This window comes from Cygnus atratus, chromosome 1, assembly GCF_013377495.2.
Source record: "Cygnus atratus isolate AKBS03 ecotype Queensland, Australia chromosome 1, CAtr_DNAZoo_HiC_assembly, whole genome shotgun sequence".
NCBI lineage: Eukaryota > Metazoa > Chordata > Aves > Anseriformes > Anatidae > Cygnus > Cygnus atratus.
This window is the reverse complement of record NC_066362.1, coordinates 113,877,600-114,162,758: the sequence shown is the minus strand read 5'-3', so window position 1 is coordinate 114,162,758 and position 285,159 is coordinate 113,877,600. Positions and strand designations below refer to the sequence as shown.

The window sequence follows — 285,159 nt, the reverse complement described above, 5'->3', positions numbered from 1 at the left end:
GTAATACACATTTCAGATGCTCTGACTCATGTATCTGTGAAGAAATATAGATTCAATTTGCTCTGGGAATGCACTCAACTCCCTCAAATTTCTCTCGAATCGATGAAAAAAAAAGTTAAAGCAGCATTTTGGAGAGCCCAGGATTGCCAACCTTTGCACGCCCAGGGTTTTTTACACAACCCATGTCCAGGGCCAGCCTTGGTGAAGGCAGCAGAAGAAATGTGGTGAGGCCTTTCTGGAGGCCGCCTTTGCCTCTCACCACGCTACCTGCAGAGGCTCGGGGGTGCAGTTTAGCCTTCACGTGGAGGACAGAGAGCACGGAAGCCTTTCTACATCCATTTGCTTGAACTGATAAATGTCATCTTGTACCAACCCAGAAACTTGCTGCCCTGACTTCTGGGCAGGAATTAAATGCTAAATGGTGATTTATCCATGCTCTGGGTAAACTTACTATTTCCCAGCAAGGTAAAAGCCACCGTAGCTCTTCTCAGTCACAGAGTCGATTCCTAATCTCAGGCAGCCATCAGGGCTGTCACTGTCTTGGTTTTCAGTGAGGTTACCTGGGATCCCAGTCTTGCAGGGAAGCAGAACTACGTCAATCTCTGCAGCATTGATCCAGCGCCAGGTCGAGAGCTTTCTTTTGCCCTGTTAAACACAGTGGCGCATTTGCAGTTTGTGTAGTTTCTCATTCGATCTTCTTTAACTTGAGCCCGTGATGTGTTTGCAGCTATTCATATTCTTTAAAAGAAACGGTTCACAGCATGAAGTGTTTGGAGAAGAATCACCTCACCAAATGCATGGATAAATCCTGCCATTTACAACTGGGGATCACAATGCTGCAGGGTCCCTTTTTTTTTTTTTTTTTTTTTTTGGGGCTTTCCCAGGTTACTGGCTGTAGCAAAAGGGAGGGAAGACCCTATTTAAAATACCATCTTCAGTCTTCTTTTGTTATATTAATTTCACCAGGACTTCCACTGGCATCTGGCATTTTACAAAACTGACATTAATTGTCCCAGGTCTCCATATATTTGCTCATCCGATCCCACAAAATCACACCAAGGAGTGGCAGGATGATGAGGTGGGTCATAAACACAGGCTACCACATGTCCTCCCCGGGTACAGCCACTGGCCGCAGTGGTTGCCAGTTAGCCAGCTGGGTTGCAAGTAGTCTGTGTTCATTTTGTAACTGCACGTGTAATGTGTGCTGGTGAAATATGACATAAAAATTTAATTTCTGTCCGAGAGCTGGTCTTTCCATCATCGAAACAAATGTGTCAGATTCAAGCAGAAAAGCCCGGAGTTACAATTCAGGCTGTACTCCACTGTGCACTTAGAAGTGTGCTAACAGGGAAGGCACTTCCCACCAGATTCAGCGTGGGAACATACAGTGTTTTTATTTTCTGACCCGCGCTGAGAAGTTTCCAGGCTTCAAGAGGGGCACTCTGCAGAGCACACTGAGCTGCACCCAGGAAAGCCCAGAGGTCCCAGTTCAGGGCATGAGTCGATGTGAGCTGGCATTTTGAGGAATGAGCTGCCTAGATTATCTAGTGGGAGACGTGGAGGAGGGTGGCAGTCCCTCGCTTCTCAGGGCACTGTGTTAAACTGCAGTTCATAGCCAGGTGCCGAGCTTGCTCTTTGCAAATACAGCACTCTTCTTCCACAGCAGTGATGCTGAGGGGGATGGCAATGTCCTCCATGTGATAGCTCCCTGCTTTGGGGACAGCTTGCATGTACTGCAGCGTGCAGTCCCAGTATATGATGCACCAGCTGTGTTCCTGTTCTCTCTCTCTCTGAATAAGTCTTGTCCCTGCCTCCTGGATTTACTTTTCATACCCTGGAGAAAACTTCCACAGCCAACCAAAGCAATCTAGATATAAACTGGGGGTTGAAACACAATATGCCTCGCCTTGTTCTTAGCGTGGCACTACTGAACTTCACAGCTCTTGGACATGCACACACACAGACACACAGATCGACCCTAATCCCAGGTGCGACCTGAGTTCTGACTTGTTCGTTTATGAGCCAGTTTAGTGTGACATTCCTCTTGCTCTGGAAAGCATAGAATTATGGAATCATGTAGGCTGGAAAAGACTTCTACGATCATCTAGTCCAACCTTTAAATGCAGCAGCAAGTTGAATTTTCTTAGAATAAAGATACCTCTAATATTCTTTTTCATTTGTGTTCTGTCATTTATGCTATCTGATGGCACCAGGTTTTAGTTTTGAGTTTTTTAAGTTTTCAGGCTTCGCTGACAGCCTTTCTAGCCTCCGGCAATACTTTACCTTAAAGGTGCCCCAAAGCTCAGCTTTTACTAAAGTGCACTGCCAAGTAGTGACACTTCTAAATAGAGAAAATGTTCTAAGCTATTCTATTTTCCAGAGCCGTTATATTCTGAAAATTGACTATTAAAATACCACCTTCTTGTTCATCATGTCTGCACCTGCTATGCATTCAATCTTGTCTGCTGGCATATGACTACAATTTTACTGCCTCTTACTCCCACTTACCTGAACGAATTAACACAGAGAAGAGCATCTGAGCTGGTTTCTGAAGCAGAAATGCTCACAGACTTCCCAGGAGTTTCACCTGTGCAAGAAGACTGAAGACGGCTCTTCTCTGCAAGTGTGAATGAGGCCTGCTTGGAGAACCATATATTCCATATATGTAACAAAACAAGTAATTGTACGCTCAGTCTTTGTCTGTGGCAATGACATGTAGCTGCACAGTCTTGCTTCACTTCAAACCCCACCACTGGAGGTGCCTAGGAAGTGGGATGGCTTTATTAGAAGTATGGCTAGCTGCAGGATCACTCCAGAAGAAACAGTAATAGAAAACACAGGGGAAGATAACTTCTTAGGCTGCTCTTCTTAGGCTGCTCTATTTTTCAGTCAAAATTTGATTCAAATCAAATCATCCCCCACCCCCCCAAAAAAAAAAAATATATGACTGTGCCTTGAAAGGTGTTCCATATTCCTCTGGTGCTAAAATAGATTTGAATTTTGATTGTGACTGCAGAAACTGAAGTTTCCAAATGCTCGAGATTGGTACACTGAAGTGAAACCAGTGCCTCTTTCTCTTTTTCGTTTTATGAATTTTTCAAGAGATGGGTAGAACAACTTTACACAAACTTTCAGAAAAGGAAATCTGTGTTGCAGCTGAAATCGAGGATGCTGATTTCAAATGGGAAGGTCTTGTTTCAGAAAGATGTGCATTTGAATACTGGAAAACAGAAGGGGATCTGGAACATGACCTTATTACAGAGAACATGCTGTAATTATTGGCTTTGGTCTGCTCCTTGATAGCAATAGATTTAACAAGCATAGACCTAGACCATGTGACTGGTCGTTCATACATATCAGCTAATTTGCCCAACTAAAAAATTGCAAATATAGAATAAAAGCACTTTCCACAGGCTTAGCTCCCATGAGTATGCCTTTTTACCTTTTAATTAAGAAGCTAATGGCTGTGGGTAGTTGAGGAACAAAATACCTTTGAAGATCTGGGCCTTAAGGCCTTTGTTACAATCTAGCCTTTGTTCCCATGCAAGAGCAATGAGTCAATGGTTCCAACAAAATCTTACCGCTGTCGGTGTCACAAGTATAATTTCAAACATAATCTTGAAAAATTGAGTCTTTTCTCCAGAGATTTGCATGACATGACTTACTGTACAGTATGAGTCATCTTCTATCCTAAAAAAAAAAAAAAATACCCAAATATAAGTGTCAATTCTCCAGTCTGGACAAAGAATTTTGAGGGATGTAATTCCTAGAAGTGTCCTGAACTTTGTTGTAAAGAAAGCCACTCTCTCAGTTTAAGTCAAATTCCTGAAACCTTTCAAAGCCTGAAGTGTGCTGTGCGTTTTGACTCTTTTATTGGCTTTTGATTTGCAGAGGAGAAAGGATACGAAAATGTATAGTATTCAGGTGTTACTTGGCACTTACCCATGGCAGTTAACTTTTTAATTAAATGGTAAAAAGACATATTAATTATCAGTTAACAATTTTCAATCTCTATACAGACAAAGAAATTAATGTGATTAAAAAGATCCACAACAATTACAGTTTGCAGTGTGGAGAGAGAAGGAAGTTTAAAGCATACCTCCTTCCCTTACTTCAGTGACTTTGGAGAAATTAAGGTTAAGGGCAAACTCTTGGTGTTTTCTGTGCCCTTTAGATTAAACAAGCAAAGAAAAAAATTGAATTGGTCCCCCTAAAATTCTCAGTAGTGTCTTACAAAAATGAAGGATTTTGTTGCAATACAAGCTGAGAGCATTAGGCGTTCCATATATATGTACACATATGAATTTACACAGCAAATGTCAAGGTGAGATAAGACATCTAGGAGGGTCTCATTGGTCCTGGGCTGTTGCACAGGAGCCAGGGTTCAGGGAGCCTTTTCCCCTCTGTGTACTCACTAAATCCCTGTTCTGCTCAGAGGATGGATCTAGAAGGCTCCCAGCTTCAGAAGAGCTGAGGTACATTGCAAAGGTAACCAGTGCTCAGGGATCAGAGTCTTCTCTCCCACCCCCACTACAGAAAGCTGGTTTGACCAAAAAATGAAAGGTGGTGCTAGTGCTGTACGACCCTCTCCATTGTGCACCACACAGCACTGCTACAGTGATTGCTGGATCCACTGGATTCCTTGTTCTTGTTCTCTATCGCAGCGTAGTGCTGAAGTTCAGAAAGGTTTCTGTGCTGTTTGCTTTTCATCTTTAGACAGAGCAAAAGCTTCAAAACAACCTCTGATCTTTGTGTCACAGCACTCCCAAGTTTTGTGAGACATTTTACAGGATAAAATAAAATAAAATAAAATTAAATTAAATTAAAATAAAATAAAATAAAATAATTCAAGACATCCAAAGCCTTTCTTTCCACTTGCCCTAGAAACATTTTAGTGCTGTATTGATAGTAATTATACATAACATATTCCAGTAAAAGGAATTTAAAGTCACCAGGTCAAGTGATCCATAATTGGTGGCTGCCAAAATGAAGATCCCAGTGCAAATGTATTCCAGCTCTGCTCTTACCTCATACAAACACAAATTGGGGTTCTTCATGGTCTCAGAGGGCAGGAGCCTGCCTCTGCTGTGCAGGATGCTCCATCTTAGGGCATGAATCAAGAGCAAATAGTTAGATGGATAGGGAAAAGCTTATTGTGTTAGGGCTCACACACAAAAAAAAAAAAAAAGGTCAATAAAAAGAAGAAAGACTTGTCTCCATTGCATAGTATCTTTTCTGGTATATTTATAGATATCTGAAGTTTTAGAGTTCTCAACTTCAGCTTCTGGTGCCTTTTTACCCTTATGCACCTGGTTTAGAAATGGAGCTAGTTAAAATTACCATTGTATAAGAGGTTGGCTGGAGGTAGGAAGCTAGATAATTTCATAACATGGTTTGGGTTGGAAGGGACTTTAAGGACCAGTGGTTCCAGCCCCTGCCATGGGCAGGGACACCTCCCACCAGACCAGGTTGCCCAAAGCCCCGTCCAGCCTGGCCTTCAGCACCTCCAGGGATTCACAACTAATACGGACTTGATTATCCAAGAGGTCTCTCTTAGGCCTATTTCCTACCTTCAGCTTATTCACGAAATAGGATCCGTTCCACTTATCAAAGTAAGAATATTTAGTTACCATTCAGAAAGGGAGCTGGTCAAAGAAAAAATAGGATCAGCACTTTTTGATTTCTGAGCCGTGAAGTGCGACAACAGACCAAGATAAATTGCACTGGCTTCTAGAAATATCCATTTGGCAACGGGCATACTCAGAGATACAAAAACAAGCACTTTAACATAGCCCGTTCCGTGTCACTGAGTTAAATCTCTCCTTATGGCAATGGTTAGTTTGCTGAGAGGAGTATGAGGGAGGGAAGGGAAAGAAGACAAAATCTGAGAGAAGAAAACAGCTATGCGTGTTCAGCATCTAAAGACCTAACCAGATGAGTAGCTCTGATGAGCTACCAGTATGAGTAACCAGAGGAGCAGATGTGGCTCATTTGACACTCTTTTTAAATGAAATTATTTGGGTTTGGTTTAGTTTTCCTTAGAAATGTTAAAATAGAGATGGAAATAAAAGGAACTAACAGCAAACTAATGGGAATGAATGACTTCTCAGCAAAAGCATCTCGCTTTTAAAAGAGAATAAATGCTTAGATCTGTTTCCTTCATCTTTCTTGTATAATGTCCCTGTTATCAATAATAATGCCTCGTTCAGCCATTTCCTATGGGCTAGTGGTGACATTTCAATTGAATGGCTGATGACTTTTTGGAGGGCCTTGTCTACCTTCCACATCTGCTAGAAAGCGCTCTCTCTCTGACCCAGTATCTCTAATTGAGGTGTTATTAAGTAGAGGTTCTTGTAAAGGTCAACATAACTCTAAAATAGATCCGTGAACACAAAAGAGACGTGGTTCTCTGTCCTGACTCACCACAGTGCCGTTTTATTCAGAACAGAGTTTTCCTCGGCGGCATTTCCAAAGCACAGAAGAAAGAACAATGGCAAGCTTGGAGGGCTGAGCCCTTGGGTATCTCTCCGCAGACCATGAGAGGACAAGTTTCCCTCCAGGAATTTCAGGACACCAGTGACCGCCTTGATTTGTGTCCCAGCAGAGCATCTCTCTTTTGCTCTCTCTCCCCCTCCTTTAACTTTCTAGTTGGCTGAGGGAAAAGAAAGCACTCAAGCTTTTTTCTCAGCTATTGTGTCTGTTCCCTTAGGAACCAGACCGAAACCCTTCCCCTAAAAGATGAAAAACTTCTACAGATGGCAATGGGAGAGGGTGAGAAGAAGGCCAAGTCATGGGATCCACCAATTCCAGCCTCATGGTCTGGGTAACTGGCACTGTGCAGTTTCTACAAACTTTGTTTCTTATCCTCCCTCATAAAAATGCAAGCTAGGTCACATGTAGCTTGTTCAACACTTGCTGCTGCACAGAAATTAAAAATAGCTGCCTCGTGTTACTTAGCACTAGGAAAAAAAGCACCCTTATATTTAATGTGTTCTCCTGTAATTCGTCCCTGGGCGGCTGTGGTGCAATGAAGTATAGAAGGGTCTGGCATTAACCCTGGGACACTATGATTTGACGAAAACAAAAGCCCAGTGCCCCCTACATCCTATATTACCAGGAAATAATAATAATAATAAGTTGTTTTAAGACAATTAGAAGCAGGTTAGGTTCTTCAGTGGACTTGGCAGAGTGGCAGGGTACTAACATGCAGACTAACTCTTTTCCCAGCTGTAAAATTCAGTAATAGTCCTGTATTTACATTCTTTTCAGGCATTTTGTTTTTATGAATAATTAGTAGATCAGTTTATAGAAATTACTAGGAGTTTCTGAAGGTCAGTGGAATCTAAACCCAGGTTCTCTTAAATATTTAGTTTATCATCTCTTTGTATTTGAAGCTTCAGAAGCTGAAACTTTAATGACATTATGCAACTGTAGAGCTCACCTGATATTGAGGAAAGGTATTAAATAACATATCTCTTATCCAGGGAAGGCCAAAAACTTGCTAACTGCTTTTACAGAGGGCGTTGCCATTTTGGTGAGCAGAAACCTACCTTGCTTCTTGTTTCAAAGGGTTTCATAGAAGTGCCCCTCAGTGTGTCCCTGGAAGCCACAGCACTTCTAGGGCTGTGACCCATGCCCAAGCTGTATGGGAGGCAGGAAACCTCCCAACCCAGGCCCTGAGGGCAAAGGCTGCCAAATATTGGTCCTGGGTGCGGTGAGAAAACTCTGCTGCTCCTGCCTAGCCTGTGGTTTGACTCAGTGTCTTTAATGAATCCTGAAGCCTCACTTCCCAATGGGGTTTGTTGTTGTTGTTCATTCTTGAGAGCTCAGTGTGGCGAGGCACTGATCAGGACAAGGAGTAAGAGGCAGGTGAAAGCATACTTTATACATATCCTCGAGCTCTTGGGTGATACCCACTAGTACCTCGTTAAGCAGGATGGTTAATTGAGCTCTCTGTTTTACATCCATAAACAGTTAGCTACTTATCTGCTTAGACCACATTTAAATTCTGTATTAGAAAGCAGTGAGAAAATGCTATCGCTGCCCTATGGACAGCATATCAGGAATATATGGGGTTCAATGGGAAAAAGCAATTATGATTAGTATAAAGCTAGAAAGCAAGTCCTGCATGACTGACTCTTGGGAGAGTTGTTAGCAGCATACACCGGTATCTTGCCCCAGTCACTCCAGAGGATCTTCGGTGTAGTGTCTGAACAAAATGGTTTCAAATGAACGAGGTTTGATTTGCAACAGCAAAGACATGACAGTCAGCTTCTTTCTGCTTTCTGCTGCTGAAATGTGCTTTTCCCTCCCCTTCCTTGCTCACTTTCCTCCCTCCGTGCTGCAAAGGAGGGGGAACTATTTTGGACTGTCACTAAAAGCTCGGGCACAATGTTTCTTATTTGTTTCAGTTAATATAATGTAAGAAGATGGGCAAGTACGTAAACATCCCAAGTCGAGCCCATTTCCATATTAGATGTTTATTCCCCTTGTTCCAGTTTATGCATTTCTAATTCACAGAAGTGCATGACTGATGCCTAGAGAACAAAGTAACCATTATGTCCTTTTGAGTTTTCATATTATAAATTATCTTGGCCATAAAGTACATTCAAAAATGTACCTGACTGATGAGATTCGCTGTGCTCTGTGCACTGAAATGCCAGTTCTAACCCAGAGGGAGGAATCATTAATTGGGGTAATGAAATTGAAAGCATGATAATAGATGTAACCTTAAATTGTTGATTATGCCAATTGACCTTTTTGTAAGATCACTACGCCTTCATAAAGTCCTCTTCCTCCTTCACAGGAAAAAAGCCGGCAACCCTGTGCTAGCAATTTTATTCATTTGACAACATTTTGTGAGGCAGAAAACACGGCAACAGGAGCAAAGCGAGTTCAATGAACTCTTACCTATGCGGTCTCCAGCATAACATCAGCTTAGGCAGTGCGAGCTGAATACTCTGCACTGTGCAGCTACAGTAGGAAAAAAATAGCGTAGCTACAGTCTAGCACTTGCATGCAAATAGTTGCAATTATAGGCTATTGAGTTGGTGTTTCGAGTTAAGATGGTCAATGACCCGTGAGCATGTCTGGGAGCAGTGCTCCCCTGGAAGACTAAACATACAGAAAATACGAGGCAGCGTGCGCTGTCACTCCCTTGCCCACTGTCAGCTTTGGCCATTAAGCAGCTACAAAGGGCACAAAGGACATAGGTGTCTGCTAAGCAGATCTTAGCCAACAGCAAAATTAACAACTGGGAGCAGAGTGACTTTAGTCATGCGCTGTCAGTAACCGTAGCTTGTGGCTCTTCTTACAGCTTCCATTTCAGGGCAACATCACCGGCTTCATAATCGTCTGGCTTTAATTGTGTCTACCTCTGCTCTGTTAAAAGGAATTAGCTGTTGAAAGTAAGGAAGCTAAGGCTTTGTAACTTATTAGCTGTGAAGCTGCTGAGCGTAGCAAGAGATGAAAGGAAACCTCCCCGAGTTTGTTGGATGATCTTCCCAACATGCATTAGAAAGTCTTCATTAATTATTGGTGACGGGGTTCATTGCAATAATTGAGGAGCATCTGCAATGCAGGGCAAAACTTGTCAGCAGTCTGGCCACTGAGGGTAAAGAAATATAGATGTCCTTCCTTGGTATTTCCACCATGCCATGTGGCTCCTGCAGCGCTTCGCAACCAGCTGAGCAGACCCAGGGCTCCTGGTTAAACACATGGCGCCAGGAGAGGTGGCAGCAAACTGAGGGCAGAGGGGGAAAGAAGAAACATCTGCAAACAAGAGGAAAGAGAAAACCTTTCTTGAGGGAAATGAAACATTTGCAGTGGCACAGTTCACATGTGGGTCTCTCAGAGGTGACAGCCATAGCTGCTCAGCAGGGGAGCATTGCACAGGAGAGATTTCTGGACATGAGCAATTTTCATCAGACATCTGTTTAAGGGCAGCACCACGGCGTGACAAGAGTGAGGGGCTGCACTGATACACACAGGTTGCTCAGAGAGCACAGATTAATAAAGACATATGGCTTGTCTCATCCTTCCCTCCATGAGCACGTGGCAGACTATTTGTGCTCCCGTGCTGTGTGATGAAGCAGGCGGCTGCCCAGCTTGGAGAATCCATCAGGCTAATTTTCCAGCAGGAGCTGCTGCCCCGCCACTCTTGCTGTCTACTAGCCATCTTCATGGTGGTTACTGGCTTCAGCATCAACACTACAACATGCAAGAGAAGTGCTGAAACCCATGGGGCATGGGGCTCTTTTATCAAATTGTATAGCTTTGTGGTAAAACCAAGTAGATGTGTTGCCTCATCAAGGGAAATCCATTGCCTGTTGTTTGGAAGGACAGTCGGGAAACATCTAAATGATGCCCCGTGTCTCTGAAGAGCGATATGAAGCAGTCCCAACACCTGGCAGCTCAACGCCCCTTGGGAATCCCTGCTGACCTGGGAAAGAAAAATGCAGCCTGACACTATCTCTGAGAGCCTGCCAGCCGCGGGGCAGGAGGTGTGACTCCCAAGTCTCCCTTTGCCCTTGCACACTAGGCCTAAAATGAGTGGTAGCAACACTGGTGTGTGCAGCAGAGGGACCCAGGGAGTGGGAGCACGTGGCCCAAGCCAGTGGAGCTGAGACTGCAGCAGCCGTATCCAGCTGGGACATCACTGGGATGAAGGGGATCGATAGCACAGCTGAGCCGATCCAAGGTCAGAGCAGCCCCTGGGCTTTTTGTGCCGAGAAGCTAATGAGATGGGGGCAGAGCAAAGATGGCTCTGGCTGGCTTCTCGAGTCAAAATATCTCAATATCGTTTTCCCTGGATTTTGGCATTCTTTCCCCAAAACAAAAACAAACAGAGTGTTTTGCTGGAACGTTATTTGAGAAAAAGCACTTAGTGTAAGCCCTCATTTAAGGGAGTGATCATACCACGGTAGCAAATAAGCAGCATAAATAGCATCTGTGTGACATGAGTTCTGATATGAGAGAGAACACTGAAATTCACTCTGAACTGAGAAGGAATAACCTATTGTATAGCCTCTGAGCCAGCAAATATCCATGCTTGTTTAAATAAATAGCTGTGCTAGTCTAGTATAAACCATCAGCGATTTCTAGGATCATGTAAAGGAGTTGTTAGCAACCTGCACCTCCTTGTCATCACTCCACCAATAACATGTTGTTTTATTTCCTCTTTATTGACAAGCTTTCGCTTCCATGTTGGGTTAATTTTACCATCTTCTTTCTCTAATTGGTTACATCTGGTTAATCTAATTGGTTACATTGGTTAATCTAAATATCTTGGGATTGGAGGGGCTGAGTATGTGGGAAACCAGCTCAAGTTTTTTTTATGCTCTCTGCCTTTTCCATCACCTTGGTGAATTTAAGAAATCATTGACCGGCTGCCTTTTACTGTCACAGTGGAAATCCCCTCAGTTACCTCTCCACTTTTTCCCAACAGCAATTTAGGAAGGTCAGTTTAAATTTGCATAGTGTCCTCCTGACATCGTAGTGGGTGCAATGATTGAAATACACGGGCATCAGCATCCGTGCATAGGCAGGACAGAGCGTGCAGGTAGAGGTTGTGTGTTTTATTGGATCAGCTGGCATCGCTGGAAATACTAGACAAGCTTTCTGACATGCAAGCCCTTCCTTATGTCTGAAATAGAAGCAGCAATTTGCAAAGCTAAATACAAGCTGAGAACAAATGCTCAGATGTTAATTAGATATGTATCAATTAGCCCTTTGTTTAAAGAAAAGGTATTCGGTAGCTGTGGAGGAAAAAAAAAAGGGGGGATGGTAAAGAGGGAGGAAAGTGAGAGACAGAAAGTTTAGAAAGTTAAAGAAAGCTACTTATCACCTAGGGGGGGAAGAGACAGCTAGTTCACAGCCTGGGGAACAAGAGCGGATCGTGGTGAGTAGGAGGAGAGTATAATCATGACAGTCACATCTACTGAGAGCGTGCGCCTTCGTGTCAAGGGGCTCTATGAATTTCTCTGCTCAGCCTCTTCTGTAGCACAGACTTTTGGAGACTGATCTGAAAAAGAGCACTAAAATACCAAAGATGTTTTGTGGGAAGTGTTCCCCTATTGGCAGCTAGGGTAATCTTTCAGTTACAGGTTGGCCATGAGAGACCATTCTGGAGCATACAGATTGCTTAGTTTTACTTACACAGGCACCATGAGGCCACTGGATTAATTTTATTGTATTTCTGGGAATGCAGGTGTGGGATTTAGAGAAATTCGGGGAGGGAGAGTTATGAGGTGGGCACCACTTGGGATGGGCAGGGGAATAAGATGAGTTATCTGCAACACTTTGAGGGGACCATACTCTGGTTTCAGGAGAGCTTGTAAGAAGCTGTGTCCTTCCTGATGATGTCCATCCTTGTGAGGAAGGAGATAGCCAGGCTGGTTGGCTGGTAAGCAAGGAGTACCCACCTGGGATGCCCAGGTACTTGACTGAGAGTGGTCTATTGTAGGTTTGCAACAGCACATATTATATATACTGCCAAACAAATATCAAAAATAGTAGCTCTATTCAATCAGACCAGTAAGAAACCAAGTGTTTGGTCAATATTGTGCATACCCTTTCCTAAGAGTGCATCTGTTGATTGTGCTCACCCCACATGAGGTGCTTTTTTATTGTAAAAAGAAACCTTTTACATGGAGCCAGTGTTATTTTTAAGTGGCTTTCTCTTCAGGTAGCCTGAATTCTCTGTGAAATATAAAACCGGAGGGACAACTTTAGGAAACCTTGCTGCAGAACGAAATGCTGGATGTCTCTGATGCGTTTTTTCATCGTACACACAAGTGGAATTCAAATCAGAACATTTTGTGAGGGAACGTGGAAGGGTTGTATACGATCAAACTGTGCACACAGTCTGTGAGCAGTAAAAAACTAGGTACTTCTAGATTACTAAAATGTCCCCCAAGTCATAATTATAAATCAAGATGCATGTGTTCAAAAGATTGGTGTCTCCATAAAGTGCCTGAAATTCAATATTTTTAGCCTACTCTGTCTTCTGAAAGTGCCTGCATATTTCATATTCCCCCAGTGCTAAAAATTGTCTCTGTATTTTATGTATTGTTGTTTGTAGAGCTCTATTTGCAAACATAACTAACAGCTAGTACTGGAGATGATATACAGGCTGTATAGCATGCCTGAGGAAAACAAATCTGGAAGCATACAAATGCTGGAACCTTCCAACTATAAATTTCACGGACACTATAAGAATTTTTAACCTTATGCTAATTCTGTTAAGAGTATACCATAGCTGTGTGGGATGCTTTCTTGTAGCTCGCAGGAAGGAAAACTGCTCCAGACTCTGTTTATCAGGCATGTTTCCATGGTTGTTGTACCTATAGGTGAAAAAAAAAAAAAAAAAAACCCACCCACTTGCCATAGTCATCGAGATGTGCAGTCAGTGAGGTGTAGTTCCTGTAGATGCCATGTGTTATCCACTGGCAATCATCTGCTGGCAAGTGGTCCCTGGGGCAAACGTGGCACTCTGGAGCAAGGTGCACAGCTGGAGGGCCCTGGACATCTGACTGCGACAGCTCGGAGCTGTTGGTGGGGAAGGGTCTCCCACACAATTCCCAGATGAGGGACCTGACATTGTCTCGTTCATTCAACAGCAGTGCTGGGAGGTGCTTTGGCCCAACCACAGCCAAAAAAAATGATTCAGGAAGCACTGCTGGTGTCCTCCAAGGAGCCTCAAGTACCAGCGTGGAAGTCTCCATGAGGACTCGCCAGCATGGACAGCACCATGGTATTGACACAGGAGTCCCTCTTTTGGCTCACAGCTTGTGTCCTCTTGCTGCTGTCCTCAACGCAACCATTTTTTGACTAATGTGGAAGGATACAGATTAAATGGAGAAAAAATTGTCTTCAGTTCAAGGTTGGCTACGTTAATGTGGCACCAAACAATATCAAAGCTAAGCTTGAAAACAAGGACTCTGAGATAAGCAACACAGTCTATTTTGATTCCTTTTCAAAATGCATTCTAATGAATGAACACTTTCTGGAGGAAAACAACTGCTTCCATCCAGTTTTCATTTCTGTACTGCACAGTTACTCTTCTGATGAGAGGAGGCTTGCTAAACATGCATGTGCACAGAAAGCCAAAGGTCTATGGCTTTTACCCCCAGGTCACACGCTGGTGTTACCCTTGACCCATCTGTCTTGTGCAATGGGTATTTCTGTAATAAAGTGGATTTTTGTTGTTTTTTTTAGGCTACATTGAGCTGCAAGAGCAACTAGGAGTTGTCAGCAATACCAATACTCATACCAGAATATGACAGACCTTTCTCTCAATGCATGGTTATTTCAGAAAAGAAAAAAAAAAAAAAAGACATATTTCACAGTGTAAATTACTTATATTTTCTCTGTAAAACACTATAGTTATTTACATAACATGTTTTTGGTACAATTATATTCAAAGGGAATACATTTCAAAGCTCCTCCTTAACCAAACAAGACAGAAACAGTGGAGATGGACAGAATCTGAAAGAGCTTTTGATACAATTGCACATGGCAGATGATGAATTAGTCCCAGTGCTTGTTCTGACAGACTGAATGAGAATGTGACTAGCAGTGCAAAATCCGTCACAATTTAATGAGATCCTAAATGCTAAACATGCAAAATAACATTTTTTTTTCCTGAGATTAGGTTGCAAATATCTTATTTTCATTACACAGATTATCACTGAGATGCAGCAACTTCTTTCAGCATTCAAAGAGCACCTGCATTGGTTCATACAAAAGATTAGCATGCAAAACGCTGAATAATTCAAAATGCCTTGAGTGGGTAGAAGGATGAGCACACTGGAAAAGAACTTGTTTTTCTGAAAGAAGTTCGTGTTTGCGTAAAAAAAAAAAAAAAAAAAAAAGATACGTTTAAGCATTTTTTTAATGAAACCATAGTTTTTAGATTGGGAACAGCCACCCTTTGTTGTGGCCCACATCATTTGGCTGCCAAACTCAGCCCACAAGTAGAACAGAGACATAAAGCATTAAGCAGCAACTCTTAAAAATCAGGATTTTCAAATCCATATTTTTCAGCTCAAGATTTTTGCCTTTCAGTCAAAACAGGATTTTTGGCATATGGGTAATTGCTTTTTATTTAACACTGGAACAACATTTTTAAGACAAATACCTTTAACAAAAGAATGTATTCATTTATAAAAAAAAATCACTTCTGATCCACAGATATTTTTGTTAGAAATTTTGAAACAGCCCTGATGAAAACTTCCCTTGGTTTTATTACAGAACAGGAACTGAAAAATGCGGTTGATCTATGAGCTTGAGATGATCAGCTGTATGTAAATTTTAAAAAAAGCAATAGATAGTTTATTAACCAGTATTCTTCTGAGCTAATCAATCACTAACAGTTCCAGTCCTTGAACTTGCTGTGGATAACCTGATATTTCTGTCTGATAGGAGTTTTGGTGATTCCTTCGAATTCCAAACCAGATTCTTGTTGTTGTAGAGTCCCATCAAACTCATTGTCTCTGAATTTAAGGCTGCCATTTGTGTCCATTATTTTGCTGAGCTATCATATGCTACATTGCAGAGGTTGCAATTTTATTTCATTACATGATAAATAAACACAAAAATAATCTATAATTTGAGAGAACTGGTGGTGACCTTTCTTGGTCACAGGAAGCCGTCCAAATGTATAAAATGCAGCTGACAGAGGAATTTCCAGAAGTCCATTCTAAACATGTGTCACGTTTCTAATTTTCTTTGGGCTGACCGGATGGTCATTATGTCTTTGAGGTTGCCCCTAGGACAGAATAAAAGCAGTTATAGAACTAAAATAAATCCTAGAAAAGCAGTCCCACAAGGGTCCTCAGGAGGTTACCTGCCACCCCTCACCCCAAAGCGTTATGACAAAATTAAATCTATCATCAGCAACCCACTCAAAATCTAAATACAAAGAAAAGGAGGAACGGCAGAACAAAACCAAAAAAAAACTTATATAACTCTCACGTGCAACGAACCGATGGCAGTTTTGGGAATTCATTAATTGGTCTTATGCTATCTAAGAACTTGTGTGCTCTGCAGTCTTTATTATTCCAAGCAGAAGATGGTGTTGGGCATTTCCCCTCCAGTTTTCTTAAAGAAACTAACCCATAAGCTGTAATAAAAGCTCAACATCTAACGTAACATCTAACAAAAGCTCAACATGCTTTCCTAATACACTGGAAATTGCAACAATAAGCATGCCAATATTTCATGCACCTGAAAGAACATTCTCAACATCTCCATGTTTATCCAAGGCTGGCTTTTTTTAAAGTTCCCATGACTAGCATCATTCTGCTTCCACCGACAGCAGTGTTTTCAAGCTGACCCCAGTGAGATCAGCTCGGCAGTTTTGAAAACGCTGTCCTCATTTGAAATCAATGCTGTGGTTTTCCAGTCCCGATTACTTACATGCTTCTGCTGCTGGCTACTGTTCCTTACATTTTCCCACCTGGTCTCAGTCCCTTGGACATTAATGGAAATTTCGCTTTTCTTCCCAGCTGAAATTTTTATCAAGCCTACGCTGGTTCCCAACTATTGACCAAACTTCATATAGTTTGTTTCTCAATCATTAATCATGTACAGCCTGTATTGCCTTGGTATTCTTCCAGTATGAAACATCATGAATAATGTATCTGGTACCTCTACATTATTGAATAAGCCGTAGAGGAAAATGTTAGATAACAAATGTGGACAACATTTCTCTGGTATTTAATGAGTCCCAGCACCTCAAGGAAAACCATGGGATAAATATAACTATCCTAGAAACATTTCATAAGACAGATGCCTTCTGTTCTAAACACAACCCTGTTCGCTCCCCTCCCCCCTCTTTTTTTGTTGCAAGAACATGCTGCTGTTTTCCAAATTTACCCTCCTTTACTGTTTATTTCAGCAGAGAGGAGCGGTGCTCTGGGAAGTAACAGGATTTCCTGTCTCTGCTCAAAAGACCTTTTCCAAGATCTCTCTGCTGCTCTTAATTTCTTATAGTTCAGCGATAGCCCAAAGACCTTAGTGGTGCTCAACAGAGACATCACTCATTCATTTCCAGAGCACGTGAGAAGTTTCCTCTGGTCTGTGTTACCCGGGAGATTAATATATGATGTGATTTGCTCCGTTTATTGCAGAACAGTTATTTGGAATTTCCTGGTCCTTCAGTTCCAGGTCTGTTAAGGCTGGCATTCTCACTAGGGCAGAGGTTTCGAGATGCTCTCTGCCACCGCTGCTTCAGAAAAATTAACAAGTAGAGTAGAACAACAAAAAAAGAACAGCTGGAAAAAGCTGAAGGCAAGTGCTATATTTGTGGAAAGCAAGCATTCCCAGATACTCTACATTGTCCTTTGAGTATAAAGTATACTGAACTAGTTCGCATACAGAATAACTGGAAAATTGCAGAGGGAGTCCAAGAACGTCTCACTGAACGCTGTCTCTGAAAATTCCTGGCATAGGTAATTATTTGAATCCTATATTTCACAAAATATGGGGGTGGGAACACTTCCAAGAACTTGTTGCACAAAAATATTCTTGCACCCAGATTTACAGAAGGAAGAAAAAGACACTAACCAGGAAGGCAATCAGATAATGCTGATGAAAGGCAGTGTTTATGGCCACTAGGAGGCCATACTACAGAAGATCCTGTTTTGTGTGTGCTTATGAATAGGAGGCAGCCTGAGGACTTGCACCAGCTGGGTCTAAACTGCACTATTCTTCCCTATCTGTGGCACTTGGGAAAATGTAACCCCTGTATTCCTCTTTTGCCTTAAAAATCTCATCTGCAAAGCTGAGCCTTCCAGTCCCTACCTTGTCGTGCCATTTCTCCTCTCCACCAAAGAAGGAACTGAGCAGCAAATTTGCTGCTGGGGTGGGGACTGTGCCCACAATGGACCAAGTTCCTCTCTGCCCTGCTCCGTCTTCCATTGTTACCTGCTTTAGAGCAAATGCTCTGTGTTACTTACATTTTATTCTCACTGTGCTGTGATATCAATTAATGAAGAATTTCATGAATTTCAATCAATTCACGATGGCTACTGTCCCATTTTCTGTGGAGCTTTCTCTGAAGTAGCATAGCCTCACTGAGGTTACAGTTAGCTATGTATAACTCTGCTGAAATTGGGGCTGCTGGTTCACTGACCTAAACTTCATTTTCTGATTCATTTCAAAACCTGCCTGTTGACTGTCATTCTGCCCTGGATGCCTTTTTATAGGGATTAGTATAAAGGAACTATTACACTGGGAAAAGTGTTGCATAGTTTGGTGGTTTGGTTGGGGAAATAGATGCCCAGATCTTTCCATCTCTTTCAGCTCTTCCAGCAATACATGGGTGAATCAGAGTGCAAAATGAGTGTGTGTATCAGCTGATTGCAGGGTTGAATCCTTTGGTGATGTCTTGGATACAGTTCCTCAGTCAATGAAGAAAGGACTTCTGCTACTGCAAGCATGTTGTAGTCATTTGTGCAACCCATATGACATCAGTGATATGAATGATGAACACACATCTGGCATTATGAAACAGGGCTCTGATCTCTAAATTGATTTGACAGATGGCAGCTCCTCAGACACTGCCGCTGTGGAAATATGTGACAAGCTGAAGGCTTTGCCTGCTATTAGCCAGCCAAAAAAATCCAAGTCTAACTGCATTAGAACAAATTGCTGAAATTAATGTGGTAGGAGTACTTCCAAATGTGTCTGCATGCATCACACATTCTGCTAACTGCTAGAACAAAAAATCATGGAGGCACAGCTTTCTGAAGGTTATTTTTCCCCCTTCCCTCAGTTTTTAATTCTCTTTCTAAATTCACTTCATTTACAGGAAAACACCCACCCAAAAACTCTGGATATCCTCAAAATATTTTAGACACACCATTGCTTCAAATAGCAAACCAGTTCCATCCTGTCAGCTCTTAGTACACTCAGCACATTTCCCTGTCCATCAACAGACACACAAACTGGCAATTCCTTCTTTCTTCTTTGTCGTTTGTTCCCACCCATGGAGCTTCACCCCTCCCCTTCTGCCACAGACACTTGAGAAAAATTATACTTCAGTCTTCAAGCTGCACCTGCCTTTCCACATCTGCATCATCAATATTTATTACTCTCTTAATCAAGGTATGCTGACCAATGAATGTCATAACATGACATACTCTATAGTACATTTCACCAGTAAGGGTAAAATTATTTGCTGTCAGTGGTTTATATTTCTGTTTTATTGGTCTTTTAATTTGATTTTGATGGCTTAATTTTTCTTCTCAAACAATCCACGGAGTCAGAGCAGTTATATACAATGCAATAAATGTAGCTACAATCCATCACTCATTACCTCCTCGGTATAAAACCACAACCACAACCACATAATATTTGCAGTTTATAGAGTGTCATTTGGAGTAGTTAAGGGGAAAAATAGATCCGTCCCCATTAACAGTGACTCAGTCTGGACTGAAGAGTGTGGCTGTGGTGGTCAATCCAAGCCTTGGGTAGCTCTGCTGAAGTCAGCTGAATTACAGCAGGGGTGAGTCTGTCCCACTGTAAACGAGCACTCCCTTTAACAAAATGGTCTGATTTATCATAGACATTTATGGCATATTAAATGGACTAATTATGATTCTTGTGTAGGAGACTGTCCAGTCCTGCAAGATCCTGAGTCCCTAGAGCTCCTTTTCTAGCAGTGGGACTTGCAACATCGCCACTCCTCTGAGGTGGCCCTATGGCCCTTGCTCAGGCTAAGCTGGTCATGGGGCTACCCCAAAATCTGACGGAACCGGGCTGAAGGATCCCCCACACTGCACTTGGGTTTTGGACGGAGCTCTCTGTAGTGGGTCAGGGAGTATGAAACAGCCCCCTGGGCACTTGGCCTGCAGCTCAGCCCTGGTACTGGGAGCAAGGATTGCTCTCCTGCCATTGCTGACAGTAACAAAATATGCAATTAAGCAGCAGCCGGTAACTCTACTCTCCATTTGACCTTTTCTTGGCTAATGTAATCAAAAAGAGGACCTTCCAGCACCCCTGACTGATGCTCCTGGCCTCCTTTTCTAGTGGCTGGTAATTTTTTCCTCAGCTCAATAATTTAGTTTGATATTCCTCATTTTTTTAATGTCTAGCACATTTTTTTTTTCTTTTCTTTTCTTTTTTTTTCCCCCTTCTCCTTCACTTACGCATTACTTTTCCCTGAGATGACTTGCCAGATCTTTTGTTCATGTTGTGAATTTATCAGTGCAATTACTGGACAACATTTATCTTCTGTGAACATTTTGCTTTAGTTTCTGACTCAATGAGTTTGATTGGCCTACACCTACATGAATTTCTGTTGTCACCTTTTACTGTGAGACCCAGCAGGTGTTTCAGGCTTTGTACCAGGTTGGGTCAATGGGCAAGGACTTCTGAGGGAGCAAAATCTTTGATACTGAGTCCCCATTAATCTCTCAAATCATTTAAAACTGGATCCTTTTACATATGGAACAGAAGGTATCAAATTTAAAGCTGATACCCTCAGAGACCCAGGGAGATTTCTAATGCCTCCAGTCTGTGCTGGTGGAGCTTATACAAGCTGAAACTTTCCATCTAGTTTTCTCCTGGTGGTGGGGGAAACGTACTGTGTAGCAGGTATGTTTGCCCTTGCCCATTCGAAATACTAAGTTGAAAAATCTTCATTCACCATGATTGCCCTGCTTTCCATCTTGTCCCCGCATCCATGAGTTTCTTCTAATTTTAATTCTGAATTCCATTCATATTTTGCCCATTTGGCCCTATTTTCTGGCCTTGTTGCTGTGGTGAATCCTGATCCCCTAAGGTTTCAAGGAAGCCAGATACAGAAATCTTAACTTCACCTTCCGGAGAGGGAGAGACAAAGATTTAGGTCTTCGGTCTCCATGACTCTTTCCATCAGTAGTTGGGCTCCTTGTTCCCTCCCCACACTGCTCCTGAGGGAGAACCTGGGTTCTTCACTTCTTATTGACCCCCATGGAAGCACCACACAGATGTTTGCTCATTTTTTCTGATTACCCAGGAGAGAGAATGGTAACTTGCTGGAGTCCACCCCTATAAAACCTCCTTGACTGCAGAAAATTGTCTGAGCAATCCCTCTTTGTCTTGGTTCTCCCTGGTTCTCCCTCCATTTCTCATTAAAAAATCCAAAAAAATAATTCCCCCCAAATCCTTTGGGAATATTTCCAGTATCCATATAGGGAAAGGGAACCAAGAAACACAACTTATCAGCAAACAGTTAAATGGCTTGCCACCTGATTTCTGCTGCTAGACAGGAAATGTGTTATAATGAAGGAGCACCACAACGTTTATTATGCAATATATTGGCTACAGTGGTGATTGAACTTTATTAAAATGCATCCAGTAACTCACCTCTTTGTCAGAAAAGAGAGCTTTTGCATTTATCAGGGAAGGTTATGAATGTAAAAGACAAAAACACTGTATTTTGCCTGGGAAATGTTTCACTATGTTTCTATATAATCCCGTAAACCTAAATCATGGACTGTAAATCCACAATTTTAGGTAAACATTCATCAGACAGTATTTGCATTTCCTTTATCAGCTCCTGTATGTACAAGATGGTGCCATCACAAAATGCTGAGAAGCCCTTTCACACTGAGAAATAGTTTGTGTTCACAAGCCATTTTTAGATTGCTAAATATTCCTTCAACATATTAGAAAATATATAAATAATTTTCACCTGCAAATTCTCTCTCGATATCTTTCAAAAACCTGCATGCAGTTACCAAAGCAACTAGAAGCCACCTTAGCAGACTAGTACCAAACATTGCCCAGGGACAAGCGGTTTAACAGAAATGGTTCAACTCTATGCTGTGTCCCTCTGATGGGTTTCAAAGTTTCCCCAGACACTGGGCCGCAAAGGACCTCCTAGGCCATCCCACCTAGCATCTGACATAGAGGGCTGCACCTTTGTGTTTCAGTTTCATGTTTCAACCCTCAGCTGTGTGGTGCATGCTTTTCAGCTTCACATTAATAATATTTTGTTTAACAAGTAATTAATGTCAAACATAATAACTACCAGCTACAGATACATCATTATCATTCCTATTATTTTTACTGTTATTATTGTGATCATTGCTTTAATCATGGATTGAGTACTTCCTAAATTTCATTGTGTGCTGCAAGAACTAGACATACTCTGCTATGATTTATATGCAATGTCATCTCAAGACAGATTTCTGCATTGCACATGTTGAAACATATCTTCAAAAATAAACGAGGTATCGTTGTGTTGAATGGTGAACTTCATACCACATCACTGCTACTTTCCCAAGAGAATATTGGCAAAAAAAAAAAAAAAGCATCATGAAGATATTAAATCTATTTTACAAATGTATGGCATAAATTAAGATCCATGTTGCTGTTGTGCAAGAAGCTGAGAGCCTAGCACCACACTTCAGAATAGGGGCAGATGAGGATGAAAGAAGTAGAGGAATAAAAACTGAACCCTGCTTCTTTATGCTTTTAGCCTTGTGGAAAGGGGAAAACACATGAGAGTGGACTGGGTGTTAGCTCCTTGCTTCCCCTTCCACCATTTTCTGCTGAGATACCAAAGGTCTCTTAGATGGGTGCAAAGTTCCTGACTGAAGAAACTTCTGCAGTGTGGAAGTGCAATTGGAAAATGTGATCTTTAAATTATCCAGAGAAAAAGCACATTTATCGACTGCATCTGCACTGGATTTTGTTTATAAAGGAACATCAAGCTCCACACTCAACTGTGCTTCCATCTCATGTCCACACCTTGTCCAGCCTGGTGACTGGGGAAAAAAAAACATTGCAGACATCTACTTTTGCAGCAGTACATGTGTAACAGCTGTCCAGCATTATTACACACCTGGAGCAAAGCAAACCTCCACATTAATGTATGCAGAGGTGAAATCTCAAAAGCTGAGCAAGAGTTATTCTGTCTGGTGAGGCTGGAAGATTTAATTAGTGGTATCAAGTGGACTGGTGAGAGAGAAGGTGATTTTTCAATCCTTGAAATGATGAGAATACAACTGCCTTTTCCTATGGCAAGTCTGTCCTAGTCAGGGCTACCCACTGTGCTGGGAGAAAGGCCTCCCTGACATCTGGAGAAGAACAATATGAGCAGCAGTGGAAATGAAAAAGCAGACAGACTGAGGAGGAGCAGTCTGTGACTCTGTAGCTTTAGCCTAGGAGGTGGGGAGAAAGATGTAACAGGGATATGGGGAGAACAGATGGTGGCTAAAGCATTATTAGACATTTCTTCCAAATATCTGGGGTGTCTGTTTCTCCCCCTCCTCCCACCCACTAATAAATCAATCTAAATGCAAGACTAAAACACAAGGCATGCATCATTATAAACAGAAGATTCAGGAATGCTTTAAGGGATCATTCCACTTATCCAATTACAGCTGTAATTGAGTTTAAACATCTACATCCACCCAAAATCTATGTTTGGTTAAAGTACAATACGCACTGTGTGGAAAAAAAAATCAAGATATCAGCATTACAATTACCTTTAGTACAGAACTGGTTTGTAAATCTGCATCACGGACAGTGAACTTTGTAGACATTGGAGGAGGAAGGACAATTCCTGTAATAAGAATATACAAAATTACTGTTATTCAGTATCCACTGTAGTATGAACCACAAGCCATTCAGGAATACAGCTAAATATGCTTTAATATTCTCAGCCAAACACTAGTTAATGAATATGAAAGAAGCCTATCTAGAAGCCAGCAGAATCAATTTGTCTGGGTTTATCTTAGTTTTCCTTTTATTTTTTGAACCTGCTACATTTTACAATACCACATGCTCTTGAAATCTTTCCACTGTACTTATTTCTTCACAATTTATTTGTTAGAGAGACAAGGGTATATGCCTGGATTATAGACTCTGCACAATAATTTTATGCCATTAAGTGTTTGATTAAACGTTTTGATAATAATGCAGTTCTAAATGCAAGTGGTGGGTAAAGATTTGGTGGAGATTTACATTTGCTTTTGAAGAGGCTTTGTGCTTAAGGACTAGAATTTATAATGCCTTAGTCATTTATCAGGAAAATCATAATTCACTAGCACATTTTTATTAATGAAGTCAGCAATGTGAGGAAAAGGACCGTAAAGAATGGTTGCTCAACTGTTTTCATGTGGAAAACATAAGCCATTTGAAAACAAGACTTCTTCCAACCCCTGCCCCTCTATCTGTCTGTATGTTCTACCCTGTCATGGCTCTGCAGTCACTGTGCAGCAACTATTCTATAGAGACCACAGATGAATAAAATTCGTAAGAACCATTGCCGTAAAATGTAATTGCAAGCCTGGTTTCTTAAGGAAATTAACAATATCTGCTTATGCTCACTGTGGATGTAAATCTCCACCCACTTCAGTAGCTCAATAGCATTTGAACTTATTGGACAGTCTCAGAAATTTTGACATATTCAAAGTCTTTCATGTCAACAGGTGAAACTGGAAACCGGGCTTCATTGCTTCTCTTTTTCATGGAATTACTTGGGCTAGAGACAGGGAAAGGAGTGGAAGGAAAGACATGTATAAAGACCTCCTTCCTCTGTTATGTGTCTTGTTATGGTATAACTGCTGGAGACAATGCATTATGCTACTCAGCACAACAAATGGATGCATTCTCTTACCCATGGCTATATCATTCCCCAAGGATATGGAAACACTCTCTGAAAGTAAGGTGAGGATAGTGATACGCTATCCTGAAATATCATTACCAAAGGGAATACTTTGGACAATAATGTTGCACAGACGGACCTTGCAATAACTGATTGAATTAACTAACAAAAATATTATTATTTTTCAGTTGCATGGGCAGGAAAAAGCTATTAACAAAAAAATCAAAAAAACTAATAATGAATGAGCATTAAAACCTTCAGAGATTCAGCTGTAGTCAGGGATGTAGCACAAGTCCCAGGAGCTAACTGAATGAAAAGAACTTCTTCAAAATGTCAATTGTCATGTCTCCTGTGTTTCCCATGGATTATTTTTTTTTCATTTTCTTTCTTCTTTTTTTTTTTTTAATTCCTTTTATGTTTGGTTGGTTTGTGTTTTGTTGCTTTTTTTGTTTTTTTTGTTTTTCAGTCCAATGTGCAAAATGTTGCCTAAATCAACAATCATAGTAGTCCAGTAGTTGCCCTCAAAAGTATTTGGAAGAACAAAGTCATTAAAAACAAAACAAAACATAATTACAACTAAATTCTGCTCCAAAGAACTTGAATGTTTTCTCAATACTTTTGAAGGACTGTACTCCAGTGATCCAAAATTTTATGAGAACACGTCCTTCACAAGACGTTGTGGAATCTTGTTATTTAATTACATGATGCGTTATCCAAACATGTGTGTGCCCGTGTTGAGAAACAGCTTGACAATATGTAATTCACTCACTAGGGATTTGTTCTGTGTGCTGTGGTTCCTCTGGAATGTATCCCTCATTTTCGCTACCATTCCTTTGCCTTTTTTCTGCATGGCCATCTGTTTTCTTTGTAGTTGAAATTTTCCTAGAAAAAAAAAACACGGTCATTAGAACTTCATTATCATATGAGAACTCCTGGGTAGTAGGCAACAGATAAAATATTACATGTCCTACTTCTAAAAAAATAGCTGCAAAATACATCTGGGCCTTACAAATATTCAGCTACTGCAAATCTTGTCCTATATAAATACTACTTATGAAGTTCTAGATAGAAAGTTTCCATCAGCTGCTTTACCAGCAAGAAGGAAAATAGAGTGGGCAATGTTGTCAGAGTGAAGACTCTGTTCCAGATCACAGGCTTTGTAGGAAATTAATTTTTATCTCTGAGTGACCGGATAGTCAGTGGCCCAATAAGGGAACACCAATCAAGTCACCTACAGCAAGTCATAATTTTTGACTGAACCCACCCAATTGCAATAAGAAAGCATGCCAGCTCACATCAACACAGTTTGGCTCCCAGGTGATTCACCTGTACACCCCAGAGTTAATTTACTGTGCACATGAACGTAGTCACAGGGAAGTTGATAGAACTTCTTTGGTTAAAGTTACACATCTCTGAACTTGCAGAGGTGACCTGCAGAGCTACACACTGAGAAAAGACGGCATTTTTACTCAAAATTTATGCTAGGAAAAACGCTACTATTCTTTTGTTCTAACCACAGATTCCTCTCTGGGATAATCCCAGGTCCATCTTTGCCTAGCTTTATAGCGTGGCCAGCATAAATTGATGGCAGGACTATGATGATCCAGCCACTTGTAGGGAAAGAGGGAAATATTCTTGGTTAGCTGTACTTGTGGAAACTGTTGCATCAACTTATTTATGTTCAGTAAGAATCACTTTACAGGTCTGTAGAGCCTCAGATGAGTATTTCTGATGCACACAGAAGTCTGACTAGCCAGTTGTGACTACATGGTTGCTTTTTTTTAGGAGATAGACGTGTTAAATACCACTAAGAAACCTGTCATGGTTGATAGGAGATAGCAATTGTTTAGGAGTACTATCTCCACAAGACAGTTTTCAGTCTATTTTATCTGATCCTTAGGTCTCAACAAATCCAGCATTGTAGCTAAGCCAAAATCAGTTACTAAAAACTGTGGGAGGTACAGAAAAATAACCAGCCAAGTTAAAAATAAACGTTGTAGGAATTAAAACAATATATCTTTGGTCTCACTATTTCTTCACTACTACCTCAACATAGCTTCCACAGTCTGGACAGTCATAATTCTTTTTACTGCTGGTAGGTTCCCGCCCCCCAAAAAAAAAAACAAAAAAAAAACACTAAGCCTTTGTGCAACTGTCAACACTGACTTGTCCCAGCTAATCCATAAAACCTGGACTCATCCCAGTGCTTAAGCATGTGCTTTAGCTTTTGCTTAACTCTCAGGCTGTAAGCAACTTTTACGAAGCTGGAATGATAACTCATGATTCGAGTTAATGGGAAAATAGGAGCTTTACTGTACTAAGATTTTTTCATGAGGATATAATGATATTTGCTCTAGACCACATTCAAAGACATGGGGAAAAAGTAATGCTAAGCCCTCCTCTGGGCCTGTTCATGTTGCCTGTAAGAAGGCAGTGTGCAGACCCTCCGGGAGCAGCACTGGCGAGGCAGGGACCCAGGGAGGGCACGGACGTGGCCATAGCAGTCCCTGCGGCTGGCTAAATGCCTCCCTGAACGTACAATTGATTTTGTCGTAGCAGGGTTGACCCTTGCAAAGGGCTTTTGGCACAACCAGGTCAGAATTGAAGCAAAAAGGCTTTGTAGTGTTGTATTCGTACCAAAACCGATATGCAAGTTGCACTTGCTTTTGACCTCCCGTTCCCTGCTGATGTAGTCCTGCCCTATTTATATAGCTGCACTTGGTAAAATGATCGATTAAGCATCATAAACTAAGAAGTCACATGGAAGCTTACTGGCATGGCATGGTATGATTAGCATTGTTTCCTCAGGAGAAAACGGTATTGTTTTTATTTTATTTCATGTCCAAAAATAGTGTATAAATGGAAATCTGCCAACAGACCTTCACAAAATTTCCCCACAAGAGGCCGTTAATGAAGCTAGGTATTACCAAATTGAGAGGCAAGGTGTCGTAACATTTTGTAAACTCATTAAGAGACAGGGAGATAAATGCCCTGCAAGCTCAAGCTGTGCATGAATTTACACCGCTCCCTAACAGCTTAGAAAAATAACTCCGGTAACCCCACTGACATTGCTGTTAGAGCTGCACTACCGCTGAAGGATAGGACCTTAATACTCAAACTCATCAGCTCACGATTTTTAACATTTTCCAACTCTGTGCAATCATGTACCAACAGCTTGGTATTCAAGTGTGCCTGGTAATCACTTGATTAAGCGTCAACACTCACCAACAGGGCAGCTTATTATATTTTTAATTTTGTTTTGTTTATTTTTATTTTATTTTGTTTAGTTTTATTTTACTGTATCTTATTTATTTTGTTTTGTTAGGTTTTGTTTTATCTTATTATTTTATTTGCCTGCCAATGTGCCGCGAAGCCCCGGGCCCCGCTGCTGGGCTCACAGTGACCTCCTGTGGACGTGCCGGCAAACGCCCGGGACCCGGAGGCAGGCAGCCTGCTGTTCCCACCTTATTCAGCTTACCTTGCTTCGCTTTCGTACGAGGATCCTGGGGGGGGGAAAGAAAAATGTATTTAAAATGCTAGAAAATAAAACGCGACCTACTGGAGAGCTCCTCTCCGAGAGTGCACTGTGCTCCAGCTACCACGGGAGCATCTCTCCTCCTTATTTCCAGGACTGTGCAATAGTCCAGCAGAACAGCTTACAAATTAATTGGAAATCAGGATCACAGCCCTGAAGATGAGTTTAAACAGAGAACCTCAGCACAGGAACTATATGTCATTGGAAGTTAACGTGCTCCTGAAACGCCCTTCTTGTTAACGTGGGTAGCAAAACTGTACCACAGACTACTTTGGGACCGAGTTATAGGAGAAAGAGCAAGGTGAGAGTAAGGAGCATCTTAAGGAGGTCTTGGTTAAAAGCATGATTAGTCTGCTTGCATTTCTGCTTACAGGTCTTTGCACTACACAAGGACTGTCATAAGTAGTAGATTTATACCTAAGTTAAGATACTTTTTAATGCATATGCCAATTGTGAAGGTCCACTCACCTTTCTTCAGGCAGCAGCAGCGTACGACAACCACAATAATAATGACCAGGAGAATAAAACCAACAATTGAAAACACGACTGCAAGTACAATAACCCATGTGCTTATGCTGTCTTCACTGTAACCATTTTCTGTTAAATTAAATGGATAAATATTGTTTCATCAGAATGGAAAAAATATTGTTTTATCAGAGTCTCAAAACATTGTTTTCAAAATATTTTTTAACTTTTCTGTGAGAACCTATTAACTGCTTCTTGACTATTTAGCAAGGAGGCTGTGTTTTCCAGATGCTGGTCTCTATTTACGGGTGGTGGTCAAGCACTCAAAATGTTTCCAAAAGAAATTTCTTTATTGCAATGGTAACTTCTCCGACAGCTATTTTTTTCAGAAGAATATACAGCTGTAATATCCAACCAAAATTTTATTTTGCAGATATGCAGAGTCTCCCATCATCCTTTGGAGACCTTTTGGGCTGGGGATAGGGGTTAAGATTCAATTTAGGTATCTATACTGAAGATATTAAGCATCTTGCCTAATTACATTTGTCACTGGAGAGAAAATAGGTATTTTGGGTTACAATTCACCTGGCCAAATGTGTATTTGTCCCTCTGGATAAGATGATCAGCTCTGAAGAAGTGTCCATTTTTCCCCACTGACCACAGTGACAGTCTCAGGTGCCTAGTACAGGTGGAGATCTCTAGCCTGTAAATATGACTTTCTGATGAATCCCACCATGGAATTTCTCCCACTAATTTAAGCAGGTGTTTGATTTTGGGACATACTTTGTAGTTCATCTATTTGGTCTTCACTTAAAGAGCAGTGAAGACCAAAAACTAAAGAGTAGCACAGTTTGGGATACTGCAGCTACTAGCCCATCTTCACTACTGGCATTTTAACAACATTAAATTATTCTTTTGTCTTTGCTGTAAACTACAGTGCTAGATGAGGTGATTTCAAGCTAATTCAACATCCTGGTGAACCTGGTTGCTATGAGCAGGTTTCCTAAGAGAGCTCCCACATCACAGAACTTTAAAAATACCCCACGTTTCTTACACAGATGGATGCATAAGGAAGGTATCAGTTCTCACTGCCACATCATCCTGCCCTTTGGTTTTGACCAGGTATTTCAGAACTACATCTAATTTGTCTACCCTTTGAAAAGCAGCCCCCAAATCATTTTGACAGTTGTTTAGAGAAACATTTCAATCCAAATTACAGGTGTGAAACACATCCAAACTCAACAATACCCATTCTGTCACACTGGGCTCATGATTGTCATGTCCTCATTAGAGGTCACAGTTAACAACTGCATGGTTATATTTAGCTGGCAGCCTCTGGGAAAGGTACCGCAGCCATGTAGATGGCTGGTAGCTGCACAGTGTCAGAGCTGTTCCCCTGATGCGTGACCCAGGGTACCCACTGCTTTACTTATGGTAAGGAATAAAGAAGCAAATCCATTCTATCTACGAATTTGCCTGGTTTGCTTGAGGTTTGGAGGCTTCAGACGGCAAAGATACAGGAGCAGAGCCTCCTACAAAGCTTGGACCTTTGTTAGGAGTCTGAGTTATCCAAAGCTCAGGTCATTATGATTAAGCAATTTGTTCCAGTCTTCTTTAATCCTAATGCACAATCAGCATGTTTTGAATTTCTTCTGACAATTAGAGAAAACAAGCACTCACTAACCTGCAGACTAGTAGTTAAATCCGTAGGCTGTAAACAGTTGTGATTACAATTGATGAGAAACTTGTTCATTATATTTTTATCCAGAAGTACCACAACAAATACATATATATATTATCCTAATTCATTCCATAAAACATGCCACAGGGTTTCAAGATGGCTAAGATATGAAACACATAGCTGTTTAAATATAGAGGTAAATTTAACATCTGCATGAAGGGTGGAGCTAAACACACCTACACAGGCCCGTATGTCCGAGCTGGCTGTCAGACCAAGGTATTTTCCACTCTGCCAGGTTCAGGTTACATGTCCAAAGAGGCTCTACAGAGCTGAAAAAAATGCAACACAACACTTCTGGCTCTTCAGCATTGCAGCTTCTTCCCAGTTTTGGAGGATCCAGAAAGAAACTGGGGCTGGGACCAGCAGGTATGAATACAGGAGCTGCCGGCTCAACGTGAAAGTAGGAGTAAATCCACACCACATTACGTTAGGTGTTTGGTGTGTACAAAGCCACCTCCTCATTCCATGGGGCCCATTCTCAACTGCTGTTCTGACACCTGGTTCCTCCTAAAGCAACCTAAGAATTTACTTGGGCAAAGTATCTGCAGAAAAGGGAATTTTCCCAGGCACGTGCTGGTGACCAAGGAGAAAGGAGAGACTGGACAAAACTGGATATCACTTCTTGGACACTTTGGAGTTTTCTGGCTAAGATAAAAAGCAGAAGAAGATCAGGCTCCTGGTGGATTCCCTACATTCACCTTCTGCAGTACAAAGAACGCATGCAGTCAACACTGAAGCCACAAAGAGCTTGGGACCAGCTAAGGGACTCTACTGAGGACCTCATTTTCCAGTAATGGCTCTATGAATACATCTGCTGGGATAACTCCATAGAAGTTCGCAAATCTGGGGCCCAGCAAAACTCTGCTGTGAGTGAGGTACCTCTGGAGTAGGAGCAACTGAAACTGATAATACAACAGTTTTGGGGAAGGATTTCTTAAATTTTTAAAGCTAATCTTCGTTCCTGACACCATCTAGCTGAGGTTGAGTCTGCATATGAAAAGTCAGACAAGCCCTGAGATTTCACGACATACATTAGAAATTTTCTTCTGCCATAAATGTCATGTCTTTATTTCATTCTAATAATCTGAAGACTTCATATTCTCAACTGCTGACAAATTTTGAGTGTCTGATGCTGCAAAATGATTTTTCCAAAGAGCAATGAATGATGGTCCTATACAATCACTAATTATACACTAATTGTGCTTCATGACATCTGTTTTTCTCCTCTTCTGATTTACAATGAGTAGCTATGGAAACTGAGGGTGGATACCTCAGTACTTCACAAACAAGTAGGCAGGGGAATTTATTAATTTCCTCAGGATAGTTCTATTTTGCTTAGTCAGTAATTAGGAGCAATCTGACTACAAAATAGTCATATTAAGAATGGTGAAATGACCTTTTTCAACCGCTTTACAAAGCAAGTACTTCTGGAAAGACTCTAATATTGACTCATCCATAAAATAAAAGGCACAGTTACTCAGCCTCCTCAGTTGTTTGTATGTAAAAACTTCTATAGCATACCCCTCATCAATCCACTATGAGAATGTCTTTGTATGTGTCACATTCACCCATTGCAGAAAATGAATCAGTTCATCAAGAGAAGCTGTCAATGTGATTATAGAAGTTCATGATGCTTACCACATCATAAAAAGAAATTTAGATTCTAGGCCGTACTCCACACAGTAGGCAGCTGGGGTTGTATAGACTCACTGCAAACCCCATACATCCCGTGCATTTCCCATACCACAGGCTAAGGCTAATTTAAAGGCTAATTTAAAGGATGTCACCATAGGGTGGACTATGTCACCATCGGTGGCAGCGTACTTATGCCCAGTAACCTCCGCTCCCTGCCACGTGATTAGTCCTTCAAGTTCAGTTTGTCTTGAGAGTCTTCTCCCTTACAGTTGAGACACTTGGCCAGTCCCAACAGAGAAATGCTCTTAAGGGTGATCTGGTATTGTCTCCCTCATCTGCATTAAACAGTCTCTCCCTGTGGGTTGACAATTTCTCTTACTTGCTCTTACTTTGTTATGGTTTGGAAAAGAAGAACATTTTTCAGAGGATTCAGTTAGATCATGAAGCAGATCTTTAACCATAGTCATTGTTTTGCTCTACATTAGCAGAGCAAATCAGATAAAAGCACCCTTTTACTGATGAACTTCCTAATGAACCTACTGACTAACGTGTGAATGTATTAAATTATTGAATATATTTTCATAGGTTGTCAGAAAGGCTAAAGATTTGTGGTATTATGAAAATATATATATATATATGTTGACAACACTAGTAACAATGCTTAGGGTTATCAAAGTCTTGCTAGCGGTTCTTGAAAGAACTTCTCAACATTCATGCTTGGCTTAGACACTGAATTTCCTTAAATAAAAGGCAATAAGAAGCAACCAATGTGTTGCCCAAAGAATTCCATGTATATTGCTGTAGTACAATTTTTACTTTCCTCTAGGATGTAAAAAAGAACATGACAGATAAAGAAATGCAGGCACGATGGCTCTTTGGTCTAAGTGGACTTTGTGGCTCATTAGACTTGTACCAGAGGTTTCACAGAGGTGAAATTAACTGTACCTATGTATCAGGCTGTGACTATCAAGTCCTAATTCTATCACTTTTGCATATCTCACAGTATTTAATTTGCAAATAAAATACTTCTCAAAACAATACAAAGCATAATGCACAGTTCTGAGAAAATAGTATAGGCAAAGTACAACAAACATTCACTTACCTAGAGTAGAGTTGACAAAGAAAACAGTTATAGTTGCATTCTGAGGTCTAGGGAGTGCTTCTATATCAGCTAAACAAGTCAAAATCTCAGTGTCTGTTGGAGTCAAAGTCAGGACGCTCAAGGCATTGTGGAGGTCATTAGATCCTTGACTTTGCTGGGTAACATACCTCGACTTATCAATCAGAGAGTCATTTGTCATCCAAGTAATGTCTGGAGCTGGAGCCCATCCTAAGGCTTCACAAACAATTTCAAGTGTTTCATTCTCTTTAACTGTTAAGGTGCTATTTTTGATGAATAAAGATCCATTAACTGTGGGAGGGAAAAGATGTTTTGTTCCTTCAGAATAGTTATCTGCATTGCTTTCCTGCTGATAGTCTTAAATCTTACCTTGCTACCCAAAATTAGCTATATCTTGAGATATGAATTTTAAAACAGTCATTATTAACACAGATATACCATACGCATGATATAAACATGCAGATATTGCAACTTCATAGATATGTTGTCCAGTGTGTCTACAGCACGAGTCTCAGCTTTCAATATCTTTTCAATAAAAAGCAGAAAATTACACTTTTTAGGCATCCTTATATATTTATAGCTGAAGGACAACATAATGAAATAACAATGTTTCTCTGTAAGTTTTAAGTAAGCTCTTGGGTTTTCTTGGGAAAAGTTTACAGACAGATGATGAGATGTTCTCACTGCACTAAGCACCTCTTTGACAAATGGATGGTGTCTGATGGTTAGATTCTGCTTTACAGCCTGCACTCTGTCACTACTAGAGCTTCAGAGAGGAGGAAGAGGTCTCATACACAGGGACTTGATATGCAGGATCTTTTTGTTCCTTGGAAATCGTAGCTCGCAGCAGCAATCACATGAAGAGCATTGCTTTATGTCTCAAAGGATTTATTTCTACACACCATTATATCAAACTCAAATAAGTGGCGTACAGACTGATCCCTAAGTTAGAAAGCAGGAGGGAGATCTGTCCAAAAGACAGTGAAGGTTCATGCACAAAGACGTGCGTGTGTGGAGGGAAGTAATCCATACTGTTTCTAGCCGAAAGATTGTTTTTGACTGACTGCTGGTGGGCCTGCTACAGCCTCCAGGCACTTTAATGAAATCCAATAAAGAATAAGAGATATAACAGGAAAAAAGACAGGACAGTTCAAACCTTTGTTTATGGCACTTTGAATGTGACTCTGAAACCTGCTTTGACAGTAAAATTAAGATAAAGAAGAAAGAAGACAAATGATGGTGAATGAGGGCATGTACTCCTTCACAGAGATAATCTGGGCAATCTGTCAGAGGATATCTTTAAGTGTGGTACAATAAAATAGCTTTCTATTGGCAGTTATACGCACCTTGAACAGAAAGAAAGGCAAAGCTGCTCTCACCAGTTTGCTGGGTGCTGCATTCAATTTTTCCAGAGTCATTTAGCTGGGTGTTGTGGATGATCAGCTCTGAGGTAAATTCATCATTATTGGTATAATTTTGAGAGGTGAAGCGGTCTGATGTTTCAATAGGTCCTTGAGGATTAATGACAGTGAGGACAGGATTTGCCTTAAACAACCAAATGAGAATGACCCATCCTTTCATAACAGTGCAATTAAACCGGGCTTCTGAACCAGCAAGGACTGTTGCATTAGTAGGGCCATTTACAATAGAATAACAAAAGCCAAGACCTGGAAGGAAGAAAAAAAAAAAAATCACACAACCTGTAAATACATAAATACCAACAAAGACATCTGACTTAATTTTTACTTCCAGCAATTTAAGGCTCAAAAGCCAGGAGCCCTGGTTGAAATAGTATTTTTAATTGGAGGCACTGGGGTATTGAGCACTTTGTTACATATTGGAAAAGGCTCTTGACTCAACTGAGCCAGCACTTCCCCTCTGACAGCCAGCAGTACATGATGCTTTCAGAAGAAGATTCTTATCTCATTTTCTATAATGCCCAGCAGTAAATAGTTGAAGTCATTAATGGTGAATTGAAATTGTGACTTAGGAATGTTAACCACACAGCCATAAGCAATGGTCAAATGCTACGTTGTTTTAATGGATCCCTAAAACAGTCATTATAAAACCTAGAAGTATAGGTTTACAAGGATTTTTTTTAAATTTAACCTGAAACCTTTTCAACAGAAATGGAGATCTCTTTCAGCTGTGTCTTAGATTAAATGCTTTTCTTTAAAGATGCATGTGACTTTTTGTCTCTCCTCCTATTCTGAAATCACCTACTTTTCTCTCTTCAGCAGTTCACTAAAGAGCAGAATTACCATTTTGCTGAAGGAAAAAAAAATCCACTTTTAGATAAGAAAATACATGAGTTCTTTAGATGCTAAATGAATAAAAGAATATGTAGCCAGTCCCTTCTCCAAACCTCTTATTGCCACTAATTGTTGCCTCCTTCCATACTCTTTCCCCTATTTGCCTGCCTCTTCGCTTATTTCTCTTGCATGCACCCAATACATTGTTTCCCACCATCCCAGGCTTTCTGCTAACCAGAGCTGCTTGAACTCATGAGTTTTTCTCCTTAAAAGGTACCGTGAATTTTAGATACTATCTTTCAGAAATGAAAGCTTATTTCTAATCAAGGCATTTTGTTTTCTCCTCCTTGTCAGCAGACCCAGGGCCTCTCATTGCCCTCAGAGGAACGAAGGTGCAGCTGTTGCCCAGGCAGGTGGTGGATCCCGTGTGCGTGGGAAGGCAGAAGCATGCACTTCTACTAAGCAGAAAGTAAAGGATTAAGCCTCTTTCCGAAATGGCAGCTGCGACTTCAGTCCCTGAAATACCCAGGGGAAGTGGGAAGATCTTTAAATATTTGTCAAGGAGATAACATTATATACTCTGAGGCACAAACCTTCAAAGATTAAGAGTGAGCAGCACTGGATGAACTTAAGAGCCTGCTTCTCTGGGTCTTTGTACTTTGTGACTCCCTTTGGGTTTTGGCTAGGTTCTCTAGAACATGCTATGTCCAGGTGCAGTAGAGCAAAAGCAGAGGTAATATCAATGGCTTTCAAGGAGTCAAAAATGCTGAATGTCTCCTAGGACAGAGATTTCAAGAGCTCCCTGCAGACCTGCCAGTGAGACCTAACTCACCAGTAAGTTTTACATCACTTACTGGCAAATGTTCACCCCACAGAAGCGCCAGGACTGCCAGCATTACTACTAATGATTCAAGCTGTAGTTCTGCACAGTTACAGCAATTAGACACTACAGTCCATAGCAGTGTAATTAAAACCCCTGTCTGCAAATTCAGCCTGAGCCCAAGTGTTCAGCTATTTTCCAGGAGAAAGAGAGAGTGAAATGGCTGTTACTCCCTTGCTAAGTCAGGGCAATGAAGTGGTTTTAAAGATTTAATTCAACCTGGGTTTAGTTCATTTTAGGTAGTTTAATTATTAACGGATTAATTCACAAATTACTGAAAAAGTAATTTTTCATTTGGTCATTAGCTCACACGATATGGGGAGAATATGCTGTATTGTTTCACACAAAAGAGATGTTTAATGCTTGCATAAATGCTACCAGAGTCCAGTCTCAGTTACGATGTTGCAAACAGAACCTTGGAGCATGCACCCAAGGCTTATGGCCCATAATCTCATTGCTCCAATGTCAAGATCATTTTCTAATTCCCAGCTCTCACTTAGTCCTAGGGAGTTTATATCTACCCAGCTTCGTGCCAAGAATCGTTCTTTAATACAAATAGCTCCTCTCTTTCCTCCCACCCACTGCATGTGTTTACAGACAAGAGTCTTTTCATTCTTTCTTTTGCAGGTTTACACAAACCTAGCTCTCCCTGGACCATTGTATGGTTGACTCCGAGTTCTCTCCTGTTTACAAAAACCTTCACAAAAATTTTGCACATTCCTGGGTTATGTTACCTCTGTCAAGCGCCTCATTCTCCAAAGTATATCTGTATGTGAGCAATAAAACATTAAATAAAAAGCAAACTTCACTTCTACTGATAGTTAATAAAGCCAGATAAGATACGTTAAATGTTTGACTTAGATGGTTCTTTTTTTCCCAGTAACATTTACTCAAAGCTCTCTTCAGTCATGTAAAGGTGAACCGAAATGCTTTAAATCATGATACAGCTTGAACACCAACTCAGCAATCAAGTCTATACACATACATTAATACATTGCTTTATAAACAGTTAACCCAACAAAATGCTTAAAAGCCATTTTGTCTCTCTTCTCTTTGTCACTCTGAACGTTAGTGATTGCCCACGTCTGTGGATGGCATCATTTACAGAGCTACCAGTTCTCTTTCGAAAGCGCACTGAGAAAGTGCACTCCAATGAGACCATACATCACATAATACGCCCCCTTTCCTTGTTATTTTTTGCCACCATTTCTGTTCATAACTGATATTACTGGGCTTGAGACACAGTTCTAAGCTCAAATTCATCTTTGAATTATATATATATTTTCGGACTGATACCGTAACCAGCCTTTACAATACTGCTCCCTGTACATCTATGGTGCCTACGACAAGTTGATGTACTGAGCTTTTTGACTCTCACACTTTGTTTGAATTCTTCCTGTTTGGTTGAAGTGGACATAAACAGCTACCATGATGATAGACTCAGCTGTCCACAAACACCCTTAGAATTAACACTAAAATGAATTTAGTTGCTCATGAAGCAGGAGCTGCAGTACTTATTCACACTGCCCCCCTTAATGCAAGTTGATATGTGTGCATTTGTATTTTATTTCTTAGCCTGTGTAAACACTTTTCTTTCTTAAGGAGTATAATGGTTTGCCATGGCTCTGAATAAATGACTTTCAGTACTCTGTTAGCTGTTAATTAATCATTTGCTATGAGATCATGTCTGTGAGTTCTACTGTAGTCTTGAAATTTATCCCTAAACATGAACAGTGAGGGATCATCTGCTCTAAAAATGCATGGCTGATACTGCTTTTGTCTTGTTCAGACAGTCAGGACAGTATAGCAGGTAGGTATGAGTTACTCCTTCACTTATCTAATATAATCATTTTTTATCAGTCCATAGGTATGGTGGGATCTACATTTTTTTTCCACCAGCCAGACCTGCTGGAGCAACATATGGCTTTCCAATGACTTTCCTGAGCTAGAGAACAGATCCAGAAGCCCTGGATGGGGATCCTATGGGTGGCAAGAGAATCAAGAAATGGAAAGTAGCTCAACTTTGCCTTCATTTGGATCTCAGTAAAGCCCCAGCACAACCAAAATGGAGCTTTATGAGCCTTCTCCACCTGTTGCCAAAACATTTTTTGTGATTATAACCTTGCCTCTTTATCTTTTTGCTTTAAATTTTTATCCTGCAATAGCATGCAAAGTCCCAAACCAATAGCGGGTTCCACTGTCCAACCCATATACAAACACTGATAAAGTAACTTCTGTAAGGTCAAAGAGGACATTCACGACAGAAATGTGATCTGAACACAGTTACCAGTGCTTTAAACCAGTGCTCTAAGTCCTTTTGCTGGGCTTTGCTTCCTGCACTAGGGAGAAAATTTCAGCACTGGTTTCATTTGTATACTGCTTAAAAAATATCTCGCAGATGGTTGCTTTCAGACAAATTAAGGCCTCAGGCTAGATTGCCTTCGCACTTTACAGGAATTATGTGTTCAGCTCTTAACAGCTGGTTTAACATCTGCTTTCCCACACGCAACCAGTAAAATATCCCACCCAGACAAATAACCACACTGATGTCTTTGCAGTAGGGAAATTTCAAACAGTCTTTGTGATACTGCATTACCCCTTGAATTTTGAAGCACAGAGCTCTGTTGGGACACCTTCTTTGAGGCACATCACTATACACTTAGAATGGGGCCACCAATGGTAAAAGTTTAAGTGCCAAGTGTTTGTTGCTCAGTCCTTCCCAACAGCAGGTTCAATGTACATCAATGCCTGTATGAACTGCTTATTCCTTCCTGTTGCATGAATTCAGTCACATCGTCGCGGGTTTTGAAGAAACAGAAGCGCATTGTTCAGCTTTCAGGGCCGTGGCGGGTGATGCCTGCACTGAGGGAATGTCATTTCCTGAAGAACCACCCTTGCCCTTTGTCACCAACATTTTTCCTTCCCTACCTGAACTAACTCTGAAGAACCACTTTTTCATGATGAAGGTTTCAGTAACAAGGGCACTGAGACATGGCTCCTTTCTCTTCCTTCCCTCTTCTCTGCTGAGTCACTTTTTCCTCCTTTTATAAGTGGTCTATTCGGATGCAACACAGCAAAGGACAGGATGGGTTTATCCTTTTGCCATAATGACTCCCTTTTTTTAGCCTCATTATCATATTCCAAAATTTTCTCCCCCTCTGTACCCTTATCAACCTCCCATAAACCCTGCCTTTTATCCTTCAGTTTTTGCATCTAGTCTCTGTCCCTTCTCTCTCTGCTATTTATTTGTTTTTCTACATTTTTTACTTCCAGTCTGTTTTAAATTCCTTTTTATTTTCACTCTTTCTTTAGTCTCTTGATCATCACACCTTGTTTTCTGCCTCCCCTACCTCCCAGCTTGCCGACTGCTCCAGCAACAGCTCTGCAATAAATTGTTTTGGATTTGGTAAGACTTTTCTTCAGCACATCTCAAGTTTACTTCACAAACCAACAGCCCCAAAGCCGAGCTTTTTGAAAACCAAAATAGGTTAGAGCTTGTCAAAGCCTGCAGAGAAGTACTAGCTTGGTTTTTTTTGATGTTAACAAGGCTTAAAATGCTTATATAGGATGTTTCTGTCAAGTAACACTGGTCTATTGGTACTCAGTGACACATTTTGCCACCCACACAAACCACTCCACAGCCCCCAAGAGTGTCTTCCCAATCTCTTCTCTCAGTCGCTACTTGATAGATGCCTAATGCAACCTCTCCCAGCCCTGCTGCTGGATTCCTCCTCCTCCTGCACAGTCTCTCATCTCCAGTCGTGAAGGTCCCTGTGCTGGGAGCACCTCCAGTGTCCTGACAGCAAGCTGGGACCCTGCACTGCACATCAACCCTGCGATCTGCAGTGCTACTGATGCTGAAAAGCCTGTGGTGCCAGCCAGGGTGATGCTCAAACCAGCTGTGCCATGCAGCTATCTCTGCAGCCTAGCCACATCACGTGGCTTTGCACCTCCTCAAATCACGAGAGCAGCAACATTTCTTCCAAGAATAGCATTTTCTCTCCCCACAATACACTTTTTCTCCCAGCTTTGGGGTGTGATCCCATGGCTGCACGGCGCAGTGTGGGCAACGCCTGCTACCCCACTGTGGCAAAACAGAACAAAATTGAGGCTTCCTTGCAATAATTACTCAACATCCAAAATTACAAGATTTAGGGACTGCCCGAGACAACGACTGCATTGGCACATATGGATCTACCCTCCATGATAATTATTTCATTTTGTTCAGCCTATTTGTAATTTGGTATCACTCATATCCAGTGACCGTGAGCTTCACTACTTGATGACATTCTGTGAGGAAAAGTACATTCTTTGGTTTGCCTTAATCTACTTTCTAGTCATTTTACTGCCTTCCATTAGTTCTTTTTGTTATGAGAAATCGTGAGTAGCCACTCCACTATTCACCTCCATATAATTATTTTAAAATATCTTTACTATTTCTTTCTTCACAAGCAGAAAAATAATCCAGTTTAATGAATCCTCTTCTTATACTTTTGATCACCTCTGTCACACTTTATTCCTTTCTCAGACCTGGTATGTCCACTTTGAAATGGAAGGGCTAACACAACATCCAGTATTTGAGATAAAAGCTTTCTGTGGATTTTTCTAATGTCATTGTATTTCCCCTGTTGAAAACACTAAGTGGTGAAATTTTCTCTTTTTCAGCAATTTGCTCTCTCTTTCCAAAGATATCTATTCTTTTCCCCCACTATACATCTTCAGTTAAGTGATGCTTTGCACTGAATATTTTCTGCTCCTTTATTACTTACTTACTTGGCATTGTGACATTTTCTGACAAATCCCCATAGTCTCTTTTTGCACTTGGCTGTCCCAAGTAATTCTGCACCACCTGCAAAGTCTGCCACCTCACAGTTCATAGCCCTCTTCATGGGGTTGTTTAAGAGTTTGTTGAATATCACACATCCCAGTGCAACTCCACTGGGAACACCACTCTGCTCAGAGAACTCACCGTATATTGCTGCATTGTGTTTCCTTTCACCAGTTATACCTTCCCTCTCATCCCACTGCAGCTCTCTCCTTTCAGAGCCTCTTAAAACCCCAGCCGGACTACAGGAAACAAATCAGCCTTGTCTCCATTACCCAACTAGTCACTTTATATTCACATTTTCTTTAAAGCTCTGCCACCAGGATATCTTTTATCTGAATTCAGTAAGAGACTCAGGCAAATGAAATGTAAATTGGAGGCCAAATAGGAAAATGATAATTTACATGTATTTCTAGAAGCAAAATCAGCTGCTGATATTGAGTTCTCTGCAGACACCCCCTCAAAAGCAGTCCTGAATGGACAGGAGAAGGATGAGCTAAGGAGAGGGAGAAATGAGTGGGGACATCCCAGCTCACTGGAAGTGAGAAGGCAGCCTCCCCACCCCACCCACTGCTCAGTCCTGTATACTGAAGCCCAATTCATACATACTATAATCTAAGCCATTAAAACATTCAGAGTTCAAATGCAAACTTATCCACTTTAAACACTTTGAATAATCCCCCTCTGGGACTTACTGTTTAATCTGATATTGCCAGTAACTGCCATTTACACAGCTTTAAAATTAGTTCACACATTTAGTCCACGGTGGCTCACCTCAAGGGTTATGAACGTGTCCTACCTGTTAGCGAGGCAGATACGATGAAAAGAAGTAAAGTGAATTTCTGGAACCTCTCCATTGGAGCATTCTCTCCTGGTCCCTAAGGCAGAAAGCCACCGGTGGTCATTGCATGCTTGAGAAGAAGCTGAAGGTCAGAACTTGTCAAGAAATTTGGAAATCAGCTGCTGTTTTGTGTCCTCTGACAAAATGCGACTTTATGTGACCTGTATTACAAACAAGGGGAGAAAAACAGTAGTAGAACAGTTGGTCTGAGAAAAACAGTATCTTTTCTCAGAACAACTGTTTGAAAAGAAGTAGATGAGCTTTCAACACACAGACCTTTCTTCAGCATAGAAAGACCTCGCATCCCTCAGGCCCAGTCCATCCTGGCTATTACAATGCTACTGCTTCAGGATTGACTGTGTCAGGGTAGCCCCATCTGCATCATTAAAGTTAATCAGGAGCAGCCGGGGAAAATAATTATCTTAGTTGCCTGCAATTGCATATGTGTGGTGGGTGCCCTGCCTGTGCTGGTGGTGGTGTCCTGGTGGGCTAATGAACCCTGTGCTCCATCACTTACTGTCACACAGAGCAACTGCACAGGGCCACAGCCTCCCCTGGGGCTGCAGAGGAGCAGACCTGTGTATGGAGGGGCTGTTTCCCACCTGGGAAGCAGGCACGAAGGAATGCCTTCTGTGCCAGGCAGCCTTTGGGGTGGGAAGTAGAAATACATCCCGATGCATCCCTACACCTCCAAAAATATTGTATTGCTTTTCTGTATGTTTTACTCCAAAACTAGGATTCAAAAAACTATCCTCTTACTCCCCAAAACAAAACACCATCAGCTTTCCACAGTGGACAGAGATAAGATACAGAGCTTGGGTGGGAGCCATCACCTTAATTCTGCATTTTCTGTTTTTCCAGCTTTTCTGATTCACTTCTGTGATACTACTCTCCTCCCCCTCAAAATATGTGGGAGGCAGTTTGACTGCGCTGCTTGGTTTACAAACTTCTCAGCTGGGAAATTCAAGCTTTCCTTCGTGAAAGGGATGCAGCCCGGAGGCTGCGTTTTTGTGGTCAGCTCAAACTTCTTGTCAGGAAAGTGGTTTTGATTTCAGAAGTGTTCTTTGTGGCAGTGCATAAATATTAGTATCACCACAGAGACTGTGAGTTTGCTGTCAAAAGTGTACGTTTAATCGCCTTCTTGCTTAAACCAAAACTGTGCCAAGGGACAAACCACAACAGCTCAGTTCACTAATCTGTGCTTTGGACACGGGGGTCTGGCTGAGCTGAGTGCGGCAGCTGTGACGTGACCAGCTGGCAGTTTGCTTTGTTTTTCCCCGTTTTGCAAGCTTTCAGTTTGCCCCACAAATTTAAAAGGGCAGCCCTATGAATTAATCAACGTTCTAAACCAAGCCTGTGTGCTGACTTCTTCATCTGTAGGTTGGGAAGGGGGTTAGTTTGCAGGTTGCTTTGGGTTTTCCTGAGGTATTTTGAAAGCCTGTGTGTTTCCTTGGCTACACGCTCACCTGCAGGGTTGTGTGCCGAGGAGCCTGGCACAGGCAGCTGAGGGGAGGGTCACAGTGTGTGACCTGCAGGGGCTTCTCCCTTCTCTCTCACTGCCCTAGCCTTCCGCACGTACACACGCTAGCTGGTGGCATTTCAGTGTTATTATTATCTGTGGTATTAACTGAAACAGCCCGAACAAAACACCAGGAAGCAAGTCCAAAAGACAGTGTCGTGTCCTTTTCTAGGAAGTCACCAACCCATGGAGGATCTGCATGTCCAGAGAGCACCCTGGGAGCCAGCATATCCCTAAAGCCAGCAGCCGTGGCTCGTAATCCCACTTATAAACTCAGTTGCACCCATATAAACTCAGCAGAGCAAATTGTTATGGAGGAAAACAAATGTGCTAGGACCTTCCGTACAATTCAGGCCAAGATCAGTAAATAACCTGGGGTAACATAAAATGACAAGGGAAAAGAAGGGAACCCTAGCTTTCAGTTTTACCTTGTACATTTTGAAATGGACTTTCAAAGAAAAATGATCTCACCCCCACAGAGGGAAAATACTCTGAAGCAGAGTATTTTGCCTCATGGTAAATTAAACGCCTGGGGCTAGCCCCAGCCACCTTTTTTTTTATCTCCGGTCGTGATCTTTTCCTGGTCCACAGGTGCACTGGTGATCGGTATCGCTGGCCTTGCCCTGACCTGAGCCTATCCCTTACCCACACCAGAGGAAGGGGACAGTATCTGCCTAAACACTTGGCAGCCGACGTCCCACCGCCAGCCCAACTGAGGAAGGAGCCGGGGACAGGGTTAAGCTGTGTTTCCCAGCCACTCCCTCTGCCAAGACAGCGCAGTGCCTCTGGATCACCTCCCCTGAATGCCAAAAAGAGTTTTTCCGCCCGCTTTCCCTTACAGACCTCCAGCATTCAAAGCCACGCTCCCAGCCCTGGGCAAGCCCTCACCTTTTCTCCTGGAGGAATCCTTCCCCAGGCCCCGGCCTAGCCGCCGCCACCTCTGGCCAGGAGCGCCAACCTCTCCCCGCTCTGCTGCTGGGCTTGGGCTCCGGTGTGACATTGTCCTTTCGGTAGATAAGGGAAGGGTTGTGTCTTCCCCCCCCAGCCTCCTCCCACCCGCCCCAATATGCATATTGTGGTGTTAATATTTAACCGGTCCTGCAGGAGGAAGGGCGTCATGCTGATGGCAGGCTGGCAGCAGTAAGCTGCAGACCGTCCCGACCTGAAAAGCTGGATTGGCGACGACACCTGATGTCTCAGGAGAGGGCTGCTGGGCTGCCTGGACAGGGCGCAGTGACAGACTTGGTGACATTTACTTATTACATTCTGTAGGCACGAGAGTGTGCACTGGTGCTGTGTGCCCAGGATGGAGCTAGTGCCACCATCATAGTGCTGCATGCAACGTGACAGGGAGCAGAAGCATGGGGTCCCATCTGAGAGATGGGGCTGGGGATAGAGCTGGAGATAAGACCCACGACATGGCACCAAGGGGACTGGGCCAGGGCCAGGGCCAGCCTGCAGCATTGCTGGGGCAGGGAATGATGGCCCCAAGGGCTGAGATGGGGTCCTGGGCAGTGGGGGCCTGCTGAGAGAGTGCCCTCAGGGACCTGGCGAAATGGGCCCTTCCTGTGAAGTACAAGTTTATAAGCAGGTGGTGAGAAAACTAGACTGTTTTTCCATCTTCTAGTGGAAAAAAACAGTCCCCAAGTGATTTGGGTTTTCCTTTTTTATCTTCCTTGCCTTCCAGTTTTTATTTTGTGGATTTTTTTACACTATGTCAAGAAAATGTTCATTCATGTATTTTTATTTGATTCTAAAATATTTTGATTTACTTTGCAGGGTTAAACCAAACCTTTTTTCTTCTACATCCATAGTCATTTCTGTTCATCAAAGCTGCAGTGCTGCCTTGTGAGAGATGCTCTTGCAACTGCTGCAGCCTTCTTCTTCCTCTGAGAGCTGAACTGCATCCTTCATGTTACACCATCATTGGCCAGTAAGTTGAATGAATGTGACACATCAGAAGATACTGATACTTCCCTCTGCCGGGAAGCTTACATCATAAAGAAGGGACACATGATTTTCCTGAATTGTATTTCCTACTAAGCACAGTAACAGTTCTAGCAAGTAGAAATTAATGCCATGCTGACTCAAAAAGAAAAGATTCACTTCAGCAAAGGGAAACAAAACATTCTGTTTGGGGAATTTTGATCAATTTCCAAAATTAAATTTCAGAAAATTCACCTTATTAGAAAAACTATCACCCTGACTTGTTAACAAACAAAGAGCAAACCTACTGGGACTTTCTGAGCAATTATATATTTTTTTCATTTTGCTTCTTTGCTTTTCCAAACATGTCTCTTTTATCAAGTCTAAAATATTGCACTCTTGTTCAACCAAAAGCCCTAATTTCATAACAGTTTTCTTGAGATACTTTCTATGAATACTTTGATTTCCATCCAAATAGAACTATAGTAAGAAAAAGGGAAACATCTAATAAACAGTTTCCATCTCTGGTTGCCCAAGTGGGAAAAGTGCAGAAGGTTAAAATGGATTGACTGGATTTTCAGTTTAGATTAATAAAGATAACTCTTTGTAAAAAAGCTTCAGAAAGGATAATAGCTGCTTTTAGAACTTGTACAAAACTATCATTTGGCACTGCCAAGAAGAGATTGGCTGTCATATTTGTAATTGATCTTCAGGTAGATTTAAGCTGCTATTAGATCACCCTTTAACCTCTCCTCTGCCGGACTAAAGCTCTGCCCCCTCACCATCTCTTCACCAGTGCTGTACTCTAGATTCCTGGCCACTTGACCTCCTGTCACTGGACCCTCTCTAGGTTTTCCATGCCCTGTTTGAACTGAGGGACACGAAGACATACACTGATTTCCGGATGTGTCTAGTAAGGAGCATAATAGTTTCTACGAACTTGCTGGCAGCTCATCTCTGAACATGACCTAGTACATAGTTTGTCATATTTACAAATAGAACTTAATAAAAATTGTGATGATCACTTATAAAAGCTCTTATACCAGTTTTTACCCCTATATTGGAAGTTATATTTCATAGAACATTACTCATAAGCAGCTGCTAAACAAAGTACTCAATTTATGGATAACACAAAAATACCAGTTGACTTGTTCTTTTTAACAGAGATGCTGATAAGAGATAAAACGCACAAAGCTACTTTGAAGAGTCAGGTTTCATCACTAAACACAACTGTGTTCATATTTTACAAACCAACTTAAAGATTTCAAATAAACATGTATGTTGAATGTACAAAATTCTGCTATTATATTAAAGACTATGCACTAAATAAAGAAAATTCCTGGGGCAAGAATGACATAAACTAGGTTAATCTTGGACTTCATACAGAAGTTTTAAGGAAAAAAAAAAAAAAACACTACTTCATGCCTAAGTATTGGAAGGAATTTTCAAACAAAGCATTCCCCCATCTCCTTTTTCTAAAGGGAGGGTTTCTGATTAATTGGGCCTTGGAAAACAGCCACAAATGAGCAAACTGGTATTTGCTATGCTCTGGCCCATCTTTGACAGGAGGAGTTGAGCAGTGGTCCCCAGTCTATGAATACTTTATATGTTAGTACCTACCAGATGACGTGCCTGAGCACCTAAAGTTGGCCAGACCATGTTGGAAACATGTCCATGGAGCTTGGGCATGTATCTGCATCAGGGTCCATCATTCTTCTCAAACCAGGCAGACTGGTGGATGCAACACATATAAATTTGTATGTGTAGGCAGACTCTGAGTCAGTCTGGACTTATTGTATGAGCTTTAGTACTCATGCTACTAGGGCCAGCACAGAGGAGGTGAAGATACATTGGCAGCCATTCTGGAAGAAGTGGAGTATGGGGAGTGGGAGGAACTGCCCACAGGACTCTGAGCATTGCCAGATTTCTCCAAACAGGCTCAGATGTCACGTACTGGGGGCACCACTGGTCTGGGAGGAGGTTTTTGCTTCCAAAGGCCCAGTTGTACCTTGGTGAGGCACTCTCCTGGAAGGCTGGGTTCCTTCTGATTTTGGAGTTCTTCAGGTCAAAGTGGTCTGAAGACTCACATTTCCCACCTCATGAAAAAATTACCTGATGACTACTGCACAATAGACCACCAGCATGCTCAGGGAAAGTGGTTTTTAGCTCGACATTCCATGTTCACAGTTCTGCTGGGGCACCTCCATCTATGCAGAAGATAAGGCTTCATCTGTTCAGTACCTCACTGATTTTGCTGTCCCCTCACACAGCCTGCTGGCCTCAGTTACAGGCATATCATTCCCACCCCCTCAATGTAGGTAGGCTTAGTTGAAGCCCACAGCAGGAACTGGGTGCATTGTGACCTAGAGCATCCACCATGTCTGGTTCTGGATCTGACCTGAGTGGGAGTCATCAGAAAAGCACCTGTCACCTCCACCCACGCACTGTCTGGCTTGGTCTCATCAGCTGAAATCCTCCTGGGTGCATCTGGTGCACAGTGACTGGGTTCAAATGTCCTTTGTTTTCCCTGGGGCTGCTTAGGCAACCAACACATGTATTAGTATTTTATTATTATTTTTCACTGCCCTTGTTAGTTCCTTCTTTACTTTGACTTTTCTAATGAACCATCATATCATGATGAATGCAGCCATTGGCATTGGTTAGTATGTGCGTGGGATAAGACATTACGCAGCATGGTAAAGGGTACAAACCCCCAGCCACCAAGAACAAGGTACACATACAAGATTACCCATACTCATGAGTGTTTGAAAGATCAAGTCCTAAGTTTGCCAGCCTGATGCAAATGGAAAATCATTTTGTGAATCATCAGCCTGTGTACCATGCAGATTCCTACCTCCCACTCCAGTTTCTCTAGACACTTCTTTCCAATTCTCCCTTTTTCTTCTGCCTGTGAGTAGGAGGATTTTTGCCCATTTTTTCCAACCTTTCCAAAGTCTTTTTCATACACCATATCATTTCTTCTACAGCTAGTCAAATGTGTAAGCTGCTGGAGCAACCCTCAGAATTTTTTTGTTCTGGGGTGTGTTAGTCTGGAACATATGTCTATACAGCCTGCTGTGCCAAGCCACACTCTGAGTGAAATGGACTTTTTAAGAGTTGCCTAGTGAAGGCTTCTGTCATTGTTACTGTGGCCATAAGTGTAATTTTTTTTCCTCACAGGAGAATTGGACAAATTGTCATGACGGGAATTGAAAAGCAGTTAGACTCCTTTCATTTGTAAGTTACTTCTAATAAGCAAGAACACAGTGGGGGAAATCACCAGTCCCTGCACTTCCATGTTGTACGTCAGCTTATTTAGCTGAGTCAAAGAAAGTATGATCAGAGGATGGGAGCACTGAAATAAGGAAGAGGCACTTACAAATACAACACTAAAGCTGACTTGACATCAGTGCTAAAAGCAGGAATAAAATTCTTCATTTTCCTATGGAAATTGGCTTGAAAAGTGGTTTGAACATTATAAAGATTTTGAGAAATATCTGTATATCAAGAAATACATGTTCTTTTCTCTAGTGAAGAATAGGAGAAGTGAAACCTTTGGAAAAGGCTGGGGTAGGAGACAAGCTGACCTAGGAACTGAATTAGCTGTCTCTTACCTTGATACCTGCATGACCCTTCGGTCTAGTAGCTGCTCAGGACAAAGTGATGCTAAGACATGGCTTTTCCAATTCTGCTACATTTTTGTTTCTTTCTCTATGCTCTTATATTTTTTCTACTGTTTGATAAAATATTTTGCCCTCTGTAAGGTGTTTCTCATTCATAACAGTTTTTGTTTGTGTTAGTTAGCTATAGCAGTCTAAGTGAGACATACAGATCCCACCCTCCTGCTCTCACAAGCTTTAGTTTTAAATATATTTTTTTAATTCATCTGTTAATAATAACATATAATAACAGCTTTAAGCTTTGTTTCATTATTCTCCTTAATCAGAACCCAGATGCACTGGAGGAAAAACATTTTAAATAAAATGTCAATTTGTAAAAGATGTTTTTGTGAGTGAACAAAAGAGAATTACTGGACAGATAAATTAACTATCTGAAAGACAGGGCTGTTTCCTGTGACACCACCTTTGAACAGCTGATGTGCTACAAAGTGTTGCTGTGTGGACACTTCCAGAGGAGCTACAATCCTCATGAATACCAGTAACAGTACACAGCATGCAGGACACCCCTTTGCTACTAGCCAGCTAAGACCTGTCTATCCTAAACTATTTATCATGGATGTTTTTCTGTAGTCACTAAAGATAGAAAACCACTACCAGCTGATACTTCTCCTATCCTGAAAGAGGGTTCTAAGGCAGGTAAGATAAAGAAGCATAGAATCGTAGAATCATTAAGGTTGGAAAAGACATCCAAGATCGTCTGGTCCAGCCATCCCTGTACCACCACTATCACCCACTAAACCATGTCCCTAAGCACCACGTCCAACCTTTCCTTAAACACCCCCAGGGTCAGTGACTCCTCCATCTCCCTGGCAACCTGTCCCAATGCCTGACTGCTCTTTCTAAGAAATTTCCAACCTGAAATAAATCACACTTGGTGAGATTTTCCAGATTATTTTGACTACAGAATAATTTGAAAGACTGGATTGGACTGGATATGCTGTTTTAGACTGCAAAAGTTAGGTGAGACCAATCCCACCAACAGAAGATGCTTCCCATTGATCTGAGGAAGTGGGCTGTTGCACCCTGTCCTACCTCCTTCTCCTTGTCCTATCTGCCTAGGAAGGCAGGTCATCTTTGACTTGACCTAAAGATTCATAAAGTGATGCTACCATAATTCTAGGCCTCAGTACGTCCTCATCACACTAATATAGCTCATCTGATCTTTTTCATTTAGATTTTTTTTCTTCAGAGTTTATTATAAAGCCATAACTCAATGAAGAATTGCTTTGGACCCTTTATGAGGAGAGCTTTAAAAATAATCTTCTCCCAGATTTTCACACACAGGAGGCCACATGATTAAACACTTTATTTGAATTAATATCCTTGCAGTTTTTATTTGACCTTAATAAGCCTGCACATCTGCAGTATTTTTTTCCAGTATTTTCCTGGACAGGATTACTTCTGAAAATCATTCCTCGCTTCCCCTTTGGCAGGTATATTGCTCCTCTCCAGTACTGAAATTGGTGATGAGTTGTAGCTGTTAAAATGAAAATGTCATAATTTAGGAAACATATTGAAAACATTCAGCATGGAGTCCAGGCAACAATAAGTAAGTAAGTAAGAAAGTTTATCACAGAATGAAAGAAGATGCAGCTTTGCTGCTGTTAGGAGGAGTGTAAATCTGAGAAGGAAATTTTTAGTGCACTCTAATATATCAGTTACCCTAGCAACATTTTCTTCAGCTTTAGAAATGTTTTGTCTCCGGTCCAAACCGTTAGCTTAATTGCTTTGGTTATCATTCAGTTTATTCTAAGGAACTTCTCAATGCACGGTAGCATGCCAAGAAAATGTAAACATCATTCTGTACACTCATTATAATCACTATTACATTCTTCGTTATTGCTTAGGGTCATGATTTTAGACTCCCTTCTGAGTTTTATATGCACAACAAGAGTCTTTAAGGAGTTTGGGTAAAGTGCAGCTCTACCCAGAGCTCCCTTAAACCTGGCGCTCTCAATACCTGTCGATAAGTCAGTGCAACTCCACGCGTCACATGAACAGTGCACAAGCCTCATCAGTGATATGCATTCATAAGCACTATTTCCAGGGCTCCAAAATCCCCTGGACATCCCTGACAGTGCCAGGAAAACTACCATGGGGTATGAAATTATACCCTTTTTCTTTTTTTGCTGTTATTTTTGCAATGTTGAGAAACATTAATGCTTACTCTTCTGAAAATAGAATATTAATGAATATTCCCTAAGTGACCTACAGGCATGATCCAAGCTGACACTGCAAAGATGAGAGAGCAGATTATCACCGTAAAAGTAGGCACTGTACAGGAAGAGCTCTGTCCTTTTTGCATTTTCATGAAATACATCCTTATGACTGACATCTTACAGCAGTTAACTGAATGCCTTTTGGGCATTCAGTTAAGATCACAATGTATAAAAGGCAGGTTCGGTTTTGTGTTTCATTGTGGTTGTTGTTGGTGGTGGTTTTGTTTTTTACTTTGAAATATGCCTCCTATGCACTGCACTTGTGATACAGAGTCTGTGTTTGAAAGCTGCCCTTTTGCAGTAAGAAAACTGCAGTCCCTGGCAGAGGTTGCTTCAGATATTCAGCTTCTCTTTATGCTTGTGTTCACTGCTATATTTTGGCTTTCTCTTATATGGGAGCAGTAAAACTTACTTTGATATTTAGCCATTACTTTTGCAACACTCATATGTAAAATAAGATTCCCCAGAAGCTTAGGGAACTGATGAGTATGGAAAGATCTCAAGAATATGGTAAAGATTTATGTGTTTATAGGCTAAAGTTTCCAGTCCCTCTTCTCACCTATTTCATGGGCTATTTTCTACAGCAAAGCTGGAGAAGGCAGTGCTGCTCAGCTACACTGGTCTCCAGCAGCAACCCTTCTGCCCCTCAAGATAAACGTGCAATGCATGCAGGACCTGGCCTCAGCATGAGGGGTCGGGACCCCCAAAATGGGCTGGGGGCCCAGGTGAGCCCAGCCTTGGTACCTTTGCACATCCTCACCCCGGGCACAGAGCTCTTCACACCAGCACCAAGTGCTGCTCCTCGGCTGCCTCCTCTCCCCAGCAGGAGCAAGCTGCATGGCTCATGCACACCGCAGCTCACTCCCACTCCTGCCTCCTGGCTCTGCTCCCTCTTTAATTCCCTCATTGCACCTTTGCTAGCAGAAGCCCGTGTAAAAGCTGCAGGTCTCTTTATGTACTGGAGTCAAACATTTACTTACAATCACTGTTCAAGCAATAACAATTAAATTAAACATGAAGGGAATATAGCTGCCTGGAAGATCTACAAACTGGAGGTGTAAATCACACCACATAACTAATTTATGACATTCTGTGCCTACAGCTGTACGCTGATGTTTTTTAAGTGTAAAGGCGGCTGTGATTTCTAAGTGCTTTTGGTGACAGAAGAATAGGAAACTGACTGCGTGTGCCTCTGTCCCTGCACCCAAAGCCATAAAGGAAGCAAGGCCAGGTTAGGTCAGCAGCCAGACGCAAGGGATATCATGTAAGTGGTTCAGCTGGAGAAATCCAAAGAGGGGACTTGGATTTTTTTTTTCCACAGAAATAGTGAGCTTTTGATTTTCTGAAACATAAGGCAACAACAAGGGCATTTCTGAAGAAGAGAAATTGTCCAATTATATTTTTCAGTGAAAATGTACTTGAGTAAATTTTTTAAAAGGATAGCCTTAAACCACTGTATTATTAGACTTTGAAAAAAAAATCTTTATTTTCTCCATCAGAACATGTTCAAAATACAGATCTGTTTTTTTTCAGATTGGTTTTCATATGTCCTGCGTATCTCTGTCTTGTGATGAGATGCTTTCCCTCTATGTAGTGCGATACTATCTGTAAATACTTGGGAAATTTATTGTTGGAGTGAACTAAAAAAGTTAAGGCCACCTACAAAAAAACAAGCAAAACATTCCAGAAAGTTAAACAAGGGAAAAAGAAAAAAAGAAAAAGATAAATCAAAAGATATAGATAGTGAGGGAGAACTTTTCTAGTTGCAGTTCCTATTTCATAACTGCTTGTGTTTGGCAGGCAATCTGACTAGCTTAAGTTATTTGACATTTCCCTTGTAAGTGATAGGGGGGCAGAGCTGTTCTTCCCGATCCGAAGAAGCATGCCAGTCAAGCACAGTCAAACACTACTGGCTACTGTGACGCAGGCAACACAGTATCAGGATTGTGTTGTTTCTGGATCTGGATCTTCAAAATGGTATAAACTGTGGTTAAAACTGCATTTATTTATTTATTTATTGCTACCTTTCTGTGGTTTTAATAATCTCGTACTTGACATTCTTGTCATTTTTGAAAACAAACAAACAAAACCATTCTGTATTTCAGATCACAGCCTGTTTATAAGATTCTGTTTTAAGCTGCCTTTGACTTAAAAGTGTACCATGTGCAGATCGTTAATGACAAGAGTGTCATGTGGCAGGACTGCATGCTTAATACTTGAGAAAACGTTCCCATTCTTGGTCACTTTGTCTTTCATGGGAATTATGTACTTGCCTTAGGAAGAGGAACCAACAACTCTTATTTTAGCATGTGAAAAATAAGTATTTTAGAGAAGAGAAGAAAATCAATTTTAATTGGAAAAAGAGCAAACCTCCTGACTTGACTTCATCCCAAAATGTCAATACATTCACAACTGAAAAAGAAGTGAACACACAGATCTATGGTAACAAAATATTTTACTAAAATATTATACATTGAATAATTAGCTCAACATTCTCAGGTTCTATGCAAATAATGCAAACATTGTGTTTTATATAAACATTACACAGTATCTTGCACAAATCCGAGAAGAGCAATGTCTCTGCCAGATCCATTATAGGTGGTTAGCCCTTGTGTTCCACTCAGCTTTTACATAAGGCAAATGTTTGATTGCAAAAATCTATCCTGTATTCTCAAAATATCTTGGAAGGGTGATACCTCTTCAGCAATGCTGAATCAGACAAGGTATGTGACCAAATCCTTCATGGACATTTTTGAAAATCTTAACCTAAATTAAGAATAGGTTAGTTGATGAGTTAGGATTGTGAAAAGTATATCCATTTTTCTGTATTCAAAAACCGATCTTGCATTGGAAGAAATACGTTATGCTGAAGTGCACTTAACCAGCTCTAAGACACTATAAACTCTGTTGATTTCTACATGCCTTATTACTAAACGAGAAGCACTTAAGTAACTTTTCAGAGTAACTTTCCAAAGCTATTCATAGAAAATTGATTTAATGATCTACTGACCCAAGCAGCATAAAAATGTTAGGATAATGCACATAAGCTTCCAAGAATTTGTCTACGTTCTCTTATTAGCCTACAAAAAATTTAGAAAGATAAGTGCATGTACAGTGCAGTATTTTGTTTACCATCCTAGTTATATTTCCACTCTTTTTCTGGTCATCTATCATAGGAAAATACACATATTTTGGCAAAAGGCCACTGAACAGTTTTGATTGCGTTAAAAGTTATGATATGTGGCTGAAGCAGCAAAAACTCATTTTATTTAGCTGATACATGAAAACTGACTATCTTTGTGGCTTTGTTTCAGTAAATAAATTTGCCTTAAATGCAATCACCTACTTCTCTTAAATCACTTTTTACAGCAGTATAATCTTATATTTTGAATAATTAATTATTCATTTACTATGTTCTAATTCAAAGTAGTCTATTGAACTGGTAGATTTATGAAATCAAATTCTAATTTATGTGAGCACACAGAAAATCATAGGTTGAGGAAAATAATGTGCAGCAACCTAAAGCGTTCACTTGGGAAGCCAATTTGTAAAAAGGAGAGGAAAAAACTACCTGAATCTGTAACATTTCAGCCTGTACTCATTTGCTTATTATTGGAGATTTAGTGGTGGTAGGCCAAATGTTTCAGTTAGGCAGGACGTTAAATGCTTAACAACATATATTCAGTGGGGACAAAATATTTCAAATGCAGTAATAAGTAGTCATCTTGCACAGGTTGCTAGAAATTTCAAATATGCTCCCAGGAAACAGCATCCAGAATGGGGCAATTTCTTAAAACAGGCCCGAGGACCTTATTAGCAGTGGCACAGCAGCTATGAATTTAGCCCAAAAATATAGGGTTAGCATCTGCAAATGTGATTAACAGAGACTAGAATCATCTTTCCTGATAGTAGCTATATTCAGGTAAGCAGGAACACTCCTAACTAAAATTAAACCCATAGTCTATAAGGCTAGCTGAACCTGTCTGTCAAGGGTAACATTTCCGTGATGGTGCAAGGCCACAGGCAGCTAGGGTAAGACGTATTTTAATGCTGTTTAAGAACATCCATCCTTCAGTAAACAACACAAAATGTCTCCAGAAAGGAGACTTTACCCATGGCCACCAACTCAGCCTGACAGAAGACCAGCAGCGGCACCCTCCCAGGAGCCAGGTGCCACCATACCTCTTGGATCTCAACACCTAGTGGAGGTGAAAAAGTAAACTCATCTGTGTGTAAATAAAGGGCTGTTCTGCCCACGCACATTGATTGGACTGGTCCTGCCATCTGGGGTAAGGCTGGCGCCAGGCACAGAGGTGGAAGTGAAGCACATGTCGTGGTGTGTAAGGGGAGGAGAGACTCACGAGGGACTGAAGGATTATTTCTCTGAGTACCAGAAGAGGCCAGTGTGAGCACCAGGCTGCACTGTGCTGTCCCAGCTCACAGCCACTCCTGCCCCACATGAGTGGGAGCTAGGAGAGGCCAGAAAACTTTCCTTTATGATCAGTATTTTTCCATAAAATAAAATAATAGAATCACAGAATCACAGGCTTGGGTTGGAAAGGACCTTAAAGATCATCCAGTTCCACCCCCCTGCCATGGGCAGGGACACCTCCCACCAGACCAGGTTGCCCAAAGCCCCATCTACCCTGACCTTGAACACCTCCAGGGATGAGGCATCCACAGCTTCTCTGGGCAGTTTGTGCCAGTGCCTCACCACCCTCACAGCGAAGAATTTCCCCCTTATATCTAATCTAAATCTCCCCGCTTTTAGTTTAAAGCCATTGTCTTGTCCTGTCACTGCACTCCCTGACATAGAGTCCCTCCCAAGCTGTCCTGCAGGCCCCCTTTAGTTCCTGGAAGGCCGCTGTTAAGGCCTTCTCTTCTCCAGGCTGAACAACCCTAGCTCCCTCAGCCTGTCTTCACAGGAGGGGTGCTCCAGGCCTCTGATCATCCTCATGGCCCCTGCCGGGCCCACTCCAACAGGCCCATGTCCTTGTGCTGGGGACCCCAGAGCTGAATGAAGTAATTCAAGCAGTACAATTGCCAGCTTGCACTTTACGTACAATGACAATGAATGTCAAAAAGACTTTTCTGCTGTTTACATGGAAAGAATAGCGATTTAAATGCTGTTGCTAGGCTTGTCCAGTCCGACCCTTTGCACGTATTGAAGGCAGCAGCACAAGTAGATGTGCTACAGCAGAGCTTTGAGTCCAAGGCTAGATACACCTGCAAAGTTAGTATGGGAGGCAGGGAGATGCCATTCAGCCTGGAGCTGGACTCCACACTCGCTGGCACAGGTTATGTGCTAGGGGAAGGCAAACACCTCCTTTGCCACCCACCCAACCACCTGGTTAGCCATGTCCCTGTAAACACCATATGCGTGGCTATTTTCTGAATGGGAAACTTAAAATAGAGATTATTCTTCAATCAAAAAAAAAAAAAAAAGTCTTTCCTGTATTTCTTTCATCATAATCTGTGGACTCAGGTTACTTTACATCAGAAGAAAATAAATAATATAATGTATATTCTATTCTCTACATTATATTATCTATATAAGTATAACTCTCTTATTAAATATTTTTCAGGATGGGACATATTTCTGCTGAAAATATTTATCCTGCTCTTCAAACACAAGCAAGTGAAAAAGGACACTTGGACAATGGTCACTGGGATGAATAAAAAGAACTGAAACAATAAAAATAAATAAAACTAAAGTAATAAAAGTATTATATATTAGAATTTCTGTATTTGAAAGAGTGTCATAGAAAACCTTGAAAGACCAGAATACCTATACCACTCCTTGCCCTCTTCATCGCTGGATCTTCCCTTGTGAGCCCCTCAAAAAAGATGCAGAAAGGCTGGCAGTTCTTGCTTCTTCACTCATCCTAAATACCAAGTTAGACACCTACCTTTATTTGCATGATCCTTGCCCTGGCTGGAAGCGTGGGTGGTGTTCACCTGCAACCACGTTGCTTCCAAGAAGGCCAAATGTGGCCAGGAGCAGCCGTCAGAGCCAGAAGTGCACTTCCCACCCCTCCTGGCTTTCACCGTGAGGAAACCACGAGGCTCGGGCTGGAAGGAGAGCTCAGCACTGCCCGGCTGGGCCAGGGTAACGTGGGGATTGGGACCATGGGGCGTTTTGTGGAGCACAACCTCATCGCTCTGTAGGGAGGGTTCTGCTCTGCCATCCCAGGGCCGTGTCTGACCCTGCTTCCCCTCACCGGTCCTAATCCTGACCCCACCTGTCATCGCTATGGCCCACCATTGATCTCAGGACCAAACTCATGACCATTATGATCTGGACTCTTGGTTGGGCCTGGCGGTTCTGCTCCCTCACATGGCTGTGTAGGGCTGAACCCTGCCAGCCATGGCAGGGATCTGCTCAGATCCCAGCTCACTTCTCCTAGGGAGCAGCCCCACTCTTGCTGCTCTCTGGAGAATATATTTCATGCACTCCACAGGCATTCGATCTTTCTTTGCTGGTAAAACTGACCTTTTCTTTGCGTGGATCAAATGAAATAGGAGTATTGAATAACTCATGAATTTATGAACTCCTGCCTCCCTGCCCAAATGTGTTTTCTCTGCATCTGCTGTAAGGACTCAATTCCTTATCTATGAAACCTACAGACATCCCAGTGATTTCCTGAGTCTTTAGTTGGTAATGAAATAAGAAATGAGCTTCCTAGCCTGAATGATTACTGGGCCATATTCTCTTACTAGGTCTCGTTTATAAAAGAAAAATCCTGCTGTCTTTTCCACCATACACACCCAGTTCCTCACAGGGAAAACATCTATCTCAGATACATTATTTAGTTCACTTTAAGGAATCTAGTTTAGCCTTGATAAACCATTTACAGTAGCTTTCAATCAATCAAAGCGAGGCATAAATGTAAATGGCATCTCCTGGGTCTATTGCAATAGAGAGACCTGGACAGTCTGCACAGACACTCCTCATGGACACCTGGAAGAGTCCAGTGAAGTCACCAAGATGATGAAGGGGGAGGAGCACCTCTCCTGTGAGGAGAGGATGAGAGAGCTGGGGCTGTTCAGCCTGGAGAAGGGAAGGCTCAGGGGGATCTCATCAATGTCCATAAATACCTGAAGGGAGGGTGCAAAGAGGACAGAGCCAGGCCCTTTTCAGTGGTGCCCAGTGCCAGGACAAGAGGCAGTGGGCACAAAGTGGAGCCCAGGAGCCTCCGTCTGAACACCAGGCAGCACTTCTGTGCTGTGTGGGTGGGGAGCCCTAGCACAGGCTGCCGAGAGAGCTGTGGGGTCTCCTCCTTGGAGTTACTCACAACCCAAGTGGTCCTGGGCAACTGGCACTAGGTGGCCCTGTTTGAGCAGATGACCTCCAGAGGACCTTTCCAACCTCAACCAGTCTGTGATTCTGTGATATGGATCCATCTCTACCATATGATCATTTCAAATGGGTGGCATGTACAGGGAAACAAATGCACATTTCATGTTACGCATTTCATGTGTAGTCTTACATGTTCACAAGGTGGTCTGCAATACCTAGGGTTATCCCAGGAGTGCTGCATGGGAAAATTCTTCCATCTCTGAAAAAAAAAATACGTGTAGATTGAAGGAAGTATCTGTGCCACTATGCAGTTTTGCCTTCGCAGAGCTCACTGCGAAGGCACAACTGCAGAGCTGTGGTTCCCTGTGCCAGGAGGGGAATGCCCTGACAGCAGCAATCACCTTTTCTTAAATGCCTGCACAGATGAGTGCAAATGCAGTAATCTATTAAGGGAGACAGAGAAGGTAGTGCAATTTTTTTCTCTGAATGAAGGAACTTTGATTATTTTTTTTTTTCACCGTAGATATGTTCCCAGTCCTGTAGCAGCAAGATTTGGAGAGTTGATCGATGGAGAGGACAGTTTTGTGTGCCTGCATCTCTTAGAAAAAAAAATTAGTAATTGCTTATGTAGAGAAGGGATGGAAAGATATGGGAGTGAATAGGAGAGAAAGAGGTTACAGTGTTCTGAGGCAGAAATGGAGATTAAAATAACCATGAAAATTGTCTTTAACATGATGGGTCTAGAATTAACTGGGAGTTTTGCTGGAGTCAAGAGCAGCCCTGTAAATTTGGAGCATTTCAGCTTGTTAATTAAATCAGGGAATGTGCTAGAGCACTCCTCTGTGTTCTTCTGTCACTAAGTGATTCCAGTAGCTCAGCTGTTCAGATGGTTTTACTTTATGGCACATCACAATTTTCTTAAAGCGAGAAACAGAGAATGTAATCTTTTCTGGAAAAAATGTCTGCTCTGAATGAAGCTCTTCCAGCTGAATGTTTAATTTGGCAAGGCACAGTCCTATGAATACATCCTCCAGTTTGATGAACAAAATGCTCTCTGAAACATTATAGATCTGACTAGCAACATCAGTGGATAAAACATAGCCAGTCCCTGAACAAAACGGTGGGTAGGTCTTTCCTGGATATTCTTCTATGCTCACGTACCACTTACTGCCTCTCTCCCTTATGGGGTACTCATGCAGTTTTAAAAAGCCTGTGAAGAACCCTGTGGTCCTATTTTTCCTTAGAAGCAGCTCAGTGAGGTGAAAAACATTGACAAACACATCTGTGTCGGTTTTCATCACAAAGCTGGACTGGTTACAAAACTTGTGAATCCACTCAACTCCCATCATGGTCTTCAAAGTCAGGTTGTAGTATGTGTCTATAAAGTCCTTTTGAATAATGTCTTTGTATTTTTGGCTTTCATCAGTGATGTCAGCCTGCTGTGTGAGATTCACAGTGGTTCCCAGGAGGAAATATGTCACAAGGCGTTTGCTGGCCACCATTCTCTCCTTCCCCCAGGTTTGCCGGATGGCCATCCTGGCATTGCTGTGCTCGTATGAGGATGCCACAAGCAGGACGAGAAAAGGCGGGTTCTTATGGCAATCTATATCTGGGAGCTGCAAGAAGCTTCCTTGGATTCTCCTAAAAGTCTGTGTAGGTAGTAAGGAATTCTGTTTTTTTTCACAGAATATACAGAGTTTGGTCAAATTCATGTAAGAAAACCAGAAGCTGGCACAGCTAAGCCCTACAAGGCAAACAAGAATCTTGAGTTTTGTGAAATCCATCTGAAAGAAACAAGAAGGAATGGCATATTAAAAAATATCTAGTTCCTTTCAGTGCTGTATACAAAACTCCCTGCGTAGGGATTTAAAGCCAGGTCATCTCTAATTAAAAGCTACCTTTTTCAGGGCACTCACCCACATACTTTTTCTCTGAGGATCGTCCCTACAAGGCATTCTGCTGGCAATCAAATTTGCACTCCTGCTTCCCTGAACCTGGCCCCAAGCCCATATATCCTCACAAACCCACACAAGAGGGCTCACCAACACCAGGCCACCCTGACCAATGCTTCAGACCTGTCTCACAAGCCAGACAGTGGGGAAGAGGCAGATATGTGCTCATGCCAGATGAGAGAGAATAACAGTAATAGTTTTTTTAAATACCATATTTATCCATTCACTGGAAAAATGTCTGGTTCTTGAAGCCAGCAAGCCCTGGCCCATTAGCAGACCTAACCAGGTTCCTCCCGTCTTCATTTTCTTTGCATCCCGTGGGACTCTTGCACCAACCCAGAGACTGCTCCCGGTCTTGCTGCTGGAAGGGCCATGAGCCGTTTATTTGACATCGGGTCAGCTGCTTGGAAAAAAAAAAAAAAAAAAAAAAGCAGTGGGTCAGATTGCTGGGATTTTTCCCCTTTTGCAGAATTCAGGTGACTCACTAGGGCATGCTGAGGGGAAAAGGGGGTAGTCTGTACGCTCCTATGCTTTTAGGTGAAAGAGGTCCCATCAACAACAACAACACTCATTCGGTCATCCTTGTAACAGATTAATGTGCTGCGTAACTGGTTACAAACCTAGTACAAATCCTAAGAGAGACAAAAACAATGGAAGTAAAGCCAAAAAGGCCACAGTGCCAAAAAGGATTATATACCTCCATAAATTAACCTGTTGAGAAAAGCCTGATGCCTGAGCTCCGCAGTCCCTGACCCCACCAGCTCCTGTTTCAGAACACCAGGAATTCTCACTGGGGGAAAAGCTTTCCCTTCCTCTTCCCCCCCTCCCTAACAATGAATTTGATCTGGCCTTACATCCAAAAACACAAAAAAAAAAGGAGCTGACAAGCCTCAGAGATGCAGATTTCAGGGAAACTTGATCTCTGCCTTCTGAGTAGGACAGTTCTGCCTGGACTCCCCCAAGCCACTCTAGTGCCCTCAAATTGCACAAATCCAGACACAGCTTATTCCCTTTCCATGCAATGAACAGGTTTTTCATTACAGGCGTAAATATATTTTAAAGTCCAGCCAGGTGTGCCTGAGACCAAGTCCAGCTCACCTTACCTGTAAGAACAGTCCCATTAATTTTGATAGGTATCCACAAAAGCATGAAATGAGCACAACTGGAGTCCTGGATCCTGATACTCCTCCCATAGTGAAATGTATTTCTGTAATGATTCACTAATCATTTTTGAAAATGCAAACAAATTTCATGTTTCTTCTGCCACTTGTATTGAAAATATTGTCTTTAAATTGAATATTCCTCAAATCTGATTTTTTTTCATGTATATATAGCTTACTTGGGATTAATTCAAAAGTTGTTTTAACTAAATGCATGTGTAAAATTGTGTGAGAGTGTAGATAGCAGGAAATGCATATATATATGCATATATACGTCTGTATATATGTATATATACATATGCATATGTGTGTGTATATATGTATATATACACATTATATATATATATATATTATGATGTTCTGAGAATGCCAACAGAACTGCAGAAGGGATCTGCTCCTGTCACTGCCTCTCATGAGGCTGTTCAAGGGTCTGCCATTGCTCTGTAGCAGGACTTCCAGGACATTTGCAAACAGAAGCCCTTCAGATAAGCCCTTCCTTCAGTGGAAGCCCATTAAAACTTCTTTGGAAATCCTCAAAAGCAAGCAACCATAACACACCACGCTCATTTTACCTGATCTCAGCAGAATCAGACTGATGATGGCTTGACTGCAGCTACCTCTCACATCGCTTCTGGGTTTGGTCACTGGTAACACATCTGCAAAAAAAAAAAAAGCAAAAAGCCCCTGGGGTGGGTGGCTGGCAGAGCAGTCCCCACCACACATCCTGGCAGGTATCCTGGCAAGTAGCCATCCTCCTTTTCAGTCTGCAGATGAAGAAGCATGCTGTCTATAGATGTGCCGGCTATGCAAATGTTTGCATATTTATGTTAATTGTGAAAGGTAGTTGTAAACTTTGAAAGTCACACGTAACGTAAACATGCAGTATCACAGCAGGTCCCTGTCTACTGCCAGTGGGTCAGTGGCCTCTGATAAGAAATATTGACTTCCTGGAGCAAAGTCTCTTCTGACAGCTGGGAAATGCTGGCTTTTGTCATAGATTTAATCACCAAAAGCAAATATAGACTTATGAACTGTGGAACTGTGAACTATTTATTTATTATTTTTTTCTCAAATGAAATTTCTGCATCATCCCTCAGAGGTATGAGCAGCACCTCAGGCATTCACAGGCTGGGGGCTCACCTTTCACTGCCTCCCGACCCGTCTGCATCCCATGCTGAGCCCTGGTCCGGGCGCTCACCCTGGCTGCAGCAACGTGCCACTGCCTCCAGCCCTGCAGACCCCCACAAGCCCCAGACCAGGTGCTTCTTCTCTCCTTCCCTCTCGCAGAGGTAGGAAGATTCAAGGGACCATGTAAAATGTCTTATCGGGGAATTAAATCCTACCGGCACTGGCTCCTGAGCCCCCATCTCACCCTCATCCTACCTGTAAACAGCAGGGTTAGCTTAATGGGTGAAGCAGATGCTCTGTCTCCCTCATTTCCTGGGAAAATTGCTATTATACGAAAGATGGGTGGAAAACAACGGTTTCTGTCATGTTTAAACAGCACAAGATGGCCACGAGTGCATTTAGCAGTCATCCAGCCTGAAGCATTGTTCTACAGCATGGGTTAGGTGTGACAAGACACGTGGTTGCTAAATTAAATTTGACTTCCACTGTATTTTTTCTCCTTTGTCTGCATCTGACAAATAATACAGCCTGTGATTCAAGATTTCCAGCCTGTGAGCAGCTATCTTTATGGAAGAGTCCTGGAAATGTTAATGTGAAGTGAACAATAAGTCTACAGAAGGTGGTCTAGAAAACAATGGAGACTTCTTATTAGCAATCAGTCTCTTTTCCATAGGTTATTTTGAAGAGCACCCTAGCATCAAAATAAATCTTTTAGGCTTTAGAGAAAATCCTTTTGCATTAAGGTCTATTTGAGTTTTCTCTCTGATCTGAGTCAGAAATTGCAGTTTGTAATTATTCCAAGGCTTTTTCCATCTCCTATTGTTGCAACTGCAAAATATTTTCATGTAGCGCGTTGCTAAAAAATTACCTGCTTCATGTCCTAGAGAGGGGTTTGTTCACCCAGCCTGGCAGGGTGCGATACGGCTCCGGTAGACCCAGCCAGGTTTGTGCTAAAGCCTGGGACCAGAGCTACGGCAGCCTGTAGCTGGGCACTGTCCTGGCACACACCCAAAATGAGCAAAGGAAGGAAAGGAGAAGGTAACGTAGGTCTGCGATCCCAGACAGCTGAGCTGCCGTCCTCTGCCTTGCAAGCAGCTGAACTCATTAGGTATTGGGGGTCCTTGCAGTTCGGCTCGGGAAGATCCCCAGGGGCCTGAAGTGGCAGCTCTTCGCTGGAGAACCAGGAGCCACTTCCTGCCTGAGTCTCAGAGTGATCTGGAAAGCAGCAAAACAGCAACTTGGAGCTCGCTGGCACTCACCAAGATAAAACCTCCCTGAATTTCATTTCTCTCAGCAAAGGAGGAGAAAGGGGAAAATGCATCTTTGCTGTCCCAGGAGGTTTCCCAAGTGTGGTGGAAGTTTGCCATGCTGAGCAAATTTTCTGGGGTGTCTGCTACAACGCTGACCCTTGCTAAATTCCTTTGTGTTCTGCCATGAATGGGCCATGTTAACTCATTTGACTGAACCTAGTTATTCCATCAAAATTAATCCATCACCCCTTTTAGGTCTGTTAATCAGTATAATTATCTAAACAGCACCAGGAGATCAGGGCTACGTGCCATATGGGTCAGGGAAAGCCATCTGGCTGGCAGCAGAGAAGGTAAGTAGGTCTAGAGTCCCCATGAGAAAAAGATTCAAAATACCAATTTAAAGAACTAAAGGTTGCTAAATTTTTCTGGGGCAAAGCTGCTGCTCCCATACTACTGAGTGCAGTGGGTGATCACCGTTGGCTTTGCACTGAGGTTGCAGGCAGTGGCCATGAAGGACCCAAAGCACAAGACAACCCAAGCACTTCTGACCATCAGCAGCAGTCACCACCTTGTACAAGAGAGAAGCACGCGGCTGCTACAAGGCAGACCCTTGAAAAAAAAAGCCTGGCTGTCATTGAAACATGCAAACGGGAGTAAGAACCTTGGGCACAGCTAAAGCCAGCAGAGGAATGCCAATTTGCCTTTCCTAATAAGCAAAAGTAGCGTGTGTCCTGGTGTAAGCACTACTAATACCTGCTAAATTTTGATTTTCACTGGAACAAAGCCTTTAAATTGCTTTCTCAGAAGCTCAGCAGGACACACAGAGGGATTAAATGTGCATAGATAATTAGAAAATGTCAAGTACAGCAGGAAACATTTATTTTTTTCCTAAACACAAGCATTTTAGAAGAGCGGGGGCCAGCTCTGAGCTCCCAAAGTCAAGGTCCCTGGCGAGGCAGTGGCTGGGCTAACATTTCAAGGGGAGAAAAATTGTTCCTTTGATGGGCAGCTGGGTTCCCTCATTAGGCCAAGCTCAGAAGCTAGGGCCAGCCAACCCATCTGACCTGTATCTGAAATAAAGCAATGCCCAGGGACGCACAACTCTGCCTTGCCCCCTTGAAGCACCAGCTGACCCCTGCCCAAGAAAGTTCTTGGTGCCCACATCCCACGGGGCCACCACCCATGGTGGCCGATCCAGGCCATGATGCCACCTCCAACTGAACGCAGGTAGCAACTGAGGCAGTGTGGCTAAATGTCTCCTCCACAGTGCTTTAAAACATCTCTTTTCACTTCAGAAGGAACTACGCACGGCAGCATACATTAACATCCTCACCCAAACTGAAAGTCAAGATTGGCTGGCAAGGAAGATGGAAAACCAAAAAGGGCAAAGGACAGGGGAAAGCCGTCTTTTGGTCTTTCTGTCAGATCACAGGAAGCCTTTTTCTCCCTGCTACTTGTCATCAACCTTCAATATCAGAATTTTCTCCTCTCGTCAGTCCATCAGCAAATCTATGCAAGACATTGTTCTTGTGCTTCATACAAGCCAGTTTCTGTCACTGAAACATGGAGTTGCTAGACACTTTATTTACAGCCAAATCCTGGTGTTGTTTTGTTTTGTTTCAGTTTGGTTTTTGTTTTGTTTTTCTCTCTGTTTTCACAAACAATAGTATTTTATTCTACCAGTAGTAACCATAATGGGATTGCCACCAAGACAAGATAGAAGCCATGTGAACAAGACTTGTGGACTCTGGTCCCTCACAAGGAATGCTTTTCCTATTATTTTTAAATGGAAAAACATTTAAAGAAGACTCTTCCTTGTGGGGCAGGTGGCACTGCAGGTTAAATAGCCTGAGGGGCAGGTGGAAGGAGAGAGCCAGGTAGCCGAAAACCCTTTCTGTGCTGCAGGATCACACATCAACCCAGGGTGCTTGTGCTACCAGTCCTACACAGAGTTACAGACATCCCTAATCTTGCCTATCCAAAGAGTCCTCCTATGCTGCAAGTGAGCAGCTACATGACGGATGCAGAAGGAGCGTTATTGTCACCAATTTGCAAATCCTACTGTGCTGCCTGGCTTGTTCTCCGTCATTATGCTGCTAATGCACATTTGACCTATTGACCATGTAACTGTACCAGCAAATTGAATTGCCTTCGTAGAAGATTGCGCTTGTTTTATTTACTACTTTGGATCTTACGAGGAATGAAAAACATTTTTTTCTTTAAAAAATGAAGAGTAGAAACAAGTCCATCTTTGAAAAATTAAGTAGTTCTAGGGTAAAAAACAGATTTGAGAGATGTGTTAAATTCTAGAATACTCATCCCAAGGAAATTCTATGTGTACAGGATCTGCATTCAGATATATGCATACAGCTATATTTTTAAGCATCATGATCAATACAGCCTAAACACTGTTACAGTTGTAACAAGTAGAGAAACTTTTTTCCTAATAATCGAAGAAAGAACATGACCAAAAAAAAAAAAAAGAGAGAGAGAGAGAGACTTATAAGTATAAAACTTTTTAAAATTCAATAATGGAGGAAAAGCCTCTGAAGGTTTCACCTGCTTGCCCTAGATCTCCTATGCCTGTGCTATAGCACAGACAGTTTTAGAATAGCTGCCTGACCTGCTGCAGCTCCTTCTCGCTTCTTACCTCTTCAGGGAGCAGTTTATGCCAATTCCTTCTCTGAATGATGTTTCCCATAGTACCCAAGTAATATACTAGAGGTGAACTACAGCACCGGTAGGCAAAGGAGCGAGCACATGCATATAAACACAGCCTTAGCATGGCAGCTCTCTCAGGTGCATCATCCAGGCACACAAACATTTTGCCACACAGCATTCACAAGCAAGAGAGGCGTGAGGAGAGAACAAAGGTTCACGGCTCCCATCCGCCAGACACAGTCTTCCCAGTTCAGACACAGCAGCACCACCTGTGCAGATTTCCATTCCTGAAATGGCCCAGGCCAGAGGTGCACACCTTAGTACCCTGGTGGCCAATACCTACAGGAGAATACAGACCAGGGCGAGCATGTTTTCACAGAGCTTTGGACCTTCTTCATCAGAGGCTTTATCTTTCTCCTTGTTAAAAAATTCACCAAGAATTGCGTGCTCTTGATGCACGCTGACCTCATTGACACAGCCATGACCATGTGCTCGTAACACTCATTGGGAAAAGCCAGAGCATTCTCAGGCCAAAACACAGCGTTGCTCTCAAAACCAGCAAAAAGTTTGGCAGGAAGTGGAGCTGCTCCCGTAACACCACAGGAAAGAAATGCTGCATCTGAAGAGTCAAAAAGAAATGCACTTCCAGGGAACTTAGCCAAGTAGGAAAACTAACTTCTGTTTTAAATGTAGTTTTGCTTTTCCAAGCTTCCTACAAAATCCTCTTGATGACATCCTGGCTCTGAAAAAAGCCCACCAAAATACCAGTTTGGGCAGTTAATGGGGCCAAAGTCCTTTCTCAGGAGGCAGGAGGACAGCAGGGCAGCAGAGGCTGTGACAGGAGCTCCCTGCGCAAAGCTCAGGCTGTCAGCTCAGGGGCAGCCACTGCAGCCCAGCACCCAGAGCTGTCACTTTTCCTCATTTTTAGGAGCATATTGGGATGGTTTTACTGAATACGGGCGATCAATGGAGAGCTGGCAGGCAACCAGCAGAGAGGCGTCCTGCCTCGCGGATGGAGAAGATGGCGGCGCCTCTGGGCGCAGCCTCCTCGCCCTCCCAGATGGACGTTTACCCTTCTTGGTAGTCATTTCATCCAAAAGTTTGGTCTGAAAACTTTCTGTCTCCGTCCTCCCTTCACAGCCTCCATGCCAAATGTCCCTTTCTGGATTTCTCTTCAATGCCAATGCACTCTCTTCCTTTTTTATTATTACCTTGTGAATCAATGGGTGTAATACAATTACTGTTTTCACGTGCTACATACCAAACTCCTGATCATGCCAAAGGTTAATGGCTGTCCACATCTGGATGCACCAGAGCAGCCTTCCCTAGCATGAGACAATGTGGTTCATTGTGCTGAACAGGAGTAATGTACAACTCACAGCCACTCTCTTGCCTTCATAATGAAATAAATCAATGACAACAATTCTTCCTTCAGCTCTTGGTTTCAGTGCTGTGACTCCAAAAGCCTGGTTCACTGATCTGTGGGAGCACTGTGCTTCAAAAATTATACTTATGAGTTTGTGTCCCCCAAAACTAATTACGTATTGCACCCTCATTTACAAGTAGCGCTACAAGTTGGATTTTTCATCTCAATGAAATTGAAAAACAAACCTGAAAATGATATTTGAGACAGGATGAGGGTCTTGCTCTTCTCCCTCAGAAGCAATCTCAAGATACGTGAAGGAAGAGGGAAGAACAATGCAGAGAAGAAATAGCTACACACACTGTACAGAAAATGTCTGAACCAAGAAAAATTACCAATAAAGACATTGTAACGTCACTCAAATCTTTTACAAACAGAGTGCTTCTCAGCCCAGCCAGTGCCACTGTAGAATGAGGACTTTGCAGGATGTTACCCTTTAGATGTGTTTTTATTTTCTATTTTAACTTGGGGCAGCACTTTCACGGAGTAGGTGAGCCCTTCTGCCTTTCTCTGCCCTTTCCTTTCATGCTGCCTCTTGGCACCATTTCTTTATCAGTGTTTGAAGTTTAATTTTTCCCCTGTCAATACAACAGTTTAACTAAGTCTTTGCATTTACGTGTGTACTAAAGAGGCAAACCAGTACTTTAGGAGGGTGTTCCCGGGCATCATATATTTCCTTCCTATCCTATAGCTCCCACATCCATATGCTTTCCACCACCATATAGTCCCACCCAGAACAGAGGCAGCCCGATTTAATTATTTACCTGTACCTCGCGGATCTTTTAAAGCATTTTCTCCAAGGTCTCAGCAAACACACGGGACAGCGAGAAAAACATCGCACCTCATCTGCCCAAACCGAACCTGTTCTGTAGCTGGGGGGAAGGTTCACGGGCGGCCAAAACACTCCTCGATATTAAAACCTACCCTAAATGCTCCGGCAAACGAGAGCAGTGATTGCTACCCGCCTCCTGTCAGATCAGCGTGCCTCTCCTGCCAAGGAGCGCGGTGCACCTCCTGCCCCTTTTACCCCAGGAGGGAAGCTGCAGCCCTGAGCCTTGGGACGCACTCCCCACCGCTTCGGGGTCGCACAGGGCTCAGCTCGGGATTTCACAGGTAGCGGGCTCCGGACTTCGACGCCGCTTTTCGGAGCAAGCCTCGCCACTGGCTCCCCGGCAAGCGTGACGGCACCTGCTGCCTCGTCTTACCCTGCTCTCGCGGGGGAAGGCTGGCAGGCGAGCGGAGGCCCCACGCGTGATCACGATCCTACCTGCGCTTGGAGATCCGCACCTCCTTCCCTCGCGCGCATCCTCCGGCTCTCAGGGCCGTGCTGCACGGGAGCTGCGGCGAGTGGGCTCGCACAGCGGTCGCAAGGCGCTGCCTGCGCTCCGCTCTCCCCCCCGCGCCGCCCGGCGATCCCACGGCGGCTGCTGCGTGGCCACCTCTGGCCCCTCGTGGGCTGTGGGGTGAGACGGGGAAGGCACGGCTGCGGCGGTGGAAACCCGAGCTCTCTGCCTGTCTCTCTTTCCCTCCCTCTATCCTCCTCCTCCTCCTCCGTCTCCCTCCCTCCCTTCCTCTCTCCCTCCCACCCGTAGGTAACAGCCTCGCGATGCCACTGCAGTGGGATCGGCAGGGAAGGGAAAGTTAGCAACTGTCCACAAATGGGGTTATTCCGCATTTATTTGGGGGGGGGGGGGAGGGAGGCAAAGACCCCCGTGGTGATGCCGGCACTGCTAACGGAGCCGCAAATTCTGCCGGAGCGGGGCTAGCCCTCTGCAGCGCTGGGAAAGTTGGGCTCCGTGCTCTGGGTTAAGAGCAAGGCTGCCTCGGTGTTCACAGCCCGAGGGAAATCTTGCACCCTCTGAGCCATGAGGTTTCCCTTTATGAGCCACGACAACCTGGTGAGGAGGGCAAGGAGGAGCAAAGAGCACCCCATATCTGCCCCAGGACCACCTCCGGGACCTCGGCAGAAAAGGGAGAGGTGCAGGATTTTTACCTCCACTGATGCACATCGACCCCCGTGGCTGCAATCAGTGAGGGAAAGTTTCACTTGACAACAGCTACTGAAGCAAATGGCTTCAGGCAAATACATTTCTTTCTTCGGGGCTGCAAGCTCGAGCAGGATTGAATGCTTCCAGATAGATGTTATGGGTAAAGAGGCCCATTTAATAGCTGCCTTCCCACTAACAACTCAGGGAGTTGGAACTTCCAGCAAGAAATATTCCCTTTGATTAGTCACTGTCAGGTTTTGAAATGGGTTGCTCCAGTGCAGCATAAAAACGAGGGACGAATCAATCACCACGGGCTGCTGGCAGCTCCCTTCCTCCTCCCCCTCCGCTCCAAGGGTATAGATAGATAGACGTCACGTAGGAGATGCACAAAACACCGTTTCCTTCTTCTCCTTTGCAAGGGAAATACAAGAGGATAGGTTGGGAACCACTTCCAAACCTGCTGCAGACAGCACTGCTCCGATGGGGCGCACACAGCCCCGGGAAGGGTCACACGCTGAAGGGCTCCTGTTCATGGCAGGCTGAGAGGCTGGCGTCTTTCGGAGAGGTGAGGAATAAAGGGGAACTCAGAGAAACATAGCCTTGGTGCTGGGAAAAGCAGGCAAAACCTACCTCTGATTCAACACTGCACTTGGTGTGTAGGGCCACCCCCTACGCCAGGAAAGCATTTGAGCAGAGTAATGTAAACATATGCCTATATTTCAATTTAAGTCAACATATGTCTACATGAAATCGGTTCTCAAAGAGTGAGTCAGGGCCCAAATCAGCATTGTAGTTGAACTAAAATAATCCTCAGCCTTCTCGAAAAGCACATAGCTTTAACCTGTCACATCAAATGAAAATTATATACTTAAACTATAATCTTCCTGTTCCCTTAGTCATCAAAAGAGGCTAGATCAAATTTAAAAAAAAAAAGGAAAGAAAACATGGATGCTGCTCAGCTGGCTGAGGAGCTCACAGAGGGGCTCACAGAGGGCTTGGAAAAGGAAAGTCTCTGCCTTCCAAACCAGATTTGTCCCCAAGCCCATCTCCCCCAGCACTCCCCATAGCTCCTTTCTCCTTCCAGCAGGACACTGGAGCTTGAAGCACTGATTGCGCTGGTGGCTCTGTGTTGTCATCTCCTCGGACAAGTGATTTGGGTTGGAAGAGCCCTTAAAAAGTGACAGGTAATATTTCCGCAGCTCGCTGCGGCACAAGGCAGGCAGAGGGAAGGTCAAACTGCAGTCACCTACCAAAATGTGCCGTTGTTTGGTGGGGGATTAGCTTTGATTTGCTGTGGTGTTGTTTTGTAGTTGCTTTTTTTTTTTTTTTTAACATTATGAAAAAGTGAATAGGAGCTATGTCCTTGGGCTATTCTGAATGCATGTGCTGATAAGATGGGTGAAGCAGAGCAGTGCTTGCAGCTGAAGAGGGTGAGTGGTTTGCAGGCTGTGTACCAGCAAGAGGTACTGGATGCACTGGGAGTTTCAAGGTTATTCACTTTATGCAACATGAAATCCAATTTTCAAGTTGAACTTTTCAGCATTTTTCTACATTGAATCTATGTGCAGACTTTTTTCAGTCAGGAGGAGTACTGCTGTTGGAAGTTTCGGGGCAAATTTTGTCATAATGACATTAATAGCAGTGCAATTTAACCTCATGCAAGGAGCAGCGGTACCAATAAAACCGATTTGTATAGTAGCCAAATGGCTTCTACCCTCATATTCATAGCATTGTAAGTCCAGTGATGCAGAACTGCTCCTCTGACAGACAGAGCAAGCCCTGTCAGTGAGCTAGGCACGCCAGTTACCTCGCTATATGTGTACCTTCATCTACATAATGGCATCCCTGATAGATGAAGGTGGGAGTCGTGCTCACTTAACCATACCAAAATACTTGAAGTCTCACCACAACTTGTCCAAACAAGGCCTTAAATACCTAACGCCTACCTGTGCGGCCTGTGCCATGCATCGCTGCCCGCAGCCACCTGCGGGCACGGGGCCATTCCTCCTCTGCTGGCCTGCTCCTGCCCTGCCTCCTGCATGCCCTGCCCCAATTCTCCATCGTGCCCGAGGGAGTCAGCAGCTCAGGGCTTGGGGCTGTCTGCAGGCAAACCAGAAAATACAAAGTATTTTCAGTCCAGGATCTGCTTGTCGAAACATTGCCTGGTGAATGCGGGAATACAGAGGACATCACTTGTTTTTATACCCCCATTTCATTAATTTCTGCTGGGCACAGCTGCTCCTGTGATGGCATGGGGACAGGGACAGGGATAGGGACAGGGATGGGGACAGGGAGGGAGGGGACTGTACGCTCCCTTGGCCGGGCTGGGGTCAGTGCTGCAGCAGATACACTAATGGCCCACTGCATGTGAATGAAAATGTTTTAAGTGCATCTTAAAGGGGGCTTATGGAAAGCAAGCATCCCATTTGAAAAACGTGCACACTATGACCCTAAGTGTTATACTCATTCAGTTTCTTCATACATTTTTGTATGCAGATTGAGCCCAGGCCCGTGAACCTCCGCCGTAGCACACCACAACATAACAAGAAGCCATTTATGAAAATGCCAAAGACCGAACAGTCAGATGCAAAACTCTGACAAATAATTTCCCATAGGAATTTCATTCAGAGGGAAAAATCTTAAGTTGCCCCACAGCAGTTCACACCTTATTTTGCATACAGGAGCTAAGGTAATCAATAAAAGGACAAGTCACTTACTGAGAAAAGGCAATAAATGCTCAAATAAACCAATACTGATTTAAAAGTTTCTCTAATTTACCTTCACAATGTATGTAGTGTTCTTAGCATTAATTTTGTTTGCGTGCCTAATACCAGCTTCTACCCATTTTTTGTAAGAAAGCCTGCTAGTGATATGTGAAGAGAACTGCATTCAGATATAGAAAAGTAAAATGTTCTGATTTCTCTTGGTATACATTGCTAAAATGTTTTTGCTAGCTAAGTGAAACTCTTGCTGTCTAATCCCTTCCTGCAAAGCACAAAGACCTTCTGAGAGCCAAAGAGCATCTCCAGCTGAGGTCTGGAGCTTGGTCCTTCACCATCTACAGCAACACTCACTCAGAAGGAGAGTGTAGGCTGCAATAAAGCTGCCTTTTGATTTTCTTATTAATAAGCTGAACAACATTTTCCCCACAATCTTCTTCCATGGTAGACAGGTCAAGATGAGGGCTACACCTGGTGGGTGTCTACACAGCATGGGAGGCTGCGGGATCATGAAATGGCTTGGGTTGGAAGGGACCTTAAAGATCATCTGGTTCCAACCTCTGGCCATGGGATCCTGGCTGTGGTGTGGAGGTTTGGGCTCCTGAGGCTTCCTCATGGTAGGACAAAAGGTAATGGTTTAAACTGACAGAGGGGAGATTTAGATTAGAGGTTAGGAGGAAATTCTTTACTCAAAGGGTGGTGAGGCCCTGGCACAGGCTGCCCAGAGAATCTGTGGGTGCCCCATCCCTGGAGGCGTTCAAGGCCAGGCTGGATGGGGCTTTGGGCAGCCTGGTCTGGTGGGAGGTGTCCCTGCCCATGGCAGGGGGTGGAACCAGGTGGTCTTTAAGGTCCCTTCTGGCCCAAACCATTCTGTGATTCTCTAATTCTATGACCCATTAACTGTAACCTCCTACACTGTGCTTCTGCTACTCTCTTGTGGGCTCTTTCCAGAGACACAGCCAGGGGTGCCCCACTGCTTCAGCAGCCTGTGACCCTCTGAGTCCCCCAAAAGAGTCCTTCCTCATGGCTGTCTTGCAGCAGGTGCTGAGCACTGCTTTACAACAGTGGTGATAGTCAAATCACACACTCCAGGGCTTCAGCTGACAGGAATAAGAAAAGGCATTTTTTTTCACCCTTGCTCACTGTGTAATTAATGGGAGGTGTGTGGAGCTTTTTTATTTTTTTGTTTCTGTAGGCTTTTCTCCAAAGTGAAGTATGAAGAAAAGAAAAGAAAGAAAATAAAAGAAAAAAACTTACAAAACAAAGACACTGAAACACTGTCCTGATCAGCTACAGGAGACTGGGCCAGAATGGCTGCAAACCCACAAAGTGTGTGCCTTGCTCCATGATTTCCTTTCAGGAAGGGATTTCTGCTCCCAAGCCCACTGCCTGACCCGGGGCAGACGTGGAGGGTTTGCTTTTGTTCTGCACCAGAGGTTGTGGCTCCGCCACCCGGCCTTCTGTGCATCCACTGCCTGCCTTCTGGTCCCATCCTGATCAGGAAGGCGTTCTCCTTCTGCCATAGACTTGTGAGCATCCAGAAGATGATAAGAAACAGAGAGACCAGGATGCCAGGTCCCCGGGGAATCACAGAATCACAGAATTGTAGGGGTTGGAAGGGACCTCAAGAGATCACCGGGTCCAACCCCCCTGCCAAAGCAGGTTCCCTAGAGCAGGTTGCCCAGGTAGGCATCCAGACGTCACCATGCCACCGGGCAGAGGTGTGATCCTGAGGAAAAAATGATTGAGAAGCAGGTTTGGCATGGCCCCCACTCCTTCCCTTCTGACCCATCTGCCTGCAAGCATTTTCTCAGTGCTGATTGATCCGAGCACCATTATCGGGTACGTGGCTGGGGATGAAGCCTTGGATGGAGCTTGGCTGCGGTGCTAGAAAGCCGACCCCTCAGTTGTGCCTCTGACAAATGGATCCCTCTGAGCTACTGAGTTTAATGCAGTTTCTTACTTATTTATTTATTATCAGCCTGTTTCTCTGCTGGGCCAGCAAGAGAGCAAATGCCAAGGGGAATGTATCCAAAGAGCATACTTTTGATCTGGCTCAAAACGAAGGCTGTCAACAGGAAAGTTTCTGTTCATTTGGATCAAAACCAAGTATACCAAAGCTTTCACATTTAAAAAAACAGCAGTCCACGGGGACAGCCCAGAGGCAGGGTGAGCCTACCTCCTGGGCAATTGCCCATCCCAGTAGGTGCTATGTATAGCCAGCCCCAGTGTATGATGTTGTTCGATGAGTTTAAAGCTGACTGAGAAATCAGGTGCTTTGTTATGTGTTTGCCCTAATGGATCAAGTGCACCCCAGCAGGTGGTTTTGGTCTGAGCCAGGGGTTTCTTTAAAAAAAGCACCGGGGTACTGCAGCACCAGCAGAAGTGGCTCCTACACTATTTTTCTGCAGCAAAATGCTGCAAATCCAGCTGAATGCACTAAGCTAACTTACTGTCAGACACAGCAATGGACAGGACTCAAGGGAAATCTGGCCCAATATTACTTTTAACGAGATTTAAAATTCAGAAAAAAAGTTCTCCTGAAAGCTCAACACAAATGAAATAATTTTTGACATCATTCCTTTTTGAAATGTTCCCGCTTGGTTTAAAACAGAATTTCAAGAAGTGAAACGTGTTTTTCCCTGAAGAAAAAAAAGGCCATTCAGCGAACACTTGTTTCTTTAAAAACCTGTAATGGATGTATAAAGCCTTGCCACATAAGCCTCTGAAATCAAATGCAAACTTTCACCTACTTTTTTTCAGGGAAACCCTGTTAATCAGCACTGCTCTCTCTCATCCACCTGTTTACAGGTCAGCTCTGCTGCACTCCGACCCTTTCTGTTGCCTCAGAGAGGTAACATTCACAGAGATTTAGATATTATACTTAAGAAACTGTACAGGTTCTTCTCCATTTTTTTCGTCCAGATGAATGAGGGTAACTATTGCTAGATTGATGGGTGTCCATCTTCCCTCTGACTTCAGGGTATCTAACTCATGCCTTACATCTCCTACATCAACAGCTTCCAACTTTTCTTCTTTTTTTGTTTGACAGACAGAAGCAGAGGGCAGTGGTGCACTCAGTCTGTCCTTCACACAGCAGAGAAACACTCCTTCCTCCTAGGGTACGTCTCCTTGGGGCAGAGACTTCCCTCATTGTTATATGCTGGACTGGTGCTTACAGCACTTGCCTTTACAAGGGGCACCATGAGCTCATTTAGGAGTTTCTCCATAAAGCAAGCAGTCAGTGGGACCAGGAGCAGACCCTGCTCTCTTCTTTACCCTGTCCAAGCAGGCAGCTCAAACATGACACCAAAAAGCCCCGCTCCTCCTGCTCCATGCCTCTGCACCCTCAGCTCTTCTCAGCACAAGGGCAGCTGGGGAGCGCAGGTCTGTCTGCCTCCAGGGTGCTCGTGACTGGTGGTTTGGCTTTAGCCCTTGTTCCCCTTGACCCTCCTACAGCTAGCTGTTAGACATGGGTGTCTCAGGAGTGCACGCGGTATCCAGTTGAGTACTGTTGTGTTATTTCTGATTCCTCACTTGCCAGTTTGGAGCTTGTTAATCTTTAGCACCATGCCATGAAACGCAGAGGAGCAATAAATGTACCTGGCCTTTTTTTCTCTTGCCCACTTAATCCACTCCCTGCTCTTTCCTGTTGAACGGGATTCAGGAAATGGAGTTGTAATTAAGAAAGAAAAAAGCTTTTTATCTGGAAGCAGTCCCCATGTTAACAACTGCAAAGCATATCCCCTAACATCTTACTCCATCAATTAACACCACGGGGGTTGTGCAGCAGTCCCATACACACAGTCCAGCGAGGGCAGCACAGCCAGGCTTTGGCTCCCAGCTCTGCTTGCCAAGGACATCCAGACACCCACATCTCCCAAAGATGCAGGCACCTTCTGCTAAGGCTATTTAAATGTTTCTGGGTAATTCTGCACGTCCAGCTCATGTTTTCCCCCTTGGTCCTTGGGCTCAGAAACGTGCCAATGCCTGTACTGCCTTTAGCCTCCTCCAAACTCATCAGTGCGTGGTGTTGCACTTGTGGTCCTGGAGGTAGTCATGAAGCCATGCTACTGGTTACGATAGGAAAAGACACTTGGGGCTAAAAGTAAAAATAAAAAATTGATGCATGTTCTCAGATGTCTAAGAAGATTTTTAATGGCTGAACATAGATAGCTCAGAAACTTTAAATAGGTACACACTGCACTTCTCTGCTATATCTTGAAGGTTAACGCACACCCTCTGCAATGCACTTAGAGCACAGCACATTAATATGAAGTGACTTTCTTAGCATCATCTATCACTTCCCTCCCTACTTTGCAAGACAGCCATTGCACCCTCCATTGCTACCCTGTAGAAAACAGCAAGCATCCTTCTTCTTCCTTATTTCCCTCAGCACCAAAAACAATTCCCACATTGGGCAGTAAGTTTTCGTTACCATCAGCCACAAAATCAAGGCAAGCAAGACAATGGCTCAAGCCAGCCCCGAGGACTTGTAGGTTCAGGATACAGCAAGAGGGGCCAGACCAACAGCTTCGGAGGCAAGCGACTGGTCTGTCATTGATGGTGCAGGATCAAATGCTCCGTTCCTGCTCCATGCCGCTTCTGCCACGGCACAGCAGGTGCCAGGAGCTGGCTCTTAGGGAGCACTGGCTGCCCCACTGCAGCCCCCATCCCATGGCAGGAGCCGCTGCCTGGCCTCCCGTGCTACGCCCTGCCCTAAGACGGGGAGCCTGCCCCAGGCCTCACCTCTAATTTGGGAGCACAAAGGGCAGGCCGAGGCGCCATCCTCTGAAAGCGGCTGACCTTCACCCCAGCCACAGTGATAAAGCCGACTGCCAGCTCCTGCAGCGCCAGCGGACCCCGTGGCGACCGCGGGACAGGCCCCTCTGTAACCCAAAGAGACTCGTCGCCTCGACAGGGATTATCTCCCCGGGCATTTCTGAAGCCTACCTGCTGACGCTGACAGGGATCAAGTGTCTGCCAGGCCCTCGAGCTGTTCAAACAGCAGTGATGAGGCTTCAACATGCGCCTTCAAGACATCATGCACCGACATACCTGTGGTTTCTGCATGAGTCACTTGGGGGAAGATGGTGGTGCTGACATTAGGAATAGCAACAGTCAGGCTGAGATCTCTATGGGTGAAAAAACATACCGCTAATGCATTACCAGGTATATTGCACTGCCTGAGCTCACTCTCTGGAGCCACATCTGACACGATGGTAGCACCACAGGCAGATTTCCACCCGTGAAACCCCAGCTGCTAACAGCAGACAGCTGCTTAGGGAAATTCCCGGCCACCTCACAAAGTCCTGCAAAGTATTGGCCCTCTCACTGCACAGAAAAGCCATGTAGCAGTGTAAAGGAGGCCTCTCATTCCCCGTGCTTGTGTCTCTCCATCTGCTTCCTCTCTTCAGGTGAGAGACATTTCCAGATTTTGGAAATATTCATGCTGAGACCCTGTTTTTCAGCACGTCAGGCAGCCCATCTTATGTGTTGGGTATGTGCTGTTGTACAGTCAGCCATACCTTCTCCTTGCTTTATCTCTCATGCAGTTCCCCATGACGTGCAATGCATGATGCACCAGGTGCATCTGCTGAACATTCATATTCCCCTTTCTCTGCATCAAGTTCCTTCTCCAGCTTCATCCTTTCTCTATCACCAATCACATAGCAACTCTCAACACCCACCATTTTGCTGGACTGAACCAACCATGGCCCTGGTGCCTCCTATGGTAAACTGGGCCGCGCAAGCCCCAGGTATCTGGAACAGCTTTTTCCTGATTGCCCAGTGTGTATTCATCCTTTTGGACCAGAGGATCAAACACCACCCCATACCCAAAGAAGGTGCCGCTGCAGCCTTATGGAACATTACTTGGTATGTAACACCCTGCGCTTCTGAAAATAGCTCCTGAGCACATCCACTCATCACATTTCTCCTTGCCACCACTGCATCACGTTACAGCTCCTCCTGGCTCCCAGACGAACCTGTGCCACATGCATGTGCAGCCCCTCTCTTCCCAGACCAGCCCCAGCAGGACAAGCACCCAGCTTGTAGCAGAAAATCTTATTTATCCCCAAAGCATGTGATGCTGGTTCTCCATACTGTCAAATTTTACCTTGTTTGTATCCTTCAGGGCCTGTCGGCCTGGCCCATTGCCCTGTTCTCCTCCACACAACACCTCCCAGCTTCTCGCCAGTGCTGAACTTCATCAGCACGTCATCCAGTGCCAGGCCATCAGCTAAGCATGGTTCCCAAAACCCATCCCTGCAGATCCTCTCTGCCTCGCCCCCATCCTGTCCAGCCCCCAGGGCAGCAGATTTTGGCTGTCCAGGCCCCCACAGTCCTGCTGGAGCCGTTTCTTCCAGCTGCTGCAGGCATCCATGATGGGATGTACCGGCTGCTTCGCTGAAACCAGCCCCAGGCTGGCCAGAGGTTGGATATCATTTTCTATCACTGCCTCTAGCTTTCATCAAAATCTGATTAGGAGCACATAGACACTGGTACCAGACCCGTTTAAGTTGCCTGCAGCCAGCATTAACAGAGCATGCTGCATCATTAAAATCCAGCGATCTTGCAACCCTTATGGAAAAGTACTAGAGCACACGGGAAGCCAAAAAGACTCTGATAATCCATGCTCCATCCTCGACTGCTAGCAACCACACACATAGGATAACCAGAGGATGCTTCTCAGCTGGGGCTGCTGCTGTGGACCTCCCTGGCCAGAGGGATGCTAAAGAGGAGGCTGGAAGAGGATGTGTCCTCTTTGTTTTGTTTGTTTCTTTGGAGCTTATTGTGTGGGTGACTCATTTTTGCTAAAATTAAAAACAAAAATGAAAAAAAAACTATCCCCATAGTGGGAGAAGGAAGTACAGGCTGGGCAGCAAGAAAGAAAGCCGCTGGTGTGCCTTGTGCTGCCTGGGATGCTAATTTTATCAGGGTGGTGTGGCTCCAAAAGCTAAGGCCAGCAGCAGCAGGTGCCCCTCAGTTGCTCTGCTCTGCGCTCATCTCTGCCTCTGCCCTGCCCCACTGAGCTCACGCGGACACTGGGGGGTTTCTGCTGAAACATCATCAAGTTTCAAAGTCAAAAAGAAATCAAAAACTTCCCCAGAAGGCTGGAAATTGGCATTGATAGGAAAACAACAATCATCAAGGGTGCCATCCTGGAAGTCAGCACAGCACGAAGAGCCGCCCCCTGCCACCAGCACAGCAGCACCCGACAACCATTTAGTTGACCATTTATTCTGCAGGCTGTGTAGAGTTAGGTGATGGCAAGCATTGAAGATACAATGTGGAGGAGAAGGTGGTTTTGACAGCTGTGAGGTATCACTGTAGTGAAAAAAAAGTAGAAGTATTTTCTAATGTGGAGTGGATAACTCAGACACATACAAGCTTATCAACGAAAGAAGATGCAGTTATAATTCCATCTTCTGATTGACATATTGATACTTTGATTTTATGCCCATAAATTTTCTGTAACAATATTTTTTTTGCTTTCATAGGGAAGGTAAAGTGTAAGGAAGTTAATTGGACAGTCTGTGGTCCAAAATGTTTTTGGACAGGCTGGTATCAAAACTCAACTTCTCTTAAACTTGTTTACTGTCATGACAACTTTATTCCTTGCAAAGCATCCTGAAAGTGAAGGATACTTTTCCTCAGTGAAGCTGTGGTCACCATAATGCATGTCCCGGTGTTCTCAGATTCATCCGTAGTCCCTCTGAGGTAAGGATTGCACAGCTCCCTCCTACTTCAAACCATGTGTGCTATATGTTGTGAAGCAGGCAGATACACACCAGGTAGTCCACATCTAATTTGGACTCTGGTATCCTTGACCTGTGGCATGAAGCACATCATCCAACCTCTGCAATTTATTTTCCCGTGAGCAAAAAGGAGACAGTAACTCATTAAGGATGAGAGTCTCAGCTGAGTGTTGATGTTTCCCTTGTTTGCTGTGTGCGTGGCAATGACTGTGTGAACTGCAGGAACAGTCCTCATTCTTCGAGATATTTGACATCAAACCATAAACTTTCAATCTGTCTTCTGAACAAATTACTCTGTCGAATTTTCAGCTTCCCAGATTGTTTGTCAAGTGTATCTCCATCTTTCTGAAGTTGTCGAAGGATGCTGATAAATAGCTTATCTCCTTTAACACCGATATTCTCACAGCACACAGAAGACTATTGGCAAGCATTATTAGATGGGAGGCAGGTGAACAGATAAGGGGGCTGGAAATGTGTCCAGAAACACACACTGAAGGCTAGCACAGTGTTGCCAGAACTACCAAGTAGTTTCGTTTCTCTGCAATAAATTTCCCTTAGAGTTTTCTCAGGAGAAAACCTCTTACACAATTTGGTGTCTCAAAAGTGCTCTCATGCAAGAGAAAGCATGGCACAGGTTGCCTTCTGGACCTGTAATTCAACCCCCTACAGTACTAGCAATAGACTGAAGCCCCTAATACTCATTTTCCTGGAAAACAAGCCATTGAGTAGCCATATCTGCCCAGGTACTTTGTGATGATACTTGTCATTTTTTTCGTATTTCATCAGTCTGTTAAATTTGGCAATCAATTAATTTAAAGTGCAAACAGCCACCACCCCATGGCATGCATGGGTCTGTAGGAAGCACAGCTTGAAACCTTTCTAATGTTAGCTTGTTTCAGTATACTAGATGTTTCTAGCATCAATCACTGAGGAAAATACTCTACATACTGAAGTGTCACCAAAAGCAGCATGCTGTTTTGTGTTTAACTGTGGTTCACCAGAAATGATTTTGCATCCACAGTGAGATGCAGTGTCAGGCAGTCCCTGCTACCCAGCTGGGGTTGTTTTCTCCCAGTAAAAAATAAATGATAGAATAATGCAGACAGTATGTTTTCTATTGCATCTAATTCATTAGCTCACATATTTTTGCTGTTAGAAAAGTGGAGTTAGAAAAGACATAATGCTTTTCCTAGTTGCACCAAACCACTGCAGAAAGTGTTAAGCTTACGCAAGCAGAAGTAGCATTAGGACTAAAATCACAGGGCACTCCTGCAGAGCAGCAGCTGGCTTTCAGTGAGTTTATCCTTTGCATACTCACAACCTCCTTTCGTCAGGCAGAAAAGACGATCAGCAAATGCTAAAAAGTGTTATCCCAAGGAAAGCCCCGAGGGTCTGTTTGGTAGGTACGGCTGTGCACCGCTGGCTTTCTCACTAGGCACTGAGAGTATCCTAGGACTGGGTCAGTGCACTGCGTCTGTAGGTGAGGCTTAGCATTCCTCACATTCCCTGAGAGCCTTGCCAGATTATGCACTCTCAAGAAGATGGTTGCCATATTTCTGCCTTAAAAAGGAATACCTGGATATATGAGGTGTGGTCGTTTTGTTTCATGACTGAAGCTGTCACGTCTGCCCGGTAGACTGGGTACACTGGGGCTCTTGGCTCTGCACCACAGCAGGGGGAAGGCAGAGCCTATGGGGACATCAGCTGCACGAAGCTCTGCAGCCTGGGATGCAACGAGGCTACTGCAAATGTGCAGGTTGTCACACAGCACGAGCTCACTGTGTTGGGTTTATCTCATTTCCAGGGTGACTCTGTATTTCCAGGTGTCTCCATAACTTCCTGTGACAGCAAATTGTAAAAGTCCACTACCCACAGTCTAAAAAAGCCCTCTCTTTTGTGTCTCGCACACTGATCTGCTAATTTCATTGTGCATCCTAGCTGTGTATACTGATTTTCTTTACAGTGTTGCAGTATTTTTTGACTAGCAGTTCTGCATTCATCTTATTCAGTGCCTTTATGAGTTTCTAAATGCCTTGGCTTCCTCTCAAAATATAAGAGTCTTTTTAGTCTCCTCGTGGAGCAGCTGCTCCATTCTCTCGAGATGTTTTGTTGTTTTCTTTGTACCACTTATATCACCACATCTTCCCCGAAACGCAGAGCCCAGACAGCACAAAATGCTCAAGATGTCAACTCAGCAAGGCTTTAGATGACAACAGAGTCATGCTGTCTCCTGATGGCATCCAGCGTTTTGCTGGGTCTTTGCTGCTGCTGCAGGTTGAGCTGATGATTTTGGTGAGCTGTCAGTGAGGGCTCCAAGGTCCTTCCCTCGCTGCAGCTGGCAGCTCTGAGCTCCGCATCACCTACAAGCATAAGAACAGCATGGGCAGAGAACTGCTTACCCATCTTTCCCCTCCCAGCGCTCTGCAGACTTCAGATGTATCCTGAACAAACAAATGGACCCGCTCAAGCAGTTCAGGAAACCTCCCCATTTTTTTCTTCTACCTAATTTGTTCTGTTATTTTTAAAGTGCTCACACACAGCACTGGAAATCTCTGTTCAAAAAGCCAGCCTCTTCTGGATCAGAGTTAAACACAAAGTTATGGTTCCTTTGGGTATGTAGCTATGGGCTACTTGGGCAATAAGTACTTTTTATCCTCTCACTTCCCCTGTAAGCAGTTATTATAAATCTCCTAGCAAGTAATTGGACAAGGGGATGAAATCCAAGCTCCATCCTGCTTGGTGAACTTCTACCTAACAGTTAGAACACAAATCTGAATTAATTTTCTCTGCCTCTCCGACCCAGTGAATACAGATCTATCCGTGAAAAGTGACAAGGCTGGGACGTCTCTTTCCTACAAAGAAGATCATGTATCTTTGTGGCTAGGGTCTTCTGCAGGTGGGCTGCTGATGCCTTCATAAACAAAGATAGGATAAACACCTGTGCTCTCCATGTCCTAAATAAATATATTAACCCTGGTTCAACCAGGTAAGAGGGGAAGAAAGTACCTTATTTTCTTCTCTTATTTTGTATGAGCTTCTGATCATGCCTGATCTGTTTCTGCCTCTCTGGTGAGAAAGGAGTCTGCTCATGTATTTTGTACATCCTTTGGGACTCAGGTAAATGTATACACAGCACCAGAAACATTAGCAGGAACATGAGGCAAGGTGAAAAACTGTATAAACTAAAACTCTAATGATGGAGAAAACATAATTTTACAGATGCTGGTGGAGCTTTCTAGGATTGAATTAATACTTTTTACAGACAGAGAGTAGATGTGACAGAAAATATTTATTTAAACTGCTGTACAATGGAAATCTTAATCATTTTCAAAAGTCAGTTGGGGAAGAAGTGACTCATAGGTTGCATGCAGGAAGCCTCTGTAGTTTTCAGTGCTGAATTTCATTTTCTCTGAATACAACATCACTTGTGTGAGTGCAGTTATCTGCTGAGTGGCAGCAGTGTGTTTGGCAGTACATAAACATGGAGAAAGACATGGTTCTTGCCCTGAGGAGCTTACAATCTAAAATATGACAAGGACAATTCTATTCCAACATATAACAATCAACTGAAATATCATCAGTCAGATATAAGAAGACCCATTTTAACAAGCAATTGTAATACCAAATATATATATAAAGGCCGCAGGTAGGATAGGGTGGCATCTTTGCTGCTACATATTTATATGTTCACATGTATACAGGTGTGAAAGGTAGTGACAGTTTGCTTGAGAGGGTGATTTTTTCTTTGGTAGGGCTGCTCCAGTTTGTGCTTCCTGAACAAAAATAAGGAAAAGTAGAGCAGAGTTTAGCATTCCTTCTGTGACTTTACATATCTGAACACTGGACAGCATTAGGCTGAATTAATTTCCATGAAACAGGCCCAGATCTGGGAGAGGCAGTGTGGAAGAGCTGACCTTTTCTGTCCTGTTGAGGCACTAGGTCTCACATCGGTGTCAGCACATTTGCTGAAACCTATGGCAGTTAACTCAGAAACAGAGTTAGCTGGGAAAGCCACCTGTTCTAGAAAAAGCTTATAACACCTTGTGACTGCAGTCAGGGGGGTGTCCCACCACCCAGAGGAAAATCTGCTGGAAATTCCAACTCTCTTGTAGATGAATATTTTTTTCCCTAATAAGAGATTGTTTGATCTTTATTTCTGTGCACAGGAGATGAGACAGTAGAAGGAAGAAGGAAATCTGAAGATTAAAACCTGTTCTGACAAAACGAGCTATGCTGGATGCTTGTACATCTGTATGGGTACAAATTGTGCCTCCCAGATGCTTCCTGTTTTGAGTTTTTAAAGTCACTTTTGGCCCAGTTTCTAAGCAATCATAGCTAATAGATTGTAGTGTGTCATACTTCTGGTCAGGTTCTTCACCCTTCCCCATTAATGTTTTTTGAGCATGTTGACTAAGTTCAACTACATCTGAGGGAGCACTTCTTTTGAAACATGAAGCTCTTAAAAGTGTCAGTGAAATTAGAAAGAGGAGAGAGATGAATTCTTACCTGAGGTAAAAGAGAAGCTGCAATGAATAAGCAGAAAAGTGTACATTTGGCCTGCCAGTTGGACAACTAGGGCATATGTACGGTTTTGGTAATTTCTTTCCATTCTTGTATTGCAGGCATTGCATATAACAACATACACAAAATTTTCAAGTTGATGTTTCTTTTAGAAGATTTAGAAACTGTGCTGGAAATCTTAATAGTTACCTGAAAACCTGTTCAAGAAAGAATGTGTCATAAGGAAGTGTACTAAGACTCTTCTTGCTCCTCCACCTCTTCCTTTTCTTCTCCTTCTTCTTGCTTTTCTTCTTCTTGCTTTTCTTCCTCCTTTTTTTTTTTTAAACAAAAGAGTTGTAGTTGAACAATTAGGAATTAAAGGAAAATAAACAGTCTTGAAATGCAGAGCTCTGCCTTTGCAACTGCTATGTTTCTAGCAAAATCGATCTTAATAAAGCTTAAAAAATAGAACAGTAGAGTGATGCATGGAGTCTTTATTCTTAACATGCCACAGCTCTAGCCTTGTGCAGTTAATAGGCAAGAAAAGGAATATAAGAATCCTCTTCTGAGATAGGTTAGAACACAGTTCATAGTTAAGTTGTAAATAGATGGTCAGGATTAAAATGATAATATGAAATATATGTAAATATGGCAAAGAGTTTAATGTATTTGGAATCAGATGTTTTCTTGGAGTAAACAAATAAAGATTCATGGCACAGGAACTAAACTCCCAAATAACCCAAAAATTATTTGGACACAGATAACAAGGCTTTATTTCTGTTTCTAAAGTACTCTTTTTCTCTTTGTTTTATAAAGAAGAAAAGGCACAAGTTAGAGGCAATAGCCCTTTCCTTCGGTAAACTAAATGAACAGTCATCTGAATGGTAGCATTTGTAGAACAGAGATGTTATGTCTGTGTTTACTGTTTTTTAGTAGCTAGCAAACGAAGCTTTAAAGTATAGTCCTACTCTGAAAAAAAATAACAAAAATGGCACTGTAGTCTTCTCTGTTCCTTCTCTTCTGGCAAACTCTTGCTTAAAGGCACTCCCTTTGCAATATAAACAGTTTTATCTCAAAAATGTCATACTTACATCTATTATTTTGATTACAAAAATTAAGGGAAATTCCTCCCGGAACAATCAGCCAATTAAAGATTTCATAAATAGTTTTCAGTCAGGACTTCTGGTAGTGTATAAGCACAGAACTTAGGTTTTCTGTATGAGAATCACATCTGAGTCACTGAAGTAAAAACCTGTTTAAACATGTGCTTGAGAATGGAACTGTTGTAATCAGAATCCTGTTTTGAGTAGTTGTTTTTAGAGAAAACTATTGCACTAGGGGATCTTCCTTACACAACCAGAAATGTAATATGAACTTCCACACAGGTCAGCCAAAGTTCTCCTTCCAGTGAAATATTTTATCTTTCTGAGTCTTTCCTCAGAAAAATTGTTTTGATTTATTTTTTTTTTCACTGTTTTTGAAATGGAGCTTGGGAAGCCCAAAGACAAGCAACATTTTTAAAATATGAACAACTTTAGTTCAGAATTCAATTACCCTTTACAAAAGGATCTAGGCATTTTTCTTGCTTGAAGCATGAGGTAGTGGTGTCAGGGTGCACTATCAAGCCTTCAGAGCCCTCACCTGCCTCACCACCAGAAACCTCCACGCTCTGCCCATGGGCTCAGGAGCTCCATTTCAGCTTCCAGGCCCACAATTCACAACTCTGACAGGAGGCATCTGTATGTATACCCACGTATATATGCATTGTATTGCCATTTGGAAGTGGGAAGATTAAATGTGCCCTTTCACTAATTGCAAGCTTGTAGTGGAAAACAGCCTAAAGTAATAATTAGCTTTACTGAGAAGACTGAAGAAATATTCAAGGCATAAACTCACAATGCTGGGCAAAGCAGAAAAGCATATAAGGATTTGTACCTGGGCCTTATGAACTCTGGCAAGGAATATATACCCTTTGTAGGCAGAACTGCCTAAACTGTCAGCATACCACTGTAATCAGCATGGTGTCATTTAGAGATTTCCAAAGACCTAGCTGTCTTGTGAGCCCTTGGTGAATTTTATTAAAGAATCCATGAAAGACAACTTCTCTTCAATATACAGCTTTTAACAATTAATGACCTATTTTTGGTACCAAGTATGACTATGTTATGACCAATAATTTTCTCTTATCAGAATATATAACTGGTATATTCAATTTCATGAATAAGAATTTGCTAACTTTTGAGCGTTGATGAGACTGGAAAGGAATGAAGTGCACACAAACAAACACTGAAAGCAAAATGTCCAAAGAATATACTATACCCCTGTTGCTGCATCTTCTTCCTTGTTTTCCTAAGTGAAAGATACAAAAGAAAATGTTTAAAAGATAGATCAAAAAGAAAACCTCAGAGGTCATACAGGCAAAACACAGGGAAAGTAAACAATAAATTTCGGAAATTACATGGAATTCAGTGGATTTATTTTGGGATAAAGTCCTCCAGATTAGCTCACAAAGCACAGTTAAGCTAAGCATTTACTTTGAAAAGGGGACATAAAATCTTAAGACACAGCTCCCTTTCTCTCAATTACTTCCAGTTAAATCTGCGTCATTTGCAAGCAAAGCATTAGAGCTTGAGTTTTGTTTGCTTTTTCATTGGGTGGTGGTGGTGGTGGTAATTAGCTGGTCTTCAAAATCAAAGTTAAATCAGAATTATACAGAGATCTATCTGTGTTATATATTGTCTCTCAGGATCTGGCTTGCAATGCTGTTAACTGTTGTAGGCTGGAACAGATGCCTTGGCTCAACAGTACTGAGGAATAAGAAATACTACAGACTGGCTTTGGACTGTAGATCGAGACAAAGTGGTGAAGAGAAGAGGGATAAAAGAGAGAAAATATAAATGTACAGTGAATGATATTTGATGTTAGATACCAAGCCGACTGTTGGAGAGAAGAGCTAATCTTTCTCAAAAATTCGAAGAGAAAGGGCAAATGCAGTGGCACCATGCAGGAGGTGTGAGCAGTTGTTACAACTTTACACAGAATGAGTTGAGATAAGGAAGTGAGCTGCAGTGCCAGGGTTTATATATGGCCTGGGGAATTATGGAGACAGGATACAGACTTGCATTTTAATATGATTTTTGAACATGTTTCTAAAATAATTCTGCCCTGAAGTGAGCCTAATCTGTACCACAAACTGATTTAACTGGGACGCCACTTTAAAAAAGATTCTACCCCCCCAAGCTAAAGTTAAAATCATATAGTAAAAATAAAGAAAAATAAGTGCATAGAATGTCACAACCTTTTCCTCCAAAAACTCAAAAATGAAAGGACAAACAAAGTTGGGGAAAGGGGCACTATATCCAAGCAAATTGGTTCCTCAACCTTCTCCATCTCTGCGGCATTAGGAATGAAAAAAAAAAAAAAATTAGGGGAATGTCCTAATTATTAAGAAGGGTAAGCTTGATGAAGTGATTAGGGAAGGAAAGAATGCAACAGGTTTAAAGTGAGAAAGAAATTATAATCAAAAGAAATCCAAGTGCACCCGTCCCTTGGCAACACAGACTGAGAGCTGTTCCTGTCCTTTACCACAGTCCCTGTGTAAGGGCCTTTCTATTTCAACATCTGCTCTGGGCTTTCCTGGACACACATTTGAATGAGGAGCTGGAGCTCCTGAATCCTAGGCAGTCTGAAAAGCTGCTGGCAGGTCTAACGTGAGGTGCGTGAAGAACAACCTGTTGCACTGTGCACTTATTCCTTCTGCTTCCAGGAAGCAGCTTCTGATGGAAGAAATTTGTTTTCCAGAGGGTTAGGGTCTCTCGCTGTCTTCCCCAGAGTCCTACCTGCCTGAGACAGAGATGGGGCTTCTGAACTCCTGCTTCTCCCAGCAAGGGCAGCAGAAGCAGCAGGGGAGGGGTGCAGCCTCCACATGGACCCACACTGGCCACCGGTTACCAGCCCTGCCACTGAGGCTTTGGAGAAGCCTTCTGAAACCTGGGACCTCCGTGCGGCTCCACAATTGCGAGAGCCACAGTAAATTTTGTCATCTGTCATATGTTCATTGGCAAAGACTGAGAAGACTGAGATACCTTTACATTGCCAAGAGTCTTCTAGAATTTTTCCATAGCACTTGCAATTCTCTTGCAGAGTCACTGGAGAAAAGCAGGCTGGGTTACGCCCTACACAGGAGAGTCGTTTTTAACCTTGCTTGAAACAGAGTGCTAAATAAGGCCAAAATGCCACAAATAATTTCACATCGATATATTAATTCAGAAGCAGAACATAAAATTGTGATGTTTACTTACATTGCCCCAATGTGATCTGAGAGTCTGTGAAAATAAGTTGACATTCCAAATAGGACATGACTACAGTTCAAAAAATGAAAGTGTGTGACTGCAAAACACCATGGGCCACTGATAAAAAGGTCACCCTTTCAGAACATGATACACAGAGACCAACTTTTAATAAGCCAGAAGAAAAATAAATAAATAAAATAAAACATGGGTGGGTAGAGCAAACAGAAAACATCTATTCAGTGTGGTCAAGTGGTCAAACAAGACGTGCTGGACTGCACAATGAGAGGAGAAGGAAATACTAAAAATACTGCATTGATGTGTCCTTTAGGGCCCAACATCCAATGGAGATACTCCAACGGCAGTCTCATAATCTTTAAATGTATTTGCCTTCATAAAACCCTGGCCAGGTAAGGAAATGTTATTCTAGCTCTCTTTTGCAGGGGAAAAAATGAGGTTCAGACACAAAAGACAGAATTCATCCCACTGTAGTTACCTCGAAGTTATTCTTCTCTTCTAAACTAGTCCTTTGCATGCTCACCGTAGTGAATGAAAATACCAGAATTTCTAAAGAATGATTCATGCCATCCATACAGAAGTGCTAATTACAATGAACTGTGGCAAGGCAGACAGATGCCACGTCACTGAAGTGATTTGTCCTATGTGACATGGGAAGTGGGCGGTAGAACAGGATGAAAGATGTTTTTTTGTTCATCCTTGGCATGAGCTACTAATACCTCGTGGCCTGCAGCTGTGAGTACCCTCTCTGACAATGACTGGGACAGGAACAGAAAAAGTGCTTTTTAGTTCCCCTAGGAGCTAGTGCACCTCTGGCACAATGAAGGTGGGTATCAGAGCCAGGCGATTTCAGGAAGGCTTTTCCTCCCCCTTATGTAAGACCGTGTAAGAACATTTCAACATTGCCAAGACCATGCAGGTGAAAGAGGAGGATTTGTAAGACTAATCGTGTTTTATGTCCTCATAACAACAGAAATATCAGTTCAAATGCACCCTCTTGCCTGGTGTTCACTCCTCTGCCACTCCCCTCCCTGCAAAACTAAAGGACAATATGTTTTCCACTTACAGCTCCTATCTGTTCCGTAAGAAATGGAGCAAGGTGCTTGTTGTATAGAAGCGGCGTTGCATTGTCATCACAAAACTGCTCATACATAGCTGCTTGACATATTGCAGGCGTGTTCCAGCAGTTTGTCCTCATTTGAAAAACATTAGAGTAGACTGCCAGCCAGAACGGCAGGTAATCTAATCCAGCCAGGGGATGCACTACTGTTTTATGCTGGGTTTCTCTTAAAAGCTGGCATTTCTCTTGAGAGAAAAAGGTATTTGATGGCATTCATGTGTTGGCTGAATTTATAGAGACATGAAAAGTGCTTAGATACAATTTAAGGAGAAATTTCAGTTCCCATTGAGGACTGTGTCTCTTTTCATCGTCATGTAGGATCAACTTTGAAATGTTAAATGGGACTTCCAGTGCCTGAGACTTGCATGAGGCTGTGCAAAAGGGTGCATTTCCAACCTAATGGTTCAGTCCTTGTTAAAAATGGGAATGGGGAAATTTGTAAAGACTGAGGTACTTCCTCTGGAAAGACATTGCAGCTGGATGTAAAAAAAAAAAAAAATAGTGAGAGATGATGCATTTGTTACTGATATTCCACAAGGACTGTCTGATTTGAAACCACAAAAAAAAAAAAAAAAAAAAAGATGTGTAAGTGCTTGATTCAGCAGTAGGCTTGCCTCTTTGGGAAGAAGTCACCTGATACTGCAAGATCAAACCAAAGCCATCCTTAAATGCCAAATTGGCACAGCAGCAAGAGAAATAAAGTATCGGGATTCCTATCTCCAGACACAGGGCCCATTTCTGCTTAGTCTCTACTTGGTCTAGACCCTGGCCAGTGACACAAACATCCCACCGAGGAAGAAGACTACACGAGAGAATTGCCCCTTTTCACACGATCCATCTATGCTTTCAACCATAACTACTTTACTGATGTCAGCTAACTGCAGGGGAATGTAAATGTTATGTTTTGCAGCTATTATTTTAGAAAGTCGAAGGAACTCAGATGATTTCTTCCAAGAACCTCTTGCACTGCAGTTTGAGATCTGCCTGTTTGACTTTGATATCATACCATAAGGCATGCAGGAAGGATAACAGTGGTCTCCATTTCTGCAGGGGCTCCTGCATGGACTAGAGAAGACACTGTCAGATACGGCTTGCTGTGGCAGCGGTCAACGCTGGTACCTGACAGCAAACATTAACAAATAGATTTACGAGCACTGCAGATGCTGGTCATTGACAGCAGCCAATTTTTCCACATGGATAGGACTCAGATGTCTAGTTCTAAATTATTCTCCGTAATGAGAGTTGAGATCCAAGTGAGCGTGAAAAAAAAATAAAAAGCATATGATAGCAAGTGGCAAGTGGCATATGATAGCAAGTAGCAAAAGGAAACTGCTAAAGAAAGAGAATTGTTATCCATGATTCAGAGCAGGGTTCCCTGGAGTTTCATCTGTTTAATATCACCATGATGTCAAAGAAAATGCATCCAAAAGACAAGCAGGAGCACTCTGCAATCAGTCTTCCCACCCTAAGATGTATTAGGAGGGCTTGTGGGGTTTTGTTTCTTGAGCTTAGCACAGGTGAAATCCTCAAATCACAAAGTGAAAAAGGAAAAATTACCTGTTGATCTTCTGATGGTGACTGAGCAGACTGAGACTCTTCATGAGTCCCTTCATTTGCACTGTCTTCCGTGTGTGCCACAGCTTCATTAGTGGTATCAGACTTTTCAGTTTCCTGGCAGCAAAGAAGAAGTCATTATTAGCCTCAGGACACATAAACAACAACTCCTTTCCATACAACTCTTGACTTCATGGTCTGGGGAGGTGTTTTTCTAATTTTACTTCAGCAGTCAAATCAAAATCGACCCTTTTGGACATTTTCCTTTGAAAGAAGCGTGTTGGCATGTTGCTTTGCTGGTAAAGGCCTGGGGTTTGTATACAGAAAACAAGAACTGAAGCACCTCTTCCTTTTCAGAGCATAGCAGATCCCCTAACTTTTCTGTAGAAAGTTTAGTAGAAACAGATGCTCACCCTGATGGCTTCAGAGAAAAAAAGCTTTTTCACCAGCATGCACTCCAATTAAACTTCACCAGGAGGCTACAGAAAAGCAGATGTAATAAAGGATTTCATTAGCACAGTCTCTTAATAGTCTTTTTTTTTTTTTTTTAAACCATTAGGTAACTATCCCTCAATTCACACACCAATCTATCATATCTATTTATTCCAGCAGCATGACCAAGCAGCTCCCAGAAGACTCTTCCTTTCAAGTCCTGCCCAGGCGAAGTAGCTGTGAAAGGTCACACTGGATCACACACTGTGTCAGATAAAAGGAGACCTGTGTGGCCTTGAGTGGAATAATAGAAATAGGATGAACTGCAATAGCATTAAGTGCAAAGTCACATTATTTGGGAGAGGTAGTCCTGGGACAGATATTAGAAACAGATGTTTATAATGTATTTTGGGACCTTGTTAGCTGATGATCATGAAATAAGAAAAAGATAGATGGATTTAAGTAATGACAGAATAACCGAGCCACAAACATGATGCAACAGTGAAAGCAGTAATAAACACGATCCTCAGATGCATGAGGTGAATTATATCTGCTGGAGCTGGAAGCAAATACTAATGCCATTGTATGAAGCAAAAGTGAAACCTCCTCTGGATCACTCTGTACCATTCCAGTCATCCAGGCTCAAGAAAGACATTTAGTCTGGAACAGGTGCAGAGGAGGGTCACAGAAATATCTGAAGGAGTGGAGAGCCTGTCTTATGAAAGGGTGACAAAGAAAAAAACTTTACTACTTTAATCTATTGAATGCAATGCAGTGAGAGGACATGATGGCTCTCTAAAAATATATCAGAATAATATCAGGTAGGGATAGGATAAAGAAGAGCACTGAGGTAGATGCAAAATGAGTAAAACCAGCTGTAAATAAAAATTCTAACCATCAGCAGTGTGAAACTGGAAGAGGTTTCTAGTAGAGAAGTGGAGGCAATGGACCTCATTCATTAAAAGGGAATTTGACCACTTCTGAGAAGTGTTACCTGGTGTGGTTTCCTCCAATGACAGAGAATTGGGTTCAGAGATCCTGTCCTGTGCCATCTGAAGTCCTACACACTATGGGCAGAGCAGCACATCCCTGAACAGAAGAGAAGCTCCTTTCTCATCCCTGTGACCAAACCCTTACAACTCATTCACCCAATTGCTTTGGGGGTTTCTTTTCTTTTTCTTTCTTTTTTTTTTTTTTTCAGTAATTTCATCTCTGTCCCTAGTGTTACACGAAATCCACTGGTCATGATCCCCTGGCCTTTAAGCTTCACAGGTCCTCCTCTGGTGTCCTTATTGTGTATGATCATATACGATTTCCTCAGCCACTGTACTTAGCCTGTGTAAGCATGACACTAGTGCATCTACCTGGCTTTTAGCCCCAGTGCAGACTCGAGTGAATTCTGACTCTGACATCTTTATCCCAAAATCTGGAGTGCAATACATGTCCTCCTGCTCAGATGCTCTGCTGAACTGGGATTAAAATGATAGAAAGGAGGTCAGGAATGTTTGGAAGCAGGTATCACGATAGAGTGAAAATAGACAAAATAATCCTGCAGATGTGTTTTCTTCCTGAAACTTCACTGTCTGTAAGATTTGATGCTCTTTTTGTCATTTTTTTCCTGAATCAGGGAAAACATGTTTCGTCTGTAAGAAGCCTGTAATGAAAAGAGAGTGGGCACAGAGGCTGCCATGCCTCTCCCCTGGGAAGAGCAGCAAGAAAACTACCAGCAGCCAGCACTGCAGAAGCTGCCAGGCTCTCCCAGCAGCCCTTCCCAGTACTGCCCTGTCCCTTAACCACCGTCAGCAAAAACCTCTGCGGGGCTGTGCGGTGAACTGTAGTGGGAGACTGATCAAGATTAAAGCTTTAGAAAGAAAAGCTTCTCCAGCACCTCACACAATTTGTTCCCTCCATTACACAGCTACATGAATGTTTTTGCCAGCACGTGGATGATGCCTGGGGCCAGCGATGAGTAAACAGGAGAAGGAGGACAGAGGAAGGACCAAAGACTACTTTTTCTGCCAATGCTGTCTCATCTGAAACGTACATAAAATTGTGGGCTCACTGCGCTCTGATGCTGGTGGCATTGTTATGAAAAACAGATCTACAGAGACAATTGTTTGGCTTAATTTATCTTTTACTTTCCCCCAAAAGATAACAAAATATTTGAAGATTAAAATATGTAGCAACACATAAGATATTGAAATTCTCTTGTCCAATGCTGTGTTTATACATTGTTTCTGTAAGAAAACTATAACAGCCTTGCAGATCCTTTCTTTGTAGCAATTCCTAAAATGAAAAGGTTAGTGTTCGTGAAAACTGAATTGGTTAGAAATCTATTTTCAGCATGTATCTTAACATTTCATTGCAAAATCCCTGCAGTCAATATTTTTTGGCAGATACATAAAACACATAAAGAGTGAAGATGGCATTCTAATTCAAATTTACCTATTGTGTAAAACTACCTCAGATGAATCATATACTTAAGGCATAGAACATAAGGCAAATAAAAGTGATGGCTGAGAGATCTGAACTCTAGAAGCAGTTTTTTGTTAGCAAGGACACACACACACACATGCACACACATTGTTCTCATTGATTATATGGAGAACTGTGGCATTTGGAATACCATTATCATACTAGCTCTTCAGAGCAATACAAAATTTATTCATTTTTTTATTAATGTAAAATGAACTCACTTTCATTAAGATTGGATGACCAGTTACTTTTCCTTCAAATAAAATACACATACTGTAAATTTGTAATTTAAAGCAGTCTTAGTAGAAGTCTTCTTGAACTAAAAGACTAAATCTCAAGTATCTATGGGTTTTGGGATATCAAGATTTTAGGTATTAAGATTAAGAATACTAAGATTAAGGGTTTAAGTTTATGCAAGATTTGAAACAAGACCTTCAGTCTGAGTAAAGCAGCTTCTCTGAGTTCAGAGAACAGCTGCAAACGTAAATGATCTCTGTACAAGCTACCTGCTCTCTGGAGTTCAGGGAAATGGAAGCAGTATTGCGTTTTGGTTAATACAATTGTCAAAAAAACTGTTGGTCCCTGAAAATAAAAAGCAATTAATTGCCTGCATTCAAACCTTGTTAAGATACTCAAAGGTGTAATAATGCAGCATACTGTTTGTCATCTTAGTTTAAGTAATATGCATCTCATTAATGGAACAATTCACCTGTGTCATTTTACCAAAAATAAAATAAATAAATAAATAAATAAATAGTGTAGCTATTGCTTTTAATGGGCTTTTTATATATTAACAGTATTGCAGAGCATTTTCAAGAACATTGAGAACAGTCTCAGGCTCATAAACATGATTAGGATTTCAAAAAGAAAGCTTTGGGGGCAGCTGAGAATGACATGCATGACCCTAGACGTACAAAGTACATTGATTATAGCTCAACTGTATATATGTTTACATGTTGGCACATCATTATCTGTTCATACCCTTAATCCAAGATTAAATGGGATCCTTCACAAATTTATCACTAACTCCAGTGATCTTTGGGTCCGGCATAAGTGCCAGCCTGCCTTGAAAGATGTTTAAAAATTACAATAGAGGTATTTAAGTCCATGTTTTCCTTCAAGTGGGAAGTTATTTCATATTAATAGACTAAAAAACTTGTAGCACAAACACCCTGCCAGCCTCTTCTTTTAGGCATAGGGTGGTTGGGCACTGGGACAGGCTCCCCAGGGCAGTGATCACAGTGCTGAGCCTGCCAGAGTTCAAGAAGTGTTTGGACAATGCCCTCAGACATAGGGTCTGATTTTTGGGTGGTCCTGTGTGAATCCAGGAATTCAACTTGATCTTCTTGCAGGTCCCTTCCAACTCGGGATATTCTGTGATTTAAAACTGTGTTATCATTCCTGTTAAATGATGCTTTAGAAAATACGGTAACCAGTGTGATGGCGAGGCAACAGGGGAGAGAGAACTGTGTGAGCTAATTGACTCTTTCAGAAGTACCAAAAACATGCACTGATTCCTGGTAGGGTCACTGTGTTTTATGGCCACATGGCACTCTTTGTGAAAATGATAGTAATATATTTGGCTTATAGGAAAAGAAGTTTGAAGATCTTTGCCCAACTCCCACAGTGGAATAAGCAAATACTTAGCAATTAGAGCATCATCCTTTCCACTGAGATCCGCAGAAGTTTTCATGTGCCATTCATGCATCAAAACACTTCCTTGTATTGGAACTGGGAACACAGAGATCAGCATTAAGTCATTGCACAGTGGTACCTTACCCAGACCCTTTATTTAGCATAGGTCAGGACATGACTGTAGGGAGAAGTAGATGCCTACTTAAGCAGCTGCCCTGCAGACTGTTTGCTGACCAGCCTGGTTAACTTTGATGTTGATTTGCAGTTTCCTAGTGAAATAATTAAAGCTTTTTCTTAAGTAAAAGGATATTTAGATAAGTGCGTGAAGACCAATTTGAACGTGCTGCAGATTTGAGAAGGATCTTTTTTATGTACCTGTGTATTCAAAGAATCTTTACATGTGTCTTACTGTCAATCTGCACCTTGGTGACAGTCTTGATGTGTTTCAGACATATCAGACTCAGGTTGTAAGCTTGCACATTAGGCTCTGGCACCATCAGAGCTGCAACACCTAGCAGTAACACTTCAGTGTAAACACTGGATGATTATCTGCTGACAAGTTGTAGCCACCTAATCCAGAGAGACATCGAGGCTACAAGAAAGAGAATTTGCAAAATTGAAACATATTTTGCACTCAGCAGGCTGACACAGCAAGGAATTTAACTCCAACTATTTTGTTGGGAAGTTAGAGTTTGTTGAGGGAGTAGCAAAAACGTTTCTCTGCTTGCTCTAGAAATGGAGTTCAGAACAGCCTTTGGTCGAGTTCCTAGTGGGCTGTGCTGTGAAACAACATGGTCATTAAAGAGGTTTTTTACTGCTGGAGCAACGAGTCAAAAAATGGAAAAGGAAAGAAAATCTTCTGAGGCAAGAGTAGTCAATATAAAAGGCATAACAGCTTCATATTAATCTTCACAATGACTCCATGAAGTATTAACACCTATAAAGCAAATGCTCACTGGCTGTTTTATGGTGTTTCCATGCTTTATAGTTTTAAATTATCACCATATTCCAGAGAAGAAAAAAAAAAAAAAGAAAGAAAAGAAAGAAAAGAAAGAAAGAAAGAAAGAGAAAGAAAGAAAGAAAGAGAAAGAGAAAGAAAAGGAAGGAAGGAAGGAAGGAAGGTTGATTTTGAAGGGATTAGTTGGAAACCCTCTCATATGTGTCATCATTAGCATTTCTTTCACACCTGACTTATTATCCTAGATTCATGCTGCTGAAAAGCAATGTCACGAGCCACCCATTGTACTTCATGCTAAGGCTGAATTGACAGCCTAATGAAAGGAAAGCAGAAGCAGTGCAGCAAGGTTATCTGTATTACAAAGCACAGCCAGACTGTCATGCAGTGAAGATGCTAAGAAACACTTCTGAAATAAATGCTAAAAAATTTTATATGTCTTTCTCAAATTCAGTAACAGATTCCAAAAGGATGGAAGCATACTTTCACTCTTTACAAAGATTTTTTAAAAGCACTCTCACTTATTTCCCCTTTCTGGACTGAAATAATCACCAAACCAATGCAGCCATTAATCAGTATAAACCATGCTTGTTTTCTACCAATAGCACTAACAGTTACCTGCCCAGAAGAAGTTACTGAACATATTATTTTCAACATTTACAAAGTTGTCACGAAGTAGAAACTGTAACAGCCTGAGCTGACATCTTGGAATGAATGAATTCTAAAAAATTGCTACTTTGCTTCAAGACCTGCTATCTAAGAGAACCTTGCATGAAGCAGCAGATAATGTATGAAGTGGGAAGATAGAAAAATGCAATTTTCTTTATCTCATTGATACTTCACATATCTTTTATAATGATTATTATATGTAATACCTGGAGCCCTTTAAGCCTTGCATGGCTTTGTGGATGTTAATTAAATGAAATCTCAGAAGACCCTTGTGAGGTAGGCAAGTACTTTTTACCTTAGTGGGTGATGGGACAGCTGAAGCAGGTTTAAATCACTAGTTCCTTATCACACTGGGACTCAGTGTTAAAGGCAACATTTATAGCAACTGTGTCTCTCCCCTGTGTATCTCTTCATCTGTAGTTCTCAAAGCACTAAGAAAAGGCTTGTTTTTTCTCTCTGCTTTTATAGAAGAGGAAGAACAGAGGCATTTACAACGGCATTTCACTCAGAGTTCTACACAGTTGGCAGCAGAGTTAGACCAGAAAGCAGAACCCATGCTCCAGGGCAGTTCTTCAGCCAGGTCACCACAACACTGCAGGTTCTCTGCTGTCACTGACTCATCACTCTCTTGATTCATTCTGTTTGTTGAATCACCCGTATTAAAGATGGTAACATTTGATTATGATCTAACATGATCTTGAGATAAGAGGGCTATAAGACTCCCAGTTACAAAGCTTCTACCTAGGAAAAGCCTTTGTGAAAGACAAAATATTGCTTTCTGTAAATGAAAAATAAATCTAATTCTTTTGCCAGAAACATATTAGAACATTTTCAAAACATAGTGGATGAAGAAAAATGGGTAGACTTGCCAGAGAGAGTTTGTGAGGCCCTAGGTAGGACCCTAACTTATCTCAAGGCAGAGGGAGGGAACCCTATAGTGCCAGTCTTTGTGCACCCATTCACGATGGAATGGGTCCAGCACCTCGGCCCCTCTGCTGGTGTACAGACTTGGTTTGCTCAGTTTGATGCAGTCAGGGAGAAGTGAATGTTTCATGTAAGTAGCACAATCTATAAATTTCATTTGGAAATTCTGCATCATTTGAAAGCTGAACATGATAAAATACTGTTTTGTGGGAGAGGAGAGGAGGGGAGAGGAGGGGAGAGGAGGGGAGAGGAGAGGAGAGGAGAGGAGAGGAGAGGAGAGGGGAAAAAGAAAAGAGAAAATCATCAGCTGGAGGCATGGTAACAAGCTTTTAGTCAAAGAAGGGAAGAGAAAAGTATTTTTTTAGTACTGAACCAGCAATATTTTTTTTCCCTTAAGAACACTTTGCTGCACCAGTGTCTAATGTAATGCTTGTCACCGTCCCTTATTTGACATGCTGAGTCATTGCTTCTCTTCATCGTTTATTAAAATAAAATATATGTCTCCCGTGGAAGGACAGCAGTGCCTACCTTTGTGCCTGGAGGAGGAGCAAGACCCAGGAATGAATAAATAATATTTTCTTCTTTAGCAGAGAAAAAGGATTCAAAGTCCTAAAAATGGAACAAACAAACAACAGAGAATTGGTAACAACAATAAAACAAAAAGCACAGGAGGAAGAGACTAGTACAGGCACATCTTTCTTATATTGATGAGAATGACTATGCATTTGTAGCAGTGCCTGCATTATCTAAGCCCCAGGAAGAATATTCAGATAAAGGGAGCTTCATCCTGGCTGGCAAAATGAACAAATGGGCAAATCTCTCCAGAGACTTACACTTTAATTATATTGCATCTATGTCAGAATCAGATAAAACCAAGCGTCCCATTTTAATGTGCCTCAGCTATACACACCAAAGCAAAGCTATTCCCATTTAAATGTTAAAATAAACCTTGCTGCAAGAACACAAAATAGGCCCTCAAAACCCTAGACAGCTTTATGACAAAGAAAAGGGAACAGTCAACATAATGGCACAAGTGAAAGGGCAATGAGAAAACTATTTTAAAGAAAGGCACTCTAATCAGAAAATGCAGTATCTTTTCAGACAAACTTAGCAAAGGGCTTTGTTGTTCCCTCTGACATATATGTACCAGCCAAAATGTCTTGTCCATATGTGAGCTGAAGAGCTAAGTCAGTATCAAAAATGTCCATTTTCTCTTCAGTGCTGAAAAATGAAAACTAACTGAAAAGATGGAATGGATGGCTCCTATCCTACCATCTAGAACTCACTTGGTCTTTCCTGTATTCGTCTGTACAACCTTCCTATCAAGTAAGGAAACTCTGCTATCACTAGTGTGTTGCTGGGGAGTTCACAACTCACATCTCAGGCAGGTAAAAGTCAACACGTGTGCAAGAAGTTAACAGAAACTCTGGTCATAAGTGGCTGGCCCACGATCACAAGGCAGCTCTGTATAGGACAGGGGACTGAATACATCTGCTGAGTCCTAGACTACTGCCATGACCACTTTATCATCCTTCCTCTCATCCCAAATAACTCCAAAAATAGAACCCTGTAAATAAGAAGGTGATGACTCATCACTGAGACTTGTTTGTAAAGCTGACTTAGGACCCGAGTTGTTTTATTGGGCTGTTTTGGTATTTCCATAAATGACTGGCGAAGGCTATCCTAGGGAAAGGCTGCAGCAAATGATTTAGAAGCCACTCCAACATCAACAAGACTGGAATCAATGACATTTCAGTCCAGTTTGGAAGAGGCAACATAGCTTAACAGCCAGGTTAAATGACAGCCCATTTCACTGATTTATCGGAGGGACAGCTTAGTTTTCACACAGACCTGGCTACAGGCAGTGGGAACTGCCCAATCTGGGAGAAGCCCCAGAACACTTTTTGCCCTGACCAGGCAGAATACCTGTTGCTGCTCTGGGTCATTCATTCCTCAAACCATCTCTTTGCTGCTTTCATGTTGCCGTGGGGTTGCCCTTCTTATTTAACCCAAGTCTGCCTTAAGTGTCTGAAGACCCATACATTTTGGAGTGCTACAGCAAACAAGAGCATGAAGATTTTCTGCAATTCGAAAGGCTGGAATTTGACACAAGCCTTTGACAAGCCATACAATCACATGAAACCTTTGTGTCCTTCTGCATACCACATACTCATTAAACAGACCAAGCAAACTATGGCACAGCGTATCAATAGGTGGGAAATAAGGAGAAGACTGTAACAAGGAATGACCATGAAGTGGACTTGATATTTTATGTTGTTAGCTCTCCCCCAGAGGAAAAGCAGCAGACTGCAAAGGCACAAAAAATCTCCAGAGGCACGTAGCCTTGTAGATAACAAGACCTGAGGTCACAAGCAAGACGTGCGAATGACCACACGAACCCCTCATCAGTGAAGGATACAATCTTCCAGCATATCAAGTACTCCTTGGCAAGAGGCAGTGTACAATATGAAAGAGTAAATGTGGTATCTCACAGTAAATTGTAAGGTAAATCAAGTAGAAGCAGGATTACAGTGATTGTGGAACAGTTTTTGTGTTGTACATTTGCACTATTCCTTTCTTAATGGTGACTCGTTCAAATCACCACTCACCGAACCACTGAAGATAACTGCTCCCAAGGCAGGCAGTAAGAAAAAAAAAGCAGCAACGGTTTATTTCAGATAAGCAATAATATTATATCTGTATAAGAAGACATAAATGGTCTATGCAGAGTGTGGGGGTGTCATTTGTCTTTGGAATGAGTCTTTGAAAAATACAGCAAAACATATATTTTTCCCCCAAAAAAATAAAAAATAAAAATAAAAACAAAACAAAAAAATTTACGAAATGAGCACACATACAATCTACATATCATCCTTTATATGGCCACTGTAGAAATGCCAGACAGCAAAACAGTAAACTCCAGTTGGACATTAGCGGAAAGCTCTTCCCAGAGTGAGCGGTACAGCCCCAGATCAGAGTGCACAGAGGCGGTGTGGAAACGCCATCCTTGGCGCCTTTGGGAACTCAGACAGCCAAATCCCCAAGCAACACACTCTACAACTTTACAGCTACCCCTGAATTGAGCAGGAGGGTGGACCACAGACCTCCAAAGGTTCCTATGATTTCTCTATATTTGACTTTAGCAGTTATGCAAGGCATGAAATAAAAGTCTTACCTAAAAAACAGTTGTGCATTGTTGTTTTTTGTTTGTTTGTTTGTTTGTTTGTTATAAGATATGCAATGTAAGCTAGTCTATAGATTTAAGTTTATGGAGAAAATCATAGATTTCAGTTTACAGAGAAAATCAGATTACTTTACATTTCTTTCCTATTTTCTTTTTTTTTTTTTTAGCGAAATTTAGACAAGAGCAACAGAGTGTTCAGTATATTTAGAAAGTGACACAGATGCAGACGTCTGTCTAGACATGAGCGAAGAAGAAGCTTAAGAAAAAGATCAGATAAGAACTTAATTGCCAACACTGATGGATTAGAATGGATACTTGAGACTGGTGCTATAGCCAGGCACAGAAAGCGAATCTGTTTCTAATCTGCTTCTTCAAGTGGTTACTAGATAACATTACTTTTTTTTTTTTCTCTTTTTTTTTTTTTGGTGCCTGATTTAAACTTTGTTTGCTTTATTTTTTGCCCATTACATCTTTTCTGTCTCTACTGGGTATGGAACAGAACATATTTTACAAAATCCTAGACCCACATGGTAATTCAGATGGGAGAAACCTCAGGAGACCATCTAGTCCAACCTCCTCAAAGAACGCTCACTACTTAATTCAGACCAATAACGAATTCCTCTTTGCTACAGGCTCAGCCTTTAAAGTGTTTGGAGGTTGTCGTGTCTCTCTCCAAATCTCTCTTTCTTTGGGTGAGGAAAGAAACCTTTTATCCTGAATTTTCATATCCCCATTGCCCCCAGACCAGGATGTTGCTTATATGTATATGTTATAGGCTTACATATATGTGAATGGGAACAAAACATATGGGACAATCAATGGGAAAGGAAGTGAGGGAAAGGGCAGATCTCAGAACGAAGAATGAGCAGAAATGAAATGTAACAAGTTCTAACCTTAAAAAAATAATAATAATAATAATAAAGACTATTTGGGAATTAAAAATTTAGTAGGAAGAAGAAAAAAAAAGTCTTAAAAAAAAAAGAGGTGTAAAAATGGCGTAAAGAGCTTGACTTGTTTAACACTGCAAAAATAAGATTAAAAGAAGATATAATTTCCAGTTATAAATACACTGGATGTGAACTTCTTATGCTAAAGGGCAACTTTGTCATACAAGAAAATGTGTATAAATTTGCTGCATATATCCAGACTAGAAATTCTAAGGTTTCCTGATGCCATGAAGCTGAGACCTCTGAAGACTGTTGTAACAAGAACAACATATTTTAAAGGGACTTTCATGAATTCAGGACACAGAACTGGAGTCTGTGACCTAGACTGATCTTCTTTATCCTCAATGCTGTTTTTCCTAAAGTGGCCGATGACAAAGGAATTGGGACACAGGGGAAGAGTTAAGGTATATACCTTATATAAACCTCAAACAGGGTGAAACAGTCCTTGATTTCAGAATGATTGGTCTGTTGGGCCTGCAAAGGCTCTGCAGGGAAGTAGAATGCAAATCCCCAGCTTTGTGCTGTAGATATACTGTGGAAGACATCATGAATGTCTGAGGAATTTTGCAGCAGTCTGCCAGCCACCTGCCTTGTTCTCAAGCAGCCCACCTAATCCCACTTCACACACACTGTGCAACTCCCTGAAGGCACCTCCTCTCGTGTAGAAGGGGAAGGATCATGTATTGATATCCTTACATCATTTATTTGGAAAGTGTGCTGAGATACTATGCAAAAAATGAATCTTCGTTATGCACCCACTGGGATCACTAGCTATGAGCTTTGAGAGCTGGCCACATGAGAACTCTGGAGACTTTCAAACTAAATATAAATTTGAATTAGTTTTAAAACAGTACCTACAGTCGCTTTCTAGACCCCTTTCCAATGTGGGGTGTTTTTGCAAAGGACTCTTCTTTAACATAGCTTTATTTTAAGATGCAGATTATTTGGCTTCCTGAAATAGCTTCACACATGGAGTAAAAATTGTATATTTATCATTTACTGACAAGGCTGACTGGCTGCAATGCTCTGCAAGGCAATAACTCTTTAATTCACTAAGTAACCTCTCTAGGGAATCTCAGAAATATTTATGGCAACATTGGCTGCCACGAAACCCAGAGTAAGATATATCAAGTGATACATTTTATTGGTACCGATTAGATGTTGAAATTACATGAACTCTAACCTACCAAGTTCTCTTTTAAGATTGCTATGATAAAATGAGGAAATTATTGTACTCTTTACTCATACTAGTAACTCTTTCTCTCAAAGCACTCAAGTTAATTCTGAAAACGTAGTGGCATGTAAATCCCTTCTCTCCCAAAACAACCTTCACAGTAGTTCACAGTGGATTTGTTGAGTAACCTAAAACTGGACTCACTATGTGAGCTGCGTTTCATAGTACTTTGCAAGTTCATTTCAGAGATCATATTAGAGTACTTTCCAGTCTGTATTTCCACGCAGACTATGAGCAAAAATCTCTCTGATATCTCCTTTGATTCCAAGTCCTAATATTAATGTTTTTGCAGTATTATGTGCCACTGATCTGACCTTTTTCAAGAGAATAACCTGTTACAAGTATATATGAAAATGTGTTAAAATTTCTGTTACGAAGAGTTGGATTTATTGAATAAGCAATATAATTTCAATAACTCAAACCACATATTAGAGTTATTCCAGTCAAATGCATTTCCTATTTATTTATATTTATAACATAGCGGAAAAGAAAGATGCCTGTTCATGGCCTCTGGTGTCTCAGACATCCCAGCACCCCAGATGGCTCTGTGTCAAACAGACAAAAGACCAACACACAGCATGCAAAATTAACTGAAAGTTTGAGAAGGGAAGTGCCATACAGCTAGTCTTGAATAGGTCGGTATTGTTAAGCCACACAACTGAGCACTTACTACTCCAAATGCAGTTGAGCTGTTTTTACAGTCTACATTTGGTTATCCTGTGATATTGTGTGAAGAAGCTATAGTATCACCTAGCCAGTACTGCCTTTGGTCTTCAGGAGCTGAAGTGAGAGTGTAGGCAGTGAGCCAACAGCAGGCCAACTTGTGAGTGAGCTACACAGCAGGAGGTAGGAGAATGTGAGAGGAAAAACACACAGCTCCTCACAGGCAGCAAACTCCACACCTTGCAGTGAGCTCTGGGTCCTGCACAGGCTCTGGGTCTGGGGGGGATAATACATACAGCCTATTAAGCAGAGTTTCTCTAGTCAGTTTTCCCTCCAACCATATTTTTATTTAAAAAGGAATTTTTTTGTCTTTAATTTCCTTTCTGTGCCTAAAAACACTTTCTAACAATTGTTCTTTCAAACTGAATCTCAAACTGGACACTTCCAACTAATGGAAAAGAGTGACTTTCTGTGAAAGAAGACATTTAGTGCCTCTGCAGGCATTAAATTTCCAAACAGCTTCTTACCCCACAGTACCGCTCCTCATTGAAGATCTGTGGAGGGAGAGGAATTCCATTTTGAGGCTTTTTTTCACCTGGGACATTCTCTCTCATCCATTTCCTGTTGTCCTCATCACCTGCTATGTCCATTTGCTGAAAGTCAATCTTATTGGCCTCTAAAAATCCCACTACTTCCTGCTGTTTCTTTTTGATCTGGTTAGGAAAGAGAAGAAAACAGAATTGCTTCATAAAATTGCAGTATGTTTTCTAAAAGTGATTACTATTATGAGCAGAGCTGATACAAGTATGTCAAGTTTGATCCAGTGCTCCAGGAGCCCCCACACTTTTGAAACTGAGATTCAACATTGCTTCTCAGCACCCAGACCACTGCCACTACTTCTCTTTCCCTCACCTTCTTTCTTTCCTCCCTGGAAGCAGTGGTACCTCCATCTTTGAAAAGAAACTCAGCAGGAAGCCTCCTACTCTGAAACAGATCTGTGAGTGCCACGTACAAACAGCTAAACTAATCCTGCCTACATATGTACATACTCTCCCCAATATACGATACACACTTTTTTCTTACTCTTTGCATGTGACATTTAGATTTCACTGAACCACATTTGTTTCTCTGTCCCTGTTCTTAAATGCTAGGCATAATTAAATAAAGTCAACGGAAATCCAGTACAGCTTAATTCCTATGCTTGAATATGTCCCACATTATAGACAGCAACGTTCTGTTTGTATTTGAAGCAAGTGCTTTTTAACTGATCTGTACAATCTTTCTCACGTTTCTCTTTGGTCACACACAACCACATTACTACCTAGCACAATTCAGAGATGACTCCCTTCTCCTCCCAGTTGTGCTACTCCATGCAGCCTGCTAGTGTCATATAGAGATGGTAGCCAGCATGATGTATCCATGTAGTTTTTACATATAACTGATCCTATGACTTGAAACTAGGTCTTCCACAAATCAGAAATATGAACACCAAAATTTAAAGTGACACCTGACCAGTGTAAATCAGTCTGAGACATGCAATGAGATGAGAAATAACCCACGGATTATGTATTTCTACAATCTAATAAACCTGAAAAGCTGAAGAAGTAGAATGATAGCCTGTTATATTGGAGGAGTTAATTTTCATTATTATTATTAAGGATACAATTTCTTGTTCTTGTTTAACTGAGGAAGTATCTATCCATACAGCTACGTTTGCTTGCAAAAAATAACACACATAAAATGCTGTACATTTTTAAGACAGCAGGAGAGGCTTACTGTGAGCTAGAAAAAGCAAATCACTTTGAATGGAAATCCTACTCTAATGTGTTCACAAGCCACGCAGCTGACAGATCTCATATATATTCTTATTTTCACTTTTTAAACAGAGGTCATTTTCCTAATGGCCATTTAGCTGCACAATTATTTGCCAAACACATTCAGATGGCAGAAAGGATTGCCTGAGGAATGCACATGCCCACTTCATTGGAGGAGGTGGCAGGATAATGTTTGCATAAATAGTTAAAAAAATCTGCCTGAACCAGTACTAAGAGTGCTACCACATGCTCTGAAAGCCAGTCCTTTCAAGTGCTGTCAGCTGCAATTTCAGCATCAGCTTGTCTCTTTGGACACAGGCACTGAAGGAGATACGGCTCCTGGAATAGCTAGTGCCTGGACAGATAATGTCACTGAGGAGATAAGGTAAATGGAACTACTGAGTCTGAGCTCCCTTGCTTATGGCTGCAGCTATAACTTGTAGCATTAAAACTGGATAAACAATTTTTCTATAGTTTGAAGTTCATAATAACCAAGAGGCTCAAACAGCACCAGAAAAATGAATGCTGAGGAAAAATAAAGTTATATGTAATTATGCTGAATAAAGATAAGGCAAGATGTTTCTCATGATGATGATAATAATAAACCATGCAGAAGATGAGCTGTGTCTTAACAATTACTAGGGCTTAAGCAGAGAAAAAGATTTAGTTTCTGGGACATACATTAAGTATGAAACCATAAAGCCATGGCTGGCACTAGGTAGCTTGGCAGCTGAAAGGATCTCCAGCAAGCAGCACTCAGAGAGGGAAATCTTCCAGGATGAAACAACACAGAGGACATGCAAAGGTTTTCCCAGAATGGATGAGATTGCAGGAGCTTGTTTGTGCCCTCACTTGTGTCTGATGGCATGGGAAGAATTCAGATAACTTGGCCATAGATTCCCTGGAAAGTAGTGGTGAGCACGATGCTATTTCATCAATGCCATTCTGGCTTTCAACAGAGCTTAAATTCCCCCATGGCTGATAGTCCTTTACATTAAGAAATAACTGTTTTAAATAAATATTACCTAGCTAGAGTGTAAGAGCTACAGCTAATATTAATTTCACCTAATGCATAATTGGCTATTATCTTCTATATTGTTGCAATTCAGATCATTCCCGTTGACCAGCTGCCCATGGCAGAAGCAAATGTTATCTAGTCAACAGCTTACCGCAGCAGGAACGTTAATGCCAACAGGCAGAGCTGCCCCAGCTCTCAGTTCTGAGACAGAGACAACCTGTTCTTGATCACTATTCTTATTTATTAGATTCTAACTTCTGCTATGGCTCTTTATTTAGTGAGGTGTTAGTCTCATTAGTCTGTGTTTTGCTCAATCTTTCTGATGTGAACGGATTGCACGAAAACTGAGACCCGCAGATTTGAACATGGGCAAGTTCACAAAATGACTGCAGAAACACTGAGAATAAAAAGGGATTTTAGAGGTGTCCTAACCATGAGCAGCAGTAAGCAAGACTTTGGAAGACATCTTCTGTGTAAGACCCAATTTTCTCATGGTTTATGGTAGACTAGAACCTTACAGGACATTACCCTTTTCTAAACACCTCTGCGGCTAGTACCAAAATTATTTTAGTTTTTACTAAAGACATTTCAAGACAACCATTTAGTACCCTTTTAGGCTATGAGTGTCTCCACTTCTGCTTGTCTTAATGCATAGCTCAGTATCAGCTATGTTTGGCACACAAAGATAATAAAGTGAAAGTTATTTAAAATTCATTTCTGAATCATTGAGAGGGAAAATACAGACCTCAGGTTTGCTCTAGAGCAACACCGAATTACATCGTTCAAGCAACTGATCCAGAGCACAAGAATGTTACTGGGTTCACTATATTCACTTTGGAAAAGTACTTAATAACGTGATAACCAGTTGCAATTAGTAGTGCAATTGTACAGTACATAAAATAGAAAAGATTTTCATTCTTTACCAATGATACTCTGCTGATACAGGCCCATCGTATTTTGAAATTCAAAATGAACAACATGTATTCGATGGAGATCAGCCACAATGAAGAGTGATATTAGGACAATTTAGTCTTCCAATTTAAGCTTCACAGGGATGAAATTCATACTTCTCAGGGAGAAGCTGTACAAGGCCAATAGAAAATTTGTTTTTAATAGGATTTTAGTGATATATTAGGGTTTGCGTTGGCTCCTTGCAGGAGTGAGTTTTATTTTATATATATCAAAACTCATTAAAGGTTCATTGAAAGGATACCTTCCATCTATTTCATCAGTAAATGTGGAAAACTTCTTCAGCTGAACATGGTGTTTACTTGGAATTGCAATTATGTATCAATAAGCTGAACACATGCTACCTACTCAGATTATTATAGCTATACATACACCCAATGCACAAGGAAGAAGGAAATATAGAGGCACATTACCATGTAAAGATGCCATACTCTTCCTTCCAGTATGTGTCTAGGATCCCACTGACAGCTTTTGTAGGCTGCTAACATGTAGTAGAGATTGACATTGATAAGCTTAAGACCTATTACAGTTCACCGACATTAGTTATCTTTCTCTGCAGTAATAAACTAAAGTAGCAATGCTTAACAACTCAAAATGACCAGATAAAGCTTGCATGTTGCACAGCATAGCATACACATCCCTTCATTGCAGTCCAAAAGGAAAGGAGCTAGCTATAGCTGCTTGCTGGGAGGGAGATACAAGAAGCATGTACGGCATAGGAAAGATTTGGGTTTGGCTAGTGCTAAATACACTTAGTTTTAGTTGCATAAGCGATCTCCTAAATGCCGGTGTTTAATCGAAGCACTCAAAAAACTGACTTGCTGAACTACAGCCCCACTCCTGTAGCTGCAATGGCAACAATCCATGCCTTCGTCGCACAGCATCAGTCTTGAAGGAGAACCAAGGTGATAGCCACAAGACACACATCCAGGATGTCTGCAGTGGGATTCCAGTCACGGTCACAGCTTTTCCCCAGAAATGGATGACTGGCAAAGGAGGCAGGTAAGGATCTTGTTTGGTCAACCAAAGGAAACCAAAACGGGAGACCAAACAAGAGAGAAAAGACTACCAATGCACGATGTGTGGCAATTTACAATATTGTTTGAGCAGTAACTGTTAGATTACAAACTACCAAACCTGCAGTTTCCAACCTCCTCTTCTTCTTTTTCTGCCTTGCATGTCAGGTTTCTTATTAAAAAAAAAAAATGAGGAATGGGAAAATGTCAATAGTAAATTCAGAGTGTCAGGCTTACAGATAGGCTGGCAAAGGAAAAGAAAAAAAAAAAAAAAAGCTGATGAGGGAACTGCAAACTTTCCTTAGCTGTGTTCCAGTTTGAATTTTAGTGAATGTTTCCCATTTCATTTTCTAGAGATGGTAGCCCTGTGAACAGGGGGGGGGGTTTGGAACTGTTCAACTCTGGAAGCTTCTTAAAGACATGGAGCTGGTGTCAGAGAAACAGAGATGTAGTTAAGCTATGTGCAAGCACCAGCCAATTTGTTTAGCCATGTCACTGGGAATGAATGACCGCCAAAGGAAAGCTGCAATCTGAGCTCATATGGGAACTGGATATAAAAGGAAACAGTCCTTTCCCGGTTTCCACCTCCCACAGACTTCCAATCTCTTTACTATTCACATGCCCTTTCCTTCAGCTGATACACTATACTGACAGATACAGCAGTAGAGCTCAATACTAAAAACCATCAGTACACCATTTCAAGAGGCATTATATATATACAAAAAAAAGGGGGCTAGGGAAAGGGAGGAGGATGGGAAGACTTTTTTATCTGCATAACTTCATTCAGCTTACTTTGACTGCAGGTTCTTTACTAGACACTGTTCCCCTTCAGCAGGTGTAGTGTCCTAAAGTCTCTTTTAAAAATAAATAGACTAATTTCTACTGTAAACAATCTACCTTGGTATTTGTGCAAATACAATATCCACTTTTTCCTTCTTCAGGGAATATATATTGCTTCTTTCTTTCTTTTTCTTTCTTTCTTTCATCCTTTTCTTTTCTTTTCTTTTCTTTTCTTTTCAACAGAATTAAATCTATTAACTGGCAAATAATTTATATGGAAATGTTATACCTGTAGTAAAATATAGCATGCAAGCAAGCCTGCATTAACACGAATTCTCTACATTTTGAGTTGCTTTCAAGAATAAAGTGTTAAATACAGTCCAGAAGAAAATTGGTGTTTTTCTCTTACATGCAAACTCAGGCTGTCCTGGGATCTTATAGGCTAATTTACCAACCTGATCCAGAAAGAGACATATGTTAAATGAGACACCTACCGCTGTAGACCCCGAAGATGTGGCTACAAAGACTTTGATCACCATTTTGACAGTGATGAAAAGGAATCAGCAGAGCACGCCTGCTATCCACAAGTCAACAAAGTCCCGAGAGGAATCCCAGCCTTCGGCAGCTCCTGGGCTAACCCGGATCCTAAATGGGTGAACCCCACAGCAATCCACCAGCTTTGGCGTCTCCCTCTCCCCAGGGGTCCCGGGTTTTCCCACTCAGTTGGCTCCTAGGTATTTTGGGATGAGGGGCCAGTAAAGGATTGGTTAGTAAGAGGAGCCATAGCAAGAGGTTTGCACCTGCCCCTGGCCTTATTGCATTAGATTGACAGGATGGCAGTCCGTAAAAGGCAAAGGAGAGTCCTGCACCAATGAGGCAGGCTGCAGAAACGTCTGGGAGAGGGGGAAGGGACAAGGGAGAAGGGACTGGGAACAGGGGACAGGATCACAGAGCCGTAGGGTAACGTTTAAAGTTGCATCGGTGTTGTCACAGCCACCTCCTGCATAAAAGGGCTGGTGCCCTCTCCCTGACAACAACAAAGAGATTTCAGAGTGGTAGATACAAATTTTACCTTGAAAAGGGGAGGGGAGGAGGGAGAGTAGGGGGAGCATAGGATCAGAGGTAATTCTAGTAGAGATCATATTGAAATAAGCCTCTGTAACAAACGCTCTCAGCTGTAAAGAACTCAGATCATGATCCAAATTGCAGGGCTCAGGCGCTTATCTGAAATGAGTATGTCACTATATTTCCTGATACTGAGGAGGGTGATTTTGTCGATTGTATGTATCCAGTCTCTATTATTGGATTTTTTTTTCCTTCTTTTTGCATCATCAGTGAAAACTCCCAAGGCACAAGAAGAGGTCCAGAACTCTTGGTAAAAAATATTCCGTTCTACTGTGGTATGCAGGATGCTCTTTTTTTCCATCTGGTTGTTGCCTTCTGTCCCAGAGATGGTCACAATTCAGTGTCTGCCTGCACATATTTGCTTAAGAAGGTCTCTGAGCATGAAAGTTATTTTGAGAATGTTAAACGTTAACAGATAACTTTCAAGTATTAAGGGCCAAGTTCGGTTTTGCTGTAAACGAGCACTATGAGCAAGCTGACCTGGTGTCAGAGATGAAAATTCTAGGTTTCAGAAAGTGTTCATGCAGGAGTAATTATTAAGATTGAACATTGCAGTGTTCAATCCTAAAAATCCTTTAAATAGAAATTCCATTTTAGGGTTGATTAGGGCTGAAAACACAATAGTTAGCAGTGCTACCCTTGAAACTAAGGTTTTTTGTGGTTTTTTTTTTTGCATGTTTGAACCATTATATGAAGCTGAAAATGCAGCAAATGTGGTATTTCTTATATTGAACAGGAATCCTGAGAAACCTTAGTGAAAACTGAAAATAATGCTATGGATAGTTTGCGGTGTTTACTGTAGCTCACCATCTGTCATTTTTTCTTCTTTTAAGAGGCAACAGGAGGTCCAGCAAAAAGAAAAGCCAGTTAGAATCGGGTATTTTCACAGAGTATTTACCTGCAAAGGAAGATAAACAACTTAGTCTGAAAACATAAATTTTTGCCAGGCATTATTATATGTGACTGTTTCTCAGGAAAATTTGTATGTAAGTACACTCTAGTAAATTGAATGAAAATGACAAGCGATTGGGAACATACTGTTTCCAAATTAGTTAATTTGGATAGTAATGCCCTGAAGAGTTAGAAAGAAAGGACGGTGAGGTCATTTGCTTCAAAGTGTACTGATAAACTGTTGCAAATATTGCAATATTAATAATTAATACTTAAAGTGCTAAATATTTGCACCACCACATGGTCAGAGCTGGGACAGAACTGGTAAATGCCACTCTCCTGTCCTTCGCACCCAAAACCCCTCCTGAAGCAGATGGGGAGAAAACAGGATACGGCCCAAGGCCTCTGTCCCCAGAAATCTTTACAGGTAAAGATTTTAGAGCACGATTCGCAGCACGGCTGCTTTCATTTCTAGGCGATTTTCCCCCTCGGATCTCCCTTTTTCCCCCGTCAGCCTCGCCCCTCCACGTAAGGCCTTGTGCTGTTTTGGGACGCACACTGGGCCTCCCCAGCGGCCAATGTGGAGCAGCTGCCCCTAAAAGTGGGGGCAATACCCGCATCAGTGTGGTTCACATATGTGCGGGGGCCGGGGAAGGGGGATTCATCTGGGGACGTTGCACGGGGCGGCGGCGAGAGAAGATGGCGGAGCCGCCTGAGACTACGAGTCCCAGGGTGCCCTGCGGCCGCCGCCGGTCCCCATGGCAACGGCGGCGCCCCGTAGGCAGAAGAGGCCGGTAATGGAGGCGGGAGGGGCGTTGGGGCGTGTGGGGCCGGGCGGTGGGGTTGGACGGAGGGTGGCGGTCAGCAGGTCGCCTCTTGGCTTCTTCTTTTCTGTTTTATTTACTTCCCAATGTCTGCTTTTTGAAGTCGGATAGCGAGTTTCAACCCACGCTTCTCATCAAATCAAATTAAAGCAGTAATTTCAAGTTTAATTTAAGCTTATTTGATTTAAACACAATTTGGCCAGAAAGTGTTGACAGGGCCAAATCAATTTGAAACAGAACTACAAATCTGTGTACCAAGCTGTCCTTTGTCTAATCCTCAAAATACGGGTTCCCATCAGCCAGGGCTTATGGCAGCGGCTCAAATTTAGCAGGACTGTGGGCACTGCCTAATCTTCCATAACGAGGAATAGTTTGTATAAGGGAATGAAGAGTAAGGAAATTGTGTTGATTTGACCTAAAACATTTTGTTCAATCCTAAATTACACTTTTTTTTTAATTTTTTTTTTTTTTTGGAGGGGGTGGTTAGGTGATTCCCCTCTTCCCCTTAAGAAATTTAATTTAATTAAAAATAAAATGCCACCACAAAGCAAAAATGTCAACCAAGTAGTTAGAATGTACTATAAATATTACCCCCCCCTTTTTTTTTTAAGATGAAGCTACTTGTTAAATTTTACCTGAACTAGAATATCATTTTAAGCTCTCCTCAAATTTCTTTTACGTAATTGATATTCCCTCCTAAATCCCCTCAAAATATACACCTTATTATACCAGCGGGTAGAATTCTGCATTTGTAAAACTATGGTCTGGGTGGTCTTTGTGTCATATTAAGAAAGGGACTGAAGTGTATCCCACGAAATATTTTTTTTAACAGAACTACAGTGTTTAAATAATGTTGCCAAACTGATCTCTTCTATGCTCCAGTAGACTCAGTAAGCAAAAAAATTGAGGTATAACGTATTTACAAAGAAATATAAAATGTTAGCATTTTATATTTTATGCAAATTATGTTCTCTTTAAAAAAATTAAACAATTAGGAAAAATCATTTTATTTGAAATTGACTATTGAAAAAAGACAGTTCCAAAGGAAGCAGCAGTGCTACTTAGAACATAGACAAAATAAGATCTCCACATCTTTGACAGCAACAGTGCATTACAAGTGGTATTTTCAGAGTTATGTGAGTGCCTAGATATCTTGTCAAATTTCTTACAGCATTTTCAAAAGCAAACAAATGTACTAAGTGTAGTTAGAGTGTGAATAAATTGCCTTCGTTAAGCAACAGTAGAGTTTTCCATACTGGTTCTTCTGAAATTGTGCAGAAATACTTTGATTACATTGGGAAGTTTTTTTTTAAGAAAGTTTTTTTATTTGTTTGATTGATTTTGTTTGAAAATAGATACAATAAACAACACACAAGAGTTCAAAAAGACTTTTATTTCAGTCATAAAATACTCTGTTGTAAAGCTTTATGTGCTGCTACATCCTCGACTTATAGGGTTACTGGGCCGGTTAAGATTTTTTCCTATTTTAATGCATAACTTAATTTTGTGATCTGTGATCTAAGTATTGAAAAATATGACTAAATGATATTTTTATAATATGAATGGAAAGCTAAAAATAATATAAGAATACTATCAATATCCGGCATCTAGAGACTTAAGAAACAATTATTTTTTAATATTGTAAAGCACTTTTTAGACATTGAACATAAATACAATTGCACTTTTTAAAAATTATGCTAATCATGGAGAAAATGCATACATTACTGGAAACAAACTATGGTATCTGATTACATTTGAACAGTAATAAACCTTTAGAAAACCTTCTCTTAAACCTTCAGAAAACATATGCCAGTATTACAGTAAATTCTGAGATAAAAACTATTGAATCTCATATTGCAGTTCTTTCTGTAAATAAACCTGCTGCTTCCTACAGACTACAGAATTATTTTAATGGATTAGTGTTTCTTAGCACTGCTTAATTTAGTTGCATACTGTTTAGTATTATTTAAGTGTAAACAACTCACAAACGTTATGATTCCTAGTAGGTTATAGAGGTTAATTTTTAAGACTTCTACCTCAACACAGTGATGAACTCGGATGATTGTTTCCTCCCCATTTTAGTGCAAGAAGATACTAAGTCATAGGAAGTCAGTGTGTGGCAGAGAAGTCAGGGACACATGATTCCCTAAAGCACGGAAGTATCAGAAGCAGGAGCTGTAGCAGGGGTAATGATTGTATGCGACGCAGTGGAGAATACGGAAGCAAAAATCCTCACACTAACTACTCTGAGGGCTTTGTCAATGACTTGCTCTGAAACAGCTGGAAGCAGTGATTGTTTAGAACTATCAGGAACTGAAGAAAAGAAAACACCAAAAGATGAAAAAAAGAAAACACTGAAGGATGAAAAAAAGAAAAAGAAGAAAAAAGGACAGCATAACTTCTCCCAAAATGGTAATTTGTTTTCTGTTAGTAGGCAAATGAAACTGTCTTGAGAAATATGGCTGTTCCCCCTTTTTGGCATTTTTTCAGTAATCAGAAAGGCAAGGGAAACGTTCTGACAGTGAATAAAAATAATAATCATGTTTCGAACACTGGGAAGGGGAGAAAGAGAGGTAGGGATTCCTTACCATGTTATTCCACAAAGTTCAGTGATCCAAGAGGCAGGATAATCACCTGAGATGCAAGAACACCTCTATAGCCTATATTCCTCATTGTTAAAACAGCTCTCCTGCAAATATTCCAATTGCTCTGGTTTTGACCATTCGTAAGATGACGAATCTGAAAAAGCCTTTCCTGAGGAAGGTTACTCAAAATTGACATTTCTGCACAAATGTGTTGTTTTTGACACAAAACGCCATGTTTTGGCCAGCTTAATCGTAATGTATTATGTAAAAATTGAATTTATGCTTTAACTGAATGACCACAGAGCACAAATATATTACCTCTATGTACATGTTAACAGTGAAGAATCTATCCTGTGTATTTTCATTTCTAGACCTATACTTTCCTAAATCCCACCATACAAGGTCAAAAAATGACTGTCAAACCATTGACCTTTTTCCTGTTAAGCTTTGAAACTTCATCTAGATCTACCAAAAAGGAGAGAAGAAACACTGATTATCTTTCTATTATGTAAGTTATGTGCTGGTGTCAAGTCAGACAGGCATGAAACTAGAGGACCAAAAAAATAACCAGTTTTTAAAATCGTTTTAGCAGAAATATTATTATTGGCTAACTGCTGTGTAGGATATTTTAAGTGATTATTTTTGTTTGTTCATGGTTACTTGGTATGGTCAATTTCCCAAGAAGATGCTTATAACCCACTTTTTTTGTCCTGTATGACCTGTACAGATTTCACAGCATTTTCATCATTTTTTTTCAAGAAGGTATTTTCCAGTTTGATTCACATCCTGTCATTATATTCTGGAAAAATAAGATAGTACTGTAATGGTTGTTCTCATTTTACAAATATTTGCATGACCATATTTGTGGTCTTACTGTAGTCTTTCTGCAGTGAAATCATATTGCAGAGAACATGCAGGCATGATAATTGCATATTTGCTTTGTTTTTTACATCTGATGAGTTTTTTTTTCACAGCACCTGTTAATTTTGCTCGCTGCAGAAGGTCTTAAACATCGCTGACTTAGGTCACTGCTATAATTTCTTCTCTGCTTACTTGAATCTCCATGGTAATCCTTCTTAATTCATTTAAAGCCCAAGTAAAAAAATAAATTGCCCTGCCCCTATCACAGTCTCTCCTGCCATTCCAACTCCATTATCATCTGCCTACTTATTGTATCCAAATTATATAGCTGACCACTTTCAATACTTTTCTTTAGCTTCCTGCCTTAAAAATCAGGTATCAGTGTCAGGTCCAAGCCAAGACATCCTAGGAAGGGGAGTGCCAGAGCTGGACAGGAGCTGCAGAGACCAGGAAGGCTGTTCTGGCTGTCCCCAGCAGGGAAGCGGAAAGATAGGAGTAAGTGCTGCTGCAGGAAGAACCTTTCCCCCAAAAGAAGCCACTGTCCCACTCACCTCTGTCTTCCTAGGTAACACTCCTTCCAGAGCTTTCCACTGTTCTAGCTGCGGTCACAGAAGGAGCGAGGCTGTGGCTTTCTGCTGCCAGAGGCAGTGTCCTACTTTGCCTTTTCCTGCCATGCCTTTGATGTTGCTTCCCTTCTGCCACAGGGCGTTCTAGTCAGGGCCTGCTCCTCTAAATAGTTTGTGTGCAGAAACCCCTTGAATTCAACAGAAGTTCTGAAAAAAAATCTGTCCTTTTCAATTGTTCATTTTTGGGGTTAGGACCTTGTGTGGTTTATACTTAAAATGTTATTTGATCTATAAATTATTATTATAAACTTCAGCAAAACACAGCTTGTAATGTCTTGAGAACTATAGTGAAACTGAGTATGTGTCTGAAAAAGAAGAGCACGCAGGGATTTACAGCCTTGACTATTTTCAAATTCTAATTAGATTTCAGGAAAGGAAAATGAAAATAATTCACTTAGAATGTTGGCCAGACAGAAAGGCAAATGACAGTGATACACTTAGAAAGCAAGGCAATAAAGATTTTTTTAAATTACTGTATAGAAGCAGCATACACAACTGCGTTATTGTTCTATGCTTACAAACATGTAAGGGTTAAAAACCTAATTCAATTTGAAGCTGACTTAAAAGTTCTAGAATGCTGGTTAGAAGTCATAGCTGCAGAGAAATTTAACTACATCGTGTTTCTGAGTCCTTGCAGACCTGTAGATTACTGTTATTTTTCTTCTATCATGCCCTTATTCAAGGCATAGGTCCCGCTCTTGAAGCTTGTAGGAATCTTTCTAGATGGGATGCATTTGGTTCATCAATCCCCAAATCATGAATACATTAGTTAAGTGAATATTTACCGAGAAGGAAAAACTGTTTCTGTTGATACTGGAGTACTGTGTACTTTATAAGCATACTTCACTAAATTATTCACAGAGTTTTATTAGTGTTTGCTCCAGAAGATGACACCTACTTAGTTACCCTTATTAAAGGAAAGTGAGCATGACGCCATGCTATTAATGGCATTTCTCAAATGAAAATGGCTTCTGAGAATGAAAGGAGAGAACTTAGCTAGCTCTAGCCCAGTACAGCCACATAAATACATACACACACAGGTATAAAATCTGTAATGGAGTTATCTATGAAATATTTGAACATTGGTGTCTTAGTATAGGTTTTGGGCATTTTGTCAAATGTACCATGTGCAAGTAGCCTGGATGAGTAGTATAGGAGCTTATGTGGGCAGTAAAGAAGTACAGTGATTTTGCCGTCTCAGATGATTGCTATATATCAATGTCAATTTACTTTGGTCTGAATGCAGGGGGAAATAAATTGCCAGCTAAGAAGAAACCACATCAGAATCCTTCATTTTTAAGCCTGCAGAATAATATGATTTCCCAGAAAAAAAATACAGTGGCTCAGCGAATATTATCAGCAAGACTTCACAAAATTAAAGAGCTGAAGAATGAAATATTTGATTTACAACAGAAATTAAGAGCATCAAACTTAGAAAACCAGGTGTTGAAACAGCTTCAGTGGCGGCACTTGAAGGCCATAGGTGGATATGAAAATTCAGAAAGCGTTTTGCCCGATCTTTTAGCAAGGCATTACAGTGAGGTGAGAGCTTTAAGGAAACATCTGAGGATGTCTCAGAAGGAAGAAAGAAGCACATCCATGAAGCTTAGAAAAGTTGAAGCAGAGCTGCTAAAAACTAAAGATGCTTTGCAGGCCTTGCATATGCTTTCAGAAGATGAGGCTCTTGCAGAAAGAGAGGAACTTTATCACAGATTATCAGACCTTACAGAAAAAATGGATGAGAATAATAAGAGAATACAGGTAATATGTGCATATGTTTGTATTTGTAGAAGTATAATAGGAGAGGTTTCTGTACATGAGCAGTGGAAATTTTTTAGCTGCTTCTTGTCACATTGATGATTTTGATACAGTCCTTTAACACTGAGCATTCTTTTTAATCCAGAGTATAAGGTACTAAAAATGGAAGTAGGACCCCCTTCCAATATTTTAGAATCTGTCAGTAATGAGTGACTGAATTAAATCCGGCAATAACGATTTTTAAGACTTAAGTTCTCTGTCTTGCCCCTGTTAGGTGAGAAGCATAGCACGTAGCTGGAGAGCAATCTTCAATAGAGCAGGTGATCTTCAGTAGAGCAGGCAATGCCTATTTGCCGAAGGTAGAGAACCTCAAATTATTTTTGTTTTAATCCCAAATTTGCTGCTCTGCTCCCTGCTAGCAGCATGGAGTTACCCAGCCTTGCTTGGGCAGTCTAGCTGCAATGGTGTGGACCTCGCCGAGCCCTGATTCACCCAGGTGAAACCTGGGGTTAACGTGACAGGCAGAGCACACCTGCCCGCTGCTGAGCTACCTGTACAGCCGAAGCTGCCTAACCTGGAACATGCACTTTGCCTTCAAAGCAGTGTTTGTGGGCAGCATGGGCTTAACTACATCCCCAGTTCACTAATTAATGTTGCTCTCTGCAGTTGGCTGGACGGCAGCTGCTGCATGAGGCAACAGTCTGGAGTCGTAGATTTTAGGGTTGGTTCTACGGCTGATTTATTATGCAACTGCAGTAGAAGCCAGGTCGGAGTTTAAGAGGAGTTAATTCATTTTATCTTTTTTATTTCATGCATCTTTAGTCTTAACGAACCTTTTACAAGAAGATACTCTTTACTACAAAACTAGAAGAGTGAAATTTCCATTGTCCTCCAGGAATTAATTTCTATTTTCTATTGGGTACATTATTCATAGAATTAAATAAAGAGCCAGGTAATCAACCATTTGAACAGCTAGGTCTGAAATACTTTTATTACGTGAAAGAATATATAAACAGCTGAATTCAGACACTGTTTTGAAAACTTTCTATTTACAGAAGTCCCAGTGAGAAGCTATAAAAAGCTTGCAGGATTGGGTTCCCACCCTACAATTTTAGTAACTATCACTTCAGTGCATGGCACTGGGTTCTGGTGATAAAGTACTCAGTAAAGTACCTACTCTTCATTTACACCTCCTTATGCTGCCATAGTTAATACATCTCAGTGTGAACAGAAATGTCTTAAAATGTCTCAGAAGTTATCGTTTTCATTAATTCGTGTACGGGCCTAATTTTTATGTTTGAATGCCAAATATCCATTTTTTTGTTTAATACAATGAGGTTTTAAACCAGTTTTGCTCATTTTTAAAGTAAATTTTGAGATGCTCCTTAATGTCATTCACTGTTTACAATAATTAGAAGCTTACTTTTCATTATATTAGTGTGCTTATTTTCTAGATCTGGTAAGAATTGATTTTTTTAATGGTCATGCTGAGTATATCCATATTGTAAAATATGTAATTTTTTTTAAGAGCCTAGAAAAGCAGCTGAAGTTGAACAATAGCACCTTTAGTCGTCAGCTGGCAGAGGAGACTAAAAAAGCTGTTGAAGCTGGGATAATTACAAAGAACTTGCAAATGGAAATTAGCACTCTTCACCAAAAAATTAAGGTATTCCAGATTCTAAAGAGGTTTCTGCTGCTGCAGGAAGATTCAAGTCTTTAATTTTATCTATTCTTTTTGCCTCATTTATTATTTACTAACGGAGTTTTTGTTTCCTGTTTGAGTCTATAGTCTACAAAAAAAAAAAAAAAGTCAAAATACAAGGAGATTGTTGTAGGGTCTATTTGTCAAAAGTTAAAAGTAGTTCAGTAGCTAATTGGAACAAATTAATGTATCACAATTTGAACACACAACCCCCAGCAACCTGTTACCATTTGGATAGATGTAGGCCAATATATCCATCTAATAACTTTTTATGAGCTCCGTTACAGAAACACCTTGCAATCAAAATAAGCCAAATATTGCGATCTGGAAAACTACAGTTTAACAAAAAGTCTTATGTAAATATTTCAAGAGTTTGTTTCAAATTCCAGCTCGTTCTTTACACAAATGTTTTGGGGAGAAATATGTCAAGTTCAGCACATACTGTAACAGTTGTAAACTAAACGTACAGTAGAACAAATATCCTGGGTTGCACCTGGGCAACCAGTGAACTGCTGGGAGAGGAAGATATACAGTGCCGTACCTAGTGTGCCAATGTGCCCTGAACAGCATTTGCTAATTCCCTGCCACAGAGTCTGTTCTACGTGTGGAAATGTGGGAGATGGGAATAACTACAGTCCCAGGAACACTAATGTAAAACTGTTCGAGAATGCAAATTATTTTAAAGTATAGTTCACACCTTAAGACTTCTCTAAATATTTCTACTTCATGTGTTTTCCACAGTTTTCTGTGCGTGTTCAGTTCTCTTAATGTTATGTTTAGATTCCCCAAGCCTTCTATTGTTTTAACACAAAGAGCAATCATGCTTATTAACCTTGTTTCTGTGCCAGAATGGAGTTTATACTCACACATTTGTAGTTTTGCACAGCTGGCTTATTCAGACCATTCAGGGTGTCCAGACACACAATTCTCTTTCAGATCAGTCTGTATGTCCAAATTAAACGCAGGTCCTTTTGTACACTAAGAATTGATTAGTGAGAATGTTACTGAAATCTCTCTTTTTTAAGATAGATTTCAATATGGAAGCAGGACTCTTGCAAAATAATTTTTAAAAGTGTGCCTCTGAAGTTTATGTCATGTTACAGAAGGCTCCATCTTCTGAATATTGTGTTATAAGGCTAAGATGTGCTCTTAGCCTTAAAAATGGAGAATTTTGATTTGGCTTATGAAAGAAAATGATTGATCCATGTTTAATTAAATGACAAAGTCACCAAATGATCTGGCACAAAGCAAAACTGATGTCAGTTTTCTCCCAGCATAGGAAAATTAGTTTGGTAAAAAGTAATTCTCAGTGCATACTAGAAACTTAATAGTATTCATTTCTTCTTAGGAAAAGGATCGGCAACTTTATGTAAAAAATATCTATGCAAATCGGATGCCTAAAATCCCAAAGGACAGAGGTGATTCAGTACCTCATGAAAAGCGTAAGAGTATAATCATTTTCCTTAGTTATGTGAAACTTAGTATTATTTTATAACTGGGACAGGTATGCCAAAATAAAAGCCAATATGGTACTTTTATATAGGCTAAAAATATTCTCATACATACACTTTGGACAGAAGTGCTTGTTTTTTGCTCATTTATTCTATAAATACAAATACATGACCTGTTTTTAATACTTAACCCAATTTTCATCATGAATAACCTTTAGGATACACACAGGTTTAGTATTCTAACAGTGACACTGAAGTAGTGTTGCTATTTTAAGTGTCTATTTGCATCAAGAGACATTTGCCAGTTTGTTTTTAAGAGCATGAAGCTATCACTCCACATAGCTTTTGAAGACTAATTTTTGTTCAGGCTGTTCATTTTGATTTGGCTAGAAGTGGTCATCTAGAGTTAAAATTCCTACAACATGCCTCACTAAATCAAAGCACCTCATGACCAATCCTCCTGTAGCAAGTTGCTAGTGTTAGTACAGACTTTCAAAGTGCCCTTAGATTACCAAAAATAATGAATTTAGTTGGGTCTTTAAAAGCTGTTCACTCATTTTTAAAATTCTTAAACCCTGTAGCTTATAAATAGCAGAGAGACTTCAATGCACATTATTGAAGCCTCTGCAACTCTCGTTTTGTTGGGATGCAAGGAAAGGAGTTGTTTTCAGATACAAGGTTTAGAAAGTTTAAAGGCTAGTCTGATGGTTATACTGTCAGCATATCTGAGAGAAAAGAGTGTTTATCCTTAGTAGTCTTTTGGTTATTTAGTGTAAGTAAATTCAAATGGGCAACCAGAGATTATAATAACCCAGTAATCAGATACCCTCTCAATTAATTCCATCGACAAAATCGATGTCATTTAGAATAGTGTAGAAAGACGGAATAAAATAATAGAAAGTTAATTCTATCAACAGGAAGAAGAGTCTTTATTAAACAGTATTTTCTTCATATGGATACTCAAGACAGGTATTGGAGAGAATTATTTACCATACGCAATCTTGTCTATCAACCATTCCCAGAGTAGGTACATTCTGTGGGATTCAGTTGCCTAATTATGGGTATCTAGTGGCATTTGAGATGTCCTAGCACATTGCCTGGCCCTGTAGCTGTTCCAGAAGGACACGGGTGTCCCATCACTCCTGGGTAATGTTGGCCAGCCTTATGTGGATACCTTGGATACTCTGGGGCATCTCAAATAGCACCTATGTTCTGACAAGTGAATCTGACCCCTTGACCTGAGGGAGCAGCAGCTGAAAACAATCACAAATCATACAATCCAAAACCTGCTTTGTTGCCCATATGCGCACTGTATTCTTCAGGGACAAAAATGTTGAAGCAGATAGTTTTCTTGAAACACGTATAAATTTCTAATAATTGACATATGCTTTAGATGTAGCATCTAGCACTTACTAATAAATGTGTTTTATACAGGAAATAACAAATTTCAAGTACTTTACCCACATTGAAAGTAACATTTTGTCTCCTACTCCGGACTGTAAACATCGTGTCGCTATTCTGTGGGAGATCTTTCTGCACAGCCACCTTAATACCCTTTACTTTTGGATAATGATTTGAACATTGAGTTTCCTGCGTTAAGCACCTCTTTAAAATACTAGATATTCCTGCTTCTATATTAAAGGAGAAATTGGAACTTTCTTCGCAAGGGTACATAAGAGCACTTAAATTTTACTTGGTAGCAAACAAATTCTGGAAATATTGCACATGCCCCCAGAATTCTTAGAAATATGATATCAGTATGAAGTCTTACTGTAGTCAGATGCTTATTTCTTTCCTAATATATTGTTTTTGCAAATCCATTACTGTGCATTAGCAATAAGTGAACTACAGGGATAAAGTTGGTAATTCAAGTTTTAAGATTTAGAAAGAAATTCCTACTTCTCATTCCAAATCAGACAAGTTTATTTTGTGAAGCACTGAATTCCAACATCAGTTGCATCACATCACCCTCTGTAGTGTTTTTTTTTTTAACTTTACTCATATATGGATGTTTACAATATTGTTATTTAAATTACACTATTAAATCATTGATTACTACTTAAGTTAGCTTAGCTGAACAGAGACCTGGTATTTTGCAATGTGAATAGGTTCTCAGCAAAGTTGTCTGGTGTTACGTTATTTTTGCCCAGTAAGTGCTTCATTCTCTGCCAGTTAATGGAAACATGATTTAGAAACCCAGAACTGGAATTACTTAGAATTGTTTTTCCTTTTCACTGTTGGCCTGAATTTTCCTCTTGCAGATGTGGAAAGAGCTACCTCTTAAAGTTGTTATTTTCCTTTCTGCGTTTGTAAAAATTTTTACTTAGCAGGAAAGAAAAAAAAAACTGTGGGGCTGCATTTTTTAATACTCCAGATGAAGAACTGAAGGTAGGCTTAGGGTATCAGAAAGCTCTATATACATAAATAAAATGGTTCTTTTGAGCAAATTAGTTAATGTTGTTTGCTGTCCGTGAGAACAAACGTTGATCAGTTGCTGGAAGGTCACACCAGCTCATCTAGAGGTACAGCTCCCCCTAGTTCTGGATCTGAGGAATGTTCTGTTGATTTCTGTTGAAAAGGCTTCTGAAGTAACTTACTGGTTCAGAAAAAGAAAACAGTTCCCCTCCACATCATCAGTGCCATTATTTCAGAAGTTATTCTCAAATTGGTTATCAACATCCTTATTACCACCAAACTACAAACATGTGAAGATCATCATTTTGTGGATACTCTTCTTCTGATTTCAGATATCAAAACTGGGAGTAAGGTTGAATGTTGATGTAGGTAAGATCACAGTCTTGCTCCTGTGCTAGCAACTTTCTTAGCTATTGTACTCATGTCAAATTATTCTAAAAATAGAATCAAAGAACAATATACTGGCCTTGCCCTTGTCATCCTGTCCTATCTCCGTTCAGATATTTCTTTGAACGGAGCATTCAATCACTCCCTTGGAATCCCTTTTCAAATAGCAGTGATATTTCAGGTAGTGTGAAGTATTGCCACCAAAGTTTGGTTCTACAAAGCCTTATAGAAATGCTTAACTTTGAGCAAGGTGAGTAAGCAAGTCGGAAGGCATGAAAGCAAGCATGCTTGTTATACTCTGCAAGATCTGAATGTAGGAGCCTGAAAGTTGAGGCCCTTTCCCAGACCTGTTAAATCTACATTAGGATGTTACCACACAAATTAAGCCAATATGGTCTTTAGGCTATAGACACATCTGTCTTGACTTCACGTGTCCTATCTGATCATGATGTCTTTGTCGATCTAAAATGTAAGTATATTTACAGTGCACTGATGTACTGATGAAAATGCTTGGATTTCTAGGTAGCTGAATTCAAAATCTCTAATAAAAATTCCAAGAAAACTTAGATAATGAAACTTTATTACATCCTTGGAAAGGAAAGCCACAACATTTGTGCCTCAAACCCAGCTAAGAGTGCACTAGCTATGCTAGTTATTTCCTTGTTTGCACTCTTGCATAGCAATAAATCCAAGGATATATATTCAAAATGTGGGATACATTGTGGGATTTTAATTTACTGACGTACACTTAAACTGCAAACTTCTCATTAACATCAGGTGTTAACTAATAAAACCTAACTCATACTATATGTGAGTTCCAATTTCAGCCAGATTCGTAAGAAAGAATTCCCTTATTAAAGGGCATTTAAGACATGCAGCAAAACGATGCTTAAATCCTAGATCACATACCAATATTATTAGTCATCAAACATATCTTTTATTTATACCAATGATGTAATTCCAGAAACTGCTGTATTTCTAATGATTGTCTTTTTTCAATAGGTCTCAGCAGAAACATATCAGTGCAAGTAGATAAACAGAGTTTTAGATCACTGCTGCTGCCACAGCACCAAACCCAGGAAACAGAAAAAAGTCAAATTCTGCTATCGGAGGTATGAAAGATCTGGATCCAATCCCTTGCTTAAACTCTCAACTAAATTGTATGTTCTTCCTCAGTTTTGGTAACAGACCTATCAGTCATCTTATCTTTTTATGATGTGCATTTTGTATGAATATAATTATTACAGAAAATACCTAGGACAAAAGTTGTGATACAAAGAACTTAACAGAAAATATCAGTCTTTTTATAAGTATTGCACTGATTGTATTCTTTAAAAAGTCACTAAAGTTATTTCCCCAGTATTTTACCTTTAATTGTCAATTGTAGGTGAAAAAGCCTTCAGAAGATAAGAACCAAAAAGCTAAAGCAAATGAAGCTTACACAGATGCCCAACAGAAAACCAAGAAGCAATCAGCCAAGAAAATACCAAAGCCAGAACCATTCAATAGAATGCATAGAGGTACATTTTAACATTTTCCTCAGAAATGTCTTTGATCTTTTCAGAAGTTGAATGACCTGCTGATGTTGGTAAGTTACACGGGTCTGAGAGCTGTTAGCTGGCACCCGAGTGTCAGTAACTAGCTCTACAAAGCAGTATTTTGAGTTGCTGACACTCAGCTGCTGGTCGTGCTACACTGACAGCAGATGAGCTCCACAGTATAAGGCATCGTTATACTGCCGTACTTCTAAAAGCAGTTCCTGATGATGTTGGTAAAAATTCAGTGCTTCATCTGTAAAAATACACTTTAGTTAATGGTTGCCTGTTAATTCCCCACTAATGAAATACTGATCTCAAATTGTTGGTTGTGAATCTTCATCATAGTGAATGTCAACAGATAATTCTGTCTCAGGATCAATTGCTAAGAAAGGAAAAGAAAAGTTCTTCAAGGGCTGGGAGTATCTCCTCATTGCAATGATCACAGTAAACAGATTTTTATACATATTTTTATAGTGAGGGTTTTACATACAACCGAGATCTGAGTGCCGTCATGCTAAATTCTTCGCAAATGGTAGACATTATGTGACCAGAATGCCACACATTTACAGAGGACTAACAGGTTGGTGAGGTCACTTACTATATCAGTCAGTAACAGAGCTAGTAACCTGGAAAGCTTTAACTCCTGTACATTGTATTCCATCTTCTCAGCTTGAAGCCTTTCCAGAGCCCACCCGTGAACCCAAACAGATAGCCGAAGTCACCCTATGTATCTCAAATCCTGTTAAAACTAACAGAAAACTCAGGTCTTTTGATTCTGCCTGCAAAACTCTCTCCTAACTCCCATTTGCCAGTCTCTCCTCTGGCTTTCTCTCACAGCCAGTATTTGACTGACTTATTGAAGTCTTATTTAGTTATTTTCAGTATTGCAACTACCTACTTCTCTTTTAAACTTGGACTCTGTCTCATTCTGCAGGTACTCTTTGAGTCTCTCCAAAGCACAGAGCTATTACAAATTGTCCCCTGTAACAGAGAAATGCATTTTACAGGCATTCAGTAGACACATACCTTTTCCATTAAAAAGTGGATCCAACTCAGTTATATGTTAGAAAACTGCAGTATATTCTGCTCTCTGCAAGAAGCATGTTGTCGACTAAGGGAAAGAAAACCATACCTATATTTAAGTTCCATTTTATAGTAATAAAATGACAGGTAGAGTTTAGATCTCATGTAGTTTTTGTGACACTTTGTACATAACTATACTGCTACTATATTTAGCCTTTAAGAAACTGCAACATATTCAATACGGATTATATTTGCATGCTAATTCATTTAAGTGTCATGGAAAAGGTCAATGAAAATGATCTTGCTTAAATCTTGCTCCATCTTGTTATACGTATTAGGAAATAGCACTGTCACAACCCTCAAGGCTGAAGAGCCGTCAATAACAACTTAAGAAATGAAATAATGAAGTAAAATGTGCTCTCATTAATGCTTCATGACAGTTTATGATCCTAGCCAATTTAAGAACATTTCTAAAAACCACAATATTCCATTTCAGAATATTTAGAGGAAGACAAACCACTGACAGAGGAACACACTTGTCTGGAATTTATGAAACAAGAAGAAAGAAAGAGAGACTTCCTTAAAGAGGAACTGAAAAAGACGATAAAAACTGAACGAACTCCTCTAACTGACAGTGTAAAAGAGAACAGTCAAGAGCAAGATGCAGTGGAAGAATATGAAAAAGAAAAAAAGCTAGATGAACAACTAAGTAACAGTGGGAAGGCAGGGAGTAAATTTGTAACTCCAGGTCCAAAAAACAAATCACCCACTAGGCTGAAAAAACAATACATGTTCTCAGAAGCTACTGAAAATTTGCACCATGGGATTCCTGCATCAGGTACAAAACCCAGGAAGTGCAGTCACTGCAACCACAGACATGCACGTCAGGACTGCAGTGAAGGAGTTGAATCCAAAGTGAAAAATTCGTTTGAGCTGTATGAACCATCTTTTGGTAAAGCCACAAAAACAAGGCAGAGGGACAGTTCAGCTGAAGCAGAAGGCTGTGCTTACAAGACATTCACTGAGAGGAAAAAGAGTCTTATGAAAGAGCTCTTTGGGCCAAGCTGTGTTTGAAAAGACAACCATTCAAGTTCAAGCATGAGAGGAGTGGAGAGAAAGCAGTGAAGGGATGCATGACTACACAAGCCAAATTTTAAACCACCAACACTACTTTACAATGTAGTGTCTAACACCAATGAAATCATTGTGAATAACCTCATAAGAATACACAAATAATTATTTTGATATTCAGTAAGTATATCAACTTATCTTTCCTTTTAAAATATACAGCACTTTAAATCTTTTAAACCTAATGAAACAATATTTCTAACATCATAAAACACATATGAAATCTTATAACTTTTTAGAATTTATTTCAATGATTCTTCCAAAATGACAGGCAAATCAGTTGTCACAGCAGAACATTATTCTGGTTTTTGTGCATGTGTGTGCACTTTAGCAACTAGGAGTGCCTTACCAAATATGACATGTTTACCTGTTATCAAGAGGTGTCCAAGTAGGTCCCTTCTGGGAAATTTCACTTTTGTGTGTGTGTTTTCTCTGAGTTTTGAAGTTGACTATTTGTTAGCTAGCTGCAGCAAGCAGTCTGCTTTTGGAAGGTTCTTTATTGGGTTAGTACCAACAGCGCACTAAAAGAAAATATTTTTTTATTTTCTTCACTCCTGAACTAGCTTCCAGAATTCACACATAATAATTTGCTATTACATTGTTTTCACTAGCATTATGAAGCTCTAAAGCTTCATTCTTTTCCACTGTTCAAACTTATCAAAGCAGTTTGCCTGGTAACTTCCACAGCTGACATCCACAGATGAATGTGCAAGAGTAAAGTATTGTTTTGGAGAAGTCAGGCATATCCAATTCTCAAAAAGCCTTTAAAAATCTTGTGTTCAAGGTTATGTAAGTGAGGGTAGGAGGATTATGTCTTGTTCCTCATAGTAACTCACGAGATGTTTGCTAAAATGTAAGCTAGGAAAAAAATGTGTATTTTTTTTTACTGAATTTTACATAAAGGAAAAAAAATACACCACAAAAGCTTTTAAAGGCTATTAAGATATTTTGATCCGAACCTACTTGAAGCATACTTTTCTTCAATTTTGAAGTTTTTCAAGTAGTACTTCAGCTGTGCAGTGGACAGATTTAAAAAATGATTTAAAAAGAGAAACGCTCTTCTGACTGCATTATGTACTATTAACACTTCCATAACGCCTTTCTTGCTGCCACCAAAGTCAAGAGTAAACAAGCACAGCAACAATCCTGTTTATATTGTCTAAATCACAAAAAGCCTCTCTGCCTTTACTCAAATGTTTGACTAGAGCTGCCACCAAACTGCGTATTTGATTACCTCATGCTAAGTGTGGATACAGAGCAAACACCATTCAGAAGATTTTAAAGGATACTGCTTTTCTTGACTTCACTGTGTTAAACTCTCTAACAAGCTAAGTGGAAATATCATTACTCACATCCTTAGAGTCAGAAATACGTCAATGTCACAGTTAGAAAAATCTGTTCTGAATACTTTAAAAAAAAAAATATCTGTGGATTCCAACAGCACCTCCTTAGGCAAAAACATAGGTGGGTTGTATTTGTGTTTCGTTTTGTTTAGGAAAACTGTAACATTAAAAAAGCATTGATTAGAAAACCTGAGATGGACTGAGCAGCTTTATTTCATAAATAAACACACCATTATACATAACAGACTGAATCCTGACATTTTGTTCTTGTTGATATTTAATGCATTCAGTTTTCTGTTGGCTAAATGTAATCCTTAATATAAAAAAAAAAATCTAATTAACATTTAAGAAAAAAACACATTTCATGTACATATACACAGACACAGAAAATGTGTCATGACCTTCTGAATTAATTTCTAAATACAATGCTAATTATGGAGGGGCCCTAATGCCTTTCTGCACAAAGGCAAAGGACCTGGAATAACACAACACTGTACAGAGTGGGAAGCTGAACCAGAATCCCAAAGCCCAGCAGAAGAGGGAAGGGTGCCCATCGAGAGTTTTGTTCAGGCTCACATCAGAAAAGGGAGGCGCAGAAGAAGAGCTTTATAAAACCACTGCTTTGTCTTGCGGAACACCAAGGGCAGAGTTGTGGGCAGCACTGCAGCACAGGAGGTAGCACAGCTTCGTCCCTGTTCTACAGACGTGGCACCAGGAAAAACTTTGTTCTCCTTTATATTCAAAATGATGTGGCTGTTTACCTATACACAGCAAGAAGCATTTACTACAAAACAGAAAATTGTTTTCCCTCCTCTTCCTCGCTAGCATTCTGTTACTACTTCAGGTAGTTAAATCACTCATTTGCCTTTTTACATTTACATAGCTGTTTTGGACTGTCCCAGACTGTCATTAATATGTACCAAAACCCTGGGAATGTAGTTCCTAGGAATGCAGGAACAGCACTGTCTTTTACTTTCTTAATGTGGAGCTTGAGAAGGTTGGCCAGACCTTTCTTCCCAAAACATGGAAGGAAACACTATCACTGACATTCACTCCGCTTGGGAAGCAGAAGAAATGTCAAGGAACAAAAGGTCAGTTATCAATAGAAGCAGGAAGAAATTCAAGTGTTCAATGAATTTTAAAATTCTGTGAGGGAAAAGTAGCCAGCTGTTCTGTATTTGGCAACTGAGAAAGTCACTTAAGAGATAAAAGGTTGATTCTGCATATATATCAGTAATATTTTCTAAGACAGTCTGAGAATACCCCAATTCTAGACTTAAAAAAAAAAAAAACCAACAACAAGGAGGAAATAAATTCTGTTTTGCTCTAAGCCAACCAAATAACCTACTTCTACCTAGAACCACATCACCAAGTATAAACCCACCTTTGAGTGAAACTGCCATATTATACAGCACAGAACGAACAAAGCTCCAAAAATAATTCCTAGTGCCAGTGCATTTCCACCTTAACAGTTATAAAAATCAAACACTTCTAGACCTTGGTGAATATGCCATGGCAAGTCTGATTCATGGCAGAACCATAAATGTTCATACTTGTCAAAATGAGGTTTTATAAATAGCAATGCCATTCTTTGAACATTGCTGGTTACAAAACTGAAAAACAAACTAAGGAAAGATAAATCAAAAGGAATACTGACTGATACCTGACTGAAGCAACAAAACATATCTCAGAACTGGTCTGTCATGAAAGACAAACTTTTTTTTTTTTTTAAACAGCAATAATGAAAACGTATTTTAGGACTCCATGAATTACTGGGATTTCTTCAGCTGAAAGGGTGAAGCATGATAGCGACAACTTTATTACAAACCACAAGCCAACAGGTAATTCCAACACCACCTGAAAGAGATACAAAACACGACTGAAGTTATTGCATCAATAACTCTGAAGCATGCCAGCTTCTGTAAAAACAACCCCGTAGTGTCAAAAATGAAATGCAGAGTTATCAGGTCAACAGAACATCTTTCTGTCTAGATACACGGGACAGCAGTTAACCCCACAGTGGTTCTGAGAAAGCCTGAAGACTGTCTGGGCAGAAGAGCACCAAATAACACGAATGTGAGCCAAAGTGTGGTATACACAACCTACAACTTCTAAAAACATTCACTATGTACCTAAGAAAAAATGTATAAGTCACTGAAATCAAAGGCATGGCAAATAACAGAACACTTTGGAACCTAAATTCAGAAACTTCAGAGAAGTTAGAAAGTAAATTTTCTCAGAAACTTAAATCAGTATTTTCAAAGAGTCTTAAGTCCATACTTCTGTTCTTTGCCCTTGCTCCTCCCAAAGCTACATAAAACCCCTACTGAGACTTTCACTGCTGTCCCAGACCCCTCTCACTTCTGTTGTACAGAGTGCTGTCATTCAAATGACCAGTGCAGAAATTGTTATCGGTGTGACGGCACAGAGGGTGCACCCTAACCGTAACACGCAGTGTATCTGTGTCACAGACTACACAGAGTCATACTGTGATTATCAGCCGGGAGAAAAAAGGAGATTTGAAGGCAGACAAGGATGTCAACCTTGATGCTATCTAAATAAGTATTTTCCAAGGACTGTTCCTCTACCCTGCACAGAAGCAGACTCATCTTGTGCAGTATCCAGCATGCTGGATACAAACGACTCCTTAGACAGCTATTAAAGACGGTACAACAACGGCGTAATATGGAATTCATTCTAAGGCAGCTGGATCTTAAAAGCCTAATTCGAAGATTCATGAGCAGCATTTTAGCTTCATGGTAGATTTCCCTACTACACTGTCCTGTCATTCTGCCTATTTATCCTGTTGGCATACAGCCAGCATACGTTTCACTCAGAAACCAGCATCTACAATTCATAATATTCTTCTGATCATTAATCCATCAAACTGACCAAAAGAGAATGATTTAATTAAGTAAAAATGCAACAAAAACGCAATGAGAAAAAGGGCTGGAACAGAGGAGACAAAGTGCCAACCAGAGAGCAAACCTCAATCATTCTAGGGTCCCACCGCTATGAAACCTCTGGAGTTTATAAGAAACGCATGTAAGTGATCCAGACCTATGAACTATTTGCCCATTTTTAAACCCAGTTTTGCTAATTCAGTGGATTCCTTAATATAAACATACTTCTGAAGTCTTCTCAAGGGTGTATTCCATATTGAGATAAAGCTGCTCTGTTTGAGAAGAGATGAAAAAGACCGATATCCCATTTTATTGTGAGTTAAACACGAGCTGAACACATGGCAAAGAATGTCTCAAACTCGCCACATTGCTATTATGAAATGTACAGAAGCAGTGTTTTAAGTCCATGGGTGCTCCGTATCATTACATTCTCGGCATCCATACGGGCTTGGGAAATATGTTTTGCACTGTAAAATACCCCATAAATACCCCATAAAATGTCCTTACCTGCCACCCCAGTAGGAAAGGCTACCAAGCGCTCCAGTGGAGCGAGCCATTTGCTTGGAAGCACTGTAACTGGCTCAGAGTAGTATTTCCAAATGAGAGAGATCATCAGGGCAGCCTAGAGTGGAGATTCGTATTAGCTTGGGTAACAATCAAAGCAATCAAAACATCAAAGTAGATCTCCACCGCTATTTTGAATCAGTAAATCTCAAATTCTAATGAAAGAATATAGCTTCTCTGATATTTTATATCGTCCTCAAGCAAATTCAAAACATTTTGAACTGGGTATGACCTTAACTTTACACACAATACTAAGAGGTAGCAGACACTGAAAACTACTGCTTTCTTGTGAGACCTTGGGTCAAATCTAGCATAGATAAAAATAGTAATACAAATTGTTATATTCTGATGACTGTTTTTAGCCCTAATCCTTGTCTGCTAGGAATCCAACTGGCTTTCACGTTACCCAAAATACATTTTCAGGTTAAGCACTCTTCTCCTTATTAGACAATTCTTTGGCATCAAGTCTGAACTACAAAGATAATCTGGTGAGGCACTGTGCGTAAACGTGTGGCAGCTGTAAAAGGAGATTTGCGTCCACAGCTGAAGCACATTTTATGTTTTCAAAACCATAAGCAAAATATACATATACACGTATCAGAACTTTCCTGTGTCTAACACTACATATAAACGAAACAAACAAAACAAATGTGATAAAAGAGCTATGACAAACTCCTATTTTGTCATCTCAAAACTGGAAAAACAGAGCTTCAAGAAAATCCCAAACTTCTTTCATCCACAACTACCAGAGCATATCAGCAGCATCTCTCCTTTCTACATCCAAGAAACTGTTTCAGTTTGGTATGAATTGTGTCATTGGGATGCCAAAGACCTGAACTACTGACACAGAACCATACAGCCAGTAAATGCAGAAGAGATTTGTAACACTACCAAGGATTTAGTTAAGTAGCTTGTATTCATAATAAAATATTTACTTACTTGTAAGATGTAGAATACAATATTTATAACCCACTTTATTTTGGCTAATTGGGCAGTTCGTGCTTTCACTGTTGAAAAAAAAATATTACTCTGCATTATGTATAATAGTAAATTATACTTACATAAAACTAGTAAATTGTTAATATTACAGTATTCAAATCAGGACATTACTGTTAAACATCACATACCTGTTTAAACATCCCATCACGTTACTGTTAAACATCACATACCTGTTTAAAAATCTCTTAAAATGACTCATAGGTACAGCGAAAGTAAGGAAGTGCTAGGTCCATATCACACAAGAGTTTTTTATTAAAGATACCATGAAAAGTTGCAAAACACTGAAATCCTAGAGAGAAATGTCACATATAATAAAGAATGCTGCTCCCAAATGAGAGTAGTCACTGTGTTTTCTAATTTAAGACCCTTCTTTAGATGGAGCATAATATAAGTTTTCCCCTTTCACAAAATGGGAGAATGGTGGTTTTAGCAGATGCACTTGTTGCCTTATTTCATTCAGGAACACAGTTAAAGACCATTCACAAGAAGACTATTCCTGCACTGAATGAGTCTTGGCCAGATTCAATATCCAAAATTCTCATGCCTGCTTGTCTTCTGTGGCAGAACCCCAGACCAGCATAGAGAAGCCCAGTGAAGACAGCACGTCTTCAAACATAACGGTGCCCTGAAGTTTTCTTGAACAATGTTGTTGGCTGCTAAGTATACTCCTCAAATCTAGTTTAATTGAAATTACTGGTAAAGAATAATGCTACTGAGAACAATCCAAAACTGCCAGTTGTAAAGACTGTCCTTTCCCTCAGCAAGAAGCATATAAACATCCCGGCATTCTCCACTGAAGAGGCAGACAAAGCAAGCATTCTCCTATCTTATTAAGTTCAGTTAGTGAGTTTGGACAAAGACAAGAACAAAAGCCCTGGTGCAAGAGGTTTACGTGCACTTTCTGCCATCACATAATGGATCATCCCAGTGGAGACACACCAGTACAGCTTTATCATAAAAGCCACTGCATTTGGTCAAACAGGATTGCAAAATGACAGCTAAGATCTCGTCTGGTTACCTTACAGATCAACACTTTCTCTCCAGAATTTTGTAGCACAGCAACCAAACAGCCCTAACCAAGCAATTCATCCTTTCGCAATGAAGATATGCAGCCTTACTACACTACTTTTGTTAATGGCAAAGGACTTTGCCAAAGTATTCAAAACATGATTCAGAAATAAGCATTACCGAGAAAGATGAAAAAACTCCTTGTAAGAAAAAATTTGTATTTAAATTACTCCCTTACCAATGTATACAGAGCCATGCACTACTGAAGGTTAAAAAAAAAGGGGGGGGGGGAAAAACACTGGAGATGGATAAGGGGAGGTGGAGAGCTGAAAGAAATATACTTAAAAATGTAAACATGCTTGTAAAATTATTGCTTTTTTTGTTTGTTTTTTTGTTTCTTTTTTTCAGGAAGTAGAAAAGGGAGTAAACATTGCACTCTACCATGAGTTTTAAGCTTGTCAGTCATCTTGTTGATCTTTCTTTCCAGACGGGCATATCTAGCAAACTCATCCATCATACTAATGGTTGAGAGTTCTTGCTTCATGTTCTGGATTTCAGCTCTCATTTGGGATTCCTGCTCTGCATCCTTTTGTAACAACCTGGATATCTAAAAAGTAAAGAAATAATACCCCTTATTTATCCAGAATTCTACTGATTTCAATATGTATAAAGCGTTATCTCCCTTTTACATACTCAAAAACCCCCATAAAACAAGACCCTTTTACCAATACATATGAAAACCTTCACAAGTGTAACATGTTCTAAGAGTCAAAAAATCATACTTTCTCAGCTAAGAAACAAACCAAAAAGGGTCAAAGGAAACCGTTCCCATAAAGCAGCGATTTTCAACTTTTGTAACTGTGGTTAACTGCCTTTTCTGTCTCTATTTCTACCTTCATCTCCCCACTCTCAGTGATGCTGCCTTCTGAAACCTTTTGAACTGCGCAGGACCCTGTCCCTGCATCCTGAGCCAAAGTGCTGTCTTCCCTCCTTGCAATTCTCATCTTGCACTTCTTGGATCACAGACTTGCAGAAGGAGAACCAGGGAAGCAGTCCTTTTCATTGCTACTCTCCCCAGCTCCATCAATACCTCTTACACTCATTGTTCCCATTTCCAGATTCAGGAGCTGCAGCAAGAGTCTTAACTAATTAACGTGGCCAAATTTTATTCACAGGAGCCCAGTTCAGACCTCATCAATAACATAAGGCTCAGAAACTGGGAATCACTCCTCTCGATTACAGATTACAGCCTGGGCTCTTGGAAGCACAAGGACTGAACCGGAGCTGTGATCCTTTTAGTGCAGCATCTCACCGCTGTCTCAAAAGCAGAAACATGAATTTGCACTTGCTATTTCGACATCTTACCCATGCATGTAAATGCAACCTTCTTGTAACACTTTTCTACTTTTTTTTCTTAAATTAATTTCCAGTAGCAGAAGCGTAGAAATGCAATTATGCATCATGTTATCAAGCATCTTCTCTTTTTTTTTTTTTTAAATAAAAGAAACTTCTCCACTTTAATTTCATGAGGTTGGTTTGTGAACTCTTTTATCTTGGGAAGAGAAACACAAGGGACATAACATCTCTTCCCCTCCAGTTACTTAGGAAATACTCCCAGCTTTCTCAACATAGTTACCCATTTTTCCTAAAAGCTGTGTTATCAGTAGCACAGTCAATGAGAGCATTACTTTGTCACCAACCGCTGCAGAAAGTTGAGGTTTTTACTACTCATGGATGGTAACACCAAGTTGATTCCCAAAAGGACATCAGTAATTTATGCTTTAAAGGACTTTTATCCATTATCCGACAGCATGCAATGATCCACCTAACACCGATTTATTGACGTGAGCGAGCAGAAGGGCACTTGTTTGTCACACACAGCTTTATTCGGCACCCACACCTCACAGGAACACCTCAGGACTCCCCACCCTCCCCCCTCTCCCAGGCCGCCCCCTCCCCAGCCCTCCCTCAGTAACGACATGGCGGCCGGCGGCTAACGGCCGGCGGGGCGGGGCGGGGCGGTGACGTCACTCACGGCGGAGGAGCAGGAGGGCAGCAGGACCTTGAGCGCGCTGCAGCCCAGCACGGCGCCCAGCACCAGCAGCCACGCGCCGCTCTCCGCCATGCCGCGCGCGCACCCCTCCCCTCCCTCCGCCAAAACCCCAACGGCGCCTGCGCGAGGGGGCGAACGGCTGTCGCGGCCACGTGACGGCCGCCGGCCAATCAGCATGCCGCTCCGCCCTCCCCTCACACACTCGCGCACACGACGGGAGGCGCTGAGGGGCGCCCCGCGGGAGGGCCGGGTCAGCCCGGCGGGCAGGGCGGGGAGCGGGGCGCCCCCCTTCTCCTTCCTTCCCCCCCGCCTCCAATCCGGCTGGATCCTGTTGCGGCGCCGCTGGCGCTGCTGGGATGGGGGGGGGCGGCTTCCCTGCGCGGCGCGGCTGGCGGGCGGGCGGCCGCAGCGGCTCGCCGTGAGGCACCCGGCGCGCAGCGGGGAAGGGAACGAGGGAGGGAGGGAGCGGGCGCCGCAGGGCCGCGGCTGGAGCCATGCCGAAGAGAAAGGTGAAGCGATGGGGGGGGGAGAAAGGGGCCGGGGAGGGGGCAGCGGGGCGCAGAGAGGCGGCTAAGGGAGGAGCGGAGCGACCCCGCCCGTTCCCCTCAATAGCACCCAATGGCGGCGTCTGGAAGGTTCTGCTCCGAAGGCAGCGGCGGGAAGGGGCGGGGGGGGGGGTAAGGGGGTAAGGAGGTGAAGGGGGGTGGGGAGGGGGGCGGTGTCTCGTGGCGCTGCGCCCCGCCCCCGCGCGGCTGACGCGATGTTTGTGTTGGCAGGTGAGCGCGGCGGGAGGGGAGGCCGCTGAGGAGGTAAGTCATTTGGGGGGGGGGCGGGGTGTAAGGGGGGTGGTCCCGGTGCCGGCCCTGACGCCGCCGGTCTTTGTCCTTCTATCCCTGTAGCCGAAGAGGCGATCGGCGCGGCTGTCTGCTGTGAGTAGGGGTGCAAGGTGGGAGGCGGCCCCTGACGGGGCTAGGGGAGGGCTGACGTCTTCTCGCGGCCGGGCCCTGACTCGTTGTGTTTCCTCAGAAACCCGCTCCTGCCAAAGCAGAGCCGAAACCCAAAAAGCTGGCGGCAAAGGTGAGAGAGCGAGGAAGAGGGGAGGGAGGGGAGGTGGCGGTTCGGTTGGCTGTGCAGGCGCCTGGGGACCTCCCGCCTCGCAGCACGGATGCCCAGTGTCGGAACGTTTTTATTCATCTTCTCCTGTTCCCTGTGGGAGTGCTCCTTCCGCTACAGGATAGGTTTGGCATGCTTGTACTGGGACCTGCAGGTGTACTAGAGAGTTTTGTTCCACCCTGCCTGGTTAGGCCCTTGTAAAGCACTCAAAATAATTGCAAAGTAATCACAAGTATTGCGAAGAAACACAGGCGCTGCTTTGTTGGTTGTTAGGTGATATTTTGGTGCTGATCGTGACAGCTGTGCACAGAATTGGATTTTGTTGCTGTCTAACAGAAGGGGATAGAATATGCTTTCAAATTAAAGCAGTGTCTTACAGCAGGAAAACATTATTTGAAGTACTTACACAAGCTGTTGAAAAAGATCCACATTTCTATTCATGTAGTCAAGCTTCGTGTCTGTGTGTGTGTGTTGTGGTTTAGTATAATGATCCAAATTTTAAGTATAGCCTGAGCAGTTCAACAGTTGAGGTGTAAAATCTTATTCTCAAAGAAATAGAGAGGCTCTGTATCTATTGGCATGTTGGTGTATTTTTGTGTGTTCGTTTGTGATTATAAGGGGGTTTGGTTTGACTTTGTTGTCAAATGTATGGCTTATAGTGTTTCAGAGACACTAGTACAGAATTCTGCTTTTTGGGCCTTCTGATGTCTTCACTTCTATAGTCCTCAACTGATCAGTACTACACCTTCATTCCAATGGGTTGAATATTGGTGTACCCCCATTCTCTGAGTTTACAGCCTAAAGGTTTCTGAAAGCTTTCAATTTTTCAGTGTCTTTTTTCAAGTGTTTTTCTCAGCAGTGCATCTAATTGCTGATGCCACTAGTTGGAGACTGCTATTTTGAAAATTGAAACACAGAGGTCTGCATGTTGTGAGATTGTTACCTGGTTTTGTGATACTGAGTCCGAGCATTTATTACTTCTACTGAGGTTTTTTTTTTTTCTTCAGTGTATTTTAATTCATCTCTGTGCTCTGGGGGATTTTAAAATTAATAAATCATTTTCTAAAAGCAGTACAAAAGCATTTTTGAAGTTCTGTGGACATTGACAGTGTAGTTAGTGGATAGAAGATGCTGCAGTGTTTTTTTGTTTTTTTTTTACATTGCGCCCTCTGTATATGTGCATATCTTACTGCATGTTTGTGTCCAGCTGTGTAAAACACTTAAAACTTTTGCTCAATAGTTAAAATCATTTGGCAAGATTGTATGATGAAGACAATATTTTGCATATGCATTCATATAGAATAGGAAATGTATTTAAACGGCTAGTAAAAAGTTGTGTAAGCCCAGTAGCCTGATGCTTTTTTGTTGTTTTTGCTCCAAGTGTTCCTCACAAAGTATGGAATACATCTGACCCAGTGGTCTCTAATCAGAACTGCGTGTTTCTACGGTACATGGAATGAACAAAAATGAAAACTCTCTTTTTCTCAGAGTGAATTTTAGGTCAGAGACAATAAATTAGGCCATAAGTTGAAGAATATCCTTCCATTGAGTGCATGCAGTATTTTTAATGAGATTACACGCACCTTAAGGGAGATCAGTGTAGTAGTCTTCAGCTTAGAAGTATAAATGCATTACATTCTCTTGTCACTTACTCGAATTGAACCTGCCCAGAAAAAGTGTTAGTTTGTCATTTACGGAAGACTTCTGTTAGCGTCATTAAATTGTGACGCTAATGTTTGACAGGTGATGTCAAAAACAGTGCTCCTATGTCAATCTTCATTGACATAAATATTTTGAGGATCAGCTGGGGGACAGGCAAACTTTGTAGCATTTGGTTGCTGTAAGGAGTATCTGGGAGGATATGTTACAGGTTTATACAAAAATAGCTCTGAGCAAATACTTTTCTCCAGTCTGTTTAACAACAGTGACGCCAGGTAGAGAGGATGTGATACACAAAGTGGAAGGACTTCACTGCTGGTTTGTTTTTTTTTAATTCTGCCACAAGAACTTAGAGCACATATGACAAATTGTTCTGCCTTGCTGCTAGAATTAAGTACTACCATTTTTCTTTCTGATAGGCTTTTTCAGATGGGTTTGTACCACTCTAAGCAGTGCTTTTATTTACTGTACAATGTGGTGGTTTTAGATTCTGTGAGCCTAACATTGTCATAATGCGTGCTGTTCAGGGTTGAGGGATGGAAGAGAAAAGGAGAAGTTTATCTTGTCCTGATTTGATTCTCTCATTGTACTGACTACACGAAATAGGGATTGTCTGTATGTAGTTTGGAAGAGGCTTTTTTGGCAATTCAACTATGTATTAGCTCACTGGTTGTTGGTAGCAGCTCTTGCTGTTTGGCAAGTCCATCCTGTTTTTGTTTAATTGTTTTCAAAGTTTACCTTGTAGGTTATATGAACTTACTTACTGAAAATTGATTTAATTGTAGGATAAGTCTGAGGACAAGAAAGCTCAGTCAAAGGGGAAAAAGGGGCCTAAAGGAAAACAGACTGAAGAGACAAACCAGGAACAGACAAAGGACAACTTGCCTGCAGAAAATGGGGAAACGAAAAGTGATGAGGTAAAGTTGTCTGTATTCTTTATTCTAAAACAGCTGGATAACTTACTGTACTAGTTACCTAAACATCTGTCAGAAACACATGCAGTTCTTTTACTAGATTCTATTTCTGTGCAAAGAAAGATAAAGGTTATCAAAACACTAGTAGATAAGCCAGGTAAATTCTAGTTGCTCCAAAAAGAGTTGCAGTGTGTGGTAACAGTCCTTGAAATTATGGAAGAAGGTGAGAATTTTACTAAAGTAATGTCCTTCACCAAGAAGCTGTTTTGCCAGCCGGAAGAAGGGAAAGGCTGATGCAGGGATGGTAGAGAAAGTTGCAAGAACTACTCGTAGTTGTTGAGGAATGTGCCAAATTAGTCATGATGGTAATACCTTGCTAAAATGGCCGTGGTTCTTTTTTTGGAGTTAGTGATCATTTAACTTAAAACATCCTTTACACTACTCCTTTTCTGGAAGATGGGCATCACGTCTTTTTAAATTCAGGATGAGATTTGTAGGGAGCAGCAGTGCCTCCTATGGCAGCTGTTAACAATTGGATAAAGCAGGTTTTTCTGTAGGCTTAGAATTACTCTGAGGTTTCTGCAGTGTTGACTGCCTTGCTTGCTTCAGTTAGTCAGTTGAGTTTGGTCAGATCTTCAGAGGCTTTGTTTTAAATTTAAATGTGATTTATTTTTCCTGTCTGGTTTGTGTATTAAATTTTCTTTTTTTCAGTGTGCACATGTATTTTCAAGTAGGGGAAAAGTGTATTTGTTTTTTAGGTAGATGATGGGGTTTTGTGGGCAAGGAAGGTACAGGATGATATTTGAGCATGCAGGACAACTCATTTGGAGTAATGTTTTTTCATTTGCAAGCTTACGGTGTGATGTTCTTGAAAAAGTGCTATAAGTAGCTATTCATTGGTAGGCTGGAGTTTGTATGTGGCTCTCGTTGTCTATCACCATTGCATGATTCAGGCCTTCAATTTGTGCATGTGGCATGTCAGTAATAACAAATCGAAATTTGGTGATGTTCCTCATCTGTTTAATACTCTGGTGTAAAGATGACATAAACCTAAGGAATGGATGATGATTTTTAGGGCACATCTTCATGTTTATCTTATGTTGGTCACCCCAGTCAAAATCACTGAACTAATAGAATACCCAAGTCTAGACAAGGCAGTCTGTCCTGTTCGACATTAGATACTACTATTATAAACCAATACAATCAGTGATGCTGTTGTTAATTCACAGTCTCCTGGACAGACAGTGAATTCTTACGGTAAAAAGAGCGTGATGCCCATGGGGAAAAATGGCTACTGTACTTCATCCTTCCAAAGCCTTCCCCCAGGTGGCAGTGAAGACAGCTGGTGTTAGGGTTCCTGTTTCAGTTGTACTGTGATTAAATAACATCTTCTCCTGTTGGTGCTGCAAAGCCTTGGAATAGTTAAATTAAGCATAGTTTTTATGTTGATAATAATGTTACATTCCTTTTTTTAAAGTATGCTGCAAAAGCAGTGAGTTTTCCAGTCCAAATGGGGTTACAGTTGTAATCAATTAAGTTTGTATGAACTTGTTCTGAAGTACAATATATAGAAGCTTGACTTAAAAATGATGTAGCTCTGCTAAGTTCAGTGTATTTTTACAGAGTGATGTTTAGTTCAGTGCAGTACTGAGTCCCTAAATCTTGCTTGCCTCAAAATGTACTAAGATTTGAAAATGTTCAGTGCTGCACTTGGGTGCATAAAATGCATCTATAATGTTTTTTCTAAGCACAATTTTACACAATGATTTTAACTTAAAAAAAAAAAAAACTTTCTTTCATAAAGGCAGTAATTATTGAAATAGACTTTGTTTAAAAAAAAAAATCCTTTTCAGCACATATTGAGTAGTAACTATCAACATTCTGAAATCCATACTGATGCATCTGAGGAGATAAAAGGCCTTTCAAGAAAGCTTGGTTTTAGTAGGTTGTTGTCCAAGAGAAGTAAGCAGATCATGGCACCGATTAATTAAGACTACAAAGCATGCTGTGTAGAAACAAGGCATGGTTGTTCTGTATGTCAAGTTAACTTAATTGCACATTAAGAATGCTATGAACTAAAAGACTTCATTGCTTAGAAATTTTTCGCGTTAAAGTGTTTTGTTTTCTCCCTTTGCAGACCCAAGCATCTGATGCAGCAGTAGAGAAAGAAGCTAAGTCTGACTAACATCTGGTACCAAGTCTTCGATTGGTGGTCCTTATACTTTTCTTCTTGTACAATTCAGAGGAATATTTTTATCAACTATTTTGTAAATGCAAGTTTTTTAGTAGTTGTAGAAAACACATTTTTAAAAAGGAGAGAATCCCAACCCAACCCATTTTTTTACATATTTAGATAAGTGTAAATGCTTTTTTTTAAGTGGTAAAATCATGTACTGGTTGTCTGTTTTCTATGAAACCAGAAATTACTGGAATGTTTGATAAAGGAGGGGGCTTCTTGAAGTCTTGATGAGGCTTCACGTTCCATAGATGGTGAGGGACAATTTTTTTATCCTATTGAATGACGCATAATACAGGTTGGACTTCAGAGTTCGTAACGATATGTTGAGGATGTCTTAACATTGTAGTTATTTATCTATGGTTGTACCATCAGTAGAATTGCTTACCTAATAAACTGCTCCCTAGTGTTGGATTTCTTGCTGAGTGATGTATATCTGTGACAAAGTTATTTTTGGTAGGTACAGCTTGATTTTTCTCAACAACTTTGTAATTGTGGTGTGAAAGATTGGAAATTTTTACTTTAAATGCTGAATAGGTAAAAGGTTCTGATTGGTAGACTTAACCGCAGCTGGTACTTCACATCCTATTTTAAAGGACAGCTTGTCTACAATGATCAGATGAAAAATATTTGAAATAGGCTTAGAAAAAAAATAAAACTATAGTTTTTAGATTAAAAAACCCTATGTGAATAAAAACAATTGTAAAATTGTTTGTAGTGTCTGTGATCACCAAACAAAAGCCAAATAAATCTTGATTAAGAAAGGATGTTTCTGTAGCTCCTGCATTGACTATGAGAACTCACAGTATAAGTGGTGTAGTCATTGAACACATTGTGTTTCTGTTGGAAAACAATGAATAAATAAATACCTACTGGTTTTGATTCCTAACTGTATTCTTAACGTTGGTAAAAACCCATACTTTTCCAAGAGATGGGTGGTAACGCAGGCAGTGAGCAGCAAGTAGAAAACCGTAGTTGCAGTCTTGAGTGGACTTAGAGATGGAAAGTTGAAAGTGTAGTGGTGCTGCTTTCGCTTTTAAAAAAACAGCATCGGATCTTCTTGTCTGGCATCTAAGAGATGGCACGTGCGCTTGTGTGGAAACAGTGCTCTGAGGAAGATGTGTAAAAACAATCCTCTTGAGTGTTAACTTTTGTATTGGAACTTCTTTTGGAATGTATTGGAACTGCACTGGAATTTCCCCAATCAACTTTTGGGGAAAGTTGACTTGTGACTTTAAAACACCTGATGGTTTTTTTGATTTCCCTGTTCATGAGGGAAATGAAGCTAGGCTGTGAACTTCCCTGGCTGGCTAGCTGGGGTCATGCAGTGGAACCCGTAGATGAAAAGCAGGGAAACAGTGCGGGCAGGAGCAGCAAGGGAAGAGCAAGAAGACTTCTGTTCTCATGCTGATGGTCTGTTAGGTAAGTTAACCATGCTGTGAGCAGCTGTGCCTGCTATATAGGGTTGCAAGTTGACAGAGCATGGTTTCAAACAAAAGTAAAATCTAACCATGCTGAGAGCTCATTCATGTAGTACAAAACTGTCCTGATTCTCACTCACTGTATTAAAAAAATAAATAAATATTAACAGCCTTTCATCAGAAGGGGACATATAAAGTATATGTTACTTTATCTTAAAAAATGAAACCTACGACTGGGAGAACCTATGACAGTATCACTTTAGCTCCCCCAGAGTGCAATTGTTCCCCCCCCCCCGCCATACTTCATTTTTGCTGTTATCGCAGCTGTGCGTAGTAGCAGGGCTTTATCCTATCAGCGTGATGCCAGTCAGCTGTCAACCTTGTCTTGGGAGGAGTCAAGATCAAAAAGTAACACGTTTTTGCCTTTGTTTCTTCTTTTTTTCACTTTGATGTTTATGCTCTTAACACCTGCAAGTACAGTATCTGCGTCCTCTTCATTTTTGGTGCTGTCTTCAACTTCTAATAGTTCTAAAAAGATACCCAAGTTTCACCTCTAACTTATTTTCTCGAAGAATACTTTCATCTGAGTAATTTCTCATATGCTTTCATGTAATAAAGCATTTTACCCTTTTTACTTCTTACCTATTTATGAAAAGATTAGTTTTTCCTCACCTGATACAGAGGATGTCTTCCAACACTGGACCACAAAGTGTTGCTGGTCCAATCCTGACACAGGTGTGTTTCTAGCAGAACACACCTGGCTTTGACTTCAAATTCTGTGGTATTTTAAAAGGCTTGAACTAAGTTTATGCCACTCTTTCTACAACACCTCCAATGCCTTCCATTATCTTATTTGTTAGTTTAATTTAGTAGTAGGGTGCAATGGCTGCTTATGTGGCCTGTTTGCTTTCTTTGTGTTTTTACCAAGTCAAAAACAGTTAAATGACTAATAAACTTGCAAGTGAGTATCCTGAAATAACCTCTTTTACCTTCTTATTGAATGCCTACTTCTCATGTGGTTTGAATCTCTAATGTCGAGATCCTGCTGACTTCCAACATGTCTCTAACATATATTAAGCATAATTGTTCCCTAATATTTACTCTCGGGGACAAAGTTATTTCTCATTTTATCGTGGAAGTGAAAGGACTCAGCTGTCAGGTAAATCAGGGGCAGCCTGCCTTTCACAGGACAGAAATTCTCACTGAAAGAAGGAAAGGAACGAGAGTAGTTGTGTCAGGAACACGGAAACCCTACGTCTGTTTGGAGCAGTACAAGCTCAGGCCTGAAACGATTCTCTTAGCTTTACCTGCGAAGGGAGCTGCTGGTGGGGTAGACTTGGGAGAAGAGGGGGAGAAAAATGATAGCTCTCAAAGAAGCACTGTTAGTCATCATAAGCAGTCCACTTAAGCTGAAAGAAATTTCAAGCTAGGCAGTCACACCCCATGAAAAGTAAGGTGATATAAGCAGTAGCTACTATAGCCCTTCTCCACATGGTTTGAAATGTCAGCATGTTACAGCAAAACCCAATGCTTCAGCTACTGGGAGAGTGAGGAATTGTGTGTGTTGGCACGAGATCTCAGTCCTGCGTGTGGAGAATTGGACTGGGAGGTACGTAAATAGGTCTGACAACAATTTCCAGGGCTGTACTTTGGAAATAGCATTCCTTCCTGTTGCGACAGCAGGTACGTTTGCTTTGTGTGACTGAAGAATGGAGTGACGGTTAATGAAGATCTGCACGTAACACGCCACATAATGGGAACCATCCACTTCAACGTCTAGAGAGCAAACCCAATTTCCACGAGGTTATTTGATCTCCAGAACGTGCTCCCCGCGGCAGCACCCTGCCGCCGTTCCTCCTCCAGCGCCAAGCACCCCTCAGCTCTGCGCTGCGACACCCAGGGCGGTGCGGGCGGCCCTCAGGGGACGAGGGGCTGACAGGCCGCCGGCTCCCGGCCGCACGAGCGCAGCGCCCCAACGGCCGTAACAGCCCCGGCGCGCGCCGTGGCCCCTCCCGCTCCTAACAGAACGGCCCCTCCCGCCCAACCCAGCGCAAACCCGCGGCCGTGATCCTTCCGCGCCCGGCCCTCTCGTTCCCCCCCACCGCGCCGTCCCGCTCTCCCCTCCCGCTCCCCCCGCCTCACGTCTCACCGCGGAGACGCGCTCCGTCCCCGCCGACCCCCTTCCTTCCCGGCCAACCACCCTCACCGGGAGCGGGGACTACTTTTCCCCTCCGCCCGGCGCAGGCGGCGGCGGGTGGCGCAGGCGGCGATGGCGGCGCTGAGGCTGCGCTAGGCGCGGGGGGGGGGAGCGCGAGCGAGGGAGGCGGGGGAGAGCAGAGGAGGGGGGAGGGGGCGCTGACAGGGCTCTGCTGAGCCGGGCCCGGCCCGCGCCTGCCGCCGCCAGAGCCCGGCCGCCCGCAGGAGGGAGGGAGGGAAGGAAGCGAGGAGAGCCATGGCCGAGCCCTCGCCTTCCTCCAGCTCCGGCGGCGCGTCTGTGCCGCTCATTGAATCAGGTAACGCCGGCGGGGCGCGGCGGGAGCCGGCGCCGCTCCCTGCCGCCATCTTCCCGCTGCCGCCGCCGCCGCTCAGCCTCACCCCCCCACCCCCCCACCCCGTGTCTCTCTGTCTGTCCCCGTCTCTCCCGCAGAGCTCTACTTCCTCATAGCTCGGTTCCTGACCACCGGGCCCTGCAGGAGAGCGCTGGAGGTGAGTACCGGGGCGCCGCTCGCTCACCTGGGCGCACACGCTCGCTCGGAGCCCTCGGCCGTTCGGTGGCTGCTGCGGAGAGGATTGCAGGGGAGGTGTGAGCGGCCGGTACCCCCATCCCCCGGCCCCTCGGCGGCCGCCTGACAAGCCCCAGCCCCCGGCCTCCCGTCCCCGCTGATGCCTTGTTTTCTCTTTTTTTTTCCTCTTCTGTTTCCCGTGTCTCCGCAGGTGCTGGTGCAGGAGCTGGAGCAGCATCAGGTCTGTGTGGAATCCCCGCCGGTCTCACCCCTCTCGCTGTAGTAGAAAGCTTCTTAAGTCACTCAAGTTTCTTCCGCTCCCACGTCCCAACTTTTTACCCCCCTCCACACACATTGTTGTGGATGTGATCTCTTCTCTCCTTCCCTTCTAACTTACTTATCTTTTTCCTTCTCTGTTTAGTTACTTCCTAAACGGTTGGATTGGGAAGGAAATGAACATTACAGAAGTTACGAAGAATTGGTGAGACTTTTTTTCTTTAAAAAACCCTTTTAATTAGGATGGTAATGCTGATGTTAAGACGTTTTAACCTTTAAAGCTAGGCCCAAAGCTTTAACTTGCAGATTCATTCCTGTTCTGTTAAGGCACTGGAGTCCCTGTTGGAAAAGGCGTTTGATGTCTTTACATTAGACTAACAAAAACACAAGTGGTGGTTTAAATTGAGGATATTGTTTACATAGCAGAGGTGGAGCTTGGCGTTGTGCATTGGTACATGCCGCTGCCTACAGACGGGCAGGAGCCAATCTGGAGCACGGTTTCATTTCAGAGTTTCACGAGCAAGTTTGTCAAGCGCGTTTTGATTTGACGGTATTTATTTTCTGCTTGGCTTCCTTCATCGGTCCCCTTCAACAGATTAGGAAATGAAATCGCTGTTCAAAAATCAAGGCTTGGCAGTTGTGGTTCCTATGAGTGTGCGCTCTTTCTCTGGCCACTCACTGGTCATAGCTATGTTTCTAAACATTACAAAGATACAAGTGACCTCTCAATGGCGTATACTTGAATGCCTTCTGCCGCCGATATTGTTTGCACCAAATGTTTCCTTCCATCCCGTTTCAGAATGGAAAGCTGCTTTTATCTTGGCGTTTTGTTTTACTGCTTCTTAAACTGCAGAATGTATTTGGCAGTTTGAACCTTGTGAAGTGATGGCCTGGTGGTGCCTGGCCACTGTAGTTCTGTGCTGGTTTATTGTTCTTGGTCGTGTTTTCTTTAGACAAATGTTTATTCACCACCCACCCCCACCCGGGTTAGGCATTCCAGGTTAATGGACTTCTCCCTTACCTGTCAGCTTGTGTATTGTTACAGTTAGATCCCCTCGTTGTCCCTCATGTGTACTTCTTGAACACTTCCGGGTAGTGCTTGTGTAGAGAAAGAATGATATTTTGTTTATAACGTTTTCTTAATTATTTAACTGCTGCTTAAAATGATAAACTGGATTCCATTTCTTTTAGTTGTCAGTGTGGTCAGTTGAGCAAATGAGGTCTTAAATTAATGCTTTAAGTCACTAAAAGGCCAAGTCTTGCTAAACAGGAATACTTTCAAGCTCTGACTTGAATTTAGCAGACATGAAAGTAGCATTGAGTTTAAAAGGGCTGTCTGTTTTTTGTTTGTTTGTATGTTTTTTGACCCTGATTCTTCTGGGACTTAAGGAGTTTTCTGTGTTCATGCATATAAAGTTCTCAAATGAATTCTTTAATGTGTGCCACTTCTACCTCTTTTCCCTGTACAATTTACAAGAAGTACCTATGCAGGATAATTGTATTTCAGAATACTCAAAATTCGTCTTCTGAAGCTTTTAGATTCTGCTTTTGAGGGGCTTTGGGAACCTTTTGTCCTGCGTGTCTCACTCTGAATTTGCATTGACTGCAGATAACTAACAATCAAGTGGTACGATTATTTCTTTTCCTTTTTGTTCATCATGGAACTGGAGCAAGAGTTTAAAATAACCATCTTTCCAAAATCTGAGTAAAGCTACTTTTAAAAAGATGCTAGGTTTGGTAAGCGTGCTTCTGTAAGTGACTCCTGATGATGGCGTGCAAGCAGAACGGTTTATAATACTTGACATAGATTATGCTGAGCGTTCTGTCCTGAATTTCTTGGCTGGTACTACTCTGTGCAAGTTGAAGAGGCAAAATTTAGAAAGAAATGGCGAAAAAGTGCATTTTTGTAGTCTTACCAACTAAATTTGTTCTCATAATCAGCCGTAACCATTTGTTGAGCTGATTTACTTCAGTATGTTTGGCTGTGTAGTAATGTTAACTGTTTCACTGGTGTTACCAGCCGCTCCCCAAAGAATACACCCGATAACCCCACAAACTTTGTACATTACTTGGATTTTTATTCTTAAAGCACGTTGGGTTGTGGCTTAAATCATATTGCTCTCAATACTCTGTTTATGTTTGGGCAACTTTTTGTTGAGCAGATGTTACTTGGCAGCACACAGTTTTTTTTTTTCTTGCCCTTCTGATTGTGGGATCAGCCTTATCAAGACTTTTCTCATTTATGTTCAGTCACAAGGCTGAGGGAGTAGCATCGTGAACTAGTTCTGCCTGTGTTTTCAACAACATGGGCAAGAGGCCGCATGTCGATGTTGTTGTGGCCCTTTGCCTCTCTTCAATGTCAGGGAATTGCCTCGCTGCTGGAGCAGCAGCACGGCTTCTGGCTCTGGCTGGTTCTTACGTGGCCCGTTCACGGAGTACAGTGAGCATGGGTATGTTTGTACCTGCTGATTCAGACCTGCCACTAGTTTAAATTTATCATCCTCTTGGTTTGGTTTACTCAAGTCTGTATAAACTCTGTGCATTTAACTTCTGCATTACTGTGATTGACTTCATCGCTAGTTTAGGAGTTCTTCTGACTGACCTCCGGGGCAGGTGGGGAACCCCAAACCATACATCTGTTCTTGACTGAGGCATCTGAGTGTACGTGGGGAAGTATTTTTTTTTTTTTTAGACTGCTAGATGTAAATAACATGGGATCTCCCTGACTCAACAGGTGATTGTTTTGATCCACTTGGTTTAAGGAAGCAGGTCAGTCTTATATTGTGTAGTGCTGGTTCTTCAAGGAAACTATATTGTACTCAAACCTACTAGACTGCACTTTACTGAACAAGTACTGTGTGCTGAAGTACTAGTTGCATGAATTCTCATGCTTGATTACAACAAAATTTTCCATGATACTGAGTTACAAGTGCCTGATTTTTATTAATAAAAAAATAATTGGGTGAGTTAGGCAAAGACGACCTTTGTAGGGTACCACAGAAATGGACACCATATGCATGAATATTGCAGACTTTCCATAGTAAAATACTGATGTGCAGTAGGTAATTTTACTGAAGGTGTTTTTACTACAGCTCTCCCATTCCTGAAGAGCACTTGCTTAGCTCAGTAGATGAGAGTTTTACAGAATTGCTTTTTTGTCATCTGAATTTGGGTATATTAAACATAGTTTAAATATTTATGTGAATATTGATACTTTTAGATTAATCTGTTCTGGATGTACCATATACATGTTTAAAACTTTAATTTCTGTCAGGTGCTATCCAACAAACATGTGGCTCCAGACCATTTATTACAAATTTGCAAGCGTATTGGCCCGATACTGGATAAAGAGATACCACCCAGCATTTCGAGAGTGAATTCCTTGCTTGGTGCAGGGAGACAGTCCTTGTTACGTACAGCAAAAGGTATGGTTTGTTTATTATTTGAAATGGGTATGATACATTTTCATAAGTATCTGGTAAAGATTTTTGGATTATTTAAAGGCAGTGAGTTTTCACCAACGTGGCCCACGCTACTTCTGCGTTGTGCTTAAGGAACCAAAACAGCAGTGATTTATGTCTTAATAGAATAACTACATGCTGATTGTTGTGAAAAGGAAGTTTTAGCTTGTATCACGACAGTTACTGTTACTCTGAGTGCTGAATGTTGCCAGTTTTCAGTGTTAGCGCAATATAGTGAACCATCAGGGGACAGGTGCTACTTCTCTCCCCTCCCCCAGCATCCTGAGTAGTGCACTGGCCCCTGTGGTTTTTGGTTGTGGTTGCTGTTGTACTGTGTTCAGTGCAAATCTGAGGCAGTAAAACCAGTTTTCTGAAAGTTTTCTTGGTTAATGCAAATGGCATCAAAATTAGTACATGCAAATTCTGTACGTATGCAGAAAGAAAGTCCATGTCCATAATTTAAAGGAATGGTTGGCAATACAAAAGCATGTGGTTTATTTGATATTTACAGAGTAGATTTTGGCTTAAAATTTCCCTCTTTGAACATTTTGGGAGAGAGGGGTGTGTTCGTGTGTTTGTAAAAAGTTTTGTTGGGTAGCTAGATACTATGTTGTGGGACTGGTTTACTGGATGCAGTTGTTTTTCAGTTATCTGTCCTAACTGCTTTAAAGGATGTGCACTGCAGCGACTGTTTTATCCTTAGAGTTGTGATTGCAGTTATTTCAACATGAGTCAGTCAAAATGACTTTGTGGTAAAGTTAAGAATCACAGAATTGCAAGGTTGGAAGGGAGCTCTTGAGATCGTCTAGTCTGATAATTTTGCATTAATAAACGTGCTGTATATTTTGCATAATTTTTTTTTGTCTTAAATACTTTGTTCTGAAAATGAGTATGAAAATTTCAGATGAAAAGTTAGTTTTGTGTTATGTGAATTGCAGAGGCATCACCATTCAGAAGTAGTTCTAAGCTTGTTCCCCGCCCCCCCTTCCCCTTCGTTACTATATCAATTTTTCTCTCCCTTTCTCTGGTGCTGTACTGTTCATTAAAAGTTTGGGGGCTTTCAGTCTTCTGATTTTTTTTAAGTTATTTCAGTACTGTGTATAAGACTATCTATAGGCGTATTCATTACCATGTTTTGAAACCGCAGTTGAACAGCATTTTTAACATGTGCTTGTGACAAACTTCCACTTGATTTTAAAGATTGCAGGAACACTGTTTGGAAGGGCTCTGCATTTGCTGCTCTTCATAGAGGAAGACCTCCTGAAGTTCCTGTAAACTATGGCACACCACCAAATCTTGGTAAGCCTTGTTCGACACCCATCTCTATTGATATGAGCTTATGAGGTGTATCTTGATACAGGTCTTGCTATGACACTGAAAATTGCACCTCAGCTGGATCTGGAGGCTTATCTGGAGAACTTTGTATGCCTTCACTGGAGTTAGGTATGGGTACAAAGGCCTGCCCACAGCACTTGTGAGATAGTAGCCTCTAGGTGAGGTCTGTCTCTTTTAATAAAGCCTGTGTATTAAGTAGTTAAACCAACAAGTATGTGTTTCTGAATCATTCACCTTTGGATGGAAGGGCTGTCGTACGATTTAACATATAGAAAGCCAAGGGAAAATAAAGATAACATTTAGCACTTCATATTTAGAGGCAGAAGTTTGGATTCAAGCAAATTTAAAGTACTGTCTTGCTTATACACATAAAAAAATTGGAAATTCAAAGAAACAACAACCCTGACTTCATGAAATATGAAAGTCACTCTTGGTAAATCCTTAAGTAATGCATTAATGAAGGTAAATAATGATGTTTTAGAGTAGACTTGTTTTACACGTTAACATGTTGATTCTTTGATTTCTTTGTGTTCTAGTGGAAGTATATCGAGCAAAGCAATTAACTGGATATGCAAAGTTCAGTACTTCGTTTCCAGGAAGTATGTATCAGCACGTAAAGATGCACAGACGGATTCTTGGCCATCTTTCTGCTGTGTATTGTGTTGCATTCGATAGGACTGGACATAGAATATTTACTGTGAGTTGAAATAAATCCGAGTCTGAAAATAATCATAGTTGGATGCTAGGAAAAGAACTTTGAAATGCAAGCTATGCTAAAACTTCTCGAGGTGGATATCAATACTGTTAAAGTAGAGCTGATGAGCTCCATCTCAGTGCTCAAGTGTGACAATTTGGTAAAGTAAAAGGTCAGAAGCATCTAAGAAATAGCTGTACTTCATGTCAGCACCTGACCAGATACCAATGCAGGAGCTTTCTTCAGTGACATAGTTGTGTGTTCAGCATTTTTCATGTTCTTCATAAAATGGTAGAAGAGGAATTTGTTTTACAGTCCTTTTTTTGGTCCTTGCCATTACTGTAAGGAATCTCCTCAAATTTAGTCCAGACTTTTTGCTTTATATGGCATAGATCTGTAATTTTGAACCATAATTAAAATTTTATTTCTTAGTGTGGGTCATATGACATTATTTTTGTCAGTTTAAGTAGTATACAGAATTTTAAACAGACTTGTAATTTTACCAAGCTCTGAAAAAGCACAGGTTCTTTAAAGAACACCTAAACACCCTGAATGTCTTTTAAACTCCTTGCTGAGCATAATAAATATTTCTTTCTAGGGTTCAGATGACTGTCTGGTAAAGATCTGGTCAACTCATAATGGCAGGTTATTTGCCACATTACGTGGACATTCAGCAGAGATTTCTGATATGGCTGTCAATTATGAGAACACTATGATTGCAGCTGGAAGCTGTGATAAAATGATCAGAGTGTGGTGTCTGAGGACTTGCGCACCAGTTGCTGTCCTCCACGGACACACAGGGTCCATTACCTCATTACAGGTATGTTTTGCATTAATGCTTACATTTTCTGATTGTTGGATACTTTGTGTGGTATTAGAGGTTATATTGAACAAACAATGCTTGCTTTCTTAATGTAGAACAAAATGGATGTTAAAAATGAACATTTGAAAATAAAGCTTCAGGCTCGTAAAATAAAACGGCGTATGCAACTTGACCTAGTGCTAACTTTATTTCTTTTAGTAAGTACTGCAGATTCTCTAAGTAAAAATCAGTACTTGCATACAAATTAGTGAGTGGTAAATTTACAGAAGTGGAAGAGGAGTCCATAAGTAGAATTTAGTACTTTGTTTTGTTAATATTGAATGTGAAGTTTTTGGCTCTGACTGAATATACACCTTGGGTGTTCTGGGGTTTTGCTTAGTGATTTTCCTCCTGTCTTACTGTTCATTTGGCACTTCTACCCAGCACCAGTGTGCCAACGTACTGTGAGGACAGCCAGACCACTGGGTGACTAGAGAGGTTTTTAGAAAACTCTTGTGCATGGCTTAAATCTTAAAAAGTCCTCTTGGCCTTGAGGACTATACATGTAACCTAGTTATTTGTGCTTCAGCGTGTAGAAACTCTTAAAATGGGGATAGGTTATAAGAAGCAGCTAGGTCATGAGACTCAAAGATAAGTTTCACTTGACAGCATGGTATGAAAGGTTTGAAGTCATTTGGGGGAGGGGGCTGGGATTTTTGCACCTGACTTTAGAGTCAGGTGTGGTAGTAGGATTTAGGTTGGTGGGATGCCCTAAGATTAGCTAGCTATCATATTGGTAGGGAAATAACCACTTTTCTTGGTTGCTTACTTATATTGTGAAACACACTTACATGAAAGCCATACATGAATACAGCCATCTGTCCTTGTGTCATTACTTCTTTGAGAAGAAAATTAGTGCCTCATTTTCAGTTTGTGGAGAAAAGTACTTTGTGGTTGCTGTTACTGGGTTAAGAAGTAGTTCACCAATTGTTCTATCTTACTTTTTCACGTCCTAATGCAAGGAACTGATGTTCTGTTTGCCATGACAGTTGGCATGTGAATGGCAAATAAATTTCACTGCGTATGTCTCTGTGGTTTTTACATGACTCAAATTATTTTGGTGTTACCGTGTATATTAAGATCTGAACATTTAAATATTGATGCCAAAAATTAAAACCACAAGAGAAACCAACCTATTTAAAAATAGGTTCCTTGCTTCCGTGAAGTTCCTGAATAGTTAATGTAAAGACAGGAATCTATCTTCACTTAGAGACACTAAATAAAAGATGGTAGTGCTGAATCCCCCTGAAGTTAACCTTTATAATTTCATAGATGAACTACGTTGATGTTGAAAGACATGTAAAGCCAGTTTGTTAAAATACTTTAAGAGAGCTGTTCCCAGGCAACCACCAAGCATTCTACCTGTACTGTTTGAGTTGTTGGAACTGGAGTGACATTGGGTGACGTTCTGGGTGACGTTGCGCCCTCCTGGTGTCAGTTCCTGGAGATGTGGTGTGCTGGTTTATGTGGGTGGCTGTTCTGGTCCAGTAGGTCATTCTTACAACTTCGGTGATCGGATATTTGTCTTACTGTCAAAACTATGTAATTTCAAATGTGCAAAGATGTCTAGTGTAATACGTTAGAAAACAGTAAGTTCTGAGGAGTGGCTGAGGGAACTGGGGCTGTTTAATCTGGAGGAGAGGAGGCTGAGGAGAGACCTTATTGCTCTCTGCAGCTATCTGAAAGGAGGCTGTAGCAGGGTGGGGGTCAGTCGCTTCTCCGAAGCAACAAGTGATAGGAGAAGAGGAAATGGGCTCAGATTGTGCCAGGGGAGGTTTAGATTGGAAACAAGGAGACATTCCTTCTCAGAAAGGGTTGTGAAGTATTGGAACAGGCTGCCCAGGGGAGTGGTGAAGCTACCATCCTTGGGGGTATTGAAGAGACATGTGGCGAAGAGGGACATCGTTTTTTGATGGGACTCAGTAGGTCAGGTTGATGGTTGGACTTGATCTTGAAGGCATTTTCCAACTTCAGTGATTCTATGATTTTATGTTGCATATTTAAATTTGAAAGCGTTTTGATACTTGTGCCAGTCCAAAGGTGGCCCTTTGGACTCAGTCTCATTTTGGGCTTTGTAATTCCTTATTTATCAGGTAAACCAGCAGCTCATTATCCAGATTTGCTGTGTTTCTCAAGACGAACAGGCTTACATGGAGGGCTGAAGAGGGGTTACCTGCCAGCTTTCGCAGTTCAGTTAAAAAAAATATAGAACTTCGCAGTTTTCTCAAAAAAAAAAAAAATGCTGCCTTCAAGAGCAATCTTAATATTTGCAGTTTCTGCTGTATTCATTGTTTTTTTCTTTGTTTCTGGCAAAGCACTTGTTTCTTTTATTGTAGTATGCTGGATTTTTTTCTTAATAGTTCTCGGTACGGCTATAATTGAAATAGATTTATATGGCTGATTCCAGTGGTAGTAGTAATTGATGAACAATTTAATCACTTTGTCATGTAAAGTTTTCTGAAAGGGTGGCTTTGTGCACAGCAATAAAACTGTCTTAAGCGTGTATGAGGACTTCCTATGAAGTCGTATGTGCTTGGTTACGCATACTCAGGCTATCTCATAACTTAGGCTCTGTTTAATTATAGTATTTAAAAAGAAAGCCTATCTAGTGAAATCTGCTTTCATTTTTTTCCAGTGCTCTGTCTGCTTGTTACTTCTCTGACAAAAATTTTGAGTGAGTGCTTGTGGTTAGTTAAAACTTCCAAAACAAAGCAGCAAGAGAATTGTTATATAATGCAATAACTGGAACATGCAACACAAACTTATTTTAGAGTATAGGAGGTGTTACTTTTGAAACATTAAAAAAATTGTCAGTTATCAACAACTGCTTTAGTGAAAAATTTATCTCAACAGTTTTAGTTGATGCAATATTTCACATTAGCATTTTTAAAAGTTCCTGAAAAGTTTTAAAATATCTGGTTTTGTATGTTTCTGACTTCTGCTTTTTTCCCCCTTCAGTTTAGTCCAATGGTAAAAGGCTCCATGCGTTACATGGTCTCTACGGGTGCAGATGGAACTGTTTGCTTTTGGCAATGGGATACAGATTCCATGAAATTCAAGTATGTAACTGGGTTGCTGATGACATCCTCTTATGCTGTACTCCAATTAAAATAAGTTGGGTGCTTTAGCAAATGTACTTTGGCTTAACTAGCTCAAAAATTTGTTTGTGTGATTAAAAAAAATGTTGTGGAAATAATCTATGACATGATTACTTTAAAGCATGATCACTAATTATGTTCTTTACAAACTTGTTATTCTGTTGTCCGGGAAAATTAATCGAGTTTGCTGGATTTTCTGCTTAATGTTGTTCTTAGTAGCTGTTTTGTGAGATTATGGCCATGTCAACTGGAAGAGTATGCACATGACTGGCAGAACAGGAAACCAGTCTTTTAAATCACATTGTGCAGTATTGCAAAACTTGTATTTACTGCCGTAAAATGTTATGAATTTGCCTGGTGTTCTGCAGTAACAGAACCTAGTGGGCCTTATTTGAAGTACCACTGGTGATTTGTAATGCAAAAACACAAGTTCAGTACCTCGTGGATATATTTTGGAGGGGATAAGTCATACAAATCAAAGGATGAGAGAGAATACATGCTCTTTGGCATGTCATCTTATATTTGCTAGGTAATAACGTTTTGCAGGAAGTTATAAGCTGCTGGGTATGTGGGCTTCAAATACCATTTGCGTGTGTACAGGAATTTTGAAAAGTAAACCTTTTTGCTCATCCTCCTGCACAAGATGCCCAGATGTTTAAGAAGTACCTGTCATGTAGATGTTCAAAGAAACACACACTTATGTTCTGAAATTATGTGAAAAGCCAAGTTGTGTGACGTGTCCTGTTTCAAGCAACTTTTTCTTTTGTAGCAATCGGCCAGTGAAATTCACAGAGAAGCCTAGACCAGGAGTTCAGATGCTTTGTTCTTCATTCAGCGTAGGTAAGTCATGCGCAGATTGAATTTAGCACTGTGACTTCTCTTCCTCCATGAGCACATACTATAATACTCTTCTTGTGACAGCTTTAAAATATACAAGAACAGGCACCGTGTACTATGTAATTGTATATAGGTGTATTGTTAGCCTGGGACATAATTGTCTTGCCTTAGCTGACGGTGAAGGACTGTGGAACTAAGTGATGCTATTTTCAAACTGCCATTGGTGGTTTGCTGAAGTAAAAGTCAACCTGACGCTTGTTTACTCTTTGCGTGTCTTTACTGGATTTTTATATTTGACTCCTGATTCTGTGCCGGTTGTATGCAAGGATTGTCATAAAGATCCCTTCTTACTTAAGAATTCATAAATGTATCTCTAAAAGTGCTTCAGTCCTGGCCTTGAAAGTCTCCTTTCATTCTAATCACGTGGGTGACTTTTGTGGGAATGCTTGCTTGTACCAGACAGCATGAATGTCAGAAGGAACTTGGAACAGAAATAAAATGCAACTCAAAGTGTAGCTTGTTAGCTCTTCACAACAAAATGTTTTGGACAACACTTGCAGGAGCCAAGAAGCAGATGATAATATTTTTGTACCACAGTTAAGCACTGGTCTGCTTATCCTGGTGTACCTGTAATTCCACACGGTTGTGAAGCGATTCTTAGGCCACAAATGACACACATGCTACAGGGAAAGAATCATATAGATAATTCTGATGATGACTAGCTATATTCCTTATAATCTAACACCCATGTGCACAAGCAGTGGTGGTAGATGTTTCAGCATTCCCCTAGTTACATATTTACAAATATTTGTAACATTGAGCATGACTGTTTGTTTTTACCATGTCTGAGAAGGCTTTCTAGGCTGGGAGGGGGGGATTTCGCTCCACATCTGGATGTCAGTGGAAGTTTTTAGTTATTTGAACTAAGGATCTGAGAAGTGTGATCTGTTTTAATTTCTTACATGGTAGCTTGATTATTTTTTTCACAGGTGGCATGTTTTTAGCAACTGGCAGTACTGACCATGTTATAAGGATGTATTTTTTTGGCTCCGAAACACCTGAGAAAATAGCTGAATTGGAGAGTCATGCTGTAAGTAAGATTTTTAAATCTACTGGTTAGTCACTTAAAGCATTATTAAAGTTGCAAATTAATGTTGTTAGTGAATGTTTAACAATGTTTTTATTGAAAGTATTTTTAGAACTTGCATGTATTTCAGCCAGTTATCTCAATGTGACTTGACCATTTTAAAGGGTGTCAGGAATCTCCGATTTTAAAGCATGTGGCTTGCGCAGTTGTTTCCCTTTATGATGTGAGTGTGCCTAGCCACATATTATATGATGTATACAGGAAGTATACATACTGAGAATATGAATTTCATTATGTAGGTATTTATGATTTGACACCTTTTGTGTTAAATCTTTAATTGGGAATTGAGGTTCCAGAGTTTTCCAGAACCATTACTTTTTTTTCTGTAGCCTAGTCTAGCATATTCTGCCTTCTAAAGAATCTAAGGCAAACTTGGCTTGCATTCACATGATGAAGTTTGAGTCACTTTTTTTTTTCCAGTACTTGATGCTCAAAGAATCTTTAAGGAATATTTTTTAATGTCTTTTATGCAGTCAGTACAGTGAATTTTCCCATGAATAGGACTTGGGTCCTTACATTTGTATAATTTTATGCTTGGATTTTTTTCACTTAACTGGAGCATTTAACTTTGTTTCTTACAGCTGTCACTGTTAATGTATTTTAATCTTGCTCCCCATTATCATTTTTGAATGTGAACATAAGAATGTAAAATTAATCATTAGTAGGGTTCTTAGGTTGCTGGATAATGTCGTTTACACCTATTTGTATTGCTCTGCTCGTAGGTCAGTGTAGCTTGGTAAGATGATTCTGTATTTCATATGAGAAGGCAGCTTTTCTGCCAGGTATATTTTTAACACATGATTTAAAATCTCCTCAGAATTTTGTGCTGTTTAGATGTTCTTTGTGATAGAACATCAGTTAAGACAGTTAATTTTTTTCCACACAGCTTTAATACAGGGAATTTGATTTAGTTGAACTCTAAAATCTATTTCAAAGGCAGCTTTTCAAATACTCCCCTTATTTTGTTTGCTTTAATATGTTTTTTCTAATACCAAATCTGAGTTTAACCATTTGTTATAGTGATAAGATTTGATCAATGCATATTCTGTCTGTAGAGAAGACTTTCAGCTCTGTAAGATAAACTAATTTGAATGTGGTATTTGCTTTTCCTGTTGTTTTTATTTTGATAAAATAAATACAATCTTATATTTCTTTGAGGAATATGTAAGTAGGAGAGGGAGCAACGGGTTTCTCTAGATTATAATAGGTTTAGGACTGGAAGTATATGTTCAAATGCAAGTTAACTAGCTGCCAAGTTATTAAAGAACAGTTATTTAATCTGTCCATACGTCACATTTAAAAGAAACGTTTTTGTAAAGCTTGCATTTTAAATATAGCATTAATGATTAGTGAGTTCTTGTAAGTCTTTTGGCTTGGCTCAAGCTGCAGTAAAACTGTTAGAAGTTGTACAGTATGCATTTTTCATCATTTCAGATTTTCCTAATCTTAGATGTGTCAAAACCGTATTTCATGTTTATAATTTCTAACAAACTGTTTTTCTTACAGGACAAAGTTGACAGCATTCAGTTTTCTAACAGTGGTGATAGGTATGTTAAATATGCTCAAATGTAAACAGATAATACATTGCTTTGGAATTAATAACATGTTTTTATTTTATTTGAATTTAAAGGTCAGGCTTGGACTAATTCAGGAGGGTATAGTTAAGTTGCAGCTGTGCACCTCAACTTTCTATTGATCTTTTTTAGACAGTCTCTTCGGACTAGTTGAATTTGTACTTATCTGGAGGAATATTGCCACTTCTTAACGTATCTGATGCATTTGTGGCTTCATAAACCTCCTTTTCCTTCTCCTTCCCTTTTGGTTTCAACAAGTATTGGATCAAAATATGAAGCAATGAAAATGCAATGCAAATTGTCTAAAATAAGTTTTAATGCTCTTTTTTTTTCTAGCTTACTATTATTCTTTATGGAAATGAATTCAACAATTTTACAGCTGATCTGGGGGATAAAAAAAAAAGTAGTCGTGTAAATTCCATTTGTAAATCTTCATCCATACTTTAAATTCAGAGTAATGTCTTAACTGATCTCTCATTGGCCTATCAGAAATTAAAATAGGGATTTTAGCCTTCAGGGCAGACTTCCATTTGCAACCGTCAGTTGCAGCTATATTTTTGTGTCCTTTCTCTTTTTGAAAGCCAAGCATCTATGACTAAGAAGGCTAACAGTCAGTATTCAGCTTAGAAGTTGTAAAAAAAGTTGTTGTTGTGGCTTCCTTTTGAGTGTGGTTTTCTGTAATTACTCACCTTTGGTACCATTGTGTTGCACTGATCCCTCTCACTTGCATGGATTAGCTTTGAGGACACCAGCCCTGTTGCACTTTTTCGTGGTGACTCTTTCTATGGAATATGTTTAGGATTTTAAAATATTACTAAAGTGAATTCTAGCTAATTAGAACATAGTCATGATATACCCAGGACACAGACTTTTTCTGTGGGAGGTCTTTCTCAGGATTGTAATTCATGGACTAGGGAGGTGATTTGTATGTCTGATAGATTTTATTTTTTTTTTGGTTCCTCTCTTCAGGAACTTCCATTCTTCTATATTGGTAGTTCAGCAGTTGATGAAATGGAAACCTGAACTGTGGTTTCCACCTCAATATCTCAAAGAAAACCACTAGTGGTCTTCTCTTTTGTGCACAGCTGTGGGTGAACATCTCAGCTTTTGTTATGCTGACCTGTCCTTTCCTCTACATCAGTATCTGATACTTTGCAGTTTCAGAACAGTTTACTTAAAATACATGCTTAGAGAATTGTAATTGAGAAGGAGTTGAGGATAAAGTTGTGAATTGAGTTTAGCTTTGGAAGTTGCTTCTCTATTCAGAGTGTTTTGACAAGTTGTTCAACTTCAGAAAAACTCTTTATAGAATCACAGAATCATCAGCTTGGAAAAGACCTCTGAGATCATCAAGTCCAGCTGTTAACCTAGCACTGCCAAGTCTACCACTAAACCATGTCCCTAAGCACCACATCTACAAGTCTTTTAAAGACCTCCAGGGAAGATGACTCCACTACTCCCTGGGCAGCCTGTTCCAATGCTTCACAACCCTTTACGTTGTGCCAATCTACACCTCCCCTGGTGCAACTTGAGGCCATTTCCCTTTGTCCTGTCCCTTCTTGCTTGGGAGTAGAGACTGACCCCCACCCCGCTACAACCTCCGTGTGAGGTAGTTGTAGATCACAGTAAGGTCTCTCCTGAGCCTCCTTTTCTCCAGGCTAAACAGCCCCAGCTCCCTCAGCTGCTCTTCACAAGACTTGCTGTCTGGACGCTTCACCAGCTTCATTGCCCTTCTCTGGACATGCTCCAGCACCTCGATGTCCTTCTTGTGGTGAGGGGCCCCCAAGTGAAGCCATATTCAAGGTGCAGCCTCACCAGAGCTGAGTACAGAGGAACAATCACTTCCCTGGTCCTGCTGGCCGTGCTATTTCTGATACAGGCCAGGATGCTGTTGGCCTTCTTGGCCACCTGAGCATACCACTGGCTCGTGTTCAGCCAGCTATTGACCAACACCCCCAGGTCCCTTTCCACTGGGCAGCTTTCCAGCCTCTATTTCCTCAGCCTGTAGCATTGCTTGGGGTTGTTGCGCTCCAAGTGCAGGACCTGGCACTTGGCCTTATTGAACCTCATACACTTGGCCTCAGCCCGTCATCCAGCCTATCCAGCTCCCTCTGCAGAACCTTGCTACCCTCAAGCAGATCGACACTCCTTTCTAACTTGGTGTTGTCTGCAGTTACTGAGGGAGCACTTGATCCCCTCGTCCAGATCTTTGACAAAGATATTGCATAGAATCCATTCCAGTGCTGAGCCCTGGGGGGCTTTCCTGGGGTTCTGGAAAGAAAGCTAATAACAGGTAACTGTAAAGAGTTCTCATGCCTAAATCGAAGATCCGACTTTTACCAGTATTTCATTGTGATATTTTAAGTTGTAGCATCGTGTACCTCTGAAAATACTTTAAAACAAAATCTTTTAACTATCTTTTAATACTTCTTCAAGGTTCATAAGTGGCAGTAGAGATGGAACAGCTCGGATCTGGCGTTTTGAACAAGCAGAATGGAGGAGTATTTTGTTGGATATGTCCGATCGATTACCAGGGTAGGTGAAGTGTTGCCTTGTTTTAATCCGTTGTGTGAGGTCAGAAAGTTTGGAGAACTATGAAGCACACTTACAAATTAGAACTTAACAGTGTTATGATCGGGTGGTGTGGTCTCTGGAGGGTGAAATGTCTGTTCAATGATGTAGTAACTTGTTAAATTATTGTCTATGCTTGCATAAAAATATGCATTCAAATGTATAGCTTTCACTGTACACTGTTCACTTGTACACTGAACCAGATTAATTACAGGCCTGCATTTGTTAAGGCAAAAAGTTAACAGAAAATGCAGTAGGACTTTTCTGTAGCTGGCCTTCAGCCAGACATCTGATACGGTGTCAGAGGAGGAACTTACTAAATTTATAAAAATAATATATTTGATAAGCTTTTTCTAGGAGAGGTGATGAAAGATAATAGGTGGATTTCATCAAGGACTGATCTTGCCAACTGTTTTCACTGACTGTTTGCAGTTTTAAAAAGCATATTAATGAAGTATGCTGGTGGCACGCAGTTTGAATAGTATCATTACAGATGAAGATTGGGATATTACACAGCACTGAATAAACCTGAAGGGTGGATGAAAGCTCAGTTACCTTTTGTAGAGACTAATTTGGAGGTGATTAGATTGGGGGGGCGGATACCTAGGTTTTACTAGGTGATTGGAGGATAAACGTAAGATTTTTTTGTCATGCAGACAAAAAAAAAAAAGTGGTTTTGGTAGAAATAGAGTTATTAGTATTTGAGACTTGACTGGCATCTTTCTGGCATAGTAGGTAAAATTATAGTTGTGTAAGACTGAGAGAGTCTTTGTAAGGTAGGCTACTTAGTTGATGCGGAATATAAATATTCTGTGTGAAAGTATGTTTCAAAGACAGCCTATTCCTTCAGATAATTAAGATGCTGAGAGGAACTGCCTGGTATCCTATACATGTAGTTTGGTGAGAAAAATAAGGAAATAATAGTTTGCCTGATTGTTAACACTGAAAAATAGGTTATTTTTCTCTAGCTTGAGATTGAGATAGGCTAATAAAAATATCTCATACCTGTGTAACTCTTTAAAATAGTGACACGTGTTCAGAAGAGGACAAATTTATGAAGCCAAAAGTAACCATGATAGCTTGGAACCAAAATGATAACTATGTTGTTACGGCTGTAAATAATCATCTGCTCAAAGTCTGGAATTCCTCTACAGGGCAACTGCTTCATGATTTGGTGGTATGTAATTTTACTTTCTTTTTTGAAGTAGATGGTCTTTCCATACTTAGAATGGCATGTGCATGCTGAGTTCATTATTAAGTCTGATTTGTCTTGAAAGCTCTATATGAATGGTAAGGCAAGTGTAGTGTTTCTTGGAGCTGTTTTTTTTTAACCAAAACTAACTGCTCTCTCCTGCTTTTGAACAAGACTTCCCTAGGTGCTGTGTTGAACTTGCCTCTCCATTAAAATGAGTAAAAAAAAAAAAAACAAGCAAACAAATAAAAAGCCTTGCCTATTTTTAGTAATTCACATTGATTTGGCAGAAGCTCCATATTTCCAGAGTTTGTTTGAATCTAGGAAATGATTAAATTTCAAATGATGATAAGTTTCTGGCTGCCAGGAGTTCTGCCCTGCTTTCTGCATGCTACTCTAATCATACAGATAGAGATCCAGATACTGTGGAATTGCTGTGAAGTTTCTAAAAGTCCATATATTTTTTGGAGGCAGCTTGTAGGGATTTCACTTTCAAAAAGGCTGAGCGTGGGGGGGGATAGTACAGTGTTTTAGGCTCTACGGTAAATATCCTGTTGATTTGGATTTGTCCTTTTGTTTGCATGTGACTTGCAATTTTGAATTTTAGGGGCATGCGGATGAAGTATTTGTCTTGGAGACCCATCCTTTTGATTCCAGGATAATGTTATCTGCAGGTCACGACGGCAACATCTTCATATGGGACATTACAAAAGGCACAAAAACAAAGCATTATTTTAACATGGTAAGACATTTTTTTAACTCCACTTTCTCTCAGCACACAGCATTGTGTTCAGTTACTAGTTAGAGAATTAATCGTCATCAACAGGCATACCTGCTGGACCGTTTTAGAAAACAATCAAACAGAAAGCAACACCAGCAAAAATTCAGTTCAGTTTGTTTGTAGAACTTTTACCTTTGAATTCTGTGGCTACTGTAACTACAGGTGCAGTGTAAACAAAAGCCAGTTCTAATAGTATAATGTGGCAGAAAAGGAGGCTGATGTAGCCTCCGTTGTCTGCTCCCAACTTCCAGTTTCTACCTTGAATAAGATGCCTATCACTGGACCATTTAGTAAGTTGAGTCAGTTCACTAATCTAGAAAAGTATTTCCCTCTTTCTTGTACTACCCCTTTACTCTAGGGCTTCTGAGTTGAGTCAGGTCAGGGTGCTCTGATAAGCTTCTGAGTCAAGGAAGATGAATTGTGAGAATTTGTAGTCGGGTGGGAAGAAAGTGAGGCATTGGGGAGCAAAGTAAGATACTGCTCTCATCATAGTTGAGGTCTCAGCTATTCTGATTTTACCTGTTCTTCAGCACTTCCCAATCTGTGAGTGCTGCAGATAGTTAACACTGGGACTCTTCCATTCCTTGTTACTACTGACCTAGAGACCTTTTTGCGCCTCATTCATAGTAACTGTTGTTAATGGAGATGAGGTGGATTCCACAAAAAGACTGAAAGGGTCCTGTTTCAGACCATCATTTCAGGAGTCATACAGATATGTATTGGTATCCTCAACTGTTCTAAAAATGATAATGTTATTACCATAAACCTTAGTGCTTTTGGAGAGCTCCTGTGATATTCACTGTATTTAACAGCTTTATGATTAACACTTATAAGTAGGTTATCGTCTCCGAGGCTTCAGTATGATCCAGTGTTCATATTAATTTTTTTAATCTTTTTTTCTGGTTACTGTCAATAGGAAGGGATTTTTTTCTTAAGCTTTAAGATTCCCTGTACTTTTCTTCAGAGTGGTTTAACAATCAGTTTATATTAGCTAAAATTTACTCTTCAGTAGTATACTAACAGCTAAAAAGCCTCAAAAAGATTATTTTTTTTAAACAGTAGGTTTTCCATACCCTTTAGTGCACATCTTTTAAAATTGTATAATTCAGAACCTGATATATCAGGGAGACGAAATAAACTGAAGTGACAGAGCATTATCTGTGCTTTAATGGAGGTATCTGAGAAGTGCTTGGCTGCTTTTGATAGAATGAATAACTTTTGATGCTGCATTATTGTTTGCTCAAAAAATTTGATAAAATCGTCTTGAGTTTCTTTCCTTCAATCTAGATTGAAGGCCAAGGACACGGTGCTGTTTTTGACTGTAAATTTTCACCAGATGGGCAACATTTTGCATGTACAGATTCTCATGGGCATCTGTTGATATTTGGTTTTGGCTGTAGCAGGCCTTATGAAAAGGTAAGTTCAGCTTTTTATTAGAACTGTTTATTTAAGCTTCTAACTGAAATTAGATTAGTTATGTTAATTCCTCTAAAACATCGCGTGTAAAAAAAAAAAAGAGTTTTATATGTGTAGTGGATCTAAATATAACATGTTTCTTGACGTCTGTGAGTTCTCTTATATATACGGTCCTGGCATGGCAGAAACAACCAGTGTCATAACATTCCTCTGGGGAGTAGCTAGTAAACTTTTCCTGAAATAAATCTATTCATCTTCCAGCCACCTAATTTGCATGTTAATTGTTTGAGGACGTATTACTGTTATTTCTGATTTCTCAAAATAGGATAATGTTTGAAGACTGGAATGTATCACAAAGTTTACCGCACTCCTACCAAATTAACAAAAAGCAGAATGTTTCTATGTTAAGAATAATGTGCTGTTTTGTTTTCATTATTAGAACTTGCAGTTCTTTAGACCTTTTATTACTCAAACCCAAATTCACTGTAGCAGTCTAAGCAAAAGTAAATACGCAGCCAACACTGCTGACTTTGAAATACTAGGAAAATGTATATAGGATCGAATGCTTTGCTTTTTTGAATGTATCAACATGTGTTTCTGTTCTCTTGAAATAGCTCTCAAAAGTGCAGTTCTGGCCTATGCTTTTCTTCACTTCCCCTTCAATTTTTTTAAAGTTGCAATGGTAATTCTGTGTTTGTCATTCTAAAGATTTTTTTTCTTGTTTTACATTCTTAGCTGAAATTGAAACTTACTCTCTTCATCTTGCTCGTCATCTCTGGGAGCAAAGATTTTGACTATAATCTAATACTTGTGTAACTGTTTTCCTTCAGCTGCATGGACTTAACAGACTGTTCAGTTGCAGAAAACTTTTCTGGTGGACGTTGCATGATTAAGAAAGAACTTTACTTTGAGAACTTATGTTGAACTTGAGATGATGATTTCCTTGCATGGAAATCAAGGAAGCTTTCTTAATTCCGTGGAAAAAATTAGAATGGGTTGTAAAATATTTTGAGTTTAAAGTGTAGAGGTTTTAAGTGCCGTTTAAAGTTACCACAGTTTATCGTGTTCTAAAAGCGTTTGCATTATCAAAAATGAGAGTACTGCAACACACAGGTTATAGTAGTGATGCATAACTCTTCTAATTCGGAACTTACCCTTTTACCTTTTAAGGTGGCTTTAGATATTTCAATTAGTGTCACTTGTTCTTTTATGTTCTCTAGCACACCTCTTTTTTTTTTCTTTCCAACTGACAACATAAAACCTTCATTTCTTTCTAGATTCCTGATCAGATGTTCTTCCACACTGACTATCGGCCACTTATTCGAGACTCTAACAATTATGTCCTAGATGAGCAGACTCAACAGGCTCCTCATCTCATGCCCCCTCCCTTCTTAGTAGATGTGGATGGAAACCCTCATCCAACAAGATATCAAAGATTGGTGCCAGGAAGAGAGAATTGTGCAGATGAACATTTGATTCCTCAACTTGGATATGTAGCAACAAGTAAGAACATTCTTGCTAAAGATGTACATCCAAAACTTAGTCGTGCCGCAGTAATTCTGCATGGGAAGAGAGTAGATATGACAAGTGATATAAAAACGGTGTTTTTCTTGCATGTTTACAACTATCACGTGTATTTTTGTTCACTAGGGATGCTGAAGGATCCCAAAGTGAATACTACTTTAAACAACCAAAAAAAAAAAGGAACTCAAGTGAATGTCTTTTTTTTTTTTTTTTTTTTTTCCCTCCTGGGGCTGGCATGCATAAACTGTGTTTGAGTTTTAGGCTCCATAAATGTCTCATTTGAGAATAAGTAAGTTGAATCATTTCCAGAGTTGTTCTTGTTGTGTTTAGTTGCAGAACGTGTCTCACTGTGATGTGAACAAAGATTAAATCATTTGCCATCATCAGTCAGGTAACCCATTCATTTTGTCATTCTGTTACACTTGAAAGGTGATGGAGAAGTGGTTGAACAAGTTATAGGCCAACAGACGGTTGATCAGGATGAACAAGGCATGGAGCCCAGCATTCTTGATGGCATGATTAGACAATTACAGCTACAACAAGATCAAAGAATTGGAGCAGATCAAGAATCTGCTTCAGGTGGCCCACAGAATGAAGGAACGCCTAGAAGAGGTTAGTACTTGCTGATATGTTCTTAGCTGCTTGTTTTATCTCCATTTTTATTACTGTGTGAAATGGATTAGAAATCCACTAGAGTTTTCTGGACAGGTAAATCATGAGATGATCCTCCCACTATATTTAATGTTGGTGTGGCTTCACCTTGGATATTGTGTGTAGCTCAGGGCTCCACAATATAAAAAGGATGTTAAGATACTTGAATGTGTCCTGAGGAGTGCAGAAAAGTTGTTAGAAGGGCTTGAAGGCATGTCCTGTGAGGAGAGGCTGAGGACACAGATTGTCCAGTCTGGGGGAAAGGAGGCTGAGAGGTGATCTCGTTGCTCTCGGCAGCTCCCTGAGGGGGGAAGCAGAGAGGGAGCTGCTTGCTTCGGCTCCCTGGGAACCAACAGTAGGACACGTGGTGACAGCACCAAGCTGCACCAGGGGAGGCTCAGGATGAACATTAGGAAACATTTCTCTACTGTGAGTGTGGTCAAACACTGGAACAGGCTGCCTAGAGTGGTGGTGGTTGCTCCATGCTTCTCAGTGTTCGAGAGATGTTTGGACAGTACCCTCATTCATATACTTTAACTTCTGGGTAGCCCTGAGGTGCTCAGGCAGTTGCACTTGATGATCTTTGTAGGTCCCTTCCAACTGAATTATTCTGTTCTATTTCCAAAGGACTTTAACTTGGATATTGTTTTGGTGACCAATCTTAACAGTGATGTCTGGTTAAGATGTTTCTTCTTCTCTAAAACACTGTTATTCCTGTGATTAAATTGCAAAACGAAGCCTTTCACTGTTCCTTTTAAAAAACATTAATTATATTTATTGTAGAGTGCTGTGCTTTTAGCAATATGCGTAGAGTATGCAGATGTCATTTACAAGAACTACATTTATTCTGAAAACTTTAAAAGAGAACCAGTATTTTACTATTATTCAAACTGAGGTCTCTTCTTCCATCTTTGCAAATTTAAACTGGAAACTTAATGATGCGTGTCCATGTACTTTTAATTACATACGGTCAACTACAGGAAGATTGCTTCTTTGAATGTCACTGCCTGAAATAGTTCAGAAAAACACCTGTCACATTATGCTTACTTTCACTTGTTTCAAAGTAGTAGTAGAAACAACCATTTAAAAAGCATATGTGTACTCTCACTGCATGTTCTACAAGACAGATAACTTCCTAAATATGATCCCTATGCTCTAGGATCATGGAGGTTAAAAAAAAAAAAAAGTAAAGTGTTGTTTGTTCTTACTAGAGATAAAAACTAAGGTTCCCATTCTGTGTAGTCTAAAAGAAATGTTTTTGCTTGTGCATTTTAGTTTTTAGAAGACCAAGTCTGGACATCCAGTCTCCTCCCAATATCGGTCTGCGCCGTAGTGGGCAAGTTGAAGGTGTGCGTCAGATGCATCAAAATGCTCCACGAAGCCAGATGGCTACTGAGCGAGACCTTCAGGCTTGGAGACGAAGAGTTGTTGTACCAGAAATACCACCAAGCTTACTCAGGTCTGTAGACAGCTGACTAAGCTGCTGACATGACTAGAGAGAATGTATCATGCTATTATTTTTAAATTTAGTGTTATTAACTAAATTGAAGTAGGCATATGGTATGAATTAAAATAATTTAATGGACAGCTGTGATTAAAGCTCTTAACTGTGAAGTCCATTCAAAAAGAATGGAAAATTAGTTTATTAAAGAGTGATTCGCCAACATTTCAATATTTTGAGTCATCTCAGAGGACAGATATCCAAGATTCTTGCTTTTTTCAGAGGAAAGGGGTATAGGTTAAATTCATATACGTGGAAGAGTTTGGAGAGATTGCCATTGCTAAGTCTCAGAAAAGCACAATGTGTTATGACTGGAGGCAACATTGCACACTTGATATGCTAAAGCCAAGAGGTGTACTGTGAAATTCAGAACAGCACAGGTTCTTCAATGGAAAAGAAGTTAGGTTGATTTCAAAAGTACTATCAGTCCACATCTGTGAAAAAGGAGAAATAATATTGATATGTAAACAATTCTTCTTAATGATACAACCACGTGTTCCAACAATGCTGAAGTTTTTAAAAAGCCTTCCCAGTGTTGAATACTTGGAGGTGGAATGATTACAAAAGGAAGAATATAGATTCAAAATGGGGTTGCAGAAGTTAATTATGTTCTGATATTTGTGAGGAAGAATTTTTTTTTTTAATATCCAACTTCTTTACCCTATCTGGAAGTGAGAGGATTTATGTTATGTTTTAGGCACTCGAACAATAATTAATGGCTGGAATTAATGTAATGGAATTAGGTGTTAGGGCTTTTTATTTTTACATAGCTCTTTTTTAAGAGAATGAACTGCTTAAGTTCAATATTTTTAAAAGAGATAAAGAATTAGATTTTCTTGACATCCTTGTAGGAAGCAGGAAGAATATCGAACTGCAAAAGGGGAAGAAGAGAGAGATCTTTATGCGGCAGAGAAGAAAAGAAAGTCATTCCAGTCATTCGAAAAGGTATGCAGCATCTTTTAGGAAAACAGGTGTTCTGCATGGGATTAGGACAAATCATGCTCTTAAAAAAAATGAAAGCAGACACTTCCTGAAGGTATAGTCTTCAAAGGTTCCTGCTGAATCATCTTCCACTCATTGCAGGTCAAGGTTTGCTTCCAATTGTGCAGGTCCACACTAAAGCATTGACATGCAAGCGAGAGTGTTCAAGATCCTATGTTTGAAGAAGAATTATAGGCTACATTGTGATGCTCTATGCAGTTTTACTTTAGATTACCATGTTTTGTGTATGGTTAATTTTTATCAGAGTTGCCCTACTTTGAACAATTTTTTCATTTTCTATTTTTTGGAAGATTTCAATAAGAAGGAAAAATTGGTTACTGGCCTGGCTTTATAAGGTTGTGGCCTGATTCACTGTGTCTTGCAGTACAGAACAGCTTGATACGAGAACTGTACTGCTTGATTCCCGTAGTTGGGAGGAGCTGAGGATTTCTGATCTTGATTCTTGATATTTGTCAAGTGATGCGAATTGACCTGTTGCTTGCAGTAGTCTAGAAAGAGCAATTTCTTAGAGCTTTCAAATCTTAAATTGGGAGCTGGGAATTTAAAATAAATGGCTTACAGTAAAATTATTTCTTGTGAAAAAGAATTGTGATGTGATAAGGCTGTGATGCAATGAGGCCATTTTAGTTTTTATGTTAATCAGTGCTTTTTATACACCCTTTGACCCCCATAAGATGTTTGCCAAGTATATATTTTTGTGTAACTTTTTTTGTACTTTCTACATAAATTAGAGTGACTCCGAGTCTTCATTAATACAGTCTAAGCGTAGACTGCATAGACGGAAATATCCAAATTACCGAACACGGAATAACATTGAACAGCTTGACTCTTCTGATGAGGAGAGAGAGGACTGCCTTGGTTTGATGGAGCAGGTAAGTTCTATTTTGACTTCTGTATTGTGAACTCAAGTTTCTTAATAAGTGAGGTTTCATAAAAATGTCATTTCTCTCTTAAGACAAAGAAGTAACAAAACCTCCTCTTATTTTAGGGAAATAATTTTTGTAAGCAACATTATTGTTAATGTAAACTGTAATATTTCTCGAACCTAGTTCTTTGTTGCCTTAATAGTGATAATCTTTCACGTCACTTCAGAAATGGCTAAACTATTTTTGCTGAGAACCTTCTAAGTCAAATCTACAGACCAATGCAATAAAACCCAGTGTACAGTGCTGAGGTTGGCTTAAGCTGAGATTTGGATTTTAGATTTTTTTCTTTTTTGTTGTGAAAACCTTCTAAATTTGTGTGCATACCTAAAACTGCAAAGTTTTAAATTTAAAGAATTTTTATGGTCTAGGAATTCTTCTGCAGAGTCTGTTTATATTGGCTGAGTCCTGGCTCAGAGTTTAAGGGATGAAGCACAGCTTTGCTGTGAATAACAGGAGGTTTTGACTGTTATGGTATCAGATGCTGTAAATGAGTGCTATGGCTGCTTGCACTGCAGTTGTTTTGCCTTGCACACAAGGAAATAGTCTCAAACTGGAAAAGAGGGAAGGAGTTGACAAGGACAGATTTTTTTGGCTAGTCTCTGTTGTGGCGGAGAATGGTGAATGAAGCAGGGCCATTCAGGAGATAAGATAATGCTGTAAGAAAGATGTTTTTATTTGGAAAAAGACTCTTTTCTTGGCCTCTTAATGAAGAACTCCAGTGTGTTTAAAAACAAACAAAAAAAATAACATTAAGGGAAACTTGAACTTTTCATTAAATTTATTTAATTTGGGAAGTTGGGTGGAAGGGGAGTTGACAGGAGAGTTCTGGCACCTGACCAATTCTAAGCACTCAAACTGCAAACAAGTAAGTGAGCAATATGCACTGTCATGTAAATACTACATACACTTAAGTATATTTGAAGTGATGTTAGTTAGAACTTCTGACATCCAGTCTTCTGTGCTTTTAGTTTTCCAATTTGTAACATGATTATTATACAAGCTTCTTATGGCAGAGAAATCAATTTTTGAAATCTCTTACGTTATGAAAATTATGTCTATAAAAAAAAAAAAGAAAATGAACGATACAAAAATGAGCTTTGGTAAATGTAGGAAAAAGGGTTGCTTTTTAAATCCTGCTGTTTGTAGGATAAAAGATCCTATATGCTGTATGAACAGCGTTGGTTTTATGGGGGAAACTGTTGACTCAGTTACTCTGACAAACGGAACAAACTGTCATGTTGGACTAGTTCAAACAGTATTGAACTTGAACTTGCAAGTCAGATCTTGTTTTTTTTTGTGTTTTTTTTTCTTGACAGTATACAGCTGGAGACATGAGCAATGCATTATATTTAGTCACTTCAGTTATGGAAACTATTTAAACGTGAAGTTAATGTAGATGTTTAACAACAGTCAGGATATTGCTTATGTTGTCATATATTTTACTATATCTGGACTACTTAGTTTTGCATTTAAATGTATGCATGAAAATAACCAATCAGTTAATACTAAAATGAGAAAAAAAAACACCTGAATTAAAGAAAAATATACAAATGTTTCTCCTGTAACAGAATATACCCAGGCTGTGTTTGGATGGGAGACATGACAGCTTTCCTTGACTTGTTCCTGTTGCAATTGTTAAATTCTTCCTTTGCATTCTAGGGAGTTAGATTTTATTGTATGTTTTACATGACCTGGTGGCGGCGTCAGTCTGCAATTCAAAACAATCAAAATCACGATCTAGTTCATTCTGATAAACAGTGTGAACTTAGATTAGTAAAAAATAGGCCTATCATATGGTAGGGGGATGAAAGCATTGCTTTGTGAAGACAGGTTACAGCAGGTAGATCCACTCTTGGCTAATAAAATATGAGTGAATGTATAGAAGTTAATGATTAATAGTGCAGTCTTGAGGTTAATAGGTTAAGTTGAAGTAGAGTAAGTTACAAGAAGGAAGTACTTTTGTTTCCATTTTAACAGCTCTTTTTTACTAGATTTCTTCCTAACCTGATAATAGGCAGACATGAGTGGAGAACTTGTTTTATGTTTAACCACTAAAACATGCTGTGAGAAAGTTGTGTTCGACTCAGATGTGTATTTTTAAATTCAGGAAGCTGAAGAAAGTGAGGGCTCTGGCTCATCTGATGAAGAGGAAGAATGGAGAAGTGACAAGAAAAGCAACACTAATAGCTCTAGGTAAAAGCAAACAAATTCTAGCTTTTACTGTCACAAATTTCACATGGATTTTGTCAAGTTAAAGTTGTATGAAGTTCTAGTGTGATTCATATGTAATACTTCTAGGTTACAATATTGCAGTGTCACTGTTGTCATTATTTAGTCTTCTGTTTTGCCCAAACACTTCTGTCTATTAATGTAATTTCTAATCCTTTCACTTGCTGGATTTTCTTGCTAGATGGCAAGGCAAATGGTGATGAACTAGCATGTTTCTAATGCTGTGGGATTTTGGCTTTATTTTTTGTTTTTGAAGAACCTAGTAACAGTCAGTTGCTTGTGCTTAAGAAAATGGTTGGTTGAAAATATTCATCAAAACCAAAATTTTTCTTTTTGTTTCAGGTTATAATTTTATTTAGAACTGAAGTAGCAGATGCATTTTTAATGGTTTTAATATGGCTTTCTAAATATTCTTTCTAGAACTGTGTAGTAGTAGAATTAAAAAATACTGGTAGACACAAACGTGAACCTGTGAGATTTGTATAACTGAACTGTCTTTGAAAAATTCGAGTAACTCTTGGCTTTAATGTTTCTGTAGGGATGGCGTTTAACTAGTCCCCGAAACTGACAATGCACAACTTTCTTGAATAAATTTCTAATTTTATAATTTACTGGGTGACTTTACTGTGGAAAACATGCTTTAAATTTGTTTTCACAGAAAATTAAGTAAAACATCAAATAATTTTAAAAAGTTCAAAGAAATTTGATAATTCTTCTGATATTACATTCTAAAATAATCTGTATTGGCAGATATTTGTCTGAGAGAATTTAGTGTTCTAAAGCGTTGACAACTCAATTCTGTGTTTGTATTCTTCCCTGATCCTGTCCACTGTTCTCAGTGATTCTTCAAGCAGGTACTCTGACTGGATCGCTGATGCAGGGATTAACCTGCAACCTCCTGTACGGACTTCTCGGCGGAAAGCTATCAGATACTGCAGTACTTCAGAAGATGAAGTGTCAGCAGAGAAATCATCTCCTCCAAAGAGAAGAAGAAGAAAAAGGAGAAAAAAGCCCAGACCAAAAAAGCAGGAGGGGGTATATGACAGATTTCTTCTATTTTTTAATAGATTTCTGTTAGGTTTTAGACTTTATCACTGGAAACTTGTGAAGTAATGGCTTTTGCCATTAGACAAGAATGTTGTTATCACTAAATAGTGTGCTCTTGATTAATCTGATAACGTTCAAAATTCAGGATACTTACTGATTGAGTTGAATTTTTATTTTTTGTGAACTACAAAAATTACTTTTTTTTTCAAGTTCCTTAAGTTTTTAAGTTAAATAGTTGTTCTTTTTTTCAATTTGAAACAATTATTTTTGGCCATTTTCTCTCAATCCTTTCACTTTCTTCAAGATATTTCTCTAAATTATTTGCAACTGTTTTAATATTAATATTTACTGAATAAGTACTTGGTTTATTTAATTACGCTGCTGCTTCTGATGTTAGGCTAATGCTGCTTCAAAAGAATCTGGTTATATCTCTATTTTAAGATGCTCTGGGTGGGCAGAAGTAACTTATCTGCCCCCAGAACTGAATGAATTGAAGATGTATATTGTCAAGTATTGTAAGTATACAAGGCCTTTAAAATGACTTTGTGATCTCTCTCATAATTTTCCATCTTCAGATAGTTTCTTGCAGCTTGATAAGATTTTTATTGGGCACCAAGAATGCCATCTAAATTATAAGGCTTTGATTCTCTTGAGAGCTACAAAATAGTTATCTTGCTCACTCAAATCTTCTACGTGGTGTGAGTACTACAAATACAGTTACAGTTTGAGGAAAGCCTTGAAGGAATTTTGATAACAAGTTTCAGAAGTGTACATCTGTCTTTCATAACTTAAGCTTTTATCTGCCAAATTGTTGTTTTTGTCCTGTCAGCAAGGTTTCATGTCTAACTTTGCTGTCTCTTAAATGTGAAGGCTAATGCTCCATCAGAACCAGTAAACTCGGAACTGTCATATGACTGGCATCCTCCAGTTTGGATAACAGACACAGCTCTTCGGAGATCTCCATTTGTCCCTCAGATGGGTGATGAGGTAAGAATATTTATTAAAATCTCCTATGCTATTCACATATTACTATTGTTGCTAAATATGGAGAAACATTTACTATTGTTTTGTTGTGTTGTGTTTTTAAGGTAATATATTTTCGACAAGGACATGAAGCTTACATTGAAGCAGTTAGAAGAAATAACATTTATGAACTGAATCCCCACAAGGAGCCTTGGAGAAAAGTAGTCCTTAGGGTAGGTCTGCATTGAAGATGTTGTGAGTTCAGTACTAGTAGTCTGTGAATGAAAAGTGTTGTGTTAAATTTGTTTCAAAATATTCATTTCTGAGGTTATGCCATTTGCCTTATAATGCTTTCCTATGAAAGCAAGAGGGAGAATTGTCTTCAGTTACCAGAATAGCTTTGGAGTTACACGTGGGAAGCCTGACTATAAATAGTTGTTCTAATATTTCTGAGTCTGATAGGCGTGTTCCATTAATCTCAAAAATTGTGTCAATATTTTTGCCATTTTGGATGTGGGTACAAATCATGTGTTTGGTTAAACTATTATTAAATTAATAGTTCTGTGCATAGACCAGAGGGTAATACGTTCTGAAACTGTTCGTTCTTGCCTGTAGGATCAGGAGTTGGTAAAAATTGTTGGAATTAGATACGAGGTTGGTCCTCCCACATTGTGTTGCCTCAAGCTTGCCTTTATAGATCATGCCACTGGAAAACATACGGACAAATCATTCTCCATCAAGTATGTGCATCTTTATTTTCCTGAAAAGTATTCAAAAATATTTCTTTAAGCTTCTTCCTAAAACCCCTAGGTACACATCTGAAAGCAATTTCTTTTTAACCTAGATACCATGATATGCCAGATGTTATTGACTTCCTTATATTACGTCAGTTCTATGATGAAGCACGGCAAAGGAACTGGCAAGCCTGTAAGTCTGTTCTCTGAATGTTTGACAAAAGAACTCTGAAATAAATAAAAATAAAATTATTCTTGTCTGATTACTGGATATGCTAGTTATTTGCTTGTAATTTCAAAGGGTTCTCTGTTAGGTAAGTTTCCTCTGCGTGTTTGAACTATGAAACTACTAGTGCTAGTACTAAGTATTTTGGAGCGGTTACCACAGATCTAAGATAAAGTCTTTAAAACATAAAATGAGGTTCTAGTGTTGTCTTTTCTTGTTTTGTAGGTAAGTAGCAAGCAGTTTTAACGTAACATTTTGTGGCATAATATGTTGTCTCATATTTACTGAGTATCAGTATTTTTAGGACTTTAAACTGAAATACATTGTTAAAAAGGTTTTAATTACAAACAGAAGAAGTGTATTTAAGTAACTCTTGTTAATAGAATACAGGATCAGACTTTTTTGTTGGTGTTATTCTAGCTGACAGGTTCCGATCCATTATTGATGATGCATGGTGGTTTGGAACAGTGCTGGGTCAAGAACCGTATCAGCCTCAATATCCAGATAGTCATTTTCAGTGTTACAGTGTAAAGTAAGTATAAAAGGGTTTTGGACTTCTGATATTAGTAGTGTGGATTGCCTTTTATGTAGCTAGACTATTGGTATAAGAATATGAAAGTTGTTTAATGATTTTACTGGCCATATTATGACTTCTTAATGGTTTAAAGTTGCTAATCTAGCATAATGTGAATTTGTAATAATTTGAAGCAACTTTTTAAATGAAGAATAACAGGATAGAACAAGTTATTGACCTCTCACAACTGCAAACGATCTGTAACAACTACTGCTGAATATCTTCCATGAAGCAAGCCATGCAATTTCCAACGTATATAAATTATTATTCTTCATTGATAATTGGTTTTGGATGGGGCATGTTGAATCTTTCCTGTTATTAACATCATGATTCTTACACTTCAAGTTCTCCCACTTCTGTCTTTCGTGTATTATGTGAACTATTAGCACTGTGAGTCTACAAGAACAAGTATAACTGTAACTTTATTTCAAGCCATCATTTGAGCCTCGCGTAAAGGATGATTCTAAGTGTTGCTCTATCCTCATGCTTGCTAAATGAATATGAAGACAGAACTTGTCCTTTCACTGCCTACTGGTTTTCCATCATATTTGCTATTATGCAGATTCTGCTTGTGGTTTCTCCTGCATTTTCCTCTTTGGGTTATATTTAGCAGGAGAACTTGCAGGTAAAGTAGCCCCCTGCTACTGTCTGACAGAGAAATCCATTTGACTGGTCTGCTTGTCTAGAGATAATACTGCATAGGTGAAGGCATATAGTGTCAAATGCATTGTTCAAAATATGGCAAATATGGGGATATTAGAGTAGGGATAAAAACCTGCTTGAACAGGAAAGGCTAGAACATCAGATTCAAACTGGTAGCAAGATACTTGGACGTAGGCATGTGCTGAAAAATGACTCCCTACTAGGCCCCAGTACGGAAAAGTACTCCAAAATAATTAAAAAATAAAAACAAAAAATAGTACTCTGAAATAAAAGGTAGTAGTGATACTTTTCATTCTGGTATCTGAACTCAGAGGATTTTTACCTGTTACAAGATAGCTCAAACCCTTTGATATGTTGCAGTGGGGAACATGTAGTAAACCTTTCACGTGTTTTGTTATATTATTACAGTTGTTCCTTATAAGTAAGTTCAGATGAGTTTTTGGTTTCTTTTTTGGCTAGTTCAAAATAACATTTTTAGTTGTGGAAAAAGAGCCTATAGCCAACTTCCTAGACTCCTTTCTTCTTTGAGTGCTGAAGGATATTTCAGTATTTTCAACGCACTAGCTTTTAACAGAGCAAAGTCCAGAGCTGCTTTGAAGTTGGCTTAAAAATTTAATAGTTAAGAAATTCGGTGGTGTTTAAAGATCATTCTCAAAAGAGAGCTCTTCCAAAATTTGTGGTACTTCTGTCAAGAATGTGACTCAAACAACTTGTCTAGAAAAGATTTCTAACATTTGTATAGGTAAACACTGTATGAAAATGTCTGGAGTGTTTTGCAGGTGTAGATAGATTTTGTAACTTGGCTGGATTCTTGGCTCTTTTTGTAAATATGATCCTTTATTAGAGAATCTTATGTCTTGTCTGTCAAAGTATCTGCATCTGGTTCAGTAACAGTGGCTTCCTAATTTGCATTCACAGGCTTTTAAAATTGGATGCAAAGAAATTTTTTAATTGACTTCATTTTACATCTATTTAAAGTGGAGGGGGGGGGGGGGCAAACTCCGTCTTGGAAAAACTGCAATCAGTTGTCTGTCTTTGTCATGCAGGATTTGGGTTAAGGTGCTTCCTAAACTGGAATAATTTTGATAATCCAGCAGATTTTGGACATCTGCAGTTGTTCACTGCTTCTGAGTCAGAGCTTTATTACAATAGAAGTGCTTTTTATTTTATACCAAAAACAACCTTCAAAAGATGGATTCAGAACAGTCAATGACAAGGAACGTTGGAAACCTCATTTGAATGAGATGAAAGGGAGTACTTGACGCATACCTTCAAATTGCTTACTCCTGATTTATTCTTCTGAACAGATTTAAAGTCAGTCTTCTCAGTAACCAGGTCATCACACACAGGCGTCATCTCAAATTATCATCACCACTGTAGTATAGTTAATAAATAGACAGAAGTTGTATAAATTGAACGTTTTGTTTTATTGGCCCCATAAAAATAGGTATTTATATAGAAGTAGCTCTGTGTATTATGTAAGTTGCGTTGTCTGGATGAATGGCGCTTAAGCGGAACTGAACAGGTCTTTCATAAAATATTATGAAGTAGTGTATACATTTATTTATGACAATAACTTTTGAGGTGTTGTGAATTAATTGAGAGTAGAACTCAGTAGACAAGCTTTCAGAAGTCTGTTAGTTCATGAATAATCAAACAGGCTGAATGTAGATGCAGCAAAGTTTTCCTGAATCAATGGACTGTCCAAAATAGTGGAGAGGTTTTCTTACATGAGCAGAGTTTTCAGTTGATAAATATTATGAAGATTATCATCTAAATTTCCAGTTTCTGTTTGAAATAAATATGCAAGAAGTATTAGACCAATACTAAATTAGATGTATTAAGTCATCAAAAGTAGATGGCATGTAACCAGGCATGTGAAGAACTCTAATTTGAAACTCCTGGCAAAGTTGCAACCTATGCTACCGTTGTATCATGCACTGGTACGCAAGCAGATTGTAGCTCCTGCCAGCAGAAAAGGGTCTGGAGGGAAATCAGTGAACTATAGACTGATGTATTTGACTGCAGTTTCTGGTATATGCATATAATATACATAATGTGTATGATAATACCATTGAGCGTATGGTTAAACCCAGATGTAGGAGAGAGTTAGCATTGCATAGGGAGGTTCTGCCTCTGGCCCTTTTGCAACTCTGACTTTTTAGTAAGTATATACTTACATTATCAACTTTATTGCATAGTATTTGTGTGTTCATTTTTTTGTTGGCTTCTGTTTGTTTTAAGAGAAGCCCTTGGAAGGATTTCTCTCCAAGAGATGTTAAAGAAACTATGATGATATGGCATTGGAGCAAATGGTTTTTTTGTGTTGAAAACTGGTTAAATGATAGGGAGCAAAAGAACGGTTCTTAACAATTATGTTTAAGGCTAGAGCAATGGTAATGGGCTCCCCCACAAATCAGAGTTGGGACCAGCTTTACCCAGAGTCCTCATAAGCCTGTTGTAGAGCATGAATAGTGAACTACCCAAGTCTCTAGAAGATGCAAGTCATTTCAAGGAAGACAAACAAAATGCTAAAAGAAAGGACTAACAAAGACCTGATAAAAATGAATGACTAGTTAAAAAAAGTTCCACGTAATTTTCAGCACAGGTATGTTAGATGGGACATCTGAGGGAATAGTAGTCTTGTTTATGCTTGTGACTTTTTTCTTTGTAGTAGCTACAGCTGAGGAAGGAAGTGTTGAGGTACTCATTGACAGAAACAGGCAGTGTTAGCAGGCTGGTAAAGGTATTAGACAAAAAATAGATACTAAAGGAAATAATGTGGAACGTATTCAATAACATGCCTGGAGGAATGCTGTGATAGTGAATATTGAATGTATGAGTGGAATGCACTTGTACCTGGATCAGACTGGCTTCAGACTAATACTTTGGAAGACAGATTACTGGTGTAGCTGGACCTGCAGGGCACTGAACTGATCCAGTAGGCCATTTCTTATGTTTGAAATACTAAAATTCATTGGTAACTTTGATGTTGATAAAAGCATGTAAAAATCTGCCTGAATGTTCTGTGATATGGGGAGACCACTATTATGTTAATGCTGTAATAGTTAAATATCGGAGTGAATATGCAGTTGCTCTGTTAATATTAACTCTGCTTTTGCTTCCTGTTTCTTAACTTTAGTTTCTACGTTTTATTCTTCTTTGTCTTAATGTGATATGCCTTAGATAATGAAATATTAATACGCCTAATACCTTAATTCTTATTCTTCCTTTCTCTGAAACATTCCACAGACTTACACAACTACTGTTGTGGTTGGGAAAAAAGTCTGCTCCCCTTTTGTGTTCCTGGTGTCTTCTGCTTGATGTTCTCATTTTTTCCAAGTGTATGGCTTATTTTTTCTTACACTTCTTGATATAGCATTTGTAATACTGATTTTTTATATTGGATAAGTTGTGCAAAGCCAAAATCAGGAGTACAATTTTAGTTGGAAATTCATTATGAAGAGTATTTCCTTTTTATGTCACAATTGGTTACTAACTAATGCTTTTTTATATACACTCATGCAGTTTATTTTTATTAATGCCTAAAAATAGCAGTGATGGAGAATTTCATTAAATATGCTCAGAGGAAATACTTCTAACTCAAGGTAATGTTAACTTGTATGTGTTTTTTTTTAACTTGGTGAATCAGATGGGACAACGGTGAAGTTGAAAAGCTTAGTCCATGGGACATGGAACCAATATCTGAGAATGGTAGGTAGAAGTTCACTTAATTATATGCTTTTCTCTCTTTCCAGACCCTTCGTTATATGCGGGTAGTGGACCTTAGATGATTCTTAACTTTCTTGCAACTCTTGCCACTGAATCATCTGAGTACAGTATCCATTTTGCACGTCTATGTAACAGGTGGAACTGGTATTGCAGTAGTTATCTTTGAAATGTCAAGAACATCAGCAGGTTTTTTATGTGTGTTTAGTCAAGAATGCTCATTAAGATAGTCTCACTTCAGGTTTGGTGAAATATCTTGAATATGTCTCTATTTTTTTCCCCTGAAACTTTCCATCTTCCTAAGTAGTTTTGAAGGAAATAGTTGAAATACAATAAAGCCTGATATTTCTAAAAGCAAAGTTTTGCAAATGTCCCAAGTAACAAAAAAAATAGTTAGCTATAATATGGTACAGTATAGGAGGGAGGAGGAGGAAAGAATATATATGAAATAATTTCCAGTCAGCAAATCTTAACTGTTACTTTAAAAACAGCGGTTTGCAAGGTTTACTGGTCAAACCCAAATTAATTCTAAATGAAATTACTGGATTCCTAGTTTCTTACTCAATTCAGTTTTCCAATGCTTGTTGATAGTGATAAGAGCTGGGAGAAGGGAGGAAAGTTTGTGAAATACTGAGAGAGTAATCATTGAATAAGCTGTCAAAAGGATATTTATTCATTTTCCTAATCACCTTTGCCAGGAGTTAGCTTGTTTCCCAAATGCCAGAAAGGCTTATGATAATTATTTATATATGGTAGTATTATATGAAGGCTTATGATATTTATATATATGCATTTTTATATATGTGTATATATATATATATATATATAAATAAAGTACCATTATGTTGCACACATTTTGATGTTCTCAGTAGCCACCTGACCATCCAATGTTTGAAGTATGAGCTGGCTGCTTCAGTTGCATCTTGTGATGAGGAATGCCGCAAAACAGTCTGGATTCAAAATATGGAATTAAAATTTTTATACGTTTCAGTTCATATAAAACAAGGAATCAGCAGGATTGTGTTCTCTTTTCCCCACAAATTTAATTGAAACACTCCATTTTATCATCACCAACATCCGTCTCCTCCAAACATAAAGCTCCGTTTTCTTCTTATTCATCATGATCTGGTTAATGCTTACCATATATGATTGTTAGAGGCTCTATAACAAGCCTTACATGTGAACTGGTCAGAATATTTATGTTTTGCTAACAGGACAAACAGCATCAATTTCTTCTGAATATTCTATACAGTGGTTTAAGTTGCTTTTTATGAGAGTATTAATGATGAAGTTCTCCCTCCTGTGGTTTGAAATATAAAATGTAGTGTTCCTAACCACTTAAGTTTGATAAGGAACCAGAATTTCTGAAATTGCTACAGTGACAATGTAATGATAGAGGCATCATACAGACACTTATCTAAATCTGGGTAGTATTATGTATGTACATTGTCATTTACTGGCTATATCAGAGGCAAATTGCAACTTCTGTCTTTGATTTAGTAGGGAAATAAGGCTCTTACGGAAAAGTTTTATGCTTTCCTAGAAAGCATTATTATATTAGTAATATAATATAAAACAGGTTACACCCCTTCTCCTTTGCTTTTTGTTCCTTCTTCAATTGAATGACTTACAAATTGAATTGAAATTGCATCTTACATTTGCCACTCTTCTCTCAAAATTTTCTTTATTCAGTTTACTAAGATAAATGTGTGGGACAAGAGCAACACTGAAGTTGGATTGACTAGCAGGTCACAACTTTAATTTATTACCTTTTTTAACCTGCAGGCATAAATTCTGTCTCATGATTATCGAGATAGAGTATGAGATGTCCAACCCTTGTCTTGGCAGGCACAACATTGTCAAGACCAGGATAAATGTGCATATGAAAACTCAGTTTTCAGCAGCCTGCTTACTAAACTGTTACTGGTGTGGACTGTCTGTAGTCTGTACTACCGATCTGTACAGTGAGCACTGTAACCCTCCTTTGGAGGGTTCAGCTATCTGTGACCCATTTACTCCTGAAGAGTGGACCATATGGTCACCCTATGTATATAATGTGCTACAAATTATGACAAGTCTTCTGTCGCATGTACCAGGGTGCTGCAAAAAACACAAAGCAGTGATCTTCCCGTGCCTCTTGAGTAGGACAGAGATTTGTTTTAGTCTGTCATTCTCCTTTAGATGTTACTCCTGCAGGAGAATGTCCCTCTTGAGCGCTTATGCAGTGGAGTACCACGTACGATGTAGAGTTCTTCTTGATACAAGTGTAAGCGTAGAAGAATTACTTGCTGCTTTCTATTAGTGTTGTCTTCAGGAAGTCTGATTGCAGAAGTGTTTCAGCTCAAAGATGAGTTAGAAGGAATACAAGTGAGTCACCTCTTTCTCTTCAGCTTTTCGTAGTGCCTTTTTGTTATTTATCCATTTGTTTTTTGAAGGCCTGCTTCATCTTTGGTATTGAATGGATAACAAATGTTGTTAGGGCTCTGTCAATGCAGTAATGAACAAAGAACTAGAAAAGACTTTGGGTTATTAATACATGTTCAGCCAAAGGAAAAAACAGTCCTTTTCATAAATTTAGAAGATCCCCGGTAAACTTGTTTAGATCTTTTTGTTTTGGTTTGGTCTCTACAACAGTTGGAGCGGAAATGTTTTAGAATTTGTAACCTATTTGTGGATTGCAGTCTTCATAATGCTAGCAAGTACCCTATCATCTTTCTTGCTTTCATTTTAATGGACAGACCCTCAGATGCTAATAGAAGCTCCTACTGTTAGTTTCTAGCTGTAAGCCTATATGCTTTAGACTGCTGAATTTAATCTGCTATTCCAGTTGCCCTAATCAGTACAAAGATGTACTGAAGGACTTACCTACTGTGTCTGATCAGGAGCCTTCATGATCTTGTTCCTTTTCAAGTGCTCAAACGAAATGAGGAACTTGGCTTTTCAAAAATAAAGTACAGAAACTGAGACTGAAGATGTACTAGAAACAGTCTGTGGAATTGAGGGGAAAGATACCCAGAGGTAAAACCTTATCTACTCAGTCATTCTGCATTAGCTGGGTTGCATTAATCTTTGGAAGCGTGACTTTCTGTGGAACCATCCATCACAGCTTTACGTGTGTACTAGTAATTTTTGCTTTGAAATTCAATTGATCTGCCATATTCAAAGCACACATTTTTTAAAAATGCCCTAAAGGTCACAGTAATTCTGGGAAGGACATCACACAGTGTATTGTCTATCTTGCACGTGTTTAATGGTTGAGGGCACAAATGGACTCATTAAACTAAGTTATGATACTGTGAAGTCTGAGGCATGCATTTTAAAACAAAAGTGTGTGATTAACTCAGAGGTGAAGTCTTCTTTTCAGGCTAGTAATTAAATCAAAAGAGTAAAAAGTCTTCAGGAAATTCAGAACTGCACAAAAGGAGAATAAGGGATATCGTTGTTGTATTTTCTTTGTGTATTTCCTTTTCCCCATGGTATTAGTGTCAAACTTCACTTAAGACAAGATATTTTTTCTTGGTTATGCTTGTTAAATACTCACACAATATTTAACAATTTGTCTTGTTTCATGTTCTCCCTGCTCACACTTTTTCCTATTTGCTGTCACTCTTCAGTTGACCAGCCCGAAGAATTAGGAGCTAGTGTTTCCGTGACTTTTGAAGAAATGGAGAAGCTACTATACAAACCCCAAGAAGGGGAGTGGGGGATGCGGTCTCGTGACGAAGCTTGTGAACGGATTATCAGCGGTATTGATCAGCTTCTGACTCTCGGTAAGCATGTCCTCTAAGCTTTAGGGAGTTTTCTCCTTGCATTAAATTTATAAACAGGTCTCCAGAATATACATGGCATCCTTTAAAAATGTCCTATAATAAAGTACTGTAAATGTTTACACACTTTTATGTGCAATTCTCTCACTGGCTCTGTGCTCAGATTTGTTTTTGTACATCATTGGTTTTATCAAGAATAATTATGCATAGCAATTGAATGTCTGACTCAATTTTCGTATGCATACAAGCTTCAAAATAGTTCAGTTAATCTTATTGTTTCTTAACAGACATTTCAGCAGCTTTTGCTGGTCCAGTTGACCTGTGTACATATCCCAAGTACTGTACAGTGATCGCTTACCCAACAGACCTGAACACTATTCGAACAAGACTGGCTAACCGATTTTACAGGTAAGTACTAGCAGCAGAAACAAGAGAGAATATGGTCTTAGGTTTGTACCTTATGAGAAGATCTAAACTTTTCTTTTTCCTTTAATAAACATTTTTGAAAACCAGCAGTCCAGTACCTGAATTCAGCATTACTAGTACTCTGTAGCAACATTAATATACATTTTATTAAGTTTCTTAGTTCTCAAGGAAATTGATTTCAGCCTATATTGATACTGTTTTCAGAGTTACTATGAACATTGACATTTTCTTTGTGAAATTTGCTATTTGAAATGAGTAAATACTTCAATGATTGTCTTATTATTTTTTTCCAATTTCATTCAGGTTTTGAGGTGCTGTACTTAGTTTGAGCTTGAAGAGGGTTCATCTCTTAGACACTTAGTACTTGCAGAAACAAGTCTAAACACAGAGGTGAAATGTTAAATATTACCACCAACACTTTAAATGATAAAAACACCACAAAGAAAGGGGGAAAAAGCTTCAGTGTGGAGTTGATAAAGTTCTGATTTGTTGGATGTGCAGCTTATCAATTTTGATAATAGAAATTAAAGGGTGTTCCTTATCTGGACTTGTGTTCAGAGTGTCTGTAAATAAAATGAAAATATATTTATGGTTGTTTTCCTCCTCAGCGAGCCTGAAATAATGGCTTGGGAAATGGTTTGAAATTTTTTAGGTGAAGAGCTGCAAACCTGGGGTATTATGGCTTCAAAATTACAAGGAATTGGAAACTGAAATGATAGAAAAGCTATGCAGTTGTGCTAGCTCACTTCCATAGTGTTAGCTTGTAGCAGTTTCTACACGTCTGTCTTACAGAGGACAACTACTTCATTACTGATCAGTTGGTCTCAAAGAAAAGTATTTGAGGGGAGACAGAAAAGATCATCATAGGTGTATATAAAAATGTATTTAGGTCAGGCCTTTTCTCACTGCTTTTTTAATTGCTTGTGTCTTGTGTTTATTTGTTCTTAAGAATTATTAGTGTACTACACAACTTGTGTTCCATTTGAGAGGACAATTCCACAGGCAACTGCTGTTAGATGTTTCCAGAACAAATGTTGTAAATTAAAGTAGTGGTTAAATACTACTTCTGTTTTTCTTCCCATTTTGAATAGGGTCAAATATAAGCTTTATAAAAATGCATGGATTTTTAAAGACCCAAGGAATTCCTCACTAGTTAAATTATTTCAGTGGTATCTCATAATTCAGTGGTATCAAAAGCCAGTGCTTTACTGGGCTAGTTGTATTAACAGAATTTTAGGAATGAAATCAAAGACGGTTAGAATTTTGCAACCTTTCTGAAGATGAATTATCAGTGATTAGTTGGAAAATGAGTTAACAAAGGTGTCTATTGTTGATTTCACTACCTTGAATTGTGTGTGCTTGTGTATATGTGAATACACTTCAGTTTTCCATGTGAATGAGAAGTTTGAGTCTAGTGTAATAAAACTTCAATTAAAACAAAGGACATTGAACTAGGATATATATATATATATATATATATATATATATATATATATATATATACACATACATATATATATATATATAATAGACATATAATTACTAAGAGAATAACTTTACAGTTTTTCAGCTTAGTTTAAAGGTGCATTTTTATTTTTAATTTTAAGGAGAATCTCTGCATTGGTTTGGGAAGTAAGATACATTGAAAGCAATGCCAGGACCTTCAATGAACCTGGGAGTGCTATTGCTAGAGCTGCAAAAAAGATCACTACGCAGCTCTTAAAATTTATCAAGTGAGTGGCTTTTTAATCTAAATAGTGCTTGAATGTTTGTGATCTTAAATTGTGGGGGAGCACGAACATTTTAAGATCCCTTTGAAAATCCTGCTTCCTTTGATTTCCTACTCTTCTTCCATGCAGTGCAGGACAGTTGTATAATTCTTCTTGAGTATTATTTTAACTGGGAAAATACTGAAATGTTCCGCAAAGAGACATTTTGACTTTTTCTCATAGTAGCATTCACTGGTATTTATAGTACAAAGATTACTATAATCACCTTGTGAGTTTATATTTCAGTTAAATCTTTGTTACTGTCTTTAAGTTTATATGTAGCTTTTGGTCATGTCTGGATTTAATCTAGGAAGTGATAGGTATGTTTTTGCTATTCCAGTAACAGATCTAATTGCATTACAGTGATCAAGACTGTACAAACATTTTTGAACTATGTAGCACAACAGATGATGAACAAGATTGTCTTGATGACGATGATCTGGTAAGCTTTTCTTGTGAATAACTGCAATAATGCATTAGCAGCGTTAAGAAAATAACGCCCATCTTCAAGTATTTATAGTAAAATTGTTCTTTTTTTAGTAAAGATCCTTGCATGTACTTAGCTACTTATGTAGCTAATACAAACATTTAATATACTAGGAATGTGAGAAGTGATATGGGGAGATGCTTTAATGAAAACATTTGAGTTGTCAATACTTGTTCAGAAGTACAACAAACATGCATTTTCTACTGTGACTATTTGCCATCAAATAGAACAATACTTCGATGTTTTGTGAGTGATACATTTCTGAAGCATATTAATATGCAGTAATGTAACATTTCAAGAGTGTATGAATATATCTTTCATTATAATTTTAATTATATGCACCCTTGGTTATTGCTAAGGGTAAAATTGGCATGCAGTGGTAAATGCTAAAAGTTGGCAAGTTATGATTACTGCAGTGGTGCGTTGCAGTAACAAACACTGCAGTTTCTTTGTATACCCAGCTATGATCATGCATCAGTTTTGCATGCCTCATTGAGAATATAATGAAGTCTATTTATCTTAAATCTGAGAGAGGTAGCATTCACTGCATAACAGTGCATGTTGTCTACAATATCTTACATTTATTAACAATGTACCCCAAACTACCTAATCTGAATGTCTTTTACACATTTTGATTTCTAATTCAGCAGCAAGACTTCTGAAAATCACAAAGTGGCAGCATTCTCTTTCAGAGTAATATTTAGGGAAGAAATTACATTGAGCGGTCGCCCTACTTCAGCATTATCTTATTACTTTCATATTGTAATGTTCTTTTATCAGAAGTAAATCGATCACAAAGATTTCTTTTTCCTAAACTCAGGACAAGCAAAATTCAAAGAGTTCTTTGACTTCTATTATACGTTAATTGAATTACTGATGGTCTTTAGTCATTGAGATTCGAAGCTAGTGGATGTCTTCTCAATTCTTATCGAAAAGAGAACTTGCAACTTCTTATGGTGGTTTTTCCTTTGTATTAAGGTCAAGAGTTGGAGTGAAGAGTCTTCAGTGATGGGACATCTTTAGGATCTTACTTTCCTAGTTTTTCAATCATTGTGCTGTAGTTTTTGATACGCTCATGTTCTGTTTCATTGAGAGAAATTAGAATGAAAGTCTGTTTTAACTGTGGTGTAAAATTCAATGGTGCTTTGAGCAAACATTGCCTATTGTTTCATAAATAATTTTATTTTATGCAGGATGATGAAAAATGTCGTCCGAGAACGTCATATAGGAGGAGAAGAGTGAGTTGGCTAATCTTTACCATATATACCCAGTTCAGGTCTGGAGGGATTGGTTAGCAGACTGTTGAAATTCTGTGGGAGTGATACTTTGTTTTTTAATAGTCATAGATAGAACAGGTTTTTTTGATGATAAAAAGGAATTATACACTTTGCCTAAATAGTTCATTGTTATTTTAATGCTTCTGTACTTACAAATTTGATACCAATACTGTTCAGTTTAACAGGTTTCAATTATATGTATGATATTGAAGTAAAAGCATTATTCAGCTGAGATGTGAGGAAAAAGTATTTTGCGCGATAGATATTATTCAGATCTCTTAAGAATAATTTGGAAGAAATCAGGAGGTATCTTTTTGTGTGCTTTATTTAGTATTTAAAAACAAATTGAAAAAAGTTGTGTGATTTGTTAGTGTTATTAATAAACATCAGTAAAAAAGTCTTCTAGTAGTAGAGTTGCAAAGTTTTGTTACAAAACAGTATTTTTGGAAGCACATTTTTCTAATACGAAAATAATTCCAGAAAGACTATTAGGTTTAGTTTTTCAGGCTGGGTTTCAGTAATGTTTTTTGACTTTTCTTTTTTCAAGGGACGGGGGAAAAAAGGAAAAGGCATTAAAAATGGCTATGATGAAAACTGTTGGAAAAAGCAGTGTATGGAACTCGTGAACTTAATTTTCCAGTGTGAAGATTCTGAACCTTTTAGGCAGCCGGTTGATTTGGATCAATATCCTGTAAGTTGTTCTTATAATTATTTATATCTTACAAGGTTAATTTGTTTCTTTCTTTTAGCGTTTGGTATCATAATAAGATCTCCAAATTTCTCTTGGAGCTATTTGTTCTCTTTAGGGTTTCAGTTCCCAACCATTGATGCTTGACTGCATCAAGGTAAGATCCATCAAAGTGTTCAGACAGCACAAAACAATTGTAGAGCAGCAGTATAATGTCTACAAATGTCCTGATACATTACATGAGTTCTTTGTTTTGCCTTTAATTATTAACTCTGACGATAAAATTAAAAAAAAAAATGGACTGCAGTCAAATGTGAACTTATTTGTAGTCCCATGACTTTCTAGTTTTCCTGTTTTCACTGCTGCCGTTATTATTTTTTCTGCTCTTCAGCTCACTGTATGTTTTTAGGAATCTGTCCCCACTTTGAAGCTTCACATTTAGATAGAATGTAGGCATTGGTTCATATATACCTCTGAAGTATGGATTCTGTCCAATCTGGTTTGCATATTCTTTTAAATTCTGTTTAAAATGCATCTCAGAACATCTTTGTGCTCTACTGGCTCCTCTTCCATATCAATAAAATATTTTGTTGCTGAAGGCCTTCTGCAGCCTCATGGTGTACTTTCTTCAGCAATTTATCTGATACCAGAATTTCATTTCTCTCTTCCATAAAATTTGCTATTCTTTGCTACAGTAGTGGTTTCAAGCCCTTTATTGGGCATTTAGACCAAAAGAAAAAGAAACTTAAGGGGGGGAAAAAAACTTTTTAACAAGCATAAGCATGCGGCTGTTTTCCTGTGGCTTCACATCTTGAGTTTGGGTTTCACATCAGGTTTTAAGAACGTGTTGGGGGTTCTCTAAAACTCATTTACAGGGGAGAAGGGGTTATATAACAGTGTTATAGTGCTTTCTTAATTATTATAGTTTTTTTAAAGCCAGATCAGTTTCTCATTGTAAAATGAATCAATGAAGTGAGTAAATTAAGACTGCAGTGAATCTTCTTTCCCTTTTTGATTACCAATAAAAAGGTCAACCTGCATGGTATTGTTAGTCGGTAGATATTGAGGTAAATCAGGAGAAACAAAACAGCAAAACTGCATGTACAAGCACATGACGTTGTATTAAACCGTGATCTTTAATAAATTCTGAAGGTGACACTGAAAATAAGCGAGGTCTTATAGGGGGTAACGTAGTGGAGACTTTAAGTCAAGTAGTTTCTGCAACAGCTTAGCTCTCTGCTGTGGTAGGTGTCTGTTGTGTCTTGAGCGCTGATGGTTAAGATAATCTGAGCTCCTCTTAAATTCTAGAAGTAAAATTCAGAAGTGTTTTTCCTCTAACTTCTTGAACTATTTCTTTTCATGTTTTATCTAGGATTACAGACATATTATAGACACTCCAATGGACTTTGGTACAGTGAAAGAAACTCTGGAAGCTGGAAATTATGACACTCCAATGGAACTGTGCAAAGATATAAGACTAATATTTAGTAATGCCAAGTCTTATACTCCAAACAAAAAGTCAAAGGTAGCTGTTAATATTGTTTTTTTTTAATGTTTTTTTGTAATGCAATTAGGTATTATTTTGGAATTAGCTTCCTTATCGATATTTTGAATAAAGTTTCTGGTTGATTAGATACAGGTGAGAAGTGCAATAAATTATATTAAACATTAGTTTGTGCATGGCATGTCTTGTTTATCTAGTGCTACAGTCCATCATGTGCCAGACTTTTTCTATCTTTTTTCTGTACATTTTTACATTTTAGAAATGCTAGTCTTGCATGAAAATTTTGGTTGTTAATGTAAGCCACTTTCTTGCCTAGATTTACAGTATGACCTTGAGATTGTCAGCGTTATTTGAAGAGAAAATAAGAAGAATTGTTTCAGATTTCAAAAATGGTCAAAAACAGAATGAAAAACTAAGAAGAAACCAGAGGTATACTAGAAGATTTCAGAATCAAAGCTCGACGCAGCAACCTACCAAAATGCTCAGGTAACAAAATTATGAAGATGTGGAGGCTTATCACAGCTGACTAATATTCATATTCACTGACATATAAGAAGAAAACAATTGTTTTATTAAGTGGTTAGCTAATTTCGGTGAGAATTTTTAGAATTCTTTTTCAGTAGGACAGACATGCTTTGCTTAAAAAGTTCTGTTGTAATGTAAAACTGCCCATGGAACAGTGGAAGGACTTAAAAATAGAATAGGCTTTGTTTTGTTTGCTTTGTTTTAAATACTTCAGTGAGGAAAATCAGTGTTTAATCTGACTAATAATTAGCAAAACTTGCTGCATGTATTGCAGTTATTTTACTATGAGCAGAAGAAAGGTAGTCTTGTGGATTTTAACTTACTGTGGCATTCTGTTGGTAATTTAGTATGCATCTCCTCTTTTGAAGGAAAACACACACTTGACACCACTGTTGGTTGACATGATTAACTCTTATTGTTAATTTGCATATGGGGTGAAGTGAGATAAAATACAAAAACTAAACATGCTAAATTGTTGGAACTGAGCGTATACTTTTCTGCTGCTGTCCAGATTTTTTGTCTGATAGTGAAGGGATAGGAATAATCCCATCTAGATCACTATTATTTTACTTTAGTCAAATATGTCAGGATTACATATAGCATGCATTTAAAGGAAGGATCAAATCAGTGAGTTCCTCTCCAAATGTGCATTTTATTTTAGACCGTAGACTTTGTTGAAAAATGTGCTACCTTCATGTCTTTAGAACTCAGTTTATCATGGAATAATGTTAATTTGTGCTTTGAGGCTTATGTGCAATTAACAAGAGACTGAATTCAGCAGAAGTTGAGGCTGTTGTTGCAATATCTTGGTAAACAATAAGAGGACATAGACCTAAAAGGTATTCAGTGTTACCTTTTTTTGGTTTTCATTAGAGATAGAAAGTCTCTCCTTGTGGAACTTTGCTAGGACTGTAGACTGTTATTTTAATGAAAGTAGTTAATGCTTATCCTTGTCAAAATTGTCCCATACCATGTTAGCTCACAAACCTAACTACCATTCCATAAATGTAAAATCATATGGTATATGGTTAATTAAGCTTTCAGAGAACGTTGTTTTTGAAATACTTAATTGCCGATATTTTTTCATAGTTTACAACCCATGCTGCTTTTACTTCTTTCCCCTTTCAGCAGAAATGTGAAGCAGAAACCATTAAAGTCTCAGGCAAAAATTGAATCTGAGCAGGAAGATGTTTTTAGTCAACCTACCTCAAGCAGAGCAGCCTGTGTTGCAAGCCATAAAACAAATGCTAGTAATTACAACCATAGTTCCTCTGGTGAATCCTCTGATTCTGTATGCCTGGCATCTTTTGAAAGGAATGGAAAAGCTAGATCTACAACACTAACAAACTGTTCTGCACTGTCATCAGGTAAGAAATGTTTGAAAAATCTGTTTCGGATGAGGATTTTCATCTGTCTTATCTGTGAGTTATCTACTAATGTTTGTTTATATATGTTTGTGGATATTATAAAAAGTTCTGTGTACTAAAGAATGCTCTGCTTTAACATTCTTTAACATAGAATGCAATTAGCTTAATGTTGTTAATGATAAAGCCTGCTCCGAAGCAGAAATTTATTACTAGCATAATTTACATGGAGGCAGAGCTGTCTTGGTTATATATCCATTTTGCAGTCAAGTGTACTTTTCTACAGCTTTGTGTGGGAATTCACAGCAAAGCTGAATTGAGTAAGACTAATGATAAGCATAAACTGACATACAAACTGCACGATTACTTGATGTTCTTAACTCTTACCAAATACAGTAATAGAATTTCTTCAAGTGGATCTTCTAGGAAAATTGTTGTGGGGAATGGATGCCTCTTATCTGAGAGGAAAATGTGTTGTATTTGATATAAAATACAGGTTATGCACCCATGCATGTCACAAAAATTAAAATCCAAAATTAGCAAATGGCAAAAGTTCCCGGAGTCATAAAATGTTTCCTGTCTTTTTTTTCTCCCCCTACACTTTACCTTGGCAAAACTTCATCTCCTTTCAAAGAACAAGGATGCAAGCCCTGGTAAAAGAAGGGATTTATCAGATTCAGGATTTTTTAACATGCTCTTCTCTTAAATCTGCTATTTGGGAGCAGCTCTGCTATTTTACTTGAAACTTAAATGCAGCTCAAAGAAACTTATCACCAGAAATCTCATAAATGTGGAGTGGTATATTTTGTAGAACTATCAATTTCATATGTGCAAGACATTACGGTATGATATCCAGTGTACTGTAAGATAATATTGTGAGGAAACATGAAGATTTCCTGGATGAGCAAAATGTAGCCCTTAACTGCAAGCTAACTGCATGGTTAGAATTCTGATTGACAATTATTTATTTTTTTTTAAACAGAAAGTGAAATAGAAGGTTCTTTAGCTTCTTCATCTACATCCTCTTCATCTTCATCCTCTACAAGTAGCTCGGAAGAGAGCAAAGAAAGCTCTGTTGCTCTTGTGTCACCTCCACTACACAACGGTGTATGTAGGAGAAAGAACATCAACTGTAGGATAACTAGGAATCGAGCTGCTCAAAGAAAACAAACAGGTATGATTTAAGCAGTCTTCTTCCAAATGGCCAGTAATCCAGGCATGTATGTATAAAACTAAATGTAAACAGTATTTTTTTAATTGTTGTATATATGGTATTGTTTGATTAGTAGTAGTTCTGTTGCTCTCAAAATACTACTTTCTGAACTTTTCAGAAGATCCTTTTCAGTACTTAGGGTAGGAGGGCAGAAGCCAAGAGCCTGCTGAGAGGATATGTCTTGCAACTTTTTATATCTTAAAGTAAAAGCAGTAGTTCATAAAGCAGTTCTAGTTTTCACAGAGCTAGAATGAATCCAAAATTTGACATTTTTTTTCTTGCCAGAGAACAAAAACATGTAACTACTACTAGGGGTGTATTGCATTTGTCATGTCTGTAGGTTGAATCTGTTCCAGATTTGACAAGGCTTAATAAGCTTCTACTCTTTTAAGATTTTAATCCCTTCTCTACTTTACAGGAACACTTCTGCAGGAGAATGGGAATACAAGAAAAACTGTCAGGAAAAGGTTATATGGAAGTGATTCTGAAAATACTTCAGTGGTGACATCTGAGTCTCTGAGTAATAGTACTGGTAGACACAGAAAAATTCCACGCAGAAGTGCTACTGTGGCTGCTAATAAGTTAAGGCTAATGAGTGATGTGGAAGAAGAGGTTTCAAGCTCAGAAAGTATTGGTATTGGGTGCAAAAACAGGAAACTGCCTCACCGAAATGCCTCAGCTGCAGCCAGGCGAATGTTGCTGGAGGGGTCTGAGGATGACGTAGGTGTGAAGTCTGAAAGTGAAAAAGAAAATGAAGAGCAGCTTACCAAGAGGAAAAATCTTTCTCTCCCTGGTTCATCTGCTCCACGAAGAAAATTTGTTAGTGAATCTGAAAATGGAAGTTCGGATTCTGAGATAGACATGCAGGTGAAACAGAAAACCTGGCAAAGCAATGGCCACAGACAGTTACGTGGGACACTCCATTCTGCATCTCCCAAAGTGAGAAGTCCCACGCAAGACTCTTCGGAAGATGATTCCAAAAGCCATAATTCAGAGGGTGGGAGCAGTCAAAAAGCTGATGAGTCAACGTCTGCACATAAGCTTGCAGTGAGCAACTCTGAGGATGAAGTGTATTCTGAATCAGATAGGTGGAATGACAAAAAAATGACTAGTCTGCAGATTGTTGCTCCCTTAAAGAAAGCAAAAGTCTTGAGTGATTTAGAGGACACGGCAGAATCTGAAGCAGAAGGCAGAGAGAATGGGAGAAGTTTTGTTTCAGAGACTTTGGTGCCGTCTAGAATTGCAGGGAATTCAAAATCTGGACCTGGTACCAGTTACAACTCTTCTGATACAGAATCTGAAACAAATTCTAATAACAGTAATTATTGTGACACTTCTACAAAAACAAGAAAGAGGAGAAGGAAAGGAAAAACAAAAATCTTCAGAAAAGGTAAAATTACTAAAGCTAATGCATCTGATTCTAATGGTGACTAGGAGAAAACAAAATAGGATTAAAATGGGTAATGACTGGGGGGATTTGAACTGTACAGTGTAATAGCGTTTCTTGCTGTTCTAAAATCTGAACTAGATATCGGGGAGGGTGAATTATAAGGTATGGTGATGCTGACAGGAGAACTGGGGAGTTACCAAACAGCACTGAGAGAAAAGTATTACAGTTCTATGGTGACAGTTTTTTGGTATTTAGAATTCATGAGGGGTTCTGGCAGTTCTCGAGCAATACAGGGAATACGTTTTTCTGTGTAAAAGTTGTCATTAAATCATGATTGTTGTTTTCATATTTAATCTGCACTTCCTTACCTATGTAGCAGTATATATTAAGTGATGCTAAAATACCTCTGTTGAAGTAGCGTTACTTTGTGTGTGTTGACAGATAAATTAAAGAAGCACTGGCTTTCAGGGTGTTGGCACAAAACTAAAGTCATATTCACAGCAACCTTCAGAATATTGCTATCGTATGTAGGTCAAGGCACCAGAAAATCTCAAAAGGAAAAGTTCATTCTCTTTCATCAGCCTGCTGCTTGTTTGGAGAATTTCAGTAATGAAAATCTGAGTTGTAGTTCTGTTACTTCACCCACAAACTCAAGATAGTAGTTCTTTATTTAGATTGTTGCCTTTTTCTGTTGACAAACTTCCGTGCGAAAGCAGATGTACAGACATTATTTTCATCTGAAGTACCTTTGTAATCTTTCAAAATAAAATTGATAGATGTTTTAATTATTTTTTTTTTTACTTCCATGGCATATACTGGAATTTCTAACTTAATTTGCCTTTTGGAATTTATTGTCAGTGATGCGTAGTCTCCTTTTCAAGGTAGAAATGTTTTGATGCTGTGATGGTAATGTTCTGATGCTTGTCTGGCTTTTCCCCCATTTAAGATTAGAAGTATTTGAGGTTTGGGTGGTGTTTTTTGGAGAGCGTGTGGATGGGGTTCTGTTACCAAATACAGGGGTGACTCTTCTGTTCCTTGCTTTCTCTAGTTTCATGGGTTTATAGATGTCTTTGCAATGTTGTAACTAACTGAAGCATACGACACTGTTCTAACTAGTTTTTTTAAACGTGCATCCTTACTTTGAGGTTGAAGAGATTTTTAATATGGCAAAGAGAGAAGGTATTTCTGTTCAAATACTTCATGTAGTGGAGATTTGTATTTTTTAAAAGTGGGTAGTCAGTAACATTTTCCATACCAAATTTGTCCAACACAGCATTTCTAAGGGGAAATCAGCACTGGTCAACTTACAAATCTTTCACTACACTTTTTTTTTTTTAATGTAAACGTTTCTCCATGAAATATGTAGAAACTGCCACACTGAGTAGCCAGTGTGTGAACTGCAGGGTTTGGTCTCTTTAGGTTGTCCTTTGAATGTAACGTGGGTGTCTTAACTGTTTTTATTGGAGTGGTTAAAGCTTGCTGAAAATGTGATTTATTTTTTTTTTCCTGCCAGCTTTTTAACAGTCTGCTTAAATTGTAGCTTCTCTTGTATTGTACCATTTACGGCTGGGGGTGTGATGTTATATTGTCTTCTAGCTATAACTTGGAGCAGAACTCCTCTTACTCACATTATTATTTTCTTAAACTTCCTCGATGATTTCCTCTTCCATCAGTTTTCAGGTTAGAGTGAATATCCTGTTCCTTTGGATGACGAATGCTTTCTTTCTACTTTGTCCTTTAGCTTCATTAGTAGTCAATGTTCATCTATTAGGTAAAACTACCAATCATAAAAACACATTCAGCATTATTTTCAGTCTGTAACTGGTGCCACTGTCAAGGATGTATTAGTAGTTAATGAGCTGCATCTGTTACATGATTATAATAAAATTACTAATGGCTTTTATAAGAATTAGCGCATAGATGACATACTTTTTACTTTAATAGTTTTGCATTTTTTTATAGAGCAGTCTTATTTTCTACAGAAATGTTTAACTTCTTTGCCGTGTCGAACCTTCCAAATGGTGAGGTGCACATGCAGTAGACTATTCTTTTGTCATTTTCAACAACATTTTTAAGGTGAAGCCCTTTTAAAACTCTTACATTAAATGAAGAGGCCCCATCTAAAGTTACAAAATTCTTATATGTAAGATAAATATGGGGCAAGAGCAAGTATCATTAAACTTCTACAAGGCAATGAAATACGTTCTTTAAATAAGGATGAAATACAGTGATGAATACTTGCATTGTTTGGGTCTCACTGTTAAGTAAGAATGGTTATTTGAGAAGAGGGCTCAGTGAACTGTTTGCTTAGGGGGGAAAAGAAAAAAAAACACACCATTGTTTCCAATATGTGCAGAATCAGGATGGTTAAAGACAAAGGGCTGAAGTGAAGACCTCTCATGTGAAAGAGGAACGTGTCATTGTCTGTACAAGCAACTTCTGGGCATTTACTTTACTTTGGGAGATGTTCCCTGTGTGGTGGTGTTGAACTGTTGTCCTTTGTGTGAACTGATACATAGACTTGGATATCTACACTAAACCACATTTATTTTCCATTTTTGTTTATCTCATCCTTATTTTGGGATACTACCACAGGTAGTCAAATAACTATTGTTATATTAGCAGATGCCCATTTTAATCCTCAACAGATAATAGGTACAACAGGCATGCTGCTAGCACAGCCTAGTTTACTGTGGTATGCCAAACTGGTGTGTGCATTCCTCTTTCTGGAGAGGCTGATAGTTGCTTGTAAATAAGAAGCTAAACCTGTTTGTACCTGTGAAAGTTATTCATTAGGTGCTGCTGGAGTACATGCATGCTTTTATTTAAATACTTACGTATGTATATAATACATTTATTTGAATATATGACTGTATATGACTCAAGGGATGGCTGGATATTTCTGTCCAGTGCTGCAGCCCACACTACCAGGTTTGGAGTCTGGTAGCACGAACACCAGCCTTCCTTGTCACAGTAGTAAACTTGATGGACAAGGCCTTCATATCTTGGTGCCTTTCTTGTAAATGCTCTCCCAGTTCATGTGATAAATGGAGTTTTTTATTTGATCCTCTCTCTTCCTGCCCATGCAATCTGTTTATGCCTTTGCAGCATGTAATTCCGGATATTTGTTTTTAAGTTTCATTAAGCTGATGCGAGCTTGTTTCTTTTAGTACTGTGGCGTGGGGGGATGTTGAAGTTATTCCAGAGCAGATTTTAATTCTAGTAAGAAGCTTTAATTTAAAAGAAAAAGAATGGGGAGGGGGAAGAGCTTTCCACTATTTTACTGCCAATTTGTGTACAAAGTATAGGTTTAATATTCTCGTAGGGTGTTGCAGAAAGGCTGGACTCCTCTCTTGAGTAGATTGCAATGCTGCTCTATCCTTTAGTCTTGCATTTGGTTTTATGAACGAGCTGCTGAAACTTTGAAAATATGCATAATCTGTTATGGTAAAGTTGTTTTGTTTTAAAAGAATGAACCTATAAACACCTCTCTATGTGGAAAAATGGCTAAAATCTTTGTGTGTGCAGTTTTTTTCTTTTAAAGCTGATTCTATTGGGATATTTCCAGATGATATCTAAGTTTTTAAACAGTCATTTCTTCAGGTGGCCAAAGGGGATTAAGTTTTGCTCAACCTTAATGCTGAATGCTGTCCTTTGCACCTTTCCGTATTGCCCTTCTAGAATGCGAGTGTGTCAAAGCAGTTAAAGGGGGATCTTAATCCTAAGGTTGGGTTATGCAATTTCATCCACACTTAATAACTGGTCAAAATGATCAGTTTGAACCAGTATCCTGTGTGCCACTAGTATGTTATGATATACTGTTACAAGTATTTACAATACTTTTCCTGTTTCAGGTATAACTTACCACATTAAATGTCTTGCATCTGCCTGTTCAGCCTTACCTCATATAATAACTGCTATGAGCAGCAGCCATTTGTCTATGTGATAGTATTGGAAGAAAGTGTATAATTTAAGTTTCAGCTCTTCACTTTCTTTTATGTGAATTAATTCAGCTTTTATGCAGTATTCGGCAGCGTGTTACATTTCGGCCATAAAATCACACAGTACAAATAATAGTAACATTCATGTGTAATTTCTGGAAGCTGTTAAAACAGGCAGTAAATGAATTAACTTTTGGAAATACCAAAAGAGGAATACTGTATGTGAGCAGTAAATAAGAGGATCGACCTTCACATAAAGACCAGGTTTGGCATCTGAATGGATTTTTAATATTGGCATTCAAGTTGGACGTATTGGATTTGTCCTATTACTTCTTTTTTAACTTAAATAATTTCCCAGTCTCTTAGAATACATCTTCATTGCATGTATCCTTGACAGAATTTAGGGAAAATGTTGCCCTATCCTAGCTTGACAGGTGATATATTGGGGAACAAAAAGACCAAATGCCTCACCAGTGCTAAACACAGTAAGCTGGCCAGGAGCAAGGAACTGAACCTTGCTCAGGTTTGTCTCGGGCTGGTGTTCCAGTGCCTGAGGAGCTGTCATTCTCAAAAGATGTTGGGCCGCTAGTTCCAACAGCTGAACAGCATTAGCAAGACGAGCTTTTTTCATCTGCCGTGAAATTAGAGCATTCCCTTTAAAACCTCCTCTTCCCTAAACATTTGCTTGAAAAAATGTTTAGTTGCCTACCTTTCTGCAAAGGAATACACAGGAGCTGCTTTGATTTTTCCCTCTGTTTGCAGAGTACAGGTAGAGAATCATGAAAAGCAATGAGACCGAGCTAGAACAAAATTGGCTGTTCGTTCTGTTATCAGGAAATAATGTAATGTAGATGATTTTGTGGTGCCCATGTTTACCCATCTTGGTGAAAAAATCAGTAATGGCTCCAGAGAAATAGGAGATAGACATCAATTTTGAGGAAAGTGAACTTTGCAAAAGACACTTCTACCAAAACAGCAATTTTAAAAAAAATCAAATCTATGCAAATCTATTTTAAGAATTTCTGGTGTTAATTTTTGGCAGTATCTTATCAACAATTCTGTTTTCATTAGAATGCAAAATGTCTAAAGCATTTATTTTGGTAGCATCATTCATGGTATTTACTGATCGAATATCTGTTTTAAAGCCCAGCTTAAGAAGCAAGTGCTGTATTAAAAGTAAAAATACTGATTGGAAGATTCCCTGTTAGAAACAATCTTGCAGTTTCAGTCTCTAAGGAACTGAACGGTTTAAGTGCTTTCTCTGTATGTGAAAGCACTTAAAATTGTGAAATCTATCCAGGGCTTGTATCTGCATGAAACAAGCTCTTTTTTGAACAGAGAGTCTAAAAAGTGTAATAATTCATTTTAAAAAGTAATTTTGGTATGAAAATTACAGCTTTAATGATGGAAGTATTAGTAGTGTGAAAGCAGGTGTTTGCTAAGCTAGGTAATTTGTAAGCTAATTTCTAGAGGGATGCTAAAGAATGTTAATTTACAACCCTTTCATCATCTCAAAGCAAAAGGCTAATCCTGAGAGTTAAAAATATGCTCGGGACTCGGTGGCTGTATTTTTAATAAAGGCTTAAGGTAAATTGCACGTAACAGTTGAAATCAAAAAATGCTTTTGTGTATTTCATTAAACATGGGAGTGTTTGTGCTTAATGAACTAGCTGTTGCAGGAATGTAAGTTATTAAAAGGCATTTTTAAATCTTTTTTGTAGAATCAACGTCTGAGAAGACTGGACAAAGTGGAAAAGTGCTCAGGAGCCGGACATGTATCATTAACTACAAGAAACATACAAAGCTGTCTAATGTGATGGAGAAAAAAAATCCACGAAGGTGTGCCACTTTGGCGGCTAATAAGATAAAGATAATGAGTGATACAAAGGAAGAGTTATCAAGCTCAGAAAGTGTTTACACAGTGAAAAAGAACAGAAGGCAGCTTCATGGCGGTGTATCTGCAGCATCCAGGAAGAAACTGATCAGCAGCTCGGAGGTAGATGTTAGCTTAATGTCTGAAAATGAGAAAGAACAGTGTTCTGGCAGAAAAAAGCTTTCTTGCCCTGAATCATCTGCTCCTAAGAGAAAATATATTAGTGAGTCTGAAAACGAAAAAACAGAATCTGAGGTGGAGGTAGAAGTGACTCAGAAGCAGAATGATGGTAACAACAAGCAGACACACAGAACTGTCCGTGCTGCAGCTCTTAAAAACACGTGCCACTCTTCAGGGGAGGATTCCACAAACCACAAGGTAGAAAACGGGAGAAACTGGAGAACTTCTGGTCAGTCAACTTCAGCTCACAACCATCATATGAGCAACTCTGAGGAGGAGGTGGATTCTGCGTTAGGTAAACGTGAAACTAAAAATATGAGACAAGTACCAAAAAGAAAGTCTAGAGCTCGCTTCAAAAGATCAAAATTATCAGATGACTTAAAAGAAACACCAGAATCTGAAATGGGGGGGAAGAAAGATGAAAAAAGCTCAGTATCGGAGAACATGGAAACACCTGAGACTGCAGGAAGCTCAAAAGCCAGTTTCAATTGTTCTTCTGATTCAGACTCTGGAACTGATAACAGTATCTACAGTGATGCCACAGAAACAAAAAAGAGAAAAAGAAAAACAGACGTCATTAGAAAAGAAACTTCCAATTTGTCTAAGCCTTCCAGAAGACCCCAGCGAAGGAAACGTTGGAAACCTAATCAAGAAAATGACTCTGAAGATTTGGATTACACCAAATATAGAAGAGCTAATCGGCGTTCTAAGATAAGAACTCGAAATAGGGGTAGACGGACTGTGAGATACGACGATTGTGACGATGACGACGACGATGACAGAGGTTTAGGTGACGTAGTTTGTGAAACGTAACCTTAAGAGGAAAAGCCAGCCCACTTTTTTTTTTTATTATGGTAATAGCACTAGAACTCACGACGGATGCTGGCTCTTCCTTGTCCTACATTTCAGGGAATATATTTATATTTTTCTATGAAAAAGTTATGAATGTGATTAGATCATGACTTTCTTCTTTTCATATTTTGACTTGCACTTGCCTGCCCATGTAGCAGCATTTAGCACAGATGCCAAAATGTGCCTCATTATAGGGGCAATTTTTTTGTCTTTACTGGTATTTTATTACATATAACAAGAGTTTAAAAAAAACAAAGTTAAAACACTGCGCAACAGGTTAATAGCAGTATGTTGAGTATTATTGTTATGGGTGCTGCAATGGAATACTACCTAGGTCATACAACATTCAAGAACAGATTTCAAACATCTCTAATGCTGTATGAAATCATATACAATATTAACAGGCTTATAAATAATAATGTACACTATAAAAATCCGGTGGATGCTAGTGTTGCATCAAAAGCATAATGAGCAGTCACTAAGGTAACAACATTACAGCTTGTATTAGTACAGATGCTAAATGTTCTGTACATTCGTAATTGAAAACATACGACTAGAACCAGTTACCAGTGAAAAATTTGCCAATTAAAAAGGCATATTGGTGCTGGTGAAGAGAGTTTATGCTGACAGGTAGTACTATCATTAATGTGACTTCTATCCTGTAAACTAAACTTAAGAATATGAAATGCAGGTGAACTCTTGGGCCTAAGGGTTTTTGTGTGTTTTCTTTATAAAATAGAAAAACCAACAAAACACTTGTTCTGTTTTTTTTATGCGTGAAAAGTTTGAGGTGCAGGATTCTTACATTCCAGACCTTTTTGCTATATCTCTGTTCTTCCATATTTAAACTTCTAAGTGCTTTAACGTTAGATTTTTGCGTTGATTAAACATATCAGTTTGGACTGTTGCAGTATATCTACCGATTTTTGAAATGCTTGAGGTGGCTCCTGTTGTCAAGAAATAATTGTTGCATAGGAGATCAGAGAAAATTTCTCCAGGGAAAAAATGTATAAATTCTTGGTTGGTCTGTGTATCAAACGAGAATGTGTAGCACCTCTAAATTCTTCCCTTGCTTTTTCCTGGAGCTGTGCTGGCTGAAGCCACCAGGTCACTGCCTTCAATCCAACATGAGGTGCTTGGCAATCTCAGCTCCTGTCCCACTCTGCTATAGGTTTTCCTGCCTCTCCTCTGCTGGTTCAGTTTCTCACACAGCTGATGTATGCAATTCCTGATCTCCTTGTTCAATAGGGGATACGGTAGTGTTAGATCTGTCCTAGCTCAGCTCATTTTAACTGAACTAGCAAGCTTGTGAGTTAGTTTTCTAGCAGATTAGACAGGTGATAGTATCTGGAAGGGCTTTGGGGGGAAAAAAAATGTTAGTGCAGCTTTATAATCAGACTTATTAACAAGTGCTTATGCAAATGGCAGTGAAGTAATGGAAAAAGGAGGACCAAGTGCTGTCTACCAGCAGTTATTGAGAACCACGTCTCCAGCAGTCGTGCTGACATTGTGCCAAAAGGTGCATTGACCATCACAGCATTTTGGATCTAGAATGTCATCTCGGTATAGAGAAGTACTATTTTTTTTCCTTAAAACTTCTGTATGAAGTCCAAGATTAACCTAGTTTATGTCATTCTTGCCCCAGGAATTTTCTTTATTTAGTGCATAGTCTTTAATATAATAGCAGAATTTTGTACATTCAATGTACATGTTTATTTGAAATCTTTAAGTTGGTTTATAAAATATGAACACAGTTGTGTTTAGTGATGAAACCTGACTCTTCAAAGTGGCTTTGTGTGTTTTATCTCTTATCAGTATCTCTGTTAAAAAGAACAAGTCAACTGGTATTTTTGTGTTATCCATAAATTGAGTACTTTGTTTAGCAGCTGCTTATGAGTAATGTTCTATGAAATATAACTTCCAATATAGGGGTAAAAACTGGTATAAGAGCTTTTATAAGTGATCATCACAAGTTTTATTAAGTTCAAACAGCTAAAATTGGGCTGCTAGGTTTGTATTTATAATTCAGCCTTAGATTTAAAAAGAAGTTTTTCTTTCTTGCCATTCAGATGCTGTATTCTCTGTCATACTGCACTCATGCACTGTATGTTCGTGATGATCCCAGACCGCTGAGAGCAGATTCTGGCCTCTGTATTCCTCTGTCCGAGAGGAAATTACTAGCTTAGGGGTCGTAACACTTTCTTTTGTAAGCAAAGCAAATACTGTTTTGTATTTCTTGTTTTTATACCCAGATTGCGGAGCCAGGAGGAGGGGAGACAATTAAACGGTAAAGGGATTTTTGTTGCTCTTTCACCCCCTATGAGTTTGGATGTATTTATTTATTTATTTGTGAATGGGGCACGGTTACTCTGAGAACTGGGTCTCCTGAGTCTTGCAGAGAGCCCCCCTTGCCCTCTTCCTGGTGACCGCAATCATTCAACACTATTTATTTGGTCTAGCTGTACTCAGGGAAGTAAAGTGATTTAAGTAGACCTGGAAAAAAAAAAAGTAGTATCTTTATTTAAAGCTGCTTAATGTGTGATGCCGGTTTTCTGTGTTTTGGGTGTTTTTTGTTTTGTTTTGTTTTGTTGCTTTTTAAAGCAGGACCTGACTAGGCTAACAGCACCAACAGCGGGCAATACCAAAAGCGCAGGCCAAAAGCGTTAGGCGAAAATCACTCTTAGTCCCGAAGACTTGCGCTGTACATGTAGACGCGGACCAAAGTAAAGCTATACATCTCAACCCTAACCTCACTGTATTATTTGCGAACGCTTGGCACCTCCACTCCCCCCCCCCCCCTCCTTGGTAACGGGCTGAGGGGGGTGTGCGGGTGGGGGGGTGGCGGCTGAGGGGGGTAACGGCCCTAACGGCGGTAACGGCCCTAACGGCCGCCCGCTCGGTGGCGCTGAGGGGAGCCCTGCGGGAGCGGCGCGCATGCGCGGGGCGGTGAGAGGGAGAGGCTGGGGGCGGGAGGCCATGGCGACGTTCTTCGGGGAGGTGGTGGCGGCGCCGTCCCGGGCCGGCGTGGACGACGACGAGGAGGAGGCGGCGGGGGAGGCCCTGGAGGAGACGCCCGAGGACCGGGAGATCCGCAGGAGGGTGGAGGAGAAGAGGTAGCGGTGAGGGGAGGCGGGGGGGGGGGTGGGGGGGGGGGGGGGGGGGAGGGAGGGGTCCGCGGCGGCGGTGTCCGGGCTGCTGCAGGGCCCCTCCGGCTGTGTCGCAGGGAGGTGGCCGTGCGCTGGGCGCTGCCCGCGGGAGAAGCCGCGCCGGGAGCCGCCCCGGAGCCCCTGCCCTGCTCCAGGTTCGTCGTCGCCGTGGGACACAACGCCGCAGGTAGGCGGTGCGCGCCGGGAAGCCGGCCGGTCGGTCCTCACGGGGTGGCGTGTGGTGTGAGCTTCACAAAGCGAGGAGTTGGGGAAGGTGTTTCTCTGCGTGCTGCGGCCCTCACGGGTGTCCAGCCCGTCGTTTAGGAAGCACAGGTTTAACCTCGAGGCTGCTGAGCTGTCCAGAGAAAGCCGGAGTTAGGCTGTGCCTATAAAGCACGGTTCTTGTTCCAGCAGCTTACGTGGAAAAACAATCTCTTCTTAGTAAAGAGGGAGAAAGCAGAGATTGTTTTCTCTCTGGACCTTAATGGGGACAGTGCCCCTTTTCTTTCAACTGATCTGTGTTTGGTAAGCTCTTCTGGATAGTTTGTTTATTTGGAAAAGTTTCCTTCCAGTGATGACAGGTTGCTCAGTGCAGTCTGGTGTTTACAAGTTAGGTGACTATCAACATTATAAAACTGCATGTCAGTAAGCCGTAACATTTCTGTCCATACTTCAAAATACACGTGAGATGGCCTGGAGTTACATGAACTTGCCTTCATCCCTGCTGTCCTCAGATCGCTTAGAACTGACTAGACCAAATATTTTGGTTAGCGTTCTTAGAATTGCAAATGTTCTTTCACTCACCACTTTCTTTTAAAGTTCTTGGATGTGCATTAACTCTTCCTACGTGAGTATGAGAATATCTCTGAGGTGTTATCGTCTGAATTTTGGAAATTTTCCATGTCCTCCTGTAAAGTCCATTTCATTTTTTTTAACATCCTTGGCAAAGTCTAGCTTAAATGTTAATACTTCTGACTTTAGTTCTTCCTCACCTTCTTTCTTTACTAATGAACAATGATCGTTTTGCACATCTTTTTTTCTTCATCAGTCCTTTTTTTACCTTTTAATTCTACGATTGTTCATAATGTCCTGTTTGAGGTGGCTATTTACTCATTAGGTCCAGAGTCTTAAGGTAACCTCTCCCTTCCCCCTTCCTCCCCACACCACGGTCTTGAGCTTCTGAGTAGCTCTTTCCCTGTAGATATAAAGAAAGTTTTTTATAGTTTTCTTTTTAAGTTTTCAATACATTTTATCGTTCAAATTTTTCCTTTAAAAATAGTTAAAGATATATTTTAGACCTGTCATATGTTTAACAGGAACTAATTTGACTTATGATCTTTTGATTTAGTATCTCTTTTGTCACTAAGCCTTGGGTACTCATGTGTCTGCTTCCTAGAGACAACCTAATAGTTCTGCCTTGCTGGCTCAGTGTTTGTTTTGTCTGAGAAATCTGGTAAATATCAAAAAAGTATTAGAGTAGCATTTAATAATATTTAGTAATATTTAGTACTTAACAATTAATAGCATTAAATATTTAGTAGCATTTGTTCTTACTGTATGCTAACAGAATCAAAGTTGATTGTAGCAATGCAGTTCCTAGTAGTACATGTTTTTTGATGTTAGGGCTCTCTGCCTATATCTAGAACTGCTCTTTATCTTTAAAGTCTTGATACAATGAGATTGCTCATGTTCTTGATCTTTGCTAGATGTGGTCAATAAATACGCTATTATTACATTTTAATTTGAGGAGGTTGTAAAGAAATACTCTAGTTCAGCTACTTACTTGTAGAACAGAGATTTTTATTCTTTATAAATTAACATAATTTATTTTGCAGCTTTCCTGTCGTCTTTTATTCTGGATCCTACGTGTTGGGAAGTAGTTGGAGCTGTGAAACTGTGGAATGAATGGTGTCGAACATCCAATACAACAAATGTCCTCCCAACAGATTCTTTCTGCCTGTTCTATCGATTAATATCAGATCCAACAGTAAGTGACTTATGCGTGAATTCTTCTGTATTTTAGCTTTCTGAAAAAGAGAGCAGCCTCCTTGCAACCCCCACCCTGCCAGGAGCAAACTGAGCACAAAGGATTATGGTGCTGTATTTGGATTAAACTCACAGAAGGTTTGAAGGGTTGTTACAGTTGCTGAAATCACCTGAAGTTCTGTCCTAGGAAGTTCAGTACAAAGATGATGCATTGCACGGCTGAATGTTCTAACACCAGTTATGAATGAAAAGGTCATGTTGAAATAAAGATGAAGAAGCCCAAGAATATTTAACAAGTTGTTGGCTGCAGTCGTACCACCTTTATATGCGATCATGAGCTGTTGTGTTCTTTAAACCATTTGCTCACACAACCTTTTTTTTTTTCCCTTCAGGTTTTGTTGTGTCAGTGTAGTTGCTACGTTGCTGAGGATCAACAGTTCCAGTGGCTTGAAAAGGTATGATTGTCAAAACAATTTATAGAGCAATGAAATCTTAGGACTGGGGGGTCTTTAAGTTACTGCATTTGCTTCTTTTCTCTCTACTCTTCTAAACACAACAGTATTGAAAGTAACTTTCTACTGTGGCTTTCTTTCTTGAGTACTCAATAAATGAACAAATCTGTTTGCAAATCCTTTGATTTAATTTTTTAGTGCTGCCAGTTATATCTGCAGTAACTCACTGTGCAGTTACATCTTTTGGAGAGTTCCAATTTTGTTCCTTTTCTGTTTTCCGATCTCTTTCCATGGCTTGTTTCAACTGTATTGCAGCTGTGGGAGAATGCTTCCCTAAAAAATAACAACCTAATATGTACAGTTCCAAGATAAACATGTTGTGAAACTCGTGGCAGAAAGTGTCCTTACTAATGGGTGTGATCTGTTTCATTCACAAGGTGGAACTCTAAAGGAAGCTGCCTCCAAAGCAGTACTTATCCCATTCTTTTCATATATTGTTTGCTACGTGGGCTGTCCCACGTACACAAATTCAAGTACATGAATGCTGCTGGTTGTTCAGATCGCCCCAGATAACACCACATTGATTTTAATAACATAAAACCAGGGGGAATTTTCTGGCTGTTGATTTTCTGTGTGAATTTGGGTCACATCTTAGCCTCAGGCAAGAAGGACTTATTTTGTATTGCTGCTTGTTTGCTAACCTGCCTTCCTTTGAATCTGTACTGATCCGATGAGTAAGCATTTTGATTCGAAAGCCATTACATCATGCCGAAGTTGTGCAGGTCTGTGGTGTGAGATCAGAGCAGCGTGTCTGCCAAGGCCTCAGCCCAAGCTAAGCGATGCCTGCTTTGTCCAGCCTGCCAGCTGGGGCAGCTGGCACCAGAGAAGGATTACCTTGGGAGCAGGGTAGAGCTGTAGGAGGCTGTCGCTGTGAGGCAGCCAGAGAGATTATGGGAGGGCAAAGAGGATGAAAAGCTGGGGTAACTTCGTTGAGTGATTTAGAGATTTCAGGCCGAGGTTTGTGGAAAACGAGCTTTTTGTCATTCCGTGGCTCACTGAAAAGTTTAATTCACTTTTGGGAGTTAGTGGTTGACTTCAAAGTTTAGAAACCTTAGGACCTTAAACGTTTTTGTTTTGCTATATTCCCCTTCATTTAAATTGGTATAAGAAAAGAAAGATTATTGTGGCTTCATTGTCTTCTCCGCTGCTGTTTTTTGCAGCTGTTTGCACGTGTGTTATTACAAGCATAGGTGGTTTTGAACAGAAGAATTACGCAGTTTTTACCGAGCCAGTGTTGCTGTGTATTTTTAGAACTTATGGTTATTGTTAGTTTTAAACGTACAGCTGAAGTGTTGTGCTTTAGCTTTCAGCGTGAGTTACAGACCTGTTCTGTATGCTGTGTAAATTCTCATTAACTGTGCATCCTCACAGTCTCCATGAATCAGATCTTTTCATTCCTGTGCTTTCTCAGTAAGCGATCACAGACGAAGTAAGAACGCAGAAAGTGAAGTTTTGCAGAAGTGTGTACTAGCTGGTGTTTCCAACAAAATAAACCATTGTGGTTTAATCTGGCAGACAGCAAAACGCTATACAGCCATTTCCTCACACCCCTTATTCTTCTGCAGCAGGATGGAGGAGAAAGTTGAAAAGTGCAAGAACTCGTGGCTTGAGATAAGGTCGATTTAATGGGAAGGGGGGGGGGAAGAGAAACAGGAAAAAAAATACAAAAACACTATACAAAGCACGTGGTACACAACAGAGTTGCTCACCACCAGCCAACCAATGCCCAGCCTGTCTCTGAGCAGCGGCAGCCCTTCTGCCAACTCCCCTTGGTTTCATTGCTGAGCACGATCCTGGAGAGGAGAGTGTCTGGAGCAGAAGGCAGCTGTTTGCTACCTGAACTGAAAATGAAATTCGTCTTTGTGTTTTTACACAGTTACTGTGAGCAGATAAATTTGGCTGATGTATTAACATTTTTTTTTCAGGTTTTTGGCCATATACGAAAGGAAGGCTTGCAAGTAACCATTCTTTCAACGTGTCCTGTAGCTGACTATAAAACTCAGGAATCCACTTTAACACTTCCATCTCCATTTCTGAAAGCCTTAAAGACGAAAGAATTCAAAGAGCAGGTCTGCTGCCCACTGCTGGAACAACCAAACATAGTGCGAGATCTTCCTGCTGCTGGTATTTTGCAATCTCACTTATTGTGCTGCTGGTAGCAATATATAAATTTTTTTGAAGAGCATCCCATTGCAATTAGAATTTTTAGTTAATTATATGAAGTGTCTAGCAAGTTATCTTTTTGAAAGTTAATTCTTAACTATTCAACATCTTTTGTTGCCTCATAAAATAAGGACAGATCTAAAAAACACATGCAATTCCTTTTACCACTTATGTGCATGACATCAGTACTAGGAAATTATTCAGTATAACTATGCGAAGTGTACTGTATATTGTTCTTTGGAGTATCTTAGTTTCTTGTGAAATAAACATGTTCCAGTAAGTTATTTCCCTCTGGGAGTGTCCAATTTGAGGCTTATAAACTCCTTTCTCCTTTTTAAAGTTAAAATAGGTTCCTCAATGCTACTGATTGACCTCATGAAAAAGTTAAATTTAGTTCTATTATGTACTCATTATGGAGTACCAAAGTAATGGAAGCATCACGAGGAAAAAATTTGCATTGCAAGAGCTAAAAGCAGATGATTTTTCTAGAAAAAGAAAATTTATCTCATTTGCATTTTGATTTTGTTTTAACAGAAACTCATATTACTTTTGTTTACTAATAATATGTGATTTCCAGTGAAGGTATTTACCAGAAAGAAAGATGAACTGCATTTTACTGCTTTTTGTTAGTTTATTTTCTTGTGTAACTGGGGAATGAGGGATGGCTTCCCTAGCAGTCAGGATCCTGAGTAGGTGATTTATAAATTTCCATGCTTTTAAAGTTCTGGCAAGATCAAATGTGATTTTATACTTAGAAGTAAGGCTTCTTCGCTGCTGGATGTAATACGCATTTTCTTTTCACTTGTATTTAGTTCTGAGTTACTGTCAAGTATGGCAGATTCCTGCAGTATTGTATCAGTGTTACACTGATGTCATCAAACTGGACACGGTTACAATTGAGGCGTTCAAGCCTCTGCTTTCTTCTGAGACCCTGAAGAATTTAGTCAAGGTAAGATCCCATATTGTAAAATTAATGGGAGATTTGGTCTGTCTTGTTCAGTCTGTCATTTCTTGTATTTGGCTGGTGATGTGACCCACCAGTAAAGAGTTGAGTGTGTGTACTGTGCAGAAAGGTACAGGCTTTACTGACAGAATTCCTTAATGTAGGAAGTGATTTCTGGAATAGTACTCGCTGCAACTTTTCAGGCTCTTGCAGTGGTATTGGTGTATCAAGGAGTAATTTCTTGTGATTATTCAAGCTACAGCTTCCTTTGGAAGTGTCTAAAATGTCTCAGTATATGTATCTTTTTGACATTCTACATGCATATGGAAGATAGATACAGAGCGAAAACGGAACTAACTGCCTTTTGTGATGCACGAAAGCTGCTTAAGAAATTTTTAACCTACAGCTTTTTACTAGACTTACAAGACTGAATCTATAAAGATGATTTTGCAGTTTTACACTAACCAAACAGCTCTGAAATTGTGGCATTCTGCCTACTAAAGCAAATGTCTTGCTGCTTTCTGAAGTGTTTTTAATTGAAGTATAGTTGATTCAAAATCTATTCCTCAGTTTTGCCACTTGGTCTTCTATTTCAGTGACAGAAGAGGTTTATAGGTACTGAAGTACTTCGGCTTTAAGTGCAGGAATTGGAGTTATAGGTCTGCTAAATAAGCCTACCAGGCTAGTGTGTAGTTTAAGCTTTGGAGGAAAACAACGGAAATGTGGGCCCTCCACTATACGAGAGAGAGGGAACGCAAATTGAGGAATCCCATTGCATTGTTAAATTACAAATTCCTTTGGAGCCTTTTAGCAGTTTTCTGGATACCTTCATTCAGAAGACATGAGCTTTGCTTACAGTTAACACGTTAACCAAACTGTTATTCGTGGTATTGAAAATTGGAATGGGTGATAGTGGGGGCTTGGTTTTTTTTTGTTTGGTTTGCTTTTGTCGTTAACAGTAACGTAGCTAATGCTGATCATCTCTTCCTTTTCCTAGGATGTATCTGAAAGCACAAAGAGTTTGAAGAAGTTGCTGACAACCAATGAAAATCACAATAATATCTATATCTAAAGAGGACGCTTACAACACAGACTGCACTTTTTTAAACTCCTGTTTCTTCTGCAGAGGACATTTTGGAATTGTAGTTTTTCCTTAAAAGTGGAATAAATTCTGCTCAATTTTTACTTCTGAATTCATTTTTGGTACTTTCTGATTCATCAGTACAAACGTATATTTCTTCTGCAGGGGATGGGAGACTTTCTTCAGGAGCAATTTTATGTAGGAAAGATATCTGGTATATAAAAAGCAATCTTTTTCCCTTCCTGAAGGAATTGTCTTATCTAAATGTATCCCCTATGTACAAAAGAGGAAATGCAGTTAAGGTATTCTGTCTGTATCTAACGAGGACACCTATTTTTTTTTACTTCAGTTTGAAACAAGTTTTTTTTAATATCCTCTTTAAAGATTTGTCTGTGGTGAAGCAAATATTCTCTGCATCTTTCTACACGTATATTGTGTGTATATATATAAAAGATATATATATATGTACATGTGCATATACAGACTTTATATATAGTGATACAAAATACAGTAAGTAAAGTATGGTAAATACCTTTTAAAGACTTGCTAGTGGACAACAAGCTTGCTTTACAGATGAGGAGAAGAGACGGGAACACAGAGCTCTTTTGACCTGTGTGGAAGGGTTGTGACTTGGATTCACTGAGTAAATCACCACTGCAGTTTAGGAGGATGACACTGCCTACAAGTCTGGCAGGAAGAGGTGCGTGCCTGCATTCAGCTGCTGCTGTTCCTGTTTGCAGTATCTCGCCGCAGGCTCACCTTTGTTGGCAGTTTCAGCTTCAGACCTTGAGCTGGAGCCGTAGAGGTGCAGGAGCAGGCAATCCCTTGTGCCAGACCTCTGACAGAGACAGGAACTTCTGGTGAAACTGGGTGGTGGGCTCGCAAACTGCTTCATCTGGATTCACCAGGGCGAACTTTAAAATTTTTAATTTCATCTTTTGACTTTAATAATTTTAGTTGCTGTCAATAGTAGGAAGTGTACAAAGTCTTCTATGCTGAATGTGTGATTTTCAGAGGAAAGTAGAAGTTCAAATTCTAAAGTGTTCCAAAAGCCCTGAAAGTTCCTGACGATTTCAACAGTGTATTTAAGATGTTTATTAGGATTGGCATGTATTTCTGACTTGTGAAAATGCTATTTAACTCAACATTTTATTTAAGTATGTGGTGCTTAAGAAAATATTTCTGTTGCTACCAGGTGCGTCACTGGCGTAGTCACTGAACAGAGGTCTTCAAATTGCACATAGCCTGTCCTTTTGGGCAATACGGGTAGCAGCTTCAGAGTTCTCTGCTTCATTTAACTTTGACTTACACTGGATGTCCAGTGGAAATTTTGGAACGGAGCATGTTCTCTTCGTGGAGCTGTCATCCCTTCTGGTTTGAAAATGGTCAGCTTAGTCAATGTCCTCTGAAGCTGAAGTCAATGTCCACTAGTCGATGTACACCTGAATGTCCACTCCTGGCTTCAGCAGGCCCACTATGAATTGTTTTTTTTTTTCTTGAAACTTTTAACTGCACACTGTATCAGTTTCCACTGTAGTAGGATATTCTTGTTATGGATATAAAGATTATTACTTACAACATGATTTCGACTTCAGTTAATATAACTAGTTAATGAAGAAACTGTTGCTTTAAATGGTACTGTACTTTCAAATAAGCTCTTGAAGCATGAAGTGGAGGACATGGTTCCTGCTGTTCTCTCCATTTCTGCACAGCGTTTTAATTAAAATCTGTTTGTACACATAATATAAGTTGAGAATTCTGTTGCTGTGAAAGAGTTGCATGTTGGATGAGCTGTTTTCTTGCATACTGAACGTGTTTGATTAAAAATAAAGTACAGAACAAAAAAAATCTTTAATAAAAATATGCAGGCTCTTATAGAACTGTAAATATATTTTTATGCAATTTGCAATGTTTAAAAATGTTATCCTTTGAAGTAGAATACAGTTATTACTACTGGGGCTTATGCTGAGATGTGAGAACACTCTTGAACATCTTGAATAAAAGTGGCAAACAAAACTCTAGCAGTTTGACAATTAAAAGACTGAAAGGTTTGTATACTTTGAAGCTAGAATAATTACACTTTTGGAGCATTCTGCCCAAGGCTATGATCACTCTCCATAGGTGGGAATGTTTACCTGGGATGTGATGCTTTTTCTGTTAAGATACCTTTTGGCTAGTGGTTTCACTCTGCATCCGGGTATGTTTCTGTGAATGACCTTGCAGGTGAGGTCAAGCTTTGTGCAGGGGTAGTTCTCTCTGGTGTGAATCTGTTGGTCTGGGCACGTGCACACCAGATGGTAAGTCACACTCTCTCCCTTAGAATCATAGAACAATTGGAGTTGGAATTGGCCATTAAAGACCACCTGGTTCCAGCCCCCTGCCGTGGGCAGGGACACCTCCCACCAGAGCAGGTTGCCCAAAGCCCCATCCAGCCTGGCCTTGAGCACCTCCAGGGCTGCAATTAATCCCAGTGTCCACATAGACAACAAAGACACTAAGTAATAGTGGTCCCTTATCTGTGCGGACTGGATTGCACTGTGAATTTGAAACCTTTTCTGGTACATGATAAGTAGTATAGGGCAATGCAAGAAGATATTTTGATTTAAAAATTCTATTTTTTTCCATATGTATGAAGTAGCTCAGCTTTTCCCCCTTAAGTCACCTAGAAGCATCAGAGCTAGTGATTCAAGTGTCTCCTAAGGTGTGAGTAATGACTAAAGTTTTTCTCATATTTGAATATGTTTTCTGGTAAAATAAGAGCCTGCAATAAGTTTTTGATGTTTATAACAGGTACTGGCTTTTGTAATATATGCAAGAATGTATGAACATTAAACTCTTTTATCAAATGTTGCTGATGGCTTCAGAAGCTTTGGGGGAAGAAGTGTCTTGTGGATTCTTGCCTGCAAGTCTGAAATGTGACTGCTGAAGACTTGTTTCCTTAGGGCATTGAGCTAAATGCAAGTGATCAAATCAGATAGGGCAAACTGTTAGACTGGAAGAGTTTTCTTTTTCCACTTTTCACATCATCTAAGCCACTTGCTGACAATATTTTTTCAGGTAAACATCAACCTCTCTTCTGCTGATGAATGTTGTCTTCCAAGCAAAGGTCACAGCCTTTTCTCAAGTCTGGTCTGCTTTATCACGCTGCAAATACGTTTGGTAGACAGAAATGTTCTTTATTTCCTCGAAGGCTCTCTCTGACACAAAGGTGATGTGCCTGACTTAATTCATGATTCTTGGAGCTGCAGGGATATTTAGTGAGGCTCCTTGCTCTTGGCGGTAACTCCTTGGTGTCTGTGCAGTTCAGAGAACAGATGGAGAGTACAGGACTGTACACACACACTAAGAATGTAGTCTTCAATACAAGAAATCTGGATTTTATTCAAATATATTATGAAACCTCCATATTTGAAAGCCCGAAGTAGCAATACAGCTATTAATCTGCTTTCATTTTCCTTTTTTTTTTTTTTTTTTTTGTGATGTACAATGCAGTGGCTCTCCAGTAATAAAATGCCTGCAGTCTTTTGGAAGTGCAGCATGAAAAAATTGTGCTCTCCTTGACCTTTTCTCTATCTCATTATTCCTTTTTCATTTGACATAGTGTACAAGTTCTCCTTCATGTGGCTCATCAGTAGAAATGAGCCCAAGCCTTTAGTGGCACTAAGGCAGTGCTCTTGGTGCTTACCTTCTGAGGGCTGCTTTCAGTGCCTGCCTGTCTCCTGTCCTTTAACATGCTCCTGAACCTTGTTGGGGGTAGTGGAGGAGGCAAAATACAGAAAAATTCTGGAAGGTTGCCTGTGCAAACTCTTGTTCAGCCCCGATCACAGAATCATTTAGGTTGGAAGAGACCTCCAAAATCACCTAGTCCAACCTCTGACCTAACACTAACAAGTCCCCAATAAACCATATCACACATGCGTCCCAATGCCCAAAGACATTTGTGTCTTTAATTACAAAGTTAAGCACTTTTTCCCTGCATAAACCTGCTCTACCAAAGGGCGATGCTCAACTAAAACACTGTGGGGGTCCTCCCCTCCTGGCTTCATTTTTTCTCCATGTTGGAGCGAGTGATAACTGAGGCAAGTGAGTACTCTAAAGGTCCAATGTCAAAGATGGGCAAGGCTGAAGGAGGAGGAATTTGTTTCTTCTTCCACTTCAGGCAAGTTTCCCACGTAATGCTGGGCGAGCCTCGTGAATGGTGCCTGGCATGCGGCTGGTGTCTGCCTCTCTTGAGGGTGGCCAAGCAGAGCTACCTGGGACCTGGTTTGACAGCGTCCTGAGCACTCGCAAGATGAGCTGTGGGAATAAATCTGGATCAGGATGCTGAAAGTAGAAACAGAATTATTGTAGTGAAACTTGGAAATGGTTGAAACATTGCAGGTAATGAAAACAATTTAAAAAGAAAACACAAACATTTTGTACAACCTTAGGTGTTCTTTTTTTTTTTTTCTTTAAGAATTGTAGACTAAAATCTTTGCTAGCAGTAATGGGCACTCTTGCCTAGCTCAGAGCTTTGAGGTCAGATTTTCTTACTTTACAGGAAACAGAGATGCTGTTGATAAATAGCCTAGAATAGTTTATGATCAAAATGGCTTGAATTTCATACAATAAATACTGTGGGAAGCAATTAACCAGCCAGGATAAAAACATAAAACACTGCTTTCACTTTTTAGCAGGGTGTCCTGAGATGTCTTCAGTGAGGGGAGAAAACCATAGACCCCCAAACAGTGTGTATGTGCAAAGAAAATTAAAGATTGAATGGCAGGCTATAGTTTCTTTTGCTTTACTTTTTTTTTTTTTAAAAACTTTCAAATAATGGTATAATAAAACGCTTAAAATATTCTTTATATGGGAGGTTATATACTTGCTTGTATAATTGCTTTAAAGCAGCAAATGTTTTGTAAGAATGGTGGTATACCTTCAAAGGGCAGCTTCTAAACATAGGCATTTCCTGAAAAAAACTTGGGTTCTTCCCCTCTGATAGAGGATTACAGAATGCTTTCATATGCTAAATGCTCTATATTTCTTGTGTTTGGGATTGATATTTGGATTCTTCTGTTAGGTCTGATTCAGACTCGTATCCTTTTTTCATGATCTACCGAAAAACATATATATTTTTTCCACCAGCTCTTTGAAGCCATCTACTGCTTTGTAGAGAATTAACAGTCAGGGGAATGAAGGCAAAAGTGTCACCACCACTATGGGCAGCAGTGTCACAACCGAACAGATGAGTGGTGAGTGCACGGCCTTGCTTAAACATCTGTGGGTAGAAGAGCTGCAGTTGTGTGAGAGCAGAGGCAGCCAGTATGGAAAAGGAAGGTGATGGCACAGCTGAAAAAAACTTCATGCTGATCATCCTATAAAACTGGGGTTTGGGGCAGCTTCTGAGAAATAGAAAGGAGCAGGGGGCAAGGAGTGTTGGCTGTTCCCTGCTGGCCCTGGGTAACTCAGACAGGTCACAGAGAAGGCCTATGTGCTGCTCAGCTTAATTCCCTTCCAATTTGGATTGAAAACAAGCACAGAGAGCAAGCGTGAAGTACTGTGCCAGGCTATTTACATCCTTAAACCCTGGAGAGCCCCCACAATGAACCCTGCGGATACCGTCAGCAGCAAGCAGTTCTTTTGTGCAGTACAATGCTGGTACTCTTTCACCTGAAGTGGGAATTGAGAGCCCCCCCTTGGAGCTCCATCAGTTTGGTAATTTTTGCAGAGTGGCAGGAAACAAGCACGTTTGAGGTGTTCTTGCAGTGCCACATGTGAAGAGATGCTCTGCAATAGTGGATACAAAAAAAAAGGTGATTCAGCAACTTCCCTTATGGTTTGTACTTTATCCACTTCACTGTGAGGTGCGTGAGGGTGCATGTGAGAACATGTACTGAAAAGGACTATCGAATTTTAGTAGATTTTAACAAAATCATTCAATCTCTGGGTTTTTAATATGTAGACTTACACTTATGGGTTACTGTAAGCACATTTTCTATCTTTGTGAACATGGACTTCTGCTCCTATGACTCTTGTTGCAGAGGTCTTAGGAATGAAGAAAATTAAGCATGAATCCCTATGGCTCCCAGCTGACACCCTGCCTGGCACGTAAAGAAACTTTGGGTGGTGCGGGTTTGTCTGGGATAATTGACATTGAAGACTTTGTTGGTTATAACTGCAAATGCTCTGTTTTGTGTCCTCCTGGACAATAGTCCTATTGTTTGCTTTTTTGGAGCATGCTGATGTGGAGGTGACTACAAGGTCAGAAATGAAAACTGCAGGCTAGTTAGTTCTGTGGCACTCATTTGCGGCAACACTGCTTTCAAAGGCTCATGTAAATTTTAGTTTTTCATTAACCTTTTCAATTAGCTGAATACTTGCATTTAAAAGAAAAAAAAGTTGAGGAGAAGTCAGTGCTGGAAATCAGATTTTGTACGGGTTTATTTCTGAGTTTTTTGGCTCAGTTCTGATTCGGCCTCAGCCATGCCTGATGTTATTCACCGTCAGGCAGTAAGAGTCTGGTCCTTGATGTGGTTACCTAAATATATTCAGAGTATAACACCTGCTTGTGGTGGTTTTACTCGGGTGGGCGGCCGAGCTCCACCACAACTTCTCTCACTCCCCCTCCTCTAAGAGGAAGGGGGAGAAAATATGATGAAAAGGGCTCAAGGGTTGAGATAAGGACAGGGAGATTGCGCAGTAATTATCGTGATGGGCAAAACAGACTCAGCATAGGGAGACAGTAAGATTTATTGCTTATTACTAACAAGCTAGAGAAGTGAGAAACAAAGGAAAGAAACCAAAAGCACCTCCCCCCCCATCCACCCTCTCCTACCTCCTCCCCCAGAGCAGCACAGGGGAACAGGGAATGAGGGCTGGGGTCAGTCCCTGACATTTCATCTCCGCTGCTCTTTCATGGTCACTCTGCCCCTGCTCCACGCGGGGTCCCTCCCACGGGATGCCGTCCTTCCCGAACTGAGCCTGCGGGGGCTGCCCACAGGCAGCAGCTCTTCAAGAACTGCTCCCACACGGCTCCGTACCACGGGGTCCATCCATCCCCCAGGAGCAAACTGCTCCAGCACGGGTCCCCCACGGGCGGCAGCTCCCCCCAGACCCCTGCTCCTGCGTGGGCTCCTCTCCACGGGCTGCAGCTCCGGCCTGGGGCCTGCTCCTGCGGGGGCTCTCCATGGGCCGCAGCCTCCTCCAGGCCACATCCACCTGCTCCATGTGGGCTCCTCCACGGGCTGCGGCGTGGAGATCTGCTCCATGTGGGACCCATGGGCTGCAGGGGGACAGCCTGCTCCACCAGGGGCCTCTCCACAGGCTGCAGGGGACTTAGGCTCTGGCGCCTGGGGCACCTCTCCACCTCCTTCTTCACTGACCTTGGCGCCTGCAAGGCTGTTCCTCACTGCTTTCACTCTCCCAGCTGCTGTGTGGCGCAGCGTTTTTTTTTTTCCCCTGTCTTAAATCTGCTCTCACAGAGGTGCAAACAACATTGCATATTGGCTCAGCTCTGGCCAGCAGCGGGGCCCTTACCTAACGTGGAACAGCTTCTAGATTCTTCTAACAGAAGCCACCCCTGCAGCCCCCTGCTACCAAAGCCTTGCCACATAAACCCACTACACTGCTGGAAAACAAAACCTCTTGTTTGAATGGAAGGGCTCATGGCAGGGGTGCTCAGAGCACATGAGCACCGAGCACCATCCCAGCTCTTCCTCCTGGTCACACATCCTGCCTTCAAAGGGATCACCTGGAGGCACAAAGACACCTGCCTGCTCCTAGGAAATAAAACAGGAGATGTTCTGGCTGAGGTCTCAGACGCGGGCAGCTCAGTCGGTGCTGTGGGTAATGGCATGTGCTGCTGCACCATGGGGCAGAGGGCATCTTCTCCTGGCAGCAGAACAGCCAGTGCTTCCCCCAAAGAAGGTGCAAAAGTTCCTGTGCTAAAAATTTTCTGTGGTCTTCAGAGCAGCCCAGTAAAACCACAGGCTGCAGAAGTGGGTTTCACGTTGCGTGTGCCGGTGTGAATCACGTACTTCCTCACAGATGGGACCCAAACTCTCCAGCGATGTCCCCAGAGCTCTGTGCTGTGTCTCAGCAGCAGGCAAGAAGCTCCTCTTCATCCACTGGGAAGCAGCTCACTTGTAATGGAAACAAATACCAAGTCTTGCTCCATAAGAGTAAGTAGGATGCTAGAACATCACATTTATTTAGTTTTCAGTCCTTTATAGTGCTTTGTGAACAGGATCAAAAGCGTTTTTTTTGGCTGTGGTGTTTTCATCCTGCGTTACCCTTGCTGCGTGCACCTCAAGTCGAACCCTAAAATTCAGGTCAGTTGGTAAAGGTCTTGACTTAATCGGCAGGGGCCAGAGAAAGCAATGCTCACCAAAACAGTCAGTTGCCTGAGAGGAAAGCCTTCTGCCTTAGCTCCCTGTGTCACCTCTGCCTGGGGCTACAGCCCAGGGCTCCTGCAGAGCAGCCCGCGGCCCAAGCCGGGACACTACGACATCCCAAAAGAGGCCTTTCATGTCGGAACAGCAGCAAGCCAGCCTTGCCTTTTCTAGTGCTGACATGTGGCTTCCAGGCTTCAGGATCCAATGCGTGTTATGAAAATTAATGCGTGGAGAATTTAAACCATATTTTAATAATTTGGCCACCTGTACAATATCCTAATAATCTTAAAATAGAGGACTTGAGATCCTCTGTATAATTATTTGCAGCAGATGTTAAATCTTTGGTGTATTCTACACATTTACACACTGGGGGATTGATATTAAACATTGCCCTTACAAAAATAACCCAAAACATATTTATTTCAAAGAATTAGAATGGTTCCTAGCAGGAAGTGGGTGCAGGAAGCTTTGCCCATTGTTGTGGTTTGTTTTAAAGGTGTGTTCAAAATGAGGAGAAAAAAGTTTCAGTCATTACTGCAGTTGGACAAAATTATTTGAGTGTATAAAAGATAAAAAGTGGTTGTTTTTTTTTTTTTTTGTGTGTGTATATAAATATATTGTTCCAGCAGCATTCTCAGCTGCTATTTTCTGGCCCAGGTTTTATTATTATTATTATTATTATTATTACACTTAAACTTTTTGACCTTAAAGACGTAATTATGGGGCAATAAATCTTAAGTGTTGAGCCCATTCTCTGATGATTGAAAAATTACTTGTTTGGTCAGAGCTTGAGAGCCAGAAATGAAAAAGTTGCTGGCAAGAGGCAAACATTACAGTACTATGTGGCTGTCTAACAAGTCTCTTTAGAAGCAAAGTTAAGTGCTGCTTTCAAGGATAAAGATGTTGTTTACAAGCAAATGCATACACAGAGTCTCCTTTGATGCAGCTAGCTCCAAGCGTGTGAGCTGCGCATCTGCTTCAGACACCACGTCACTTCCAAAATATGAATACATTTTTGTTTTTTTCTTTGATTTGTCTCCCGAGGTTTTGAGCTTATCCTATAACTATGAGGGCTAGACTTTTTTCTTTCTTTCTCTGTGATGAAAATTAAGGTTCTGATGAAGTCACACATGTCTAAGAGCTGGGACTTCAGGAAAATCAGTGAATGTCTCTAAGGCAGCAATAAACAAAGGGCAAGACCCTACTCACTCCTTCAGCCACTATCATAGGAAATGTCACCTCTGTCTTCTTCAGCTTGGGATAAATACTGCTTTATGCACTCACCCCACTCTTCTGTTGCCCCTCTCCAGTTGTCTCCCTTGCCGCCTCCTGCCTGCCCATGCTTCTCTGTCATCCTCCTCCTGTCCTCTCCTTGCATTTTGAACACTGGCCAGCCTCCTGTAGGGACAGCTTCTAGGCCCCCGTACTCTGCAGAAAGACTCTCAGCCTTTCTCCTGGTGCTCCTGCATTTATTTGTGCTGGCAGCGGTGATGGGGATGGAGCAGCAGCTCCTCCTGGCCCGCAGGTGGGGCAGCTCTGCTTAGAGGGGGCAAGGTGCAGAGGCCAGAAGATTCGAGCTGTTTGCTGAATGATTTGGCAAACTCTTGAAAGAAAAAAGTTGATCAAAGTCTATTAAATGCGAAGATAATATGTTAGATGGCCAGCAGATGGTAGGGCGCAGAATCACAGAAGTGCTGAGGTGGGAAGGGACCCCTGGAGGCCACCTGCTCCAAGCCCTGCCCAAGCAGGGCCACCCAGAGCAGGCTGCCCAGGGCCATGCCCAGGCGGCTTTTGGAGATCCCCAAGGAGGAGACCCCACAGCTCTCTGGGCAGCCTGTGCCAGGGCTCCTCACCTGCACAGTGCCATCCCTGCCACTTGGAGCCTGTTGCCACTATTTCCTGCACTAGGAAAGTACGGTACAGTCACAGAAACATTGTCGCTCTCAGTTTAAGATTAGGAGATTAAGAAAAGGACCCAGTCTTCAAGGGACAATTGGTTGCAGGGAATTCGGTTTTACCCGTATTTATCCAAAGATAATTTGGTCATAACTTTTGGTATCTGGATTGTCTCACCTGCTTGAATCTCAATGAACTTATCCAAGGTGAGAAAGTGCAAGTCAGGTGCCAATGTCTTTGGCCAGAATTGATGTGTTTTGCTTAAAGAGAAGAGTGGAATACTCCAGAGGCTGTTGTTTCATTAAAACTCATGGATCTGCTACATCTTCTGGGTTGAGAAAGAAAAAGAAAACACCAGTCAGTGAAATGTACTGACGGGAGTGATCATGGATGGCCAATGAAAATCTGACTTGAGGACTGAAAGTATGAGTGCCACTGCTGCTGGATCTCATAACAATAAGTCTAGTTGGCTTTTCCTGCAGGACGTGTGGTTTCTACCTTCACATGACCTTTCTGCTCATGGAGTATGGGTGTTACACAGGCAAAAAATGCTTGCAGCTGGAGACAGGGACGGGGCAGACTTCTCCTGTCCTATCATTAAAACAAAACAAAACTTTTGCATGATTGAAATAAACATTCATCTTTGTTGCTGTGTTGTGTACTAGGTGATGGTGAAATGTGTGGTAACTTCTGCATTATCCTGAAATAAACTAAAACCCACCTCAATATTTGTTAGTTTTGTCCCAAATTATGGTGAATGTGAACATACATATATATATATATATATGGATTTGCATGTTTACGTATGCACTTTTGCCATGTAGGTATTAATTTACAATTGTTGAGATTATATTCAGAGGCCTTTTGACACTTACAGCTTTGGATCTTTTGAATAAAATATGTGTTACTCTTCTTTTGAAGGCTGGTTTATTTAACCAGGTAGATCATTACCAACAAAATTGTCTGCTTTGATGTCTTGGCTACGTAGTTTAGCATTAAAGATGCCTGTTAGGGTCTGACAAATGGGAGCACTAATGGCATGCGAGTGTGTATGCCACTCATGCACTTCGAGTCACTGCTGTGCAAAACCCACTCCTTTCATCTGCAGAATCCCAGCTAACCAATGCACTCACACATAATTTTAAAGAAAAAAAAATCTCTCCTACCCACTCTAAAATATGTTCAGTCAGAATTGGAAGAGTTTGTGCATTTGTTTTGGGTATCCAGAAATTCTGGATATATTCACTGAGCTTGTGTCAACCTCCTGTGCAGGCCAGGTGCAGCAAATCCAAGGTGCTCAGAAAGCAACAGGCTTGAAATGGGGTGTGCGTGTGTGTGGTGCCTTTGATGTTTTCTGAACGTGTTGGATTTGGTGCTCGTGCTCCACCCTCTGAACAGGCCATACAAGGCATCTGTATATACAATCCTGGACCCAAATCTCTGGGCCCAAAGTTCATCAACAGTATATCTCTGGTGTTAAGGACTTCATGTTTCCAGTAGTGTCTGCCCCTAGAGTGAGCACTGGGAAAGGCAAGAAGAGTAGGAGCCTGCAGCTCTGGTTACCAACAGATAAGCTGGTGCTGCTGAGAACGCTCCAGTGCACAGAGACTGCTGATATGATGAAGTGTTTTTGGGTGACAAAAAAATTGGGAATGTCTCTTCCAGGCCAAGAGAAGACTGGGGTAATTCAGACTTCCCAGTGCTGACAGTGCTAAGGTGCTGACATCTTCAAGGTTGGTTTTAAAGACCTGCCCCTATTCCCTCACATTTTTATTTTTTATTTTTAAAGCTAAAATTAGAGGTCAGCCACTACATATTCCAGCTGGGGGCCCATGCTGCCCCCAGTCCTCCCTCCTTGCAGCATGAACCACCTGTTTATAAAGGTATCTGAGAGGCCTGGGATGTAGCACAAGCTGCGTGCTGGGGCAGCCTGGGCTTGGGTTCTGGTTAAAGCAGTCTGCAGAATTTCCTATAGAAATATATGTTGCAGGCATGCCTGGAGGACCCAGTATAAACAGGACAAATCACCAGAAATGTTATTCCAGGAATCTTCCTACAAGGATCTTTCAGAAAGAGTGAAAGGGTTGTTTGATGCTAGGCAAAACTGTAACAAAAGATATTTTTCTGCAAGGGTTTTTCTCAGAGTCACCATAAATGCTGTTGATTTCTGTGTGCTTTGGACCAGCTTCCTTGTGTGTAAATCGTATATGAATTTAATAAACACAAAATCACTGCTTTGGTCTTAATATTACTGAAGACATCAACTGAATATGTAACAATATACAGAACCAGTGAAACAGTTCCTAAACTGTCACCCGTGAAAAGGAAAGCTGTAAATCTTCAAGTTAATGTGGAAAAGCTAATACCTTTTCCACAGAAAGTTTTAAAAAATCTGTTCCATATATCTTTAAAATCATAAATTTTAGAAATAGAAAGTCAGTTAGTAACTCATGAGATGGGAAAACGGCGCGTCTCCTTCTTGAAAGACGAGGGTAGTGTAACCTCTATATATATAGTAATGTGCTTTAATGCTCTGGTTACTGTTTTTGTATGAAATACTACTGTCCTGGAAGCGTTTCAGCAACTCGTTAGCAGCACAAAATGTGACCTCAGTGGCTTGCTGGATTGACCAGAGTTCTGCAGCTATTTCCTTCCCCCGCTCCACGCGGAGTTAAAACTGTGCGAGTATTTCTTCTTTTCTGCTTTAGTGACTGAACCAAACTAACCTTGGACTAGTGAGTGTTTTGGGGTCTATAAAAAGCACGAAAAAACTCAGCTGTCTCGACAAGGTGAAAAGAAAAAAATATTCAAAAAGGGATTTTTAATGACCGAAAAGTTTCATTTATTTAGAGTATAACTATTCATTTTTAGTGTTTTATTTTTTTTGTTGTTGTTTTTAGTGGGTTTTACAATTGAATTTATTTATTTTTAAGTCCAGACCACTTCTCCCTTGCACAGTTGCCTTTTAATGAAGGCTCCCAAGCGCTTCCCAGCCGCGGGAGGGCGACGTCGCCCAGCGCAAGGCTCCGGTCAGCCGCTGCCAGGACTCGGCCCCTTTCCTCTCGGCCACGTCTCTCCCAGCACCCCATAGCGCCCCGGAGCTCGGTACTCTTTCTCACTACATCTAAATATTTGCCCTTTCAGCTGGCTTCATGTTCCAGAGTTGTGGAGGTTCTCATTTTTGCGGGGCTAGCAGCGATGCCAAACCAGGAGAACACGGTGAACGCATCCCACTGGTAATGCCAGCCGCTGCCTTTTCGAGTCCATCTCGTGTTTGCGTTTTCCCTTAAACAGCCCTGAGAGTGCTCTGTCTGAAACCTGCCGGCATGTTAACTATTTCAGTTATTTATCAGCACTATCCATCAGCAATTTGCTGTTGTGATTGGCACCGATTTTACAGCGCGCCGCTTTTTTCCCTTGCCATGGTACACAGGTTCTGCCATGTTTTCAGATCCTGGCTGATTTCCCCATATGGTTTCCATATGGGAACATGTTGCTCTTGTTAGCCACCTTCGACGCAGCCTGTCAGCCAGGTCCCTGCTCAGAAACAAATAAATTGTCTAGTGTCTACTGTATTTCCTTTCAGGCCGCACTCTCCACTTTAAACTTGGCAGCGTTTCAGGACAATCAAAATCCAATCAGCGGCCGTGCTAACTCCATATGTTTTATTTCCAGGCTGCGCGGGGCGGAGGAAGCCCCGACTATTTTCGGCATGTAGCGGTGCTCGGGGTGACACGCCACACATTTTCCGCTGGCTGTTACCCTTTCGGGGAAAAGAGCCGCTCCGGTTTCACGCAGCAAGCAGTGGCCAGCCAGCGCTGCGGATGAAATTGGTTTTCCTGGAAAGCAGAGCACCGCTAATACAGAGTGAAATGAATGTAAACTGCAATTAGTTGGATGTGTTGGAAACACGCTGCAGTCCTCTGGGGCTGAGCCTTGCAGTGTAAGCAAACTCACTAGGTTGCCTTTCTTAAAATGGTGTTTTGAGGGCAGTGGCCACCCCTGCCCAGGGGTCTTTTAGCATCACGTGTTCATCATGCGTTAGCATTTTTAGCAGCATGCATGGTGCAGCCAGCACCTGGGTGTAAAAAGCATCAGCATCCCTATCCCCTGCCCAGGGCCTTACGGCATTATCCCCCTCCCTTCTGGCTGCAGGGTGCAGGTCTGGCACAGCAGAAGGAATACCTCCATTTGGGGATTTTTTCCTAAAATGAGTGTTAGGTCACTCTGTGAGCGTGTGACAAACCAGTGAGAGTGCGCTGCCAAAGTGCAGGCAGCACCAGCAGAGCTGCTGAATGTTAATCCAATATTTAATATGCGGTGGGTTGCCAGTAGTTATAAAACCGTTCATATGGTTTGATGGCTGTGTACAGCTTTCCGTGGTTGCTTTACATCTGGCTTCAAGAGTGATGGATGTGAGAATACCGCTAGGATGTCTGTTAGGAAGCACTGTGAGGTCTTGGGAGAGGCAATAAACCAAGATTTGTCATTGTCAGGGGGCTGGCGTGGAGGATGCTTTGAAAAAGCACTCTGCGTGACCTCTGCCTGCAGAGCAAAGCCGGGCTCACAGGCATCAAAGCAGTGCCACATGGCAGGAAAGCCCGACCGGCAGAGAAAGCCTGGAAGGAAGGCGCGGGGCAGCACGAGGCCTGTGTGCAGACCCATGCTGATGGAGTAGTAACACTCCAGTGAAAATGGCTTCAGCCATTTCCTGCAGGCCTTTGGCCACGCTGGTGCTGGGTGACACAAAATGCCATTGAGCACGTTGTGAGGACCATGGGGAAAGCAGCATGTCTGGACCCCAAAACTCCTTTTCCCGAAGTGCCTTGTCCCCTCAGGGAGGGATGAAGGAGGACAGTGCCACAAAGTGCCACCACCATGAGGCTCTGGGGTGGGCGCAAGTGTGGCCTACCCAGTGTCAGGGGCCTGTGGTGCTGCGCCACCGGAGAAGTTGGCTGTGATAATTAGTGAATGTGCAAATTGCAGAAAAGTGTCCAGTTGGGTCAATGAGGGGGGAAGACAAGGAGATAAGGGAGAAAGGGCTCTACTGGATAATTTGGGTCTGAACAAATCCATCATATATTGGGTTCTAATCCACAATTTGGGTTCAAAACTGTAGGGAACTTGAGGCAACCAAGTAGGCAAGACCAGTGCCTACGTCGGCTTTTTCTACCTTTTTGTTTGTCTTTGGAAACAGAGATGTCCTTCCTGAAGCATCCAGCACTTAGACAATTTTCATCAGGTAAAGACCATTTCAGTGTGGACAATTATGTGACAACTGAGGGGGCTGAAAAGCTAGCTTTGGGTCTGGGACAGTCAGGTACCAATGAGTACCAGAGACTTAACTCATTCACCAGCAGTTCCCATGCACCTGATCTACAGGAACTTGGAAAAAGAGTTGTTTTTTTTTTTTTTTTTTCTCCTTTGTAAATCTCCTTTTTCTCATTTTGCTATTCCGTCTTGTTCAGCTCCTGTGTTCGGTAAGCCTTTTCAAGCTTTTTCCTGAACCTTTTGAGTCTTTCCAATCCTTTCTAAATCCTGAACCACGATCTCTCTTTGAGAAGCTTTTTCTGTTCCTCTCTCATTACCGCTGTTAGTTGTTTTTCACAATTGCCTTGCAAGCTGCTCCTTTCTTACATCTCCTTTCTTTGGTTTATTTGCACAGTCCAGCTTATTTTTGTTTCTTAAAGAAAAAAAAAATGCAGAGACTTCCATGAAGTATTACACAAAAGTAACAGGTGCAGTGTCCATCCTTATTTTCCTTTCCTTCTGTATCATACACTTCCATTAACTAGGTCATCCCATTGATCACTTTGGGCTTCACAGCTCTCCTGGAGCAGCGTTAGTGGATGTTCCTGGTTGCAGGACCTGTGCTGAAGCTGCGTGGCAGCCTCCTGGAGTTTGAGAACAGACAACAGCATTTTTTTTCCATTCTTTTTCCCATTTTCATCAACAGGATGCTTGTTTCATTGATCTGCAGAAGACACCCTTTTCAATACGAGTGGATTGGAATAACAGGTCATTGGGATTAATATTTTTAATTGCAGGAGAGAGCCTGGCCAGGGATGGAGTGTTGCATGTTTCCCTCTCTGCCATCACCAAAACACCAAATGCAGAATGAGTAGGGTTAATCTAATTTGATCCAATGATCTATTTCCCCTGTGATTTTAGCCCTTTCCATTGTGTTTAGTCTAAGGAAAAGAATAGGAATAAACCATTTCCAGTTATAAAATGAGCTAATTATCATTTTATTATTTGTTGTTAATTCAGTTATAAAATGTTAACCTGAGTTATAAAGCTTGAAACTGAACCCAGAAACTGAACAACAGATTTTGAAATAGTTTTTATAGCTTATAGTTTATATAGTAACTGCCCCTGAGAAAACTGTGAAATTAAAGTTTTGGGCTTTTATTTTTATTTATTTATTTTTCCCTAGTGAGATGTTTCTTTGCTGCTTGCACAAGGAGATTGTAGCAGGGTGAAGGGACACAAAGTCCCTTAGTGCTTTTGTAGTTGGAGAAGCTGCCCGAGACATCTTTTGGTATGCTGACTGGGAGAAAAGAGCAGGAATCAGTAGGAAGCAGGATGGCAGTGTTGCCACATCATATGAATTTCAGTGCTCTGATACTTGCTGCTTTGCTTTAAACCCTTGTGTCTCTGTAAATGGAGCTCTGTGTTGGGGAGACCCCACAGCTGAGCAAAGCCCCCATCCTTGCTCCCTGCCCTAAGTTTGGCTTTGGGTCTTTGCTGATACATGTTCTTTGTGGAAATGGCCTGAACTGGTAGGAAAATGGGATTGTGGTTTTCAATGCACATCTGTAAGTCAAAGATTTTTTTTCCCCTCCCTATAGTATGTAATGATGTTTTAACCAACAACTTCTTTCACATTGAATTTTTGGTTTTACACATTATGCTTTTGAACAATGCTGCTGTTAGCATAAGTACGCTATTTCTAATCCTTCCCAAAATGAATTTGGTGAGTTCCCATGGAAGTTATATTTAAAAGAGAAAAAAATTAAATAGGACCTGCTTTATTTATATGCTTTTGCCAGAGGTTTCATTCGGAGGAAAAAAAATAAACAACCTGCCCCTCAATGACAGCATTTTAACTCATGCTAAAAATAATATATGCACTGACTTCAAATAGCCAGCCTCCAGCCTGTGGATAAGCATATGCCTAAGTGTGTTTGTGCATACGTATTATGATAAAGCATATTAGGCTGATTATAAATTTCTTTTGTTATTTTTTTGCTTGCTGCAAAGTGTCAATTTTACAGCAATTCACATCCTAGTGAAACTGAAACCCAGTATTTTAAATTATTATTGCTGCCTTCCTGCTTGAATTCCCACCAGTGAAGCCGATAAGAATTTTGCATTGTACCAAATGATGTAGGGTTAGTCACTTACAGGCACTTTGACTCTATCTGTAATTTTTCTTTTCCAAAGGGGCCCATTATATATTTGATATCTAGCCTGAATGTCCCACAAAGTTAGATGCTGAGCAAAATATGCATACAAATGGGATAAGAGTAAAACTTGGGAAAGGCTTATAGCTAGGTTAGTGCCTTGCAATTGTGTATGGCACAGACTGAGAAGAAGTGGAGACTGAACAAGCAAACCTCCTCGGGGCCCATCTCTGCGAAAGGATGTGTCTTGATGTCCAAGGACATAACCTCTGTCCTCGTTGCACACAGACAAAGCTGCCGTGCAACTGGAGAGTGATTTTTGTGATGAAAATGGAGAACGAACTCTGAGTTGATGTCACAAAGGGGGATTTTCAGCATCAGCTTTTCCCCTCATGGGTACTGTTTGGAAGCTGTCTCTCCAGGCATGGCAGTGGTATTGGCACCTCTGGTGTGTGTCATGTTTGGGGACCTCTGGTCTTTGCTCTCTCAGGTGTGGTGGAAGCTCTGCAGCGACTGCAGCCTGGCAGCCAGGCGCTGCTTACAGAGACCACTGAAAGCTGTGGCAGAATGTAGCTCTTGGGGGATTCGGGAAATTTATATTTGGGATATACAGACAGAGCAGAAGTCCATAAAATTGGCAGGGTGCAGACAGAGTGGAGGAGAGGCAGGGAGAGGCAGCTGTAAAAGTTGGGCTTTGTGGCCAGGACACTTCGAGTCATGTAGAGGTCTAATGGGATGGGCAGGAATGACAGCTGAGCTTCAGCCTTTACTCACTGGGCATTCATGCTGTACACACCTTTCCCTTCACCTCCTTGCATAGGATGGTTTATTTTAATTTTCCCCTTACTGTGTTCTTCTGTTTTTAAGCACTTTCCTGGAAAGCCAGCGGTTCCTTGCTCCCATAAGGTCTCTCCACCTCCCTTCATCGCCTGACTGCTGTCCAGGATAAGCACGGTCTGAATGCTCTGCTGAACTGGGACCTTGCTGTGGTGGAGATGAGGGGTGACTCCATGGAGCTGAAGGAGATGTCTCGTGAAAAAGGCTCTGGTCTGAGGTACAGCAGGTAACTCACAACTCAGTGTTTACATGGCCCTTCCTTAGCCTGCACACCAGAGTAAGGTATGAGAGTGTGTCTCCTTCCCATGAGAGCCTGGCCAACAACAAACAACATGAGCAAGGACAAGGGAAGGAAAATGATTCAGGGGTCCTGTGACCATTTTGGATATAAGGATGTAGCAGTTACACTTCTTGTTAGTGAACCAAAACTGTAAGAAATGGATGAGTCAGTGACACAATTCTGGAATTGTTCCTTCTAACATTTCCAAGGGAGTGAAAAGTTTTGGGAAATCACAGAGGCCAGGAAGGGCTCACTCTGGTGTGTCAGATATCTGCTGGAAGTGTCTGAGGGGATTGGCACCTCTGGGTCAAGGTAAATCTGATGCTGGAAGTGTATTCATTGTGCCTCTTCAGGTGGCAGCATTTACAGAGTTCTCAGAAACCCACAGGAAGATGACTGTTGATGTCTCAGTGGAGATAACGTGTTTGGTAGCCTGTCTTGATGGGGAGGAAGCTGAACTCAGAGGGACTCTGTGCACTACTTTCCTTCTCCCTCTCTCAGTGGTGATAATCAGGAGAAAATGGTTCTGAACCTATTCTTTCAAGGCTTTGTTTTGTTTCTGGTTGTGTGTCCGGGTCTTCTGGTCGCAGCACCTTCTCACATGAATCAAAGGGAGCAGTAGATCATGGCTGGCTGCTTTTCCACCTGCTGTGAAGCACGGCAGGTTGGGTGCCGGCAGTCCTGTGTGTCAGGAGGAGGGATTTAGGATCATGGCTGTGGCTCTGGGGAGCTATAGGATCATTTTAAGTTACTTGTGAGAAGTGTCCAAGGAAAGGAAGGCATGTGTGTGATGGATGGATGAAGAGGGCGCCCAGGGGCTGCTGCCACAGGGGTCTCAGCTCTGTGGATCCACCTGCTTCATTTACCTGAGGCCAGATCCTGTCCCCTTTGCAGGGAATGAATATTTTAGCAGTGACCTGAGGGAAGCTGTGCTCAAACTATCTCAGAAATAATTTCCCCAAAGTTTCTGGGTGACAGGGAGGGGTGCCAGGCCCTCAGTCCGCTGTTGGCCGCACCTGGTTTTCTCTCTCTTTACCTCAGACCTTTGCCTGAGGCCTGCTCCCCTCCATGCCATGCCTGTCACACAGCTCCTGCCTGCCCGGCAGCCTCCCCTCTCTTACAGCATCGCTTTCAGTTTCCCCCTTCTCCTCCTCCTTTTCCCCCATGTTCCTGACCACAATTTCCCCCTCTCTGTTGTTGCTGCCCTGTGTTCTTCCCAATCCTGACAGCTGCCCTTTTTCTCTTTTCTACCCCTCACTGCTGCCCCTCTCCTCCTGCTGCCCGGGCTCCCCGGGGCAGCCGTCCTCACACAGCCTGTCTAGCAGTTTGTCCATGGTTTTTGTGCCTCCTGTTTTGTGGGATCGGGGCTGGGCCCGTGGGCTTTAATAAAATTGAATGGAAAGAATCTACGCCACCCTGCTGATTGTTATTTTTTAGTGCCTAACATGCACTGTTTTTAATAGCAGTGATATTTTTGAAAGCACGTGTGAAGCAGGGTGGACAGACACCTCATTTTCATGCTGTAATTTTTCCTTTCTGTACAGGGGGAAGAGCAAACAGCGAAGAACTTTACTGGTTGAAACCTGTGGGCATCTGTGTCAGCTCCTCCTTCACCAGCACTTCTGCTATAACCCAAAGAAAAACAGCAGCAGCGGAGAGGCGTAGCAGCAAGTGTGTCAGTTTGGCACAGAAGGTACCAAGGCTTAACCGAATAGTGCTCAATGTACTGTTAGGGTGGTTTTCAGCACCCTGACTGAAGATAATTGTCAGTCGTGCTTCTCTCTCTGCTGCCCTGCAGTGCAGCTTGTAAAAAGTCTGACACTTACTGTCCAGTACGACCATGGCACAGACCTCCCAGCTCTCATAGCCGAGGGGCTGGTGACAGTTCCTGATGGAGAAGTGATGGGTGATGGCTCCAGAAGGAGAGCAAGCTGTCTGCCCTGAACCTGTTGTAGACGTGGTGCCAGTGTGCACCAGCCAAGTGTGGCTAAGCTCTGGGCCATGTCCCTGTGGCTGGTGGCAGGGGCTGGCTGGGGCCACCACCTTACACTTGGTTCCTGCCCCACACCCCCTGGCAGCACAGGTTGGGCAATGGGGTGATGTTAGGAGGGGGGACCAGCGGTTTCTCTGCAGCCCCACACAGTCTGTGGCCAGCAGGGCTTCAGCCCCAGCTCCAGGAACCCACACAGTGCCATGGTCTCAGAATCACTCATCCATAATGGGTTGCAGGATCAATCTTCTCTGTGCTTTCAGGTACTTTCCTTGGACATGTGACCAGATGATGCAGTTGTCCAGATGAAATTCAGAAAACAAAAAACAATGCATGATAAGAAACTGAAAGAAGCCAGGAATGTGTTGTTTTATGAATGCAGAACATCAGCTATAAAATCACTGAGACTGACAAATTGTTTTTAATCATGTAAAACCACCATCCAAAAATTTAATATGAGCTTTGGGCAGCAAAGGATTGTTTTGTATTTTACAGGTAGATCTCATCACTCAAGGATTTCAAAGGCTCTGCAAAACCCAGGTTTAGCTCTTCCTTTTTGTAATTACAACTCTTCTCAGTTATGTAGTCATTTACTGGGCATTGTTAAAACTCTGGTCTGTACTCTCAATTGCTCTAAGGCCTGACCTAATCTTACAGTTCTGCAGAGTCACAGAAGCAGCATACATTTGTTCCCAATTCTGTCAAAATCAGGTTCCAAACAGGACACCATGCCTATGTGACAAGAAGAAGGTCATCCCCTGCTGCCTTTTAATTGTGAACAGGCTAATTGTTCAGAGGTTGTTTTAGGAGACTTGGTATTTGGGCATATGAAGGGAGAAAAAAAGCTGTGATAAAAGCATAAATAAGAGAAAACAAATTGGTGTAGACAGGTTATTTTTCATATAAGCAATCTGCATCTTGAGAGTCACCTAAAAAAGGTGCCTTCAAATAGTCTCCATAGAGAAAAGTGACCCCCCCGCCCCTCAAGTGCTAAGCCTTTGGGAACGACCATTTAATGCTCAATCTAGATGGAAGAGAAACATCAAGAATAGCCTTCAGTTTCTCTAACCACTGTTTTTCTTGGACTGCAAGGTGCACTAAATGTTGCCGAGAAAATGTGAACTCTCTCCAGCACTCTGAAGAATTCAGATCCATGTCTTTCATTGTCACTCTGTGAGTGCGCTTATTTACTCGTAGGGCACTTTTAATACAGTGCGACGGAGACATTAAGCTCAAGGCTGGTCTAGGATTCTGAAAATAACTCACCATTTGGGAGGAGAATAAAGGGTGTTAATCTCAGTTCCTTGGCTGAAATTCCTAGTAAAGTTTTTACTTCTCCATTCCCAAGAATAGGCACAGTGTTTCTCAAGAAATAATTCATATTCAGAGTGTTACTCTGTATATAAAATTTCAGCACACCAGTGCACAGCTAATCCTTAGAAGGAAAAGTTGCTCTCAAAAATCTAGCCAACTCTGCAATACTTAATGTATAAGGACTTGAGTGATAGGCAAAATGTTGAAAGAATTAAGTTAAACGTAATTCAGGGGAAAAAAAACATTAAGAAAACTCTTGGGTAAATCTTTTACAGATGGTAGACAGCTTAATTGCTGTGGTAAACTTGTCTGATATTTCTGGAAAAATTTGGGTGCTACAGTAATCCATAGAGCCCAATGGGCCCAAGCTTAAATGGTTCGTGCATGTCTTAATTGGAGCTTGGTTGCTAAAGTTTCACCCAGGGTTTTGTGGGGTGAGTTTTTTCCTTCCTTTATTTTTTCCATTTAACTTTTTTAAGCCAATTTAGAAGTTGTACATGTATTATTTGGACGGGAAAGCAACAGAGACCTTAAATGAAGTGAATGAGGCTACAGTATTCCTCTGTGCCAAATGTCTCCCTGGAAAGTTTTATGCTGTACACAGCTGGACAAACTTTAAAAATATGTATATATATGTGTGTTTGTCTGGAGCATTGTGAAAGACACAACATTAATAGCAGGAGCACAGTCTCTGACTTTCAGCGGTGCAGGTTTGCTTCGTTGTCCATCACTGCCCAGGCCAGTGACCAGGTCGACATCTGACATGGACACCCAGCTCAGATGCTTCTTCAGCAAGCTGTGGATGCAGGAGCCAAGTTTGTCAGAGGCTGTCACTGTGTATCTGAGAACTGAGTGGCTGTGTTGAGCTAAACTTTATTATTGTCCTTATTTAATAACGAGCAGGTGTAAAGGGAGAGACCCAAATTAGTGTGACATTCAACTCCTAGTCTTGCCATCGCATCTGCTATCTTTATCAGCAAGCTATGGCTAGAAGATAAACTCTTATCTTGCACTTAACCGGCCTATACATCCTTTTCTTGAGAAACCATTTGTTCTAACACCCTATTTTTATGTTTTATGTTATACAAATAGCACCATTTCATGTAATTTCTGTTATCTGACTGCAGAACTACAATTCTATCTGTCTTTGTCTGAAGCCTACTTCATTTTGTATGCAATTTGTGTGGAGGTCTTTTGGTATTTCTTCTTTTCTTCTTCTTTTTTTTTTTTTTTCTCTCTTTCAATTTTCTGCTTGCCAATACTGTACCCTCCGTGGGATGCTGTTAACCTGGGATACCATGGGATGCTGTTAACCTGGTAGCCTGGGGCTGACTTTACCCTATGTGAGCCAAAGGAACAGTGATCTCTATCCTCCTGTGTGGGGCTCTATTGATAGCTCAGGATCTGTCCTGAGCCCAGCTAGCTGGGGAACCATGTTGGGAGCTGCATGAGGCTGCAGAATGCTTCTCCATTTGGTTCACCATGGCCTGGTCTGGCCTTGGAGCTTTCTTTAACAAACTTTCCTCTCCAGGGAGGGTAGCTGTCATAATAACAAGCAGAAGAAAATAATTTCTGCCTCTCTCAGAGAATACAGCTGTTGTGAAACTTGGAAGCTTGTCTGTCAGCAGGTACAGTCTTAGGATGTTCTGTGATGTGGTGTTCTGCATTACAAATGTATGTTTAAGTGTGTGATATCTAAAAGCATACTTATTTTACAATGAATAATCTACACGCATAATATTTTACACTTGCTAGAAAGTTCCCGAGTGAGACTTGTCACAAATCGCGTTACTGATGTGCAAGTGTTTGTGGGTTTAGAGTTCGAGCAGTCTGTTTGTTCCATTTTTTTTTAGCCAATTTTGATGCTTTCTGGAGCCAGTTTGACCTCATTGTTGCTCAGTTCTTCCAGCTCTTAAAAAAAAAAAAAACAAAAAACAAAAAAACCTTTTATTTTCTGTTCCTCTCCAACTGGCAATACTTTCAAAGGCTGATAAAGTGCTGACTATGCTGTTCCTTTAAGGGTGGGTCTGGGTCTGGCCTCTCTCATGCTGCATTTCTCTCCTCTCAGGACAGTCTTCTGCAGAGTGAGAGATCCCCCCCAAAGGATAATATGACTTTGGGATAAAAATAAACCCATTAGGGAAGTGGAGACAGGATTATGCACTAGTGTTGTTCCTCAAAAATCATAGCATTAAAAACAAAAAAATAAACTGAAAATTTTAGTCATGTCCTAGTTTGACCCTTTAAGAGGTCATACTTTCAAGGCTTTTCCTCTGCAGGTTGAGCAACTGGCACTGGTTGGGTGCAGGTAAGTGCCTCCAGAATGAGAAGGACCTTCCTCGTGGACCACTGAACCACGGGGGGTTTCAGCCTTGAAGGCTGGTCCTGGGTCCCAGCTTGGAGGGCTTGGTGTTAGTGCAGTGCCTGGTCTGTGTGTGACATGCCCTCAGTAGCTCATGGGCATCAGGAGCAGAGATGTATTTTTCTCTAGGAACAATCTCAAATAACCAGCACCTTTCTGGATGTGTTCTTTAAACGATTGTGCAGCCTGATGTTACATCTCCTAGTGTGTTCTCAGTTGCTCTTTGCAAGGCTGTCTGTACCTGCTAGTGAACTATGGCTTCCATGAGGAGGACGGCCGTCGCAGCTCAGGCACCTGCAATATCCATTCTGCACCCCTACTCCTACTGGGTTTTCCCATTGCCTTCACAAATGGAGAAGTCTGGCAGGGATTCCTGCACGGATCTCATGATAACTACAACCCTACCTCTGTGTGCCTGAAAAAGGCAGCAAGTGCAGAGTGGGTGAAGGGAATGGGTGAAGGGAGTTTCTTGTAGTTCTCTTGCTTTTCTTCCATCAGCACCTCTACTGACTGGCGGAGAAACTCTTCTGGTTGGCATGTAAACTCTTCATGCTAGGATGTAAACTCTCTCCCCAAAATGTTGAAAGACAGTGTGACTGCTGAGCTGGTGGGTGGCATGACCACCACACAGCCTGCTTTTAGGAAAGAAGGCCTGGGAGAAGTGCACATTATAGCCATAAAAGGATGGAAAACTTCTTCTTTGGGCACCAGGATGTGGGGGAACCTGTTGATGAGCTACTTTTTTTGACTCAGCTGGAGCCCTGCAGAAGTGCAGCCATCCAGCCCCTCCTTAAAGACTGGCCGTGACATAAAACCACAGTTTGCCTGGAAACACTGAGTGAAACCCTGCAGCCATGGCACTAGATGGGTGTTTTGGTAGTGTCTTGAACAGGATTGGGCTGTCACAACAAATGGCTGTTATTTACTATGATGTTTCCTGTAAAAACCCCTCCCTAGTCAATAGAGGGAGACAGGAACTTCCAGAGAGTGAATAATCCCATCTATTTTAGACGCTGGTTTCAAGATGGGATGATTAATCTTCTAAAATTTGTTCTTCTATAATCTCCATCCATGGAAGGTAGAGGGAACCTAGCTTGGAGTCAGGCTCTGCCATCAAGGTCTCCAGCTTACATAAGATGAGATAGATTGGTTGTTTTATCCCACAGGCACAGAACCAGAAAGATCTCATTCTGTCTAAGAGACAGTCATTTTCCTGTTTTATGTCAATATTGTAATTTGCACAGTGGGATGCACAATGGGAAGATTATTGTCTCTTCAAGGGAATCCAGTCTCTTGTTCGTGGAATAAGTAATAAAATCTTAGTAACTGTCTTTCTCCATCATTCTTGCTGAAAACAGAGACAGCGGGTACCTCCAGAAGGGTGCATTTGGGTTTACAATGGGTAGCAAGTCCACCGTAGGAACCTGGGAAGGGTGGGTTCCTTTTCTCATGCAGATTGGTAGAATTCACATAGATTTTTATTTTTTTTTTGTGTAAGGAGATAAAGAATGATTTAAAAAAATAATAATAGAGAAATATGAAAGTAATTCTGCCTGGTTTTAAACGGGTACCTTGAGATTTGGGATAATAAAAGGCAACATCTTCACTCTCTCTCCCTCATGTAACATGGAAGAAAATTGATCCAAGAGCTTGATAAGTATTATCTGAGAGGTAAAACAACATGTCACAGCCCTCCAGCATCACTGCCTTTCTTTCAGAGAAAGATGGAGGACCTGGACAGTGTTAAGATGGTTTTTCTTTTTGCAGTACCCTCTCTTCCTTCTCCTCTTTTCTACTTTCGAGCCAGATGATATAAACAGGACACATTGCTCCAGTGTTCCAGTTTGCACAAGAGCACACATAAGTAAGTAACTCAGAGCTCAGACATATGTCTTTAAAAGATGTCAGAAACCTGACGTCTTTGAGGCTACTTTCAGAAATGCAGTGCAACTCCTGACAGAGGGCTGGATGGTTAATGATGGGTTTAGCAAAGCTAAAATGCAAAAGGTTTTAAGGAGGTGGTGGAGCAGCAGGCTTAGCTTGGAAACTCGGGGGGGCCTCAACCCCAATGATTTGACCTGGACATGGGGACAGCCCTGGGGACAGCTAGAGGTGGATTTTTTCTTCAGAAATTACAAGGGATGTAAACTGCTGATTAGTGGATGAATTAATTTTCTCATCAGGTGCTATAGATTAATAACTGATTTGGATAATACATACATATATCTTGTCTGCTAGTTTAATCTGCTAAGGAGAACCTTTGCAGCAAGTGACACAGTATATGTCATTCTTGCTCCCTGAGCATTTTGTAAAAGCAGATTTACTTGAATCTGTAAAGTACAGTATTTCAAACCTAAGCTAAGCAGCTGCTGCTCAAGGCAGCTCTCAAATTCCAGAGACACACAAGTGTTTTGCACAGGAAATCCTCACTCTTCTCCCTCTTTCCAGCCGAGCAGTGTGGGCACAGGGCAATCAGCACGCCAGGTGCTGAGCCCTGCTCGTAGCCTCCCTTGGCACCAGCACCCCCACCTTGAATGTGAATCGTGGCAGATAACCTTGTCATCATGACAGTGCCAAAGGCACGATGTGGGGACACTGGTAAGCGGAAGTAATACCTTTCATTAAAAGGAGAGAGAATGGCAGTAAAGCCCAGAAGCTTTCAGGCATGAGATCCTTTCCCCTTGCTTATAGTCTACTGTGCATCTAACCTTTCCCATGAGATTTATGCTTGAAGCCTTTTGCAGTTTTTTGCTACAATATTTGTAAATATGAAAACCCCAGAAATAGGGCCCTTGCTCTGCTGTCAACTTGGGCAGAGCAAAGGCAGAGGTGGTGTCTGCTGAAAGGCGGTGCTTTAAGGAGCACTTTAGAGGGAGTCTGACTGCCAAACAGAGAGGAAACAATGAGGTTAGTTGTGCTAAAACCAAAAACGGCTTACCGATGTTTAACACCTTGTGGGAGAGATTTAGCTCTTTACTTTTGTGTGTATGAAGTGAATTTGATTTAATATGGCACAGATTATGGACAGGTGGAAACCAGCACGTGATCCACTGTAATCTCCATGTGGAAATAAGAGTATAGTGTGCTTAGTTTACCAAGGCTGGTCAAAATAAGATATGGGTGAATGCATTTCTGTTGCAAGGACCCTTAAAAATAAAAATAAATAAATAAATAAACCAAATAGCTTGAAACACCCAGACCAAAACAGTAGAAGAAGATATAAGTCCTCTGCTGCTCTTTTATTTGATGCTATGTTCATTAAGGTCTCCAATTCAGCTCACCCTGCTCTACTGGCAACTTATAAATGATAACCTTTCATCCTGGTGTTCACCTGCCTAGCAAAAGCTCCCTTCTTCTTAAATAAATATGCATTTCCTGAGAATATTTGGCTACTGGAGTAAATAGGAACTTTGTTAATGGAAGTACAATATGATTCAGCTCTGAAAGATGCAGATATTTCTTCTTTAGATTCCCAAAAGAATAAGTTCTGAGTTGTTTTTTCCTGTACCCACGTCGCATTTAGCTGACAGCTGAAGTTTCTAGCCAGATAATGAGTGTATTTTTCAGAAATTGTACACAGAGGATATCTTATGGGTTTTCTTCAGTCCCTTCCTATTTTTAGAGTTACATGCAGTTCACAGTACTTCTTCCTCCATTATAATAAGACAGCAGGTGTTCAGTTAAACTCAATGATTTTCAAATGTCATGTTCTTTTTTTTTACTGGTAGGGTTGAAAAGCATTTTTCCAGTGTTGATTTGGCCAAGAAAAAAGTGATTTCAACATAATGGAAGACCTCTATGAATTGGGATCAAATATTAACTGATTCAATAGAAAAAAAAAATACAATGTTTTGATGGAATTGTGGTGAGTTTTGGCTCTGGACATGTCCCCAGATCTGGGCATGAGTAACTGTAAAGCCAGATCAGGTTGCTCAAGCTCTTCTCCAATTGAGTTTTGAAACTCTCCATTTTGGAGTCTGGAAGCTGGAGGTTGCGGAGGAGTTTGCCATGGCCATCTACAATGAATCCAAGAACAAAAGGCTGGTGAGTGGATACCCTTCCTAGATGAGAGCTTCAGTAGGGCCCTTTGGATGATGCAGAGTCTCCAGGTCCATGGAGTGAACAGAAGCTCTCATGACCTTGTTATCTCTCTTAAAGTGGGAGTTTCAGTAGCTGTTTCCTTAACAACCCTGGTCTTTTGTTTGGCTTCAAATGGGCAGAGTCATTGCACTTTGTTGTGTGTTTAGACCTGAGCTTTAGTGATTTAGTGATTTTACTATCAAATCATTAAAATGCTAAGAAATGTGGGTTTTTTTCTTTTTATACTCCATGTACAATAGGAATTGCTTTCAAGCAGAATTTCATCAGCCTTCTTGCTTTGACATTGAAAACATTCTTGTGCAGAGCAGTAATCACGCAAAAATTGCTGTAATAAACTGTTCCATTTATAGAAATGTAAACAACATTTATGCGCTATTGGTAGTACTTTGGACAAAATCTATGTGTGGGCTTATGTCTTAAAAAAATAACAATGAAGAAAGAGCATGACACATGGAGAAAGAACAATGTGGTGACTAAAACTTTGACTGTTGCAATGACCTCAATGTACTGATACTAATTTTAAATTGTCTTGTATTTGAGACTCTAGAAAAAAACCTGACTTCTGGGAACTTCTAATCACCGTTTCACTTTTTTAGTGTGATTTTGTAAAAGCGCTCTATGCTGATCACCTCAAAACCAGAGACTTTTAAAAATAGGCTTTATCTGCCACTTTTCTCCGCAAAGGTTTTTATTCTGTTTCAGTATCCAACAGCCACCTATATATAATAATTGATCAGAGTACAACTATTCATTTTTTTGCAAAGGTTGTTTTGTCTTATGAAAAATTTATTGGGGAAAGAGTACTCTCTTTTTCTCCCCTCTTTTTCTACCTACCACATTTTTACTAGGTTCTTCCATTTCCTTCTTTATTTCATTCTCCTGTTTTGTGGGGGCAGTAGAAAGAAATTCTCTCTTCAGTGAAAAAAAAAGGTGTACATATGAACAGAATGATATCTTGTATTATCTTTCTGATGTGATAACTTTTATTATCTTTCTAACAAAGTGGTTGACGTTTTAACAAATCTGTTATAGAGGAAATTCCAAATTACAGTAAATGTTGTTACTGGAGGATATAAGTAAGCCTGAGGTTTAATTTCTATTCATACCCCTCCTTTCCCAGCTGTTCTTAGCTCTGCCCATCTTGTTCTCTGGAGGAAACTGCTCTATGCTATGCTGGTCTCTCTTGGCAAAAGGGAAATTCTGTTCTGTGAAGGTTAAGCAGAGCAAACACAGCTTATCCTTTCAGTTGTGTGGAAGAGGACTTGATGAGAAATTTCATGTACAGGTATCACTTAGAAATGTTAGGTAGAAATAGCTTACTTTTTGATGATTATCACACATGTGGTACTTCTGGAAGAAGATCTATTCAGAAACTTTTTAAAGTTTTGAATGTGCAGATGTGGCAGGTTCTTTGGTCTTTCTCAAGGCTGCATGCATCCCATTGACTCGTACCATGTACAAGAATTACAGCACAAGGTAAAAACGCTGAGTAGGTCCTTGCATTCAGTAGGTTAGGATGACACAATGATCTGCTCAAAGGGAGCTGGGGTCAGTGCCAGGAAGGACACAGCTCCTGTGGTCTTGTGGTTGCCAGAATGGATATTTAAGAAGTAGCCTGTGGTTTGGTCGAAGTGGGGTGCGAAGAAACAACCTCTTCCTTAGTATTTCCTGAAGGGCCTAAGGAAGTAGCTGGACTGGAAGGACAGGTAGTTTATCCTATGGATGAAAGCAGAAAGTCATAATGTGAAACTAAGACCCAAAGTAACCAGGAGGAAGAAGGGGAGCTCTGACAGAAGCTGTGGAGAGCTGAATGCCCTGTCAGTTATGAAGAAATGAGAGAAACCTTAGGAGGGGGAAATTTGTGCATTAATTGCAATTTGAGTAAGTGCTTGAGGAGAAAAGTCACTGAAATTTAGGTCTCTTGCACATTTAGAGGGGTGTCAGTGGCCCTGCCACCTGGTCCACAGGTGGAAGCTGTAACCATCCATGTTAAATGACCTAAAGACCAAGCCTGCATTATTGAGAGGAGTGGGAACCATGGGGTTTTGTGTTCATTTGGATATATGCTGCTTCAGTCTGGGTGATTACCTTGTCCAGATTTTCAGTGGTCCTTTTAAAGTTAAGATCTTATCTTAAGAGAAAGCTTGACTTAATCTCTAGTATTTCTGTAAATCTAAAATCATGAATGGCTTGTGGTGAGAAGTCTTTCTAAGGCCACTTGTGTACCAAGTAATATTGCAATGATCTGGGGAAGGGAAAAGTCAGGTCTTTCAGTTCTTGCAGTGATTCCCACCCATACTGTTCAGGTCATCTTTCTGAATCAAAATTCATGGTCTCTCAATAGAAGAGTCTGAGAGACTAGTAGAGCACTGAAAATCCAAAGGTGGTAAAGCTTATATTAGCAGTTGCAGTTGTTTTTGAGACTGGTGAGTCCATGAAAAAGATCCTCATCCCTACAACACTTCGTGGAGGAGGGCAAGACCTGACCTGAACCTGTTTATAAACCACAGACTTTATGACCACACATTGGAAATGAGGGAGAGAGAGGGAGAAATCACCTCCTACCAGTTGTGAAGGGAAGAGCTCTGTACATCCACTAGAAAAGACAGCAGAACCCTGTGGGCAGGTGAGTACTGAACTGCAGGGCCGATGGTGGTTCTGATGTGGTCTCCTGATCTCAGTAGGTCAAATCTGGGATGCTGAGCCACTTTCTTGTGACTGGAAGGCTTATAACATATGATCATGGTTACTCTCAGCACATCTTGCTTACCCGAAGGGTTGTTTGATCATCTTATTGTTCATGGGCCTGAGGAGAACAGTTAGTCTTGTAGCATGACAGGAAAAGGTGAAGAGGTAGGACCAAATTCATGTTTGAAGTTATTGGGTGACAGCTGTGTAAAATGTTAGCAAACAACCCAGATCGTAAGTCTGTAAAGAGGGCTTGTTATGGAGTGGCTAATTACTTTGCAATGCAGCCTATAGAAACTTGTTGAATTTGCACACTTACTACCTCAGGTATTGAATTGTTCAGGCTCCTGAATGCTGACAAACGTGAAGCAAGATTTCCATTGTCCATTAGGTAGAACAGGATTTCTTCATTTCTTTTGTAGTGGGTTCTTTTTGTGTTCTGGAAGTAAAACAATTATTTTTTCTCCCACTTGGCATGCTGGAATGATGGAGACAAACATGGACAGTCAAAGATAACTGCTGCAGAACTGTGGAAGAAAATAAGGTGCTGTTTTTCTGAAAACCTCATGAGTGCTGTGTGTTGATCTGAACCTATTTGATTTGAAGTTATTGTCTTTTCAGGACTGTGACAAAAGGTTAGAAATTACTGTGTTTCTGGATGCTAACACTGATATTACAAAAAATTATCCAGATTTGTGCCTGAAATGCTGACTTGGCATGGTGGCAGCCTTTTCCCACAAGGGACTTGGGTTCCCAGGTTATATCAGACCTCAAAAAGCAATGAGTTTTGCAGTCTCATCTCCAGCTCAGTCGTCTGCAGTTTAGGAGAGGAACATAGACAGAGCTGAGGGGTTGGTGCAGACAAAAAGATGCTTGGTGACTTCAGGGGCTTTTGGTACTAATGCATAATGGGAGAATGCGACATGAGAACGGACTGGGACCTGCTGGGTCTGTGCTTCATAGGCTGACTCTTATGGTTGGCCCTGGGTTCATCAGTGCTCTGCCAGGTTCACACGCATCATGGAGCATGGCTAACCAGCCTATGCAAGAGGAAACAGCCAGGCTTGGACACCTGTGAGACTCTCTTGGGTGCTGGCAGTAAGTAAAACTTGTGGTGAATACTGCTTTCACAGCCTGTACAGGGAGAGGAGCCTCCTACAGCCTTTGCCCCGACCTGCCACATAACACACACCATCAGACTTCACCCTGACTGCGGTCTGGAGGCTGTAAATGTTTCCCCAAATACCATCTCTTTTTTTTTTTTTTTTTCCTAGTTCTTCCTGCCTGACTGTTTGAGCAACCTGTCACTATTCATCAGCAGGCTCTAACGTACACCAAAGTGGAAAAGAAGACGACATGCCACCGAGGTAAAGGAGATATTTCTTTATTAAACCTTTTAGCGCTTAGTCCCCCTCTCCCTTGAGCACTGACAGAAGAGGAGAGCAGGAACAAAGAGTTGAAAGCAGTCCAGAGCCGTGGAAGGTATCAGGTGACCATCCCGTTGGTGTTTGCTGAGTTGGAAGCACCGGCTGGTGTCAAAATGCTGACTCTTTGTGAGTGAGCTCCATGAAAATGTAATAGTAGGTACTGTATGCTAACTTGAAACCTAATGTGTTATTACTGGCTTTTATATACCTGGTTACCCATGGATAAAGCTATATGATATTTATTATAGCAGGGCAGGATAGCTTTGTAATCTGAATATGCTGCATTCACACCAGTGACTTGAACAAAGTGTTTCTTCATTTTTCCAGCCATTAATGGTTTTCTCATAAGAAACCATGAAGTCAGTTTTGTTGTGTTTGTCAGCTGGGTTTTGACTGTGTGTATTTTGTTCCACAAAGGGGTTATTCAAAACCTCCCCTTCAGTCTTAATTAATTGCAGACTCTGTGGAAGGCGAGCCCTGTGGGGCTGGAGAGGTTCCCGTCTGGTTTCCATTTAGCCTGTGGCTGCGTGTGGAAGCACGGCTGGCTCCCAGCGCAGGGACCTCAGCTGCTCGGCACGCTCTCGCCAGCCTGCTTCGGCACAGAGTGAGCACCAATGTTGAAGGCAGTGTTTATTGCCCAGCCTCCAGCACTGGGTGCTCCTCTGGGGTGCCTGCACGCAGAAACTAAGCTTACGCTGGGAGGAGAGGATGAAATCCCCAAATGACCCCCCATGGCCACCACCTCCAGGCATATCTCCTTCAGATAAAGGCCCCTGAGACTTTCTGGAGACATACTTCCCATTCATAGTATTTAAATCTTGCAGCTGTTAGCTGTGCTTTCGTTCAGCTCTCAGTCCTGCTCTAGGATTTCCTCTCTGCCATCTCCAAATGCCAAGGTTTCATACCAGGGAGCAAGTCAAAGTGAGGAGGTGTCACAGTGTTCCCACCATCTTCAAATGCCACCGTATATCTTACTGGAAGTGCAGAAGTCAGACATGAAAAAGTAATGTTTCCCGTCCAAAAAACCCTATCCTTAATAAATGTACATAGCGTGCGAGTGCCCTGGCTGGATCAAACTTTTTGGAGCCTCTACCTACCCTTTTAATTTATGCATTTGATCTTTTGGCTGTAAATAGACACAAAGCCTGGAGAATGGTTCTGTTTCCAGAAGAGAATATTTTCTGTTGAGTTTGGCTGTGCAGGGCTCACTTTTGCAGAAGAGCTATGAATAGTAGGCTAATAAAAGCAAGCGGCTCCTCCAAACACTGCACAACAGCACGCTGGGATGAAAGGTGGTCCCGCGGTCACATCGCCCTCTAGAAAACTGCATCTCATTACAAAGCATCAAAAATTTAAAAAGCACTGAAGAAAGAAACCCCCTCCCAAGAAGAGCTTTATGCAAATACCTCCTCCCTCATGTAGACAGACTCCTGGGATGAAGCATGAGGCTCGCATCTACCTGTTGGTTTCTGTCCTGGGGGGAGCTCGAGGCTGCCCTGACAGGGGTGAGAACCTACGAGGTTGGAGTGAGGCCACAGAGGCCAGAGAGAAGAAGCAGAACTGGAAAACACACGAGGGCGGTCTGGCCAAGCTGCCAGAGCTGCAGCCAGCTCTGGGGGCCTCTTCTCCGGAGGGGTACGGAGAGCTGGAGCTGCGAATAAGGAGATGAGAGCTCCTGCTTCCAGCCCGCACAGCCCCTCACAGTTACACAAGGGCTCATGCTGCGTTTGGTGCTGGGGTGAGAAATGAGGGCAAACACGCTTTCTGCTTCAAGCAGCTTTCAATATAGTGAATTAAAATTCAGACATAAAAACACCCCAGGAAATGCCGAGGACGGTCTTAGCACAGCACATAGCTACAATAATTTGTTGTTTGGTATTTTAGTGTCTTCTCCACAGACAGGCAGGAGGGTTTCTGAGCTTTGTAGGAAACCTGGATGCTGTAAGATGGTGAAACTACAAAAAGGGCTAGAAATTAGCACAGCAGGCAAGCGGACAGCAGAAACACAGAGCAGGACTGTGGCAGGATTTACTGGCTGCTAAGTTCAATAACAATATTGCAAGAGCACTTGCCGGGTCAGAACACTTATTCCAGCACCATCCTCTGATAAGTGACTTCAGATAGTTTCAAGGACAGAGCAAGAAGAGATCCTGAAGTAAAACAGAGTACAACAGAGTAAAAGACAGAGGTGAAGGTGTTCAGGAGAAGCTCGAGCAGGGTAGGCAGCCTCAGGTTGCTACACGGGACGTAGAAAAACTGGATGTGCTGGGTAGGATGCAGTGGTCACCCTTCTGTCCCTGTGTGGGTGGGTGGTACTGGGAGACAGAGGGCTCCTGCTCTGAGGAATGCAGAGTTAATCCAAGCCAGGGAAAGCTGGGCTGTATCAGTAACGTGCATACTGTGTGGACCTGAGGAGATTGGCTCTTTACACGAGAAGATAAACAGGAGGTCATTCTTGCCACATGGCATGGTTACTGGGTGAAGATGACACCCGTGGCAGTTCGGCGAGCTGTGCCTATGCCCTGCTGCTGTTTAGGAAAAGATGAACGCACGAACATCTTTGGCAGGCACCCATCCATCAGCACTCATAAATTTTGAACAGTTTATTGAGGAGTACAGAAGACAGTAACAACAACAGGCCAAGCAGTAAAGCCACTGGGAAAAGCCTAGATTGGGTCCCTCGGCCTGCAAAAAGAGTCTAGACATTTTGACATATAGATAAGTATTAAAAACGCTTCCCAGTGAATGTCACCTGAAAAACCCAAACCAGAAGATTTCTCAGACGCTTAAATGTTCTCCTCATCAAGAAACCTCCTCAGCCACTGCTTGTCCTGGACGGTCCAGTGGTACTGATCACTGTCTCTCCCAGTGCAAGGAAAGGACAGGCAGTCTCACCACTTTTCCCAGTCAGGCTGTTTGGGTTTGGTCTGAGAGTGTTTTAGGTCTTCATGGACATCTCTCATTGCTATCCTGAGTGCTCTGAATGAAGTCTGAGCTACTGAGGGAAACTGGGCCCCATCATACCAATACTCCATGACAAGCTGCTTGCTGATCCATTGGCTGTTGAGTTTTAAGGGGTTTCTAAAGTAAATGGGCTTTCCATATAATGCCTACTTAAATTACTAGGCAGATCTAATTCATTATTGAGCAACCTGTTTACATTGTGATCGTATCACAACCTGGCGAAAAATGAAAGAAAGTCTTTCAGCTAAAATTCTTCTAAAAAGAAATAAGGAATACTTGGTATGAAAGGAAAAAGAACGAGAAAACATAGTACAAACAATGTAGCAAAAAAAGCATGCAGCAGCCTCTCCTTTGAAAGGCTTATAGCGTTTCTGACACATGATGCAACAAACCCTGAAGGCTAGGCATTTCAGAAAAGAAGAACCTGCTACTTTCCACCTCCATGAAAAAAAAAATCAAACAGGAAAAATTACAGTCTTCAGCAAAAGAGTCTTTATACATACTATAGAAAAATATTGGGTATCCACTTGAAATCACTAAATTCAGAGGGAAAAAAGAAGCCTGTATTCTACTCATGTTCCCTAAAACACCCACACAGAGTTCAGGCATGCAAATCCCATTGCCTCCACAAAGTAATTATGGGGGCTAGGGCTTTTGGACATCGTTTAGCTGTAAAAAGTTCTGCCAGGGTAACCACCCTGGCCAAACCCCTGGCTGCAGGCAGTACACGCTGGCAAAAATGCTTTGACAATATGTACTGCAGGCATGGTGAGCAATATAAGATGTACAAAAGCAAATCTTTTCTGTGCTTAAAGGGCTGATTCTATATTAAGGCTTTTGCTGTCATAAAAATGTTGGAACAACAACAACAAAGTCACAGCAGCTATAACTGACCACAATTATTAGACAAAAGTTTCATGTGACCATTTAGCTTAAAAACAACCAACAAACATGTCTTACAGCATCAGCTTCAGTTTTGGGGATCTGTACATGAAGGAGTTGTGGCAGGTGAGTTGCGAGTCAGTGTTTCAGTGCTCGGGTGTTTGAGGTAAGAAATGTTGAAAAGCAGAAAGGTCGGAACAAGACTTTAGGAGTGATTAATGGAAGTATTACCTCATAGTGTTTTTTTTTTTTTTTAGGTGGTCATTCCTTTTTCAATTCAGTGCATTTTGTACTGAACCAGGAAGATAGATGCACGAGGAGGCCTCCCAGCTGGGCTGGAGTTCTTGGGGCATAACAGCTTCTGAAACCATTCTTCCCATCAGCTTTCCTCCTCCTCAGTCACTTCCTTGAATAGTCGTTGATGTATGGCTACTGAAGAAGGAGAGAGGTTTTCTACCTGAGAAGCAGTTTTAAGCAGATTTGGGGTGCTGCTCTAAGCAGTTCTGTTTGACCAATGTTGGCAGAGACAGCAAGAAGCTCCCAACCAGGTCAAAGAAGTGATGCCAGCCTCAAACAAGTCATCTGAGGTTAACAAAAATAATTCCAGGATAGCTACAGAATGCAACTGAAACTGTTTTAAAATAGAAGTCAAAGTGATAATATTTCAAAGTGGATCTCAGTTCCGTTGCAGTCCTGTTAACTTCCATTAGGTTTTGGCCAAGCTTTTGCTGCAGACCATAGCACCCAGCAGATAGCTCTGAGGAACTCTTACCAGCAAGACAAAAGGTAGTGAATGTTTGTTTTGGGGAAGGAAAAAGTCCAGCTAGAAAACTGATAAAGCAAAATAGTCTCATGGAAACAGAACACACCGGGATATCAAAAGCAATTAAAACAAACTTCTGTAATCACGACTGTAAGCCATTTGCCAAAGCTAATAAAAGCAAGAGCAGAGTTATCTGTTTAGATCTGTGTGTTAGGCCAGTGTCACTGATAACACCCAGCTGGAGGAAGAACAAAATGATGGAGCTGAGACTCTGAAGAGAAACCATAGCCCCATCCATCTGGGCCAGGAGTCGTGGCAGGATTCAGCCTTCCCTGATGCCTGAGAAGTGTCGGCACAAGCTGAACCCAAAGCCTGAGTGATGTTTTTCTTGCCACCCTGTGTTAACGTCTCCTTCAAGACAAGTTCAGTCATATTCTCAGGAACAGTTGTGCAGAGAGAGCACTGAAAGCCTGAGGGACATTTCGGTAGCAAGCTACCCTTGGACTGGGACCGTCCTTGTGGTATGGCACCAGGACTTTCTCAGGAGCTGACGAGTCCCAGAAGACCCTCACCTGCTTTCCCAGAGACCTGCCTAAATTCAGAACCTCACTGCAGTCAGCATTTCCTTTAAGACTTTCCCAGTTGTTGCTGATTTGTTGCAAGAGTGTTTGTGTGCAGATGCTCAGTTTGTTGTGCTATGGCCAGCCCTCTCCTCCTGCCATTCCTCCCACAAGGACGCACCAGCAGGTTTTGTGGTGATGAAGCTTGGTGCCACCTGCGGAGCAGATTGTGCAGCATCTCTAATTTAATCAGGCAAAGGCAGGAATCTGGCTAAGAAAAGAGAAATTTTTGTTTCCACTCAAATCCTTTGGGAAGCTGAGATGATGGATGGAGAAAAATGTCAGTGGGATGTTAAGAAAATACAGATTTCAAAGTTTGCCAGTGTGTGGCAGTGGTCCTTTAGTAACTGCAGTCACATGAAGCAAAACACTGTTAAGTTTCACTCTTCCCTGTGGAGGCCGACTTGGAAGAGGAGCCAGACAGCTGCTCATTGGGCATGCACAGGATTCAAAACACTCTTTGAGACACCAATTAAATACAAACACGTTTAAAAAAAAAAATCGCTGCAAGATCCACAGTAGCTTGACCTGAGGTGCGACAGAAATGAATTGCTAATAAAACGTGCCAAGGAGGAGCAGTTTAAAGGATGCCTTTAACGCTTTTCACAATAAAATAGTTTTCACAAGCAGCTTATATATCTCCCAGCCTCCCTTGGATGTGTTGCTGCTGAGTGATTCTGGAGTCATTAATGGATTGCAAACTCCCTCCACCACCACCCCGCACTCTGCAACTAACTTCGGATAGTTAACAGCTTAGTACCTTTCCAGAAAGATAACCTTCTTTGAAATATGCTTTGAAATGCACCACGCTCGAGTAATGGGCAGAGCTGAAAGCCACTGAGGGTTGGATATCTTGCTGCCGTTTGGACCTCTGGGAAACCCCCCTGGAAAATCTGCCTTGTTTGCAACTCCAGAGCTCAGCTGCAGGGGCACTCCTTTGTCAGGGGCCTATAAAGCAGAGAGGTAAGTGTGAGGACGAGCCCAGATCCAGTTAAGGATGAAGTTTGAAGCTGTGGTCTTGAAAATATCTTTTCAATTTCTTTCTCAGCCTGAAGGCACCTGGAGCTCACTGTTCATGGGGCTGGAGGAATGGGGCAGAGCCCTGCTTGGGAGCCACCACAGCTTCTGTCTGCGCATGGTCCAGGAATCTCTTTGCTGACCCAAAATCTTCTTCTGTGCTCTTTCCAGAGGTTATTGTGTGTAAAGCAGAGAGGCTGCTGAGATCTGCAAGTGGGTCTCCATGGCCCACTACAGACTACATGACTGTCATAACCACTGGGAAAAGGAGGAAGGAACAGAAGGAGTGGGATCAAAGAACACTTTTGCAAAAACAAAAGTGACTGGGAATTGAGGATTTGCCATGGGAGTGAGATAGGGAAGTGGAGGAGAGGGAATGGAGCTTGGAGCAGAGAGGCTGGTTCAGTTTGGCCCTTTTCTGCTCGTTTAAGAGGTGCCGGTTTTGGACACAAGCTGGTGAATAGACTGCATACCCTCCTTTGGGAGAAGGTGAGGGGGAAAGCACTGAAGGAAGAACAACAGAAGCAAAGCAGACAAATTGCTGAATTCAGAGCCAGGTTCACACTCAGGCTGCTAATGTGCACGCAGAACGGTAGCTGGCTGCATGGGTGCTGTTCACAGGTACGTGCAGGGTATGTGCAGAGCCCTTCATTTGGCTGAGACAAAGAGCTCCTCTGCTGAGTGCAAATGCAGCGACTATGTTTGCAAATGGTTAGCCTGGTGTTTGCGTGGTATGAGCCTCTAAGAGACTCTGTGCGTGTTTAAAATGAGGCATTTACAGGTACCATGACCTGAATCACCTCTTTTTAGGGTGAAAATCCAGTGGGAAGCTTTCGTAAGAAAGAAATATCCCAAATGTTCATTCTGAAACCCTTTTCCCGCCTAAGCCATCCTGTTGGATGGCTGTGATGGCCGATGGCAGTGATTCTGTTATCTCCAGTATGGCTTTATTGCAGTGATATTAGTTCAGCTGTGAGGAGGACAGTGCAGACGGGGCAATAAGGAAAAGAAGCAGACTTATAAAATAGGGATGCCTGGCAGTGCAACGCCTGGCACTTTAGAAAATGGAGCATGAAACCACAGAGCTTTAAAAAGCAAGTGGTGAAAAGGGCAGTCGTTTGAGGAAAAAATGTGTTTGGGTGTCTCTTGTTTTTGAGGAATGACGAGCTGATTCTCCTGCCTGCAGCAGCCAGAACTCCCTCAGTGTCTGTGACAAGCTTTGCTTTTATTGACTAGGCTGTTTTATTTATCCCTTGCAGATAGCCAAGCACGGAGCCTCGCGGACCTTCCCTGATGTCGCTCCTGGCAGCTGAAGGAACATTACAGCACCACTGGGGACTTGCAGGTTTGCCGACCCAAATGTGAATGCCCCTGTAATACAAGGATAGTGCCCCAAACCCACGTCAGCCCCCAGAGCTCATTGCTACGAGCTGGTGGCTGGGAACAAGCTTTGGTGAGAGCTGTGCCCCATCAGGGGTGACTGAGCATACTCACACGGGACTTGTCCAAACATAGATGGCGCAACAGTTTAACTAATCTTTACACTGTTAATTCTAAGGCTGTAGCTCTACAGCTCTCCTAAAACTAAATGTCTGCACAGGCACAGCTATGCTGATTTAGAAACAGCAATGAACAGCTGGGGTGTAAGGCTGCCTCTAAATCCGTGGCAGCTCCAACCAAAACAGTGTCCGACTGCCCCAAAACAGGCATCACTGCCTGGCTGTGAGCCTGTTTGTCTGACCTGTGCCTGCAGACTCAGGGGTGAAATCTGTGTTTACGGTCCTGCCAGAGGCTGCCAGAGCCCTCAAAACCTTTCATTCCATACAGCAATTAAGGGATTTTACCTTCGTAATCACCCTCTGATAGGGAAAGCATGCATTCTTGTTTTACCAACTGTAAACAGATCGACAGGATTAATTAAGTGACTAGATTAAGGTCATGCAGGAAGCTGTGGTTGTGCTGGAAATTTCAGCGCAGGCCTCCAAACCCTTGCCTGGCTCCCCAGTCATCAGCCAACTGCCTGGCTGCAGGAACAAGAGGCAAATTTGCATCTTCTGAAGTGCCCGGGCTGTTCCTGACATTAGGGATTTGCATCACTGGCTCAAGTTCCTGATTTCTATTATTAGGCCTATTATATATCTCTGCGTGTTGTGTTTGCTGTAGTAAGAGATCATAAAAGATATAAAGAGATAGTATTGTATCCCCAGACACTATTTAGATGTGCTTGTGACAGCAGGGCTATGAAAACTAGACTATTATTTTAATACATCTACCTTGCCAAGCTCTGAAATCCAGAAAGGAGATAAAATTAGAAAGGTTATGGCACATCTGGAAATGCTTTTGTGCTGTGTGGGTGAGGAGCCCTGGCACAGGCTGCCCAGAGAGCTGTGGGGTCTCCTCCTTGGGGATCTCCAAAAGCGGCCTGGGCATGGCCCTGGGCAGCCTGCTCTGGGTGGCCCTGCTTGGGCAGGGCTTGGAGCAGGTGGCCTCCAGGGGTCCCTTCCCACCTCACCCACCCTGTGATCCTGTGATCTGCATGGAGATTCACTCTAACTGAATTGGTAGAAAATTGGGTAGGAGCATGCCTGAATGAATAGGGAGATAAATACTGTTGGGTAGCTTAATTTTTATTTCCTTTCATTTTGCGGGTGTGTGCTCCCTTACCTGCACACCAACATCGAGTATTTCTCAACACTTTTTTTTTTTTTTTAATTGGTGTGTGTGCAGATCCTTCTGCTTTGATGGAGCGGCACCAGAGGCGTGCTTGCCTCACAAAGTTTATTTTGAGAGCATCCTGTCTGAACAAAGACGAGCTCCTGCTTGTTGCATGGGCAGAAGGTGGAATCCTGGCGGGGTGAGGCATGCCTGGAAAATACGCGGTGCCTGCCGATAGCTCATGGTGCTGACGTTTAGCTGAAGGGCATTCGTTCTGCAAGTCACACCTCTTCCCCTAAGAAAAAAGGACATTTCCTTTATAGTAACACTCAACTCTGAAAATTCCCCTCCGTGTTTTTTTATTGAAAGCATCCAGGAAAATTTGCCAGGCTTATCTTTACAACTGTCCCCTGTGGAAAGGACAAAATGATCCTAGGTGTGGACACATCAGATAAGCAGCTTCTAGGCATCAAAAACTCAGCGTTACTGCTGCTGATGGTATGAGGACAGATGCTGAGCCTGCTGCCAAGCCAGCCAAGCGGTGCAGAAGTTCCCTGGTGGCCATGCAGATCATCTGCTTACATGGCAGGCATCCCTTCTGCCCTGCCTCAGACCACATGAGAGCAGCATGGGTAAAGCAGCAGGTTTGCTGTCTTTCTGTTAGTAGCAGAATCTGGGAATGAATCTGGGAAGAAGGGGAAATGGCCATGAGATGAAGTTGTACCAAGAAAAGAACTAGGAAGAGAACACACGAGAAATCAAGCTAACTGTAGGGATGGAGAACTGGGTAGCTAGCAGTAAAGTGAAAACCCACTCGTACTTGTGCATGTGGCTAAGGAAATTTGCTTAACTGTTCTTGCCTTCCATTTGCATGTTCCTGTCACTACCATTAGGCCAGCTGGACCACGTTATCATGATGGCTCAGAGAGTGATTAGCTCAAAGCTCCAGGTACAAGTACTTGCAGAAGCAAATGGAAAATCACACTGTTAATATTAGCACTGAATTTATTCACCTTGTCCTCCGGTTAGGAAATGGAAACAATGGCATGCAATTTTATGTGAGCAACACAGCTTAATTGCCAATAACAAATACTCCCAGTGAACTGTTTAAGAACAATTGATGGATGCTAACTGGAAGATTGCATCACTTCGAGTCATGAAAGTGTGCTTGGAAATAGATATGGGCTCGGTTGTTCCAAAGATAGAAAGTCGTGGTGTTGCTGGGTAAGCTGTCTGATACAAACATCCAAGCATCTTCGATCAGCAGGAAGCGGGCTTAACGGGATGGGGAGGGATGGAGAACCAGAATCTGTAACACAGCCTGAAGGAAAATGATTGATGGAGGGAGAAACAAGGGAATTAGGAAAACTGATAAGAACACCGGCACCAAAGTTTTGGCTGTGCTCTTTTTAACTTCAGAAATGCTCAGAAATTGAATGGCTTGTTATCTTGCCAATATTAATGTTAGGTTAGACAGCCTGCCCCTTCCTCCCTGGTGGATGAACTTTCTATGATGCTTACTTTTTTCTATCTCTGCTGCATCACTGCATCATTTTCTCTGCCTCCACAGATGATGGATAACTAAAGATAGTAGCTCTTTTTTACGCAGTTCCTTGACAGCTGGCAGTAAGTGACCTGTGTCTCTGCAGATGTATTTATGATTCAGTTGTTCTGTCATTTGTATTTCACTAATCCTAACTCTTTATTTCCTGGATGCATTTGTCTTGCAGGCTCCTGCTGCCATCACGTGCGTGGTGACTGTAGCTACTCAGGGTTTCCCTTGTTTCCATTATTTACCATGACCTGAGCTCACAGGAACTTGCAAGGGTCTTGCACCTTTGTCTTTGCCCTCACTTTTTTCACTTAAGTGTATTTGCATTGGATTTCTAAGGTCTTTTAAAAACTTCTTGTTGTGATCTGCCTTGCAGCACTCTTTGCCAGCCCTGCTTTGGAGGTGGTGAAGAGCAGTGCCGTTTTTGGGCTGGTTTTTGGATTAGTTCTGCACAAAACCTTCACAAACACCTGGTAAGTGCAGCCAAAGTGGTGCTGTTTATTGGCGGTGAGTGCATACCAGCAAAACACATGTGATACCTCCTGCTGGTGGCAAAAAAAGGAAAACCACTTTGATGAAGTATTAAAAGACTGCTTTACTTTTGCAGATGCCACAGAAAATTCAATACAGCCAGAAACTAAAATACCTCTGTGTATACAATGGCAGCATTGACGCTGTTTTACTTTAGGCATGTAGCGTAGGCACTTTGGATCACACCCCCGTCTTTCTTGGTCTCTTTCTTGACTATATAGGGAATTTGGTCAGCTAACTTTGGTCCTGAATCACACCCACAGCAGATGACTAACGCTGCCCTAAACAGAGATCTGTAGTGTAAACGCTCATCATTTCCCCTGGTGCTTTTGGTTGGCAGGCGTGGTACCTGGAGGCGCGATGTGGGTGACCAGGGCCACGCGGGGGTCTCCGACCTGTCCCCAGTGACACCCCAGGGGCCCCTCCTCAGCGCCCAGGAACTCTCCTTCTGAGCCCCGAGAGCATTTCCTAGAGAGGAAGCAGGGGCTGCTCCTTGGGCAGCATGCTTGATGTGCCCGTATGGTGCCCGGATGCTGGTGGTACCAGAGGGGAGGTATCTGGGGGGCTGCTGCGATCAGGGATGAAGCGAGGTGTCCGCTTAGCTGAGCATCTCTCCAACAAAGGTGTCTCTGACCCACTTCTGTCCCACTGCCCCAGCTGATCTCTTTTCCAAGAGTGTTGTCATACCTTCCCATTCTCCTTTCACCCAGCTTTCAAGCTCTTTTGTGGCAAGGACTTAATTATATAAATTGCTCTCTGTAGTTACTAGCAGGCTGTAAAACTAATAACTTGAAGCAGTGCCCTAGCCTGGATAATGCCCTGGAATCTGGAACAGCGAATGCCAGGTAAATTTGTAGCTGGCATAGATGTGCTACCAATTTTCTGCTGAACCACCAACATGCCTGAAATGCTCCTTAAAAACTTTCTAATACTTGGGTGCATCCCCCTCTTTCTCCTTTTTATTTTTGTTTTAATAGCACGGGCTGTTGCAGGGCTGCAGCAATGTGTCTGAAAGGTGTGGCAAGGGGGTGAGGTGTGAGTGTTGCCCATAAAGCACTTTAAAAAGCCCTGTCCCTTGAATGTACAAACAGAGCAAGTTTCTGAATTGAAAGTGAACTCAGTGCAGGTGTTGAGTCAAAACTCACACCAAGAGAGAAAAAAAAACAATCCCTAGAAAATCAATGAGGGGTGGCCCGTTCAGGCTTTCCAGCTGCAAACCACTCCTCCTGGGGGCTCTCCCCACCTGCTGGGGAGCACGGGGAAGAAGAGCCCGGGTCCTCCACCAGTGTGCAGGTGCTGGCTGCGGCAGTCTGGGAGCCGAGTTGTCCTCGGTGTGAGGGCAGAGCCCTCTTTTTGCAGCCACTTGCCCTGTGGTGGCTGTGCTGCCGGGGGACTGCCTGTGCCCGATGCTTCGTGTTCAGGGCTCTGCCTTCACCACTGCAAGGCGAGGGAGTAAGACTAAGTGTTGGCAGGGCAGCCACAGCAGCTTTCTCCTCATTTCTTGGAGCCACGTGGCTGCTGATCCTTACGTAAATAAGAATTAACGCCTCAAACGGGCAGGCAGCTTGATGTGCAAAACCCCTCTCTGTTCTGTGTAGAAGCAAACCATTGTTGGTCTGACATTTGGGGCTAGCACAGGACCAGGATTTGGGGGGTTACACAGCCCCCCTCCTACTGTCCTGCTCAGCTGTCTGCGTCCGCATGGCAGCGAAACCACCCACGAGCTCTGGAAAGTGCCTGCACATTTTTCATGCTTGCCTTTGCAACTCTGCGCTCTGGCACTTGCAGGCTGGCTGGCCAGAGAAAGCTGGGCACGCTCTCAGGAGCTGGGTGTTTCCACGGCGTGCTTGGTGGATGTGAAAAAGCAGCCCCGAGTCAAGTCTCCGGCAGGAAATGTTTCTTACTCATGCTACTCTCACATGATGCCCTGTGCCGGCAGCCAAGCTCACGAAGAACAAATGCCTCTGCCAGCCATGCGGATGGGCTCCAGGTGTGAGCAACTCTGCGGGCCGAGCGCAATCACAGCGCTCCTGCACAGGGACAGCAGGCTCCAGAGCCCCGGGGTACCTGCAGAAACTGAGCCGTGGTGGCTCGGGCAAGCCCCTTGCACTCCATCCCAGTCCTTCCGTGTGAGAAAAGAGAATAATATTTGCTTGCCGACCTCGCTGGGGTGGTGGGAGAGGCAATGAATGTCTGCACAGTGCAGCGAACATAGAAGGTGTTATACGAATGTGTGGCATTCAGGTGCCAAGCAGCGTGTTTGAACACCGCAGGAAAGGGAAATACGGCCTTCAGACAGTTGTGGATCTAGCAAGGCAGGTTTATTGCAGACAGGAATGCTTAAACTCACAAATAAAGGAGGTGCCAAAATGCATTTATTAGGAGGTGATGGACTGCAGGCACCCCATGAAGCACGGGTGGCACCAGGCAGCAGACACCGAAAGGCGAATCGCCGCATCCACAGCCTGGGTGATCCCAGGCACCGAACGTCTGGGAGGGCACAGGCAGAGGTGAAGGAGGGCACGAAGGAGGCTGAAGTTTCCCGCAAGCAGCCTATGAATAGAGTGAGGGTGATAAAAGCGAGCGCTGCAAGCCCCTGCCTGCAAATATTTGTCAGCGCTGCTGTTGGGCACACGCCAGAAGCATTTATTTCCCTGCAGGGTGATGTGCACTGGAAGCACAACCAGGGCACTGACCTGGGCAGACCCCGCATATATCCCCCTCCCCAAACCTCCCCAAGAGCTGCGGCAGCCCGGGGCACTGCTGACACCCCTGGATTTGGGAGGATTCAAAGCCCCCACGTTTTGGTGCTGGCACAGCGGCATGGGCACGGCGTGAAAGAGAAAGCAGAATCTGTCCTGCTCGGTTTTGCTGGGCATGGCTACGGGCATGCTCTTCTCTGAAAACAGTTTGCAAGGAAGGTGCAGTGATGCCTTATTGCATCAAGATACGTTGGATTTGGATGCTCAAAAGGAGAGCGAGAACGCATGTGTTAATGGTTTCAGAGAGCCGCCAGCCCTGGGTAGGTGCGTGACTGCAGCGCTTGTGCCGTGGCGCAGGGCTCGCGGCGCGGCCTCCCCATGGCAACTCAGGCAAACAAACTGAGAGCTGCAGGGAAGGCATGACTGAAGGGAAAGGGGCAGGGAGCAGCCAAACTATTTTTGTATTTCCGAACTATGCAGCAGTTATTTTTCGCTTTTGCAGGCTAAATTCTCGTTGTGGTACGTTTGCTTAGCGGGCGAGATCCCTTTGCTTTCCTCTGGTTTTCTCTTAGCTGAAATCCGCCTGAAGAACTTTTACACTCTCTGAGTGAATGCACATCTCTGTGCACACGTGTAACATTCATTTCCCTACTGTGCATATTAATTAATACCATCAGTGTGTACAATTCATCCCTCACCCCAGTATCCGCCAGGCCCTTCCCGTCAGAGCTGGGACGTCCGAGAGGAGAGCATGGGCACCGTCCCTGGGTTACTGCGTCCTTCCAAGAGCTGGGGTTTGTTACTGGCTGCTGCTTGATGGCCCCTAGGCTGAGCCTGGGGATCCCATGGCACCTCTGGGACCTTTCTGGTCCTGCTGTCCCTTGGAGGCCTTCTCTCTGTGGTCTATTGCGGGAGCAGGTGCTGGTGGCCACGGTGGAGGGGCCACCCCCCTGCCCTCCTCTGAGCTACATGGGCCCAAGGGTGCCCAGCATCTATGCTGGCTTATCTGAGGTACAAGGGTCACTGTTAAGCCTAATGCCAGTTGTGATAGCAATGAGGTGTAATCGCTCTGCTCAACGGGACATTGACACAGAAAGCTGAGGAGACCAAGCACATGGGCTCAGGAGAGGGTACCAAAAGCTCCAGTGGTGCTCAAGTGAGGGTACCAAAAGGTCCCTGGCCAGTTTGGAGAGGTGGCAGTGTGTGCTGGCAGCCATGTCATGCACATGCACCCAAAATCCCTGAGGTGAGATTGGCGCTCCAGGGCACCTGTTGCCACCACTGGAAAGCACCTCGGCAAACCCTGCAGCCAAATGGGTCTTCTTCAGTGGTGAAGGGCAACGGTGGTCTGGGTTATGAGTAGCAAGATCTGGATAGGAAACATCTCTCCACACGACTCCTGGAAGTGACAGAAATGCTCTCTTTCTGAAACGAATGCCCTTTGACTGCTTTGTATGGGATGTGAGGAGAGAAGAGATTGGTCTCATCCTTGTCTCTGTGGTGGCAGGAACTGGACAAGGCACCCGAGGCTGAGGGTTCCCATGCCAGGGTGGGATTCAGCTCACCCACCTCTACATATCTATGCTATGGCTGCCTACATCGACACCTTTATGGTTTACAGGCGAAATGGGTGTGTTTCGGGCGTTAGCAAAAGCTGGTCTGTTTTTGCTTTCTGTCTCAGGGTAAGGTGAATAGCCCTAGATTTTCCTCTTTAGCCCTGGCAAACGTAAAGTGATTTCACTTAGCTTTACTCATAATGTAAGAAAACTTGTAAGTACTCCCAGAGTTATGGTAACTTCTTTTTTTATTTCAGTGTGAAGAGAGCAGAAATTCAGTGGCTCAGAAAAACAAAGGCCAGCTGTGCTGAGAACAACGCTGTCATGCTTTCTCCTGTAAATCTGATTTTGCACTTAAAAGATTCTTCAAGTATTTTGATGGAAGGATTTTCGTAGTGAATCGTAAAAGCACAAAGCAAAGTGAAGGACTTTACTTAAGAGGTAGCTGCCTCTTGTGTGCTTTCACTTGCTTTTACTTTTCTGCTAGCTTTAAAAATCAGGCTGGAAGTCCTACATATAACAGAAAGAAATGAGCTTGGCATCCATGCTTACGTTGCTGCAGCCAGTCTCCAGTAGGCCTGAGTTAGGACACCACCATGTCAGGCAGCGTGCAGACAGTTCCTATCTCATTCATCACAGAAGCAGTAGCTGTTGCTGGTGGTCGTCATATGTTTGATATTTTTCTCCTGGCAGCTCCTTGAGGTTCAGCAGCTTTTGCCAGTAAGCAGCCAGTGGGGCCAGGCATGAAGCCCTGACATGGGAAAGAACATTTTCTGGGCAGTAATTTATAGCCCTGAGTTTGCACAGCCATCGCTGGAACATGTGGCAGACGTCACAGCAGCTCCTGCTGCAGTCATCCTGCAGAAATGTTTCTTCTTACTGGAAAATACTTGTTTATGGAGATGCTAATCAAACCGGTACTTCTCTCTGGGCTTTTCATACGCTTGGAGGTCAAGTTTCGGCATGCAGTATGTTACATGCTAACTAGGTAACTGAACAAATGAATCAACAGAAAAATTAATGAGATTTCAAAGGTGGAGACAAGTCAGAGCTGCTTCGTTCCACCTGTATGTAAATTTAGCTTCAGAAATCCCCAAGATACTTCCCAGGGGTAGTAGCTGCCTGCTCAGCCCAGTGCAGCGCTGCGCTTTGCTGCTGGGATGGGTCGGATGGGACGGGCACCGAGCGTCTGCGGCGTGGCACTGCTTTGGGGAGCGCTCGTGCCTGTTTGGGAGGTGGTTTGCAGCCGACAGAAGAACAATAACTCCATTCTTCGCATGTCTGATCCATCGGACCTTTGTTCTTTCCCCCTTGATGTGCTGGAGGAAAGTCACTGCAAATGCCATTGTTTTCCCCGAGTGTTTTCGAGGGCTTTAATGTGTTTATTTCCTCTGCCAAATTCAATGGATTTATTTGTTTTCAGGATATTTCAGATAGGAGAGTGCTAAGATACTAAGTCTGTTTTGCTGCCTGGGTTAGAAACCGCCTTTGAAAACTTTCTAGACTAATTTGTTTGCGTAGTAAAATGTGTCTGAAAATGATTCATTAGTGATTTTAACCTCGCAAGGCTATTAGGAGATTGGGGCAGTCAGAGGGGAAATGGTGTCCCCTTTCTGCCCGTTAGCCTTTGCTTTGCAGGCCGGGCTGCAGCAGCCTGCCTGCCTGCTCCCACCTTTGCACAGCCCAAAAGACCAGCAGCCTTCAAACTATAATTAAGCAGCTCCCAATTTTGGCAGAAGAGTGCCCCAGGAGTGAAAAGGGCGGTCCTGCTGGAAAGTTCACATTCATGCTAGTACTGTCGAATTGAATCCTTTTTTCCCTGTGTGTGCTGTACCTCCGTTACACATCCTAAAGCAATTATAAGAGAAAGAACCCATAAAAAGGGCTGTGTGCCCAAAACCTCACGCGTGTTTTCCAGCTATGTTAGGAAACCTAAGAAAAGCCATTTCCTCTTCTCACAAACCATCTTTCTTTGAAGAAAGCTATGTGTGGAATAAAAGGTGTTTTTCGGATGCCGCTGTGTGATATTTAAGGAAAGTATTTGTAAGGTGGGTCTCCTTCTCAGCTCTGCTGAAGAACCAGTCAAGAAAAGTCTGCCCTCCGCCCTTCCCACACCGTGGTATTTCAGAGAAGCTTGAGGTGTTGTTTCCCTGGCACAAAAGCCATCTGTGCAGCGGATCACAAAGGATGAGACAGCTTTACACCTCCGGCAGTGCTCCTGTTGGCACTGTCACTGCAGCACACTCTTGCTTTCCTGGCTGGTCTCACCTAGGGCAAATTTCTCTTCACTTCGGTGGCAGAAAGACAGGGGCTTGTTTCAAAGGGGGGAAAACAGCGAGGACATAGTTACTGTTCTGCAGTGCATTGGAATGGGTAGAAAAAATGATTTAATATCTAAAAATTTTTGGATCCTTCTGTCTATGCATACAAGCCCTGGCTCTCAGCGTAACATAGAACTGTTTTTCAAGCAAAATCAACAAGATCAGCAAAGTGGTGGCTGCATATGGTGTGGATGGGTCATGGCAGAAAAAAGAGGACCTGGATTAAATCTTTTGGGAAAGTGTGCGTTTGAGCTCAGAACTGAGAGTCACGGACATGCGCAGGCATGCTGGTGTGTGAAAATACACCCAAGGTATTCCCCGGGAGCTTGATAATTGTTTATTGTTCTCGGCTCTGATCTCTAGCAACAAGATCGGTGCAGATAAGGAAGGGCTGGCTTCCAAGGAAGCTTGGTGAGGAGCAGAAATAAGAGCACGCTTCAAGAACTCATTGACGTACCTGTTGAAGAGCTCTAGTAGCACCAAAGGGTTGGCACGCTGCTCGCCTAGCGAGCTTGTGGTGAGAAGCTGGGCCTGAAGGCTGCTGTAGGGCTGTAGGGAAGGCTCCTGGCATGACGTGCTAGGACTGGACGCAGACAACCCCAGGTGAAGGAGAGGATGTCTTGGGGGAGGGAAAGAAACGTGAACTGGGTGACTGGGGATGACTGAAGGGCGAAATAGCTTGCATGGGAATAGACCTAGGTAATGGGAGGCATGTTTCTGGGGTAGGTCAGCGAATGGGACTCGGATATGAAAGTCATATGGCCGAACCTGTTACGCAGAAGCAGCCCTTGTCCAGGGTCAGTGCAAAACCCACCAGCTGGCCTTTCTGAGCTGCAAGGCTGCAGAGGCGCAGGGTGTGCAGTGATGCAGAACCATATGCAGAAAATGTGATAGTGAAGAGGAGCCCATGAGGTGAACAGTGCTTGGATGGAGGTGCTCTGGATCCTTCTGATTCCTGCTTCCCTTGAAAGGGGGAAAATGCAGTCAGGGAGGCATTGGTGATACCTTCCAGGTAGTAGTCCCCAGGCACGCTGGGTTACTTGAAAATTCACTAATAGAGAAATGAGAGATGACTTATAAACAAAAAGCTATTAAGGCAACAAGTTCTGTTTGTTAAATACAAATAATTCACAGATTTTGTGATCTTTTGCTTTAAATAGAACCCTGTGAAAGAAAGACATGGTACTCTACAAAGCTGTGCAATCTCCTCATCAAAACCCAAATGCTGCACAGGGAGAAATGTCTTCCCTCCCAAGCCTACCAGCCCAAGAACCTCAACTTTTGTGAGTTCAGTTGGGGAAAAGTATCATAAAATCTAATGGGTTATATATTTATTATCACCACCATACACCTATAGAGCTCTGAGGAACCAGAGTGACCAAACATTTGGAACAGTGACCAAATAGATGGAAAACATGGAGGATATCTAAATCTCTTGCAGGTGTCTCAAAGGGGCATAGGAAACAGGAAAAAGCTGCCATGCTCAGAATTTGCTGTGAAACAAGACAAAGGAAAGCGTGCAAAATAGTTCTAGTTCTTCCTATGGGTTTTTAAAAGTCTTTGATGTGGTCAAATTTTTCTTTTTCTTCAGAATAAATGTTTTGAACGTATCTTTGAAATCTCACTTTCATGTGTGCTACTTTTTACTTACAAATATGAGTCTACGTTCTTTAACTGGAATCCTTTGCAGACAGGGTGTAGACTAGGCTTGTGAATGCCTTCAAAAATCTTTTGAAACTTGAGAAAATGTTGAAGCTTCAAAACTACCCAGACATCTCTATATTTTCCACTTATGATTGTGATGGATAGCACTTCAGAAGCATGCTAGAATAGGACAAGCAATGAGAAAGGACGTTCTGCGTTACCCAGTCCAGGTAACCTTGTCATATGCTCCCTTTCACAATTCATCAAACTCCACATTAAGAGTAGGTGGGTTGTTTGACTCCGTCATCCCATGGGAAGTTTTTTCCAGAATCTGATTACTCCAGTGGTTTAGACATTTCATCTAACTTACAGTCTAAATGTGTTGATGGCTGGTGTGTATCCATCTGTTCCTAGGATAAAATTGTTCTTGTGCAAGTGTCTTTCTTCTGGGATTTTGTTTTGCTAGGTTCCCAAGCAAAAGCTTTTAACAAATGTGTTCTGGTAATACAGACTTTTTTTTTTTTCATTGTGATTATCTGATAACACATCTCCATCCCTACTTTGTGTCCCTTGCGAATGGGGAGCAAGAATTGTACCTACTATTGCAAGTGAGAGCTAACCAAAACCTTGTACAGTGTTATTCGCATTTCCCTTTCTGAGCTATCGCTAACAGAGGTACCTCTTTGAAAGCATTTTAAGGCTGAAGTTCCCTCTTCCAGCTGCATTGTGTTATTGCTCATATCTGCCCTTTACTCAGGGGAAAAGGCTCTATTGTTGCTAGCTGATGAGTTCCTTGCTTACAGAAAACAGTAAGTAGTCCCCAAGCGTGTGGCCTTGTCTTTTGTGCTACTGATTTTCCTCTTGTTTCTGATAGTTTGGTTCACAAAGTTCTCCTGCATCATAGTCTAACCCTCCGAATTGATGTTGCTTCCCAGTTTTGTGTCATCAGCAAGTTTTATTAGCACACACCGATGTTCTGAGCCAAGGTTATGAAAAAAAAATAAAAAATGAGTAAGATCAGTCTTGGAAACAGTCCTGAGGAAGTGCCCCTATCGCTCTGGCTTTTCTCCTTTCACCACTGCCTAGGGCCTCATCCCCTTATCCAGGGCTTCACCCCTCTCAAAATTCATGAACCAACCTCCGCCTTCTCTAGGTACATCCATACCTTCCCCTGCAGCCTTTTTGGAACCCAGGAGGAAAGATTTACTGCAAGTCTGCTATCCTGACAATCAGTTACCGGATCTGAAAAGCGTGATTTCCCCTGTGGTGAACTGGTCCTGCACCTTACTGCACTCACCTCTGCCTTTGACTATGCCTTTGGTTTCCTCATTTAAAACACGTGCAGAGAACTGGTTTCCGTGAAGATCAGGCCAGCAGGCTGACAGCTGGACAGATGTGTGTTTTTACCTGGTAGGGAGAGTGGGGAACAGCCCGGGTGTCGGCCTCCTGCCACCATTGTGACCTGTGCTCAGGGTCATGGTCACAATGGGAGGGGACCTGACTGAAATGCCCAGAGCTTCAGCAGTGCTTGGTGAAGCTGCTCTTTGCCTCTGATGCCACAAACCTCCCAGTTTCCCCTTCAGTGTTGACATTCTTCTAAGAAAACTTCAGGTAAGAGCTGACATTTAAAAACAAGCAGGAATGAGACATTTTAGGCCAATAACTGCCAATTATTTCCTAGAAGACACAGAAAGCAGACAGCCATAACTTTTTCAGGTAACATCCCACACAGGGATTTAGTTGTGCCAATTTTAATCACAAGCAATCCATCAAGTGAAGAATCCGAGGAAATTTACTCAAAGAATTCTGTTGATTAAAAAGAAAAAAGAAGCCCAAACCACCCCCCAGCCTCAGCCTTCACTGTAACCTGGAACAAACAAGCACATTGCAAATCTCCTTCTGACACTTGATTACTTGATTTAATGTTGCAGCATCTAGGGCACAGATCTCCTCCCACTGGCAGCACAGCCATCCTGATGTTCTCTCCCATTTGTTTTGTGATTCTGCAAGGACAGACTTAACCTTTCCCAGACCTATTTTCCAGCATGCAGACACTGGATGACCCAGGAAGCTTCCTGGCAGGCTGGCTGAGATCACGTAAGGGTTTGGAGCTGGTGGGTCCTGCATCTTCCCTCTCATCCCCATAGCACAACCCCGTGTCACAGGTGGTCCTGGTCAGACAGTAAGCTTGCATCCTCTGGGTGGAGATGTCATCTGGATGGTGGCTGCACTGGCTTTGTGTTGGACTGCACACTGGGAGAAAGCCTGTGGACATCCCTGGTGGGTCTGGTGCAGGGATGGCAGTGCTGTAGGTCATTTTGTTGCACTTATTTTCTGGGTGCATGCCAGGCCCTTCCTGCGCAGCCAGGCAAGTTATGAATGGCTTTACCCTTTACAGAGAGTGAGTAGTGTTAAGCTGTGGTCAGTGGAGAAAAAATGCATTGACGTAGCTGTCAGGAGCATGGAGAAAAGTCACTCTCCATTAACGAAGTATTAGCTGTGAAAGGCCAGCTGAGGTGCAAGTTCAGCTGTGCTAGCTGCACAAGGTAGAACTAGCTACATAGGGTGTAACCTGCCTTGTCTGAGGTCCTGGCAATGCTGACAAGTGCTTTCTGGTGCAGATGACTAGCTGTGCCAAGATGTCCTGTGGTGGCCCAACACGGCTGGGCACTCAGAGACACAAACCTCTTCTCCCACTTCTGTCACCCGAGGTGGCACCAGCCAAGCCCTGGTGACTGGGGCTCACACCCCCAGCACTGCTACTGCTGTTTTTTTATAAACCCATCATAAACAAAAACATTTAGTACACACACAGTCCTTTTATTACTACTTTTGGCCTATATAAAGTAACATTTACTTCATGTGTAAGGACGTAGTATCTTTCCCAGAAGAACACATCTGTGTCCACACTCAGCATCTCCCTCTCCCTGTGTCTCCATTACCAGGTTATTTATCAGTATGTGGTGACTACCTAATTAGGTACTGTTCTGGTAGCTTAAAGGAGTGAGAGCAGCTTTATTTAATAGTTGGTAATTAAAAGTGAGTCTTTCTTTGGGCAGAAAGGCTTCCCTTGAGCACCATTGCTTATTTTTAAAGACGCAGCTACGAAATGCTCAGCGAGGTGAGGCAGCAGGCCTTGCTAACACCAGCTGTAATGTTTTGAGGTACACATTGAAATTAGACGTTGAAGTCAGCTAATGAGAACCACAGTGATGCTGAAAACCAGGTCAATCTGCCTGTTACAGTGAAGCCCACCAGTTCCAGTGGTGGATATAAAGGAAATCCAATGCTAGGGATGAGCAATACAGATTTTCCATTCTCCTCTTCCAGTTGGAGAAGCTTCTGGAGATCCTGGCCCCAGCAAATCCTTGGATGGTGAGGGTGAGATGTTGAGCAGCAGCACAGCTCACCACTAACGCCTGGAGATAACAGGCCTTGAGAGTGCTGCCTATTTATCCCATCCTGTTTTAGGCTTGTTAACCAAGTCAACTTCAAAGGAAGTTTATAGCTATTCATTTGTGACATGGGCAAGCTGTAGGGTTTTGTTTGCACTCTGAGGAGCTGGTAATAAGAGGTACACAGTATTCAGAGCAGCTGCTTTTAAAAGCTGTTCACTTCTTTTCTGATGAAAGGGCAATCTAGAGTAACAGCCAAAATCCAAGGAAAGGGACAAGTTCCTGCAGAGTAAATGGTGGGATTTACAGCAGTATTGGGAGGCATCCTTTAGGTAATAATGTCCCTGGGTAACAGGTTTAAATCAAAGAGTAAAGTGTGAGTCTGTTCCTAAAAATTATCTTCTGTAGTGTGGAAGAGAACATGGAGACTTAACTTGGTTAGCATGTATGCAGCCTGTACTTCAGTCAGTGCTTAAGATAAGCATCAAGAAAATATCATAGAAGATGTAATATAGCAACAACACTAGCATGCTTACCAGTCAGAGATTACATGACATAATTTGAAGACTATTGTGTTTAAGTAAGCTATAAAACAAAGAGAAAGCAACTAAGTAGTCCTGATAGGCAACCAAAACTCTAAGAAATAGACACATTCAGTCTATTCAGCTTGCTAACTCACGGTTTATCAATTCTACCCACAGCCAGTACAAATTTAGTGTCTGTTCCCCACTCACCCGCTCCCCTGCTGAGGGAAAATACAACAAAACTCACCTGCTGCACTTTCTAGCTATTCTGAGCCAGGAGCTCAGCAGAGTGGCAATGAGCTGAACTGATGCCTAAATTAAGCTCTTATTGATGGACTGCAGATGTTACTGTTCCAGTCTCAAATGAAAGAGGTACTTGGGGGTTTGTCTTTTGGGGAAGTTAAATTAGAGTTGGTGTTTTTGGAATTTTCGTGTCCAGTTGTGGAGTGGTCTGGGCAATACGACAAAAAGTTATTTGACTACATATTCACTGAAGGGGAGAGGGATGTTTCTCTGTTTTTCTTCTGAACCTTTGCAAACTTAGTTTTATGATTTCTTTTTCTCGAGTATGAGAATAGGCTTTTTCACTGAGTCCACTCAATGCAAGCTTGTTGAATAGCACTGCTCTACTTGTGTGTCTGAGACACAAATGGTTTGCTTTGTTGTTTCATTCTGCAGCTGAATCCCAGTATTTACCTTGCATTGCTGCTGAAGCAGAATATTGATGGGGTAACTTCTTTGGAAAAAGCTCCATGCAATTTAAATGCTGGAAAAAAATAAATAAGGTATATCTGTGAGTTTTCAGAGCCTGGATAGTTATCCAACTGCAAAGTAATGACCTTAGTAGGTTTCATTATATGGCTGAGAAGTCATATAAAAAATAAAAAAAAAAAAGAAAAAAAAAGATAAAATACCCTGCAGAAAACAAGTCTGACTTGAACATCTGGAGGATGAGGAGTAGAAAAATAAATGAAAGGGCCTGCTGTGTTCTGTGCCAGTAGGATTTGCAATCCAGAAAGAGATGCAAATGACTAAGGCTGAGTGATCTACTTTCTGTAAGCAATCAGCGTGACAGACTTAACCCCTTTTTTTGTTTGCAAATTATCCTGAAGTAAGTGCTGTTGCTTACAGATGTGTTTGCTATTTGCATACACTTTGTGAATAAACTTCTGCTTGTGCATTAGTCATGCCCTATTCAGCATGACTATTGCTTGAGTGTTTGTTGTTTATGGGGTGTGATTCACCAGACCTGCAAGGAGCTCTAAGGAGGGCTGCGTGAGCATTACTAGAAATATGTATAGGAAAGCACATTCACAGATTGTAAGCATGTTTGTGATGCTTTTCATCTCCCTGCAAACAATCGTATTTCTGAAGAAAACTTTGTTTGTGCAAAAAAGTACCCTGTAATTAGGAACTTTTGGATTGGAAATGGTTGTTGGAAACTTCTTGAAGCCAATTACCTCTGTTTGAATATCTCTGATAATGCCTTCTATTGAGCAAGCTGGCAAGTGGCCAGACAAGGGCAGAAGGGTGTGTATGACAGCGGGTACAACCTGGTACAACCTTTGTATGTTCCTGTGCTGGCCCCCTGAGACAAATGCCTGGGCCTCCATCACAAGGCGCATCTGTCGTTGTCCCCTGTTACTGCGGACGTGCCTTTAGCCTGAGCAATGCACTCTCCTGCTATGGCCTTGGTCTCCTGAGGGGTCTCTGCCCTTGGGGTTGCCGCAGCCCTGCCCTGCCCTGCCATGACCCTGGCATACAGGTTTTCAGGTGGCCTTGGTGTGGGCTGCAAGACGTGGGAAGTTTGGGGTCATACAGTGTCAGGCCTGTAGGCCCTTTCAGTATGAGTTCAATGAATATCCCAGGTCCAGCTATTGTTTGGTTTGCACTGCAAAAAGCCCCAGTGTCCACATATTGTGTTCACTGCTGGAAACCTGATATGACCAGAAAGCAGAACTGGGAACAGGAGGGAAAGGCTGAAAGTGGGGAAATGGCAGGAGCAGACTAGTACTGGTGAAGTGACATGGACACAGGCTGGCTCCGTGAAGCTCAGGGATCCCGGGTCATTTAAGAGTTTAATGATTGCTTCAAAAAATATATTTTATATCAAATAAAAACTGTCTTTGCTCTCCAGATGCCTCCCTTCCCTGGCCTAATTTTCATTAAGAAAACATAATAAATTCTGCTTTTGTTATTGTTGTTGTTGTTTTGCTTTTTTTTTTTTTTTTGGGGGGGGGGTATGGAGCAGGAGGGGTTAAGGGAAAAGGGAAGAGAAGCTGAGGAAGATCCTTTCTTCTTCTTCAGTTTTAAAGAATGAAAAGACAAGAAAACAAAACACGTGGTAGGGGATTTGTCCTAGCCCCAGCAGTTCTCTTATCTTTCTTTTTCTGCTGACTTCCTGCTCTGAATGCTTTGGCAGCTTCGAGGGCAGCGTCTAAACTTTGCAAACATGAAGGAATTCAAATGCAACGCTGGACGTCATCACATTTTCCAAGCTGGACATAAATCACGGTTTGTTATGGTTATTCTCTTGAGAGGCAGAGCATGTGCAAGGAGATAAGAGCCTGGAGGAAGGAGAGGCATAGGGTATCTTGGAAAAAAGGAAAGGCCATAGGAAAGACTTAATAAGAAGTGTTTTGACAGCATCAATTGAGCTGAACAGCCATTGAGGAACTGGTGTGAGTTCTCATTGTTATGGGGACGTTGCCCCACCTAATTTTAAGTACATTTGCTATGGAGCTGGCAGGGAACTCTCTCCCTTGCCATTCAGATTTTGTGTCACTGAAAGTGGGATTTTCCCGGTGAGGCAGTATTTTCCAACCACAGCAGTGCACTGATTCATCAGCCAGATCCTCAGGTGATATAAATAGACACAGCTTCCGCCAGCCCCAGTGGTCTTGCACCGACTTACATCAGCACCAGAAACTTGGGGTGGAAAGTTCCCATCAGTTTGCCCAGTCTCTGTCCCTGCCACGGCCAGCTAGCCTCTTACTGTGCTAGAGCTGGGAAGAGTTACACAGCTATCCCAAGCGAAAGGGGAAACTTGCTTTCTCTTAATGAGCTGCAGGCACATGTTAGTTTCCTTTCAGGAAGCTTTTTCTTATATCCATCCCATGTTTTCCTGTACTTAATCCTGCTTTACTCTTAGTTTGACCCTGTTTTTCTCAGTTGCTGGTGGTGTTTGGATGTTTTGGGGTGGGATGTTCTGCTGGCCCTCTGTGACAGGACTTGGCACCCAGGGGGTCTGCCTCAGAGCTGCTCCAGAGGTCTGAGCCCTGGGTTTAGCTGTGGATTTAGCACTTTTAAATATTAATCTTTTTAAATGGGGAGTTGGCTGCTTGGCCGGTGGGAGGTTAACCTGAAGAACAGCTCCAGACAAGGACGTAATTATATTTATACCTTGGCTGCATTGTGTGGAATGCAAATGAGTGCTAAATGGCTGTAATTACCTATGTAGTGTGCAACGTGTCACTCCTATTTTACAACAACAGGACCAAGGCCAGCTGAGCATGGACCTGTTGCTTTGGCTGTCCTTGGGTTTCCAACAGCTTCCACCCTGCCACTCTTCTCCGCTTAGCCAGCATATTTCATAGCAGTAACACCCAATCACTATGTTAAATGGTGTTCAGAGGTGTTTTTACCTCCCCTGGCATGTTATTATTTACTCCGTTAGGATGCCACAGAATGAACAAGGTTGAACAACTGGTTAAAAGATGCTTGTTATATCCAGACATATTTAATGAGGTGTTTTTTTGCATTCCTATTATACTTTGGCCTCTAAGGAGAGGAAGGATATGTATAATTTGGCTGAACTTGTTTCTTCCCAATGAACGATGACGTCAAAAATCTCTCCGAGTTCCAGAAATAAAGCACAGTGAGACTTGCTCTCTTTATGCCAGATTTGGCAAAAAACACACACACATATATATATATATATATATATGGAGAGATCACTGGATTGCCAGCAGGGATTTGGTTCTGGGCAACCACAATTTATTGCAAGTGTAGCCAGCCTGTGACTAAGACACCTACACGTGGACCCTTAAGCACATCTCTTATGTTGAAGCTACATCAGTTGAGGTTTATGCTGGGTAATGCAAATCCAAGGTTGTGGGTGGAAATGACCTGCAGAGGCTGCTGAGCCCCATGCAGCAGTTCCCATAGGGCATGCCCAGAGCTTCAGCAGGGCTCTGCTACCCTGACTGGTGAGCTCTGCCTGGTGTCTTGCCTTTGACTCTTATGGTTCTCAGCTACACGAAGTTTCCATTGTGTCTTGTCATCACCTGGGGCCTTGTCATCACCTGGGGCCTTGTCTCTACCGTTCTCTGGACTCAGGGAAATGTGGGTATGTGGTGAGCGGGAGCTCCTAAGCCCTGGCATTAGCAGAGGGATATGGGCAACTGATTTCCCTTCTGGAGAGGAGGGGAGGGCCAAGGGGAGAAGCTGGCAAGAAACTCTCAAGACACTTTCTTGCAGGTGTCTGCTGAGAAAGTGTTAGTCTCTGGGATGTGCAGGTTTCCCTGTGCTTATCTGTGTGCCACTCTGACTCCTCTGTTTTGCTTGAATACTATTTTTCTCTATTGGACTTTTTTTCCACATAGAGAATGCAGCAGTTCTGTTAGATGGGGCTTTGTCAAGTAGCTCATGCCCTTTCATAGGACTTTCAGAGGGCTGGAGCACCTCTCCTGTGAAGAAAAGCTGAGAGAGCTGGGGATGTTCAGCCTGGAGAAGAGAGGTCTCTGGGGAGATCTCATTGTGACCTTTCAATATTTAAAGGTCACCTATATCTCCATCTTATAAAAAAGATGGGGAGCAGCTCTTTACTCTGGTAGATAATCATAGGACAAGGTGGAATGGTCTTAAACTAAAAGAAGATAGATCTTCTAGACTAGACATTAGAAGGAAATTCTTCACAGTGAGGACGGTGAGGCACTTGACCAGGCTGCCCAGGGAAGCTGTGGATGCCTCATCCCTGGAGGTGCTCAAGGCCAGGCTGGATGGGGCTTTGGGCAGCCTGGTCTGGTGGGGGGTGTCCCTGCCCATGGCAGGGGACTTGGATGATCTTTGCCTGTTGAGCTCCCTCCATTAAACATGTTCAGGTTGCCCCACACCAGCCATGGGGGCTTTCCTTGGCCAATTTTTTCTCATTCATCTCAGAGGAGGAGGAGGACAGGGAGGAAGAGAGGTTCACTAGGTGGCAGTCTGCCCTCCGACTATCAGTACGAACATGGGCAAGTGGGTTTGTGAAGGGGCTTGGGAGAAGCTTTTCACGAGTCCCAGGGCCAGGTGCCCAACTCTCACATCGTTCTGGGAGTCACGGAGCAGATGGTGCTGTTTGCAGGGTGCAGAAGCAGGTGACCGGCTGCACAGAGGTCCAGACTTGATGCTCTTTGCACCATGGCATGTTTCTAGATCATGTGTTTGTGGGAGAAAGCTCAAACTGGTGGCCACAATATGCCTGCAGAATTAAACTGAATTATCAGAATAGCATTAAGTTTTACAAAACTCAAAGCTTGAGCTGTGGGTCATGGTTTTTGTGTTATTACAGCATATTTTTCCTGTGTTTTGGAGCTGGTAGATCTGTCAACATTAGTCCTTGCCGTAGTCCAACTGGTTGCGTTGCTGCTTCCAAACTTTCTGGTTGCCTAAATTCCTGTTATTTTGGTTGGATCGCCTTTTCATTTGGCTCTGCACCGCTGTGCAGGGTGGCTGTGCTGTGTAAAGGCTGTCAGGCCTGATTCCCATCCACACTCTGGCAGCAGGCGCCTTCCCACCCACTCGGGGGTCCTTTTACTTTGCTGGAGCACTTTGTCTCTGCGAGAGATGGATCCTGGAGGCAGTCTGCACCATCTTATGAGTCTGTATGCTCTCCGGTCCCAAATCTGCTTGTGGAGCATTCCTTGATCATGCTGGATGAAAATATCATCTGGGATTTATTTTTTTGCTGTCCCACTGACTGCTTCTGTCTGCTGAGGGGCTCCCATTGGTGTCAGTGCTGGTGGGCACCAGCTGAGCGCCCACCTCCAGGTTCTCAGCAGCTTTCTGGCAGCCCCATTCTGCATCGGTACTGTGACAAGGCACCACGAGGGACCCTTCCAGCACCCTCCTGCATTGAGTAACCATTTAATAACATGCTAAGGGGCTGTCCCTGTGAAAGCCAAGGAAAGATGTGATTGAAAATCAAGTTGTGTTATGTGCAACATTAGTTTTTCCAATATCGGTCACGTGCCCATGGTTCATGATGTGTGCCTCTATCCAGAGTAAAATTAGTAGGTGTGTCTTATAAACAAAAAATAATAATCCTGTGACTCACCACTAAGAATTCTCCCTTCTGTGGGGAGTGCTTATTAATCTGGAATTTTAAGTGAGGAGAAGGGCGGCACAGAGAGTTTCTGCGCACATGCTGCTTCTTCCTGCAGCTGGCAGTGTGGCTTGCCATGGCACTTCTGGTGGGTGACTGTGAACATGTGTGCGCTGGAGCCACTGACCAGGCTCCACGACTCCTTCGGTGCCAATTTCACTTCCTGAATGTGGGTTTTTTTGGTTGGTTTTGCTCATCTTTGTTTCTAAATGGATCTGAAAAATCCATCATTTTGTAGTAGAGATGCTTGCCCAGAGCTGTGGTCATCAGATTCAGGCATGAGCCATACTACAGGCTTCAGCAGCCTCTCTGCTCCCTTCTGGGAGTGCTCTGCTCTACAGCCCAGACTGATGCATATATATTTCACCCTTAGTCCCTGAGGGAAGGTACAACATCTGTATTAAGCACGGGTAGATATCTACAGCAGGTCAGTATCTAAGGCAGGGAAGCATCCCTTTTATAAGTCTGAAAAAGATTGTGTCATGGTATCTGTCCTCCAGAAAATGATCTGGCAGATAAGATGGCAGCAGCTTCCCCGCCAGTTTGACCAGAAGACCCAAGAGGCTGTTTGGTAAAGTTCCTGTTGTGATAGATCCAAAACACTGGAAACATCGCTGCTTGTTTTCAGACCTTTTGTCAGCTGGAAACCTCTGCCAGATCTCCAGTGTGTCAAGGAGACTGCTTCTACTCTCTCCACATCTGGACCCCATGAAATTAATCTTGGAAATGGCAAAAGCAACTTTCTCTTGCAACTCCATCCGAAAACTGCCACCATCATCCCTCTGCATCTCCGAATGAGGACTGAACAGAGGGAGCATAATTCTCTTACAGTGCCCTGTGACAAGTCAGCTGCATGCTTCTTGATTTAATGGTGCTTCTCATGGATATTTCACGGAGGCAGAAGACTGGGAAATTGTAGCACTTGGTTATCTATCTCACAGTAAACCCACTATATTAAATCACTATATTAAATCACCTTCATCCAAGGTCAGCTTCAGCAATTAAAATGGCTTCTAAATCTTTGGTTGTCATTACAAACATTTTTTTTTAAAGAATGCCAGTGTTCATTTAAGTGCCATAAACATGTTGAGTAATTGAGTATTTTATCTGAACAGAATGAGAAATGCGGAATGTATTTTTAGAACTTGAGCTTTAAATAAATAGGACTTTTAAACATAACTCCATTTTGGATAATGAGATGTTTCCATGGACATAATGGCTATTTTCAGTATGTTCTCCCAAGGCTCTTCTTTTTAAATGTGATATTTTACATCTAAATTGGAGCAGTACAGAATATGTGTGTACAGAATATGTTGTGAGAGGTCAGCTCTTCTTGAGAGTAAATATTTGTATATAAGTGGGTGTGTGCAGTGTGTCATGCAAGAACCATGGGTAACAGTAGGAGTTAATTTGGTTTAATAATCAAGCTGTAAAAATCTAACAGATTGATCAAACTCATATGTTGGTTTCCTAGTGTGAAAGGCATTACTTATGTATATTTGCCTATTGCTATTAGATGTCCTTTGTATAAATATCTATATGCTTATGTAAGCATTAGCTGTGATGTATATGTCCATCAAATTGCTTGTCCCAGTTCTTAGCTGTGGAAAAATTTGATGCCATTCAATGGAAGTAATATAGCACATATAGACATCAATGTTTTCATGCTGTTGTGCAGTGGTTTTTGCTTAATGCACACTGCATGACGGACCGAGCGACAGGAGCAGCTCGTCACAGCACTGAGCAAAGCCGTGCTTTTTGTTTGGGTAAGCAAGAAACGGGAGATTTCCGTGAGCTGGTCTGAAAGGAGTATATAACATTTCTGTTTTCCAAAGGCAAGGTACATTTTCAATCATGCGTGTTTCTCTGCTGAATCATCCCTGACACACCTACACAGAGCTGTGATTTGCCTCAAATAAGTACCAATGCCTGAAATAGATCTGAGGAGACATGTGCAGCAGTGGTTGTCAAAAGAGAGAAACACATTTTATGTTTTGTTTTATATATAGTGCAAGTCACCAAACTAGTCCATGTAGAAAAAGAAAAGTTTCAGTTCTCATTTTCCAAGAACTGGTGTTTTTTTTCTTTCCTCCAGTTCCTTCCTGGGGAGCAGCCCGCAGAGTGTGCGTGCTTGCTTCGTGGCGCCATAGGGAAGATCTGATGCAACCAAATGAGAATGAATAAAAGAGGGGGTAAAAAAGATGTCTTGGGGTATGTCAGGACTCCCACAGGCAGCTGGGACAATGTGGGGGACAGCGTGTCCCTCCCCCCCAAATTAGTATCAGTGTCCCCCGTGCTGCAGGATGGGTGACAGTGCCATGCCTGGGCAGTAGATCCTCGCTGGAGACAAGTGACCTGGTCCACTTCCCCACATTAAATGAACGCCTGTTATGTTGGGCTTTACCTCTTGTGTGCTGTGAGTGACCTTGCCCAGTTATAACTGCTGGGTAAGTGAATTTTTGTTTTTCCAAGGGCCTGTCTCCTCCCCGCCCTCTTGCTAACCCACTTATGGACAAATCTTCCCACTTGGAAACCAGCCTGTCCCATTAAACTTTTCAAGCAAGGTGATGATTTCAAATGGTGGAGCACTTGGGAGCCGCTCCCAGGTGCTAGCAATGCCTGCTGCTTAGGAAGACTTCTACCTTGAGCTGTTGACACCAGCTCGGAGTAGACAGGGAGGAGAAAAACCAGCCTGAACACAAGGAGAGTCTAATACTGTCTGTATTAGATTACTCGTGACACAGCTGGACAAGTAATTTCCCTGCAAACTTTCTCAGTTGCAAAATCATCCTTCCAAGTACATGAGAGCCCTTTGGTCATTAAGGTCACTCCGAAGGCTCAGCAAATGTGTGCAAAAACCTGTGCCAGATCCACAGAGCTCAGGACCCCTGCCTCAGATGTGGTGGGGTTGGGCCAGGGCAGATGGAGCCCTGGGTCGGGGGACAGCTGGAGCAAAGGTAGAGCAAAACCAAAAGTGCAAAGCATCTTCCAAAAGATCCCTTCTAAACTGCAGCAGTATTTTTTCCTCTTCTCTTACCTTGAAGACAGAAGAGAAGTGTCAGAAGTGGATTGAATCCATTACATTACCTGTAGGTGTGCGTAGCTGGTGTTTGTTTCTGCTGCTGTCTATGCACAAATGGGCAGCTAAAATGTAAGAATTTAGGACATATTTGACATGACCACGCACTTTTAGAACATGAGATAAGCAACAGATGATTGAATGTTTAAGGCATTTTCCTTGATAACAGATTAAATAATTTCCCAGTAATGACAGGCAATGATAGAGAGGTCAAAGAACTGCATTGCCCTACACTTGAACTGCAGGAACTGCATCCATGCAGATCATCACTGGAGTTTTTGTTTGTTTGTTTTGGGTGTGGTTTTTTTTTTTTTTTGGGGGGGGTGGGGGAGGGGGTTGGGAGGAGATGTGATTGGCAACAGTTTGTTTTCTTCACCACAAAACAGATCCAATGGAAAATGCCTGTGGGGAAAAACGAAATGAAGTGTATGTGTAAAAGCTGCGTGGGGGGAAATGTGAAAATTTATTTAGTGCTTGCTTGAAGGAGGTACACTGGATAGGCACATCTGACAGAAATGAGCATAGGAGCAGGATTATCCCACCTGATCCCAGCAACACATCTGTTGGACAGGAAGCAGAGGAATGGCTCTAAATTCTTGATATCTTTCCCTTTGGGGACTGCATCTAGCCTGTTTTCTGTCCATCTGCTGGTTCCCTTCTCTTTTCATTTTCTTTCTCTATCTCTTTTGCTCTATTTCAGCATCTCGGTCTTCCCCATGGCTTCATATCTTCCTCGATCCTAGTGCACGGTGATCCAAAGCTGACCGGCACTCCAGTGAGACAGGAGTGACCCAAACCCTGCTTGCAGGAGCTCTTTGAGGGAAAGGCAGTTATTTGTCTACAACCAAAAGAAGCAGAAGACAGGATCACTTCTTCAGCTGCCCTCACGTGCTCCCCATGAGGTCTGGGCATGCTCGGGGTCCATCCTTAGGTGCCGGGGAGTCAGGTCACCATGTGGGTGCCGCAGCATGACCTGGGTCAGCGCTTGCCTGCACGCTGCAAGGCTCAGCGAGGTGCTTTTGGCCTCCTTCCCTGGGGCTGGGATCCAGGCTTGAACCCCAGCGACCCAGTTTTCAAGGGGCTTCCTCTCGATGGGCACCACGCGAGCAAGCCTGGCTTCCAGAGCTGCCTGGGGAGGAGGAGGGCAGTGCTGGAGACTTGTTTACCATGGGCCTTCAGACAGAAAGGATGACCACCAAATTGCACATGCTTTATTGGGAAACATGTTATGTGGATAACGTGTTCACCATCTGCTCTGCTGGCTCTCTTGCCCTCTAGGTGCTTCAAGTTGGGGGGTTGCTCTGCACGGGCAGAAACCAAAGCAAGCCAGCTGAGATCTGCAAAGAGCAAATGGGACCCTGCCTTGAAAACAGGGCTCTTTCAGGCTTTCAGGAACAGAAGTCTCCCCAAACACCCTCTTAATGAAACATGATGTGGGGTAGGCCAAGACACCCGGACAGACTGCTTCTAGCAAAGGGATGGAAGCACTTTTGAGAGCAAAGAGGCAAGGGATGCAGGTAACCAAGCATTTAGTCTGAAATGGTGTGAGGGAAGAATGAACTGCAAAGTGCTTCAGAGGCAGGCCAGATTTGCAGAATACCCATTCTTTATTGGGTCTGATGAAGAACAGGAAAAATATTGTATCAGATGTGTGTAGGGCTATTTTTGTACATATTTGTTTTGGTTTTGTTTTATTTTATTTATTTATTTATTTTTTTTTTTTTTTCTCGTTTCTCCATCTTTGGGAGCATGCTGTTCCTGCTTCGAGCTCTCTCAGCAGGAAAATCAGGATTTCCCAGCTCTCTGCACCTGTCCCAAACACTGCCCAGAGCAACCTTTTCCCTTCTTTGCACAAAAGGCAGAGCCAGCAGCCCCTCGGCAGGCAAAGCCAGGATTTGTCCAGACCCCTCTCACTGTTTTGGGGTGCATCATCAGGCATGGGGATGGCATAACATCCCTTCTCCACCTCTGTAGCCATGCTGGGAGTCCTCCTGTTGCCCACTCCATTCCCTTTTGGTCCGGGTTATCACCCATAGCCATGCCCAACAGCGGGGACCCTCAGTAGGCTTTGGCTGAACAACAAAAGGGTAATTTTACTGTACACAGCCTCACACAAAGTTATTTTACAATCTGTTTACAACGACCATATGGGGGAGGGAGAATTTAAATGGTGGGGGAATTATGAGAGGAAAATGTTTCTGTGGCTTTTTAAACTAAGATCACAGATAAAGAAGAGAAAGACAACAGAAGGCCTCAGAAGATGAACAAGTCCACTGAGAAATATATGAGTGTGAGAGCAGGAAGATGGATCAACAGGTCTGAGAGCTTGTATTTTCTTCTCCCTTCTCTTCTAAGAGAGGAAGATGGTTTTGGACCAGACTGTGCCCTCAGTCCATCTCACATGAGACTTCAGCGTGAGTGTGTATTTCCTGACAGGTGAGCTTGAAACGTGAAGGGCTCCATTCAGTCCAGCTGCAGCACTCTGGGAAGCTGTTTGCTCCTTCACCAGCAGTTACTATTCCCATAACAGAAAAGCATGTGGGCTCATGACGCATCCATTCAAGCTTATGGTCTGATGTGTTAAATAATATACTGGCCTGTGGCAGCTGAGAGAGAGCACGTTTGTCTCTGCCAGCTGTGTTATAGTGGTGCTAACTTAGTGGAGAGACCAACACATGTAAGCCAGAGCCCTGTGCATGAAAGCTGGTTGTATCCCCAGTAACTGGTGGGCTAAGAAAAAGGCTTCACCTTCAGCAGGAACAGCAAATAGTAGCTTAGAATGTTACGTAAAATTATTGTGTTAGCATTAAAAAATAGCAGTCAGAAATTGGGAGCTCTGAAGGCACCTGACAGTGTTCATGCTGACTTGTGACTTATTCTGTATACGAGAGAAAAATAGCAATCTATTTTGAAACTGAATGGACAAAATATCAGTTGCAAAGTATGTGTGGTGAGAGCCACTTCTTCACTGTCCTGGTCTCTGTTTAATTAATTGATGCTACTGAATGGAAGATTTGAGTCTTGATACTTAGGCCTGTAAGGGTTTCTGTGGTCTTAAGTGGTGACAATGATGAGGTCATGGCCATGCAGGCATATTCATTTTTAGCAGATCTGCCTTCATCCACTACAGATTTGACTTTTTCACTGTGGCTTACAATGCAAGGGTTTTTCAAGATTACATTTCCTTTTTTATTTGTTTGTTTAACCTTTTATTGTGGTTTGGGTGTTTCCCATAGAAAAGTTGCATGCAGGCCGTTCAGAGAAAATATCTTTCACTGGTGTGAAATTGCTGATGTTTTAGGGTTAATTTGTACTGGAAAGCAATTGCATATTTCAATCAGGGCATAAATTTAAAATACAACAGTGCTTTTGCTTCTGTGTACCACAGCATGCATGCCTATGTCAGAGTAACACATCAAAGCTGTGGACAGCTTCAGTTTTAAGTAAAGCTGAAATGTCAGAGTAGGCAAAGTAGCCTGAAACTTAGCAGTTAAAGGGACTGAGCTCAACCAGTTCAATCTTTCCTCTTCTTTATTACTGAAATTCAAATAAGCTTTGGCTATCTATCTGCATTATAAGCATGCCTATTCTCCCTTTGGACAAGCGCTGAGACCCACGAAGTTCAGTTTTTCCATGAAGTACACAGCGGCAAATTTTGCTGCTGTGGTGTTGAAAAGAGACCGGGAAGAAGAGGGGAAAAGTTAGTATCATGGTGTTCCTGTTCGTCTACCTCTTTGCCTTTTACAAGCAAGAAGTAAGTGTACACTGCCACTGCTGTGTTTGCCCCCGGTAACTTATTGTCATACGTTGTATTTTGAGCAAGTAAGTGTGGCTGCCTGGCAGGTGTGGCTCAATTGTCCAGGATGATGCTTTCTCATTTGTGTCTGAGACAGATGCTGGTGAAGGATGGTTCCTTGTATACACATCTGCACTGCTGCATGTTGGTCACGAGATCTCTTGGGCTTGTGTAAACATGTGGTGAGCTCTCCTGGCACTGGATTTTCTGTGCACAGATCATTGCCAAGTATTTCAGCAAGAATGAGGGCTCTGCACTTTGACAGACTGTTCCCCATTGCTCATACATATGGTTCCAAAATCATCTGTGCAGATTGTTTTCCTCCTTTGACAAATCCAAGTGTCATTATACCATGGTACTTACTGGTACATTTTTGGTGGAAGATTGTTTTAAAAATAAATATCAATGCTCTTTATTCACCAGTCTGTTTTGAAAAGAAACTAAAATTTCTGAGTTTTATTTATTTATTTATTTATTTGATTATTTATTTATTTTAGCTAGAATTGACTATGTAGCACAGCAGCAAGGAGCGCAAGTATTATAAAAAAATTATTTATTAGTAAACTTGGTGACCTGTGTTGGCAAAGCTCCCATACCAAAATTCCACCCTGTTACTCGGCAGTAGGTGCAACCAGCGACTGACGTTAGTTTTGCAGTTTGAGGCTTAAAAAAAAAACAAAAAAAACAACATGTAATAATTTGCAGATGTTGGCAGCAGGCAATGATGCCTGAGATGGAGCTCTCTTTGGGTGCCAAACCACAAATATATATCATTTTTTATAGTCTACCATTCCTGGAACTGAAAGAGGCTTCAAAACAATCAGTATGTAAACACGAATACAGAGCACTCCCTTCTGAGCTTCACCAGCGCTGCTACTGCTACGAGCTGCCTGCTAGATACAGAGGGCTTTTTTCTTACTCACTACACCTTTCTTCAAAACAAGTTTGTTTTTTTGCCCTCTGTTGAGCGGTATAGGTGTGCAGGGCTGGTACACCTCCTTCCAGAAGAGGGAAGGTATTTACAGTTTCAGAAATTTGAAAAGTATTAACAGATGTAGATTTTGGTGTCTTTTTAACAGATTTGCTCAATTTGCTAGCCCAGGGAGTGCCAAGTTGTGGTCAAATGCAAACAACTCACAGCCACTTGCTATCAGGGTTAAAGTTATAGTATAGCCTGCCATGAATTAGCTGACTCTTGTCAGTGAATGTCTAGGACACCAGTCACAAACTGCGACACAACAGGACTATGTCCTATACAAATACATTTTGGAGAGAGGCTCCTTTCCCCAAAAAGTGTGACAGAAGTGCAAGACAGAACCCACTGGGAGAAGGAGAAAGTTGAGGGTGGAATAAGGATACAATAAGACTGTGCTGGTCAGGAGCGCATTGGGTGTTCTCAGCACACCTAGAATTTCCTTTCATATTAATTTCTGTACTTATTTTTGTAGCCTTCCTGATAAAGGAGACATTTTTAAGAAGCGCTTGAAATATAATGAAGTTCCTGGGAGTCTCTTTGTAGTTGCAGGAAACATAACGGGGACTTTGGAGAAAACCCAGTAGTGCTTGTTCATAAAGTGGCAAGCTGAAGATGGAAGGGACATTGCTGGCCTAACATAGTGTAGTCTGAAAGCTTGCAGCAAATGAGGGATGATGGTGACAAGCTGCTGGTGGCTTGGTATGGCAGAGAAAGTGGGGGGAACTCACTAGGGACAAGGGGTACCAAAATGGGAGTGGCTGTGAGGAAAAGCATCTCTTTGGAAATATTTGGGATGTGCAAAAGTAGAAGAAGCTTTCATTTATTAAGGGTAAAGAAAAAGGTGATGTATGAACAAAGACATGAAGTATTGAAAACCCACACAGAAGATTTTTAGCTGCCTGGATGGGTTGGAGAGTTCATAATTTATAGACAATGGAGAGAGATTCTGGATGAGCTGGGCATAGCAAGAGGTCTCAGCAAGCTACAGAGGCCTGTGGGCACACTGGTTAAA

The 285,159-nt window shown here is 41.5% G+C and overlaps 8 protein-coding genes and 2 long non-coding RNA genes across 18 annotated transcripts; 6 read left to right on the top strand and 4 right to left on the bottom strand.

The window, feature by feature from the left end:
* Positions 1–14,343: 14,343 nt before the first annotated feature.
* On the bottom strand, positions 14,344–44,418 carry IGSF5 (immunoglobulin superfamily member 5). Its single transcript, XM_035545944.2, has 9 exons — positions 44,306–44,418; positions 41,857–42,059; positions 34,447–34,767; positions 33,083–33,391; positions 28,608–28,736; positions 28,083–28,107; positions 25,374–25,486; positions 23,484–23,560; positions 14,344–15,769 (listed from the first exon to the last, which is right to left on the bottom strand). The coding sequence occupies exons 2-9, from the start codon at positions 41,912–41,914 to the stop codon at positions 15,701–15,703; spliced, it is 1,101 nt and encodes a 366-aa protein (XP_035401837.1). The 5' UTR covers positions 41,915–42,059; positions 44,306–44,418; the 3' UTR covers positions 14,344–15,700.
* Positions 44,419–59,369: 14,951 nt separating this feature from the next.
* On the bottom strand, positions 59,370–60,836 carry B3GALT5 (beta-1,3-galactosyltransferase 5). Its single transcript, XM_035545938.1, has 2 exons — positions 60,705–60,836; positions 59,370–60,326 (listed from the first exon to the last, which is right to left on the bottom strand). Exons 1-2 carry the CDS (start codon positions 60,795–60,797, stop codon positions 59,370–59,372), a joined length of 1,050 nt encoding a protein of 349 aa, XP_035401831.1. The 5' UTR covers positions 60,798–60,836.
* Positions 60,837–83,854: 23,018 nt separating this feature from the next.
* Positions 83,855–116,453, bottom strand: SH3BGR (SH3 domain binding glutamate rich protein). 4 transcript variants are annotated; one of them, XM_035545999.2, is made up of 8 exons: positions 116,209–116,453; positions 112,713–112,803; positions 105,711–105,896; positions 99,684–99,764; positions 92,069–92,182; positions 87,404–87,433; positions 85,295–85,414; positions 83,855–84,357 (listed from the first exon to the last, which is right to left on the bottom strand). In XM_035545999.2, exons 2-7 carry the CDS (start codon positions 112,713–112,715, stop codon positions 85,337–85,339), a joined length of 492 nt encoding a protein of 163 aa, XP_035401892.1. In that variant the 5' UTR covers positions 112,716–112,803; positions 116,209–116,453; the 3' UTR covers positions 83,855–84,357; positions 85,295–85,336. The 4 variants fall into 4 exon arrangements, with proteins under 4 accessions (XP_035401892.1, XP_035401891.1, XP_050567633.1 ...); XM_035545998.2 differs by lacking the exon at positions 116,209–116,453 and adding an exon at positions 115,657–115,771; XM_050711676.1 differs by lacking the exons at positions 112,713–112,803; positions 116,209–116,453 and adding an exon at positions 115,657–115,767.
* Positions 113,116–131,322, top strand: LCA5L (lebercilin LCA5 like). Of its 4 annotated transcripts, XM_050711646.1 has the most exons (9): positions 113,134–113,223; positions 115,703–116,032; positions 117,422–117,631; positions 118,939–119,453; positions 120,979–121,116; positions 122,501–122,594; positions 126,408–126,517; positions 126,793–126,925; positions 128,463–131,322. In XM_050711646.1, the coding sequence occupies exons 2-9, from the start codon at positions 115,810–115,812 to the stop codon at positions 129,038–129,040; spliced, it is 2,001 nt and encodes a 666-aa protein (XP_050567603.1). In that variant the 5' UTR covers positions 113,134–113,223; positions 115,703–115,809; the 3' UTR covers positions 129,041–131,322. The 4 variants fall into 4 exon arrangements, with proteins under 4 accessions (XP_035401889.1, XP_050567603.1, XP_035401887.1 ...); XM_035545996.2 differs by lacking the exon at positions 117,422–117,631 and having other exon boundaries at positions 113,116–113,223; XM_035545994.2 differs by lacking the exon at positions 113,134–113,223 and having other exon boundaries at positions 115,687–116,032.
* GET1 (guided entry of tail-anchored proteins factor 1) lies at positions 130,628–223,931 on the bottom strand. The gene is made up of 6 exons (XM_035545997.2): positions 223,925–223,931; positions 137,947–138,067; positions 136,353–136,518; positions 134,844–134,911; positions 133,848–133,962; positions 130,628–132,294 (listed from the first exon to the last, which is right to left on the bottom strand). The coding sequence occupies exons 2-6, from the start codon at positions 138,034–138,036 to the stop codon at positions 132,221–132,223; spliced, it is 513 nt and encodes a 170-aa protein (XP_035401890.1). The 5' UTR covers positions 138,037–138,067; positions 223,925–223,931; the 3' UTR covers positions 130,628–132,220.
* HMGN1 (high mobility group nucleosome binding domain 1) lies at positions 138,125–144,651 on the top strand. Of its 2 annotated transcripts, none has more exons than XM_050711681.1 (6): positions 138,125–138,214; positions 138,741–138,773; positions 138,864–138,893; positions 138,991–139,041; positions 141,522–141,653; positions 143,788–144,651. In XM_050711681.1, the coding sequence occupies exons 1-6, from the start codon at positions 138,140–138,142 to the stop codon at positions 143,833–143,835; spliced, it is 369 nt and encodes a 122-aa protein (XP_050567638.1). In that variant the 5' UTR covers positions 138,125–138,139; the 3' UTR covers positions 143,836–144,651. The 2 variants fall into 2 exon arrangements, with proteins under 2 accessions (XP_050567638.1, XP_035401886.1); XM_035545993.2 differs by lacking the exon at positions 138,125–138,214 and adding an exon at positions 138,244–138,473.
* Positions 147,616–207,039, top strand: BRWD1 (bromodomain and WD repeat domain containing 1). Of its 2 annotated transcripts, none has more exons than XM_035545992.2 (41): positions 147,616–147,820; positions 147,955–148,013; positions 148,242–148,271; positions 148,452–148,511; positions 151,581–151,731; positions 152,968–153,066; positions 153,639–153,799; positions 154,395–154,616; positions 157,617–157,717; positions 158,526–158,596; positions 159,583–159,683; positions 161,247–161,287; positions 163,751–163,849; positions 164,912–165,062; positions 165,685–165,819; positions 167,146–167,274; positions 168,552–168,777; positions 169,228–169,410; positions 170,725–170,908; positions 171,802–171,895; positions 172,684–172,824; positions 174,986–175,071; positions 175,947–176,142; positions 177,025–177,141; positions 177,243–177,350; positions 177,733–177,857; positions 177,962–178,044; positions 178,498–178,609; positions 182,967–183,028; positions 186,658–186,813; positions 187,098–187,218; positions 188,844–188,969; positions 189,369–189,447; positions 190,686–190,730; positions 191,317–191,460; positions 192,830–192,982; positions 193,278–193,447; positions 194,618–194,853; positions 195,833–196,024; positions 196,482–197,453; positions 203,116–207,039. In XM_035545992.2, exons 1-41 carry the CDS (start codon positions 147,760–147,762, stop codon positions 204,258–204,260), a joined length of 6,927 nt encoding a protein of 2,308 aa, XP_035401885.1. In that variant the 5' UTR covers positions 147,616–147,759; the 3' UTR covers positions 204,261–207,039. The 2 variants fall into 2 exon arrangements, with proteins under 2 accessions (XP_035401885.1, XP_035401884.1); XM_035545991.2 differs by having other exon boundaries at positions 194,615–194,853.
* PSMG1 (proteasome assembly chaperone 1) lies at positions 207,235–214,243 on the top strand. The gene is made up of 7 exons (XM_035545963.2): positions 207,235–207,412; positions 207,523–207,632; positions 209,281–209,432; positions 209,824–209,886; positions 211,869–212,067; positions 212,919–213,055; positions 214,047–214,243. The coding sequence occupies exons 1-7, from the start codon at positions 207,276–207,278 to the stop codon at positions 214,119–214,121; spliced, it is 873 nt and encodes a 290-aa protein (XP_035401856.1). The 5' UTR covers positions 207,235–207,275; the 3' UTR covers positions 214,122–214,243.
* Positions 223,932–232,751: 8,820 nt separating the features above from the next.
* Positions 232,752–235,679, top strand: LOC118247741 (uncharacterized). The gene is made up of 3 exons (XR_004778543.2): positions 232,752–232,870; positions 234,469–234,617; positions 235,178–235,679. It is a non-coding gene; the product is annotated as an uncharacterized LOC118247741 (long non-coding RNA).
* Positions 235,680–242,483: 6,804 nt separating this feature from the next.
* Positions 242,484–252,815, top strand: LOC118247740 (uncharacterized). Its single transcript, XR_004778542.1, has 3 exons — positions 242,484–242,634; positions 246,654–246,746; positions 250,910–252,815. It is a non-coding gene; the product is annotated as an uncharacterized LOC118247740 (long non-coding RNA).
* Positions 252,816–285,159: the final 32,344 nt, after the last annotated feature.

Excerpts from the sequence above, each read along its gene's own strand:
- IGSF5 (XM_035545944.2), bottom strand. The coding sequence starts at position 41,914 with ATGGAGAGGTTCCAGAAATTCACTTTACTTCTTTTCATCGTATCTGCC. Across the intron at positions 33,392-34,446 it reads TGCCTTTCTTTCTGTTCAAG|TTAATGGATCTTTATTCATC; the intron begins GTGCGTATAACT and ends TCCCTCCCACAG. Across the intron at positions 23,561-25,373 it reads GCACACAGAACAAATCCCTA|GAATTGTCCTTCCTCCTCCA; the intron begins GTGAGTGAATTA and ends TTCTTATTACAG.
- B3GALT5 (XM_035545938.1), bottom strand. The coding sequence starts at position 60,797 with ATGAAGACGGGAGGAACCTGGTTAGGTCTGCTAATGGGCCAGGGCTTG. Across the intron at positions 60,327-60,704 it reads CCAGTGAATGGATAAATATG|ATGGATTTCACAAAACTCAA; the intron begins GTATTTAAAAAA and ends TGTTTCTTTCAG.
- SH3BGR (XM_035545999.2), bottom strand. Across the intron at positions 99,765-105,710 it reads ATGAGGAGCGGTACTGTGGG|GACTTTGAATCCTTTTTCTC; the intron begins GTAAGAAGCTGT and ends TTCCATTTTTAG. Across the intron at positions 87,434-92,068 it reads CACCATCAGAAGATCAACAG|GAAAACAAGGAAGAAGATGC; the intron begins GTAATTTTTCCT and ends TCTTTCACTTAG.
- LCA5L (XM_050711646.1), top strand. The coding sequence starts at position 115,810 with ATGATTGTATGCGACGCAGTGGAGAATACGGAAGCAAAAATCCTCACA. Across the intron at positions 119,454-120,978 it reads AGAATAATAAGAGAATACAG|AGCCTAGAAAAGCAGCTGAA; the intron begins GTAATATGTGCA and ends ATTTTTTTTAAG. Across the intron at positions 126,926-128,462 it reads ATTCAATAGAATGCATAGAG|AATATTTAGAGGAAGACAAA; the intron begins GTACATTTTAAC and ends ATTCCATTTCAG.
- GET1 (XM_035545997.2), bottom strand. The coding sequence starts at position 138,036 with ATGGCGGAGAGCGGCGCGTGGCTGCTGGTGCTGGGCGCCGTGCTGGGC. Across the intron at positions 136,519-137,946 it reads TGCCCTCCTGCTCCTCCGCC|ATATCCAGGTTGTTACAAAA; the intron begins GTGAGTGACGTC and ends TTTACTTTTTAG. Across the intron at positions 132,295-133,847 it reads CTTTCCTACTGGGGTGGCAG|GTGGTGTTGGAATTACCTGT; the intron begins GTAAGGACATTT and ends TATCTCTTTCAG.
- HMGN1 (XM_050711681.1), top strand. The coding sequence starts at position 138,140 with ATGCCGCTCCGCCCTCCCCTCACACACTCGCGCACACGACGGGAGGCG. Across the intron at positions 138,774-138,863 it reads GAGGGGAGGCCGCTGAGGAG|CCGAAGAGGCGATCGGCGCG; the intron begins GTAAGTCATTTG and ends CTATCCCTGTAG. Across the intron at positions 138,894-138,990 it reads GATCGGCGCGGCTGTCTGCT|AAACCCGCTCCTGCCAAAGC; the intron begins GTGAGTAGGGGT and ends GTGTTTCCTCAG.
- BRWD1 (XM_035545991.2), top strand. The coding sequence starts at position 147,760 with ATGGCCGAGCCCTCGCCTTCCTCCAGCTCCGGCGGCGCGTCTGTGCCG. Across the intron at positions 159,684-161,246 it reads CTGAATTGGAGAGTCATGCT|GACAAAGTTGACAGCATTCA; the intron begins GTAAGTAAGATT and ends TTTTTCTTACAG. Across the intron at positions 191,461-192,829 it reads TTGATTTGGATCAATATCCT|GATTACAGACATATTATAGA; the intron begins GTAAGTTGTTCT and ends TGTTTTATCTAG.
- PSMG1 (XM_035545963.2), top strand. The coding sequence starts at position 207,276 with ATGGCGACGTTCTTCGGGGAGGTGGTGGCGGCGCCGTCCCGGGCCGGC. Across the intron at positions 209,433-209,823 it reads GATTAATATCAGATCCAACA|GTTTTGTTGTGTCAGTGTAG; the intron begins GTAAGTGACTTA and ends TTTTCCCTTCAG. Across the intron at positions 212,068-212,918 it reads GCGAGATCTTCCTGCTGCTG|TTCTGAGTTACTGTCAAGTA; the intron begins GTATTTTGCAAT and ends ACTTGTATTTAG.